Here is a 288,358-nt window from a genome sequence, read left to right on the forward strand (position 1 = left end):
CTTTTTTTTTTAACTTCTATTCTCCGGATGCTTCTGCTCTCTTCCATCATCCACGTTATGCAAGATTGCGTTGTCTTAAGTAGTTAAGGTTTTAGATTGTGGTTTAGCTTCGGTAGTCAATAGTTCTGAGCTTATCCCATTTATTGAGCTGAAATTCTGTAGGCCTAGCCATGATGCTGATGGAAGAGGTATTTATCTAGATTCTTCGGTGGATTCTTCATTTTTAGTGATATACTTTTCGAAAAGTACTTCTATAACATGAAATAGTGGTTGCAACATCAATGGATGAAGGATGAGTTTCATCTGTACCTTGAGCTGGCGGTATACTATAGCCTCTGTGCTCTAAGTATGTCTTTCGTTAAGTACAGCGACGGGGTTTTTCTATGGCAACATTGCTGCAAACAGCTTCCCTTGTTTTATTGCAAGTTGGGCTAATTGCATTGAATGCATGTGTCCAGAATCCACAATTAAATAAAAAAACTGTTAACAAGTGAAAAAACTAATGATTTTAAGCCAAGTCCATTCCGTGCTATGGTACTGTTCAAAGGATGATTATTTTCAAAAAGCTATGTCCACTCAGTTAATGGAGCAAAAAGTTGATATATTAAAGAATATATAGTCACCATCTTTTTTACCTAAGACGTCCACCTCTCCCTTAAACTGAATAATCATGTTACATGAATAAGATGCTCTTCGATCAACCCTTGATGAACAGGCCCAAATACTATAAGATCAAAATGCGTCATTAAGTTACAAGGCTAACTCTCTTTAGTTCCTTTTTTCAGTCATATGATGCTATTATTATTGGCATCAGACTTGCCCAGAAAAGTTACTTTATATGAGGAATCCATTGTACCCTGAAATGCTCCAATTCATGTCAAACATCCAGTCATCTCAAGGATGGAACGTGCATGCTGTTTACGGTGAAAACAATGGACAATCAAGATTAAAAGTAACCGGATTAGGATTTAACAGGTCAAGATTCATTTGATTTCAAGTTTAGTTCATGTTTAGATAAACCTTGTAGAAACATGGTACGCAAAATCTAAGATCATTGAATACCAAACAAAACCCTTTGAATGAGATTAGATGCAAGTCAACACTGGGATGATGGAACCAAACGTGAGTTGGACACCATTCATCTCATGCTTTGAAGAGTTCGTCTTAAAGGTTAATTAGATGTGCAGGATTCTTAAGCTATGCCTTACGAACAGTGCATGTAATATAGAGAATTCCATTAGGACCGAAATTTGTGCACTTCTGGATTGAGCAAAATGAGTAGTAGTCTTTTGTTTAACACTACATATGAACTCTGTGTGTCTTCAATATTGCAATCAAGAACACACCCTACTTTTGTGTCATGGAAAGGTGTCGCAGTAAGATAAGCATTGTATAACATTTTCTCACGTTCTTTCTATAAGAAGATGAATTTTATCTGAGATTATGTATATTTGGTAAGTTGATTATGACTTGTTTCCTATGTCTGATGGAAATTGAGAGTTGTTTGTGTGAGAAACTCTGTTGGTTTCTTGATCAAATTATCCAAAACATATTCACCACCATCTATTTTTCTTGCTGAATGATTATATTGATAAAGGCAGATATTGCATGTTCAATAAATATGTGCCCTTTTAAGAAATGGGCATCTCAAATACACAGAAAAACTTCTTCAAATAGAGACATGCCATGTTTTCATGTTAATCCAAACTCGTTACATAGCGGTGATTCTATGCTCAAGTTAGACCTTGTCACGGCCTCGTTAAGCACTAGTTGACTTAAAATTTTTCGCCAATGTTGATGTCCATCATTCAAACTTACAACTTCTTATTGACGAGCTTACTTGTTTAAGGATGCGGCGGCCTTATTCGAGTGGTCATCACGCTATTAATTTGGAGTACAGTCCACCGAAATTGTTTGGTCAAAATCTGATATAACACTAGCTTTTGAAAGAATATTGCCGGGTGTATTCTGACCGGTTAGTATTCCTTTTTACTGCGGCATGCTTTGCTCTTGAGAGATATTAGGAATTCTTGATGTTGGTTAAGATGCTTGGATACATCGTATGGACTGGTTTCATAATGGAATCCATGCTGGTTAGAAATTACAAGGACTCTTACTATGTCCAAGCACAAGCAACATGTTTCATAAATTCTTGAAAGGTAAAACAACAACAGAGCCTCATAGCTCCCATCAAACTGGTCTGGTATCTGATTAGAGTTTGAACATCTGTATTCTCTTTCCAATTTTGCCTTTAAGTTTCCCGGCGCCCTCGGCAAAAGATTATCTTCGTCTGTATTTGTCACTTCATTTGCTTGTTGTCGAAAGCAAAATGTTAAAGCATAACAGTGGTATGCGGATCTCAGTGGTTGGCCTTTAGCTTTTCCTATTTGAGTTACAGATTAAGGTATACGGAAATCGATCACCTTGTCATTAAGTAATTTCTTCGCCCTCTCGTTCTTTTTTAGCTAACAGAAGAAGAAAAGGTGTAGATCTTTGGGCGTAGTGAAATATAATTTCAGCTTTTCTATTGAGTTGTAGATGGTATGACGATTCTTGCTTTTCCTACGTCTTGTGCCATGGGAATGAAGCGTTTTGTATGCATTCAAGGAAAATAGTCGAGCCAAGAGTTTGGATGCCCTTATCATCCAAGAAAGGAAATTTATCTTAGCGTACTGTAGAGGTCCAAAAATCTAAAGTCGTTTTCTGCAATTATAGATTAAGAATTCAACTTGGTTAAGAACTGCAACAGAAATAAAAGCCCCATTAATTTGAATATTTTCATGGTTATTAGGTAAACCGGTAATAGCAAAACTTGAAAAGATATAGTTTCTTGGAATGCATGTGTTTATGGAAAGTCAACATTTGGAAAAATGTTTTTATAAAAATGATTGCTTGTACAATTTACACAAATGAATGAATGGAAAAATATATTTTTCGTTGGCAGAAATATATTTGGAATAAATTGTTAATAATGAATATATTTTCAATAAAATCAAAAATCAAGAAAAAACTTTCGTTAAAAATGATTACTTATATCGTTTACGACAATAACTATAGGTATAGAGAGTTGTAGAGGATGAAAATATTTTCTATTGATTAATTATCCTAAGAGGTGTACATAATTATTTGTAAGAAAATATATTTTGAATTATTTATTTGTGAAAGTTTGTTAGTTGCTTTTCTAGGTAATTTACCCCCAAAAGATACTGTTTTCAATAGCTATCAACTAAATTTGTTATGTCAAGAATATCATATCCATATTCACATGATACCGGAGAAATTTACGTTAACAAATGGGAGGATCTGAGAGCAAGAGAATAACAATTTCCTTTTCATCAGCAAAAGAAAAACAATTTAGAGGGCTTGATAGTTGCAACTACATTATAAATATATACGCAATGCGCCCCTCTTTCTCTTTCTCATTATTTTACAATTTTTTTTTCTGATGGGGGTTCACGGGATGCTACATCAACATTACGTGCCTGCAAAAAAGAGGAAACGTTATTCAAATTAGGGGAGGACACGATAATCGAGATTACAAGAAAAAAATCAGAGCAGCGGTCCACAGCGGTTTCATATGCACGTGAGTCCAAAACCTTATGCCTTTTTTGTTGTTATATAAATTGGAGGAAATTAATATATGGCAAGTGGGACCAATTAAAAAAGAAAAGAAAAGATAAAAGCACGTGCAGGTAGCCCCACGGTAGTCCCAAACCGAGGGCATGCAGACGACATAGGTTTTGAAGAAAAGAAATGGGAACGGTCACTTTTTCTTGGGCTAGGGGAGGGACCACGATACGTTGAACTTCTCGTTGCATTCCATGGAAATTAAGCCTATCCGTTTGATAATATTTCTATTTTTATCAAATTAAAAAAAGGATAAAAATTCATTTAATAACATCGATTAATTTTCTTTTTCAAAAAAAAAAAAAACTAGTGAATAAATTTGGAATATAAGTAAAAAAAATTTCTCACTTCCAAAAATAATTTTTAGAAATAAGTTATTTTTTTCTTTTCTGTTTTTCCTCATTCTTGGCCACAGCAGTCGTCAATCGCCGAACACCGTCGTTGCTATTTCTTGGCCACCACCAGCTGCTATTCCTTGGCCACCACCAACTATCGACCGCCGCCACCGCCGGCTAGAGGAGCAGCAAGAAGAAAAAGAGAGGGAAAAAAGAAAAAATTAAAAAATTATTAAAAAAAATTAAAAGAAATTCTATGTTAGTAGGTCATATAAACACATTCATATTCTTTTTCTATTTCAAAATAGAAATTTTATATAGTCATGACACGTTCTTTTACTCATAAATAATTTTTGTGAATAGAAATAGAAAAAGATTATTTCTAAGAAAAATTTATTCTAGGAACGAAAATATTGTCAAATTAACCCTAAATCAGCCACATCTCATTCCTTTTGCATATATTGTCGAAAGAATATTTATGTTCTTGACATGTTAAGCTATTGCTCTTTCTTCGTCTTCTTTTCTTTTGAAAGAGCAAGCACCTAACATGGCATATATAATTGACTTTTTTTCTCTAGATAAAGGGGGAGCAACCCTCGTTTACGTCATCCTTTTTGGAATATAACAAGCCGACAAATAGCCTATGATCAAATCTCCAGTGCTTTTACTCATTCACATTTGGAATATTTCCGTATCGGTTGCATAGCTTGTGCGATTAGCCTAATCACATTGTATGATTTTATAGTTTGAAATTTACAATTAATAGGACAGCAATAATAAGAGTCCTTGTGCCATTTACCTATTTGGATTCTCAAACTTTGATTTCGCTAATTTAAGAATAGAAACTTGCATTGAGAAGCATTTGAGAGATTTGGTTTGCTCCGTCAATTTCTGATGGCCTGAAGCCATAGCTGGCTATTTTAATTCTCATAAACATAATAACGGATTGCATGAGAATATGTCTTCATGTTTGTGAATTTCCTATGTGCAAAAGAGAAACATAATTTAATAATGATATTTTTTAACTAATCGAGTCATCTAAATTTTTAGAGTTAATATGTGATAACACTAAATTATCTCTTTAGTTTTATTGTCACAAAACATGGATAATCCCCAGAGTAATCATTTCGATAGGTCTCCCAAATCTAAATTTAATGCATATTCTTACATATGAAGACAATTATGGAAGAATCCTCAAATATATTGATATACGTATATAAAAACGTTTAAAATTTGTTTTGAAAAGGTGTTTGTGTGAATTTGTATCTGTAGAGAGTGCTACATACATACATACATACATACATACATATATTTATACATACATACATACATACATACATTCATATATATATATATATATAAAAGACTAAGCGAAGTGCAATATCAAATTTTCAAATAAACAAAAGGATTAAGAATGTTTTAATTGTTAAATCTTAGTATTCGCTTATTTCTTTTATTCTTTGGATAAGAATCTTTCGACACAAGATAGCTATTACAGCTTTTCATAATTTGAGTGCATTTGGGCTTTTGTTTGGAAATTGCTCTCAATACGTGACCAAAGGCTTTTTCAATACTATTTTTATGTCCAAATGAAAATGAAAACAAAAAGTGAGATAAATTTTCTCTAAACAATATGGGGCAACCTGCTTTTGGCCTTTCCCCTTTCTTTCTTCAACCCCTTTTTTGTGGACCCCACACGTCTTTCACACTCCACCGGACACTTGCGCGCGCTTGTCTTCTCATCGGTCAATTCCGCTCCTACTTCATACCAGCGAGAAAATATTATTTCCAACCCGTGACATTGAGCACACAAACAAGAAGAAGGAGGAGGAGATAAGGCTATATCGAAAATGGCAGAAGCGGTGCTCTTCAACCTTGCCACCGACATACTGAAACTCGCTAGTTCCATCACTTTTTCGAAGATCCAACTTGTACGAGGTGCGAGGGATGAGCTCGACAGTCTTAAGGACACCGTCGAGACCATCCGAGCTGTGCTTTTGGATGCCGAGAAGCAGCAATGGCACAACCACCAGCTCAAGCACTGGCTCGGGAGGCTCAAGGACGTGTTGTACGACGTACAGGACTTGCTCGATGATGTCGCAACCGAAGATCTAATGCGGAAGGTCACTCCTGGCAACAAGGTGTCAAAAGCGGTACGCATTTTCTTCTCTAAATCAAATCCACTTGCACATCGCCTCAAAGTGGCTAATGAGATTCGGGAACTTAAGAAGAGACTAGATCGGATTGCAAATGATAAGAAGTTCCATTTAGAGCAGCATCTGAGTGAGGAAACAATGACCATTGTAAGAGGAAAGAAACCTGAAATTTCCATACCTGACGAACAAATAATTGGTAGGGGAAAGGACAAAGAAAAGATCAAACAACTTTTGTTTGACTCCTCCTCTAGCAATACTGTGTCATTTGTTTCCATAGTTGGTAAAGGAGGTCTTGGAAAAACTGCACTTGCACAACTTGTGTTCAACGATGGGGAGGTGGAAAACCATTTCAATCTTAAGATGTGGGTGTGTGTATCTGATGTCTTTGATGTGAATTTGATTATCAAAGAAATTCTTGAATCAACAACCAGTCATGATCATGAGAATAAGCTCTTACATCAATTGCAAACTCTTCTTCGTAAGACTCTAGACAAGAAGAAATACTTGCTTGTTTTGGATGACATGTGGAATGAAAGTCGGCTCAAATGGTTGGAGCTTGGAGCTTGGCTAGAGGGTGGTGAACAAAGAAGCAAGATACTTGTAACCACTCGCAGCCACAAAGTTGCGAAGGTCATGGATGCAAAATCAGTTATCCATGTTCTACATGGCTTACCTGAAGATAAGTCATGGAACTTATTTAGGAAAATGGCTTTTGGAGATGGGACAAAATCATTAGATCCGGAATTGGAGAAGATAGGACAAGATATGGTTAAAAAATGCGCCGGGGTTCCCCTTGCCATTAGAACTATAGGATGCCTTTTGTATGGCAAAGAGAAAGATTTATGGCTCCGTTACAAAGGGCGTGAACTTCCGGAAATACTAGAATTTGATGAGAATGATGGTGGAATTTTGCAAGTCCTCAAGTTTAGTTACGATCATCTCCCATCAAGCTTGAAACATTGTTTTGCATATTGCTCATTATTTCCAAAAAATCATGTCTACAAGAAAGAAGTGATGATAAATCTTTGGGTGGCACAAGGCTTTATTGAGTCACAAAATGGAGAGGATAACCTAGAAGAGGTCGCCGAAAATTACTTGTCAGAACTACTATGTAGGTCATTCCTCGATGCTACAAAAACAAAAGGCGACAATGGGGAGGTCCTATATTTCCAGATGCATGATCTCATGCATGATCTTGCCCAAAAAGTTGCTGGAGGTGAATGCAAGATTGTCAATTTTAAAGGAGGAGATAATGATAGAGGAATTCGACATGCATTGTTTATTTCAGAGAATTTCTCTAAAGAGAGAATGGTCTCCTTGATCAAAACATCTAAATTGCGAACATGTCTCTATTTGGAAGGTAAATCTTCTGTACTCAAATCTCCCAAAGTTTTCTTTGGGTGTAGACACTATCGAGCATTGGGTTTGGGTAATATAGATATTCCTCTCCCTCCTTGGTCATTTGGAAATTTTAAACAGTTAAGGTTTCTTGATATTTCTGCGAACCAATCTATCCAGAATTTGCCAGATTCAATCATAGATTTGGTGAACTTGCAGAGTCTTATACTCTTTGAATGTACAAACCTTCAAACATTTCCAAGAGATTTGAGGAAATTGGTCAACCTTAGGTACCTCCTAATTAATCGATGTAAATCACTAAGCTGCCTACCACCCCTAAGTGAACTTCCTTCGCTAAGGACGTTGATTTTCAAGCACTTGTATGCATTGGAATTCCTTCAACAGACAAGTGACCCGAAGCAATCTAATACTACACGCCCCTTCTTCCCATCTCTTGAGGGACTATCCCTATCCCGTTGTATTAGCCTGGAAGGATGGTGGGCAGGAAAGCATCAGTTAGACAATTCATGGTCATACTTCCCAAAACTTCGTTTCATGGAAATCCAAGGCTGTCCTCTCTTAAGTTTTGTGCCGCCATTCCTCCAGGTGGAATACATAACGAAATCATTGGAACGACAATTCATGGCCAATCCAAATTGTCCATCACAAAGAATAGTGGAATCCACATTCGTCCCTTTCTCTAAACTAAAGCATCTATGTCTTGATCGTATGGATCTGGAGCCCTTGATGCTCAACACTTTGCTTCGATGGGCCAGTAATCTCAAGTCATTGAGGCTTAGTCGTTACAACTTAAGGAGTCTCTTGAGTGGCATGCAGCACCTTTCCTTGCTCCAGGAACTAGAAATATGGAATTGTGAAGGACTCGATTTATCATGCCAAGAAGATGATCATGGCACCCAATGGCAATTCCTTACGAAACTTCGTGTCCTTAAAATTTCAAGTCTTTGGGATCCAACAGCATTACCATGAATGAAATAGATTGAGATTGTCTCTCAAAATAAAAGGGTTAGTTATTTTTTCCATGAATGAAATGAGTGAAGGTAATTATTCTTTGAGAGGAGCGAATAGATGCTTGAATTGTTGATATCAATTGTTAATTTTTTTAATAATTCTATGCAAATAGATGCTTGAATTTCGTCTAAGACTGTATATTTGGTGAGTTGAATATAACCGGCATCCTTTCTTGCATGACGGAGAATTGAGAGCTATTTGTGTGAGAAGTACTGTTAAATTCTTGATCTAACTATGCAAAATATACTAATGACCTTTTATTTCTCAGCGAATGATTATGGCAGCAAAAGTAGGTATTGTACTTTCGCAAAGTATGTGCTTTTTTAAAAATGGCATCTTAAAAAACACAGAAAAGTTTCTTCAAATAGAGGCCGTGTGTGTATTTTTTACGTGGCGGTCACGTGTACTACACCCACGTTACATGTATGAAAAACAAAGAAAGGGAAACATCAGCGATTCCAAATGCACGAAAGTCGAAACCTTAAGCCTCATTTGTTGATATGTTTATGGGAGGAAATCAAATTATGGCTAATGGAATGGAATGAAAGACCTTGAGGGCAGCCCAAAAGTGGTTAGGAGGTCACTTCAATCAGCCTCCTCAGCAGAAGGCTATTAATGCACAGGACAGAAGAAGACGGAGAAGCAGAGGACATCTGACTATCTATAATAGCGTAGGGTACAACAGATACAATTTTGAAGAAAATAAATGAGAACAGTTACCCCTATTTCTCCTTTCTTTTTAACATTTTGTTTTTCTTTTGAAAGAGTAAGTACTTAAAACGGCATACGCATTTGAATTTTTTTTTCTAGATGAAGGGGGAGCATCTCGCGTTTGCGTCGTCCGTTTTGAAATATAAGGACCGGACTAGTAAGTAATAAGTAGCTTATGATCAAATTTCCAATACTAAACTCATTTACATGTAGAATATTTTCATGTCAATTATATAGCTTGTGCAATTAATCTAATCACATTATGTGATTCTGTAGCTTGAAACTTACAATTAGCAATACAGTGATGATAGGAGTTCTTGTGCTACTTATATACTTGAGCTCTCCAACTTTTATTGCATTCGTTTAAGAATTGAAAATTGCATTAAAAAGCATGTGAGAGATTCCATTTGCTCCATCAATTTGTAATGGACAGAAACCACATTCCTCTTATCTAATTCCCTTTAGACATGTTAAAAGATTGCGTGAGAATGTATGTCTACGTGATCATAAATTCTCATGTGTAAAAGAGAAACACAATTTAATAAATATCATTTTCTACTAATATGAGTGATGGCAACGTTTAGAATTAACATGTGATATCATTATTAAATTATCTTTTTGGTTTTATTGTCATAAAACACGGATGATCCCAAAATTATTATTTCGAGAAGTCTCCCAACTCTAAATTTTTCACGTGTTCTTACATATGAAGGCGATTATGGAGTTATTTTCTCATTGATCAAAATAAGGATCTCAAATATCTTGATATATGTATATAAAACAGATTAAAATTTACTTCGAAAAGGCATTTGTATGAATTGATATTTGTAGTGAATGCTAGATATTTTGAAAAATTAAAAGAAAAAAGACTGAGATAGGTGGAATATCAATTTTTTTAGAGAAACAAGAAGATTGAAAATGTTTAAATTGTTAAATCTGAGTATTCTCTTATTTCTTTTATTCTTTGGATAAGAATTTTCATTTCTACACAAGAAGGCTATCACAGGTTTCATTTCTAGACAAGAATCAATTGTTGCATTAATGATGTAAAGTGAATTCAGAATCAATAGTCAAATTAATGTTCTGAAACGATTTCAGACTTAACAATTATATTAAAGTTTTGTAATAGATACAAAATCAATGCTCAAAGTTTTGTAATGATTATAAATTAAAACCTGAAATAATGCTTTGTATCGGGCCAAATCAATGTTCTGAAACAACAATTTCAAAGTTTATGTCCGAATTCAAAGTCTAAAGCGAACTCGGACGTTACGGTTGAATTAATGCTCTAAAACGGATTTTGAGTTACTGAGCCAAAAGAGGCAATTAAGAGGATTAAAAAGTTGATTTTGTGATGATAGTGATCAATCAAATAATCACGTACAAAAGCAATTGCTAGCACAATTATCGTAATGAGCTCTCTCAAATTTCTCTCACACACAAAAGCAATTGCTAGCACAATTATCATAACAAGCTCTCTCAAATTTCTCTCTACTATTTGACGCAAAATAGTGGTGTGTTTGAACTAGAGGCCTAATATTAGTGGGGCTTGAATTGAAAAACATCAAAACTAGAGTACATTAGAACTAGCGCCACAAGAAAATCAGATATTTGTAGTCAGGATCTAAAGAACGTCCAAACCAGCGCTATAAAGACCCTAGACGTTTATCAGAAGAACGTTAGAACTAACATTATGAGAAGACCAAACGTTAGTAGTTGGAGTTTGAAGAACGTTAAAATCAACGCTACGAGGTTATCAAGCCTTTTTTTTTTATCAAAATCCGAAAAACGTTAGAATCAAACTTTTTTAGCATAGTACAAGAATAAGATAATTAGCGTTCTTTTCACTTCTATTTGCTTATTATTAAAATAAACGAATAATATTAAAGAGAAATCGGTGTACGAGTGTTTTTACATCCGCCATGAATTGGCAAGTGTTCTTGTTTTCGAAACAAAATCCAAACGGGAGGCACCTAAACTGGATCACTAAAAGTAGAACAACGGGCAAGGTTATCCGGACAAGCAAATATAGAAATTAGCAGGGGAAATTTTCTCTCATAGCGTTCTTCCAAAAGTTTTCATGGACAGCTGTGCGTCTGTACTCTGATTGCAGAAGCAAATCTCATAAAGATAGCAGCAGTTTTTGTTCAGTATCTCTCTCCATAGTTTCGTATTTCAATTACAGATGAAGCGAGACTTGGAAAATATCTTAGTAGAACAAATCAATGTCGCCTTCGAAGAATCAAACCTTACGGGATCCTTATGGTATCGTGGACACTGGGGCATATTTACTGCGGTCACATCGACAGCAATTTTTGGGTCTTTCCTCCTTTTTTTGGGACCCCCCTCCGGTGTGTTTCAAGCCACCTAACATTTCCACATGCTTTATCTTCAGACTTGTCAATTCCACTCCTCTAGTCACAACTCAAAAAGAATAAGCAACTCCATAGGTAGAGACGCTTAGACTGCGCATGACAACGCTTCTGTTCCGGGGGAAAGTTTTTTTCAGAAATAATCCTTTTCTATTTTCGTTTAACAATTTCAACAAAAGAACCTGTTTGATAACTATACAAAATTTTTATTTTCGAAACGAGAAAAAAAAAAATAAACTTGTTTGATAACTGCACAAAATTTCTATTCCAAAATTTAATTTTTTAAAAAATAAAAATAAATAAGAAAAAGGAATAGATTAGATATTACATAGAATTGACAAGATCAAAATATTATTAGATTAATATATTTTCTTTTTGCGAATTTTAATATTTTTACAACAAATATTACGAAAAAAAGCACAAGGCATATTGAATTTGTAGTAATTTCCTTGGGACTAAGTTTTTACTCTTTAAAAAAAAAAAATTGTAATTCTAGTGCATGCGTGGCTTGGGGATTTTAGTCTTGTAATCTTGATATGGATGTTGGGTTGGGGTTGGAAATTTCCCATCTTGATGCTACTTTTTACCCATCTTTTTCCAAATTACAAACTATTTCATTTTCGTGTTTCACATAAGCTTATAAGGTTTTGGCTAATTTTGATGAAGGGAGATGTTTTTCCTCTCCTCTTTTGCTTTTTTTCTTTCTTGAATAGGATATAAGCTTCGGATGGCGGTTTGTAGGTCTTGAAGTGTCAACTATACGATAGCTTACAATTTGCTTTTCTTTTGTTTGTCTACATTTATGATTCATTCAATGGCATTTGTGCTCATGGAGATAGAATTGGATGACCTTAATACTATTAATAGAAATGTATTCATAATAGTTTACAAACACATTGCAAATTTTTCACCAAAAAACAAAAACACATCGCAAAAGTCGGAAATAAAAAGTCATGGAATCTCTTGCATATTGTAATCCCTTGCCATCATATTTGCAATATTTTTCCTAATCATGTTTATCTCAACCGCCTCATCACGTAATGTATCATCTACAACATCGTCTTGTGTAGGTCCAAATGAAAACTCTGGATCTCAATTTAAGGCAAAGTTCCTGTCCATCTTGTCTTAGTCGCGAATATAATTGTGGAGAGTACAACATGCGATTACAATATATACTTGCTTTCGAATTGAAAATGGAGGCATGTGTCTCAAAATTAGGAAGCGATTTTTTAATGCCCCAAATGACCTCTCGATAACATTTCTCAATGAAGAATGCTTATGGTTGAACAATTCTTTTGTTGATTTGGGCCGTCTCGTTCTACCCCTATAATCGTTCAAATGATACCGTTCACCTTTGAATGGAGTTAAAAATCCTGAAAGTGCTACATAACCAAAATTTACTACATAATATTTTCCTACAATAATATATACATAAATTTGTTATGATATGCATTAGCTATACAATTATAAAGAAAATCACTTGATATAACAAAGCAAATACCTGGTAGTGGTCAAGGAAATTGCAATCGAGGAGTCTCGAGTGCTGTTGAGAGAACCCAACAATCATTGGCAGATCCTTCCCACCCAGCATATACGAAAGTAAATCTCATATCAAACGAACAAGCACACATCACATTTTGAGTGATAATCCCTTTCCTACCTCTAAATAGGATTTGTTTCGATATAGGGACGGATGCATTAACGTGGGTGCCATCAATAGCACCAATGCAGTCCTATGATTTTATGAAAGTATAGCGTTAGATAATATTATCGGCTATATATAGTTTAATAATGTAAAATTGATATAAAAATTTTACCTTAAAGTAACGTCCATGGTTAGGATCAAGAAGAATTTCTTCTGGAACAATATCAAAAGAAGGCGACCTGATAATTTCTTTCGATAATTCGAGAAATGCTTTCAAGACTAGAGTAAAAAACTTACTGATTATTTGTCCCGAACGTTGAAATCTCTCACATAAATCTCTATTGGAGTTTTTGTGACCAACCATAAATAAGAAAATCCCAACTTGTTCATCTACCCTTACATATGAAGTATCTTTCAGCCAGCCTCTTGCCTTCATTAAATTACATAGGTTAAGAAAAACATGTCTCTCTAACCTGAATGCTTCATATATCCTATCTGAATGTCCGTAAATCATTTCCCTTATCCATTCGGCTCCTGATAATTTACTATCCCTAATAGGCTCTCTTGTATGCAAAGACTTATCAAAAATAACTAGAGATAACCATCCTATTGTTAGGTCAATATCAAATTCATCCATATAACATTCAACTGCTACTACTCTTCATTAGACACACTATTTGATTCATCTTCCATAGTACCTATGTCATCACACAAATACAAAAAAATCAATATAGATATATGTAAAAATAAAAATAAAAAACAATAGAAACCAATAACGTAAGTAATAAAATGAAAGCAAACCAAATATAAAAATTCAACACAATCCATCACAATCCATCATATCCAAACCAACAACATAAAAAACATAGTCTTCAACATCAAAATGACAACCAACAACATAAAAAAACATAGTCTACTAAAACTCCATGCAATTCCTAACATCCACTAAAGATATTAGAGAAGCACATATCTCATGTCAGCTGGGGTTTTGATAAAAGCCTCCCTCCATGTGGCATTAACGCAGGCTCGTTCAACTGCTTTTTTGTAAAGATCCGGCCTTAACATAGAAATGGCAAGTAGGAGATCAATCACAATAGATACGGAGAATGGGTTTGTAGGTGGTGATGTGACTTGTGAGTTGATAGAACCACTCACAAATTGACTAGCCCTGCTATTGATCATCTCTTGTAAGACTTTGCAGGTGCTAGCAATGCCAAATGATTCACTCTTCCTTCTCATCTTACTATTTGGAGTTTTATCCATCCTATATTTGTCAGACGTAAAAACTCCCTCATCAAGATGGTGTTCACCAACGTCCTCTAGTCTAATGTCCTCTAGTCCATCGTCTGTATCATCACCACCAATGCCAACTTCATCTGACATCACAAAACCTTCGGTATTTCCTGCTGCATAATCCCTAGTAACATATGTATCTCCAAATACAATACACAAATCGAGATATTGAGGAAATCCATCCCTCTTGAATTTTGCCCACTCAATATTATCCTGCAATTTTCACAATGATAACATATGTCAGCAAGCACGTACATCTATAGTGATCTCAAAATGATCAAAGGTTAAAGCATACATTGATGTGCAATTCCCATATATTTGGATCATCAACAACAACTTTTTTGTTCACATTATCCTAGCAAAATCCGGATTGTGAAAGAAGCTTCTTGAAACTACCATACTGCTTTCTCAATTTGTTCACCTTGTTCTTCAACTGTACTTGAGTATATTGAAGTTCTGCTCATTTATTGAATTATGTCCGTATGGTATTCCACCCTGCTTTATTGAAAATAGAAGATGTGTGATTTCCCTTTTTGACCTCTTCTACCAACAAACTAACGTACAAATTGGTTAAAGATTCAGTCCACTTTGCGATGAATGCCTCTTTTTGGGATGCCATGTAACCTTCACTAGTTGAGCATAATATGAGTTCAAGACAATTAAAAAGATAGTGCAACATGTTGCTTCATTGGCTAACAGAGCCTTTATGACAACCTATCGCTAAAACAGAGCATCGACAATTGCAACTACTCATGCACACGCACACACATACACAAAGAATGAAATAGATACGCACTCACAACAAGAACACAATAAGAACACACATTCACCAGCAACTGTTTCATTTTCCAGAGGATAAAATGCATCCCGTGATGCTTTCTAGATCATTGGAAGGAAGTGATCTGATTTCCTTATCATTCATCCATTATGCTTTGATGTATCCTCAGTGTACTGCTTTTAGCTATGTATAGATCAAGTCAACTCATTGAAGATATGAGGAAGGAAGATTCAACTGTTCCATTGATTCTATAAGATTAACAAAAAGCATGAAGATGAAGGTTACTTTGTGAGAAAATTCTTGTCTACTAAGCTGATATTGTTAGTGGATTTACTTGAGAGATGAGAAATTAAAGATCATAGACAATTTCACTTCCAAAGTTGGGAACTCAAGCCATTTATCTATATATATATATTGTTCCTTAATGCTGTTTTTTCAGCCACTACGAAGCATTGTTATAATGCTTGAGTGTTTTGTTTGGTATTGTTTCTTTAGAAGAAATCTATAGCAAATTTTTAATGGAAAGTCTCAGTTTCCATCTCCTTAATGATTGATGAATGGATTTACTTGGGAAGAGCAAGGTAAACAAATCACGTGCAGTATGTTCTATGTCCTTTCTATAGTTTGAACACTCTCTTTGTGGTGGCAACTCTGATATAAAGTTGTTGTTAGGAAAGCAAAACAAACATCAATTATATAAGAAATGTACAATAAAGCTAAGGATTTTGTAAAACAAAGCTATTGTTGTTCTGACAAATCGGTTCTCTTTTTAATATGGTTATACACTTAAGATTTTCTAGTATTCACATAATGCTTTATTACAAGCTCGGAATTAGAGGACTTCGTCAGAGAATGAAAAAACACAGAAATACAATAAACTACAGCAAAAGATGCTTCAGCATAACATGCTGCCTTCAATCTTCCATGACCAATGCCTGTGTTACTCAGAGACACACCCTGATCACGCCCCACAACAAGAACACACATTAACCAGCAACAACGAGCCACGCAGGGGAGACCAATCACGCCCCACAACAAGAACACGCATTAACCAGCAACAACGAGCCACGCAGGGGAGACCAATCACGCCCCACAACAAGAACACGCATTAACCAGCAACAACGAGCCACGCAGGGGAGACCAATCACGCCCCCACAACAAAAACACCCATTAACCAGCAATAATGAGCCACGCAGGGGAGACCAATCACGCCCCACAACAAGAACTCGCATTCGCCATCAATAATGAGCCACGCAGGAAGACCAATCACGCCCCCACAACAAGAACACGCATTCATGGATTCTCCACATCCAAAGAACTGCATCTTACCCAAATCCCCCCAAAATCCTAGAATCTTGCACCAAAACAGCCATGCAAAACCAACAAACCTGATTTAAGGCAAGACGACGACGAGGCGACACGACCAGAGGCGATGCAATCGGAGAAAGGTGACCAGCGGCGACGAGACTAGAGGCGAAAGAATCGGAAAGAGGCGATCGAAGGCAATAGCGCTGCAGGCGGTGAATTTAACTTCAGAAAAGGCCCAAATCACCACTAGAACAAGTAAATTGAGAAAAAAATCAAAACAACAAACCTGATTTAGGGCAAGATGACCACGAGGCGACGCGACCAAAGCGACCCAACCAGAGTGAAGAGACGCAGCGGCGGGATTGGAGAGAGGCGACCCAACCAAAGGCGACGCGACCAAAGCGAAACGACCTTCAACTTCAGAAAAGGCCCCAATCACCACTAGAATAGGTAAATTGAGAAAAAAAAATCAAAGTAACAAACCTGATTTAGGGCAAGATGACCACGAGGCGACGCGACCAAAGCGACCCAACCGGAGCGAAGAGAGTGCAGGCGGTGGGATCGGAGAGAGGCGACCCAACCGGAGGCGACACGACCAAAGCGAAGCGACCTTCAACTTCAAAAAAGGCCCCAATCACCACTAGAACAGGTAAATTGAGAAAAAATAAAAGCAACAAACCTGATTTATGGCAAGATAACCACGAGGCGACGCGACCAAAGCAACCAAACCGAAGCGAAGAGATTGCAGGTGGCGCGATCGGAGGGAGGCGACCCAACCGGAGGCCAAGAGAGGTGGAGCCAACGGGACTGGAGGCAACCGGCTCGGACAAAGGCGACCCAACTGGAGGCGAAAGAGAACTGCGACCGGAGACGACGAACCGAAGAGAGGCAGCGACCGAATTGGAGAGAGGTGACCAACTATGAGCACAAGACCAGAGAGAGTCGACCGGAGGCTACGGGACTGGAGGCCACGAGACCGGCGGCGATGGGATTGAAGAGAGGCGATTGGAGGTGATGAGATCGAAGAGAGGCAAGCGGACGAAGGGAGAAAGAGAAGTTAGGGTTCGTAAAAAAGAGAAGGGTCGTGATTTGAGAAGGGAGAAAAAAGAGTTCGTAAAAATAGAAGGGCCGTGAGGAGAGAAATCGCTTCTTATTTTTGTTCCCGGGAACAAGAAGTAACTTTTTTTTGCTTCTTGTTTCTGTTCTCAAACCATTCCGGGCTAAGTTTTTATTCCGGGAACAAAAAAACAATGTGACGTTATCAAATAGGTTTCATTCTTTTTTTGTTCCGGGGGAACAAAAGAACAAAAACCATGAGAAATGTAGTGTTCTCATGCGCTACCTTAACGTCAAGCATTCAAATGAGACAATGATAATTTAGCTCATATTGTATTACATGAAATTAGACTAATTTCTATTGTTCGATAATTGGCACGTCAACCTTCTTTTTAATGATAGAGGTTCCTAGCAAAAGCCAACCTATTCCAATTACATTAAAAATGACTACAACAGAAGAACCGGATTTTTATACAAAATGCTCGCTTCTATCTCCCTCTCTCAAATAACTGCTCTGAGCAGCTACAACTAGCGGTGATTGATTACAGGTGGACTGGTTCCCACATTGGAACCGGGAACCACCCACGATGGACTTAAAGCCCATTGCAAATGCTGAAAGCCCAAAGCTACTTGGGAAAAATGCAATAGTGTTTGGTAAAAAAATTTTGCAAATGAACTTTGTGTTGAATGTGTGTTTGGTAAGAAGAACATTTGCAATGAGCTTTTGATGGGTATAATGTGTATATATATTTTTCTTTTTTTCTTTTCTTTTCTTTTTTTTTTTTTGAAAAATCAGCTAAACCCTTCGCCGGCCGGCGAAGGTCGCGCCGCCGGCGAGCCATATCCGCGCCGGCGGCCGTCGGGCCGAGGTCGCCCGACCTCGGGCGACCTGTGGTCGCGCGGCCCCGGGTCGAGCGACCCTCGCCGAGGGTCGCCGGAGGTCGCCCGACCTCGGGCGACCTGTGGTCGCGCGGCCCCTAGTTCGGCGACCCTCGCCGAGGGTCGCCCGAGGTTAGGTGACCTCCGGCGACCCTCGGCTAGGTCGCGCGACCCTCGCCGGAGGTCGCCCGAGGTCAGGCGACCTCAGCCGACGGCCGCCGACGCCAGATCTAGCTCGCCGGCGGCCGTCGCCCTTTGCCGGTCCAGCGAAGGCTGCTCCTTTTTCATTTAAAAAAATATAAATACGGGGACAATAATGGAAATATGAAAAATCAATGAGGGTAGTTTAGGAAAGAAAAATATTTTCAGCATTTCCAAGGACTCCACTTTCATTTGAAAGCTCCTTGGGGGGTTGCCAAACACCCTCTCTTTGGCTGAAGGGGCTTTGGGGGCTGGATGGGCTTTCTAAATGCCCATCCAAACACACCCTTAATGCACATGACGGAAGAAGACGAAGAAGCAGAGGACATCTAACTATCTATAATAGCGTAGGGTACAGCAGACATGATTTTGAAGAAAATAAATGAGAACAGTCACCCCTATTTCTCCTTTTCTTTTTATCTTTTGTTTTTCTTTTGAAAGAGTAAGTACTCAACACGGCATAGGCATTTGAATTTTTTTTTCCTAAATGAAGGGGGAGCAACTCAAGTTTGCGTAGTCCGTTTTGAAATATAAGGATTGGACTAGTAAGTAGTAAGTAGCTTACGATCAAATCTCCAACACTTCAACGAATATTTTCGTGTCAATTATATAATTTGTGCAGTTAATCTAATCACGTTACTTGTTTTTGTAGCTTGAAACTTACAATTAGCAAGATAGTGATGATGGGAGTTCTTGTGCTACTCATGTATTTGAGTTCTCAAACTTTTATTTCATTCGTCTAAGAATTGAAAATTGCATTAACAAGCATGTGAGAGATTCAATTTGCCCCATCAATTTCTAATGGACAGAAACCACATCCGGCTTATTTCATTCCCTATAGACATGCCCACTGATTGCGCGAGTATGTACGTTTAGATGATCATGAATTCCCATGTGTAAAAGAGAAACTTAATTTAACAATTATCATTTTCTACTAATATGAGTTATGGAAACATTTAGAATTAACATGTGATATCATCATTAAATTATCTTTTTGGTTTTATTGTCATCCAATACGGATGATCCTGAAATTATTATTTCGAGAAGTCTCCCAACTCTAAATTTTACACGCATTCTTACATATGAAGGCGATTATAAAGTTATTTTCTCATCCATCAAAATAAGGATCTCAAATATCTTGACATATGTATATAAAACAGTTTAGAGTTTACTTCGAAAAGGCATTTGTATGAATTGATATTTGTAGAGAGTGCTAGATATTTTGAAAAATTTTATAAAAAAAAAAGGACTAAGATAGGTGGAATATTAATTTTTTTAGAGAATCTTATTGAATATTTTTTTTTGTGGTCGGTCCTACTCTATTCCTATTTTAACTCTCACTCGATTTTTTGCCTTGCAAAAAAAAAAAAAAAAAAAAAAAAAAAAAAAAAAAGACTAAGATAGGTGGAATATCAATTTTTTTTAGAGAATCTTATTGAGAATGTTTTTTTTTTTTTTTTGTGGTCGATCTTACTCTACTCCTATTCTAACTCTTACTCTCAGACTTTTGCCTTGCAAAAAAAAAAAAAAAAAAAAAAAAAGACTAAGATAGGTGGAATATCAATTTTTTTAGAGAATTTTATTGTGAATGTTTTTTTTTTTTTTGGTCGGTCCTATTTTAACTCTCACTTTCTGAATTTTGCCCTGTCTCTTTACAAGGCGTGGGAGTCGAAACCCACTCCTAAAACTAATTTGTCCTCACCCCAACCCCTTAAGAAGGTAGGATTCGAACCCCCACCTCTCCCCTTCCAAATTGGAAGGATGGCCATTAGAGTAAACCCCAGTAGTTATTATTCTTAGTATTGAGAATGTTTATATTGTTAAATCTTAGTATTCTCTTATTTCTTTTATTCTTTGGATAAGAATTTTCATTTTTACACAAGAAAGCTATGGTAAGTTTCATTTCTAAACAAAAATTAATTGTCGTATTAATAATTTAAAGTGAGTTCAAAATCAATGAACAAATTAATGTTCTGAAACGGTTTCAGACTTAACGGTTATTTTAAAGTTTTGTAACAGTTACAAAGTCAATGTCCAAAATAAATTTTTAGAATGATTATATATTAAAACCTGAAATAATACTCTCTTTTTTTTGTTAATCAAAGAACCACTGAAGATTCTCTTTCGCTTACACTAATCGGGGTCACACCGCCATCCGATGACCGATAGTACCGTCGGACGTCGTCGTAAGTCACTATTTAAACGTAAAATCTCGAAGGGCTGGCCTAGTAATCTACCCCTAGAACCCCCACGTAAGTCATGAAATGCAATGAGAGGGTTCGAACTCTTCACCTCAGCGATGGGGAGAGTACTCACACTACTTGCGCTGCCCATGAGTGGGTGAAATAATACTTAATATCCGTAGCAGAAGGCTATTAATGCACATGACAGAAGAAGACGGAGAAGTAGAGGACATCTGGCTATCTAAAATAGCGTAGGGTACAGCAGACATGATGTTGAAGAAAATAAATGAGAACAGTCACCCCTATCTATCAATTTAGTATTGATGGGTGGTTCACGCTTGTAATCACAAACTAGACCAATTCAAGCGGTTCCAATCCCGTCCGGTTCTTTTGCTCACCTCGGGTACAAAGTTGTTAGGAGTCCACTTCAATCAGCCTCCAAAGCGGAAGGCTATTAATGCACGTGACAGAAGAAGACGGAGAAGTAGAGGACATATGACTATCTATAATAGCGTAGGGTACAGCAGACATGATTTTGAAGAAAATAAATTAGAACAGTCACCCCTATTTCTCCTTTTGTTTTTATCTTTTGTTTTTCTTTTGAAAGAGTAAGTACTCAACACCGCATAGGCATTTGAATTCTTTTTTTTCCTAAATGAAGGGGGAGCAACTTGCGTTTGTGTTGTCCGTTTTGAAATATAACGATCGGACTAGTAAGGCTGCGTTTGTTTTCGTTTCTTTTTTCTGTTTCTAAACAATTTTTTTGTTTTTTCGTTCCTGGAAACAAAAAAGAAACAGAAACGCATTTGTTTGCGTTTTTGTTCCAAAACTATTTTTTTTTCCTAAAAACACATCTGGAATAGAAACAATAAACAAAAAAAAGTTGTTTCTTATTTCTAGAACAAAATTTAGAAACACTTCTCTTTTTTTCTTTTTCTTTTCTTCTTCTTTTTCTTTCTTTTTCTTTGGCCGGGCGGCCCGGCCATTGCCGCCGAGGCCACGCCCGCCATGGCGATGACTTATGGCGACCGGCCGTTGAGGGTCGCCGACGCATTTCGAATTTCGATCGCCGACATAAATAATAATAATAATAATAATAATAATAATAATAATAATAATAATAATAATAATAATAATAATAATAATAATAATAATAATAATAGCATATAATTAATTTACACGAAAAATATTAAATAATATCATTCATTATTTTAATTTGACAATAATACACCTTAGAGGAAAAAACATTGTTTAAAGAAAAATACTGAAATGATATTTTAAATTTATTTATTTATCCTATATAGGATTTTTTTATTACTTCTTTCATAGTAAAAGACTTTTTAAAAAAATAAATCAATTCTAAAAAAACGAAACTAAAAAAAAAAAAAAAAAATTGACCCCGTGCGCAATTTTATTACTTCTTTTATTACTTCTTTTTGTGTATATTTATATTTTGACCCCTCAAGTATTAGAAATTTTTAAAATTGCCCGTGTCGGGCGTGTCGACCACGTGTCGGAGCGTGTCGGGACATGTCGGAGCGTGTCGGAGTATCGGACACGACACGGCTTCCGGAGAGTGTCCGTGCTACATAGCCGGCGACCTCGCCGAAGCATCGCCGGCCCTCGGCGAGGCTCGGGGCCGGGCGAGCTCAAGCTCGCCCGGCCAAGGCGAGGCGACCTCGCGCCGGGCTGGGCGAGCTCGATCTCCCGGATCCGGCAGGCCGAGCTCGCCCAACGACCGGCGAGGCTCGGCGTCGCCGGCCACCGGTCAAGGCGAGGCCGAGCTCGCCATGCCAAGGCAAGGCCGCCGGCCCAAAAGAAGGTCAAAATGAAAAAAAATGAAAAAAAAAAAAAAAAAAAAATAAGAAAAATAAGAAAGAAAAAAGAAAAAAGAAAATAAAAATATTAAAAAATTAAAAGAAATAAAAAAAAATTATACAAATTTACCAAACATGTTTCTGTTCATTTTTTATTCCCGGAACAAGTTTATCAAACACGTTTTTTATTCAAAATTGTTTAGAATAGAAACACTTTTTCTATTTCCGTTTCCCGGAATAATTTTTAAACATAAATGTTACCAAACGTGCCCTAAGTAGTTAGTAGCTTACGATCAAATGAACAACACTTTAACGAATATTTTTGTGTTAATTATATAATTTGTGCAGTTAATCTAATCACGTCACGTGATTTTGTAGTTTGAAACTTACAATTAGCAAGATAGAGATGATAGGAGTTCTTGTGCTACTCATGTATTTGATTTCTCAAACGTTTATTTCATTCGTCTAAGAATTGAAAATTGCATTAACAAGCATGTGAGAGATTCGGTTTGCCCCATCAATTTCTAATGGACAGAAACCACATCCGGCTTATTTCGTTCCCTTTAGACATGCCAACAGATTGCGTGAGTATGTACGTTTACATGATCATGAATTCTCGTGCATAAAAGAGAAACGTAATTTAATAATTATCGTTTTCTACTAATATGAGTTATGGAAACATTTAGAATTAACATGTGATATCATCATTAAATTATCTTTTTGGTTTCATTGTCATCAAACACGGATGATCCCGAAATTGTTATTTCGAGAAGTATCCCAACTCTAAATTTTACACGCTTACATATAAAGGCGATTATAGAGTTATTTTCTTGTCGATCAAAATAAGGATCTTAAATATCTTGACGTATGTATATAAAACAGTTTAGAATTTACTTCAAAAAGGCATTTGTATGAATTGATATATGTAGAGAGTGCTCGATATTTTGAAAAATTAAAAGAAAAAAGACTAAGATAGGTGGAATATCAATCTTTTTAGAGAATCTTATTGAGAATGTTTAAATTGTTAAATCTTAGTATTCTCTTATTTCTTTTATTCTTTGGATAAAATATTCAAAATAGAAAAAGAAATTTGGGTTCTGGGATTCGAGCCCAAGTCTCCACAGCCGAATCACTAAACTACAGCCCCCTCAAAACGAAAATTATATATACCAATCTGGATGGGTGGTTCTACTTTTATAACCATAAACCGGACTAATTCAGGTGGTTTTGCAATCCCGTCCGGTTCTTTTGCTCACCCTCTAGGTGCAACCGGAGAATCAAATTTTTACGGAAGTTTATTTAGACAAAAGTTGTTGCTTGAGAGGGTTCGGGTTGCATTCTTCCTACCGCTGATTTTATTGGTCATTCAAACGCTACCATTGCTGTAATCTTATTTTCTGTTTTCCACTTTTTTCTTTCGCCAGAATCCCGTAATCTTACTTCTTCTGTTTTTTTTTTTTTGTCTCCTTACGTGCTCACGAAATTAAATGCATATATAAAAAGGATTAGATAATAGATTGAGATTTACTCTAAAAATAAAAGGGTTAGTTATTTTTTCCATGAATGAAATGAGTGAAGGTAATTATTCTTTGAAAGGAGCATATAGATGTTTGAATTGTTGATATTAATTGTTTTTTTAATTTTATGCAGATAGGTGCTTGAATTTTGTCTAAGACTCTGTATTGAGTTGGATATGACTACTTTCCTTTCCTGCCTGACGGAGAGTTGAGAGATGTTTGTGTGAGAAGCTCTGTTGGTTTCTTGATAAAAGAATGCAAAACATATCGATGACTATGTCTTTTTCTCGGTGAATAATTATAGGGTAAGAGGCAGGCATTGCATTTTTTTTCTCAAAATATGTGCCTTTTTTAAAAACGGCATCTCAAAGACACAAAACAATTCCTGAATAGAGGCATGCTATGTTTCCCTGTTTTCTAGTATGGTGGTTGTGTGATGCTACATCAACGTTACATGTCTGAGAAAAAAAAAATGAAGAAGGAAACATTAGTCAAATTAGCGGAGGAAATCATAATCAAAATTACATGAAAAAACTAGAGTAACGGTCCTCAGTGATTCCGGATGCACGAAAGTCGAAACCTTTAGCCTCATTTTTTGCTATGTTCATGGGAGGATTATGGCTAGTGGGAGTGGAATGAAAGACCTCGACGGCAGTCCCAAAGTGGTTGGGAGTTCACTTCAATCAACGTCCACAGCAGAAGCCTATCAATGCACATGACAGAAGAAGACAGACAACTGGGAAAAATATTGGGTGGTCCGGGACCGCCACGTCAGCGTGGTCCCGGACCACTCACACGGCGCCACGTGTATGGGGAGCGCAGACAAAGGACGAAAACCGGGGCCCACTTCTCTGACGCTCTCTCTCCTCTTTCTCTCTTTTGTCCCCTCCCCTCATATGTGGCGCCATATGAGTGGTCCGGGACCACGCTGACGTGGCGGTCCCGGACCACCCAATATTTTCTCGACAAGCTGAGGACATCTGACTTGCTATAATTGAGTAGCGCAAAACAGACATGACATTGAAGAATTTATTTGGGAACAGTCTTTGTTGTGAAAAAAAAAAAAAAAAAAACAATGGTATTATAAAATAGACATGATAAAAAAAAATTAATTGAATATCACGATTCACATCTATAAGAAGGGTAGTTATAAATTTCATTATAAATCAAACAATACATGAAAATTATAAAGATTAATACCCTGAAAAATCCAAACTGGTATACATGTGACAAATTTACCTTAAATTATTTTTTTTTATCATAAAAAACTCCAAACTGATACACCTTATGATAAATTTACCCCAATTGACCATAAAAAATTCTAAACTAGTACATTTATGACAAATTTACCCTAAACTAATTTATTCAACCATAAAAAACCCCAAACTGATAAATTTGTGACAAATATACTATCCGCTAAATTGAATTAATACCACAAAAAAATCACAAAAATTGTAAACTGTGACAAATGAAGCGTAAAATCCCAAATTGGTATACCACTTAACTATCACGTGTCATTTAACTTAATAAATTTTAAAAAAACTAACATAGGGTAAATTTGTCACAAGTATACCAATTTAGGGTAAATTTGTCAAAGGTATACTACTTTATGATTTTTGGTGGTTAAAAAAATAGTTTATGGTAAATTTGTCACAGGTGTACCAGTTTAGGGTTTTTCAGGTTATTAACCCAAATTATAACCACGCCAAGTCACTTAAATACTTGTAATGTTTCCTATGATCCAATTATATCCAAATAACTCATACTATATTTTTCTCCCACAATTTCTCACAAAAGAATTAAACAAATCTTAAACTCACAAGATTTAATTAGCTTAACATTAATACTTCTTAGATGTACTTCACAAATAAGTTTCACCGCACAAATCTGTTGCCAAGTACCCAGCACCTATGCACGTCACGCACAAATTGCGCCCAGGGCACTCACTGAAAAACAGCATGGACAACGGCACAGGAAAGCTCCCTCAATCAGTACATACATACATATAAAACCTGCAGAGGCCGACTACAACATGGAATAGGAAATCCATGTTCAGACTCGGTCCAAGTCCATGTCCAAGTTGAACTTTCCTTCTTTATTATTATTTCTTGAACCGATTTACTTCACTTCCATATTTGGTTGGCCAATATCTTTTCATATCAAATTTGATATCAAGATAAATCTGGAAATCCTTATCCGACATGGAATATTTGGACCTCCACACATAACAAATAATTTCAAGTCAAGTTTTGTTTATTGGACTCAAATTCGAGACATATTCTAAGAGTGACTCTCATTTTTTTATCTTTTTTTTTTTTCAAAAGAGTGAGTACTTAAGACTTTTTCCTAAATGAAGGGACACTAACCCTCGCCTATGTCGTCCATTTTGAAATACAAGGATCGGGCTAATAAGTAGTTTACGATCAAATCTCCAATACTTTGACTTGTTTACATCTAATCATGTTACGTGGTTTTGTAGCTTGAAACCTACAATTAACAAGATAGTAACAGTAGGAGTCCTTGTGCTATTTACATATTCAAGTTCTCAAACTTTTATTTTATTCACTCAAGAATTAAAAATTGCATTAAAAAACATTTGAGAGATTCGGTTTGCTCCATCAATTTCTAATGGATAGAAACCATAGCTGGCTTCTTTAGTTCCCTATAGACTCAACAACAGATTGTGTGAGAATATGTCTACATGATCATGAATTTCCATGTGTAAAAGACAAATGTAATTTAGTAATTATCCCTTTTTACTAATATGATTGATCGAAACATTTAGAATTAACATTTGATATCATCCACTAAATTATTCCGTTGGTCTTATTGTCACAAAACATGGATGATCCTGGAATTAATCATTTCAATAAGTCTCCTATACCTGAGTTTAAAATGTTTTTTTTTACATATGAAGGTGATTATGGAGTTTTTTTTCTCATTGGTCGAAATAATGATACTCATATATCTTGATAAACGGATATAAGACTGTTCAAACTTTTCTCTGAAAAAAGTATCTATATGAATTGATATTTGTAGAGAGTACTAGATATTTTAATTTTTTTAATAAAAAAGACTACAAGGTGTAATATAAAATTATTAGAGAAATAAAAAGATTGAGAATATTTTAATTGTTAAATATCTTATTTTTTCACTCTTTGGATAAGAATTTTCATTTCTACACAAGAAATCTATTACAGGTTTTCATTATTTGAGTGGATTTGAGTTTTCGTTCGGAAACTGCTCTCAATACGAGACCAAAGGCATTTTTATTTTCATGTTCAAACGGAAACGAAAAAAACAAAACGAGAAAATTTTCTCTAAACAATGCAGGGGCGACCTGCTTTATTGACCCATAGGCTTTTGGTTTGTGGACCCCACACGTCTTTCGCACACCACCCAACATTTGCACGCGCTTGTCTTCGTATTGCTCAATTCCGTTCCCGCTGGTCGACTGAATTTTATAATGAGATGCCGTTGGCCTTGCTATATATGTTCGTGCATGAAGTAGACCACGAGGCACCACCAAACCATTGTTACCCAACGAAAGCATCAACCCTGCAACCTCCTCTTAAGCACTCCTCAACCCCTGCTTTTGCCTTTTGGAAATGGCGGAAGCAGTGCTCTTCATCCTCACCAACGACATACTGAAACTCGCCTGTTCCAACATATTTTCGAAAATCCAACTTGCACGAGGTGCGAGGGATGATCTCCAACGTCTCAAGTACACCGTCAAGACCATCCAAACCGTGCTTTTGGATGCCGAGAAGAAACAATGGGACAGCGAGCAGGTCAAGCTCTGGCTCGCGAGGCTGAAGGAAGTGTTGTACGACGCACAGGACTTGCTGGACGATGTCGCAACTGAGGATCTGAGGCGGAAGGTCACTCCCGGAAACAAGATGTCAACAGCGGTACGCTCTCTCTTTTCCAAATCAAATAAGCTAGCACAGCCCTACAAAGTGGCTAAAAGGATTCAAGAAATTAGGAAGAAACTGGATTGGATTGCAAAAGATAAGGAGTTCCGTTTAGAGGAGCATCGGAGTGAGGCAACTGTTGCTATTGTGAGGAAATGGACAACTGGCTCTTTTGCGTGGAAGGAAGAAATAATTGGTAGACAAAGTGATGAGAGGCAGATCATCAAATATCTGCTCGATTCCTCCATTTTGGTTGTTTCCATACTCGGTATGGGAGGACTTGGAAAAACCTCGCTTGCTCGGCTGGCGTACAACAATGTCGAAGTGAGAAACTACTTCAAGCTTAAGATGTGGGTGTGTGTATCCAATGTCTTTGATGAGGATTTTCTCATCAAAGAATTACTAAAATCTGCCCGAGATGAAGTGGATCCTAAGATGATAGATCTGCAAGACATTGAGAAGGAGTCTAAGACCCAATTGCAGATACTTCTTGGTAAGGTACTAGACGGGAAGAAATACTTGCTTGTTTTGGATGACTTGAGGAATGAAGATCACAGGAAATGGTCGGAGCTCGAAGGTTTGCTAAGGGGTGGTCTACCGGGGAGCAAGATACTTGTAACCACGCGCAATGAGTCAGTGGTGAAGGCTACAGGTACAAAATCAGTTATCCATTCTCTAGGTATCTTAGGTAATGGTGAGTCGTGGAAGTTATTCAAGAAAATGGCTTTCGGAGATGGGGAAGAATCATTAAACCAGGAACTGGAGGAGATTGGTCGACATATAGTTAAAAAATGCGGGGTGTTCCCCTTGCCATGAAAACTATAGGCAACCTTTTGTATGCCAAAAAGGTAATGAGTGGCTCCATTTCAAAGAGAGTGAATTCTCAAAACTCGATACATTGAACCTTGGAATAATGGAAGTTCTCAAAGTCAGCTACAATCATCTTCAGCCACAGCTAAAACATTGTTTTGCATATTGTGCATTGTTTCCAAAAGATTATGTCTTCAATAAACAAACAATGATACAGTTGTGGATAGCACAAGGTTTTATCGAGTCATTGGATGAGAATGAAGAGCTAGAAGAGATCGGGGATGATTATGTCTCAAACCTACTATGTGGGTCATTTCTTGAAGTTGAGAAGGTTGATCCTTACACTAGTAAGGTGGAAATGTTCAAGATGCATGATCTGATGCACGATTTTGCCTTGAAAGTCGCCGGAAATGAGTGCAAGATGGTCAATCTTAACAAAGGCAGAGACAATATTGATGAAGATACTCGACATGCAGTTTTTTATTTACAATCGCCCTTATTGCTGCAGGAAGTGACTTCTCTACTAAAAGCGACTAATCTACGAACATTTCTCATTTTGGAAGGAATAAAGTTGTCCCTAAATAAATGTCATCAGATTTTCTCCAAGTTCAGGCATTGCCGAACGTTGGGATTGAAACATGTAATTTTTTGCATCCCTCTTTCGTTGGTTAGTCAGTTGAAACACTTAAGATTTCTTGAAGTTTTTGCGAATCTCTCCATCAAGAGTTTGCCAAATTCAATCACGGATTTGCTGAACTTGCAGACTCTTAAACTCTCTGGATGTGCGAAACTTAAAACATTGCCCAAATCTGATTTGAAGAAATTGGTCAATCTTAGATATCTTTCGATTGCCACCTATCCCCGCTCAGTGAACTCTCTTCTCTGAGGACTTTGAGTCTCATGTCCTTGACGTCATTGGAGTTTGACCCTCTTCAACTGCAATCTAGTACTACACGGCCCTTCTTCCCATCTCTCGAGAGTTTGACCCTCTTCAAATGCAGTAAGCTAAAAGTGATGATGGCATTTCAAAAGCATCAGTCAGACAATTCACGGTTGTTGTAATTATGGTTATAATTATGGTTAATGGATCAACGGAAGCCAATAAATTAAGATACGTTTTTTCTGTTCACGTATCTCTTTTTGAATTCATGAATTTTCTATACTTTTATGTTCACGTATCTATTGAATTCATGAATTTCTTAGATTCATGTATCGTTTAGTTCATGTATTTATTGAGTTCATGAATCTCTTGAATTCATGTATCTTTGGATACGTGAATCTCTTGGATTCACGTATCTCTTTATTCATGAATCTCGTGGATACACGCGTCTATTTAATTCATGTATCTCTTTAGTACATGAACTAAAAATCTCTATATATAGATAGGAACATAGAGCTTCATGGGTTTTTTGGTTTTCTCGATTCGATTCCAAAAAGAGCTTTGATGTCCTTTCTACTCTTCTGTTTTTCCCGAGTGTCTTTGGTTCAATTGAACGGTTCGATGAGTCCTGTTTGTATAGTGCTAATCCAAACAGGTTAGAGGTGTTGTATCTTGGGAGGCATAGTTCGTGAATCTGCGGAGCACCTTTGGCAGGAACTAATCGCCTTAAGGAGATTCGGTTATCCGTACCTCACCTCCAATTTTATGTTATATCTTATTTCATTCTTTTCCAAGAGTTGTAAGTTTACATAAAAATAAGAATATTATATAGCTATTATCGTCTTCTTTACATTGATGTTCTGATTGCAACAAACAGTGTGCTTTCTCTAGAGTAATTTCCAACACGGTCATCCTTCCAAAACTTCGATCCATGATAATACAGCATTGTCCCGCCTTGAACTTCGTGCCACCGTTCCCCCAGGTGGAATACTTGAAGATAGATGACATTGAAATCTTGGAAGATTGGTTGACTAGGCAAGCGGTGAGATCCACATTCAACCCTTTGTCTAAATTAAAGCATCTACATCTTCATGGTACGGGTCTAGGGCTCTCGATACTTGAGAGACTATTTCAATTTGCCAGTAATCTCGAGTCCATGCAAATCCATAGTTACTGCCCATGGGATCTCTCTCCTGTCAAGGACCTTCACCGTATCTATGTACTCGAGAAATTGGAACTCAGGACGTGCAACCTAAGGGATCTCTTTGGTGGCATGCGGCACCTTTCCTCGCTCCAGGAACTTGGCATTTGGGGAAGTGTAGGACTTGATTTATCGTGCCAAGAAGACGAGCAAAGCACCCGATGTCAATTCCTTAAGAAACTTTGTGTTCTTAAAATCTTATACCATTGGAATTTGGTGACATTGCCTGAGTGGATTCAACATGCCACAAATTTGCAATCTCTCGAGGTTTTTCAGTGTATGACTCTGACAAGTTTGCCAAAATGGATTGAAAATTTCTCTTTACTTGAAAAGCTTGTAATATTTGATTGTGAAAGTTTAGAGCATTTACAATTCGAGACGCGCAACCTCACACGGTTGAAGGAACTGAGAATCATTAATTGTCCGGGTCTGGAAGAGGTGCCTAATAGATACGCACGTTCCGGTCAGTGTACGGGAGGGGATGAATCGGAACGATTAGCACAGTAGAGGTACGAGAAAAGACTTACATCACCTATCAACAGTGTTCCTTTTTCAACTCTTTTACCTTCTTCATTATTTAACTCATTTCTCTCCTCTACACTGTACGTTCGCAGGTCGCAATGCAAATATTTATGAAAAAGAAGGATAGCGTCTCTCCACTCCCGCTCCAGCTCGCCACCATCTTCCGTCGTCATGTCGCGCGTGTAGAACAAATGCCTCCTTTGCCTCCTCGTCTTGCTCGTACAACCTCCTCACTCCCCTCCCCTCCCCTCCTTCATCTCCTCCATCACTGCCGCCTGAAGCTGAGATTCTCGGATCCGCCGCTTTATTCGGAGCTGCCTACCTTCGGATGTCTCCTGCAGTCGGATGACGAAATTCTAGGGATTTCGGTGATCGCGACGTCGACGAGGCCTTTGACGCCGGCTTTCGAGTCGTCGCCCGCTCTGTCGTAGCTTTCTGCTCGCCGGAGTCGGAGGCCAAATCGATGGTAGGCTTTGTTCCTCTCTCTCTCTCTCTCTCTCTCTCTCTCTCTCTCTCTCTCTCTCTCTCTACTGCAGTTCAATTTTCACTGTGAATGTGTGATGAGTTTGGATTATGAATCGAATGTTATGGAGACATTTGGATTATGAATTGAGTGTTATGGAGACGGTACAGTGTCAATGCATGATATGAGCATCTTCTTTATAGCTGATTGATCGATTGAAAGAGAAGTGCAGAGAACAATGACATCCATTGTGAGGTTCCGCTTGACTTTAGAATTGTGAGATTCATAAAAAATGGAAGGAAAAAGTCATAGCTTATGAGCTACCCCTAGCTGAGAAAATTACAATGCTGTTTGATAATGGCTGATTCTTTGGGGGATTGGGCGGCTAGTACACACAGTTTTGCAATTTATGAAAACAAAATCTGTTAGGACAGAGTTGAACAATGATAGATGACTGGACGATTCGATGTTGTCTTAGCCCTTGACTTCTTCGCAGTTACAGAAATCTATATGTAGAGGAATCTTTGGTTTGGAGCCCTCTCTTTGTCATCACTTTAGGAGTGTTTCTGGACTTCTCAGGTAAACATAACTATTATCTACGATCTGGGTCCATATGATCTAGTAAGCATATATAAATCTCAATGTTCATCTGAGTGAAATAGACAACAACTTGGTGAATCTTGGACAACCTTGATTGATGCCAAGGGTTGCAATAGTTTTTATAAATCATTTAAATTTTGGACCCTTTTATAACTAAGGTGCTGAGCTTTATGAGCAGCTAATTTAACAATCATATGCCTTGGACTTGAGAAACTGAACTACGAAAAGATCTGGTTCTGGTTACTGATTAGAGGAAAAACTCTTCTCGCTTTCTTTCTGGAGTCCATGCGTTGAAAAGTCGTGTTAGGATGGGGACTTGCCTTTGCGTTGTTTCATATGGCAGGGCCATCCTCTCGAGATGTTGCAATGCATTAGAAAACTAAACTAGAGCTGTTGTAAAAGTATGGTGGAGGCCTGGGCTTCTGATAAGTGCTCAAACAGACGAGAGCCCAGTCTCATCACATGCTTTGGGTACTCCAGCATTTCTCTGCCAGAGATGTTGCGATGCATTAGAAAACTGAACTAGAGCTGCTGTAAAAGTATGGTTGGACGGATTCCTAGAGAATACGACAAAGGGTGTTGATATTTTGTCAACTTAGGTGCAAAAGTTTGCTATTGCTACCGCTAGAACGCGAATAAAGTCAACTGTCAAGGAACATCCTTTTTTTTCCAACCAAAAAGAATGGAACGACCACCTCCAAGGTTCCCATCGATGAAAATGATCAGTCATTGAGGATCGTCTTACTGATTCGTATCGTTGGTTGAGACTAGATGCAAGATTATATGCTATGACAGGTAGTGGAATTTAGGTGATAAACTTTGTACAGATTCAGCGGTAGCAATTGCCTTCGCTGGTTGAATGAAGTAACTGGGCACTTTCATTTCATTAGTGTTCAACATGTATTCTGGCTGACTCAATGGAAAAGTAAGTGATAACTCAAGTTTCGTACGCTTGCTATCATCATACAGTGAAAACCATTTACTTTGCACTTGTATGAACTCCTGCGATTTTTTTTGCGAAATGTTTTTTATCAATTCACTTTGTGAACTTTCTCGAGTTTTCCCTTTTTGAAAGGTGAAAAACACGCATCGGAAAGTCACGAGGCAAAAAATGATATTCCTCCAATCAGCAGCGACTGAATTACGAAATCTCTTCGGCCAAAAAAGGAAAATTATGAAGTCCCATGTTGCTGTTCTATATGACCTTCTTTGAAATTTTTTTTTTTTTTGGGCATTTGTCTCCTGCTCGAAGAACTTGCGCAATCCGTGGATCACCTCCCCCAAGAGGCTCTCAGGACCCCATAATCGCGCGATATTTTGCAACTACGTCATTGTGATGGGGGCTCATAAATGTTTGCTTAACCATTACATCACTTGTCTAACAGTTGGACGAAATAGACTACAATGATTAGTAATGCACGAAATTGCAATCACTTCATGAGATGTCTTCATAAGGCAAACGGTCATCAATTTACATGAATCATGTGTTATTTCAAAGCTATTGGAGTCCTCTAAGTATGTCTAGAAGGAATCACAAGAAAATTTTGCTCATAAGGAGCTTAATTAATGTCATCTTTATAGAGACACTGGTTAGTAACAATTGCAGCAATTTTTACACAGAACAAGGACTATTTTCCCCAATCGAATGGCATGACAAAAATCCGTGAGAATTCATGCCTATAGGTTATAATGTCCTGATCGTTTTTCATGAAGACATTTGATCCAATTTGAATCACAGAAATCAACAAAAAATCGAAAAATAGTGCAAACCGCAACTCAATAGAACGGCAAAACATTTGGCAGATTTTGGACACAACTTATAGTATGAGAAAAGCATATCAAATGAGGATTGTTGGGGACGTGCGATGAACTGTTGGAAAGCTATTTGAGTCATCTAAGACTTTCATGAAGGCATCCAAATTAGAAAACTGCATTTATAAGCTCATTTCGAAACGTTTACTAGATCAGTCATCCAGGCATCCGAAATTGCAAAACTACCTTAAATCAAGCAATCAATCACATTCAAGCTATCATCAACCATCTGTATCCATTCTAGGGCATCCTAAACATCCTTAAATAGGTGTAATTATCATTGATCAAACACTAGGTGTGAAGTCTTGCTCCGGTCTCCTAATGAGACCTCACTTCATTGAGCTCAAGATTTAAATGATACCTTTTGCACATTTTGATCAATTTAAGCTCGATTTAATCAGCGATCAAGCCTCCACGGCAATCAATGAATGCCAAGGGAACTCCGAGGGACCCGAGGACCATCGAAGAAGGATTGGAGTGGCCCGGATTTGTACCGATCAGCGGCTGAGGAAGAATCAAACGCCAATTTGGACCAACGAAGGAAGATCGGTTACCAAGAGGCCACCAGTGACTGTTTTGCTGGTTTCCAACCACCGGCTACTCGAGGACTCAATGGCGGATGCAACCAAAGTGATCCAAAAGCCAAGGAAATGCTGTGGACCATCGATTGAAGCTGAGGAAGACGCCGGGCTCAGTACCGGTGTGAGCGACATCCTTGTGCCCTCGAGGGAAGGACGAGTGAATCGGGCGACCATTGGAGGCAGCAGCGACGTCGAGCAGCATCGGGAGAGAGAGAAGTGGGGCCGGAGGTGGTGGCACAGTGCAGGATGCAGGGTGGTTTAGGCAGCAAACGACGAAGGCAGTGAGGTGGTTGTGTGTGAGAGAGAGAAAGAGAGGGGCAGGAAAGGAGAGAGGGAGATTTTTGAGCTTTTCTATAGATTTCCAAACTTGGAAATTGAAAAATATGAGACCCTCCTTTGGAAAAAAATCATTTTTATATTGGTTTAAGGGATGGAATCTTGGCCCTTGGATTAATCCACGGGCTAGGATGCCATCTTACCTTTAATAAACCCTAGATGACATCCTAATTAAGCATATGTTAATTTCAATGGTCACGATACATTCTTAATAGATGATAATGATCTAATTATAAGATAATTGGTTAATCAGGGTCTTCTTTTGCAATTTCACCAAACTTTGGGAATAAATTTGCAAATTTCGTAAAATCCATGACAAAATTGGAAATCTGAAAATTAAGGACATGAGTGCATTGGCCATGAGCCAGGCCACCGCGAAACAATCAAGAATCAGCCAAACTGGCTGGACCATTTAGTCTAGTTTGAACTGGTCTTGGCCAATTTAGCCTCAATTCCCTATTTATGCAATTAGGTCCTTGAAAAGATTTTTTTTTTCTATCCTAGGGACAAAACAAACTGATTTATGCAATTGGCTCATCGAAAATGTAAATTAATCGAAATTGAACTTAATCGGGGTCAAAGTGATATGGATCCATCCAATCGCCCATGCTTACAATGACCTATTCAACTCAAATTGATATCAAAATGATAGCGCGACTTTTATATTAAACTTGAACCGAGGTTTTGTGATAAAATTAGACCTCAATTCTCGAAATTAGACCTTAATCTCAAATGGGTCAACTTGAATTTTGCTAATCGGAGTTCCTTAGCCTACTTTTCTCAAATTCAGGAAGGCTAGATCTCCCAAATTGAAAAGTTCCCAAATGAATTTTCCAAAATTGACTTCAAATTCGGACTTATCTCACAAAAATGAGTGGAATGGAAGTGTCAATTTGCAAATCATGTAGAATCAATCTAGACCCCCTAATCATGGCTAAAAATGAGAATCCATATTTTGGCATGCCCGATCTTAAAATTGATTAAACGAGTGAATGGGTAATGATCTCTAGATCAAATTTTGTAAAATGAAATAGGCTTAATTATGACTATGATGAAAGTAATTTTATTTTTGGTCGATTTTAAACCTAAAATCGAAAAATTTAGAAAACAAAGTTCTTAAGCAATTTTTACAATATATATATATATGTTAAAGTCAAATTGAGACTAAAAGGAATCTTTATGTGTAAAAAGTCAATCTTTGACCTGAGAGTTTGACTTTTAATTAAAGGGTTGACCAAAAGTCAACTTAAAAGTCAATCGTTTGACTTTTTGGGTTTTCGATGAAAATGGCTAGGCAAAGAAAAAATGGAAATTGACACTTTTGTTCGAGAAATGGGCTTCATCACGATCAGAAGCCCTAATCTCAAGTTTTCTACCTATATCAACGCGTCAATTGAAAATCAGATATCAACACAACAATGTACATTTCGACAATAGTCATTGGACTAATGAAATAACCATTTTGGGTGTGGATTCGCACAACATCATAATCTAAATGGAAATAGTAATCGAAAAGTTAGGTAGTTTGATAAGCTTGTCAGAAACTATAGTGGAGAAACAACAAATCGATGCTATTTTTAGATAGTCTACAAATGTTTAGGAAAATGATTGTATGGATAGTTCTACCTTTGGATAAAAGCTCAATGGTAACTCTAACGGCTCTTTGCTTCTCCAATCCACCTCCAATGGATAGATTGAAGATGGCTATAAAAGAGAAGATCTCTCGAAGCCAAATGTTAGAGAGAGCAACATACCAAGATCTGAAAATTTTGCTTCTAGCTATGTTCTAAGCGATACACTCTCTTTCAATTGTTTTTCTAAGTATTGTATTCGTGCTATCTTAATAATTGTGCTAAATATTAAGTGTATAAGAGTAAGAGTAGTAGCTGCGTCCTGATAGTGTGATCTATCGTGCAATAAGATTAGTTCTTGCCAATTGTAACTTTCTGAGCAAATTACTAGTTTGAAGAGTAGACGTACACTTGGGGGATGAAGCCGAACCACTATATATTGTCGTGTGCTATTGTTCTCTATGTTATTACTTTTACAATTACACAATATGGTCACGAGCTTTGAAACATCACCTTAACCAGATCTTTACTTAGCATCAACTATTTTTCGCTAAAGATTGTCAAGTTTTCTAAGTTGTATTATTAACCCCCAACGGGTATTGGACAATTACTAGAGCCATTAAGATCAAACATTTGGTGAGCAATACCAATTGCAACACGCTTAGAAGGTTGAGTTGATTCGATGTAGTCAAAATAGCATATCTAACTTGGAAACTGGATGATATAATACGTTCAACAGATTCTATTTGCGCTTCAAAGAATTGAAAGAGTGTTTTCTAGCAAGCTATAGGCAAGTAATTGGATTGGATGGATGCTTTACAAAGACTTTAATTAGAGGGATGTTGTATGGGGTATTGTTGAAGCTGAGACCAAAAAATCTCAGACTTGGTTCCTCAAGCTACCAATGAAAGACTTGAATATAACACAAGATCTTGGCTAGACCTTCACGAGTGACAAACTAGAATGTTAGACTGTGCACTAGCTTTACTAATAGAAGTATTTGTTGTTTGCAGACTACCTTTTTTGCATGTCAATAAATGTGTTGCAAGGCCTTGTCAATGCAATTTCTAAACTCTCTTTGCAAGCAGAGCATAGGAATTGTGCTTAGCATATTTATGCTAACCGGAAAAAATTATACAAGGGAGAAACATGTAGGAATTGCTTTTGCAGAGTAGCATATTCGACATATGAGGCTGATTTCAACATAGCAATAAAAGAAATGAAGAAAGAGTCTATTCATGCAAACGAAGACTTCATGAGATAGGGTCCAAAACACTTTTGTAAGGCATTTATCAAGTGTGGACAAAATTTCAATGCTATTGAGGACAATTTAAGTGAGACGTTCAATGCATATATATGCAGAGAAAGGGAATGTGCCATTCTCAATACGTTAGAGGGCCTAAGAAAATAGCATTTGGGGAATTACATTTACAAAGAATCTTTGTGGTAAAAAAAAATATCAAAAGAAAAATTAAAAAAATTGACCAAAGGGCGGTGGCCTGGTGCTGGCAACCTCCGGCGACCTCCGGCGATGCCGGATCTAGGCAGCGAGGTCGCGGGAGGACCTCGCCGCCTCGGATCCGGGTCGCGGCGGGGTCACGCGACCTCGCCGCCCCGGATCTAGGGCGCGCGAGGTCGCGGAGGTCGCGCGACGCCGCCTCGACCCAAATCCGGGGGCCGCGAGGTCGCGCGACCCAAATCGGGGGCGGCAAGGTCCTCCCGCGACCCTGCCGCCCCAGATCTGGGTCACGGTGACCCTGCACCTCGCCGTGACCTTGGTCACGGCGGTCGCACCACCCCCCGGCATCGGTCGTCTGGGCGACGGTCGCTGGCAACCGCTCGCGGAAGAAGAAGACCGCATGCTGGCCTAGATCTGGGTTGCAGCGACCCAGCCCTCGATCGCGCCACCTCCGGCGTCGGTCGCGCCACCCCCCGACGATTGCCAGCGTCCCTCCAGCAGTCGCCGGCCGCTCGCGCAAAGTGAGCGTAACCGAACCCCCGGAGAAGATGAACGGTTGCGACACAAGGGCAAGAACTGGAAAAACAAAAAATTCATGAGGACAATTTTGGAAAAAAAAAATATGAACAATGCCCGTGTGGGCATGCCGAAAAAGTCGAAAGCCCAAGGTAGGTCCTCACCTGCCTTGGGCTTTCAGCTTCACAATGCTGGCATTTAGGGAATGGGGGCTCAAAATTTTTTGCCAAACGAGCTGGCATTTGCCCAAGTATCTTCATGCTTCAAAGGGACTTTGGGAAGTGGTTCCCAAACGCACCCTTAGTCTCATTGAATGCTCTCAATTCGCTCACTCGGTCATGTTTGGTGTCTGCGGTGATGACCATTGTGTGCTATGTCACGAGGCCTTACCTTATTTGAGCAAGTTGGGTCTTGATGAAGTCTTTACGTGGTTATATAGTGGTGATATTGGATATCCACCATTTTTTTATTTAGAGAAGCTAAACACAAGGGACAGGAAGGTGATCTCCGGCGGTTCCTCGGTATCAAAAAAAAAAAAACACACACAAGGGACATGAAGGTTGTCAAGAGTTGAGTTTTCTTCTAAAAGAAATTTGGCTCAGGAAGATATCAAACACTAGGATTGGCAACTTAAGAATTCCTTGTTTCTCGACTAAGAAAGTGTTTGTCGCCACATCCATAAAAGCACATGTTAACGGTATCTTCAAGTAAAATAGGAGGGAAAACGTTTTCCAATTGGGATTATTACATGGTTGGATAGATAGAGTTTGATAGTTGCTTGTCCAAATCTTGTGCATTCTCATCCTCCTTTTTTCATAACAAAAAAAAAAACAACAACATGATTAATTGACCGGGGGGCTATGTAAAGAGCTCACGAATGCTTACTTAACTATTGAAACATTATATTTAATAAAATGAAGAAATTAGGAGAAATAAGAAGCAATAAACTAATTATTTAAATATATTAATTAAAAATCATAAGTAATTAATTAATTTCCTAACAAGAGGCAATCCAATATTATTTCATTCATTCCTTACTCGAGAGTTCTTTTTTCACATTTATGCATAAACATGATTTATGCAAACAATACAGAAGAGCTTGTAAATTTTTACTAAACTATTGAAACACTATAATTAATAAAATGAGGTATGGTGAAAAATAGAAGGAGATTAATTGATTATTAAACATGTGAATTATAAGCCACAAGTAATTTCCTAGCATATAAAATTTATTTTTATTCATTCCTTCTTTTTCCAAATATATTGATGCGCACAATATCGGAAAGGTTCATGAGTTAATAACTAATTATATCATGACTATTTAAAACTCTAAACAAAGAAAAATGGAAATCATAAAGAAAGATCAGGTAAATGTATGCCACTTTCCCTACTTAAAAAGGAAAAAGCTAGAAGCAAAATAATGTAATTAGTATTTAAATTTTGATACTCCCCTCAGCAGCCCTATATTAGATATTATGACATAAGAACATATAAAAAAATCTAATTAATGCACGACCTCAAAAAATTAAAAGAAAAATTAAGATAATTGCAATGTTGTGATACTGGAAACTATGAGAGTGGCATACATGTTACCTGATCTTTCGCAATGTAGTTTACAAAAATGTCTCAAATTATGAGAGTATGTACACTGGAAACTACTTAGAGATTCGTTACTTAAAAGTGAGCGTTGTAATATTTTCACCTTCGTCAATATCATAAATATAAAAGCTTCATCAAACTTCAATAATTTTCCAAAATACCAACTAAATTACAACAAATTTACTTCAACTGGTTCTAAAATATTCAAACCCAAAAAAAAAACTAGTACTATAATATATATATCGCCCCAAAATTGGATAGAGACCTCGGCTTCTCTCTGCCTTTGGGTTGGGCTGGACTGACCCAAATAATCTTTTGTCTCCACCACCCTTCACCTCACTGCCATTTTCATGCCGCCATCCATAACCCTACTCTCAAACCCAACTCGAGCCCTCTCACTATCTCGGCAAGCCAATCCACAAAATTGCTTGCCCATTCTTCGAAAGCAACAATTTAAGAAGAAAAATTGCTAGAAATTGGAGACTAGATCGGTCAGTCTGGGTTGAGTTTGAGTCGGGTTGGGTATGTTTTGTTAAAATTATATTATAATAAATTGTGATATGTATTAAATTGACAAATTTGGGTCAAAACATTTTCAACTCAATCGACTTGTTTGAGGTTGTTCAAAAAAAAATCGACTTGTTTGAGGGCCTATGTTTGAGCCTCATTCGTTAGAAACTAAAGGGAAAACGACGTTGTTGGGGCATCAATTTCTATCTCAGTTGTCAGTTCTCTTAATGAGAGCAAGAGACGCTAACGCAAAATGAATTGTAGTGTGCTTTCTTCCCATGGTTCTTTATTTTATCCCGTGGTTCATTGGCTTGTTTTACTTCATTTATCGTTAGGAAGAGGTTTCTTTTTTATACTATGATTGAGAGAGGTAGTATCCCATTGCTGTAGCTAAAGGTTACTCCAAGAGAGGACCTTTAAGGTCTTCATTTAATGTAACATTCTTTAGGTTGACAAGAGGAAACCTAAATTTGCCGGGATTAATGTTTTTTTGGAGGACTTATTGAGCAATTGGTGGCCTTTTCTTAAGCTCTAAAATAGGGAAAAGTACCAAAAATATTCTAAACCTATTGCATTGATACCAATTCAGTCATAAATTTTTCAATTTAACCAATTTAGTCATAAGCATTTTCACATTAGTATCAATTCAGCCTATCCTGCCAATTTAGGCCGAAATCACTGATGTCGATGCCGACCTCTTACTTGGCACGGTCGGTATTAGGTTTATGACTAAATTGATCTAATTAAAAGGTTTATGGCTGAATCAGTATTAGTGTAATGAGTCTATGACTTTTTTGGTACTTTTCCCCTCTAAAGCTTGGATCAATATATATAAATTGGTCTTTTTTGCTTCAGGAGTTTATTATAAGACACGCAGTTTATAGGGAAAAGTACCAAAAAAGTCATAGACTCATTACACTAATACTGATTCAACCATAAACTTTTCAATTGAACCAATTCAGTCATAAACATTTTTACGTTGGTACCTATTCAATCCATTTGGCCAGCTGGCACTAACGTAGACTCTGGCCAGTAATTGGATGCTAATGTGGATATCGGCCGATGGCCAAATGTTGACTTAGCAATTTTTTCGTAATTTTTTTTGTATTTTTCTTTCCTTTTTTTTTTTTTTCCTTTTTTTTTCTTTTTCCTTTTTTTTTTTTTCTTTTCTCCCTTCTTCCTCCTTGGACTGTCCTCCAATGGTCGGCAAGCCTCACATTGGGCGACGCCCGTGAAGCCCTTGCTCGGCCTAGCCCATAGCTAGCGAGGCCATGGCGGCCATTGACAGGGCCTAGGCGAAGGCCACGATGGCCTCGCCAGCCATGGGCGAGGCTGCCTCTACTCGCAAGGAGTCCAGGGCGAGGCTAGCCTCACCCAAATTTAGGCGAAGTAGCCTCGTCTGTGGCCTTGGGTGAGGTTGGGCAAGGGCTATGGCCCTCATTACGGCTGTGAAGAGCTTCGAGAGCTGCTAGTGGGAGGCTCGCTAACTACCACAAGGGCAGATCAAGGAGGAAGAAGGGAGAAAAGGAAAGGAAAAAGAAAAGACAAAAAAAAAAATAAAATTCAAGATTAAAAAAAATTAAAAATTGCCACGCCGGCATTCGTCATCGGCCAACATCCACATCAGCATCTAGTCACCAGCCAGTGTCCATGTCAATGTTGGCCGACTAAAATTAGCTGGATGAATTGAATTGATACTAATGTAAAAAAGTTTATGACTAAATTGGTCCGATTGAAAAAGTTAGGACTGAATTAGTACCAATACAATAGATTTAGGATTTTTTTTTTTTTGGTACATTTCCCTAGTTTGTGTGTTATCTATAAAGAAATTTCCATTTATGTGGGGGTGCATGATAGGGTCATTAACTTTTCTGTTTACTTGTGAGGGGCTTGAGGTTTAGAAGATCCTAGAGCCAAAAAATGAGATGAGAAGCTGACATAGAACTTTGGATATAAGGTCGATCTGCATGTATCAAAATCATGCTGTCATCTTTTTCCCACCTTATTTTGGATGTACTTTATAATTCTTCAGTTGGCAAAGCGTCAGAATAAATTCTTCAGTTGGCAGAGCGTCAGAATAATATCGCAACGAGACATTTTCTATTGGAAAGCACAAGATAGACTACTTGCAAAAAAGTTACTAGAGGTTGCCACCCCTGCGAAAAATGATTTTCTATAAATGACCTCTCTCAAAAAAGTCCTTGAGTTCTGAAGTAAACGCTGTGTTTTGCTCCTTCTATCGGCAGCTAACATTATTTTCTTTAAATCAGCAATAATACTGATGGAGGAATGGAATCTTTCAATCTCTTCTTCTCCTTGCTTTTGGTGGTAGGCATTCTTATCCATGCCCGGAGTTCATTTGATACTTAAGAAATGATTGGAATCTTAAGGACCTTAACTAGCTAGGATCTTTACATGGTCCCAATCCTAAGCTAACAAAAATTATCGAATTGATGCAATCCTACTGATCCCATTGATCCAACTTTGACATACTTTGACCTTCAAATATGTATATTCAATATTCAGGTGACAAAAATACTAATATTTCTTGTACATGTGGTATATAAACTATAAATTCATGCCATTTTGAAGTTTTAATGTCATGCGACATTCATAATTAACAAACTTCCTAGGACTATCCAAGATTTTTGTATCATTGGTGTGATTTCTGGGATCTTACGGTCCACCATTTGATGTTACAATCCAATCCTTTAGACGCCTTCATTGATTATAAGTTGGATCTCGCTCCTACCAACCTTGTCCTTGACTGCAGAAAACTCAGCCAAGAAAGCACCAACAGTTAATGATTGTTCCTAACATCCTCGTGCCTAACAACCCTAGGGCAGACTTACAAAAGTGCCTAGAACCAGAATCAAAGCCGTTCAGCTTGTTACCGATTGTCATAATGCTATTCCAAACAGCCTTCTTGTTCTAGGGAAAGAAAGCCACTCTTTGAGGTACTTCCTTTACTAGTTTTTTTTTTTTTTTTTTTTGAACAGGACTTCCTTTACTAGTTGACTCCATGGAAATTAGCCTTCTCACTTGTATTTGTCTCAGAAATGACAGATTGGTACATGGTAGGATTGAAAATACCTATCAATAGACAAAGACCAAATGATTATTATCTTCAGTGTGATCCACACTCTCAATATTGTAAAGAAAAATGAAGGAATACCACACCGTTCCCATTCCCAATCTTGGATTAGCTATCCTTTTTTATCAATTTCTACTCTAGGAGTGCTCCTGCTCACTTCCATCATCCACGTTATGCAAGAATTTGTGTTTTCTTAGGTAGTTAAACTTGTAGAATGTGGTTTAGCTTTAGTAGTTAAATAGTTCTGGGCTTATCCCATTTATTGAGTTGAAATTCTGTAGGCCTAGTCATGTTGTTGATGGAAGAGGTAATTATCTAGATTCTTTGATGGATTCTTCATCCTTAGTTATGCTTTTCAAAAAATACTTCTATAGCATGAAATTGTGATTGCAACATCAATGGATGAAGGATGAGTTTCATTTTATTGAGGTTATTTCACATCGATTATGAAAGAGTTGGTTTATAAGTGTAAGAGAAAACATTTCTCCTTTGAGCTAGCCTATGAGGTGAGAGAGACTCAAGACCAACCAATACTGGTATCAAAATCCGATTGCCAATAAATCTAGACTCAACAATCACACGGGAGAGTTATGGGTTGTCCCCACTCCAATTTTGGTATCAGGATCTGATGTGTGAGGGGAAGATTGTTGAGACTATTTCACGTCAATTTATGTGCTCTAAATATATCTTTTATTAGGTACAAAAAAAAAAAGGTTTTTCTAGGGCAACATTTCTGCAAACAGCTTCCCTTGTTTTCTTGTAAGTTGAGCTTTATTGCATTAATGCATGTGTCCAAAATCGACAATCAAATTATAAAAAAAATTGTGAACAAGTAAATAAGCTTGTGATTTTATGCTAAGTCCATTCCATGATATGATATTGTCATTACTTTCAAAAAGCCATGTCCACTAAGTTGATGGAGCAAAAGTTGATATATCAAAGAATATATAGCCACCATCTTTTTGATTCAAGGCATCGACCTTTCCCTAAAACTAAATAATCATGTTACATGATGCTCTTCGATCAACCCTTGATGAATAGTCCTAAATATTATAAGATGAAAATGCATCATTACGTTTTTGATTCAAGGCATCAGAAATGTTGGCCAGAAACGTTATTTGGGGGCCTCCTTTCCTTTTGGTTCTGTGCACTTTATATGAGGAATCCAATGTACCCTGCTATGCTCCAATTTATGATAAACATGCCGTCATCTCAAGGATGGAACGTGCATGCTGTTTATGGTGAAAACGATAAGCAATCAAGACTACCAGAAACCGGATTAGGATTTAATGGGTAAGACTCATTCAATTTCACGTTTGGTTCATGTTTAAATTAATCTTTCAGAAACATGCTACGTGTAAATACCAAACAAAACCCTTTGAACAAGTTAAGATGCAAGTCCAAACTAGGATGATTGAACCAAACATGAGTCGGTCACCTTTCATCTTGTGCTTTGAAAGGTTCATCATAAAGGTTTAGATGTGCAAAATTCTTGAGCTATGACTTGTGAACAGTGCATGTGAGATAGAGAATTCCTTTAGGACTAAAATTTGTGCACTTCTGGATTGAGCAAAATGAGTTGTAGTTTTTTGTTCAACGCTGCATATGAACTCTGTGCATGTCTTCAATGGGTTTTGCAATTAAGAACGCACCCTACTTTTGTGTCATGGAAAGGTAGAACAATGAGATAAGCATTGTATAAGATTTTCTCACTTTTTCTCTATAAGATGATGAATTTTGTCTTAGATTTTATACATTTAGTGAGTTGAATATGACTTGTTTCCTATGCCTAATGGAAAATTGAGAGCTGTTCTGTTGGTTTTTTTATTAAATTATGCAAAACATATTCACGACCATCTATTTTTATTGGCAAATTTTAATGTCAGTAAAAGCAGTTACTAAAAGTAGATATTGCATTGCATTGCATTGTACCTTACCAAAAAAAAAAAAAAAAAAAAGTAGACATTGCATTTTCAAAAAGTATGTGCCTTTTTTAAAAATGGCATCTTAAAGACATGGAAAAGCTTCTTCAAATAGAGACATGCCGTGTTTCCAACTCTTCACATAGCGGCGATTCTATCCTTAAGTCAGACCTTGTCATGGTCTCTTAAATAGTGGATTGAAGCACTAGCTTAAATTTTTCACCAATGTTGATGTCTATCGTTCAAATTTGCAACTTCTTATTGATGAGCTTACTTGTTTTAGGAAGTTGTTGTTGGATTTTTGATGTCTCAGTGCTGCTGTTTTTAGACTAAAGCTTCTCTGTTCTGTTTTATATTGTTTTAGTTTATTTTCTTACTTAGTCAATTATGTTATGCAGTTGTTGTTGTGTTATTTAGGAAGTTAAGGTGCAGTTACAAGCTGAACGTGTGTGTGTGCAGTTATTTTTTTTTCTTTTTGGTTTAAGTTGTGTTTTGTACTTGACTTTTTACTAGAGAACTGTAGAAGGCAGTTTTTATGGTCTGTTCTCTCTGTTTCCTCTGTTTTTCTTCTTTCTTCCTCGATATCTATAGTTCTAGCATTTATGCTTCTTTGCTGCTTTGATCAGCATCAACAGTGGTATCAGAGCATCGAATGATCTTGAGGGACTGTGAAGTGAAGCGGGTATTGTAGTGCAAAGAGGTTAGAGGGTGATGGAGACAAGTTCAAGTGGTTTTTCTATGATGGCTTCTCCAGTATTTACTGGAGAGAATTATCAACCATTGGCTGTTAAAATGAAAGCATTTTTGGAGGGTCATGATCTGTGGGAAGCTGTGGAGGATGATTATGAAGTTGCTCCACTTCCAAATAATCCGACCATGAATCAAATCAAGCTTCATAAAGAGAGAACCACAAGGAAAGCCAAGGCAAAATCTTGCCTGTATGTTGCTGTCTCGCCTACCATCTTCACTAGAATTATGAAGTGTGACTCGCGAAGGTCATATGGGATTTCTTGAAGGAAGAATATGAAGGAGATGAGAAGATAAGAGGTATGAAGGTGTTGAATCTCTTGAGAGAATTTGAGAGACAGCAGATGAAGGAATCGAGTCGGTGAAGGAATACTCGGATAGGCTAGTGGGAATAGCTGATAAAATCGAGTTTTGGGAACCGACTTGAGGAATGATAGGCTTGTTCAGAAGATCCTAGTGTCTCTTCCAGAAAAATTTGAAGCTACTATAGCTTCTCTGGAAAACACAAGGGACTTGGCTGATATAAAACTTGCAGAGTTGCTGAATGCTTTGCAGGCACAGGAGCACAGAAGACTAATGAGGAGAGAAGATCATGTTGAGGGGGCATTGCAAGCCAAAGTAAAGCAAAATGATGGAGGCAAAGGGAAGAAATGGATTCAGTTTAAGGGAAATGTTGCCGATTCGAAATTTTTACCAAAAGAAGGAAATGCTGGTGGATCTAGCAAATGGAAAAATAATAAAAGGCCATGTCAGTACTGTGGTGGAACCAACCATCAGTCCTTTAGATGCTGGAAAAGGCCAGATGCGATGTGCAGAAGATGCCACAAGTTGGGTCATATGGAAGCTATTTGCAAAGGGAAAGCCTATCAGCAAACAGGAGAAGCACAAGTGGCAATGAGTGAAGTTGATGAAGAGCACTTATTTGTTGCTTCAGCTGGTGAATATTCAATCGAAAATAGTACATGGCTGATAGATAGTGGTTGTACTAATCACATGACGGCAACTTAGAGCTATTCAAGAGCATAAACAAAACAAGAAAAGTCCAAAGTCAGAATTGGCAATGGACAGCATATTGAAGTTCAGGGTAAAGGTGTAGTTGTTGTTAAAGGAAACCAGGGGGTGAAGTTAATCAGGGATGTCCTCTTTGTGCCAAACATTGACCAGAATCTGTTAAGTGTTGGTCAGTTAGTGGAGAAGGGCTATATAGTGAAGTTCGAAGGAAGGGAATGTCTCATTAAAGATACCGACAAAGCAATGAAGTCTTGAGAGTTCAAATGAGGGATAAAAGTTTTGTGTTCAAGCCAAATGAGATGTAGCGAGATGGCTTTGAAGTGTACATAAGAGAATATAGAGTTGTGGCACAAAAGATTGGGGCATGTTCATAGGAGGAGTATGCTGGTTATGCAGAGAAATGGCCCGGGTAGATGATTTACCAAGCTTGAAGGAAGAGCTTCCACAATGCGTAACCTGCCTTCTTGGCAAACAAACCAGATTTCCCTTCAAAGGAGGAGTCTCGAAGACATATCAAAAGCTGGAATTAGTTCACACCGATGTGTGTGGACCTATGTCCGAACCTTCTTTAAATGGAAGCAGGTATTTTATTACTTTTACTAATGATCTGACTAGAATGAGCTGGATCTATTTTCTGCAAGCTAAGACTCAAGTAGCTGATGTATTTATGAAGTTTAAAGCATTAGTTGAAAATCAAAGTGGGAAGAGAATCAAAGCTCTCGGGTCGACAATGGATCGAGTATACAGCTAACAAATTCAAACTGATTTGTGAGCAAGCTGGAATTGTACAGCAATTTACAGCCCCTTACTCACCTCAACAGAATGGGGTTAGTGAGAGGAAAAATAGAAGCATTATGGAGATGGCCAGATGTTTGATGCAGGAAAAGAATTTGCCTAAAAGTTTTTAATGAGGCAGCCAACACGCTGTATTTCTTTTAAATAGATTACCTACAAAAGCTTTAGAGAAACTAACACCTCTCGAGGGCTGGCAAGACACTAAACCTTCTGTGAAAAATTTGAAGGTTTTTGGAAGTTTGTGTTATACTCATATTCCTGATGTCAAAAGGAATAAGCTTGATAAAAAGGCTGAGATTGGAATTTTTGTTGGATATAGCTCTCAATCAAAGGCTTACAGAATTTTCTATCCAAAGACAAGGAAGATTACTGTGAGCAAGATGTTATGTTCTTAGAGGAAGATGAATGGAATTGGTTAAATGGAAGGAACACTGAATTGAAGCACTTTGAAAGATAACCTGAAACCGATGTGGAGACTAATGAAATTACAAGGGAAATGGAAGAAAATATAGATGATGAACCTGTAAGAGGCACAAGGTCACTTGCTGAGATCTATGAAAGGAGTAATGTGGCAGTGCTCGAACCATCAAATTTTGTTGAAGCCAAGGAAGATCAGAAGTGGTTTGCAGCAATGCAGGAGGAGATGACAATGATTCAAAAAAATCAAACTTGGGAATTGGTAGATAGGCCATTAAATAAGAATGTAATTGGAGTTAAGTGGGTCTTTAGGACAAAACTCAATCCTGATGGCTTTGTTAACAAGTATAAAGCAAGGCTGGTTGTGAAAGGCTATGCTCAGGTATGGGGAGTAGACTATTCTGAAACTTTTACTCCAGTTGCAAGGCTGGACACAGTAAGACTCCTGTTAGCTGTTGCAGCCAAGAAGGGTTGGACTATTTTTCAGCTTGATGTCAAGCCTGCATTTCTAAATGGTGAGCTTGAAGAGGAAATTTTTATTGAACAACCTGAAGGGTTCTGTGTTAAAGGGCAAGAAGAGAGTGTATACAAATTGCACAAAGCTTTATATGGACTGAAGCAAGCTCCAAGAGCCTGGTATGGAAAAATTGATCGATATCTACTGGATTTAGGTTTTAAAAGGAGCTTGAGTGAGTTCACTCTTTATATTAAGAAAGTGAATCATAGTGTGGTAGTTATGTCTCTATATGTGGATGATCTTTTGGTAACAAGAAATGATGTTCAGCTGATAGAAAATGTTAAGCAAGGCTTATTTGCTGGTTTTGAGATGACAGACTTAGGAAAAATGGCTTACTTCTTAGGTCTGGAAATCAAGCAAAGTCCTTATGAAATCTTCATTTGTCGAGGAAGTACTTAAAGGAAATTTTGAAGAAGTTTTAGATGGAAGAATGTCGAAGTGTCGGTACACCTATGGCAGCAAAAGAGAAGTTGCGAAGAGTGATGGAACCGAAGCTGTGGATGTCTCGATGTACGAAGTCTAATAGGTTGTCTCATGTACCTCACAAAAACTGCACTGACATTCTATTTGTTGTAAGTGTTCTGTCCAGATTTATGAGTGATCCAAGTCGCTTCATTTGATTGCAGCTAAAAGGATTTTAAGGTATTTGAAAGGAACCATGTTTTTTTGGAGTGAAGTTTCGAAGGAGTCAAGAATTCAATCTACAAGGTTATTCGATAGTGATTGGGCTGGCTCAATGGATGATATGAAGAGTACATTTGGGTACTTTGTTTCGTTTAGGATCAGCTTGTTTCACTTGGTGTTCTAAAAAGCAAGAAATTGTAGCTCAATCTACTGCAGTAAGCGAGTTTATAGCTGCTACCGCAGCTGCAAATCAAGCCTTATGGCTGAAGAAGATAATGAAAGATCTTTGGCTGAACTCCAATGAATGTATCAAGATCAATGTGGATAACCAAGCTGCAATTGCAATATCTCATAACCCAGTTTTTCATGGCAAAACTAAGCATTTCAAGGTCAAGTTCTTCTTTCTACGTGAGGTGCAACAAAATGGTGAGGTCATGCTGGTTTATTGCAGATCTGAAGATCAACTTGCTGATATGTTCACTAAACCACTTCAAGCTGGAAGATTTGAAGCATTGAGAAAGAAAATTGGAGTATGCAGCAGCTACGATCCAAGGAGGAGTTTGTTGGATTTTTGATGTCTCGGTGCTGCTGTTTTTAGACTAAAGCTTCTCTGTTTTTTTATATTGTTTTAGTTTATTTTCTTACTTAGTCAATTATGTTATGCAGTTGTTGTTGTGTTATTTAGGAAGTTAAGTACTTGTTCGGGTGCAGTTACAAGCTGAACGTGTGTGTGTGCAATTATTTTTTTTTCTTTTTGGTTTAAGTCGTGTTTTGTACTTGACTTTTTACTAGAGAACCGTAGAAGGCAGGTTTTATGCTCTGTTCTCTTTGTTTCCTCTGTTTTTCTTCTTTCTTCCTTGATATCTATAGTTCTGGCATTTATGCTTCTTTGCTGCTTTCATCAGCATCAACAGTTGTAGCCTTTCTTGAGTGGTCATCACACTATTAATTTTGAGTACAATCCATGAAAATTGTTTGGTCAAAATTTGGTATAACACTAGCTTTTGAAAGAATATTGTCGGGAGCGTTCTGACTGGTTATGTATTCCTTTTTTACTGTGACATGTTTTTTTCTTAAGAGAAATTAGCAATTCTTGACATTGGTTGAGATGCTTGGATATATTGTATGGACTGGTTTCAGAATGGAATCTATGTTGGGAGTAGCAGAAAGTACAAGAACTCTTCCCAGATTTTCCTTAATAAGAACTGAACTTAAATTCTTGAAAGGTAAAACAACTGAGGCTTATGGCTACTTCCATTAAACTGGTCTACTGATATGCTCTCATTATGACTTGCGGGATATTCTAAGTTTATACGAGCATCTCGCTACTGGATGTTGGAAATTGCGTTTGAAGACGTCGGTTGCTGATCCCCGTGGCTCTAAATATACTTACGTGTCTACCGGGCAGCATCAGATGTTGAAGTTTTATATCATTTTCACTTGCACAGAGGTTGCAGCAGGTGGCTTCCCCTTCTACGTGATCCACGAGTCAGGTCATAAACCTGCTGTCATAAACCTGCGTGGGGTCCTCGTAAATGTTGGGTGGCGTGAAAGACCTCCACGGCACGGTTGTCCTAAAGTCATCAGGAGTTCACTTCAATCACCCTCTACAGCAGTATGCCTATTCACGCACAATGATGGTTTTGAAGAAAAGAAATGGGAACACTCACTCCTGCTTGGGCTAAGTGGCCTTGTTATATTCAAATTCTCTTTCCATTCCATGGAAATTAAAACAGCAATATTTCATTCCTTGTGCATATATTGATGAAAAAATAATTCTTGTTCTTGACGTATTAAGCTACTCTTATTTCTTCTCTTTTTTGTTTCTATTTTTTTTCCCTTTGAAAAGAGTGAGTACTTAACAAGGCATAAGTAATTGATATATGTTTTCCCTAAATGAAGGGGAGAACCTATTTGGAATACAAACATGGATATCTCCAATACTTTGACTTTTTTTACATCATCAATGACAGCTTACGCGGTTAACCTAGCGATGTTGCATTGTTATGTAATTTGAAATTTGTAATAAAATTTCTTACTGTCATCGCCGTCGTTATCATTTCCTAAGAAATTAATTTTCTTGGCGAATGATTATGGCAGTAGAGGTATACATAGCATTTTCAAAAAATATGTGCCTTATGGCATCTCAAAGACACATAATAGCTTCTAAGACATGAGTTGTTTCCATGTTAATGCAAACTTGTCACGTAATGATAATTCAATCCTCAAATTGAACCTTGTCATGGTCTCTTAGATAGTGTGTTTGAACACTAGTTAACTTAAATTTTTTCACCAATATTGATGTCCATCATTTAAACTTGCAACTTCTTGTTTCATGAAATTGTAGCCTTTGAGTGGTCATCACTAATAATTTGCAGCGCAATCCATGACAATTGTTTGGTCAAAATCTGATATAACCCTAGCTTTTGAAAGAATATTGCTAGGAGTGTTAAGTATTCCTCTTTTATTGCATCATGCTTTGTTCTTAACAGATATTAGTAATTCTTGATATTAGCTGAGATGCTTGGATTCATCATATGAAATGGTTTCAGAATGGAATCCATGTTGGGAGCAGCAGAAAGTACAAAGACTCTTACTGTGTCCAAGCACAAGTAACATGTTAAATAAATTCTTGAAAGGTAAAATAACTGAGGCTCATGACACTCCCATCAAACTGGTCAGGTATCTGATCAGAGTTTGAACATCTGTATTCTCCTTCCAATTTTGCCTTTAAGTTTCCTTAGCGCCCTCGGCAAGAGTATATCTTCTGCTATGTTTGTCACTTCATTTGCTCGGTTCAGAAAGCAAAATGTTAGAGCATAACAGTGGTATGTGGATCTCAGTGGTTGGCCTTTACCTTTCCTGTTTGAGTTACAGATCAAAGTTTCCACAAAAATCGACCAGCTCGTCATCAATTAATTTCTTCGCCCTCTCCTTCTTTATAAGCTGACAGAAGTAGAGCGGGTGTAAAATATTTTGGGTGGAGTGAAATTTAACTTCAGCTTTTCTATCGAGTTACAATCGGTATGGACGATTCTTGCTTTTCCTTCGTATTTTTCCATGGCGATGAAGCGTTTCATATGCATTCATGGAAACCCCATTAATGTGTACATTTTCATGGTTATTAGGTAAACTTGTAATAGCAAAACTTGAAACTCAATGTTTGGAAAAATACTTAGTCAAAAATGAACGTTTGTATAATTTACATCAACAAAACAAATGAAAAGTATATTCTTCATCGATGAAAATATTAGGCATAAATTGTTAATAATATATTATTAATAAAATCAACAATTTGGAAAACACTTTTGTGGAAAATGATTACTTATATCGTTTACAAAAATAACTTTAGACGTAAAAGGCTATTGATTATTAAAATATTTTTATTGATTAATTATGCTAAGCGATGTAAACAAGTATTTGTCAATGAATCATCTATTAGTTGGACACAGATAAATAATTAATGTGAAAGTTTGTTAATTTCTTTTATGGGTAATTTACACTCGAAAGATATGGTTTCAATAACTATCCATCAAAGTTGTCATATCATATCTGAAATTTACGCAATCTTAGGATCGATGCGATCACAATTTTGGATCTATCCTCTTTTTCTGATCCCCACGCGTCTTTTCCTTTCACGCTACCAAACGTTTGGGTTGCGGTCAAGAGCCGCAACTTTTGGGTCAATCCTCCTTTTCTCTTTGGGTGGACCCCACGCGTTCTTCTTGCACCCCACCAAACATTTGCACCTATGTTATCTTCTTATTGGGTCAATTCCATTCCCACAACGGATCAAGAAAAAATTTCCATTCCCAACTTGGCAGATTCGGTCTCAAGAGAAAATGAACAGAAAGTGTGTTGGCACACCCTCCCCCACCCCAACCCCCAACCCCGTGCCCCCTTCTCTCCCTCCCCCTCCCTCTTCCTCTCCCTTATTGTTTTCCAATCTTTTTCCAATATGGCGGTATGGTGCTGCATTAACATTGTTTGTCAAACATAAGAGAAAACGTTAGTCATATCAAGAGAGGAAATCATAATCAACATTACAATAAAAAAAACCAAGAGTAATAGTCCACAGCGGCTCCAATTGCACAGAAGTCGAAATCTTGACCCTCATTCGTTGTTGTGTTGATGGGAGGAAATCAAAATTGCACAAAAGAAGATAAAGCTGGTGCAAAAGTTAGGTTATATGAAAGAAGAGACGGGTGGGTTCTTGCAAATGTTGGGTGTCGACCTCCACGACACGGCAATCTCAAAGTTGTCGGGAGTTCACTTCAATCAACCTCCACATCAATAAGCCTATTCATGCACGATGGTGATTTTGGAGGAAAAAAAAATGGGAACACTCGCGCCTACTGGGGCTAAGTGGCCATGTTACATCGAATTTCTTGTTGCATTCCATGGAAATAAAAGCAGTAGCATTTCAAAACTTACGTGGTTAACCTAATCATGTTGCATGATTTTATAGTTTAAAATTTACAATTAATAGGACGGTAATGATTGGAGTCCTTGTGCCATTTACGTATTTGAGTTCTTGAACTTTTATTTCGTTCATTTAAGAATTAAAACTTGCATTAATTTTTTTTTTGAGAGATTCCATCAATTTCTAAGGGACAAAAATCATAGCTGCCTTCTTTAATTCCCTGTAGACGTAATAACAGATTGCATGAGAATATGTCTAAATGACCATGAATTCCCATGTGCAAGAGAGAAACATAATTTATTAAATATCCTTTTTTGCTAATATGAGTGATTGGAAAATTTAGAATTAACATGTGATATCATTCATTAAATTATCTCTTTGGTTTCATTGTCACAAACGTGAATCATCCCAGAATTAATTACTTCAATAAGTCTCCCAACTCTAATTTTTACGTGTATTCTTACATATAAAGGCAATTATGAAGTTATTTTCTCATTGATCAAAATAAGGATCCTCAAATAATATCGTTTAAAATTTACTTCCAAAAGGTATTTGTATGAATTGATATCTATAGCCAGTGCTACATATTTTGAAATTATATAAATAAAAAAAAGGACTAAGCAAGGTGCAGTATCAATTTTTAGAGAAACAAAAAGATTGAGAATGTTTTAATTGTTAAATCTTAATATTCTCTTATTTCTCTTATTCTTTGGATAAGAATTTTCATTTCTACACAAGAAAGCTATTACAAGTTTTCATTTTTTGAGGGCATTTGAGTTTTCGTTGGGGAACTGCTCTCAATACGAGACCAAAGGCATTTTTATTTTCATGTTCAAATGGAAATGAAAACAAAAAAACGAGAAAATTTTCTCTAAACAATGCAGGGGCGGCCTGCTTTTTTGACCCATAGGCTTTTGGTTTTTCCTCTTTCTTTCTTCAGTCCCTTCATTGTGGACCCCACACGTCTTTCGCACGCCACCGAACATTTGACACGCGCTTGTCTTCGTATTGCTCAATTCCGTTCCCACTGGTTGACCGAATTTTATAATGAGCTGCCGTTGGCCTTGCTGTGTATGTTCGTGCATGAAGTGGATCACGAGGCACCACCAAACCATTGTTACCCAACGAAAGCATCAACTCTACAACCTCCTCTCAAGCACTCCTTAACTCCTTCTTTTACCTTCTGGAAATGGCAGAAGCAGTGCTCTTCAGCCTCGCCACCGACATAATAGAACTGGCCGGTTCCAAAACCTTTTCGGAGATCCAACGTGTACGAGGTGCGAGGAATGAGGTCAACAGTCTTAAGGACACCGTCGAGACCATCCGAGCCGTGCTTTTGGATGCTGAGAAGAAACAATGGGACAGCGAGCAGGTCAAGCTCTGGCTCGTGAGGCTGAAGGACGTGTTGTACGACGCACAGGACTTGCTGGACGATGTCGCAACAGAAAATCTAAGGCGGAAGGTCACTCCTGGCAACAAGATGTGGAATGTGGTACGCGTTTTCTTCTCTAAATCGAATCAACTTGCACACCGCCTCAAAGTGGCTAATGAAATTCAGGAACTTTGGAAGAGGCTGGATAAGATTAAGAAAGATAGGGAGTTCCATTCATTTGAGCATCAGAGAGAGGAATCAATGGCCATTGCGAGAGGAAAGAAAGAAAATTTATTACCCGACGCAAAAATAATTGGTAGGGAAGAGGACAAGAAAAAGATCAAACAACATTTGTTTGATTCCTCCCCTAGCCAGAGTGTGTCATTTGTTGCCATAGTTGGTAAAGGAGGTCTTGGAAAAACCGCACTTGCACGACTAGTGTACAACGATGGGGAGGTAGAAAAACATTTCAATCTTAAGATGTGGGTGTGTGTAACTGATGTCTTTGATGTGAATTCAATTATCAAAGAAATTCTTGAATCAGCAAACTATCCAAATCTTGAGAATAAGCGTGAAGACCAGTTGCCGAGTCTTCTTGATGAGACTTTAAGTAGGAAGAAATACTTGCTTGTTTTGGATGACTTGTGGAATACAAATCGGGATAAATGGGTGATGCTTGGAGATTGGCTAGAGGATGGTTTGCGGGAAGCAAGATACTTATAACCACTCGCAATCACAAAGTTGCAGAGATCACAAATACGAAAGCAGTTATCTATGAACCACGTGGCTTATCTGATGATAAGTCGTGGGACTTATTTAGTAAAATGGCTTTTGGAGATGGGGTAGAATCGTTAGACCCAAAACTGGAGGAAATGGGGCGAGATATAGTTAAAAAATGCAGCGGGGTTCCCCTTGCCATTAGAACTATAGGAGGCCTTTTGTACGGCAAAAACAAAGATGAATGGCTCCGTTACAAAGTGCATGAACTTCCAGAAATACCAGAAATTGATGTGGATGGAGGAATTACGCAAGTCCTCAAATTCAGTTATGATCATTTCCCGTCATGCTTGAAAAATTGTTTTGCATATTGCTCATTGTTTCCGAAAGATTATGTCTATGAGAAAGATACAATGATCCATCTTTGGGTCGCACAAGGCTTTATTGAGTCATGCAACGATAACCTTGAAAAGGTCGCTGACAATTACTTGTCGAACTACTATGTGGGTCATTCTTTGATGCTGAATTAACAGTCAAATATGGCGATGGCTGTGGTCAAACTATTCAAGATGCATGATCTCATGCATGATCTTGCCCAAAAAGTTGCCGGAGGTGAATGCAAGATTGTTAATTTTAAAAGAGGAGATAATGCTAGAGGAATTCGACATGCATCGTTTATTTCAAAGACTTTCTCTGAAGAGAAAGTGCTGTCCCTACTCAAAACATCTAAATTGCGGACGAATCTCTTTTTAAAAGGTGAATCCTCTATACACAACTATCATAAAGTTTTCTCTAGTTGTGGACATTGTCGAGCATTGTATTTGGACCATACAGATATTCCTCTCCCTCCTTCCTCCTTAGGAAAGTTGAAGCAGTTAAGATTTCTTCATATTTTTCTGAATCAATCCATCCAGAGTTTACCAGATTCAATCACTGATTTGGTGAATTTGCAAACCCTTAAACTCTCGCTTTGTACGCAGCTTCAAACATTTCCTAGAGATTTGAGGAAATTGATCAGACTTAGACACCTCTTAATTAATAACTGTCGTTCACTAAGCCAGCTACCACCCCTGAGTTAACTCCCTTCGCTAAGGACATTGAGTCTCAAGTTCTTGGGTAAGTTAGTTTTCGTTCAAAAGACAAGTGACCTAGAGCCATCTAATACCACACTCCCCTTCTTCCAATCTCTTGAGAGTCTGAAACTCTTCAGTTGCAAACTGCTGCATGGATGGTGGTGGGGAAGAATTGTTAGGGAAATCCCTTATGATGTTTTGAAGATGACAAAATAAATCAAAGGCTACTAACATGTTTGATGGTTGAGTAATAGACCATGCAGATAATAGAACATGTAAAGGATATTATCAAAGTCCGAAGACCGCGACTCAAGACTCAAAGTCTCGAAGACCGCCGACTCGAGACTCAAAGTCCAAGGCGCTAGACTCAAGACTCAAAGTCCGAAGACCGCGGACTCAAGACTCAAAGTTCGGAAGACCGGACTTTAGTATCAAAGTCTGTTCTACCTTAGAGAAGTCCGTCAACTCGAGTAATTCCGCACGAACGTGAATGATGAACCGGAAGATAGACTCTATCTTTGAAGCCGAATCGGGTGCAGACCTTAAAGTCTAAAGACCCGAGGTTGTAAAGTCTCAAGACTCATATCGTAAAGTCTCAAGACTCGGACTTTACATCCAGCATTCGATGAATCGTAACTCAAGCCCAATCATACAACGGCTAGTGATCTGGTTTGGATTCCACATCAAGATTGATTTGATTGAAGACAAGATCTTTCTATACGAAGAAGCTTTACTTATGGAAACCAAGATTTCGTTTGTATGGGCGATCGGAATCAATTTGGGATTTTACCTTTGTCACTCAACGGCTACCAAATCTTCTAAGATACGTAGCTGTCCAATGGGTATATTGGAAGACGATTCTCCGGATGCTGTCCAACGGTAGTTTGGAAGTGGAGGAGTATTTAAGGAGATCATGGACCGATGAGCAAGTAAGAGACGGAGCGTAGAATTTATAATTCCAAAGTCTAAGCGACTTTAGATCATATACTTGTCTCTTGAGAGCTTAAACGTTTGTAATCGTGAGAGAAATACCAAGAGAGTGACTTAGTGAGATAGTGTGATCTACTACTAAGTGTTTGCACTCGGAGTTGTAATCTCTTGTTGATTGCATAGTGGAATCCAGCCAAGAAGGCTGTTATCGTGGGAGAGTGGACGTAGGCTTGGATTAAGCCGAACCACTATAAATCTCGTGTTCTTATTCTCTTCCCTAACTCCTTTATTTTGTTCATACTAGCACTCTCAAGAATGCAAGAAATGGGAGCACATCAAAAGCATCGGTCAGACAACTCTCGGCCATTCTTCCCAAAACTTAGGTCCGTGCATATATACGATTGTCCCAACTTGATTTCTATACCACCATTCCCCCAAGTGGAATACTTGTCAATAGATGGCAAGACATGTTGAAACAACAATGGATGGCCAATCCAAAGTGCCCATCGAAGGAACAGTGGAAGCCACATTCATTCCTTTCCCGAACTAAAATATCTAAAAGTTGTTAGTACTAATAAGGATCCAGAGCCCTCCATGCTTAAGAGTCTACTCCGATCGGCCAGTAACCTTGAGTATATGAGCATGAGCCAATGCGACCTAAGGATTCTCTCTTGTGAGATGCAGCACCTTTCCTTGCTCAAGGAACTCAAGATTTGGGCTTGTCAAGGACTCAATTTATTGTGCCAAAAAGATGTGTGTGGCAACCAATGCTTTACGAATCTTCGTGCTCTTACCATTGGAGCTTGTACAGATTTGGTGGCATTACCCGAGGGAATTCAACATGTGACAACCCTACAATCTCTCTATATTTCAAACTTGTTGAGGCTAAGACTTTTGTCATAATGGATTGGAAATTTCTCTTTGCTCGAAAAGCTTGAATTATCTTCCTGTCATAGATTAGAGTATATACCATATAAGATATGTTACCTCACACATTTGAAGAAATTGAGAATTCATAAGTGTCCCTTATTGGATGGAGGGTGCCTTGCTGATGTGCACATCCCAATCGTATGGGAGGGTGATGAAACATATGACTCGTCCGATTCGGATTAGCATGAGAGGTACCATAAAAGACTTAAATCACCTATCGATAGTGTTCCTTTTTCAACTATTTCACCTTCTTTATTATTTAACTAATTTCTCTTGCCTTCACTATACATTCGCAGGTTGCAGCGCAGAAATTTATCAAAAAGAAGGATAGCGTCCCTCCACTCCACTCCAGTTCGCCACCATCTTCCCCGTTATGTCGCGCGTGTAGAACAAACACCACCCTTTGCCTCCTCGTCTTGCTCAATCCCTCCTTCATCTCCTCCATCACCGCCGCCGGAAGAACCCCCGCATCCTCTCGATCGCCTCCTTCCTCTTTGGCCGGGTCCGCCCAGGTCGATGATCGGGAAGTTGAGATTCTCGGATCCGCCGCTCGATTCGGATGTCTCGTGCGGTCGAATGAAGAAATCCTGGGGATTTCGGTGATCCCGGCGTCCACGAGGCCTTTGACGCCGGCTTTCGAGTCCTTGCTCGCTCTGTCGCAGCTCTCTGCTCGCCGGAGTTGGAGGCCAAATCGATGGTAGGCATTGTTCCTCTCTCTCTCTCTCTCTCTCTCTCTCTCTCTCTCTCTCTCTCTCTACTGCAATTCAGTTTTCACTGTGAATGTGTAATGAGTTTGGATTATGAATTGAATGTTATGGAGACATTTGGATTATGATTTGAGTGTTAGGGAGACATTACAATGTCAATGCATGATATGAGCATCTTCTTTATAGCTGATTGATTGATTGAGAGAAGAGAAGTGAAGAGAACAATGACATCCATTGCGAGGTTCCGCTTGACTTTAGAATTATGAGGTTCATAAAAAATGGAAGGATAGCTTATGGGCTACCGCTTGCTGAGAAAATGACAATGCTGTCTAATAATGGATGATCCACTGGAGGATCGGGCGGCTAGTACACAAAGTTTTGCAATTTATGAAAACAAAATCTGTTAGGACAGAGTTGAACAACGATAGATGACAGGACGGTTCGATATGGTCTTAGCCCTTGACTTCTTCGCAATTACAGAAATCTATATGTAGAGGCATCTTTGGTTTGTAGTCCTCTCTTTGTCATCACTTTAAGGGAGTCTCTGGACTTCCTAGGTAAGCATAACTATTATCTACGAGCTGGGTCCATATGATCTAGTAAGCATATAGAAATCTCAATGTTCATCTGAGTATAACAAACAACAACTTGGTGAATCTTGGACAACCTTGATTGATGCTGAGACTTTCAATAGTTTTATAAATCATCTAAAAGTGGACCCTTTTGAAACTAAGGTACTGAGCTCTGTGAGCAGCTAATTTAACAATCATATGCCTTCGGACATGAGAAGCTGAATTGCGAAAAGATGTGGTTCTGATGTTACTGATTAGAGGAAAAACCCTTCTCGCTTTCTTTCTGGAATCCATGCATTAAAAGTCTTGTTAAAATGGGGACTTACCTTTGCATTGTTTCATAGGGCGGGACCATCCTCTCAAGCGTTACTTGAGATGTTGCAATGCATTAGAAAACTGAACTAGAGCTGCTGTAAAAGTATGGTGGAGGCCTAGGGCTTCTGATAAGTGCTCAAACCGACGAGAGCCCAGTCTCATCACGTGCTTTGGGTACTCCAGCATTTCTCTGCCAGAGATGTTGCGATGCATTAGAAAACTGAACTAGAGCTGCTGTAAAAGTATGGTTGGACGAATTCCTAGAGAATACGACAAAGGGTGTTAAATCCTTTTTTTTCCAACCAGAAAGAATGAAACGACCACCTCCGAGGTTCCCATCGATGAAAATGATCAGTCATTGAGGATGGTCTTACTAATTCGTATCATTGATCGAGACTAGATGCAAGATTATATGCTATGACAGGTAGTGGAATTTAGGTGATAAACTTTGTACAGATTCAGCGGTAGCAATTGCCTTCGCTGGTTGAACGAAGTAATTGGGCACTTTCATTTCATTAGTGTTCAACATATATTCTGGCCGACTCAATGGAAAAGTAAGTGATAACTCAAGTTTCGTACGCTTGCTATCATCATACAGTGAAAACCATTTACTCTGCACTTGTATGAACTACTGCGATTTTTTTTGCGAAGTGTCTTTTATCAATTCACTTTGTGAACTTTCTCTTGAGTTTTCCCTTTTTGAAAGGTGAAAAACACGCATCAGAAAGTCATGAGGCAAAAAATGATATTCCTCCAATCAGCAGCGATTGAATTACGAAATCTCTTCGGCCAAAAAAGGAAAATTATGAAGTCCCATGTTGCTGTTTTATATGACCCTCTTCGTAATTTATTTTTTTGGGCATTTGTCTCCTGCTCGAAGAACTTGCGCGATGCGTTGATCACCTCCCCCAAGAGGCTCTCAGGACCCCATAATCGCGCGATATTTTGCAACTACGTCATTGTAATGGGGGCTCATAAATGTTTGCTTAACCATTACATCACTTGTCTAACAGTCGGACGAAATAGACTACGATGATCAGTAATGCACGAAATTGCAATAACTTCATGAGATATTTTCATAAGGCAAACTGTCATCAATTTACATGAATCATGTGTTATTTCAAAGCTACTGGAAGGAATCACACGAAAATTTTGCTCATAAGGAGCTTAATTAATGTCATCTTTATAGAGACACTGATTAGTAACAATTGCAGCAATTTTTACACAGAACAAGGACTATTTTCCCCAATCGAATGGCATGATAGAAATCCATGAGAATTCATGCCTATAGGTTATAATGTCCTGATCATTTTTCATGAAGACATCTGATCCAATTTGAATCACAGAAATCAACAAAAAATCAAAAAATAGTGCAAACCGCAACTCAATAGAACGGCAAAACATTTGGCAGATTTTGGACACAACTTATAGTATGAGAAAAGCATATCAAATGAGGATTGTTGGGGACGTGCGATGAACTGTTGGAAAGCTATTTGAGTCATCTACGACTTTCATGACGGCATCCAAATCAGAAAACTGCATTTATAAGCTCATTCCGAAACGTTTACTAGATCAATCATCCAGGCATCCGAAATTGCAAAACTACCTTAAATCAGGCAATCAATCACATTCAAGCTATCATCAACCATCTGTATCCATTCTAGGGCAGGGTCTTTCAACCGGTGCCTTAAACGCCCCAATCAGGATTAAACGTGGCTGCCCTCTAGGTCAAATGGGGCCGGAATCTTTATCGGATCCCGGCTACCGGAGGGGCGTGAGGGGTCACTCTCCCCAGGTGGAGGTTCTCCTCCGTTTCCCTCATGAGCAAACACTAGTGACCCCTTACGCCCCTCCTAAATATCCTTAAATAGGTGTAATTATCATTGATCAAACACTAGGTGTGAGCTCTAGCTCTGGTCTCCTAACGACACCTCACTTCATTGAGCTCAAGGTTTAAATGATACCTTTTGCACATTTTGATCAATTTAAGCTCAATTTAATCGGCGATCAAGCCTCCACGGCAATCAAGGAATGCCAAGGGAACTCCGAGGGACCCGAGGACCATCGAAGAAGGATCGTAGTGGCCCGGATTTGTACCAATCAGCGGCTGAGGAAGGATCAAACGCCAATTTGGACCAACGAAGGAAGATCGGTTACCAAGAGGCCACCAGTGGCCGTTTTGCCGGTTTCCAACCACCAGCTACTCGAGGACTCAATGGCGGGTGCAACCAAAGTGATTCGAAAGCCAAGGAAATGGCGCGGACCATCAATCGAAGCTGAGGAACACGCCGCGCTCGGTACCGGCGTGAGCAACATCCTTGTGCCCTCGAGGGAAGGACGAGTGAATTGGGCGACCATTGGAGGCAGCAGCGACGTCGAGCAAAGATCGGGAGAGAGAGAAGTGGGGCCGGAGGTGGTGGCATAGTGCGGGATGTAGGGTGGTTTAGGCAGAAACGACGAAGGCAGTGAGGTGGGTGTTGAGAGAGAGAGGGGGGGCAGGAAAGGAGAGGGAGATTTTTGAGCTTTTCTATAGATTTCCAAACTTGGAAATTGAAAAACATGAGACCCTCCTTTGGAATAAAATCATATTACCCTCCTTTGGAAAAAAATCATATTTATATTGATTTAAGGGATGGAATCTTGGCCCTTAGATTAACCCAAGGGCTAGGATGCCATCTTACCTTTAATAAACCCTAGATGACATCCTAATTAAGCATATGTTAATTTCAATGGTCATGATACATTCTTAATAGATGATAATGATATAATTATAAGATAATTGGTTAATTAGGGTCTTCTTTTGCAATTTCACCAAACTTTGGGAACAAATTTGCAAACTTCATAAAATCCATGGCAAAATTGGAAATCTGAAAATTAAGGACACAAGTCAATTGGCCATGAGCGGGCCACCACGAAATAATCAGGAACTAGCCAAACCGGCCGGACCATTTAGTCTAGTTTGAACTGGTCTTGACTAATTCAACCTCAATTCCCTATGTATGCAATTAGGTCCTTAAAAAGAATTTTGTTTCTATCCTAGGGACAAAACAAACCGATTTATGCAATTGGCTCATCGAAAATGTAAATTAATCGAAATTGAGCTTCATCGGGGTCATGTGATATGGATTCATCCAATCGCCCATGCTTACAATGACCTATTCAACTCAAATTGACATCAAAATGATAGCACGACTTTTATATTAAATTGAACTGAGGTTTTGTGATAAAAGTAGACCTCAATTCTCGAAATTAGACCTTAATCTCAAATGGGTCAACTTGAATTTTGCTAATCGGAGTTCCTTAGCCTACTTTTCTCAAATTCAGGAAGGCTAAATCTCCCAAATTGAAAAGTTCCCAAATGAATTTTCAAAATTGACTTCGAATTCAGATTTATCTCACAAAAACAAGTGGAATGGAAGTGTCAATTTGCAAATCCTGTAGAATCGATCTGGACCCCCTAATCATGGCTAAAAATGAGAATCCATATTTTGGCATGCCCAATCTCAAAATTGATTAAATGAGTGAATGGGTAATGATCTCTAGATCAAATGTCATAAAATGAAATAGGCTTAATTATGACTATGATGGAAGTAATTTTATTTTTGGTCGATTTTGAACTTAAAATCAAAAAAATTAATAAAATAAAGTTCTTAAGCGATTTTTACAAAAACAAAAACTATGTTAAAGTCAAATTGAGACTAAAAGGAATCTTTATGTGTAAAAAGTCAATCTTTGACTTGAGAGTTTGACTTTTAATTGAAGAGTTGACCAAAGTCAATTTAAAAGTCAATCGTTTGACTTTTTGGGTTTTCGATGAAAATGGCTAGGCAAAGAAAAAAAATGGAAATAGACACTTTTGTACAAGAAATGGGCTTCGTCGTGATCGGAATCCCTAATCTCAAGTTTTCTACCTATACCAACGCGTCAATTGAAAATCATATATCAAGACAATAATGTACATTTTGACAATAGTCGTTGGACTAATGAAATAACCATTTTGGGTGTGGATTCGCACAACATCATAATCTAAATGGAAATAGTAATTGAGAAGTTAGGTAGTTTGATAAGCTTGTCAGAAACTATAGCGGAGAAACAACAGTCGTTGCTATTTTTAGATAGTCTACAAATGTTCAGGAAAATGATTGTATGGGTAGTTCTACCTTTGGATAAAAGCCCAATGGTAACTCTAATGGCTCTTTGCTTCTCCAATCCACCTCCAATGGATAGATTGAAGATGGCTATAGAAGCCAAATGTTAGAGAGAGCAACATACCAAGATCTGAAAATTTTGCTTCTAGCTATGTTCTAAGTGATACACTCTTTAGATTGTTTTTCTAAGTATTGTATTCGTGCTATCTTAGTAATTGTGCTAAATATTAAGTGTACAAGAGTAAGAGTAGTAGCTACATCCTAATAGTGTGATCTATCGTGTAATAAAATTAGTGCTTGCCAATTGTAACTTTCTAAGCAAATTACTAGTGTAATCCAACCTAATCTACAATTGTTAGTTTGAAGAGTAGACATACACTTGGGGGATAAAGCCGAACCATTATATATCATTGTGTGCTATTGTTTTCTATGTTACTACTTTTACAATTACACAATACGGTCACGAGCTTTGAAACATCACCTTAACCAGATCTTTACTTAGCGTCAACTATTTTTCGCTAAAGATTGTCAAGTTTTCTAAGTTGTATTATTAACCCCCAACAGGTATTGGACAATTACTAGAGCCATTGAGATCACACATTTGGTGAGCAATACCAATTGCAGCATGCTTAGAAGGTTGAGTTGATTCGATGTAGTCAAAATAGCACATCTAACTTGGAAGCTGGACGATATAATACGTTCAACAGATTCTATTTGTGCTTCAAAGAATTGAAAGAGTGTTTTCTAGCTGGCTATAGGCGAGTAATTGGATTGGATGGATGCTTTACAAAGACTTTAATTAGAGGGATGTTGCATGGGGTATTGTTGAAGCTGAGACCGAAAAATCTTGGACTTGGTTCCTCAAGCTACTAATGAAAGACTTGAATATGACACAAGATCTTGGCTAGACCTTCATGAGTGACAAACTAGAATGTTAGATTGTGCACTAGCTTTACTAATAGAAGTATTTGTTGTTTGCAGACTACCTTTTTTGCATGTCAAATAATGTGTTGCAAGGCATTGTCAATGCAATTTCTAAACTCTCTTCGCAAGCGCGGCATAGGAATTGTGCTCAGCATATTTATGCTAACCAGAAAAAATTATACAAGGGAGAAACATTTAGGAATTGCTTTTGCAGAGCAGCATATTCGACATATGAGGCTGATTTCAACATAGCAATAAAAGAAATGAAGAAAAAGTCTATTCATGCAAACGAAGACTTCATGAGATAGGGTCCAAAACACTTTTGTAGGACATTCATCAAGTGTGGACAAAATTTCAATGCTATTGAGGACAATTTAAGTGAGACGTTCAACGCATATATATGCAGAGAAAGGGAATGTGCCATTCTCAATACGTTAGAGGGCCTAAGAAAATGACTTATGGTATATGAGAGAAGCCAATTAATGGTTGGTTCAAAAGATGAGATTTGTCCAAAAATCATATTGAAGATTGAGGAGGAAAAGATGAAGTTTGGGTTTTGTAGTCCAATGCCATATATGGCTTCTAGATTCAAAGTTGAAGTAAATGATGACACTTATTTGTTGATCTGAATGAGAAGACATGCACATGCAAACAGTGGGATATATCGGGGATACCATATGACCATCCTATCTCATATATCAACTTCATGAAGTGTAAACTAAATGATTATGTAGTTGATTGTTTCAAGAAAGCTGCATAGGAGCATTGCTACCAATTTGCATTACCTACAAGAAAATGTGGCCAAAGACCAATGAGAGCCTTTATTACCTCCGCCATTCAGAAAGCTTCCAGGAGGCCCAAGAAAGACAAGAAGAGACCCAATGGTGAGAAGAAAAAGGATGAGAAAAGCAAAAGAATGAGAAAGCCAAGGGTCAACAAATTTGATCCTACTAAAGTATCAAATTATGGTATTACCATGAAATGGTCCAATTGTCGTGGTATTGGACACAACAAGATAACATGCCTCCAACCTCCGGCACCTTTCTAGATTAAATTGACCTATAAGGAATTCTAAACACAAATGTGATGTATTTTCTTTTAGAATACCTTATATATGTCTATTACACAAGGGAAAAAGGTAGGCCAAGGAAGCATCCAAAGCAACCAACCATTGACGAAGAGGCATCTAACAAACGAAGTGAAACTACCTCAATTGGATTAGTAAGAGGACAATCAAATATTGTCATATCTAAGAAGAGGAGGGTGACTAGTCCACCAGTACAATTCATATGATTTTTGATAATACCAATGTAAAACGTTAATATGGTTTGTCTTCTTATAGGTTCTACAAGGATATGGATTATATGTATCAGAAGCCACTAGAAACTCATATTTGAGTGTGAACATTTTATTTTGTTAAGGATTTTTTAAACCATTATGATTAGCATAATAACATTATGTTTTTCCCTCAATTTTCAGATGCCTGGTAGTAACATAGTACAATAAATTCATCAAGGTGGTGCAAATCATACATTGGATCTTTTAAGCCAAGTTTTTGGACCCCCTCAAACTAAACAATCTCAAAGTGAAGCAAGGCAATGAACCTATTGGGAGAGTTGGATGTTGGGTGTAAAGCTTGTCTTGTAAAGCTTGTTCAAGACTAGCATATATTGACTTTTTTTTTTTAATGGTTGTGATATGGAACATGCTTTTGGACCTCTGATGTATGTTGTGGATTGTGCCTTTTTTGGCTAGTTGGCTGGTTGGATGTCTAGAGTAAAGGCTATTTTGTAAAGCTTTTTCAAACATATATTGATATGTGGTTTTAATTTTGTCCTCTTCATTTTGTGTAGTTGATGTTATGTGCCTTCTTATGATGAATTTGGTCAATTGCATATGGCTTGTATACTGGAAGGGTCTCCCTCTCTCTTTGCCCATTGTGGTGATAAATATTATTGAAATTGATTTATGGTTCCACAGCTGCTAGAATAGGTTAATATTCTAATTTAGACTTACTACTCTACAATATTTGCATCTTAAGTCTTCTTTTATATTTAGAAAAGTATATTGCTCCCGGCTCATAATGTAAAATATTACTTGTTTGTAGATTTGCACATGCAATTTGTCCATCTTTTAGTTAGTGGGCATCATCTGCAGCCTAGGAATGAAATGTGTATTGGGTAGGCTTCAAATTGTCTTCTAATGATGATTCCAATAGAAAAAAAAAATCAAGTGTTAATGATATAGATGCAATGTTAGAGTACAACTCAGTCAAATTTAAGAAAATTGAAGGGAAGTAAATGTGTCACACGTGTACCAATTTAGAGTTTTTAATGACATGAAAAAATTAGTTTTTGATAAATTTGTCACAAGTATATCAATTTGGGATAAATTTGTAATAAATGTACTAGTTTGGGATAAATTTATCATAAGTATACCGGTTTGAAATTTTGTGTGATATTAAACCTATGAATTGATGCCATGCCACCATATGTCATCCACATTAGTAAATTTAATAGAAAAATTTAACGGAAGTTAATGAAGGGTAAATTTATCACAAATATATCAGTTTGAGGATTTTGATGATCAAAAAATTAGTTTGAGATAAATTTGACATACGTGTACCAACTTACGTTTTTTGTGGTATTAATCTTAAAGAAAATAATCTAATTAGTATTTAAATTATAATACTCTCATTGGTAGCCCTATATAGATATCCAAGACATATACAAAATCTAATTAATGTCCAATCAAAGAAAAGAAAAAGGAAAATTAAAATAATCACAATGTTGCAATACTATCCACATATGACCCTAATATACTTGAAGTTACTTAAAGATGCTTTACTTAAGTTGATGTAAAAGCTTCATCAAACTTATACAATTTTCCAAAATACCAACTAAATTATGACAAATCTACTTCAACTAGTACTATAATTCCGAAGGTTAATATCCTAAAAAACCCCAAACTGATACATGTGTGATAAATTTATCACAGACTAATTTTTTGACTATGAAATACCATAAACTGGTATATCTCTAATAAATTTACCCCAACTGACAAAAAAAAAATCCTAAATGGATATAGTTGTGACAAATTTATCCCAAATTAATTTATTCATCCTTTAAAAATCTAAACCGATACATTTGTAATAAATATATCATCCTTTAAATTAAATTAATATCACAAAAATCACAAAAATTTTATAACTATGACAAATGGAAAGTAAAATCACAAATTGGTACACTAGTCAACAATCACTCTCAATTTATTAATTTGACAATAAAATTTAATAGAAACTAACATACGATAAATTTGTCACAAATGTACCAATTTGGGATAAATTTGTTAAAAGTGTAACAATTTAGGGTTTTTTGTGGTAAAAAAAGTAGTTTGGGATAAATTTGTCACTGATGTATTAATTTATGATATTTAAGGATATTAACCCTAATTCCGACAAAAAAAAACAAAAAAAGTAGCATAATCTTTTGTTTCTCTTATGTGAAGGGAAGGGAAAACGTCGTCGCTGGAGGCATCGGCTTCTGCCTCGGTCGTCAGTTCTCTTTCGCTCTGAGAGAGAGCGAGAGACACTCGGACGAGAAGCGCTTCGACCTTCCTTCGCTTCAGCCATGGTGATCATCTCCTCTCTCTCTCTTTTCTCTTTTCTCCTAATGACTGTGCTTGAGTTTTCGAGCTTCTTCACTGAATCTCTCGCAATTCCCTTCGTTTTTTTGGGGCCAGGATTATCTGAAGACGGCGATCCCTTCGCAGCTCATATCGGAGAGAGGCTCCAATCTCGTCGTCATCAACCCCGGTACTCCTCCCACCTTCCTCTCTCTTGAACTGAATAGCTCCTTGCGTTGAATGCTGTGGCTTGAACGCGACTCGTTCCTTTTGGTTTTATAGGTTCTGCGAACATCAGGGTGGGCCTCGCTCAGCAGGACGCGCCTTTCATCGTCCCTCACTGCATCGCCCGGTACACCAGCCAGGTCCCCAAGCGAAACGTGCAAGATCAGGTCCCACAATGTTCATGACTTCTTCTTCTTCTCTTTTGGGTTTGATTTTATGTGCATTTGGGTTTGGCATTGTGGGATTTATGGTTTGCGTTGAGCTGAGCGTTTTCTGAATTCGTTGGGTTTCATTCGACTTCGTTGTTGTTGTTTTGGAGTTTTTAGATGCTCAATTCTCAAGTTACGACGGCCCAACACATGGAGCGAGAGAAGGCTTATGATATTGTGAGTTCACTTCTGCTGTTTTGTCCTTAGTTGTGACAATGTAAATGCCTTGAAATTTTCAAATTTTTCTCAGTATTAACGTGTGGGTTAGTGTACCTCAGATAGCATCTTTGTTGAAGATTCCGTTCTTGGATGAGGAGGTCCCAAACAGCGGCTCTTTCCAGCGCAAGGTTTGTAAGTTCCTTTGAAAATATTGTTGGACCTGGTTCTTCATCGCCCGAGTTAAGCTGCTCTCTTGCTTCTACTTAATCTTTAAAATGATATGGCAGACTTAGAGGAGGCTTTTTTTTTTTTTTTTTTTGTGAACTTCGCTGTTTACATCTCCAATTCATACAGTATTCAAGATAATGAAGTTTTTTTTCATTTTTATGGGCATATTGTCCTCTGAGGAAGTCTTATTTCTTTGATGGTTAGTAAAGGACGCAAAAGATTTTAGTGCCTTTCTTGATAACTTAGGGAGAAATTTCTCCTCTTGTTCTATTTAAATCTGTATTGCATTGTTGTCTAAGAGGAGACTGCAGTGTCATTGAACCTTGGATCTAGTATATTTGTCAAATTTAAGTACTGTCAGCTCAGTACCTGCCCCCCAAAACCTAATTAATAAATAAACACACCCAGCACCGCCCAAAACAGAATAGAGGTCTACCCAGAGTGCTTGGATGTCTATGTGTCTTACATGTAAATGAATGTCCTTTGCCACCCTTTATGTGTATTGTTTTGCAGTCTTCAGTTTCTAATGCATCATGATATTTGTTATTGGAGTTCGTCCAGGATTGTGTCAGGCAACCCAATTCCTTGTCAATTTGTTTTCAAGATGAAAGGAAAACTGACTTACCTGTTATACAGATGGGACGCGTTGATGGTTATAATCCACAGAATGTTAGGAAAGATTCAGTCTTTGCTTGGACGGATGTGAATGAGAAGCAAAGTTCGACTCTGGTAACAGGTCTATTTATAACTATTATTCTCAATTTGTGGGCTGATGATTCTTTTGAGTTAGTTGACTTCGCTATGGCTCAGACCTTTTACATTTCTCTTTTTATTTATGTTGTCTGCTGCTACTTATTTATATGTCATAGACTCAGAAACTTTGCTGTTAGATCATGGACGACTTCTATGCAAAGAAAAATGGCAACATAGATCTTTCCTTCCCTTGTCTAAGATCTGATGTAGTATAGGCTTCTGTCAATTAAATAGTCGTAGCAATTTAAGATTTTTAGCTTTTGTCTGGACTGGAGCATGTCTCCAATACACTAGATGCCTAGGATATTGACCCACTACCATGAAACATTGATCATCTCTATATACTTTTTGGAACTAAGTAGAGAAATTATGCAGTAGATATAAACTAAAAATGCCATATGATTATTTTGTCTCTAAATTGGAGTATCAGGGATGTTAAGTAGCTTATATCATTAGCATGCCATGAAATGGAAGCTGTCATCTAAAATGTAGATAGCTAGCAGGATGGTGCACTCTGTCAATGTTTGGAACTTCTGACCATAAACCTTTAATCGTGTCTGCAGCTGATTAGACGCATAAATGCTCGTTCCGATTATTTCTCCGATGAGCATGGTATAAAGTTCTGCCTCTTGTACAGAAGCAGCTGTAGCTGCTTATGATTTTGAGCAGAAGCATCCAGCTTCAATGCTCCTAGCCTGTAGTCAGTCCACTAAAGTTCTGTTGGTTGTATTGGTGACTTGGTTTGTTTAAGAATGTATGAAGTTGATAAGGTAATGGGTTGTTTTCAATATTTTCTTGTTTATTCAAGGATATGTAAAGTCGGCTCTCGGCTAGAGCAAAGGTCTTGTCATTTTATAAATAGTCGGGGTTGCTAAATGACCTACAGAATGAAAAGTGGAAGCATTTTTTTCCCCTGCAATTATGTGTCACCTGCATTTGTGATTGCTGAGTGATATGCATTATCAAGGTTGTTTATTTTAAATACGAGTTGCATAATCCAATATGATTATTTTTTGTGCTGATATTGAATCCACAGCAAGTCTTTAGTTTGTGCTTTTGTATATGACTTGTACCTTTGCTTTGCAGATAGCTCAAAGGATAAAGATGTGCCTAGTACTTCATTGGACCAACATGAAGGAATGGATATGGACTTAGGTGAACATAAATACAGAAGGTTCATTTGTGGTGAGGAGGCTCTGAAAATATCACCCACAGAGCCTTATTGCTTGTGCCGTCCTATCCGAAGAGGTCATCTTAACATTTCACAAGACTATCCTATGCAGCAGGTGAGATACCCCTAAACATTATGTGTAAAAAGAAGTTGCCGTCTGATTATTACTGAGTTTTACTCTTTCATTCCTAGAAGGAATAAATTAAGTACATTGCTTAGTTAGATTCATTGGTATCTACAGCCCCATCAAGAGTCAGCTTTAAGCATCCAGCAAAACTCCTGTCATACATCTGCTACGTAATACAATAGTAGTATGGATATGGTGAAGTGAAAAAAGAATGATATGGAAAGATGTTGCTCAACCCTATAATTTTGCTTCACAGGTATATGAAGATTTGCATACTATCTGGGACTGGATATTGGTGGAGAAACTGCATATACCCCAATCTGAGAGGAATATGTATTCTGCTATTCTTGTGGTGCCAGAGACATTCGACAATCGTGGTACTTATTTGCATTGCTCTGATTATGTTCATTTGTTATATCCACGAAGGGCTTACTTTTAGTTTTTCTGCTTATACATTTCATAGGATTCTCTGTGTTTGTAAGTGGATACATGAACATATGCTTGATTATAAATAGAGAAATAATAGTGCGGTTTCTTTCCATGCTTCTTTATTTTTTCCTATGGTTCATTGGCTGATTTTACTTTGGTTTATCTTTAGGAATGGATTTCTTTATTCTACTCTACAATTGAGAAGTAGTGTACCATTGCTGTCACTAAAGATTACTCCAAAAAAGGACCTTTAAAATCTTAAGTTAGCGTAATAATCTATAGGTTGACAATAGGAAAATTAAATTTGCCGGGATTAATGCTCTTTTGCGGATTCTTTTGCGTCTTGTTGAGCAATTGGTTGCCTTTTCTTAAGCTTTAAAGCATGGATCAGTAATAAATTATGTTGGTCCCTTTTGCTTCAGGAGTTTATACCAGGTGTGATTAAGGTGTCTGACATAGAACTTTGGATATGAGGTTTAGTTGTATGTTTGATCTTATATCAACTTCTTCCCACCTTTTTCTTCAAGTGCGCAATGATTTTTCAGATGGCAGTGTGTCAGATTCATATTGCAACATAGCATTTATGTGAGAAAGCATAACATACACTAGTTGTAAAAGAGTTATGGAGAGTTGCCACCCCTGTTAAAACAATTCTCAATAGAAGACCTCTTCAAAAGCCGTGAATAAGTTTTAAAGTAAATGCTTCATTTGCTTCTCCTATAAAATATTAACATTTCTCTCTTTAAATCAGCAGTGATACTGCTGGGGAAATTGAATGGAATCCTTCAATTTCTTCTTCTCCTTGCTTTTGCTAACATGGATTCTTATCCATGGTGATAGCTCATTCTTGACCATGGCTGTTAGGATCCAATCTGGACTCTAAGATCTTATTTGAAACTAAAGAAGTGATTCAGATATTAAGTAGGATCTTAATTAGCTAGGATCTTTATATGGTCCTGATCCTAAGCTAAAAAGTGATAGGATCAATGCATCCTACTGATCCCACCAATCAATCTTGACATACTTCAACCTTGAAATATGTATATCCTAACATCTATGTGATAGAAATATAGATTTTTCTTGAGCATGAACTATATGAACTATAAATTGACACCATTGGAATTTTATCGTTGCACAATGTTCATAGTTATTAAATTCAGACGAATATTCAAGATTTTTGTATTGTTGGAGTAATTTTTAGGATCTTACAATCCACAACCTGATGTTACGATTTGATGCCTTAGACACCTTCATGAGTAGGATTCTGATCCTAACAAACTGGTTCTTACTATAGAAAACTCATCCAAGAAAGCACCGATAGTGCTAAATTAGTGTTCCAGAAATGTACTGCCCTTGTGGAGTGGCTTAGTAGGTGATTTAACCATCTCTAGGGCATACATACAAAGAACGCACCTAAACCAGAATCAAAGCCGTTCTGCACATTACTGATTGTCAAAATGCTATTCAAAACTGCATTCTTGTCTAGGGAAAGAAAGCGACTCTTGAGGAACTTCCTTTACTAGATCCGCCTTTGTGGGAAATTAGCCTCCTCACTCAAATTTCTCTGAAATGACAGATTAGAACATGCTTTGATTAAAATACCTGCTAATAGACCAAGACCAAATGATCCTTATCTTCATTGTGGTTCACACTCTCAAGATTGTAACAAAGGATGAAGAAATACCACACAGTCTCAATTCCCAATCTTGAGCACTTCAAACGATATTTGATCTCCATCAGGTTCTGTTGTGACTGGTATACAAAAATCTCAAAATTGTACTGGCTTGCTACAAGCCTTAAAAGAATGGGGGAATAATTGTTTTATGAATGATTCTACACTTAAACCACTATGCCTGAAGGAGATGGGGTACTTTATAATCAATAGATTATGATAGATTAGCTATCCTTCTCTGATCAACTTCCAGTCTATAAGTGCTCCTGCTCCCTTAAATCATCCATGCTATGCAAGAATTTCTGTTTTTTTAAGTAGTTAAGGTAATTCATTCGGGTTGAAGATGTGGTTTAGTTAAACTAGTTAAATAGTTCTGCGTTATCCAATTCATCGAGTTGAAATTCTGTAAGCTTAGACATGTTGCTGATGGAAGAGGTTTTTATTTAGATTCATCAGTGGATCCTTCATCCTTAGTTATATGCCTTTCCAACCATACTTTTAAGACATGACATAGTGTATGTAACATCAATGGATGAAGGATGAGTTGCATGTGTACCTTGAGTGGGTGGTATCCTTTTTCATCTGTGCTCAAAATACATCTTTTGTTAGGTAAAGCAAAAAGGTTTTTCTATGGCAATATTTCTGCAAACATCTTGCCTTGTTTTCTCATAAGTTTAGCTTTTTGCATTGAATACATGTATCCAGAATCCAGAGAATGGTTCCTTGGTTGTTTTGCTGTTTTTCTTTGCCAGGGAATCTTGCAGATTCCACATTGAATTTTCTGTTTTCTATGGTTTCAAGCAGAAATTAAGGAAGTGCTTTCTATAGTGTTGCGGGACTTGCAATTTAGCTCCGCTGTGGTCCACCAGGTTGGTAACTTTCTGCCTTCTAATGACTTTCAGAAAATTATTCCCATTTATGTTAAACTGTGAAAGATATTGTGTGATAAAATAGTTAAATCGTAAAATAGTATGTGCTCTAGCACGTCATACTGTTCCGATGACAGTAATTCCCAAATACCATAAAATTATAATTAATTTTTATGGACGTGCATATTTTGTAACTTCATTACCAGATTATCTTACAGCTTGTTTACTTTGCATGGCATTAACTTTTTCCAAACGTGTGATTTTTTCTCTTCTGTACTCTGCAAGGTCCAAATTGTGTTTTGAGTCTCATGATGTGATCATCGTCCTGGACAAATATATATCTATGGCTGTACATTCCCACTGTTTTCTGCATTAGTAGACTAAATAGTTTATTGACCTGAACTGATTCCTCAGGAAGGTCTTGCTGCAGCTTTTGGGAATGGTTTGTCAACTGCATGCATTGTAAATATGGGAGCTCAGGTGACGTCAGTCATATGCATTGAGGTACTTGCGGTTCTCTAACTTTTTTCCTTCCTTGGAGGACAAGTCTTGCTTTAAATGATGCAGAGCAGATGATGCGGTGCTAATCATTGCCTCCTAGCTTTTGAAGCAAATTCACTGGTCATTTCAACATAGATTGACCTTAGATATAACATCCTTCAATAAATCAAAGGAAAAGAAAAAGGAGCTATCCTTGTTTGTGTTTGTGTGTGACCAATGATCTGTATAATTATTTGCAAAATCCATATTGCCCAGTAATTATTATGAAAGACGGTGCAGTCTCCACTTTGAACATCATTCTTGACTTGTCATGACCAATACCAGCTGTGAGATTGTTGCTCACGCCTCCGTGTTTATTTTACCTCTTTGCTATAAATTTCTTGTTCCACCATTTCTCATTTTGTTAATGATAATGTCACCTCCAAATTAATGGATGAAAACTGAATCAAAACGACAAAAAAATTCTATTTAGGTTTGGATTTTGCCTTCCATCAATTACACTACTAAGGTAATATTTGCAAACAGGCACTCTCCTTTTCTAGACCACTATGATGCTGCATTTTATGTCTGACTAACATTCTTCTCGTAAAAAAATAACCCTCAGCTGTGCCAATATTTTATGAACAACAATGAAACAAATTAGACTTTTACACATTCTGCCCAGACATTATATCTACTGATGACTTGAAAACTATGATATATTATGTTCCGCTGAGTTAATGAAGGAATTGTCTCTTTTAATTGTCAGGATGGAGTGGCTCTACCTAACACCGAGAAGACATTACCATTTGGTGGAGAGGTGCTGTTTTTTATTTGTCATAGATCCGCATTAGCCTAGCTACCATCATTTGCTGAATGTTTAAAGTTGATTTACCTCCCCACCTTACATACTTGAATATTCCTTTTTGATTTGCTTGTAGTATGTGAGGTCTGCCTTCGTTCTAGAGATAGAAAGCTTTTGACAAAATTTTATATTATATCTTGAGATAACTTAATTCAGCGTGCAAATTTTTATTATTTGTCCAATATATCTACTTTGTTGTTTCCTTGGACTTGAAACTATTTCATAAACATCAATGGTTATGATATTGATGTGTAATGTGGTTTCAGGATATATCCAGATGCCTCCTATGGACCCAGAGGCATCATCAAACTTGGCCACAAGTTCGCACAGACATGTTGACCAAGCCTATAGACATGTTGATGCTAAACGAACTGAAAGAATCCTACTGTTACATCCAAGTGAGTCTGATTCGGTAATTAAAATTCAGTGTTCATTAAAAATTTATACTCACGAGCACTATAAATTTATATCTATGCTCCACTTTTAATGGTGGAAATCCCACGCGAGAACAGGGATTTATTGAGTTTAGGAACCATAAATACGTATCACTGTGTATGCAGAAACATGTGTTGCATGCTCTCTCTCGGACTAGTTGTGTCTTAGCATTCTTCCACAACTAAGTTTCATGCTTACAGGAGGGGGAGGTTGATGCTGTAGCAGTTGTTCACTCGTACGAGGATGGGATGCCAGCTGCATCTCATAGGACAAGGCTTACTGCTCTCAATGTATATCTCCCAAATTGAATTCTCTTTCTCTATATTACTTCGCTTGCTAGATGTTTAGCTGTTTAGAGATGGACTAATGGTTCTTTTCTAATTAGGTACCTCCTATGGGTTTGTTTTATCCAATGCTTTTGGTTCCAGATGTATATCCTCCACCACCTCGTTCTTGGTGAGTGAAATTGTTACGTTCAAAATACTTTTCTGAGCAAGTTTAATTGTGATAAAACGTCTCTACCACGGTGATTGTTTTACAAGGTTTAATGACTACGAGGATATGCTAGAAGAAACATGGCATGTTGATTATCCCAGACGACCAGACATGGCGGATGGTCTCTATCCTGGTTTTAACATTGGATTGCCAATGTGGGACAGCTATCCGATATTTCAAACAAAACCGAAGAAGGAAGAGAAGGTTGGCCTTGCTGAAGCAATCACTAGTAGTATTCTTTCGACCGGTAGGTCCCTACCATTTTCTTCTTTAACTCTGCTTGCAGAGTGTCATGTGGTATGGATCGTAATATGTTACTTTGACAGGCCGCATCGATCTCAAGAGAAAACTGTTCTGTACCATACAACTGGTGAGTCTAGTGCACACAATGAGATGTTTCTTGAATTGCTATAAATTGACTTGGAAAAATGACTTGGTCTTGTGATTCAGATCGGTGGTGTAGCTCTGACTGAGGGTCTCATTCCTGCTGTGGAAGATAGGTTAGTTTACTGATGCTTTAAACATTTGCAGAGTCGTGGCTTTGTGAGTATTCTGGCATGGGGACAGAATTTCATGTTTGACTCTGTATAAACGGGTCTAAAGAGCTTTGTCTATGCTGAAAGAAAATCAATGAATTTATTTATGGAAATCTGCTGGAGTAATCCCCTCTTAAATCAAGACATTGGCCTCTTTTCTGGCAAAAAGTCCTAAGAAAGATCACATTAATATAAGACCATGGGCTATATACTTGTATGTTTCGGACTTGTCATAAATTCATGATATTTAAAACCCTAAGTTATTCTTCTATGTTACTATCTTTTATACTGTTGATGGTTTATCAGTATTTGAGCTCCCTTTTATTTTGACAGCTATTTCTTATATGGCTTTAGTTTTTTGGGCTCTTTCCGTAAATGGGGTTGCACCCCCTTGGTGCCCTATATTTGAACTTTTTCCATATATCAAGCAACAATCATTGTTAGGACTTGCAATGTTAGCTCTTTGTTTATTTACATCTCTTCCATTTAAATAGAAGGATTTTTGTTTGGAGAACTTAAAAGTCCAAACCTTGGGTCAATGATAATGTGTCTCAGTGCCCATCATGGACTCTGGTGTCATTGTCCGGTATTTTTATTTTTATTTTCGCAAAGAACCTTTTCAATAGAAATGCCAAAGCCTAAAATTGTTTCTCATTACTCATTGATTCTGTTGTTACAGAGTATTGCATGCAATTCCTTCAAATGAAGCAATTGATACAGTCGAGGTCAGTACACTCTTTCTTTGCTTCACTGCTGTCATGTTAAGTATTTCTTTGCTATATTTAGTTGTGGACTAGCCCTGGAGATTAGGTGGTCGTGCAGCTTATGTTCATTTTACTGGCAACTGCATGATTAGCAGCATTAATTGGCACAATGTTTACGTGTTAAATAGGTTGATTTGTGGATGTTTATATTGCTGGATCAAAGAACTACATTCTATCTATGCTGCTCGGTTGTAGTCATCCAAATAAATTAAAACATGTCTTATTCAAAGGTTATAGAGGCTCGGCTTTTCCTGGGCGTATCATTTGTATCACATAACTTGAGTTTGTCACCTTTTCATCTCATACTTTGAAGAGTTCATCATAAAGATTAATCAGATGTGCAATATTCTTAAGCTGGACTTACCAATAGTGTATGTGAGGTGAAATTTCAATAAGACCAAGTTTGTGCACTTCTGGATTGAGTAAACTGAGTTGTTGTCTTCAACAGGTTTTGCAATCAAGAACACACCCTACTTTTGTGTCGTGGAAAGGCGGAGCGGTAAGATAAGCATTGTCTCAATATATCTTCTCACTATTTTTTGCTGTAAGAAGATGACTTTTGACTAAGACTCTGTATTTGGTGAGTTGAACATTACTCTTTTTCTTTCCTGCCTGTTGGAGATTGGGGGCTGTTTTGTATAAGAAATTCCATTGGTCTTTTAATCAAAACATGCAAAACATATTCACCAAATCCCCTTTTACTCAGCCAGTAATTATGGGAGTAAAGGCAAACATTGCATTTTTCCAAAAGTACGTGCCTTTTTATAAAACACCGTCTTAAAGACACAAAGAAAAGCTTCTTTAAAAAGAGATGTGCCATGTTTGCATTACCATCAGATAACATTGATGGTGATGCAAACTCGTCTCATAATGTTGATGCTATCCTCAAGTCAGACCTTGTCATGGTCTCTCAGATAGTCTGGCTAATTTAAATTTATTCACCAATTTTCATGTCCATTGTTCAAACTCGCAACTTCTTAGTGATGACCTTACTTGTTTAAATTAAGTTGTAGCCTTTCTTAACTTGATTGATTATCATGCTATTAATTTGCAGAGCAATTTATGAAAATTTTTGTGTCAAAATCTGATATATCTCTAGTTTTGAAAGACTATTGCTGGGAGTGTTCTGACAGATTAAATTTTCCTTTTACTGCGGAGGCATGCTTTGTTCTCAACAGATTCTAGGAATTCTGGATATTGGCCGAGATGCTTGGATACATCGTATGGACTGGATTCACAATGGAATCCATGTCGGTAGTGGCAGAAAGTACAAGGACTCTTATTACGTCCAAGCACAAGCAACATGTTACATAAATTCTTGAAAGGTAAAACAATTCAGGCTCATAGCTACTCCCATTAAACTGGTCAACTGACATGCTCTCTTTATGACGTGCGGGATATTCTAAGTTAATATGAGCATTTCGCCACTGGATGTTGGAAACTGCATTTGAGGACATTGATTGCTGATCTCCATGGGTTTAAATACACTCACGTGTCTACAAGACAGCACCAGATGTTGACATTTTAAATCTATTTCACTTGTACAGCAGTTGCAGTAGTTGGTCTCCCCTTCTACACATTCCATGGGCAAGGTCATAAGCCCGGTAAGTGTCCAGTGTCTCATCTGAATGATTGCATAATTGCAGAGTAGTTATAACTGTTGCATTTCATTCCTTCAATCTCAGTATCTGATCATAGTTTGCACACCCAAATTAATGAAGCTTCTCATTGTTAGTTGAAGTGGATCTGAAGCCGGCTGATTTTTGTGGACAAAGAAAGCAGATGCTTCAATGGCAGTGTTAGGTGGCTGGGAAGAGTTTATCTTCGTTTGTACTCGTCACTTCATTTGCTCGGAGTCGGAAGCAGAACGTTAGAGCATGACAGTGTGGATCTCAGTAGTTGGCCTTTTAGCTTCTCCTGTTTTGAATCAGTTTAAGGTATGCGAAAATCGATGAGCTTGCCGTTAAGTAGTTTCTCTTGCTTTTTAGCTGACTGAAGTAGAGCAGGTGTAAATCTTTTGGGCAGTGAAATTAACTGCACCTTTTCTATTGAGTTACAAAGGGTACGTTTGATTCTTGCTTTTCCTTCGTCTTCTGCCACGGGAACGTAAGCGCTTTGTATGCATCCGTGTATAATGGTCGAGCCAAAGTTAGGATGATCGTGAAAAAGAAATTTATCTTATCTTACTGTACAGATCCAACAAAATGTAAAGTCATTTTCAGCAACTATAGAATAAGGATTTAACTTGGTTAAGAACGTTGATCTGAATAGAAATCCAATTGATGTGTATTTTTTTCATGGTTTTAAAGTAAACTGGCAATAGCATAACTTGAAAAGATATAGTTGCTCAGGCATGTGTTTGTTTTGCGGAAAATCAACAATTTTTCTATAAAATTTGCTTGTATGACTTATAAAAGTGAATGAAGGAAAAGTATTATCATCGTCAATGAAAATGTGAGGTATAGATTGTTGTTGATTATGAAAAGTTTTTTGGTAAAATCAAAAATAAATAAGACATTTTTAAAAATATGATCATTTGTATTATTTACGAAAATAATGATAAAAACATTTTTCTTTGATTAAAATAACCAGACCAAATTACTGATACGTAATAATTTCGATTCAAGCCATGCTGGATTTTCTTATACGAAAACGTAACGAATCGAAATAAAGGGCGCTCCTAGGGGGATCCAATCTTCAAAATTTGTATACCCTTCAAGCGGATTATAAATCCTATGAAAGTCAGCGAGAGGTAAAACGATAACCCAAAAGCAAAACAAATTTCTAATGCTTCAAATCGTGATTCATTAGATATGCAATTTTTATATCTCGAACAATTCTGTTATTTGGTAATATTTTTCTATTTGTAAAATGAAACCAAATTCTAAATATTTTTCTTCTAATAATTAGTTTTTGATATTTTAATCGCCATGCTAAAAGGTGCACTTATATACTAATATAAACGCATAATGCCCTAAGAAACCTTTAGTTTTAGCTTTAGTTCTAATTTTATCCTAAATTTTTTCATCTCATAAAAAGCCCTCAACTTTTGGTCATGTCCCAATTTTATCTTAAATCTTTTTTTGTCTCATAAAAAACCACTAACTTTAACTTCAGTCCCAATTTGTCCTATACTTATGTTTGTTTCATGGAAAAACCACCACCTTTGCCCTTAGTGATATGGCATTTCTATGTCATTACTCTATTTTTCCCCAAATTTCATATTCAAAAAGGATTTTTTGAAGATGAATTTCCATGTTGACTAAACGATGTCTTCTTGGATCTAAAATTCGTGTAAAAATAGATGAATTAGAATTGGCCTTCTTCGATTGCTCTTAATTTTACGTGAGTCTTCTAATCATTTTGCTTGGAAATCTTTGATTTTACACTGAATATTCAATCTCTTGTACTCAAGAGTCTTTCATCTCTTGTGGTCAAAGAGCTTGCACTTAGGAGTTTTCAATCTCTCGAATGTCAAAAGAAAACTTGGATGAAGGGTTAATAATGACAGATTTAGGACTTAAATAAAAAATTTAATTTTTTTATGAGATGAAGAAAAGTTTATGGTATAATCAGGACCAAATCTAAAATTGGAGGTTTTTATGGAACCAAAAAAAAAGTTTAGGATCAAAATAAGATTGGACTTAAAGTTAGGATTTTTTTTTAGGGTATTATTAAGCTCAAATACGAATACAAAGATAGCAAGGCAAATATTTTTAGGGTTTTTGCTCAAAAAAAAATCTTTTTAGGGTTTTATTTAATAACATTTTTGTTTTGGGGCATAATTTATAAGTAAAAAAATACATTTAATAATTATACAAAATTTATATTTTCGAAATAAAAAAGAATATAAATATGTTTGATACGATCCATAATTTTTTTTTATAACATAGTATTTCTTTTATTTTTTGATCTTTTTTTTCTTGTCACCCATTTTCCTTTTTTCATCACCCATTGTCCACCGCCGCCGCCCCCACCCGCCTGTCGCCATCCACCCACCTGCGGTCTTCACTTCTGGCCGTGCCGTCGTCCACCCACCATGGCTGGCAGCCATGGTGGCAAGGAAGAAGAAGAAAAGAAAAAGATGACTTATTTAAAAAATTTTTCCCAAAACAAAAGTTATTTTTTATTTGTTATTTCTTTTTCAAATCTATTCCCATTACTTTTTTCTATTTCAAGGAATAAAAAAATTAATTGATATTATTAAATGGATTTATTTTTTTCTCTTTCAGAAAATAAAAGAAAAGAAAAATAAAAAATAGAAGCGTCATATCAAACGTAGCCTTAACTTCTAGGGATACCTCCCTCTTTTCTACCTTTGAAAAAGAAATTTTAAAAATTACCTTTTTACCGCTCGCTTCCTCCCTTTCTTCTTTTTCACCCCGCCTTCACTTTTGGCGCCATCTTTTTCCTATTTTTTCACAAACCTTTTTGCACGAGCCAAAAAAAAAAAAAGGAAAAAAAAGTAAAAAAAAAAAAAAAAAAGCAGCGCCAAACCGAAAATCCCACGTCATCTAAAGACTCCCCCTCGCGCCAAAAAAAGCAACAACTCAGCTTCTCCATTTCACCTCTCTCTCTCTCTCTGCCTGCAACGCGATGATGATGCGCGACGTGGACGGCGCCGGCGAGACGCCGACCGAGCGATCGGAGAAGATCGAGCAGATCCGGACGTACATCGGCTACGAGATGTCCACCCCCGACGTCTCCTCTGCCCTCTCCCAGTCCCTCGACGACGTCGACGCCGCCATCGACCTCATCCTCCGCACCTGGAAGATCCCCTTCAAAGTCCGGCGCGCCCTCGCCGGCGCCGGCGCTAGGGTCTCCGCCGGAACGGAGCCGCGCGAGGCGCCGGAAGGCCCGAAGGGAGGACCGGTCGATGGGATGTCTTCCGGCGAGTCTCGGAAGGCGACGGACGCGAGAGCGGCTGCGGATGAGGAGCGTCTCGGGAGCCGGAGCGCGGTGGAGGCCGCGGCCGCGGTTCGGGAGAAGGAGGGACTCGGTTCCGTTCGGGTGGAGAAGTCCCCTGCGTGTGAGCCGAGTAAGAGAGAAGTTGTCTCTGGAATCTGAAGCAGAGGAGTCGTCGTTTGGGAAGACCGTGGTCAAACAGAGCCTGATGTCGTCGTCGTCATCGATGACGGTATGCCGCCCAAAAGAAAGCAGGCGGCGGAGCACCGGAAGGGCCCCGGCCGGTTCGGCTGTCGAAAGCGAAGGGACCCGGTGATGTATCGACGATGTCGTTCGATGAGTTCCTCAAGGCCACCGGTACGAGAGTGGTGGCCGATGAGGAGTACCTGAGGAGCCAGAGCATGGAGACGGGGGCAATGGCTCAGGTAAAGGTTGAAGCTGACTCTGTTCGTGAGGAGAAGGCAACCGTAAGGGGGGGAGAAGAGAGTTTGGTTAGAGGAGAGAAAATGGTACCTGATGCAAAAGAGGCAGAGATGGTGGTGTCTGAGGAGGGATGTTTCAGGAACCAGGGTGTGCAGGGGAGTGGTGAAGGATAAAAGTTGATGGGTCATCACAGATGACCACAGTCAAGGCGGAGCCCGATGCTGTCACCGGTGCAGAAAGTACAGTGCCGAGAGCAGAGGAGGAGAAGAAACTTCAGGGCGATTTTCAACTCCAGCCCTGGGATGGCAAGAAGTATGTCAATCCCAAAAAGAGGAAAGACATGGATGCAGATGCTATAGATGCTACTCCGATCAACTGGGCTAAACCAGAGCCGAAGCTGGAGAGGCGTGATCCGGGGTTTGACCAACTGAGGCCGAAACCATCTGGTCTGAAAAGCAGAGTTGTTGAAGATAGGAGTCTAAGTTGTGTCGCAGTGGAAGACACGATTTCGCAGTAGAGCCGGACTGGTGTTTGGTGGGAAGGAGGGTGATCAATGGGATTTCGACTACGAAAGGAAGGAAATTAGTCGACAATGAGATCATCCATTTCAATTTTCCTACCGCAAACTCTAAGAATAATGCACAATGGATAGTTCGGTTCTCTACAAAGAGACATGGGGAGGTTAGCTATGTTTCTTTGTATACTGATTTTTTAGTATCTTACTTGGATTGTTACGAGATCATGAGAATGCGTACTTTTGCCTGGTTGATAATTTTTATATCCTCTGTGATTGATAATTAGATTGGTCGGCTTGAAATGGCGTGGGCAAAATGCGTTGTTCCCCTTGTCAAATCTTCAAAGGTGAAGGTTTGTGGTCGCTGCATAGCTGCCCCAGCAAACATGTACATAGGGCAAGAAATAATGTTGTATGTAAGGTGAATGTCTTTCCCTTTCACCGCAAGTATTTTTCTGTATGAGCTTTGATTTAAAAAGTAACCTTCTGAGATTTGAGTTCTGTTTTCCTATTTGTGAAGCTTTTACATGCACAATTCCATCTTCACCAATGATTCTAAGTTGTCCTGGAGGCTAGATGATCCATCCAACATTGACTCCACCGAATATCCTCTGTTGACCCTATTCAAGTTGTTGAAGATCAAACCTTATCGAGAGGTAATTCTTCCTTATTTGTTGTCTTCATCTCTTTGAAGTTCGATGTCAATCGTGTAGCGTCATCATTGAATTCTCTACTTTGGTTTATCCAGGCTGCATACAACCCAGAAGAAATCAATACGGGGAAATGTTTGGTAAATATCAACCAGTGTAAACTTACCACCTTGTGTTGTTTTCCTTTGTTGTGAGCAGATATAAGCTTTATTGCTCAAATGAACACAGATATCCTGAGTAAATTGTTTTCTATGATGAAGCACACATTGTATTCAGCCTTGACACGCATGATACTGTGGAAAAGCCAAATATCCCAAAGTGTTCACTTGTCCTAAAAGCTTTCCCAAAGTAGCTAGAAGAATCAGCTTTATCAAAGTTCCAAAATACGAGATATTATTGCAAAATGAGTATATTGCATGCATAGTACTACTACAACTTCTGCTATAAGCATGGGTCTGAGTTCTGACAAGACGTCGATTTTTTGTTTCTTTAAACCACGTGCTTACCACTGATCAAAACAGGGAAATACAAATCTAACTGTGCCAGCATTGCCATTGGCCATTACAAGAAAGAGTGGCCAGAAGTGTCTGGAAGAAAATAAGGATGAGCAAGCCATCTCTGAGGCAGCCTTGAACAAGATCATTGGTTCTGCAGGTGTATATGGCTTGGAGGTAAAATTGCATGATATTACATACTTTTCTAGTTTTTCCATTGTAAAATCTCTTCTTAATTCTCTCAATGAACTGTCTAGGAGTTGGAGCCCCCAGATACCCTCACGTGTACCCTAAAGCCATACCAGAAGGAAGCTTTGTACTGGATGTCACGGCAAGAGAACCAAACATATGTTGATGCAGGGAATGGCACAAAAACTCTTAATCCTTGCTGGGCAGAATACCGTATATGTGATGAGTACGTGTTTTACCTGAAAATTTTGTTAGCTTTGCACTTCATTTATGTTAAGCATACGGGACACGCCAGGATGCTAAAACCACTTGACTGAAATTTTGCAGGGCGGCCTCTTCTGTATATGTAAATGTATGCTCTGGCGAAGCAACCACACAATTTCCAGATGCTCAGCAAATGGCAAGAGGAGGGGTCAGTTTTCCACTTCTACATCTTGCACTCTTGTGTTGCGCTTGCAAATGGCAAAAGCAGGGGAGATTGCTGACTCTGTAAATTGTAGATTTTAGCAGATGCAATGGGGCTTGGGAAGACCGTGATGACAATTGCTTTAATACATGCAAGACCAAGCAGGCAACATCCTGATGCTAAAAAAATTCTCATCGAGGATGCTGATGACGCTGGTCACACAAAGAGAATGAAGAGAGATTCAAGTGCGAGAAACACACAAAAAGTAAAAGGTGGCACTCTTATTGTATGTCCAATGGCTCTGTTAAGCCAATGGAAGGTGGGCTCTCTTAAAAATCTTCACTTATTTCTCTCTTTTGCTTGAATTATGGACACCGCAAACGGCCATGTATAAGCTTGAGCTGAAGTTTGTTGTCTTTTACTCCTTGAAACGGCAATATTTAAGTATTCCTTCTGTTGACTTCCTCAGGATGAGCTTGAAACTCATTCGAAGCCTGAAAGCATATCAATTTTTGTTCACTATGGTGGGGATAGGACAAATGATCCCAGGGTGTTCTCAGGATTTGATGTAGTCTTGACTACATATGGTGTCTTAACAGCTGCTTATAAGCATGTGAGATTGCATCTCTCAAAACTCTTCTTTTGGCTATCTTCAACCATGTAAAACCCCTCCCCCAACCTAATGCTGAATAACCAAAAGAATAATAGAGTGATTCAAATTCCATCTCAGGATCAAGAAGACAGCATTTTCCACAGAGTTGAATGGTATAGGGTAGTTTTGGATGAAGCTCATACAATTAAATCTTGGACGACCCAAGGTGCTCAGGCTGCCTTTGCTTTGCTCTCACATTTTCGGTGGTGTCTCACTGGAACCCCCATTCAGGTCTGTTCTGTTACCAAGTGGATCCATGCTTTGCTGCATTATAGCAGTTTAATTTTGCATGTAGGTGATTGATTATAAAGAATAGAAGCTGAGAGATTCTTTGCCATGCACAACTGGTGTTTAACAACCAACTTTTGGTAAATTTGCAGAATAACTTACAAGATCTCTATAGTCTTATCCATTTCTTGCGCGTTGAGCCATGGTGCAACTGGGCATGGTATGAGTTTATACAGTTAGAGTGTTGAACTATATTTGAGTCATGCTTCATTTTGATTTCTGTGAACCAATTGTAGTTACAGTTATCATTTGCTTAAAACCTCAGGCTTCTTAGTAAAATGGGAGCTCTTCAAGATACAAATGTCATTGTCATTTGCACCTTATAACTGTGTTCATCATATTTATTCCTTCTTCCTCATTAGGTGGAAGAAGCGTATACAAAGTCCTTATGAGAGTGGAGATGGAAGAGGGATAAAGCTGGTCAAAATAATATTGAACTCTCTGATGTTGAGACGAACTAAAGAAAGCAAAGATAAAGAAGGAAGGTAATCAACCGATGCTCACAAAGTCTTGTTTTTCCAGACTCAGATGAGTGATTTCATATCATATCCTAATATTTTGATACTTCTCATTCAGGCTGATACTTACTCTCCCTCCAACTGACATACAAATTATTGTATGTGAACAATCAGAAGCAGAACAGGATTTTTATGATGCGCTCTTCAGGAGATCTAAAGTAAGTCTCACTGCTGTGTGTAATAGTGTGCATGTTAGTTTGGATGAATTAGTTATGTTCCACGGGCCTGATGGATGAGAGGATGATTCGATCCAAGTATTGAACTATTATTTTAGTGCCTGCGGTTTCTTCCAGAGACACCTTCAGCCAGAATATTCTCTTTTACTGATGCAGCTAACATTCTTTTGCAAAATCACAACAGGTACGGTTTGATCAATTTGTAGCACAGGGCAAGGTTCTTCACAATTACGCATCTATCCTGGAACTTCTACTTCGATTGAGGCAGTGCTGCAACCATCCATTCCTTGTCATGAGGTATCAATAGACTCAAAAGTTCTGTTTTGTTGGTTTGTGCATAAAGATTTTCTTGACACGCCATTGGATGCGCAGCCGAAGTGATTCCCAGCAGTATGCAGATTTAAACAAGCTTGCAAGAAAGTTCCTTGATATGAATCCCCATTCAGCCTCCTGTAATCAGATAGTCCCATCTAGAGCTTATGTTGAAGAGGTAGTTGATGGCATCCGACGGGGCGAAAATACAGAGTGCCCAATTTGCCTTGAGTCAGCAGATGACCCTGTGCTCACACCTTGTGCTCATAGGATGTGCAGGGAATGCCTTTTGTCAAGTTGGCTTACACATAGCTGTGGCCTGTGCCCAATCTGTCGCCAAATGCTGAGGAAAACCGATCTTATTACCTGCCCAACAGAAAGCCAGTTCAGAGTTGATGTAGAAGAGAACTGGAAGGAATCTTCAAAGGTGTCGAAACTTTTAGATTGCCTGGAAAAAACTCGGCAGTCATGCTCTGGCGAGAAGAGCATTGTATTTAGCCAATGGACTTCGTTTTTGGATCTCTTGGAGATACCGCTAAAGAGAAGAAAATTTGGGTACCTGAGATTTGACGGGAAACTGTCGCAGAAGCAAAGGGAGAGGATCTTGAAGGAGTTCAATGAGACAAATGACAAAATGGTAAGACTGATTAGAACAGCTTGTGATTATCCTGCTGTGACACTTGACCAGTTGTTTGTGCTGATTCCTGTTCCTTTGCTTGCTCATAAACTTCAGATACTTCTGATGTCTCTTAGATCTGGTGGGGTAGGTTTGAACTTAACTGCTGCCTCTCATGTCTTTCTCATGGTACGTTTCGAGATAGCTTTCATCTACTCCTACTTACACCCATTACAATTAGAAAATTTGTGAACCAGTCATTTTATACAAATTAATCTTTCTCACACATGTAGGATCCATGGTGGAATCCTGCCGTAGAAGAGCAAGCAATAATGAGAATTCACCGCATTGGACAAAAACGAACTGTTTCGGTTAGAAGATTCATTGTCAAGGTGAGTTTGATGTTTGTGCATATTCTCTCCTACGGCGATTGATCAAACTATGGTGTCAAAACACAGCAGGAATATCTAAGAATTTAAGCATATGGGTCAAACCAAGCTTTGGGCTTGCCAACCCAACAACATTTTTCCCCTTCCACGCGCTTTTTGTATCTTAACTCTGAACAACCACATACTGGTATGCCCTGTAAGTAATCTAAGACCAAGTCCAGAGGAACTTAGCTTCGTGGGGGGTCAACTTATGGAAAAACTTAATTAGGCAGTCCTAGTAAAAAAAGAACCATGAAGTCCCATTCATCCAGTTCTCTTCAAGTTTGACATCAGCCTATTGTCCAAATCTGACTGTTCCCCACTGAAAATTGCCGTTCGTTAGTTCAGAGTATGCCAATCTTTTCTGTTCAACACAACTTGGACGAACAGGTTTCCATCTAGGTCGATTCTCTTCATTATGTTGCGGTTCTTCGTTATTTCTCCAAATGAGTTGAACCAAACTGAGACTGGACCGAGTAAAAGAAAAATCAAAGCCAATTTGGTATTTTCCCTATTGAACTGTAGTCTTGAATATGTCAAAGAAAAACACCAATTTCAAGACGAAAACTACTTCTGTCAGATTAGAATGATGCCAGTTGAAACTGAAAACCATGCAGGACACAGTAGAGGAGCGGATGCAGCAAGTTCAGGCAAGGAAGCAGCAAATGATCGCCGGCGCCCTCACCGACGAGGAGGTCCGGTCTGCCAGACTGGAGGAGCTCAAGATGCTCTTCAGATAGAGAGAAAAAGAGAGCCCGACAAGATCAAAGAAAAATGCAAAGCCACGCTCCGCTTTTCAGCTAATCTTCCCGTAGTTTAACATGAGAGGACACTTATGCAGACAGCTCAGGTCCAGAGATAAGATTTTGGTCTTTTGACTATTTAAGAAGGAGGGCATCTCCAACTTATGGCCAGGAGATGAAGCCCGGTTTTCGTAGATTCTTGGGGGGTATCCTATTCCATCTGGTCAAAAGCTGAATCTATGAATGAACTCACGAAGGAATGGGAATACTTTTTTCCCTTGTTTCTCCGCCGTTATATCGTGTTCCCGTGTCTGCATTGTCCTTTTTTTGTCGTTGCTGACTCGCAGGATGTAAAATGTCCTCGGGAATATTCTCGAAAATTCTCTTCTTTTTTTCTAATGCTTGGACTGGCAGGATCTTTGACAGAAAGGGGGCCGCGGAATATAAAGCGCACGCCCGTGTGAATGGTCTTGGATGCACGCCTCGCATGGACCAGCGAAATTTTCTAAAGTTGTGGGGAACTCTTCGAGAAAGTTTAAACAAAAGGGGTAAGAATTTCTTGAGCAGATTTCGACTTTAATTACAGTTCACACGTGAAATGTTCTCCTTCCATTTTGAAAACTTAGGATTATCCTCGCTTTTTATAATAAATTTTGGGTTGATCTTGGTTACGCCTAATTTATTCAAATTGTCATTTATTTTACAAACTACCTCAACTTTCAAGGGAATCCGATATATGCCCACTCTCTCCTTCCATCATTGGAGAGGCTTGACCTCTGACCAGGGCTAGGGACTCTCGCCGTGCCAACTCAAGGCCAAATTAAGACCGAACGACCTTGATCTAGTGGGGCATGACCACATGGCCGAGCTCTGTTGCGGAGCCTGCATGCCTCGTGAACTCAAGGCCGATCTAAGATGGCCTTAGAGATCATAAGCTGGGGGCTCTGGTCAAGATCAGATGTCTCATTTTCGTGAGCAGCGAACAGTCTCACCACAAACAAAGATAAGGATGAGGAGAGAGGGGCAAGGGTGAGGGCATCCTTAACGAATCCGAGGCCGGGTTCTCTCTCTCTCCATCTACGATATGTTGTGATATTACAAGTAAGGAGAGAGAAAGAATGGGAGCCGTTTGATAATGATTTCAAAATTTACAAGAAGAGAGTGAGGATATTGGTTCGAAATCCTCAAATACAAAATAATAGGAAATAATACTAATACATTACAAAAAGTTGAAAATACAATTTCAGAACTATTACATGTGTTTACATTTTATGTAATATTTTCTTTTCAAAAAATAAACAACGTGGCAATAAAAAAATCAAGACAAATGTTTCGTTATGTTTTTAATTGTCAAATAAGTCTAAATGCATGATTATAATAGTCTAATTAAAAAGTCTAACTTCAAGGTCTTGTCACCAATTTTTTTCAAAATTATCAACACTAGGATTATTTAAAAATTTATTTCAAAATATGTATTTTCATCAATACTCTTTACAAGGTATCTCTTTTCCTTATAAAAGAAAAATCGGATGAAACCTAATGATTTGACCCATTTTCTTGTCTCAATATGAAGTTTATGATTAAAAAATAGTTAAAATTGAAAACATATGTTAGTTGAATGTGGCAAGTTGACTATTACCATTGAAATCTCTTGCGTGTATCTTATTCACCTTATGACTATTTTCAAACAAATTTTAATGAGAATGAAACGTCGTGTTCCCAAAAAGTCAATAGGTTTCGGATTTCGATTGAAGACATGAGGAGCAAACATATGGTTAGGGCTTGGTATCTTATTCAGACTATTTTCCATTGAAGGTTTCGTGTTGAAGAAAAAATTCAGGCATTGAATTTCACGTCATCCCAGATTGACCGACTGAAAAAGGTTGTGCCACATGGAGCGCCCCAATAGGATCCCATCCTACGTGTCTTCGTCGAGATGGAGGAGGAGGAGAGAGAAAGAGTCTTCGAGGCCCGGCCATAATTGGTCAAAATCTGGTGGTGGTGGAGACGGTACGTGACAGAACGGGGAAGAAGAATTCAGCGGACGCACCCGGATTCGCGTGTACACCCAGCGCGTCCGGACCCTCCGATCTGGCGGGGCCCGCTGGCGGGTTCCAGCGATCCGACGAGCCGCGTCTATGGGATTTACTGCGTCGGTTGCACTGGATCACTTGGAGAGAGAGAGAGAGGGGAAGGGAGGCGGTGGGGTCGGTCGGTTAGAAAAGCGTGGGCAGTTCCGTTTGGAGCGGAGTGCCTAGAATTTATCGAGGCTTTTGACGATGCTCTCTCTACGTTGTCCTAGAACGAGGAAGATCCAAGAACGAGTAAGAGCGGAGAGAAACGTCGAAACGATAAACAAGAAGTTCACAACGGCTTGTCGGCTCAGCCCCCGCGCCCCTCGACACGACGTCGCTTCCAGACGAGATGATGCCCTTTGATGCCGTTGGGAGCCTATTTCCACTTGTCCTTCTGTTTTTTTTTCTTTTTTCCGGGACGAGGGATACCGATCTTGTTACGGAAGTGCGAATGAGTCTCGAAACCTTCTGGAATATGCAACCAAATCCTCATGTTTGTCAAATTGGTGCAATCAAATCTTGTCGTTGATCCCATTCAATTTTGACTGACATAGCTTTTCTTATTGCTTTTTCTCTCTTACATAACATTAAGGTTAACTTAAAGTGCAAAAAAGATGTCGTTTTAATATCAATCATAGTTCGTATATCAAATCTTAATTAAAAAAAACTAGAACAAAATAAGAAAAAGAAGAGATAAAAGTTAATTAAAAAAAAAAAAACAAGGACTAGGCCATCTTGCCTATGGCCGTCAACCTATCATTGGTGGGATCTCGACAATGGCGCTTTAGTGAGGGCTGATGACCTTTGCCAACCACAAACGAGCCTGCAAGGCCTTTGACCTTGTTGGCCATTGTTAATGCCCCATTAGTGATGGGGCCGCCGCCACAAGTGAGATGCCCAAGTCTTCATGGTTGATCTTTTTATTTTTATTTTTAAAAAGAAGAATCTAGCTTTTGTATTTTTTAAATATGATTTAACTTATATTTAGGTGTAAAAATAAAATAATAATGCAAACGGCTCTTGAATTTTAGCTGAGTATACAATTCCGTGAACTTTAAAGCTATTCAATATGATATCTGAATATTAACCTAATATGTAATATGATTTCTAAAATTTTAATTTAATCAAAGTAATTTCCACAATTCGATATGCATTCTATTTATATTCAGTTTTTGAACTGTATAAAGATGTTGAGCATTGTCAGTCCACTTATTATAAATTTATAATTAGGGACCATCTCACAAGGAAAATCAAAATATTTATTATATTTAAGAAAAAAAAAAAAAAGGAGAAGAAGGAGAGGAGAGGAAAGAAAGAAAGCCCCCGTCGCAGCTCGAGAGGCAGAGCCGAGCCGAGCCGACAGCAGAAAGCAGAGAGCCGCGTGCGCCGACTCTCCTCCTCGACAAACTTCCGTTCCAACCTCCACACCTCCCTTTCGACCCCAAACAAAAAAAAAAAAAACTTCTCGATTTGACCCCTCTCTCTCTCTCTCTCTAGCGTGCCTTCCACATGTCCACCCCCTCTCTCTCTATAAAACTCTCTTTCCCCACCTCGTCTCCATCATCATCCTCCTCCTCCTCATCCTCCATTCCCGTTCCCCACATTCCCCTCTCTCTCTCTCTCTAAACCATAGATTTCTACCGTCGCTGACGCACGCCTCGACTCCTTCTTCTCCTCCTCCTCCATCTCCCTCCTCCCTTCGATCGAAGCTCCATGGCCGACAGATCCAGAAGCGCCGCCGCCGCCGCCGCCGCCGCCGCCGGCAGACGCCAGCCCAGCCGTCTCCAGCGCCGCGCCCCGGCCTCCCTCCAGATCGCCAGCCCGGCCTCCCAGCAGTGGAACGTCGCGATCCCCCTCCTCTCCCCCCTCGCGTCCTCCCCGACCTCGCCGCCGACGAGGCTCGCCGACCTCCGGTCGTCGTCGGCCGCGCCGGCCCCGGCGGGGCCAGGGCGCGCGAGGACCAGCCGGAGAAGAAGCCGGCGGCGATCGCGTTCAAGAAGTGGCAGCACCCGGCGGCCCCGTTCTGCTACGAGCCCGCCCCGCGCAAGCCGTCGTTCGTCCCGGGGTGAAGCGCCGGAGTTTTTTTCCTCTGCGCGTGTACAGGAGGGATTCGTGTCTCACGGGGGGCCGTCTGATTTAGATCCGACGGTGCTCGTGCGCTTTCCCCGAAGCGCGCGGGCCGACCGACTGACTTCAATGTAGCTGCTATAAGAAAAATGTAATTACTATATTATACACCGAATACGACCCCCCATTTATGTTGATAATTTGACTTTTGATGGGGGCGATTTCGTCTTTTCACGGCGCAGCAACGGGTTTCCTGAGCCTAATGATTCATGGTCGCACCCAATTTCATTTTTGCCTTTCTTCCTTGTTTTTTTCTTTCCTTTAAAATGAAAATCTCAGGGATTGTCGTTCATCAAACTAATTTCACGAAATTCTGTCAGTGTGCTCGCTCATTGTCCTTGAAGCTCATTGTCGCAAGGGAAAAGTATCAAATAAGTGTCTCAAGTGGCCTTATTTGAGACTAATTGGCTGACTACTTCGAACCCTCGTTGCAGACAAAATGCAAAATCTGGAAAGTTTTCATTTAGGCTTATTGGGAATATTCTCCAACGACTCGATGATTCTAGTAGCATTTGGAGAGAAAATTATGTGAAAGTCGTATAAGCTCATTCAAGGATAAGAGGTAGTCAGTGTGAGGGTTAGGTAAGTAAGAAGGGTCTAGAGATACCCATTGATAGAAGCTCTACTTGTTCCAATTTGGTCAACTGGAAAAAATATAATAGAATCGTAGATAAAAAGGAAACTTCTTTATTGACATTAATTGCTACCGGATTCTCTTATTTGAACTAATAAATTTGGGACTTTTATTTTCCTTTCTTATTATACATTTCAAGAACATGTCCTTAAAAGGTTCATGGAGGAAACAGGCGGGGTGAGAGACCGCGTTGTCACTCATTCACTCTGTCGAGAAAGACAGATAGACGAGGAAATTATGGGGAACTCTGCCGTAGGGGGAAATTAGGGGCCTATGATGGTGAAAGTAGACATCACGTCAAAGCTTCGATTTTGGTTATTATCGAGTAGGCAAATATAGTAACCTCTCACGTTTGGAGTAAGTAAGGGTGGTTAAAATGCCCATACCCAGATACGCCTTGATTAAATTGCCCACAACTAGATTGATACGCCTTACGGCACTGTCCTCAACCACATGTTGATTTAGTTCCTCCATTGACATTAATTTCTATCAAATTCTCTTATTTGAACTAATAAATTTGGGACTTTTATTTTCCTTTCTCATTATACATTTCAAGGCTTTGTTTTAGGTCAAAGCCCATATTGGTCAAAGTCCATATTGGGAAAATATTGGATAGTAATTGACAATGATCCCATCAAATTTTACGGACTAGAAGCAGTTTCCGTATTGATATTAATTACTCTGATATTTGAACTAATCAATTTGGGACTTTTATTTCCCTTCCTTATTATACATTTCCAAACTTTATTTTAGGTCAAAGCCCAGACTAGTCAAAGTTCATACTGGGAAAGATATTTGATAGCAATCGACAATGATACCATAAAATTTTACAGACTGGAGGCATTTTCAGCATAAATGGATTTTTTCTCAATTCAAGCATAGATTCGTGTATTAAGACAGGCCGGTCATGAAATTCTAGTCAAATGAAATTTAGATGCCAATGATATCATTTTTTTTTTTTTTTCTTTTTTGCCTATCAATAAAACCCAAGCTTGTCCCACCATTTTCGCCACGCCTTACTTGGTCCACATAGAGACCGGGAGGAGATGAGATTATGTTCCTTTGGGGTTTGAATGGTCATACACGAAAAGGACGCAGAAAACATGCGAAAAGCTAACCAACAAAAAGTGTTCGGCAATGAAAAAGAGATGGTGGGAAAAAGTATAGGGTATATTATATCCCATCGCCATTCACGATCATATTATAAATTTGAAAAATATATATTTACCCAAAAAAGGAAAATTTAGAAGGAAAAAGGCAACATTGCATGACCCAATCACGTTGGCTTTCCGTTGTCTGACATAGGAATACACAAGGAACGGTCTTTAGTCTGTTTCTAGCCATCCATTTTGATAGTATCTTAGAAAAATAATATTATCCCTTTTATTAAAAAATGTTGTTGTGGCCACCACAGTTGGCAATCAAAGCTTGTGGAAAAGGCCACTCATATCTGCCCAAAAGCACCCCAAGATAACAGTTCAATTATGTTGGAATGATTACATCAATCAACTCCGTGGAACAATTTTATTGGGAGAAATAATCAGAAAAGTTTTCAATGTTATATAAATGTTAATTGAGTTCTAAAATTTTCAATTAAATAAATTAAATCTTAAGTATTTTAATGATTTATCAATATAATTATTTTGGCTAATTTTAGCTAAAATAATTAACTTTTACTTAATCATCTAACGTGACATGAATGGTATTGACATAGATAATTCTTTAAAAATATTTTGAATTTTTTTGATTTTTTTTTTTTTATTATGGCCAGCAATGGCTTGCGAGGATCGCTACGAGTGTCATAGCCTTTGCTAGCAATCCCCAAGATTGACATGATGGTACATCATGTAAGACGGTCAGTAATGACTAGATATTATGTCGGTAATTTTTGACGAAAATTGATCAAAAAAATGATATTGGAATTTCGCTAAAATATTGATGATTAAATTGATAAAATTAAAATATTTAGAGATGAATTGTCTTGTATACAATTAATTTAGGATTAATTCTATAATTTTTCTCTTTTTCTATTAATGAATTCTGAAATCTATATAATGTTGAAAGCAAAAAGCTTCAACCATAAATGGGGGACCGAGGCCCCCTATTAACACCTTTACCTAGTGCAAAATAGCCGAAAAAGTTACCCTAGCACTGCATATGGAAAATGGGATAGAAAGATGCACCTATCGTCTAAACCATGCATTGCTTTCGATACTTTTTGTTATAGGTATTGAGGTACACCGGTGATAATTCCTAATCTAACACAAGCAAACAAATCGAAAGCTACATGAAGTCATTAAGAAATATCCACAACCGACCCAAACTGAACTCGAGACTAATGTGAACAAACACATTTTTACCACTTTTTCAACGGAAAATATTTCATAAAAAGTTTGACATTAATTGCTTACCAACTGGGCAGCTAATCTAGTCCATTCTTTTTTTTTTTTTTTTTGATCGGTAATCTAGTCCATTCGATAGTAGCAATTATGGTCATGGTCCAAGCAAGTGACAGCCCCACCTGCTAAAGCAACCCTGAGTGATTTGCTGACCAATTTGCCTAATCTAGATCAACAAACGCCACCCTTCAATCCCGGAGTCACATCAACGTTTTAATTCATTTATTTATTTATTTATTTTAATTCTATTTCATTTTGGCTTTTGCAAACTTCTTTTTCAGAAGAAGTAAAGTGGAATGTCTAGCAATAGAGATAAAACGGGGACTTCGAAAATTTTGAATCTATTCTTAAATTGTTGATGATTATTATTTACAAATTAGTGTAGAACAGCAGGAGTTAGGAAGTGCAACCAATCTTGGGATCTTGAATTTGAAATAGCATCAATGCAAAATCTCCAGCCAGACCAAAAAAAAAAAAAAGAATTTTAAATAGCAAGTAACGTCATATCTAGAACGAGTATGGAAATGCTTTAATTTTGACCAGAAAAAGAATTTAAAATAGCCTTAATTTTGAAATTTTGCATTGATGCTAAAAAACTCGAGTTAGAAGCGCTTCCCTTGAAATATAGGAGCGTTTGGCAATTACTGTTGTACAAAATACTTGTAATGCAATTTTCAAAAAATTACTGCTCGGTAAAGGAGTACTTACAAAGTCCTTTCATTAGTTTTTTTTTTGGGTTGAATTACGATAAGTAATATCGATGGTATAAAATCATCGGAGGTCCCTAAGTTTTTTGATCTATACACTCTACTCCCTGAATTATTACTTTACCATTTTGTCCCTAAACTATATAATTTTTCGTTTTAAACCAATGGGTTTCACGGAAATACAAAATATTTTTAGCATGTCTTTATTTTTGTCGTAAACCAATGCAATCACATATCAAGAAATTTAACAACTCACGTTAGGACCCACGAAAAAACACATGTTCTCATATAAATTTTCGACTGTAATTAATTTTTATTTATCACATCATCCAAAGAAGAAAAAACTTAATATTCACTCAAGAAACTCATTGAAACTATATTCTTTTCTCTTAAGCCGAAAAGCAATGGTTAATATTCTTGCATAAATGTTTTTATTTTCAATTGGCGCTAAATTTATGGTGATTAGAAGTAGTTTTTAAAATCATAATAAATAAAACGATCATTATTACATGAACCGCCGTCCTAATATTAGTGGTAGAGACTAGGGTAGATCTAATTAAAAAAAGAGTGCCCTTATCTCAGAAGAATTATCATGCGGCGCCTCCGTCAGGGGAAACCAACCGCTAATGCACCAGATTTCGCCACGTGTCAAGGTCAACGCCGTCCGATATCCATCGTGGTGTGCCTATTTTCTTCCTCCCCCTACTTCTTTTTTCTCTGATTGTTCCTTTCCTCGTCACTTTCTTTCCACATTAGATTAGACACGTAATAAAGAACTCCATCTTCATCCAAGATTCCAATGCACCAATTTTCAGAGGATACCAAAATCTGAAATCTACCATAAATTGCTAACCTTTATCCTAAAAATCTTGAACACAAAAATAAAATAAAAGTAAATTTATAAATACCACACTCTATCAATTTTTTTTTTCGGTTGGAACACTCAATTAATTTACCGATAATCTTTGATGATGCTTGTAAATAACTCGTCAACTTCTCTGAACATCTCCTCTAACATGACACTTTTCTCCTATTTCTTGCTGTTTTCAACCGGATCTCATGCAAATTTATTACCGATTTTTGTACTTTGATTAATTTTTACCCCCGACATCGTCAAGAAACCACACCTTCGCCGGAAAAACCTGTCGCCGAAGAACAATTGTTGAATTTTCTATTGTATAACTAGCAAAGAAAGACTTACACATGCACGCACGCTAAAGATTGAGAAACAATAGCATGTCCCACACGTGACAACAAGTGCAAAACAAAAGATTTTAAGGAAGCAACTTCTTGAACTTGCAGTATGAGTGACACGAGGATAAATGTACGGTGCTCCGGCGGAAGAGACTTACCGTGAATACACCGGATTCCGCCACGTGTCCAGGTTCGGTGTCCCTATTATCTTTATTTTCTATGATTTCCTTTCCTTAAACTCAACCCTCATCCAAGATTCCAAGGCACCAATTTCGCAGCTTACCATAGCTAAGATCTCTCAAGAAATAGTGCTCTCCCTATCCTGAAATTCTTGAACACGAAAATTACAAATAAAAGGAAAGGAAAGAAAATTACCTCTCCAACCCATTGAACAAATATGAAAAAAGATAAGTAGGAAAATCTGGAAAAAATGTTTGATATCACGAAAAAATTCAAATCGACGAACAAAAAACTCTATGTATGAATCGAATGGCGCCTTAAAGGCAACAATATCCTTGAGAAACAGGTCCTGGAAAACCGCTTTATTGTGCCTAGAAAAATCCCCCAAAACGAGCACCATTGCCCGGAAAATAAAAAGGACAGAAAAAATGGCTTTGTAGATGATCACTTAATGACATTAGATGGACAAATTTTCTAGTTGATAACTTGATAATGGATATCAACGTGAATTCAAAACACGAGATGGAAAATTTTGCACCATAATCGCATATTTGTATTGCCTATTCTAGTTTGGATCACATTTTATTTAGGTTTACAAGCTTGGTATGACAATTATTAGTGTAATATTCACATACCTAAGTTGGATTTCCCTATCATCCAAAGAGAGGAATCGACAGTTAGAGGGAGCACCAGTCAATTTTCCAAAGATCTTTTTTAATATCAGGAGTAAATAATTCTTTGATCACTCATTTCAAATTAAAATTTTAGAACTTCTATGAACCCACGAATGAAAAGGATAGGACAAAAAGAAAAAGAGGCTTAAAAGTAGTGAGGCGAATAAGTGGATAAGTGAAGTCAGAGAATTTTGATAGGTTTATCATATTTTGAAGAAGAGGCACGTATAATCACTAGTAATTATTGGCGAAGACAAGTTGTGGTACGCTTTGATTATATCATGGAATATGACTCATTTGAAAAATATTTTCCTCAAAATAAGTGTTTGAATTGGGTTGGTAAGGCGAAATGGGGCCAGCCTAGCCCATTGAGTGCTCTACCTCGGGCCATCGACATCATACGCTCTACTGAAATAGATTTCGCGGAAAACCGGCTATATCCAATCTTTACAAAAATAAATTAATGGATTTTTCTACTATTTATGAAAATATTTAGATATGAATCATTATCGATAATTATAATATTTTTCATTAACTAATTATTTAAGTGATACAAACAATCAGTTTTAGGAATATGTTTTTCGCATCAGTTATTTTTCTCAAAACAAACGTAGCCTTATTCACATCTATCTCATAAACTTTAAATTCCGATTCACTTGTAGGAACACTTTCCCAATCGACGCATTTCTCAATTTGATCGTTCAAATTCACATAAAATAATTACGCTCATAGTGCATGCATGCTCGAAATCTAGTTCTACTTTAAATGGAACAGTTAAAGCCTTTTGTTTCAAATTGTTTTTCATCGAAAGAAACGCGCATTTGGCAATCATTGTATTTCGAAATGACGGTAATCCGTCTTCTAAAAAGATGTGTTAGGCAAGTTTGGTCTTCCAAAAGTCCTTTCATTAGTTTTTCTTTATTAGTCTATTAACCCTAAAGAACGTTGACGATAATTAGGTAGAAATATAATAGTTTAACCCAAATAAAGCATCAAACTTGCTTTCCAGTGAAATTAATGGAATGATTAGGACGGTATTTGTTTTCGAAAAATGATAATTAAAGATTAAAAAAGTAAGGGGATAAAAGCACTGCTGGTCTCTAATCATTTTAATTTAGGCAATTTGGTCCTTAAACTATGTACTTTTGGTTTGAATTGGTGCTTCCATTAGAAAGTTAGACCAAAATGCCACCGTGGATGCTAAATTGCCGTAAAATGCTATCGTGTCATCTTACTTATATTTTAATTCTTATTCAGAAGCATAATAATAAAATATGTTTTTAAAACTCATGAACTGTGAAAAAAGACTCGATACTACTTGGGCAAGGAGTGGTAGCGTGGCAGTGGTTGCTGTGGCAAAGGCGGTGCCTCCTGAACATCGACATGGATAACCACGTTGGTTATAAGGTAGCATTTCATCCATGTGACAAGATGAAATTCAACGCTTAAGAAAGTTGATTAAATTATGTTTTCTTTTTTTGCCTCTTAGGCTGACAAACATTGGTTAAATTCCTTATAGTATAACTAGCGAAAAAGACTTACATGTTCACACGTGTGCTAAAGATTAAAGAGCAATAGGTCAATCTTGTACATACTCAGATGTAAATAGAAGTGTTCAAGAATGCAAGTTCCCATACTGTTACTAGGAGAAATTGTCTGATGTCATCAAACATATATACAAGTTCTTGAAACAAGAAAAGAGATAGTAAGGAAAGAGAAAAACTAACTTCAACCGCCAACTAACATATCCATCGTTGCGTTGCTATTTTCAAATTATTTTTTTTTTTTTTATGATTTTTTCTTTTTCTCCCCGTTAATTTCTTACCTTAAAGAATTATACACGTCAATAAAGAACTCAATCTTCATCCAGGATTCCAAAGCACCAATTTTCAGAGGATACCAAAATCTGAAATCTCTAAAAAAATTGCTCTCTTTTATCCTGAATCTTGAACGCTAAACTAAAAACAAAAGTAAAAATAAGAACAGAAGTAAAAGTAAAATTAGAAAATATCACCCCAACCGCACTCAATCAAGTTATGGATGACCTTCGATGATTTTTTTTCTCCTATTTCTTGCCGTTTTCCATCAGAGCTCGTGCAAATCCAGATTTTTTTTTACTGTGATTAATTTTTTACCCCCAACATTATCCACGAAACAAGAAACCATGCCTTCGCTGGAAAAACTCACCCCGCACTGTCTTTTTATTCCCTCTCTGTTGGGAAGAGAAAGATAGACAGAGAATTAGAGAGCCTCACGGTATATCACGTCAAAATTTCGATTCTATTATGACTACTACTGGGTAAGGATGTATAGTAACCCCCCACGCCTGGAATGAGTGAGGGTGGGTTAAATGCTCACAACTAGGTTGACACGCCTTATGATACCGTTCTCAACCATATGCATACGTGTGCTAAAGTTTAAGGAACGATAGCATGTCCTACACGTGACAATCAATAGGTGCGGACAAAAGAGTTCGAGAAAGCAAATTCTCGTACCTGGTACCGATAGAATTCCTCTGTTATCATCATCGAACATAATCAAGTTCTTCACGCAGAAAAGGGACTGATAAAACATGAAACTGGAAAAGAAGAGAGAGAAAAACTTACTCCGATTCTACTCCACATCGTCCTTTGGCTTCGGGCATCGCATGAGGACGATCCCTTATTTAGCACATGAGAATTAATGTCTGGTCATCAAGCCTATCATCCCTTTTCGACATTAATTCTTAGTGGGATGATAAGCTTGAAGAGACCAAAATATTATTTCTCGGTTCTTTTTCTTTATGGGATAGATCTTGAAAATTGATGTTCTCTCTGAATTAAGCATATGGGAATGAACTTGTGAATATATAGAGGCGCAAAGATTTATAAGAAAAAGCTGTAGCAAATTTTTTTTTTTCAAATTAGGGCCGACTATGTGGCGGTTGGAGGCAGATCAAATATTATAACAAATAAAAACAATTATTGTTATATCTATTGCTAATGCAATAAAAAAAAAAAAAATTCCAATACGAGCGACACGAGGATAATTGTACGGTGCTCCGGCGCGCCACGTGTCCAAATATCGATGACGTGTGCCTATTCTCTTATTTTCTCTGATTTTCTTTTCCTCGTCAATTCCTTTCCTTAAAAAAAAAACTCAATCCTCATCCAAGATTAAGGCACCAATTTAGCAGATTACCAAATCTAAGATCTCTCAAGAACTACTGCTCTCCCTATTCTGAAATTCTTGAATATGAAAATTAAAAATAAAAGGAAAGAAAAGAAAATTGCTTCTCCAACCCATTGAATAAATATGAAAAATATAAGTAGGAAGATCCGGAAAAAAAATTGATATCACACAAAATTTCAAATCGACAAACAAAAAACTCCGTGTATAAATCGAATAGTGCCATAAAGGCAACAATTTCCTTGAGAGATAGGTCCTGGAAAACTGCTTTATTGTGCCTAGAAAAATCCCCCAAAACGAGCACCATTGGCCAGAAAATAAAAAAGGACAGAAAAAATGGCTTTGTAGATGATCACTTAATGACATTAGATGGACAAATTTTCTAGTTGACAATGGATATCAATGGGAATTCAAAACACAAGATAGAAAATTTTGCATCATAATTGCATATTTTTATCACCTATTCTAGTTCGGATCACATAAGATTACAAATTTGGTACGACAATTATCAGTATAATATTCACATACGTAAATTGGATTTCCCTATCGTCCAAAGAGAGAGACCGCCGGTTGGAGGGAGCACCGGTCAATTTTCCAAAGATCTTCAATATCAGGAGTAGATGATACTTTGATCACTCATCTCGAATTTAAATTTTATAATTTATATGAACTTGCGAATGAAAAGGATAGGACATAAAGAAAAGGAGGCTTAAAAGTAGTGGGGCGGCTAAGTGGATAAGTGAAGTCAAGAATTTTGATTGGTTATCACATTTTGAAGAAGGGGCATGTATAACCCACTCACTATTAGCGAAGGCAAATTTACAATTAACCTCTTATTTAATTATGTCTTTCCGTAAATTTTAAATTTCAATTCACTCGTAGGCCTCATTTATTTTGCAAAAACTATGGTAATTCTGAAAAATATTTTTTAGCAAGTTATTTTCATAAAAAATAACAATATTTTATGATGTTTGGCTAAAACTTGAAAATAAACTGAAAAATAATTTTTGTTATTTAGTATGGAAAATCTTGAAGATGCTTGTGAATGGTTCATCAACTGCTTAGTATATCCTATGGTTTTCATCTCTATCTTGATCGCTACACTAGAAGCATTTGAATTCCAAATAGGGATTGAGCCACCCGGATTCTTGACTCCAAGAATTATTAAAAGCGGCCAACCTAGCCATCCCACCTAATGAATTATTAGGATTTATTTTTCAATAGAGTATCAGCGTTGAAATATTAGCCATTAAATAAAAATCAGTCGAAATCATGAAAACAATGAACTTTGAAGTTCAATCGAATCGACATCAAAATTGTAGGAGTTATGTTAATTTTAGTTACGTATAGTTGAAAGTTTCGACGGTGCTTTAAAAAAGTTCAATCGAATTTTGTTGAGCAATTACTCTCTCTCCAATGCCTGGTCGACTTTTTTATTTTTTGGTCGAAACTGCTGAAATATTATATTAGAGAAGATAAACATCCAGATGCCTGGTCGACTTGATCATCATTACTTTGGAAAGCTTGTGGCCTTTAATTTCGTGATTTTCATTAAGGATTAGGAAATTGCTCTTCTTGATGCTGCTAGTATAGCCCTATCTGCCTCCAGTGTCGTAAATCAAGGGTTGGACTTATCGGGTAATATTGGTGTCAAGAGAAAAGTCTTCCGCCAATAAGACCCATTTAGGGAGTTAAAGCCCCACTTCAAATCAGGTCAATCGAAGGAAAAGTTACGCTCAATATGTGGTAAAAAGGTTGAAATTTGTGGATCCACGATGTTAATGGGGGCATTTAATGGATCGCGATCTTTATCTAGTTAAAGTGGATTTCCTCGTCATACTTTGAAAAAAGAAAATTCTCGAGAGGGAAAACTGTTTGACAAATCGACGTTGAAATATTATCCCTTAAATAGAAATCCGTGAAAATCTTAAAAACAATGAACTTTGAAGCTAAAGAAAAAAAAAGTTGTTTATTGCCTACCTTGAGAGTTATTCTAGGTGAGGATCACGAATTAACATTAAAGTTTTAGGAGTTTTGTTAATTTGGGTTATGCACAATCGAAAGTTCGACATTACTTTAAAAGAATTTAATCAAATTTTGTCGGGTGATTGCTCTCTTATCCAACATTCGATCCATATGATTCTCATTACTTTGGAAAGTTTGTGATATTTAGTTTCAGGATTTTCATTAAGGATTAGGAAACTGATCTTCTCAGCACCGCCGGTAACGACCTATCGGACTCCAATGTCGTAAATCGAGGGTCGGGCTTATCGCGTAACGGTGGTATCAAAAGAAAATTCTTCGCCTGTGGGACCCATTTAGGAAGTTAAAGCCATGAATCATGTTATAAAAGGTTGAAATTTGAGAAGTCGACAATCTTTACTATGATTCTTCCCTCCTCGGGATTCGATTTCAGGCCCAGGTTTCTATTGAATGCAATCTTCGATTTATTTTTGAGTAAGTAATCTTCAATGTATTTTTTTTTGGTAGCTAGTATCAATCAAAGCAGCTTTTTTTAGCAAAGGGCTTCTGTGTACATCTGGGCCTGCCATTGAAAAACCCAAAAAAGTTTTTGGTAAACCGAATAATGCCTTTGAGGCAACAATATCCTTAACAAATAGGTCCTGGAAAATCACTTTAATGCGCCTTAAATCCCCAAAACCTACACCGTAGCTCAAGGAAAAAAAAAAAAGCAAAAAAATTGGCTTTGTAGATAACCACTTGAATTAGGGAAGACTAGCTCTGAGGTGGGCGGATTCCTACTTTGCAATTGGGAATCAAATGGAATAGGTTTAGTTCTGGTTTGCAGAATCGAGAATCGACCTTACTTACCCTAGAACAAGATTGGATTGGATTGACCAATCTTGGTCTGGTTTCTAGATTATCCTGAGAATTGATAATGTTATTTTTTTGGATAAGTATATTCGAAATCGTAAAACTCATCACGAAAGTATAATTGAGTTATAAATTTTTAAAAAAATATAATTAAATTCTAAAACTTGTTAATAAAGTGAAATCGAGTTCTAAAATTTTCAAAAAATGCAATTAAGTTTTAAAACTTGTTATGAGAGTGTAATTTAGTCCGAATTTTTTTAAAAAATACAATCAATTATACATTCGTGACAAATTTTAGGATTTTCAATGCGTTTATCTCTATTTAAAAAAATAATTTCTTTCTCAAAAGTTGTCAAGTACATTTAGAGTTAATTTTAGAATATAATGGAATTACTACTACTCCCAAAAATGATCCTTTATGTTGCCCTTATAGGAATTAAAACGAGAAAATAATTTGGGTAGTTTTCGTCGGTTTGATTTAGTTTGGTTGGTCCAGTGGGTCCAATCCTTCCCTGAGAACTAGAAACTAAACCGGTTATTCTCAATTTCGAAATTTTAAAATCAAGAGTGGCTCGGAATTGACCGATCGAGTTCTCAAGTTGGATTGGGACTAATGCAAGCCCAAGCCCTTTGAAGCCCATGACAAAAAAATCATTTGAATTCCTTTTGTCTCGGGTAAATGACGTTGGATCGACAAAATCTACTAATTGATTTAGCAGCTGATGATGGATGTACATGTGACTTCGGGATGCGAGATAGAAAACTTTTCATTGCAAAATTATATTTATATTAAATATTTTGAGTTTGGTCACCTCCTATTTGGGTTTACAAAACTAGCGAAAGGTTATATAGATACAATATAATTACCTAAATTAGATTAGACGGTCGGAACACGATTCAAATTCCAAATATGTTTATTACCGGGTGAGTACAAAATATTCCAAAAAGATATCCTCATATTATCAAAAAAAATAAATGAACAAATCAAAATATTAATCACCGGCAAAACTATCTAGATGTGAATTGTAATCGATGATGATAATATTTTCATTGACTATTTCAGGAAATAAAAATAATTACTTTTTAAAAATATAACTCTCACGAAACAAACGTAATCTTAATTATCCCGTTACAAGGCAACAGAATTCCTGAAATAGAACAATTTATAGGAGGGATAATTCGATTTGACGAAGGAGTCCTCTCCCCAAAGAGGAAATTACCAAATTGGACTCCTCCTGCTCCGATCCCAGATCGCTAAAACCCTAATTTATAAATCCCCTCCTCCCTCCTCCTCCGCCTCGCCTCCCCCTCACTCTGCACACTGCTCGAACCGCGAAGTCCCAAGCAAGCCTCTCTTCGCCCTCGCCTCGTTTCTTTCCAGGTAAAATCTGGATTTCTCGATGCTTCTGGTTCCTCTTTTCTCGTGAATGTCGTCGCGGTTGCCAAGGATGGTGTCGGAATGTCCGGCGACGATCTCGTGTTTCGTCTGGACGGATCGGGATCTTTTGTGGTAGTTTTCGCGCCGAGGGTGTCGTTCGGAACCTCGATTGAGAGAGAGAGTGAGAGAGAGAGAGAGAGAGAGAGAGAAAGGTCCGATCTTGTTGTCGATTCGGTGACAATTTTTGGGTTGGGTTCGATCTCTGGAAGTTGGGGCGATGATATGTTCGAGGATTCTGTTTTAGACGTCCATAACGATCTGCAAATTATGCCCTGTGGACCAGATGGGTTTCTGTCTTGTTGTTTATGTTTTGTGATGGTGTCATGAAACTCCGTCGAAGGTCTATAGCGAAGAGTGTTGCGGTTCCGTGTGATTGTTTCGTGCTTGGCTGAAAAGTGGGGTCTTGCTACATTGTAATTTATGATTGGTAATTCAGGATGATTGTTAATCTTTTGCTTGGTTGCTTAGATAGTGTTAATTAGAGTTTCTCTTAGAGGGTTTTGTTTTGCACATAGATTGTATTTTCTGTATAATTATTGGGAGAGGAATCTGCGCATTCAGTTCCACTGGTTTATGATTTGGGCATTAAAGTGGTTAAATCAAAGTAATGTTTTCTTGCGTGTCTGCAGTTTATAAAGAATCACTCCCCGAAAAAGCGATGGCAGTTGCGTTTTACGACCTTGGCTCTGCAGCAGGACTGAAGAAGCTTGATGAATACCTCCTCACACGGAGCTATATAACTGGGTTAGTTTCTAATCATCCCTGTTAGCTTTTCGAATAATAAAACGATAGGTAAGGTTGTGTGCAATTATTTTTTTCTGTTTACTATGTTAGGTACCAAGCTTCAAAGGATGATATCACTGTGCATGCTGCACTTCCGAAGCCCCCATCATCTGAATTTATCAATGTATCTAGGTGGTATAACCACATTGAGGCTCTACTGAGGATTTCGTAAGTTCTCATGACACATTAAGTTTTAATACATCTTGGTTTCAGCACTCTAGGCATATGATTGAGGATCTACTTGTTAGTTCTAGGTTTGCTGTTTTCAGTTTCTTCTTATCTAAAGTTTAACACTTCACCCATGTCAGTGGTGTTTCTGCGGAAGGTTGCGGTGTTGTTGTTGAGGGTTTTGCTCCAATCACCGAGGAGGCAATTGCAACTCCCCTGTCAGTGACACAAAGGCAAGCTGTTGCTTTTTTTTTCTTTTTTTTTTTTTTTTTTTTTTTTGGGGGGGGTTGATAGATGCTTCATTATGACTTTTATGCTTCTGCTGAAAGATTTATTTCATAACAGTAGTGATGGGGTTATTTTCTTTAAAACATGATTGTGAAACCTAATGCAGCACATTACCATGATATAAACTGCTTATTGCAGGCTGCAGCTGCAGAGGATGATGACGATGATGACGTAGATTTGTTTGGTGAAGAGACTGAAGAGGAGAAGAAGGCTGCTGAGGAACGTGCAGCTTCTGTCAAGGCATCTACAAAGAAGAAAGAATGTGAGTTTCTTATATACACGTAGGAGGTTGATAATTCAAAGCACAGTTTTTGTTCATATTTCCCTCTCTTAGCTCATAATTTATTTCCCTTGGTTTCTGGACTGGTCAAGTTGCTTTGACAATTAACATATCCGGAAAAAAAAATCTGTTTTTAATGTGAACATATTGTAGAAAAATCATGGTGTCCTGTGACATCTAACTGATTGCCTGAATAGAGGCTGTCTATAGGTTGCTCCAGTTACATACCATGTTCTTGTATTCAAAATATAACCTAATTCATATGATGCCTACCATCTGATCCATGGCTTATAGATCATCTTTTTTTTATGGAAGCACTAAGGACTGTTGGCTTGCTCGACCCTCTGCTTTAGAAAATCAATGATAATAAAGAGAGAACTTACCGTCCTTTTCTTATTTTCAGCTGGCAAGTCTTCTGTGCTGTTGGATGTGAAGCCATGGGATGATGAGACTGACATGAAAAAGCTCGAGGAAGCAGTAAGAAGCATCCAAATGGAAGGGTTGTTTTGGGGAGCATGTACGTTCTATTGTGTTTGTTTATCCTTGGCTTTACTTAAATGCACCGGGTCTTAGCTATACTTCTGTACAGCTAGATATCATTAGTTTCCTGCATGATTATGAAACCTTATTTACAATTTGGTATGTCTCCAGATGTATTTGGGGGATAAGAAAAATTATGTTTTCCTCTTGTTATTGAATGCTTGTTGCTGCTATCTTGAAGAGCCTGTTAGGTGAGAAGTCTCTCTGATACAAATATTTGATGTGTTACACAGCCAAACTCGTACCTGTGGGCTATGGCATAAAGAAATTGCAAATTATGCTGAGCATTGTGGATGATTTGGTTTCGGTCGACTCTCTCATTGAGGACCAACTTACGGTTGAACCAGTGAATGAATACGTCCAGAGCTGCGACATTGTCGCTTTCAACAAAATATGTAAGAAGATTCTTTGGCCTATTACTTATTATTCTCATCTGTTATATACATCATTTGGGAGCTGATAGGCCCTTACATCTTTTCTATATTTCTGCTTTGGCACATCTGTGTAATTGTTCTTTATTTTCATTTGGTGCAGAATTTATGCGATGTATTGAGGTTGGCCCAAGTGTCTTCTCGTTGACTTTGTGGCTGCTTTTTGGGCATCTTATCACCCTGAGTTCTATGCTGGACTAGATTTAAGAGATGTATTTCTATGTTCATGGATTTGGAATCAGTATTTTACTTGGTTAATGTCACAATGTTCCGATTGTAGTCTTGATCTTTTATTCTTTCGACATTGTGTGCAACAAGTATTGATACTGTATTTGGTATGGAGTAATCATTTTGATCCAAACTCTGAGGCTAGTTGTTGTTGCCCCATTCGGTTTTTTTCTTTCTTTCTGGGACTTGTGCAACCAGTACGTATTGAACATGGTGTCCCAGGATTGTGCTCCTTGAGTTAGATCGATATCCTATGCTTCAAGTTAATTGAGGCTGACATATATATCAAAATATTTTCACGGATGGAAAGATCCGAGACAATTAATGATTGTTATAGTGACTTGCCATCTCAAATTTTGATTCCTAGAAATATGGCTGGTCTGGCATATTAGCATGGTGACTGCGGATGTTCTTCTCTAGATTCTCAGGTGAACTTATTGGTATTGAGGAGATAAATTAGGAATGAAACCACCAACTAATACCGATTGGAAACTACTCCGAGTAGAGTCGGAGTCTGCAAGATAGTAGTGTTATCGAGTCAACATGAACGGATTGCATCAAGATTTCACCAATCGATATGTTCCTTGATTTTCCATCATTCGTTTTCAGAGTCGTTTAAAGTGCCTGTCGATAGTTTTTGCCATATCTCGTCTGAATGAAAACCAGGAAGCTTCTTTAACTGTTCCTCACAGCATTCCCGTCGTGTTTATTTAAGCCATATGGCGCAATATACGGGAGTAGGAATTATGGGAGTTTCCGTATTGCGAATATTTATCGATTTTATGCATGCAAGGGTTAGGTTTGGATCAGCAAAACACTGAATACGTAAAGGCAATGGGCTTGAGCGAGATTGTAAAGACGAACTGTTCTTCAAACAGCTCGTGCAATGCTAAAATCCTTCTTTGATTGCCTGGAGATGTTCTCCCTCAAATTCCCAAGTGAGGAGCAGAAAATTCAGGGACACGCGGCAGGATTTTTCTGCTATCTTTATCTGATGATTGACTAGGAGCTGTGCCTAAAAATGTTATTCGGGATCGCTTTTAGAATATTTATCTTGATTTTCCCTTTATGTAGATCTTTCCCGACCAACAGTCTGGTTATAAGTAATGGGTATACATTGTAATAACCGAATCAAAAATTTTCAGCTGGAGAAATTTTTTGGTGCTCTCTTAGCAGGATATTTTCGTCCACGCAACCCAAGCAAACAAAGCTCAACATCACTATTTCACTGTTCTTGAGTAGCTTGGAGCTGGGCCTTCATTTCGCACTACTACGGGCACAAAAATAATGGAAAAAAAGTTGGATTCGATTCTTAACCGTTCCTATTGAAAATAGGGTTGAACACAGATTGGAAACACCACATCTAGAAGTGTTCCAAATTCTTGATATCCTCCCAAATGAGTTATTTTAGTTAAAGTCCCTAGGAATGTGATCCTTGACAACACCCCAAAACGTATTGATGTGAAAGTGGGCATCTTGAAAATCTACCAAATAGGTTGGTTGTATTTCCTCGACCTGATCGATGACGTGACCCGACCTGATCGATGACTTGACCCGGCACATCTTCGGGGGCAAGCTTAGGTGGATACTCTTACCAGCTCGGCTACCGGCTCGGCTCGGCCTAACCTGGTCTGTAAATACCAAAAAAGGATTTGGGCAGACTTGGACGGATTCCCTCATTAAAAGCACGTCCAACCTTGTCCATGCCTGCCTAAACCCATATATTTTCATGTGTTTCCCAAAAACTTTTACATGACAAACGGGCTTGTTCGTGACTTTTCAGTCATTAGCTTGGACCGACACGCGTAGAACATTGTGCGAAGAACTTTGGCGGTCCCTGGCCCAAGCCTACCAATTGATCATGTCTATGATTGTCCGTAGCGGCGGTTGCCGAAACCGCACAGTCTCTAGACCAAGAGGCTTAAATGGGCCTTAGTGCGGCCGTGGGCCCAAGGCCTGCAAGATTGGAGGCCTGGCCCATGTCTAGTGTCAACACTAGGACCTGACTGACATGAATGTTGACATCTTAAAAAGTGCAAAGAAGCATTCATTTTCCCAAATTTTGGACTAAACAAAATTTAGATCAAACCGGATTACAGATCCCGAATTTGGTAGATAATGATCCCGCACAAATATATCTAACCTAATCTTGTCGATAGGGTTTTCAAAAGTATAGTGACGACCGCCTTTTGAAATCGTTTAATGCGATTACATTCGGACTTCGGGATGCTTAATAACAAGAAGTATCGTTCCCATCTTTTTTGTTGTTGTTTGCTAGGTGTAATCCTGGGCTTTGGAACTTCTCTACGAGGAGTTTGGTGGGCCCGCTAGGAGCCCACCTAGAGAAAACCCCGTAAACCCACAAACCCCCTAAAAAGAATCAATTCTCTTGTATGATAAGCTACTGCAGTAGATGTTAATTTTCCCCTCTTTGCCTTTTCTTTGAACATACGATTATGCTAGAGTTTGTTGCTTTGCTAGCATGTTTCTCAAAAGTCAATAGAGACACGTTGCAAAACATTTCTCCCCACTCGCTTGTGACAAAAAGTGAAGAGTTCTAGACTGACGATCTCAAATCTTTTGAGAGATTACCATATCTCTTGAAAGATAGTGTATCGTAACTTCTCGAAAACGTGCCATGGAACAACCAACTCTTCACGAGCCATTAGTCCAGCGTAGATGACACGCCTCGCATCAAATCGGAAAACAGAGGCGAAACCTATTCGTGACACCGACCGACGCGAAAGCCATAGGATCCTCAATTCCAAAGGATCACGACAACTCGCTCACTATGCATCTCGAAGAAAATCAATAACCTCGACCGACAAGCCACCGCACGGTTGTTAACTGATTGATGACCTCCTCTATAAACAAAAGGGTCCAATGTCAAAAGGCGAGACCAAGTTGAAACAAGAGAACAAAACCGCCTCTCCGCCCCCTCCATTGAAAATGACTTTGAAAAACCCAACCACCAAACCAGGTCTAGCAAGAGAGAGAACAAAACAGACGTGGGCAAGAAAGGAGGAAAAGCGGAGGCAAAGTAGGCTTGACTTGAGGGGTAGGTACAAACTGAACCGATCTCTCTCCTACTCGCACCTTCATATTATTCTCCACCCAAAAGTGACTCCAAACACAAACTTACATGCAAATGGCGGGAGAAGTTTGGAATCTACCAACTCTTTTGGTCCACCCCCCCTTCCCTCTCTCTCTTCCAATTCACTTGAACACGTCTCGATTGTCCGACACTGAAAAATTGAAAAAAAAAGATTTTATTTGTATCACGAAATATGATTAATTCGAAATAATATTCTCTTAAAAACGATCGCTTTTATCATTTATAAAATTGAATGAACAAAAAATTTTCGTCATTCGCGAAGATATTCAAACATAAATTGTTGTTGATAAATAAAATATTTTTCTTTGGTTAATTATTTTGAGTGATCATTTATAGAAAAGTATTTTTCAAATCATTTATTTTTCATAAACACACACCATAAATGATGTTTTGTCTTTTGACTTTGATTTCTTAGTGAGTTTGGAGATTGCTTTAGTTGCTGGGATTAGGAACTTTAGAGCCTTATACGGACAAATTGGTGTTGACCCTTGAATACTTCTCTCTTGCCGTGTCAAAATAAAACTTGAGGGAATACTCTGAAATAAATTTCAGGATGAAAAGGGAAGAAAAATGGGTTGGAGATAGAGGGTATGGTCTCAAGAACATAGTAAGGACAATCTTAATATAAGTTTATGATATCACCATACAACAAGATTCATTTGGTTGATCAATCTCTTGGGGTTAAAATTATCGAGACGATTTGTGATTTTTTTTTTTCACATAAATTAATCTCAAGTTCAATATTATATCACACAAATCTCAGAAGTCGGGCTAGGAAAAGGTAGTTTTGAATGTGTTTTTAATTTTTAGAGGAATGGTGTTGGCCTGCTGTGCTGCCTAATGGAAAGGATATTCTTTTGGATTAATTACTTGATAGGTCACAAATTTGTCGTATAGATATCAATCGGTTCCAAAATTTTTCAATTTTGCTAATATAATCCTACATATTTCCGTGAAATTCCAATGTAGTTTTCCCAGTGAATTGCCACTGAAAATTATTCATATGACGTCCAATTATCATTGATTATTTTACATGACATGTTAACATGGACAACTTGTGAATCGTTATGTTAGTGATTTTTTTGTGGCAAGTGACCAGAACAACTACATTAGAATTTCGCATAAAGAAGTAAGACTATGATGACAAAATCAAAAGGTTTAGAATTGAATTGGTATTCGTACAATATATTTAAGACCGAATTGGTAATTTTCGCCCTAGTCTACATTGCACTTACAAGAGACCTAAGTTATTGCCAAAAATAACTATCATTTAACAAATTAAGCAGTTCAGTAATAGCTGGCCTTTCTTATCTTATACTTGCAAATTTTGATAACTTCTGATTATTATGGAATATTTTGTTTTATACACGAGGGCTAATTACTTTTAGATGTTAATTGTGAGAAAGCATTAATAAAAATTTTCCTTTGTCAAAATAAGATAACAGAAAAAATCTATTTCACATATGATATTAATCTCACATTTCAGTTGGGTCTTTTGTTTTGTTTTGTTTTTTTGTTTTTCCTTCTACTCACAACGCACGCCCCTTATCCTTGGAGATGAACGATCGCGATTTTACGAGAAAAAGGCAAGCATGGTGTAAATAGAATCGACAGATAAAAGTTATGGTCCCCATCCTTTGTTTTTTCGGCTAGTGAACGTCCTTGTCTTTTGGACCGACCGCATGAAAAATGAAAAGCATTATTGTAATTCTACATCTTAGTGGCCTCATTCTATCGATAGAATTTTCAAATTGATTGATTTTTTCTTTTCATCTATTAAACTATAAAAATATGTCTACTAATTGGGGGGCATCGATTTATTTTATTCTAATGCCGGAAATTAAGAAGATTATGACATAAAGGAAACTAATCACATCTTTGGAAAAATAATGAGATTTAAAATTGACCTTATGTTACCATCTAAGCTATAAAAGCAAGTCTATTTTTTGCAGCAGGCTAAATTTTATTTCATTTAATTTCTCTTGTCAACTCTTGATATGCTATAAACTATTAAGATGAATTGAGAGAGACCTAATGCTAAGCACCAACATTCAACTAGGTGGCGACCGATTACACGTGCAATGTCCAGTGTATGTGTTGAAAAGGGAAACAGTGTAGAAACAAAATTTACGATTTCAGCTGTTGATTAATGAACTTAAGGTCAAAAAAATCATAATCAAGTTTCGTGCTCGCGATCGACAGAATTCGGATGTTGAAAATGACAAATGGGCTTGGATTTTAAACTCTCAAATTCCACTGGTAATGGGTTCGAGGGTTGATTAGAGCTCTATTAAGAACCTTAAATTCTTAATTAACCAAAATAAAATGTCAAATCCTCAATTGATGGACAGTCAAAATGTAATGTTTCCGCACTAGTTCCCTAAATAACCAAACCCCTTGATTTATGTAGGCTGAGCAAAGCAATCAGGATAGGATGACAATCAATCCCCCTTCTCTTCTTTTTGTCATCATGTGCTTTGCCCTTGGATTTGGACCTCTCTTTTTTGTTTGGGCGAACTGCCCATGTGTCCATGTGGGTGGTCTAAGTAAATCCACTCCCCAAATCCAAAAACCACACCTACTCCCACTATGGTTCCAACCCTTTTTGACAAGTTCTTCTTTTACCTTTTGTCAATACATAAAACTCCTTATCATCCCCCCAAAAAATAATCACAATATAAGAAGAGAAAGTCTAAACCCACGAATTTTTGAATTCAGGATCATATTGCAATTGAAAGGGACATCATATGTTGGAAATTTTGACATCTCCCTCCTTTCACATCTTCTCCATTATTATTCCAAGATTCCCAAGCATTCTCACCCTGTTGAGCTTGCATATTCTAGAGAGAGAGAGAGAGAGAGAGAGAGAGATGGTAGATGGAGGAGTTACAACTTGTTCATGATAATTGAGGCATTGGAAGGCAAAAGTGTGCTTGTCTTAAAAAGGGGCAGCCATTTCCCCCCCAAGTCAAACTTCGCATTCTCTCATATGAGAAAATTGCATGCAACAAATTTCGGACCCACCATCGAATTTCCCTCGTTTTCTGTCCCTCTCCTGTCTTGCACGGATTAGATTAACAAAAAGGAGAAAATCGGATTCCAAAATTTGATTATTGAAGACATGAAGGCCTCTGAACTATTCTTGCCTCGACCTTTTCTTGCCAATTGCTTGACTAATGGACGTATAGCTTCCCTAGGCATAGATAGGAGTATATTTAGGTAATTTCCTGGTGATTTGTCCGGAATCTGTGGAGGTAATGTAGAGAGAAGAAGGGCCATGATTACGGTAGAAAGGGTTGAATCATTAATGTCTTTCACGAGAATTTTGTCCCGTGAGTTGACCTTCATAAACCATATAGGCGTAGGGCTTTGGCATCTAGTGACCATGAGCATCATCTGCAGTTTACCTAATTTGAGAAGTACCCCCCAAACCCGAATTGATACAATGTCGAAGTGGATTGACGAGAACATTACAATATTCACCATTTGATTTCTTCTAGGAAGGTATAATGAAATTTCGTCAGTCCATCTATTCAATGAATAAATAAAGGGGATTCCAATTTCGGGCTTATTTGTTTTCACTTAAATTAAAGTAAAAAGTACTTTTTTTCATTAAATTATATTAATACTATAAAAAATCACAAAGTAAGATAAATGTGACAAAATAAGGATAAAACCCTAAATTATTATACCTGTTATTGTCATGTATCATTGAACTCAGTAATTCAATTATAAAATTTAATGGAAATTAATAGAAAGTAAATTTGTCACATATGTAGTAGTTTGGAATTTTTATTGTCAAAAATTTAATTTTGGATCAAACTATCATAAATTAGTATGGAAATTAATAGAAAGTAAATTTGTCATATATGTATTAGTTTGGAATTTTTTATTGTCAAAAATTTAATTTTGGATCAAACTATAATAAATTAGTTTTGAATTTTTTGTAATACTAACATTTTTGATTTTGGCTTACATCTTACTTTTCATAAGGTGAGCGAAACATTTCCATTGGTTGGAAATTTATCTATTCAAATGAAGACCCCCCAAACCAGTCTAGGCAAACTGGGGAGTCAATAAACAAGAATGAATTGACATAGCGATAAGGTGCACGAGACATTCTCTTGAAAAAGGAAGTAGAAAATCTCAAATTCCATCCTTTCTATTGCCAATGCCAACTCCTCCGAATCATCTCAAGAAAATCTTGGTTGTAAATTAGGCATAGAAGACCAGTCCGATATATTACCTTATTAGGTGCAAGTAATTTCATGTTTTGGCTTAACACTGTATGTAATTTCTCATCATGGTTAGCGGGACGAGGAGATTGCGATAAGATTTAGGTATTTTTTCCTTTTTTCGGATAGCGCCGAGCACAAGGCTTAGAAAATAAGTAAGACTTTGGTCGTGGAGTGGTTAACCCGATACACAATCAAAAACACTCGGAATAATATAAAATACAAAAGGCAGAAAAGGAGAGCAAAATACATGCCCAATAAATAATAAATTCGAGGAAAGACATGAGAAATAGTTCATTATCCCTTAAATAAATAAATAAAAAACTCATTTCATGGAGAACAATAAAAAGAAAAAGAAAAAAAAAGAAACTATTGACTGCTTTCAAAATCAATCGATCTCCCTTTTGAAACGCCAAAAGAAATCACAGTCCCCCCTCTGTCTCTCTCTCTCTCTCGTTCGCAAGCTGCGATTTTTAAGCTTCTTGGAGCTCCGCTGTTGCTTTTTCTCTGCTGCTTCCTCCCCATCATTCCCTCGCCATTCTCTTGTTCCCTCCATTACTTCAACCACCGCTGCCGTTCCATCATTCCCCACCTCTCTCTCCTCGACCCCTTTTTCCCACGCCTCCACTGAACGCTGTCTCGCCAAAGCATCGCGCGGGGTTCTCCACGCCCTGTTTTGTGCTCTTTCGGCTTTCTTGAGCGCCTGGTTTCGATAAAAGTTGATGACTTTTTGACGCGGTTTTGCTTTAGCCTCGCTTCCATTGTTTCCAAGTACAGAAGACACCCTTCACGAATCTCTCTCCTCAGAGATCTTTACTGCGCTCAAATGGGTCGACATTGACTTGGGTTCGGTGGAAAGTGCTGTTCTTTTGGGGACCCGGGACGAGTTTCTTGTTCTTGTCGGCCTCTTTGGGGTGGTGAATTGTGGAGGGGTTGGTTGTTTTGGGGCTGCTTCAGATCTTGGGAGCATTTCCGTGGGGATATCTTGAGCAGAGATGGTTGCAGAACCTTGGATACTCAAGATGGGCAATCAGGTGAGTGCGAATCTCAAGCACGCTCTTCTTTTAGAAAGTTCCAAGAAAAGGAGGAACCTTAAGAAGCCGGAGGTTAAGCAGGTTATTGGGATTCTCTCTTTCGAAGTGGCTGATATAATGTCCAAAACTGTTCACCTGCACAAGTCCTTGTGTGATGGGGAGATAGTGAAGCTCCAAAATGAGATCTTGAAGTCCGAGGGGGTTAGGAGGTTGATTTCGTCGGACGAGTCTCGGATTCTAGAGCTTGTCCTGGCCGAGAAGCTCGATGACCTGAGCCGGGTGGCTGGTGTTGTTTCTAGGCTCGGTAAGAAGTGTAGTGAGCCCGCATTGCAGGGTTTCGAGCATGTGTATGGGGACATAATGAATGGAGTGATTGAGGTCAAGGATTTGGGGTTCCTAGTGAAGGACATGGACGGGATGGTGAGGAAGATGGAGCGGTATGTGAGCACGACGACAAATTTGTTCAATGAAATGGAGGTCTTGAATGAGTTGGAGCAGGCAACGAAGAAGTTCCAGAATAACCAGCATGAGGAGAGCCGGCGCGCTTTTGAGCAGAAGCTGATTTGGCAGAAGCAAGACGTGAGGCATCTTAAGGATGTCTCTCTTTGGAACCAGACTTATGATAAGGTTGTAGAGCTTTTGGCAAGGACGGTGTGCACGATATACGCGAGGCTTTGTGCTGTGTTCGGCGAGTCTGCTTTGAGAGGGGATGTTTCGGGCTTTGTTAGAGGAAATTCTTCTCCGGTGATGAACAACCGTACTTATGGTTCTGGTCAGATTGGCGATGTGCACCAGAATGTCCATGCAGTTTCTGGGCAATTGCAACGGAATCACAGCAAAATGTAGCAATAGCTTTTATTCGGGGCCAATTGAGAAACGCATGATCGAGAGAGGACGAAGTGGTTTGAAGCCTCAGTTTGGTACGAGGAGAGGTGAAGTAGAGTTATTTCACGCTGAAGATTTTAATTTTCCATGTGTGACTAGCCCTGGGAGAATTTTCATGGATTGTCTTAGCCTGAGCAGCTCGGTTTCAAGAATAGATGATGATGATGATGATACCTTGGATCATGACGAGCAAAGTAGCCAGATTTCCGGGTGCGGCAGTATTTTCAGTGGAAGCATAAAGAAAGAACAATTGACATATTCTGGCTGTGCTGGTCAATCCCATTTCTCGGTGTCTTCCATCAGCAGTCAAAGGCTATCCAAATCAGCTGTCATAGGCAATCCTCAGTTCGGTCCCAAGAGTAGATTAGCACTCTTTGCCTCTCCATCCACCGTGGGAGGTTCTGCTTTAGCCTTGCATTATGCAAATCTCATAATTGTTTTAGAGAAGCTGCTGCGATATCCTCATTTGGTCGGCGAGGAAGCTAGAGATGATTTATATCAGATGCTACCTACAAGCTTAAGAATGTCCATGAAGACTAATCTGAAATCGTATGTGAAGAACTTGGCTATATATGATGCTCCGCTTGCCCACGATTGGAAAGAGAGACTTGATGACATACTAAGGTGGCTTGCCCCGCTGGCACATAACATGATCAGGTGGCAAAGTGAACGTAACTTTGAGCAGCATCAAATTGTTACCCGAACAAATGTTCTTTTGCTTCAGACACTGTATTTTGCAGACAGGGAAAAGGCTGAGGCGGTAATATGTGAGCTACTCGTCGGGTTGAATTATATATGTCGATATGAGCTTCAACAGAATGCATTGCTGGACTGTGCTAGTAGTTTTGATTTTGAAGACTGTTTGGAATGGCAAATGCAGCGCTCTTTTTCTTACCTTAGTTGAGTACATTGCTAATGACTAAATATTTGCGCGAAGAAAAATGATACAAGTAGAGGTGTGTACACAATCTCTTTACACTGAAGATTTCTTTTGTTGAAGATTGTAGCTTTTTGTACTTTGTCAAAAGGTATGGAAAGTTTTGACTGCTCTCATTTCACAAATTCAATTCCTAATCTCTGTGCTGGAGATGTATATATTAGTCTATGTATAGCAGTGGTGCAAACGATTTGTCATTAGTTATGTACTCGTTAATGAAAATTTCACTTCAGTTTCCCGTCACTAGTGTCCTTCCAATCAATTTGTACTTCGAATCTACTGAACCATCTGCTTACTTGGCCAAACTGAGCTGTCTATTTGTGAATTGTGAGCGGCTTTTGCTGCACGAGTATTGTGTGACATTGATAACCAGATACTAGTGGCAATTGGAGGGCAACTTCATATTTTGCGCGAGTATCATGTGCTCGATAGTGCTTCCTGCAGTTTATGTAACTTTTGTTCATGAGCAGTTGTTTCCTGGTTCTACTTCACTAAGAACAGCATAAGGCACAGCATGCAAATCATTTTTTGATGGTTGGTGTGCCTGGACCGCTCTGTTTAGTAAATTATTATCTCTTTCTTTTGCTACTTGCCATGTCCATCTTGCTGAAGCTTATGCAGCTCTACAGTCAGTGTTTTGTGCTCAAGTCATGCTTATGCACTACACTTAGAGAAGCCACGACATATGTTGTAACTATTCTTATGGAGGAATGGATTTATCCCAGTGGAAAGTTTGTGGTTGACGCATATATTGTGATGTATTATGAGTATATAACTTTTCCATTTTCTTGTGTGTTCTGGATTTAATCTCTGTAGATTGTTCTCAACCCATGGCAGATAAGTTATTAGTTTGCACTTTATTGTGTTATAGAAAAACTTTATCAGTCTGCATGATTTCATTGCAATTGAAATGGATGAGAAGTATGTTGTGAGAGCTTTCCTTTGTCGTCCTGCTTCTGCTGTATGCCTTATATTCACACACCATGGAGACATGAAAAGAGCTTGGGCTTGCAAGGTACTGTTAAATTCAGTAATTGAGGACTATTGCCTCGCGAGCAGGTAATTCCTATGACTATCCTGATCATAGGATCATATGAGCAGGCAAGTCCTACAGTAACATTCTTTTCTTTTCTGCCAGAGGATGTAAGAAACTGCTGTTTGGAACTGTAGTATTGAGCAGTTTCATGAAATAGTATAACGAAACAGACAAATTTGGATTATGAAGCCTAGTAAATGCCAAATGCAATAGGTTGAGTCATTTTTATTACTTCAGCTGTTGAAATATGGGATGCTCAGTATTCTTCTACTTGATCCATGTCTGCATTCCAAGCTTGTTTTAAATACTTTTTTCCCATCACGTTTGTTGTTTGAGGCGGTTCCCATCTCAAGTGATTATTTTTGTTTGTGTGGAGTCATCTTGAACATTGTATGGACTCGTTCCATATCTCTTAAATGTTGCAAGACATGCTTAAACTGGTCTGTTGAGTGATGTGGCAAGACTCATTTTGGATAGTTGAATATGGTCAATTTTGTTTTGATCTCGAATACAGTTTCCTACATCACATGGTAAATCCAAGTTGTTACTCTTTTTAAAAATTCCCTCAATTTTCTTTCTGTAGAAAATCATTACTATTTCAACTTCTACTGGGCTGCTGGAACTTTCACATATTGAAATAGACCCGTGATCTTCAAGTCTATATGTTGTGTCTCAAATTAGTCGACTGGGATATTTTCTTTGGTCAAGTTTTTTGCTCTCTGCCTTCATATCTGACAGTTTCTGGATCAGCATGTTGACTCTTCCTTTTACTAAATATGGCCAATTTTTAATATATAAATCTTCTCCTGCAGTATTAGTGTCTATTATTCCAGTAGTTAACTGAAAAGAAGACTTCCTCTCTGTATTAATATGTGATTAGTGATTAGGCTCCAGAAGTCTTTCTGCTTCCTTTCTGGAAAGGAAAGTCATTGAAGACCCAGCTAGCTGGATTTAGCTTCTTAACTCTCCTAAATTGTGTATAGACGTTAGTCACCCACTGTTGTTCAATTGCTATTTGCTAGACTAATGGTTGCTTGATGCACTTATAGCAATAACTCATCACTTGTTAAGAGTTATTCATCTCAATCATTTTAATTTGCTGAGAAAATTATATGAGGAAAAAGAAAAAAATCCTCAATATCGCCCCATTAAAAACTCTTTAGTATAAGGGGGAAATTCTTACAATCTATTTATTTTCTGTAATTTGGGATAAGAGCTTTGTAGATAGAGGGTACGGGTAGCGAATGAAACCCTTGTTAACGGGGAGAAAGTGAACGGGTATTCTAGAGACACTTATAGAGCAAATGCTCAATACGCTCGGAAAACTTAGGGTAATAAATCTTGCAAAGTTGGTTTCCTTTTCAGGTGCATGAAATTTTGAAATTGTACTCGTTTTGACTGTCCTGAGAAAGAGGGAAATTTTCCTTGCAAATTCGTGAATCAATCTGTCCTCTCTCTCTCTCTCTCTCTACCCTTTGACTATGTGACACTGCGCTCTGACACCCATCTCAAATGAGCTTTTGTCAAAGTTCTGTGAAATTCATTTATTTGCTGACTCGTGGCAAAGTAATGGGCTTGGCTGGACATTGAAGAGCTTTGCAGAGCTGAGAGCATTAAATTTGTGACCTTTGCTCTTTTGCCCTGTCCTTTGTGGTGGTTTTTGTTTGTTTTTAAGGTGGATTTAGGACAAATTTTTCACCGGTTCGACAACGAAAACGACAGCGTCAATAAATGGGAGTTGAGCTGCTTCAGCCAACGCACTTGAAGGTGGCATCATGTGGCCTCGAACAGGAGGTAGAACAGTGCATTTAGTGTGGCAATAACTCTTATCTCCCTCTTCCACCAGCTGGTTGTATTAACTTGTAGAGAGGCTCCAATGAGGCCGACATCTGAAAACTCTGGAGAGATTGTACGTGGCTCAAATGATAAGCGTGTTCGTCTCGCTTCACGATCGGTAAATGTATTAATTTTTCGTTGCTCGAGGTCTTTGATCTATGTTGATATCCGACGTGCGTTGGGGGCAGAAAGATCGCCTCGCCTAAGTGGATGGTTCTGCCTTCAAAGATTGATAAGCGTTGGGTTGCAAATGTATGACTTGCTCGATCATTGAAGGGTTATCGTGTAAAAATTACGATAAAATATACTTGGTTGTGAAATGTCGTGCAAGTTAAAACTTATGCGCAAACGCAATAAAAGGCAGTTAGGATTCCTACTTCATCAAAACCAAAATGACAAGATCATTGTTTATGTATGTCATTTCAATTAGGTCTCTCATTTAAAGTCCAAAACATTCTTTCTACTAGGGGTGAGAATAGGTTCAAGATAGACCTTAGAATTGGACTAGTTTCGACCTTACCCAGTTGGTTTCCATATGATTTCCAGTTTCAATATTTTGGAATTGGCTATTATCAGTTTGGTTCCCAATTCAGGGTGGAGATCAAATCAAACCTGGGGAGCTAGATCAAAAAAACCTAATTCTCTGCTTTTAGTTTTACTTTGCATTTTATATTTTTGTTATTCTTGCCTCTGCCAAAGGAAGCGTTTTACTAAAATTTGTCCATTTGAATAGTAAAAATATTTCTAGCACAAAATAAAAAAAGAATAATAAAAAATGAAACAAGAAAAAAAAATTGAAATGGCTAATTCTCAGGTAAATCTTGGAAACAAACCGATAGGGCGAGTTCAAGTTCCAAAAATTAGGAATTTGTACCAATATGATAGGTTTGCAGTTTTAGGTCTAGTACCTATCCACCCTAAAACCACTCACATGTAATTTCTCATACATCGGAAATGTCCATGCAAACCTAAGAATATTTTAACCCAACCTTACTCAATCGAATAGAACTTCAAAATATATTGCAACCAATAGAAATTGAGATTTAAAATCCAATAAATGAACTTTGATATGGGGAATTTTTTTGATTGGTAGTCATTAAACATAGTTATCATTTGCAATTAGGCCTATTGGAGATATGATTGGAGATATTTATTGTGATATCAATTTTGATTGTTGACTAATGATTCGGTTAATCTGTGATTGATTTAGTAGAATAGGAAAATGTACTCTTATACTTTTTTTTTTTTTCATATTTCTCTTTTGTACTATAAATAGACTTATGTAATTCATAACAATAAATACAATCCTCCAATTCCTTTATTTTTTGTCATGGTATCAGAGTCTTCTTTTTTGGCCTAGCTTCTGCAAAAGCCTTCCGGAATTGCCTCTGGTTCTATTTTCTGATTTGTTGTTGCTATCCTAATTTTGCAAATCAAGTTAGCACCCTAGGTAGGAATTCATACATTTTTTTTTTCAATGATATCATTCCAAAAAATCACATTGATGAATACAATCATCCTTCGATGGAGGAAGCCTCCAATTCACCTCGAAATCAAGCTTCAGATCAAATTGATGTGATTGAAGATGAATCGTCTTCTATTCAACATTCTGCTGTCTCTACCCTACTTCAGTTCAAATTCTTGGCCTAATTGAGTAGCCACCAATCTACTGATTTCTAGTTCAAGGTCAATGGGTCACCAGGCCAAGTTAGTATTGGAAAAAGTATTAGAATACATAAAATAATAATAATTATTGGAAATACATTACAAAAGATTAGAAAATAAAAAGAAATGTTTGAGGCGTGCAAACACTGTCCTTAAGGATAATTTCGCCCCTCAGAGTACGTAATTCGGTGCGTAAGGTTTCTGCGGCTATCCTCCCAAAATACAACAAACCTTCCTCTATACTCCGTACTAAGGCCCTGTTTGGTTGGGCATTTGGAAAGCCCATTTGGGCTCTAAAGCTCCTTGGCCAAATGCTGTGGTGTTTGGTTCATTTTTTTGGAAGCTTTGGGGAGATGCAATTGCATCTCCAATGGGGTTGAAAGGGCTTTGGGGGAATGGAGGGGGAGAGGTCCATTGGGAAGTTGCATTTTCGGAATGCAACTTTCACTGTTCATCTTCACCGGAGAGAAGCCGACCGGAGGCCGACGATCGCCGGCCAAGGGGTCGCGCGCGCCGGTAATGCGCCGGCGACCTCCGGCCAAGGGTCCCCGGCCGTCACCGGACCTCGGGCGACGCCCGGGTCGTGCGACCCAAGCGGCCGCCCGAGGTCGTGCGACCCAGCGACCCGGCGGCCGTCGCCCGGGTCGCGCGACCTAGGCCACCGCCGCCCGAGGTCGCGCGACCTCGGCGGCCGTCGCTGGGGTCGCGCGACCCAAGCGACCCTGGGCCGTCGCCCGGTCGCGTGACCTCGGGCGGCCGTCGCCCGAGGTCGCGCGACCCAGCGACTGCAGATCCGACCATCCATTTGTCGGATCCGTGCCCCGGCCGCCGGATCCGTGATGCAGTGGCGGACTTCAAAAAAGAAAATAGATTTTTTTTTTTAAAATTTAATAAAAGTCATTTACAAATGCAAATTTTACCAAACGGTATTTTGGCAAAAGTTGTATTTTAATGCAAATTTTACCAAACGGTATTTGTATTTCGGAAAACCCCCTTCACCCAAAGGTATTTGCATTTTGGCAAATTCATTCCCCAAAAGCTGAACCAAACGGGCCCTAAATATTAGAAGGAAACAAAACAACTTTTGTGTATAACCTAGCAAAAAGAAAAGAAAAGAAAAGATGTGAGAACATATTGTATCTACTAAGATTTTGGTTTGAAGTTTAATTTATATTTAAACAAGGAAAGAGAGGGGATAAGTGTTAGGAAGTTCTACTGTTTGTCACGAAAATGCATTTCGGTCAAAAACTTGCAAAAAGTGCATTTAAATCTTAAAACTTATCAAATTGTTTCAAATGAGTTCTAAGATTGACGCCGTTAGCCTTTTCCGTTAAAAATGCTGACATGGCATTTTAAATAATTTTTATTTTCCATGTGAATTTTTTTAATTTTTTAATTATTTTAAAAATAAATTAAAAACTAAAAAAATCAAATTTATTCATTTTATCTTATTTTCACCAATTTTTTTTAAAAAAAGTTAAAATATTTATTAAAAAACATTTTAATTAAAAATAATTTTTTTAGTTAAAATATTTATAAAAAACATATTTAAAAAGTTAACATTATTTTTTAATTTATTTTTAAAAATTTTAAAAATAAAATTTTTAACTTTTCTTTTTAGTTTTTGTTGAAAACAAGATAAGAATAAATTTAATTTTTTAGTTTTTAAATCTAATTTAAAAAAACGGATAAAAATTAATTAAAAATAAACCTGGAAAATAAAAAATTATTTAAAATGCCACGTCAGCATTTTTAACGGGAAAAGGCTAACGGCGTTGATCTTAAGACTCATTTGAAACAATTTGACAAGTTTTAGGACTTAAATGCGCTTTTGCAAGTTTTAGGACTGAAATGCATTTTCGTAATAAGTTGTAGGACTTTTGGAACACTTATCCCAAAAAGAGAGTTGTTAGGAGATCATCATAAATCGATTGGTAATTCAAAAGATGACCATTATAAAATAATGAAGAGTTTATAAAATAATAAATCAAAATTTATAAAGCCGTTATGTGGCATCCTAAAATTTTATGACAACCCTTAGATATACCATGAACCATGAATATGTGATGGAAGCGTAATCAAATTATATTGTAGCCATTAGACCAATAAATTACAATGGATTAAGGTCGAGTATTTTAATGGACAATTATTTGGTTGGAAATATATCCTATGTCCATGAGTGATTAAGGATTTGTATTAAATGATAAATTGAAAGGGAAATTTTTTATTCTTGGTCATGTACTTTATAAGTTGGATTTTATTGATTTATGTTACAAAGTTTTATGGCCATATTAAAGTGTAATTAGATATTTATATAAGTGGGGATTAAATAGGAAAAATTGGAGAAGGAGTGGGCTGATTTTCTTAAGGCCAAACCAGCCCACAGCCCTACCGAATCCCCCACTGTTTCTCCCCATTTGGTCGGCCAAAAAGCTGGCCTAAATCCAGCCCAAAGAGAGAGAGAGCCCATCAGCTTGCATGGAGAACGACAAGTGGCGAGAGGGACTCTACAAGTGTCCTTCCCAAGCCAAGTGTCCTTCTTACAAAGACAAGTGTCCTTCCATGCAAAATTAACCAAAGGCAAGTAATTAAACAACCAAAAAGGAAAAGGGAGGGGGCGGATTGAGCAAGGCACCGAGAGAGAGAGAGAGAGAGAGAGAGAGAGAGAGAGAGAGCTGTCGTGTGAGAAGGAGAGAAAGAGAGAAAGAGGAAGAAGAAGACCGGCTGCCGTGCGTGCCGCCTAGTCCCGCCGTCGAGCCCGCCTTGCCCCGCCGTTCTTGTTTGCTGTGATTCTTTTTGGATTAGAGGCAAGTAGAGTCCATTGATCTACCATTTGCTTGCTGTGGTTGTGATGTTGAATGCTGGAAATGCTTGAGCTGTGATGTTGAATGCTGGAAACTCGAATGAATGGTGATAGTGTTCCAAGTGAGTTGTTGCATGTAGAAACAGTCCGACTTTTGGTGATTTCGTGAGTTGCATGCAATGTTTTAGTTGGAATCTCATTTTGAATTCTTGATGAAAGTTGTATAGGACTTCTTGAAGATTAACATACTAAAAATTGAGATGAAACGAACAAGTATTGGTTGGTGAAATGATTTTCCTTTGAAGAAACTAGATCTGGAAACTGTTATGTCAACCTTTGGTGATTTCGTGAGCTGTATGCAAAGTTCCAGTTGGAATCTCACTTCAACTTCTTGACAAAAGTTGTAGAGGAATTTTTTGAGAGTAACATATCAAAATTTGAAATGAAATGAACAAGTATAGGTCGGTGAAACCATTTTTATTTGAAGAAACTAGATCTGGAACTGTTATGTTGGTCTATTGTGATTCTGTGAATTTTGTGAAATTATCCAGTCCGAATTTGATCTCTTATTCTTGATAAGAGTTGTAAGTGACATTTTGAGGAGTAACATACTAAAATTTGAGAATAAAAGGACAAGTATTGATCAGGGAAAAACGATTTTCATTGAAAAGAATGAATCTGGACAGTGAACCGAGAGTTGGGGAGAGTTATAAAAATTATAGATTTTAATCCAGAAGTAATTAGACTTCGATTTATTCATGAGACTTTTGTCTCTAGGTCTCAGATATAACATATCAAAATATAAGAATTTTTGGAGCTCATTTAAGGACTTAATCGAAATTATTTCTGAAACTGTGCAAAAGTAGTGCTGGAATTTCCTTTTTCTGTGATGTATGGACTTATGTGATTGATATGAAACTTTCTTGACATGGTGTTCTACATGAAATATCTTCCTCTGGATCTTTTTTACATCCTGTTAAATTTTAAGAATTTATTGAGATTTTTTACTAATTTTCCAAGAATTTTTACTAAAGAGGTGCATTTTGTTTTACCAAAAAATTGGTTCTATTTTCAAAAACCAATGAATTTCTTTATGAAATGTGATATCGTGGGTGTTATGTGTACTACATATATGGTGACATTTGATATATCATATGACATCAAAAAGCTGGTTTAGACCTTTGATATTGTTGCATCAAATGCCATATTGAAAATGAGACATATATGTAATCATAAATTGTGATAATAACGAGACCGTCGGAGGTGTGAGCCAACGATGCCCCGGGAGTGTCGGGATGCCCGGAGGTTTGTGCCGGATGCCTGGTTATATTACAATACATGCCCGGAGGGTCCTCAGGAGTTTCGAGATGCCCGGTGGTATACGGTGTGTAATTCCAGGGGGATGCCTGGTGGTATGTCGGTACGTAATTCCGGAAGCCCTAGAGGTTTGTGTCGGAGGGATTCCTCGTGATGCCAGGTGGGGTGCGAGATGCCCAGAGGTTCGAATGAGTCGATGCCCTTTGGATACCTGGTTGTATTATGATACATGCTCGGTGGATGAGGGGTTGTATTATGATGCATGCCCGGAGGTTTCTCGTGACGCCAGGTTGGGTGCGAGAGATAAATGAGGGATGCAATCATTGGTCCCTAGAAGAAAAATGATGAGATCCTTTTGAAAGATAAAAATTGAAATTGAATCATGCGCATGGGTGTGTGCATATGGCATGCTGCATGATCTGCTTATGAAAGTAAATTGATGCTATTTGACATTGAGAATGCGCTCATGAAGGCTTGAATGGATCTCATGGGGATGTATACATGATTGTATGGATGATATGAATCATGCGTATGTATGTGCATATGGCATGGAATGAACCTCATGGAAATACAAGCATGATTGCATGGTGGTATATGCATGATGACACGGTGAGATATGCACGACTGCATGACGATATATGCACGACCACATGGTGATGTATGCTCGATAGCATGGATAATATGTGCTTTACTCGTGATATCTTGGTTGTCTTGCTTGTTATATTGTGTAGTTTGATGGATTTTTACTGCTAAGTGATTGTATTCACCCCATTTGGGGACTAACATTTCAGACTAAACAAGATATCTCTGCTACCACTGCCACTAGTAGATGGATCGAGTGGTTGGATATGACCGCGAGGAGGAGGATAGCAAAGGGAAGGAACTTTTGGACGCCGACACTGGTCGATGGACCTTAAGTATATGACTATTGGAAAAGATGTCGGTCATCTTTTGAAGTATAGCTGAGTATAGAAGACTATGGCATTTTGATGTACCGATGAATGATGTCCATCTGGTTTAAGTAAACAAAAGTGTTCGGTTTTTACCTAAAAATGTTTAGTTGGTGTGCATTGTTTTTTGACTATAGGAAATGGAGTTGTTGGATACGCTTTTGCCATATTTCTGCATAGGGACCTATGGAAAAAAAAATATAAACCCCAAGACTTATAGACTTATTATAACTCTTTGGTATCAGAGTGATATATTATCAGGTCAAGTGAAGGGTAAGCAAATAGTGGCGACCCTAACGGTTCGGGGGCCGTCGAGGGGTGCCACACGTTAGATGACCGTTATATAACCATTAAAAAACCGTTATATGATCGTTGAAAAAGCCGTTACAAAAATGATGGCTTTCATGACAATCATAATTTCTAATAAATATTTCAAAACTATTGAAATATACAACAGTTAGGCATGGGCCCAACATGGCTTACACGGAGAGAAAGATGGTCCGAGCCTTGGAACCCTACTTAATGGAGGTGGGCTAATTCTTACGGTTCCTTTTGTCCTTGGGGCCAACTCGAATGGCGGAACGGATTGGACAACATTGGGTCACAAACATGAATTCATTCCATTGAGCACAAATCCCTCCCCAATCCTTCAACTTGTTTTTGTACCCTACGCCATCCCAACCATGGCAGCCACCTAGAGCCCAATGACCCACTCTATATGTCATTGGTTGATTGACTAGAATTGCGACTCATCAACCTACAACTCACCGGACCAGACAACTATGGTCATTGGGCTTGAGACTTCCTATTAGCCTTCATCATGAAACATATAGATGATTTCCTCAATGGAGCCACCCACTTTCTAATTGACAGTCGACTACTGATATTGGCGTAAATGCAATCAACTAATTCACACTTGGATCGGGAATTGCCTAACTCCTGATGTCGCAGTCTAACTCCCATTAACTGAGGACTTAAAGACAATGTGGGAGAACATCTGCAAGATGTACAAGAAATTCAATCGAGCCAAGCTATTCTCACTCACTTAGGCTTTGTCGGCATTGAAGCAAGGAAACCTTTTGGTCACCGCTTACTTCAATTGACTCTTGGCTTTGTGGAACGAGCTCGAGGTGACCGAGGAATAACTTGAGGGACCTAAAGCTAATCTCTGACATTATTGAGTGATGAAGGGTAGAGAGATGGTGACTCAATTCTTACTGATTCTAAACGAAACCTACTCACCTTTTCGGTCATAAATTCTAGTGATGGAGCTGATGCCATCGCTTGGCTGGATCTATCATTTGGCCGTCCAAGAGGAGAGATTGTAGTTGGTCATAGTTGAGCACACACAAATCGAAGGTGTTGCTCTCAAAGCCCTGACAAAATCATTGCATCGAGGTTACGAAAGCCTCGAGAGTGTCGAAACTCTTATGCTGCACTGAGCTATGAATACTTGCAGGAAGAGGACACAAAGCCTAGAGGGTTTTCTTGAATGAATGGCCAAGATAAGAAATTGAGATCCAATGGCCATCATTTATCCACTCACTTGGCCAAATCTAATGGCTCATATTTGGCCATGTCAGCAACACTCTTTAAGCCATCCAATGGTTCACGAGGTGCTACGTCATCACAAACGGGAAGTGGACAAAATTTCAAAATAAAAGGTAAATTTTGTGAATATTGCAAGCACCTACATCACATTATTGATACGTGCTGGAAATTACATGGAAAACTAAATGATAAAGAAAAAGAGAGAGAGGATTTTCTACTTAGCAGGTCACGGCACAAGGGACCAAAAGGATGCATCATACAATTACCCAAGTTAGTACCATAATATTTTGAAAGCTCCAAGTCAATTAAGAATTGCCGACAAGACTAGGAGTTTTTAGGTAATTCTTTCTCAAAGAGGAATTCAATTTCAGTTGATGCATAGGTAATTGATTTGGGTGCCAATGACCATATAATTTGCAATGAACAATTATTTTCTCATTTTCACAAAGGACCCAACTTTTCTCTTAATATGTCTCCTAAATGGGAGTACTACTTATGTTAGCAAAATTGGCACCGTTCATCTTAGTTCAAATATTATCCTTAAGAATGTCCTTTATATCCCCGATTTTGAGTTTAATCTCATATATGTTTCCAAAAAGGATAATTCTTGTCATGCCATATTCAATTCTAAAAATTGCTTCTTTTAGGACCAATTGATTGGCAAACTGATGGGCTTGGTAAAGGACTATATATTTGGACTACGTTTTTGAAAGATTCTGATTTGTTCAACAAGATCATCTTTTGTAATGCTACTAATAGTGACAAAAATCTTATTTCTCCTCAATGGACCTTAGTTATAATGCTTGATTTCTTCATATAAAATGTCCAATCTATCCTTTGGTTAAGTAATCATGAGTATCATTTCATATTAGTATATCTCGAGCTATTAGTGCTTTTTCCTTGATTTCATATGGATATCTAGGGCCTCTACCATACTCTATATTGTGATGGATCCCCTTTTTCCTCATTATTGTTGATGATTTTACCTGCACAACTTGAGTTTTTCTTATGCTATTCAATAGTCAATTTTTTTCTAAACTGTCGAAATTCCTATCATTAGTAAAAAAATCAAATTGATAAATTTGTTCAACGAATTCATACAGATAATGGGCACAAGTTTCTCAATAGTGAATGCAATTATTTTCTTATCCTCATGAGGGTTACTCCATGAAAACTCCTACACTTACACTTCCCAGCAAAATGTGGGATTGTTGAGTGAAAATATTGACATCCCTTGGAAGTAACTTGAGCACTAACACGATAAGATTTTATTCTTGAAACCTTTTAGAGAGATTATGTGGTCACGATAGCCTATAATCGTATGCCAACTTGAATCCTTGAAGGTCAAACTTTTTTGGGATACTTTTGGGGAGACAACTCGAGATTGACCATCTAAGAGTTTTGGGTGTTCATGTTATGTAATGATTGTAGGCCCTCAAGATAAAATGGATTCTTATGTTATTCAATGTATTTTTATGAGATATCTCACTCTATAGAAAGGCTATCAAGTTTTGCAGATATCTTTAGGCCACTTTTTCATGAGCCGAGATGTTGTTTTCCATGAGGATGCATTCCCATTCCAAGATGACATCTTCATCCCAATCACCTGTCTTGTTATCCAACCACAAATTATTTTTATTAGAAGATGATCTATCTATTACACCCCAATGCATCTTCATTGCGCTAGAGCCACTTGTGCCAGTTACTCTCAATTCCTTGGATCAATCAATTAGATCTCCAACATTACCATTTGAGGAGAATCATTTGTCTGTTTCACCAGTGACATCTCCACCACTTCTTGTTTATGGATCTTCTTCAACAAATTTTTAATAGACAATTACTAAGCAACCTCGATGCTTTAGATGTCATGTTCACCCTCCCACTTGGACCAAGGATTACATATGTCCTACGTTGAATTCTCCAAGTATACATTATCCAATATCCTCATATGTCTCATTTAGTCGACTATCACCATAACAAGTGTTGTTTTAGTCGTATTTTCGAGAAACATGAACCATCCTCTTATATGGAGCAAGGGGTGATCCACGGTGGCAACATGCTATGGAGATTGAGTTAAATGCCCTTATGGAGAATCATATTTGGGCTTCATTTGGTTCAGCATTTCCAAGGGGCTTTGAGCTCCCAAAGCCTCTTGGAAAAATATTAAGTGTTTGGTTCAGCATTTGGAGGTCTCCTTGGCTAAATGTTTGCCTTTGAAATGCTGAAAGCCCAAAATAGGTGGGGACCTACTTTGGGCATTTAGCATTTTCGGAATGCTACTCCTCTTAATTAATGAATTTTGGCTAGTTGCCTATTTTACCCTCAAAATATTATGAAAAGTCTAATTTTACCCATTTACAAAACAAAACCCTAACTCTCTCTCTCTCTAGAATGCTTTTCTCTGTTTTGCAGCATTCTCTCAACTCCATCACGTGACGGCTGATCTCTCTTCTCCATCTCTCTCTCTCTTTGTGATTCGCTTGACAACTTTCGTCTTTGGGTGAGAAGGGTTCGTCTTCAGTGGTACTTTATGCTTTAAACTTCATCGGACAAAAAATATGCAGCAACAACTAATGTGCTATTTTTCTTAGATCCTTGCCTTCTACCCTTGCGTAGGTAGAACTTCCTTGCAACTCCTGTGAGGGAAGAATTTCGTTTGACGAAGACTTGATAAAGCTGAAGTTTGTTGCAACGAGTGAGTGAATTTGAGATTTGGATCTTCTACCCTCTTGACCCTTTCTTGCCCCTCATCAGATCTGTTCTCTATGTGGTTCTTTGAGATATCATTTTTGGGTTTTTTTGTTTTTGGGTTTCATTTGTATCTGTATATGCTCTCTCTCTTGTATGCATTGGGGTTGTGATTTTGGCTTAGGACGTTAAATTTTTTATTCTTGATGATCGATTTTTGAGGTCAGAAAGTGTAAGGAGTGAACTTTGTCAAAATGCCATGGTGGGTGTGATGGTTTGTGTTATGGGTATTTAGTAATTGCAATGGATAATGTTCGGTTTAGTCTTTTTTCTTTTGTGGGGCTTTGCATAAATCACTGTTGGTTGAAGAATTTCTCTTTATCTTTGGCTGATAGTGGAGTAGTTGCGCATAAACTCATTAATCTTTGAGGTGATTTCATTGAATTATTGTGAACATGTTAGGTTTCACATATGTTTATGCCCCTTTTGAGATGAGACAGTTCTATTAGGAAGCTGCAATAGAGGTCAAACATTTAATAATTATTGTGAATAGGTCAGGGTTCGTCTTCCCATTTTTGTGTGCTATTATGAAATTGTCAAATGTGAATTGATGGAATACACTTGTTTGTACTCATTTGCTTATATTCTTCATTCCAATTGGTTCATGGTTGATATTGTTTGTTTGTGTCTCTTTAATTTGTTCATATTATTTTACTAGTAGATGAGTTCATCAAAGGAAAATGCATTTTGGAGCTCGGAAGATATAGAAACCTTTTGTAAGTTGTGCATCGAACAAATTGAAAAAGGCAATCGTCCCACAAACAACAAAAGAGATGGATGGATAATCATAATTAGTAAGTTTGAGGAGCTAACAAGCAAAAAGTATGATAAACAATAAATGAAGAATAAGTGGTATAACCTCAAGGAAGAATGGAAAATATGGAGGTCATTACTTTACAATGAAATTGGATTAGGATGAGATTCAAGAAAGAAAACTATTCATGCTAGTGACGAATGGTGGGAGATTAAAATTCAGGTTTTCCTCACTTCTTTTTTAACTTTCGTGTTAAGCTTACATTTAATGATACAACTTATGCAAATGCTTCATCATAATAGGAAAATCCAAAGTTTAAGGCTTTTAGGATGAAATGTATATATCTTGATCTTGAAGTAAAGTTAAATATGATCAAAGATATAGTTGCTACTGGAAGAATCACATGGAATCTACATAGGGTTTATGTATTGATTATGATGTGAGGTGACACAACTTGGTATTGATGATGTTGTAGGGTCTATTGATGAAAACTTGGAGGATCATGTGGATGAAATCGTTGTTGAACGAATTGGAACTCAAACCTGTAAAAGAGCCACGTAGACTTCAAAGATGCAAGCTTGATGAAAAAATATAAGAAATTGAGCACAAGAGAGGAGTTCGGAACACAAATTAATAGGCTGCTTACAAATGTTGAGAGTGGGCATCCAAAACAACCAATTCAGTTGGTCCTTATGAGGATCTCATAGAGATATTGGATTTCATACCTGAGATTGTGGAAGACAAAGACTTGTACTTTTTGCAATTTCTTATTTAAATGAAAAGATAGACAATAGGAAAGTTTTTATGAGCTTAAAAGATGATGCAAAGAAAGTAAAGTATCTCAAATATGAGTTGAGAAGAGAATCAAGTCTTCATAAATAGGATGTTAGCATCTTATTGTTTTCATGTTTGAAGTTTAGTCATTCCACTTTGTTTTTATCTATGGATTTTTATTTACAGTCTTTATGAATCTAATTTCAATTAATGTTTGATGTTAGATTTTTTTTTCATTTTGGTGTTTTCTTAATGTGATAGTTTGCATATATGCGATGGTTAATACATTGTTTCTCTTTATATTTTACTACTTGAAGTAATTATGGATAATTCACATACAAGGGAAAATCATGAGCAAAAGGAAAATGAATTTTGGAGATATTGTCTCGGTTGCTTAAGTTGCAATTCTTTATCAAAGAGACTAACCTTTGCAAACAGCCTTGCATAATCTTAACATATACAAGTTACATATGATTAAAAGAGTTGATTGGCAAAGATGCTAATCCGATAAGGTGCTATAATATGTTTAGAATGCATAAGATTGTATTTAATAATTTAACACATGATTTAGTAACACGTTATGGCATTCGAGAATCTAGGAATGATGATGTTAGAGAAATGGTTGGTATGTTTCTTCATATTCTAGGACATGGTATATGTAATAGGTTAGCATAATAGCGTTTTCAATGCTTTGGGGAAACCATAGGTAGGCACTTTAACTTAGTTTTAGATAAAATATGTGATATGTGAAAAGATTTGATTCAACCAACTGATCGACAATATAGAAAAGTTCTAGAGAAGATCAAGAAAGATCAACAATTTTATCCATATTTTAAAGATTGCATTGGAGCTATTGATGATACACATATTCCAGTGATTGTGTACGTATGATCAAATTCGTTTTATTGGTAAAAAAGGAACAACAATTCAAAATGTGTTAGCCATATGTAATTTTAATATGGAATTTGTCTATGTTTGGGCTGGTTGGGAGGGACAAGCTCATGATATTTATATCTTTTATGAAGCTATTGGAAGACGTGACGCACATTTTCCTATCCTCTAGATATGTTATTTAATGGTTTAGATACATAAATATATCTAATTGGCATATGTTGATTACATTTACAATATATTTATATAGGTAAATATTATTTAGTAGATGCTAGATATCCAAATCCGATTGGTTATTTGGGGCCATATAAAGAAGTTAGATATTATTTGTCAGAGTTTCGAGAAGGTCCTTCACCTACAGGATATCGAGAAGTGTTCAACCGTGTCCATTCCTTGTTATGCTCGACAATTTAGCGAGCCTTTGGTGTGTTAAAACAAAAGTGGGGTATTTTAACTCATATGCCAAGTTATCCGTATGAAAAGCAAGTGCAAATTGTCCTAGTGGCAATGAATTTGCACAATTATATATGAAGAAATAACGTGACTAATACATATTTGGAACAAGCAGAATTGGATCCTAATTATGGATATTCAATTGACCATGATGATGCAAATGAAGGGGTGGGTGCTTCAAATTCGTATGCATCTCCGGACATAACATGTTTACATGATGAAATAGCCATGATTTTACAAAGTTGTAGAGGTTTGTAATACTAAGTATAACGTATACTTTTTTTCGGACATATATGATCATGTTTACTATTAATGTTTACTGTCATGAAATGACTCTTTCTAATTAAATTTATATGAGAGGAACTTGGTTTTATTTTTCTTAATGAAGACCTCCCTTTTTATATGCGGTGCTTACTAAAAAAAAATTAGTATCCACAATTAGTCGCTTCACCATCCATCAAATAAGTTCACCTTTTTTATCATTTTTTTCTTTTGACAATCAATAGCCAATTTTTTTTTTTTTATCAATACACTAGAATGATAATTAATTAACGAATATGATTAATACTACAATAATTAAAAAAAATTATTCAAAGTTAAAAACAAACCTAAAAGAGCCCTAGGCCAAACGTTAAACTTTGCATCTAATCTATAATCAAATTCTTTTAATATAATTTTTAAATAAATTTACTAATATGTATCTTTTACATTACTCTCAACATGAAAATGTAAAATGTTATATAGTTATTGTTTCTTTTTTGCAATTTTAAAAATACTAAAACTAAAAAACTTAATTTGGTCACACCAAATGGCTTTTCAAATATATGCTTACCAAATAATTTTGCATTTTCCTAAAATACTTTTCAGTTATAGTTTACCAAACAGTTTTACATTTCTTCAAAACTCTTTGGGCTAAAGGTCTTCGCATTTGGCTAAAGGATTTTCTCAAATGCTGAACCAAATGGGGCCTTGGTATGTTGTTCCATTTCACCACATCGTAAATCCATTGGTTGCAAATGTGTATACAAGATCATATACAAAGAAGATGGCGCTGTTGAATGCTTATAAGGTTGAAGTTGCTAAGGGATTTACACAACGGGAATGTTATAATTATCGCGAAACCTTTTCTTTCCACCAAAGAGGTCACTATTTGTTCTTTTTTTATCAATTGTTGCTTTTGTTATTGGGAACTATATCAAATGGATGTTCACAATGCCTTTCTATGTGGGGATTTGGCTATATGAAGAAATATATATATGAAACTTCCATGGAGCTTACGAAGACAAGGGAGGCTCGAGTATGTTGTCTTTGTAAATCCCCGTATGGGCTTAAGTAGGTTTCTCAGCAATGATATACCAAATATACCAATACACTCACAAAAATGTAGGCTTCCAGCACTTCAAACATGATTATGCTCTATCTATGTGAACCGGAGATAAATATATGTTGATGATATATTTATCATGGGAAATGATGAATCTACCATTGAGAAATTCAAAAATATATGCACTTTACTTTTCACATCAAGGATTTGAGACTTCTCAAGTATTTTCTTGGTATTGAGATAACTTGATTTAGTAAGGGAATCTATCTTAGCTAACCAAATGAATTGAGTAGAATGTCAAGGTGTAAACTAGTTGTTATATCAATTGAGTAGAATGTCAAGCTAACAACAAATGAATATGATGTGAGTTCATCATCTAATGAAGGCCTATTGCTTAGAGATCCGTTAGGATATCAATGGCTCATTGGAAAAGTATTATATCTCACCATGACAAGAGTTGATATATATTATGTAGTGCAAATATTTTGTCAATTTATGCATAACTTGAAGAAATCTCATATGAATATGGCACTAAAGGTTGTAAAGTACTTGGATGTCCATGACTTGGTATACCTTTGTCTAGAGATTGTAATATGAATATGATAGTTTCCTATTGCGATGCGGATTATGCTACTTGTCCAATGACTAGAAGATCTATCATTGGTGTTTGCATCAAACTGGGAAGATAATTGATTTCATGGAAGACAAAGAAACCATCAACCATCTCATTATTATAAGCTAAATTAGAAAATTGAGCAATGGTGAAAACTGTTTACGAAATGATTTGGATATGGGGCCTATTCTTGGACTTTGGTGTAGAAGTTGATGGACCAATCGAGTTATTTTGTGACTATGATGCCACACTCAAACTAGCAGCAAATCCAATCTTTTATGAAAGAATGAAGCATATAGAGGTCGATTGTCATTTTACTTAAGAAAATATTCATGAAGGAACACTTGTAGCAAGAGGAATTAAAACTGTGGAATAACTTGCAAACCTTTTCATCAAACTTGTGTTAGGGATAACATACATATCTACTAAACAAATTTAACGTCTTCAACATATATATGCCGCTAGCTCAAGGGAGGGTGTTGGACATATGATTGGAGATATGAAGGGAATTGATTGTGGTACCGATTTGATCACGGACTAATTGATTTAGTAATCCATGATTGATTTAATAGAATAGGAAATTGTAACCTTATATATTTTTTCTTATTTTCATCTTTCTCTTTTGTACTATAAGTAAGCTTATGTCCATGAACACAATTCATAACAATACAATACAATCCTCTAATTTCTTCATTTTTAGTCAATGCCAATCAACTTTGATTGCAATAGTCCAGTGCACTAAGTTGTCTACTTTTTGTAATTGATGCATCGTAACGAAAATCCAACCAATTTTCAAGCAAAACGAGTCTCACCTAAGACAAATTATTGAAAGAAAATGATACAATGATTCATAAAGTTTGGCTCAACATATAATGTTATCCCTAAATTTTTAATTTGCTCATTTAGTCGAATTACATTGAACATATATACATATATATGTATATTTCATATAACATATTTTACAATGTAATTCCTAGATAAATGCATTTTAGTCTAGGAATTACATTGAACATATATATATATATTTGTCGGTTCTACTTCAATCTTACTTTAACATTCACTTTCAGACTTTTGCTCTACCTCTTTGCAGGGCGTGGGAGTTGAAACCCACCCTTGAAATGAAATCGTTCCCACCCCAATCACCCTGAAAATGTGGGGATTAGAACCCCCATCTCCCTCTTCCAAGTTGGAAGGGTGGTCATTGGGTTGAACATATATTAAAAGTTAATATATAATATTGAATAAATTAAAAATTTAGGAGTCATATTACATATTAAGCTAAAAATTGAGGACCATATAGGTGTTGGTGGTTACTATATCAACCTACCTATTGGTAGCCAAGGTGTGCAAGTATACCTCGATGTGGAGTCTACCTTCTCGTTGTGAGGTTTTCAAATTCTTTATTTATCTTTATTTTTCTAATAGAGAGGGAATATGGAGGATAGCGCGGGATCTCTCGTCTCGGGATAGATCTCCTACCCATTTCATCTTTATTGAGCAAATTAATTAAGGACCATATCGGATCTAGCAAATTAGGGACATATCGGATCTCTAGGTCCCACGCGAGTGTCCCGTTACAAAATGGGGTCATGCGCATTTGGGCCAATACCGAAAGCTCTAGCACTTCCCTCAGTCGGTTAAGCTCGAAACGTACGTCTTCCCCGTTTCACCGTTCTCCGGTTTCTCTCCTCCACCTCGTCCGCCGACGCAGAGATCTCCCTGCACCGCCGCGAGGATCCGCCGGCGCCGTCGCCGTCGCCGTCGCCTCCGCCGTCTCCGTCCGCGATCCTTCCCGACGCTCGGGCCGAGCGAGCCTCGATCCGGATCGCATTCGCCTCCCTCCGATCCCGCGTCCTCTCTCTCTCTCTCTCTCTTCGAACTCCGGTCCAGATTGGATCCCTCCTCCGCGGCTCGCGAAGGAGCGAAGGGAGGAAAGAGCGGCTGCCGGCTGAAGTTCCGATCGCGCGCTCGAGCGATGAACTACAGAAGGTTCGTCTGTTTCTTCAGTTCCCGCGTTCCCGATTGGGCTTCCTGAATCGGGTGTCGATCGTGCCGCGAATGTGCTGCTCGTTTCGAGGGGGTTTTGGCGTGGCGAGACGTGTGCGATTCGGCTCCGTCGGAAATGGAGCTCTTCGGGCGCGATTTTTCGGGCGCTCTTGATTTGCGAGGTTATGTTTGTTCTGATTGAGAATGTCGAATCGAGAGAAATGTAGTGAGCTACGAACAGCGCTAGAGAAAGGAGTTAGGTTGGCTGGGAAAAGTAAATGGTTTTACATCGTGCAAGAACGAGTGCGGAGCTTTAAAAGTACGATCGGTGAAAATCGAGTTTCGATAGCACTTTGGCTCATGGGAGTACCGGGATAATTCGGTGTGCTGTGCCAGTGCTGAAGTTGATTGATTGTTGCTCAGCTGAAATCTTTTTCTGTGAAAAATGGTTGTGATTTGAGTTGATCTCTCTGTGACATGGTGAGGGAGTCGAATTATCTCATTTTGAATGGAAATGTGGCATTTGGCGGTGCATCTTTTTCTTTGGAATACATTTTTGCTGCTGCAAGATTTGTTATTCAAGAGGATGCTATACATTTGTGATTGAGTTTAGTCTTGGATTCTCTGAATGAGACCGTTCATTTTATGCATGCTTTAGTCAGAGACAGAGCATGGGCATACTGCTCTTTTTTTCTGGACTCCTAACATAGATTCATGTTGTAATTGAAGTGGATTGCTGATCGGTGAAAAGTTCACCTGATCTTTCTTGGGGGAAAGTATCTTATGTAACCATTATACCACATGTCGTGATTTAGAGTTTCTAGATTGTCAAATTCAGAAAATGAGGAATGTAACTAATGCATAACATCCTTTCTCCTATTAGATGTCTTATTACATTTCATTACCATGACAACAACAATGATGAAGCATGAGGTTGATGACTCTTCCATCAATTGTTGCATTAGCACTTGGTTTGTTTTGGTTTTACTGAATGAATAATAGGGAAAAAGCCATAAAAAACTCCAAACTATATCCATTGTGACACATTTACGTTGAACTTTTTCTTGTGACATAAAAAACCCCAAACTTGTATCTATGTGACACATTTACCCTCTGTTAAGGTTCCATTAGATGATATTTCAGCTAAAGTGATGTCTATTTTATTTCAATTAAACCATGAGGGCGCCATTTCAACACTGTTTGCTTTGTGGCGTCTATATAGGTAGATTTTTATTGGTTCTCATTGACAAAACTTTAATGGAGGGTAAACATGTCAATTAGGTACAAGTTTGGGATCTTTGGTGTCAAAAAATAGTTTAGGGTAAATGTCACAATAGACATAATTTGGGTTTTTGGTGGCTTTTACCCTAAATTTTATCGTGATTATTATTGGCTGTGAAGAAGTTGATAGGTCATCTAGAAGCTAATAACCCTCCTACTTTTGAACTTCTGAATTTGCTTCTAAGCATTGGGAGTTGGAGTATGTGCATATAGTTGACCTCTGACACATGGGCTACAAACTTAGCTGAATTGTTAATTACTTTGTTCTTTTGCTTAGTTATTATATCATTGAGCTTGAAACACTCTATTATTACCACTTCATCAAGAAAAATGCATGGAGTAGGGCAGCAATGCTGTGTAGTTTACAGTTTTTTCGGGTACTTTGGTGTACAAATTGAAATTTGTAACTACCTAAAGATGAGAATTTGGATACTAACAATAATGTGTATTCACTTGCTTTTTTTCTCAGAATGTAATTTATAGACCCTGCTATCCCCTTTGTGTTGTGCATGACAGTCCACTGCTTTACTTTCAGAATAGCATCTTTTATGTTCAATGATCTCCTGTTTGGTCCACCTCTCTCTCTCTCTCTCACACACACACACACACACACACACACACACACACACACACACACACACACACGCACACACACACACGCTTGTGCAATGTCCTTAAATATGCATAGATTCCCATAAATGTAGATCACCCTCACACATTTCACGAAGATGAAAAGATAATTGATTGCCTTAACTCATTTGTAATAACTATTGCTTCGTTTTGGGTGATACAGGGAGCCCCGTGCTGCTAAAGCGGCTCTTTTTGACGGTTATAATGGTCTTGAGGAAGGCCTTAGAGCCTCCTCATCCTACTCCCATCAGATTAATGAGCATGACAATGACAAAGCAGTTGACAGTTTACAAGATAGAGTTATATTCCTGAAAAGAGTAAGTCCATTTGAGCTTCTCTTTGCTCTAGTTATTCTGTTGTGGTGTAGCTCTTTGTTAATATATTGCTAATTGTCTATATGTGCACTTTATTTGAGTTATATGTGATATATATTCTATGGTAGTCTAGGTAGTAAGTTAGTACAGAGTATGGTTGGTGAGCATGGGTGAGTGATGCTATATCTTCTTTGTGAGCAAGAATCCCCGTTTCCTTGCAGAGTATATAATTTGAACCTGTATACACTCATTTGATAAGTTGCCTTGGGAGTTGATGTGGGATTATAATCCTAGTTTAGTATTTTTAAGTGTTTTTCTTCTTTATTTAGTCTTTCCTCATTATTTTAGGGTTATAAGTGGTCATATGAATGTTTAATTGGGTTGGTTGGTTGAGATTAGAATTTGTTATTTATGATCAAGGGTTGAGATCATCTTATGTTTGTAACCCAGTATAAATAGGTCTTATCAGTCCCTTTTGTCATTAGTTTTTCTCATTCAAGGAACATCATTGGTCTTTATAAATCCTAGAATACCTTTTCCCTGATATAGTCTCAATTCTACTCGATTTTAGTTAGTTTTGCTGTATTTTAGTTCTCCAAATATGTCACTTAGTCGCAGAACCTCTTGTTAGGTTTTTCCTACATCAGAAGTTCCCTGCTTGGCATGTGCACTATTAGAAAGCTATTTGAGATTTGAAAGAGGAGTTTTTTTAAAGGAATATATGCATCTCATATGGTGTTGACATTTGTTGGTCACCTCTACTTATGAGGCAAGTTAGATTATCTTCTCATCATTGACCATTGACCAATATGACCATGTAGCTTTGTCATTGAGGCTGTGCTAAGGCAACTGCAAATTGATTTAGTAATAGCCTTACATTGAATATCACAAGAGGAAAATTGAGGGCCTTTTTGGTAAAGCTGAAAATTAAGTGCTAAAAATTCTAGTACTGAAATCATGAGTGCACATGATTGAACTTTTTCAGAGTATGTCACGACTCATTATGTGTGAACTGGGACTGAGTTGCGCCATTCTTGCTCATATCAATTCATGACTTTAATTAAAATATTTTGTAGATTCATTGACTTGGACGGACAAGAAGGTTTTTCTTTGGTTGGACAAGAATTTTTAAAAAGTATGTCTTGTCAAGGATATTGTACTAGGTCAGTGCAGGTCTGGTAAAAGGCACCTAAAATAGTGTTGAGAATCCAACTCACTGTTCACTACTAATTAAACAACGAGGTTTTCCAAGTCTGTTTGGATTGATGGATCTGTTGCACTGATTACCAGTGTAATTTGGTTGATTAGCACATGAATTATTGCCTTCCATTCATGCTGCATAGCAATGTTTATTGCAAAAAGTCACATGCCCAAAAATGTCGCGCAAAGAAAATGCAGTTGCTGAATCTCTCTCTCTCTCCCTCTCTAATGTTAATGTGCTCTTGTATTGACAGTTAACAGGGGATATTCATGAGGAGGTAGAAAGTCATAATCGCTTTCTTGATCAAATGGTATGCTCACTATATTTGTTTGTGCATTAGATTGAGCTGCCTATGCACCATGCATTTGACCTGTTAATGTTTTGACCCATCAATTTAGGGCAACAGCATGGATTCATCAAGAGGTGTCATGTCAGGAACCATGGATCGATTTAAGAGGGTACCACAGGGTTATATCTATTAGATTGGTTTGCTGTAAATTATTGGATTCTTTTTCCTTTTTATGGCTTGGTAGATTAAAAAAAATAACGGGGCCGCTTTATTGTAGGTCTTTGAAAAGAAATCTAACAAGCAGATGTGCAAACTTGTGTCGTATTTTGTGGTTTCCTTTCTCGCAGTATACTTCCTTATCAGGTAAAATCATCAAATCTGACTACTATCTACTGTTTCAGTGCCGCATTTACTTGAACCGGGGGAATTACCTCTTCAAATTTCCTCTTGGTGGGAAGGTTTCATAGTTGAGTTCCTTACAACTTGGCAGAATGAATATTTGTTCAAAATCTTCATCATGTAAAAGTAAGAGATTTTATGGTCATATTTAGGCTACAATGAATAGTAGCTAATCATTATGTGTCCTTGTTAGGCACCAGTTTATGTCCAACATGATTGTCTAATGTGATTAGCTTATTATGGCTAAGCCAGTGTACTCAGATTTGTGTTGTTTAATTTTTTGACCTTACATATAGTGATCGTGGGTTCTAGATATTGAAGTTTCCATGTCCATACTCTGCACCTTTCTAAGTGAAGACAGTAAGTCTTTGCAGAGCAGCTGAAAACTCTAATTATTAGCATGAGAATTAATGAGATTTGTTCCAATACGCAATGTCCATCCATTGATAGATGTATGATGTTGAAAGTGATCGTTCTTCCTCCTTGGTTCACAGGTTTCTTGGATATTTCATGCATGGTTGAGGGAACAACTCTTGAACTTCCTCTCTTAATATCCGGTGAAAGTTTGGTTTCACAGAAAAGGCATGGTCCTTTAATCTAAGGAGTTCTTTTTGATCTTCAATTGAAACTGTAGCATGGAATGGTGGAGAGAACCGCTTGACGTAAGTCAAATTCCTGGCTAGCTTGTCACTACCTTGATATGAACTATAGAATCATGTAAATCCCGATTGAATTTCATTTAGCCAGAATTCTTTTCTGATTCTCTGAGATTAGTATCATTTTGCCCCATTTTATCCCCTGGGATATCCCTATATAAGTCAAGTGGCTAATGGCAAGAACTTGTTCATAATATTGCTCTAGTTAAACCTCTAATCCGGAGAGACCATTCCGGAGAATAGAGAACATGAATTGACAGTGGACTATGCACCTTTGGCAACCTCAAGTTGTGTCTTTAGAAAAGAGAACACTGAGAAGTGGAGCTTTCGATTGGCTCGTAATTACATCGACTGATGTCGAAGTGAAATGCTAACATCTGAGGCGTGTCATACTGACATCTTGGAGAAGATAGAGCTTACTTTATAGAAAAGTTAAGGAGTCTTATCGTAACAGTCGCATGATGATAGTCGAAGTCAAAGAGTTGCAGCTGTCGGTGCAATAGATGAAGCGACACTGGATCAATCACTTTGTCACTTAATGGTACGTATAGAAGCGAAAGCATTGTGAAGATACCTTCGATGCGCAATTGAGGCCACTAAGATGGATAACAACCCCTCACAGGTATAATAGGACTTCACCTCGGATCCTCAAGGCTCATGAAAGTTGACTTTGGATGTATTTGATTTGGTTTTTGGGAAAGTGTTTGGAAAAATGTAAAGGATTTTAGATTAAAGGATTTTTTGAAATGTAAGTCTTGTTTGGTAAATTGGAATTTAAAAGTGCATTAAGAAACAATTTTGGATTAAATGGTGTTTGGAAAAGTCACATTTTGTAAATGACTTTGCTACTTTTTTGATACTAAAAAAAAACCTCAAAACCATTTAAGGATTTGGCAATTGGTGGGACGCTGATAAGCTAAATCTGACATCATCAGTCCTCACTTGAGGTTGTGCACCTCACTTGAGGCTTGCCTGGGTCACACGACCCCAAGTGACCTGAGCTACCCCTTTAGAAAGTGGTTCCCAATGCATCCTTTATCATGTCCTTGGCCTTTCGTTACAATTTGAGTAAATTCTCTGTTCTACTTTTCCTCTTGAACTTCTCCCATTTTTTTTTTAATTTTTTAATTTTTCCCTTATTATTTTGTTTATTTTACATTACTATTGTGTGATTTTAAAATGTTTGCATCTTTGTTCAACATCTACTCTTGTTGAGACACAGCGTGAAAAAGAATTCAAGAATTCTGTCGTATTTCTTTTACAATAATGATTCTTTTAATTATTGTTATAAATGCATTAAAGTACATTATCTACGAAAATGTCACGAACAAATTAATTTCTTGCTTCTCATTGCAACATGTTGTTTTAATACTAGTTCGACGAGAAGAAAAGCAAAAAGAACGTAATAGATCTCATGTATAACAACCCTCTAAAGGAGGTGAGATTTTTTACAATAGGTTAAGGCCCCAATTGTATTATTGGTCTTCACGTGAGGTTGTGTGTCCTTGAGTGAGGTTTGCCTGGGTCACGCGACCTCAAGTAACATGGGCTGCCCCTTGAGAAAGTTGTTCCCAAGACATCTTTTGTTGTGTCCTTTGCCTTTGGTCACAATATGAGTGGAGCCTTTGTTTTACTTTTCCTCACCAACTTCTCCCATTTTTCTTTCAATTTTGCGCTTATTATTTTGTTTATTTTACACTATTATTGTGAGATTTTAAATTGTTTGTATCTTTGTTCAACATTTACTCTTATCGAGACACAATGTGAAAAAGAATTTAAGAATTTTGTCTTATTTCTTTCATCATAATGATTCTTTTAATTATTGTTATAAATGCATTAAAGTACATTATTTATTAAAATGTCATGAACAAATTGATTTCTTGCTTCTCGTTGCAACGTGTTGTTTTAATACTAATTCAACGAGAAGAAAAGCAAAAAGAACATGATAGATCTCACGTATAACAACCCTTTAAAGCAGCAGGTGAGAATTTTTTACAACAGGTTAAGGCCCCAGTTGCAGTATCTTCTTCACAATATCGAAGAGAAATTGGCAACACTGGCTCTTGCATCCTTACTGCATGTGCAAAATCTATAATGTGTTTCCAGGTAGCTTCATCGAAATTCTGATGTGGACTTCAGAGATATTGTTTGAACGTATGGAGCACAAAATTTCAAAGGCATTGCCAGAGTTTTTTTGTTTTTAAATATTAAGATCAAGAACTATTTTAAACAATTGACTCTCCTAATTTATAAGCCTAATCGACGGCAAGTAAAATCTGTCATTAGAAATTATTGAAGGATATTTGGGGAGCCCTTTCAAAAGTATGGGGATTATTTGGAACCGATATATAACAAGGATAACTTATAATTTTAACTCAAAATCCCGGGAATGTTAAAAAGGGTGTTGTGAAGAAGCACCTCAGGGCATTTTTTGAATAAAAATAAGCTCGAGAACGCTTGTTAACAAGATCTTCCCACTCGTCCCTTTCTTCAACTTTCAGTTTGGCTTTTATCGTTTTCCTACAGAGTTTTCTTGCCTAATTACTTCTGAATTTCGATTATGGACATCCGTCTCACGGCCTAAATTTTGAACTTTTAGCTTTCTCTGTAATTTTTGGGGGCAAAAGCTCTGATCAAACCGGGAAGGTTATTCCACGTGGTCCAGAGGTCGTGGGTTAGAGTCACAGGAACATAAGCAGTTGAGGGAGGCTCCATAAGGATCTTTTTCATTTTCTTTCCCCATCTTCTCTTCCCCAAAACACGTGCAGTGATTCCAAGGATATCTTGACTGGAACATACACTTGGGAATATCTTCAACGTTTCTGGGTGTCTTGCTTCCTGAACCGGACTCGATCTGCCTTGTTTTGCAGCAAGTGGAAGCCTCTCTATCTTCTAATTCAGTATTTGCTCAAGAAAAATACCAATCGAAGTGAGGTTTCATCCTCTTTGTAACGCATGATGGGTCTAGGCTGATGGTACACAAATCACCGAAACACCTTCACGGATGAAATCAAATGAAGAAGAGTGTTGCTTCCAATTTCTGTAGTGTTAGGTGTTTGAGGTGGATCGTCGTTGCGTTTCCTTTTCGGCATGCCACGGCTGCGCACATTTGAAGGTGATTGGCGGGCTTCCGCCTGAGTTGACAACTAGCTTGGAAAATTTCACGTAATTCAACAGTCTCCTTTTGTCTTCTGACAATGCAAATTTTGTCTCTACTCTGCAACCAATGATCAAGTGGAGATAACCACTTGATGTTGCTACTTGACTTTAAGACCCCACGGTGGCATTATTTTCTTCGAATTCCTGATCTTCCCCATAATGGGGCGGATGCGTTGATGTCCATTTAAACCCACTCATCAAGTTAATACAAGTACCGTAAGAACTAAGATGTTTACACAGAAAGTAAAACGATCACATGTTTACTAATGCTTAACCTTTTAGGCGGTAAATCTTTTCAAATGGTATCGGAATCCAAGATTTCTAAATTCGATTCCATGTGTTCTTCTTTCTCACATTGCTTCATATATATGTTTGGGAAGTAAGACCTCCGGCCATTCTTTCATGCCTAATTTTTATGTGTTGAGTTCCACGCTTGTAGCTATTGTCGTCTTGCCGGTCTTGAGACGGATTATGTTTTTGAATGCACGGTATTCATGCCGTCCAGTTAATCTTTCGGAATAAATTAAGTGCATTCAACTTCAAGATACAGTATCAAGAATTTAATGCCGAGACCGAGGAAACATTAGGGATACACATTCATTTATCTTTCCTTTGTGCAGTTGCATAAAAAGAATCAGTTACAAGAGGGGAAGAATGGAGCGAATTATACGAGATAAACAAAACCAATCATAGCGTGTGATCCTGCTCGTCTTGAATTGCATTTGGTTCGGTGGTATATTCTACACGATAATTTTCAACGAAAGTGACGAAAGAAAAGAAGTCGCCCCATGCTTGTGTGTTGGTTCTCCAATTTCGATGCTCGACAAAGGTAAAGATTTGCGTGGTAGGCCTTGTGCAGTTCACTCACTTCCAAAGCTGTCTGCCAACAAAAAAACGCCCCTAGACTTTTCTGTCACGAAGGTCACGTCTTTTATATTCGAAAGACGATACAAAGGCACAAGCCAACTGATCGAAAACTAATTATAAAAAGGTTCAATTTCACTTCAACTCAAAGTACAGGTAGAGTCCATTTAGGGAAAGACCTTCCAGACATGCCGAAAATGGGGGCAAAAATCTATCCCTGACTCTCCCGAACTTGCAAAAGAAGGGCATGCAAAGAATATGAGCAACTTATTTTCTTCCCCCAGAAAATTGGTAAGGATATTCGACTTTACCTATACAAGACTTGTGTTTGAGTGATCGCAACGTTTTTTCGAAATAGTTTGGACCTGTACATTTCCGTGATTGACGTGATTTGTGACTTAATAATAACCAAACGAATCGGTTGAGTGTTCCGAAAGTCTCGTGTACCTTATAAATTTATTAAAAAAAGAAGAAAAAGAGTACAAATTTGCAGCACTAGAACTTGCAACGCTCTCCGCTCTCTCTCTCTCTCTCTCTCTAGCTCTCTCTCTCTCGTTCAAAAGTGGGGGCTCAAGAAAAGGACTCGCTTCCCACCTGCCCAAGCACGCGACCCTAAAAGAAACCCTAATTTCCAAGACCCTCCAAAAGAAGAGAAGAATATATAGGAAGGATCAAACGAACATGAGAGAGAGAGAGAGAGAGAGAGAGAGAGAGAGAGAGTTATATAAACAAGGCGTGAGATGAAAAAAAATACTGAAAATAATAGGACATATAGTTCACTATTCTCATGAGTCATTTCTCTCTAATCACTCACTGTTCAATTCCCAGTTGCTTTTCTTGTTCTTTCGTTCTCCGTGATTGATACTACAAGGGTTTGCATATGTCCCTTGTTTTCTTTTCCTAATCCCCACCGAGATCACCACTTGGTAATCTCCAATAGATCTTCTAATTGCATAAATCTTCTCTTCCCCTCACAAAAGTGCTCTATTCCTTTTCCTTCTCTTTACTCGATTCCATTATGCTATTTCTTGAATCTAATTCTCTCACCATACAAACTTCTACTCTCTCTCTCTCTCTCTCTCTCTACTTCACCAGAATAGATCATGAACAGCTGATCTAAGATTCCAGACAAGAGTGAAAAGAAAACAAAGAGGAGGGTTTTGAGTTTGACTCTCTTCGAAGAGGCTAATCCGATTTTAATTTGGTTTAATTTGCTTCCCTCGGCGGAAAGGAAGATTTGCAAGCCTGGCTACTCCTTGGTGGACAGGGCAAATAGGGTTACCGGCCCTCGATGTGGCCAGTAATTCACCGGTGTTGAGCAAGCGTGATCTCGAGCTCTCTGTGTGCGAGAATGGTGACAGAAGTGCGAGCCGAGGGGATGATGATGATGATGGTGACGAGCCTAAGGAAGGAGCTGTGGAGGTTGGCACCCGCAGGCCGAGGGGACGGCCACCAGGATCCAAGAACAAGCCTAAACCGCCGATCTTCGTGACTAGGGACAGCCCTAACTCGATGAAGAGCCACGTGATGGAGGTGGCCAGCGGCGCTGACGTCGCAGAGTGCCTTGCCCAGTTTGCGCGCCGCCGCCAGAGAGGGGTCTGCGTGCTCAGCGGGAGTGGCACAGTTGCAAATGTAACATTGAGGCAACCGGCAGCTCCTGGTGCAGTGGTGGCCCTACATGGGAGATTCGAGATCCTATCGCTGACAGGCACATTTCTGCCCGGCCCTTCGCCACCAGGCTCCACCGGGTTAACTGTGTACTTGGCAGGTGGTCAGGGTCAGGTGGTTGGCGGCAGCGTAGTTGGGTCCCTTGTTGCAGCTGGGCCTGTGATGGTGATCGGCGCAACGTTTGCAAATGCCACCTACGAGAGATTGCCTCTCGATGAAGAGGAAGATGGCAACACTGCTAATGGTGGTGGGCAGGGCCAGCTTTCTGGGTCAGGAGGCTCACCGCCCACAGCAGTAAGCAACGGAAACAACCAGTCTCAACAGGGGCTAGCGGCTGATCCCTCGACGCTGCTGTTATATAATTTGCCTCCGAGTTTCCATGTTAATGGTACTCACACCAATCAAGATGCTCATGCTTGGACTCATGTTCGTCCACCATTCTAAATAAATCCCACCACATTCCATGGCTGTAGTAGATGTGAATTGGGTTTTAGGTATGATCTCATCTGATAGGAGAGACGTGAAGAGAAGGGAGAGAGAGTACACTCATCGCTGTGTATATGGTACTTCTCTCTCTGTTTTGGCTTCTTTGTTGTTGCAATAAAGGTAGGATTAGTGTCCTCCTCCCAATTCTGATATCCAGTCAACCCTTTTTTCTCTGGCTTTAGTGTTCTTTAATAATCTTTTCCTTGGTCTAGTTGAATAACAAATGGGATGCCTTGTGTTCGAGTTGATTAAACGAATTGGTGAATGAGTGAACTTGATGAGTGAGGGTCTTCATCTGAAGTAAAAGAAAAGGAAAATCTGAGCGAGGTTTTGATTCTGTTCTTATTGATCTGTTCTCTTATTATATCCACTATAAGCTTGCATCTAACTTTACCCGGATGATTGATTGCACTGGACTTGAAAGAAGAGACCGGAGATCTTTGCAGGTCTGATTTCTAGGCTGGGTAAAAAAAAAGTAGGGTTAGATGTCAACAGCGATCGATTCAAATTTGCTGGGTTTGTAGCCACAAATCTACAACATGGAAAGTCACTCGGGTCAGGAGAAGAACAAAGAGACCCAGTTTGGCAACAAGAAGGTGTAGTATTAATGTAGTTTTTTTTTCCAGACAGGAACTTATTGGTCTTGATATGAAAAGATGTTTTGTCCAGCACATATTTTAATGTTATATTCTTGTCGCCAGAGTGATGTTCTTGTACTTGCTTTGTTACATTGTTGGATTGTGATGATTGGAGGAGTTTGTGCCGGCGTACATTGTATATCTCTCTTATTCAAGGGGAAGAGCTACACTAGTAGCTCATAAAAATATCCGAAATTGGTCTTTTTTGTTGATAAATGGCATAGATTACCAAGGTTACTTTTTATTGGTCAACAGCGTCCAGATTGATGTAAAATTGATTATTTTGTCTATTTAATCAGGAAAATATGAGCTTTATATATAAACCAAATGTAGTCCGCAACTTGAAACGGATATGGTAAAACTAATGATATGCCGGGCGTTGTGCTCTTAGACTCTATGACGAGGTAAAATCGAGTAAAACCATGGTCTAGTTCGTCGGACCTCGAACAGTAAGCAAATGTAGAGATAACTCTCAATTATTTGAATTGATAGGACTGGTAATTTGCTTTTTGCCATCTAGCTGAAACGATGTTCAATAGGCAAAGTTTTCTAAAGGCCAAAGATTCACAGTTACGTGTCAACCCAAAAACCCTAACATAATAAAACAAGACGATACAGAGTGGGGGAAAATACCAATAACATATTCGCTTTTGGTCTGGTGCGATCACTTACATACTTTTAATTTTATGAATATCGTTCAAATGCTTCTAAGCAAAACCTTATATTGAGATGACAAAACTTTTTCTCTCCTTGCAAACTCATTCTTAGTGTCTCGCATTGCATAGGTTTGGAAGGTTTGGTTTTTAGTTAATGTTGAGTGTTTTGAGAATTTAGGGTTTGGGAGATGGATATTATTGAAAAGAAAATGGCATTTTTGTAATTGGAGACACCACGATAATTGATGTATAGTGTAAAGTGGTCTTCAAAGGTAAAAATAATTTATGTATTTTGTATTTTATATAAGTGGTCAATGATAATAGGTGAGGTATATTCTTTACACTTACTTGAAAAAAACAGTAAATTAATTGAGATGAATGGTCGAAATTCAGACCATAACTGGTTGAGATGAAAAATGAGCGCGCTCGCTTGCTCTCCACTTGGACCAAAATATTGTGCCTGAAGAAGCTTTAAAAAATAAACTTATGATCTCCGTAGCTCTTCTTGGATTAGAAGTTATGGCTTGTCGAAGCAACAAGAGTGCCAAGTTCTTGTTTTGTGGAATACCACAAAGACTCCTGAATAATATCGACTATATCAAATCTTTTAAAATACATAATCTTGTTTGGTATTATTTTAATCTGCGAGAAAATATTATACATAACTCTAATTCCACGTCATATTTGTAAGAGTCCATTGACTGAACGGCATGTGTGATGAGCGGGGCTCACCATCAGAATTTTGAAAAGTCTTTCTCTCTCCTCTCTCATACGACCGGACTCTCAGCTTTGTGGAAATCAAGCACTTGAAGAGAGTTGGCGGGAACCATACTTGTTTGTAAATCGGCGAGGTCTGAGAAAGCATTGCGAAGTATGAGAAGAGCCTTGACGGCAACGGTGGCAGTGGCGACGAGAGAATCGACCTCTCACTTTTTTCAGAAAGAGAGGGAGCAAAGATGATTTCGAAGGGAAATTGGTGGGGACCACAAAGTGTATATGCTTGCTTATTTTCGAAGATGTGTAGAGCAATAGATGTCGCAGCCACCGTCTTCCTTGTCGTTGATGATCAATTGAGCCAAAACGACATAGATGGGTATTGCAATATGAGAAATATTGGGTATTCCGTGTGAGTTTGGAGGGAGATGGAGAGAGCAGATTGAAGTTGCGAAGGGCGGAGGTGCTGGCCTGGTTTGTCGGACGAGAGATAGCAAAGGGCTTCTCGATCATGAGTCGAGAGGGATAGAGAGAGCAAAGCAGAATGGCAAGTTGGGAAGGGGGGAGAGAGAGAGAGAGAGAGAGAGAGCGAAGCGTGAAGACTGATGAGAGAGGAAAGAGTGTCTTTCAAATAGGTGGGCTCACATTGACACGTGTTGCATTGTGAGTGGATTATTATGTAAGTGATGTGGTACCATAATAGTATGTAATATTTTCTCTTAATTTGTACATCCTTGATTTCATTACGTAGATCTAAATTACCCCAATTAAAATTATGTCGTTGCCATGATCATTTCATCGATATCATAAGGTTACTATGCATGCAGTTTGAAAAATCTAGAATCAATTGGAACTTTGACAACCCATAGAAAGCTTTTGGACACATTAAACCAAAAGTTGAGAGTTGGTTTGGACTTCTCATTGTCGTTAGTGTCTCCATGTTTAGGTTTGTCAACAGCCTATGACTTTAATTAAGACTTTTCCTCATTTTAACTGCCTTCACATATAACTATAGGGCAGTTTCTAGTAGCATAAATTTTTAAACAAAGGGTTATGTGCTAATATTTACAAGAGAAATAAATTCACTGACACTAAAAAAAAAAAATTCAAAAGAAAAAGACACTCAAATGATTCCTTTAACCCCATCCACATCTTTTTACTTTGCATCCACTTTTTCCTGTGTCAATTGAAGAATCATATTAGCTTTGCGTCGTTTACCCCACTATTTGACCGGTAAAACGATGTAAAAGAGGCCACAGTTTCCTTTTGGAGCAATGGAGCCTTGAAGGTATTAAATAGGGGAAAGTTTGAGGGTTTTTGATATTTGAGGTATTATTTCATAAAATTAGAATATACGGTGCTGGTGTATAGAAAGCTTTATATGAGTGGTCTAATCCTCTCTCAAGGTTTTAACTAAGGGTGTGCATGGTCAGGGTGGGCGGTTCTTGGCCTAGAACCAGGAACCACCTGCTAAGTATCGGTTCTGAAAAATTGAAACTGGGAACCGTCCATTAGTTGCATGGATTCACCTGAGAACTGGACCATTAGTCTATTTTGGTTTCCGGGTGTATTCATGGAACCGGTTTTTAGTAGTCAATGGAGTAGCGACCACCCAGAATTGGAACAGGAGCTGGCAACTTTTTTTTTTTTCCTCCCAAATTCCCTTTAGTTTTCCTAGCAAAATTCTGTCCGCTTGAGGGTTCTTCAAGGGTTTATCCAAAGCTTCGTTGCTGCAAAGCCCAGTTTGCTTGTTGCCATGGCTTGGCAGCTGATGGGTTCTACTAATTACATGTTGAAGCGGTTTAGTGATAGTTTGGGGGTATTTGAATAGATTTAATAGGATGTTGGCTAAGTTAGTGGAAGAGGGGTACCGACTATGGAGTGGAGGACATTAGACTCGTGCAGCATGCGGTGCTTCTTGAGTTTGTGAACGTGAAGACATCGATGGCAAGAGGGGAAGCTATTAGGGATCTTAGGAAGTGTTTGGAAAAATTAACATATTATTACAATATAACCGGTTCGGTCCGGGTGAGCGGATTCCCCCATGGAATCGGGAACCGGACCAATACCCACCAGTTTCCATAAATTGGAAACGGGAACCGGACTAATTCCCTTAAGAACCACAGTTTCTGGGCGATTTCATCTGCTTTCGGGCGGTTGAGCAGATTTCAATTCCTTTGCACACCTCTAATTTTAAATGTCCACTCTCTAATCAAGCATCAAATTAGATCAAGAGTTTGTCATGTTGCTTGTAGAAGCTTTTTTTTTTTTTTTTTTTGGTTTCTTTTTATAAGAAAAGTCAGAGCATAAACTAGTAGAACAAAGAAAGTTTGCGGTCTAAATAATCTCTTAATTTAAGGATTTTAATTGCTCGCTCTTTTAATTACCATAAATTCAATTATGGATAAGACCTTTTGAGAATTTTTTTACATCACCAATTTATAATATAATTACTCTTATTTCAGTCCCCCTTTATAGACCATTGCATGTATGGTCCTTTTTTCTTTTAATTTGATAGTTGTGATGGCTGTAAAAGTGACAAACGATAACTAAAAAATTATCCAATATTTCCTCATAGATATGAATTAAAAGTTCTACACCAAATAGGGGCATCATATGAGATATTCTTGGCATATGTAGCATTTTTCTTATTGTAGGTCTTCTTTTAACCCCATGAATGCAGTGTATACTTATAAGTTATCAGTACCATCAGTAACAACAAAAAGATTGATTGAATGTTTAATCGTCCGATTTGGATATCATACGTACCGAATTCGGATTGTAGTGTCTCCCATTTAGAATAATTTTAAGGAGCCAGCCCACTACCCTGGAATGGAGACTTACTTAATACATATGGGGGATAGAATTTGTGTATTTTTATGTATGTATTATCATATTAAAAAAAAAGTACCATTAACATACTTTGTTGATACAAAATGACCGAGGGATTTCCAACATTGCTAAGAAACGAGAAATCCTCCTTACATAATTGGAAATTCAACATCTAGGTTCTACAAAGAGCCCCTAACTTGCACAGTAATTCGAAAGAGTGGATACGTCTTACACAAAACACAATTGCTTCATTCATATTTATATTTCATAACCTTTACTTTTCTAGTCATCCCTCTTTAGAACTATATAGGCATATTCAGAATGACTGCCTTTCGGTGCATTGGCATAGTCGTCGCTTGTATGGGTCAACTAGTTTAGTGATCTTAGGCTATGTTTGTTTTAAGGATAATTAATGATTTTATTTTCCTAAAAATGATCAAGCGTATTTGTTATAAAATTGAATAAATGAATAATACTTTTAATGAAAAAATCTTAGGGGTGTTCATAGGTCGATTCAGTTTGGATCCCCATCAATACCTGTCCTGACCTAGACATGAAGGGAATATGTTTTTAGTGACCCAATTCTAGATTCAGCCCACATAGAATTCAAACCCCGTTGAGTAGGGTTTTCATTATTATTATTTTTTTAGATTGCATAATCATCCTCAATTATATTGACCCAAAATTTAATGAGGTTAATGCATGCATAAAAAATCTAACATTTCCACCAACTGGCCCATTCTCATATCTGTGCAAAATCTCTCGAAATGTATAGTTTCTCTCTACCCTTGGGTAGTCTCTATTTCTCCTAAACCCTCAATCCCCACCCTAATTTCCATCGTCTCCTTCCTTTCATCACATTACCCAGAAGCTCTTCCCAATTTCAGTATGGACTTTACCCAACTGAGTCCTCCATCTCACCCTTGAAGTCTCCGCCTCCCTCCTTCTATCCGCAATCCTTCATTTCAACACCCACCTCCACCTTCATCGACGATCAAGATGAATTTCCTTTAATTTCAAGGTTTATCTTCATCGAGCTCCCATTTTGTCCCCCAGTGTATTTGGGTGGCCCCATCTACTGAACTCTATTTGGTGTCATCTTAATTGGTGCATTGCATGTGGAATCAACCCACCTCTCAACGATAGGTTTGATGATGGAACAATCTCGACAACAAGATGCCCATCTTGCCGCGCTATGCAGTAGACTTGGACAACTCTGGTCAGAACAAGAAGTGGAAGTTTGGGACGAAGAAGTACCAGCGGAGAAGCTGCAAGAATGTAAATTAACATTAGTGGGTAAAATTTTGTCCAACCCTTCTATCAACTTTCAAGCTTTTCGGAATACTTTAAAATGTGCGTGGTGCAATGATTGAGTAGAAGTTTCTCAATGCGAAGTGGGACTCTATGTATTTAAGTTCAATTCAGAAGGGGAAAGGCAGCGAATTTTAGATAATGGCCCTTGGTTGTTTGCAAACCATTTGGTTATTGTGAAACCTTGGGTGTCAAATACACCTTTGCATTGCCATGATTTCACAACTTGTGTGTTATGGGTGCAAGTTTTCAGGCTTCCTCTTGAAAGATATACCGAGAGCATGATCATTAAAGTTGTCAGACATCTTGGCAAGGTGCAGGAGGTAAAAATTGAAACCAAAGAAGGTTCTACAGTTAGATCAGGGAGGGCACGAGTGGAACTTAATTTAAAAGAGCCGCTGAAATCTAGCAAACTTCTTAGAATGGAGGGGAAGAATATATGGATTGACTTTAGATATGAACGCCTATCACATTATTGTTATTCATGCGGCATCCTAGGCCATTACGCAATGTACTGTAAAGATATTCCATTCGATGAAGCAAAAATGGATGGAAAAGACAAACTATTTTATGGTCAATGGCTGAGGGCATAGGTCAAGGAACATAGCCTGTTCTGGTTTGCATTTTATGAGCAGCACCCAAAGCAAGATGATGTCAAAGAAGTCATACCAGAAACACCACAACAATCACCTCTCTTACTTCTTGCAGCACCTCAGAGTACTAACCAACAATTGGCCATTGTGGAGACCAGCACAGAACAACACCTTCAGCGCACTCCAACACCTACATTGCAGCTTTCTTCACTTGGTGAGCATCCAAAAAGTCTTGCAGAGCCTAAACTGAAGTCACTTGTGATGAACCAATTAACCTTACTCAGCAATGTAGCCGAAGGTTCCTCAAATAACAAGAAGCTAAAAAGTCCACGATTGACCTCAAAAGCAAGTCTTCTAAAGAAAGCCAAGAGATATAATCCTTATGGGATGTGCTCTAATGTCAATGAAATGCTCGACGAATCACACCTTATGGATACTCCTATCTTTACAGCTGAAGGGGTCGGAAAATGGGCTGTGGTGGCTTGCCCAAAACAGCCACCAAATGACAAATGAGGATCATCAGTTGGAATTGTTAGGGGCTGGGCAACCCCTTGACAATTCAAGCACTAAAGGCCCTAGTGGCTAGTGAAAAGCCCGATGTCGTTTTTTTGATGGAAACGAAAAATCAAGACATGGTGATCCAAAATCTTAGGAGGAAGATGAAATTTTCTAATTGTTTTGTGGTGAGTCCTTTGGGTTCGGCTAGAGGGTTGGTGGTTTTTTTGGAAAGATCAGATGTCTTTAACTATGGAGCATCACACTATACACTTCATCGACATGATTTGTACTGAAATTCAGAATGATAAAACAATGAGACTTACCTATCTTCATGCACCAACAATTTATCGACAAAGACAGCAAGTATGGGCAAATTTATGACAACTTAGCTCCTTTAATACGCTACCATGGGTGTGTCTTGGTGATTACAATGAGATATTATATCATTGGGAAAAGGCGGGCAAAAAGACATCAGAGCCGTATAGGTTACATTCCTTTAGAGAATTTCTAAACGACCGTATGTTTATGGATATAGCAAGCAAGGGTTGTGCTTATACATGGGTGAACAACAGAGATGGTGACGAAGTAGTTAAGGAAAGACTTGATAGGGCGCCGTGCACAATGGATTGGAGATTAACTTACTCGGAAGTGGAAGCCTTTGCTTTTCCTGCTTTGGGCTCAAATCATAGCCCTCTTCTTTTAATTACTAAACCCAGCCCTTCAAGACGGAAGAAAACTTTCACCTTTGAAGCTTTTTGGCTTCAAGACAAGGCCCGTCAATCGGTCATCAAAGATGCGTGGGAGTCTTCATTGATGCTAGCTCCGTCTCTTACCCACAAACTTCGAGCTTCGCACTCACTAGGTGGAAGTAAATCGCATTTCTGCAATAGACATCAACAAATCCACCTGTTACAACAACAGATCCAACATCACATTAATCAACCCGGTCATGACTATGATAAGGCACTTGTAGCTTGCCTGAAAGATGAAGTTCAAAACATATGGCAACAGGAGGGAAAATATTGGGCTATGAGATCGAGAATCCAATGGTTAAGGTCAGGGGACAAGAATACAAAGTTCTTCTATGTGACAACAATACAATGCAGACAATGCAACCGAATAAGCATGTTAAAGGATGAACAACTTGGTTGGATCCGCGACTCTAATCAGCTCAAGAACATGACGTAGACATACTTTCAAAATCTATATTGCTTGATCGGCTATCAAAATTATGGCCCTATTCTTACACAATGTTCCCAAGTAGTCACAACAGACATGAACATAGGTTTAACAACAATGCTCTCTAAGGAGGAAGTCAAGCAAGCAACTTTCCAATTAGGTGCTACTAAAGCCCCGGAACCCGACGGCTTCAATGGGCTATTCTACCAGAACCACTGGGATATTATACAAGATGATATCTTTACATCGATGCAAGACTTTTTCAAATCAGGAGTGCTGCCCCTTGGTTTTAATAGAACTCTCATCACTCTTATCCCAAAGGTTCCGCACCCCGAAAGGTTAGAACAATATAGACCCATTAGTCTATGCAATTATATATATAAAATCATTTCAAAAGTGCTGGCAAACCGACTAAAGATGGGCTACCTGGATTGATTTCAACAGAATGGAGTGCTTTTGTCACAAGTAGACAAATCCAGGAGGTCCTCCACCAAATAAAAGTTAGAAAAAGAAAGAGAAAATTTCAGGCAGTATTAAAATTGGACATGCAGAAAGCTTATGATTGGGTTGAGTGGGATTTTCTAGAGGCCTATCTTAAAAAATTGGGGTTTCATGATCAATGGGTGAGATGGGTGATGAAATGCGTTACCACGGCAACATTCATCGTCAAGTTAAATGGTGAATCATTGCCATACTTTCGTCCTACAAGGGGATTAAGACAGGGAGATCCACTCTCTCCATATTTGTTCATCATTTTAGCTAACGTCTTATTTACTCTTATTAAGCAAGCTGTCGACTCTGGAACTCTTAGAGGAATTAAACTCAATAGGTGGTGCCCTACACTTTCCCATTTATTTTTTGCGGATGATGCCATATTCTTCTTGGATGGACGAATTCTAGAATGCCAGGATCTAGCGAATGTTTTAAACCAATATTGTGTTGCAACGGGCCAAGCTGTGGCATCCCAAAATTCAAAGTCAAGCCATAAGGTGTGTTAAAGTCTTTAATTAGGTGATAAAATTTCCATGGCTTATCCTTTAGCCATTAGTCTTTTAATTAGATGATTTGTGCATATGATTGTAAAAATTTAAATTTGATAGATTAATAATTTATGCTTGGCCATGTACTTTATAAAGTAAATTTCAATAAACAAGATGCCCCAAGACTTTGGCCAAGATGAAAATTGAAATTTAAAAATATTTATAGAAGAAATTCAAAAAAAAAAGAGAGGAAAAAGTTAATTTTGGAATGGGCCTTAGGCCCATTAGCCGAAGCCTTGATGGGCCAAGTTAGTCGGCCCAATTAGGCCCACTAAAGGGGCTGTCGCCGGCCCAAGAAAGAGGAAGCCCAAGCCCATGCATGAGCTTTGCCAAGTGGCAAAGAGGAGCTCATGCATTGGCCAATTGAAAGGCAATCTCATGATTGCAAATGATGAGCTCTAGGGGGGAATAAAAAGGGAAGAGAGAGAGAGGGTGGCTGGATTTCTCATTTGGCCGAGAGGGAGAGAGAGAGAGAGAGAGAGAGATCGTGCGAGAGAAAAGGGGGAGCGGCCGAGGGAGAGAGGAGGAGGAACCGCCGTCCGTCCGCTGTGTGCCGCCGTGTTCGCCGTCGACCGACCGATCTAGAGGCAAGTGGGAGTCCTCTAGCTTCTCTTGCATGCTTGTATGTTGTTTGCATGTTGAATCTTTGAGTGTTTAAGTGAGAAAAACCGAAGCATGGATGATGTATGTTGAATGGTATGGCTGTTTGTGTTCGGACTGTGTGAGTCAGAAACTTGTTTGAGCTTGCATGTGTATTTGGAGTCCGATTTTGGCTTCGATTTCTTCATGAGAGTTGTAGCTAACATCTTGAACTACAACATACTGAAATTTCGTGGAAAATGATGGATATTTGAGGGGTTAAAGTCTTATTATACGGAGACCTCAGATCTGGAGAGTTTTTACTGACCTCTTGCTGGATTCGTGGTTGCATATTGGTTTGTGTTGAGAATATCACTTCGATTTCTTCATGAAAGTTGTAGAAGACATCTTAAAATAAAACATACTCAAATTTGAAGTGAAATGAACAAGAATAGCCTAGTAAATCAACTAGATCTTGAAGACGGTGATTCTGGTGATGTATTCCGAGACACCCGAGACTTCATGGACATAGATGATGACTATAATCTGGTTATTTAACTTAGATATGTTCATGAAACTTGTAGAGGACATCTTGATGTATAACATATTCAAATTTCAGAGGAAACGAAAGAGAATGGGTAGGTGACATCTCAATATTTCGGAGATGTGTACACTGGACGATGCGGTAGTGGATCCAGAAGCTTCATGAGACTGTATAAAATAATCTAAAAAGAATCTGGCTTTGAGTTATTCATGAAAGTTATACGAAAATATCTTGGCTATAACTCTGTAAAATTTCATAATTTTTGGAGGTCATATGGATATTGTAATCGAATTTCTTCGGAAACCGTGCATTCTGGTTTCATCCGAAAATTATATGATGTTTTGTGAAAATTGGGAAATTGTGTGAAATGCTATTTGGCCATGTATTTTGTATGAAATTATCATCCTATTGGCTTGTTTAATACTTGCTGTGATTTTTATAATTTTGGGAATTTGTTGATAATAAATTTATGGAAATGACAAAAGTTGGAATTTAAATAAAAAATAATAAAATAAAATAAAATAAAATAAAATAAAATAAAATAGATTATTTTATTGGCCATAAATTCCATTAAATTTATCTTGTTGCATGTATGATAAAGTCTTGGTATATGTATGACATTGAATCGAGATGCATATGATAAAGTCTTGGTATATGTATGACATTGAATTATGATGCATGTGTGAATCCTATGCCAAGTATGACTTGTTTGATGTCACGCCATATGCCATGTTAAATTGAGATCAAAATAATGGTAAATGTGGATAATGATAAGTGATGAAGTGGTTGTGGTGGAGGATGAGGCCGGAATGTATAGAGATGCATTGCCGGATTTCCCTGGGAGATTCAGGATGCTCGGAACATGGGGGTGCCGGAAGCCCTGTCGGAGGTTTCTGCCCGAAGGGAATGCCTCGCGATGCCAGGATTTAGGGTGCGGGATGCCCGGCCAGGGAGTGTAAATGCCGGAAGCCCTGTCGGAGGTTTCTGCCCGAAGGGAATGCCTCGTGATGCCAGTTGGGATGCGAGATGCCCGGAATGTGGGGGGCCGAATGCCCGGTGGCCTGGGAGGCTGAATGCCGGAAGCCTCAGAGGTCTTTGCCCGAGAGGATGATGAAATTGATGATTTGAGGAATGGGTGATGTGGTGATCAAATTGAAAGCTAAAAGTGGAAATTGAACCATGGCATGATATGCATGATGATATGCATGATGATATGCATGATGATGATGATGATGATGATGATATGTGATGTGAAGTAATGATGATCACCCATGATATGATATGCATGATAATATGCATGATGATGATGATGATAATGATGATATGTGATGTGAAATAATGATGATCACCCATGATATGATATGCATGATAATATGCATGATGATGATGATGATGATGATATGTGATGTGAAATAATGATGATCACCCATGATATGATATGCATGATGATGATGATGATGATGATGATGATGATATGTGATGAGAAATAATGATGATCACTCATGATATGAGATGCATGATGATATGCATGATGTTATGCATAATGATGATAATGACGATGATATATGATATGGCACGATGACATGTGTAATGTGATGATGTCATGATGATGATGATATGTATGATACGATGATGATACACATGTATGTGTTATAAATTGATATGATGACGCATGATAGTATGCGCATGGCTTCAAGGTAAGTAACGCCTGCAATGCATGTATGAATTGCATGATGCATCGAGTTGTTATTGGATTCCTTATCTGCTGAATGGTTGTACTCACCCTTTTGGGGACCAACATTTCAGATTAGCAATATGCCGCTTCCTGTCGTCACGTGTGGTGCATTTTATGGGTTATCGTCCGACGTCGAGGTAGAGTGTGAGGAGTTCAGCTGTCCTTCTGTACCTAGACTCACCTACATACGTGTGCGCTGTTTTGTCTCGTACGACATAGGCCTAGCTGGGGGCCCGATTGTCCAAGAGTTTGTTTCTGTCCACGTTCGCCGCGATGGGGTGATGAGAGGGATGCTGTCACCGCCGCCGCCTGACACACCGGACTGGGTGTGAGGCCTGTGCGTGACGAGTAGGGGCTGTTTCTTTTTGGATAGTTAGCCGACACTTATGATGGGGGTTGTGCACATGTGATGTAGAGGGTCGAGGGTTCTTTTTGAGGTTTTAAGCTGGACATGGCTGAGTCATAGCTTTTCCTTTTTGATGTACCGACCCAAAAGAAATCCCATCTTGAAAATATATGTAAATAAAGTGTCGTGGCTTGTCTATAAAATTATGGTGATTAGTGGTATGTATTTGTATCATGGTTGGTAGGGGGAGAGATGGTGATGTTTTAATTTGCTTCCGCTAATGAGTCGCGTTGGGACCGTTTTGTTTTTTTTTTGTTTTTAAAAAAAATGTGTCTATGAATTAGGACACTTTTTCAAGGGAGAAAGGTAATAAGGTGTAACATTGGCGCTGGTGATGACCTGCGAAGGGTTCGGGGTGTCACACAAGCTGTGAATAGAAACAAATCTGGACTATTCTATAGTCGTGATTTTCTTTTGAAACAAAATCTGGCTACAGAATTAAGAGCTCCTGTGATTGAAAAGGTAGGGAAGTATTTGGGTATCCCATCTGACTGGAGTGTTTCCAAAAGAGACATATTTGCTTGGATTTTGGGTCAAGTAAATGCGAAGCTAGAAGGATGGAAAGAGCATCTTATATCTAAAGGAGGAAAGGAAATCTTGTTAAAAACGATAGTGTAGGCACTCCCGCAATACGCCATGTCCATATTCAAAATTCATGTTTCTATATATGTCAGTCTATTGAATGAAGAATAGCAAAGTTCTGGTGGCAAAACAATAGTACTAGATTCTGCATACATTGGAAGGCATGAGATCTCCTCAAAGAACAGAAGATTGAAGGGGGGCTTGGCTTTCGAGATTTGCTGACTTTTAACAAAGCGCTTTTGGGAAAGCAAGCTTGGAGGTTTTTTCATCCTTATGGTGTGGAGTTTTTAAGGGACTTTATTTTCATTTTGGTGATTTCTGGCATGCAAGAAAATGCACTAAACCTTCTTAGGGATGGCAGAGCTTACTCTTAGGTAGAGATGCTATCCTTAATAAGCTGCAGTGGTCTGTTGATGATGGGCAGAAGATAAACATACATGAGGATAAATGGCTCACTAGAGGAATTATAGGCGGACCATCGCCTAGAGGAGAGCCAGAACATGTTGCTGGTTTTATACTTCCAGATGAGAAGACTTGGAACATCCCTCTTCTAAGAAACAGTTTTGACCACCAAACAGTCAAGGAGATTATTGCTATTCCATTAAGCCTTGCTTCTATCACGGATCAAATCATATGGACAGGAACTCAAACAGGTATATACTCAGTAAAAAGTACCTATTATAATCTTAGGTACACAGATCACACCAAGAACAGAAATATGGCCTCATCCTCATATCAGCCATCGACCCATCTCTGGCGACAAATCTGGAAATTAAAGATAGCCCCAAAGATTCGAGTTTTCATGTGGTCGTTATGTCACAACGCTCTCTCTACAAAGGATAACCTATTTGGCGAAACATCATTCAAGACACGGAATGCCTATTATGCTCATCACACACACTTGAAACTACTGAACATATCTTTTTATTTTGCCCATGGACGAAGTACATCTGGTCTCATTCTAGTGTACAAATTGATCACTCAGCTCTCAAAAGACATCGAATGGATGCGTCGCTGGAGGATATACTTGAAAATCAATCAGACTTATCTTCAATGGAGATCATCGCATCCATCCTTTGGCAGATATGGAAGGCGTGGAATCACTTCACTTTTCAGCATTAACGTACCAATCCCGCACAACTAGTAGATTTGGCACTTGCTGATGCAAAGTTGAACGGTAGCACGGTGTAGCCAGCGACAGATGTAGGACAAGCTCTTCTAAACCCTAATCGAGTGTGGATTCTTCCGGATTGGGGCAGCATCAAGGTCAACATCGATGGGGCTTTTCCCACGGTGAACCATACGGGGGCCATCGCGTGCATTTGCAGGGATCACACCAGTACTTTAATCGTCGGATTCACCAGCATAGTTCGCGCATCTTCCCCATTGCAAAGTGAGATCCAAGCCCTCATATCTACTCTTACCTATTTGCTAGAACGAGGACAGGATGATACTCACCTCATTATCGAGTCTGATTGTATAAAGCTTGTGGAGATCTTCAACGATCGAAGTCTTCCGCCATGGGAATCCCGAGCGCTGGTCGCCGATGTTGAAGCTTTGGGCCTCTGTTTTCCCCATCTGCGCATCCGGCATTGCAGAAGAGAGGCAAACGCCACAGCTGATTGGCTGTAAAGGCCCATGGCCGAGGCACCCTTTCTCCTAATTGGGCTTCATCACCTTCACAAATGTTAATGGATTTGCTATGTATTGATGCCCTTTTTGTGGGTTGTAATTCCAGTAGTATTTGAATGAAAGGCATCTTTTTCGACAAAAAAAAAAAAAATGCATAATTGCGATCTTCTACCAATTTTCCGTGATGCATGATCTAACTGTAATGATTTTTCTACAAATAACTCTGTCAAGTTTATGCATTAATTTGAATCATACGGGGCAAGCTTTTACTTCAATCAAGTTTATCAAACATCTCAACAATACCACGAAGGATTGACAAGATTGAAAAAAAGAATGGCCAAAGAACAGTTGCTAAGCTTTTACTCTAATTGTTTTGGTTTCGAAATAAATTTCATGATGTGCTTCAATTCAGTTCCAATTCAGTTCCAATTCAGTTCAGTTTATCGCCTGAAATGGAACTGAATTGTCTAGAACCTATTATTTCACTTGGTTACTCGAACCAGAAAAAAAAAAAACCATCCAAAAAAATCCGAATTTTATGGTTCAAATCAGTTTGGTCTGGTTTAAGTTTCGGTTTGACACCCATAAGATTCATACTCCCAATCGGTCTTTTGATAGTTACATCAAATTTAAAATTTTCTTTCTTTTCTTGAGTCCACCGTGATCAAACTTTGGTGAGCACGATTCTTGTTCGGAAGACAAATCAAACCACATCAATACAAGAAAAATCAACATGTAGTAGAATTCCAAAATGACCAATCTGGCTCCCACTCATCGATTAAGCGCCAGCCAAAAAAACAAAACCAAAAGTTAGACATCAAATCAAGTCCCATTCAAAAGCTTTCACCTTTACATCAAGTTAATCTATTCTAATTTAATCTGCTGCTTTGAACGGCTAAAATCACACCCGGGGAGGATCCTAGAGAGACACACAGCCGCCCAGGCAGCAACAGACGGGACCCTCGTCACCTGAATTCACGTGCCCTAGATATTAAACAAATCCCAACAGTCCAATTTATAAAGAAAATCAATTTAATTTGGACATACGATAATGCAAATGGACCCACCACTTGGTTCAATAATTACTAGCCCTTCATTATGATAAACCATTCAAGGCCAATAGAGACCAACATGGAGTTCCCCTCTTTTGATTTTGTTCTCTTTGCCTTTACAAGTGTGATAAGCCAAATCCCATTTTGCCAGGTACTTAGGCAAATTGAAAGTCCAATTAGGCAGCAACAGTTGGAAAGTGAACCCACTGTTCTCATGTCGTATTAATGAAACGTAGACCACCCATTAAAGCCCTAACCACAATCATTGAGTTTAATAAATTGATTGAATATTTTGTGGTGGGGGTGGAGGAACAGAAGAAACCACCCAAGAGAGAAATCAGGGATCGTGTTGGGGTGGTCTTTCTATGAAATTCATGGTGATGTGGACATGTTCATTGTCATTGTGCTCTTGTCGTGGAGTACAGGTCATCTTCTTGAACCTCTGGAGAACCGCAGTGTGATAAAACTCATTTAATTTGCTAATGGAAGTCTCAAGAGGGACTATTATGGGAATTAGTATGTAATATAAGCCAATCGTGTATGACATATATAAGTTGCAAACTAGAGAGTGTCTTTTATTTTTTTGTTAGACAGATAATATCTATTCATTAAGAAATTATTTGACTATAAATAGGTGCAGTTTCAAATCATAAGAGAGCCTAAGAGGCTTAAGGATCAAATCCAATTAGAAGAAAGGTTTTTTCTACGATGGGTTTTGGCAATCCAGCTTGCTACCTTATTTGTTTCTCTATTGCAATGACCACTCTTAAATCTGAACAGAGATTCAACTGGGCTGGCTTTCTTGATAAGTAGATTTATCTCCCACGGGGGCTGATCTGCATTAGTTAGACACCTGTGTAGTTCCAAAGTAGCTTCTGATCTTCATTGAAAGTATTCTAGGGTTCCAACAAAGCGAGCACTTCGGTTTGCACAGCAGAGGACGACTTGACCGTGCGTGAGAAACCATCGATGCGAAGACCCAAGCTATCATGACACACGCTATGGCACTTTCGTTTTGCCCATCAAGGTAAAAACAGTCAACATTTATACTCAAATTACCCTGTTTTTGGTGGCACCCAGGCACGATCTGGGTTTGACTGAAGCTTTGGTCTTCATATAGGCCTTGTAGCCCAGCGACCGACGCTTGCATTCATGGCGACTGCTGATTCCAGCAGCCTCCCGGGGTCCGGGACACTTGCTTTGATTATGGCGTGGTTTCCTCTCTTTCCAGAGGACTACTGAATGACACCGAGGCATGTCGAGACTTGAGCAACCATTCCTCTATTCTTGACAAGCCAGAGATTTGATATGTTGATACTTAGAGTGGGGTCAGACCATACCTTTCACATCCAGGGGCAGAGCAAGAGGACATGCTACAATTATTTCTGGTTGCTGATGCCACAAAAAACCTAGTTCAGGTACCATTTTTCTCTGAAATAAATAGAGATTAATGCTACGAAATCATAAAAAACTTCAAATCGATACATTCGTCAATATAATGAAAAATCACAAACTGGTACATCCGTAACTAATAAAGGGTAACTCTAAACTGGAATACTCGAAAATTATCACGTGTTATTCAACTTAGTAATTTATCGGTAACATTTAACGGAAGGTAAATTTATTAAAAGTATATTACTTTGGGGATTTTTGTGGTTAAAAATTTAATTTGAGATAAATTTATCACAAATAAACCGATTTGAGATTTTTTGTGATATTAACCAAATAAATTATCCTCCATAGATAAGGCACTTTGACAAACACCCCAAAGGAATTGTTTGACCTTGGGCAGGATAGATGCCTTCCAAATTTTGGACAAGAGAGCTCCAGGTTTTTGATATAATGAGAACGCCCTATTTACATATTGAACCACACTCTCCAGTCTGTTCAAACAATATTCACAGTGAAGATCCCTGCTCTGTTATTAGTGCAAACAAGTGGGATTGTGAGTATTTCGCTTTGTAGCTTTCCAGCAATAAAGTTCGGAGTGTTTGTCGATTCCATCACTACTCGTCCTTAACAATAGGGAAAATGACATAAATGGTCCATGAACTTTGGCTTAATATATAATGTCATCTTTGAACTTTTAATTTGTTCAATGTGATCCTTGAACTTTAGCTCAATGTAAAACTAAACTTTCAATCTGTTCAATGTGATTCTTGGACTTTAAGTACATATTTAACTTTTTTTTGGGGTAAAAGTACATATTTAACTTAGTCTCCGAACTATGTAAAAATAATTATTATTGTTCTTGAACTTAAATTAATAAAGTGACAACATTGAACATTTTTTTTTTTTTTTTTATAGTTAGGGGACTAAGTTGAACATATACCAAAAGTCTAGGGACCAAGAAAAAGCACATAAGAAGTACCAAAAATTGTGTATGACGCTCATTTTAGTACAAAAAGTTTATTTTAAATCACTTAAGTGCCACTTTAAAAGAAAAAAATCACTTAAAGTGCCAATTCCGATCTAGGTCGCTGAAAATTTGATGTTACTATATTTTATTAATTTCTTAGTCTTACGTAGCTTGCCAGTGTACCCAATCAGCATATAACCCATAAACGATATCGTTTAAAAGTTACATATAGTAATCGTTTGAGTATTAAATTTTTGTTTAAAGTAATTACTTCAGTACTAGTCGTTGCTAAAAAGTGATTACTTCAGTACCAAACATGCCATATGAAAATGCCACGAGGACTAGATTTCTTAAATAATTTAATTATAAAAGCCATGTATTAGTTTTTGCAAGAATTTCTCGTTGTTGGTACTTAAGTGATTGTTTTTATTTGGCACTTAAGTGACTTGGCCAAAATTTTTGGTACTAAAGTGAGTCGTACACAATTTTTGACATTTTTAGTGTTCTTTTGGCTCAGGGACCATATTGTACTTTAGGCTAAAATTTAGAAACTACATTGAATAAATTTGAAAGTTCAGAGATTACGTTGCATATTAGTTTAAAGTTTAGGAACAATTTATGTCATTATCCCTTAATGATAAGATCATCAACCATGCATGGATAACTAGAGAGTGCTTTTGAAGGGCACAAGTATTAGGTAGATTACGTAGAGTTTCTTACCTGACCCCATCCTTAGCATTACATCCAAATCTGAACGAGAAGATGTGTTTTGAGTATGTTAGTCATTTGTGTGAGCACGCGTTATAGCCAAATAGAATTAGGGCCTGGCGTCCCAAAGGACGTGAATAGAGTACTTAGTTAGAAAATCTAAACTTGCCTGACCGAAAATTATTATGTATTTTTTCCGATTAAATGGTAATTTGGGCAAATAAGTTAATGTCCAATTTCAATCCACTTGACGATCGTCACTAATGTGCCCCCTATTATATGGAGGCAAGGGATGACATCAAAATGAATATAACAAGACATAAATTGCTATTTGCTTTATAAGAGGACCATGTGTTTTTTTAGAGAGAAGCTCATTGTATCTTGCTAATATATAACTTTTAATGCCGTTTTTTTTTTGTTGATTGAGAAACCGCCAGGGATCACCCTTCGGGGATCACACGACCCTCCAGTGCCTGGTGGCACCGTCGGGTTTCGTCGCAAGCCGCTATTTAGACGTAAACCTCGGGGGAGGCTAGCCCAGGACCCCAACACCAGGACCCTCCACTTCAAACACTTTAACAACGAGAGGGTTTGAACCCTCGACCTCTGCGATGAGAGAAAGAACTCACACCAACTGCGCTGCTAATATATAACTTTTAATGTCGTTGATATATGATAAAAGGCAAAAAAAAAAAGGGGGGGGGCAAAAAAGTTTAGTGGTGGGGGAAGCCTAAGCGAGCAGCCCCCAAAAAAAGTTAAAAGACATTGACAAATAGAAGAGAGATAAGTTCCAAAAAAGAGAGCCTCTGTGTCACGAGAAAATATTTAGTAGTTTCTAACCACCACGTCACTCGCCTACCTGGCATGCGTGCTCCATTCAAATTGTGCCACATGCCCATGACGTGAAATTAAAAAATTTGAATCTTAACACGCCTTTCTCTCTCATGCAAACCGAGTAACAATTAATGCGTTGCCTTCTCTCTCTCCTCTTTCTACAAATGAGGTCCTCCTTCACAACCTCTCTCTTATGTAACAAAGGCCTCCACCTCCATCCTCTCTTCCTCCTTCTTCTTCGCCTTTCCGGCTCCAGCTCCAAAAACCACCAACCGGCCTCTCAAACTCTCCTTTGTCTTCTACACTAAGTTCGATCCCGATTTCCGACTCAGATACGTTGCCAAAGATTTTGAAGTGGAACTAGGCTACAAGGAGGAGGTTGGATATTTCGGTAGTGGCACTGAGCTCTGGAGTTCCGGCGACAGTTGCGAGGGATATTGTGACGGAGGAGCCTCTCTCTCTCTCTTGTTTCTTTCTTCGGCAGAGAAAAGAGAGGAGTATGGCAGAGCCATTAGCCTTCGACTATGTTCCGGTGTATTCCTTTCCTTGGTCGGACTGGCTGGTTTCTCTAGTTTTGGTGGAAGCTTATGTTTAGTGTGGCTCGGACTTGTCGCTGCAATGGTGGCCGCATCGATGGCATCAAATGGAATGAAGTGGACTTGGCATGGTTGGGAGGAGTGGTGACGTCGTGGCGGCACGAAGTAGTGACCGTCAAGGCCTAACCGTGGAAAAGGCTGGGCAAAGTGAAAATCGAATATTGGCCATATCTCCTCTTTATCATTTGGGATTTTGTGCTTAATCGCTAAGATTGTCTTTCAAAAGTTGGAAAGAATTCTTCTCTTTTCTTTGGTTGAGTAAATGGGTGCCTTGTTAGTTTGCTTTTGGCATATCTAATACTGAATTCTTTCCATGTACGCTTTGATCATTTGAAGAAGATTTGTCGCTATATGCTTCCCTGTGTTGACCGTATTTATATGGCCAAATCCTTGACGAGAGGAAATCACGTGCCCACAAATTTAGGCCATATTCTCAAGAAAAATATTTGTCGTATCTCCAATGACGCATTCCTTAAATATGCGCTCTTCCTTTTTTTGACAGTGCCCCCAACATTAGGGGTGAGCACGGTTTCCGGTTCTACAGAGACCGGTTCCGATTCCCGGTCCCCTTTTTCTGGGAATCGGCGTTCCCGGTTCTGGTTCCGGTTCTTACGGGAACCGGAACCGAAAGAACCGAAATCGGTCAGAATTTTTAAAAAAGAAAACCCTAGCACTTCTCCCCCACATGATTTCTCCCCCTTTCCCCTTTCTTTTTCCCTCTCTCTTTCTTTTCGCTCATTTTTCCTCCTCACGTCACTTCCTGCCCCCCCAACTTTTTCTTTTCTTCTCTCTCTCTCTCTTCTCTTTCCCCCTCTCTCGGCCGAAACCCCACCCCTTGTCTTCTTCTTCTTCTTCTTCTTCTTCCTTCCTCTTGTTGGCCGCTGCTTCACCCACCACCCACCGCCACCCCACGCCCTACTCACCACCACCTCTTGGCCACCGAACCCCCACCACCCACCGCTTGTTCGACGAGCCGTCTCGTCGTTGAGCCCGACGAGCTGTCACGCCGTTCGTGCCACCCCTTGCCGCCGTGAGCCACCACCGCTGTCCCCAAGCCACCGTCACCACCTATTGCCGCTCGCTCGGCCGTCCGGGCCGTCGTTGCTCCGAACCGCCACTGCATCCGCCAAAACCGAGCTCTTCCCCCTTTGGTCATGGGTTGAGCCGCGACCATCGCCGTCTTCGCCGCACCAAAACCAAATGGAGTGTTGTTCATGCCGTTCGTAGTTTTTTTAGGTGAACCGTGAAAGTTCATGCTGTTAAAGTGGAAGATAGCTGGGCTCGTGGGTGGTACCGGTTTTGGGCAGATTGCTTTTTGACAGTATGATTTCTTTTGATATTTTGAATTGGAATCTGGTTTCTTAGGGGGTGCATGATAACCAAAATTTCTGTTCCATAAATAGTTTTTTTTGTTCCGGACACTGTTTACGGAAGAGAAATCCGTTTGATAAACCTATTCAGTTTTCTATTTTGGAATAGATTTCTATTCCAGAAATAGGTTTGGAAGAGAAATCAGAAGCTAAAATTTTCTACTTCTCTATTTTTGGAATAGAAATCAGAAATAAAATTTTTTCTTATCGTTCATCAATCGGTCCTTCATTCGTCGCGGCTGACCATCGTCCGTTGGTTGCTCGCTGCCGTCGCCGGCCCCCGCCGGTCGCCGCCACCGGTCGCCGATTGCCGGCCGCCGGCCCCGCCGCCGCCGCCACCGGTTGTTGGTCGCTCGCCGCCGCCGCCGACCGTCCATCCTGTCGATCGTCGGTCCATTTGCCGTCCGAAATGAAGAAATTTTGTGTCGTTATCAAACAATTTCTATTTTTAGAGTAGAAATTTTGTGTCGTTATCAAACGGTTATTTTTGCTTAGAAACTCTTCAGAAATAAAAATAGAAAAATCTATTTCTGTTTTAGAAACTATTTCTGGAACAAAATGGTTGTCATGCACCCCCTTAAATGCACTTGAGATTGGAATTCTTTGTTAGCGGGGTCCCTCCCTTTTTCCACCACACATGTCACTTTTGTTGGGCTGGCAAGAATCAATGGTACCATGGAAACTTCCCAAGGGGATGCTTTTTGGTTTTTCCGGTACTAGTATCTGGAAAGGGTTCTCTTTTGTTTGATTGTGCAATTTGGCTGTTCTTTTATTTGAAGGTCCACTCTAGATTCAAGCTTGCACTGCAGTAACTAGCTAACTTGTAATATGCTTGGGTACCTTGCGCCTTATTGAAGCATTTGGGATGAGCTGATAGGTTTCTCGTCAGTAGTTTGGTTAATTATAGGCAATATATGTCTCTTCGACCTCGTGTGGTCATATATAGAAGATTCGTTGCTTTTACATTTTCTGTGGAAAATTGTTGTAGTTCCATTTCAAATTTGCCGACATGTTGCTGATCCAGTTTAATTGTTTTCCCTATTTCATGTGCTGCTTCATGAATGAAGCTTCAATTAATTCATAAACTTGCGGGTATCAACCTAGAGTTTTCCCAACAGTGCTTGATGATGCATGTTGTCGCGCTGTTCTAATCTTGTGAGTCTAACTACCAATTGTTTGAAAAGAGCTTTTCAAATCTGAAAATGAAAAAAAAAAAAAAAAAACCTATTGGAACCTGGAACCGACCCTGAACTTGTAACATGGTAGGTTCAAGAAGGTTCTTGGTTGTGACGGGTAGGTTCCAGGTTCCAAAAAATGAGGAACCTGTACCCGAGGGTAGGTTCCAGGTTCCAGACAGAACCGAACCGGAACCGGGAACCGCTTACCCCTACCCAACATTACCTCTATTGTTGATGAGCCTAATCTGTAACTTTTGATTTTTAAAATATTATGACTCCATTGTTCTTTTTAATCATGTATCATTGGTGAAATTTTAATTTGGAATAGCTTTGTGGAAGGCCAAAGTATTAACTTGAACTACTGATCATCCCCTTTAAGCATCACTTTTGTGGCTCTTGTAGCGGCAGCATCACCACCGCTTTTTATGACTAAGTGAAAGCGAATTCCAAATTCTTTTTAGCATTTTTGTGTATAAGTCCCAAAATCAAGCTCCGTGATTCAATCCTGCTTAGAAATACTACTTAACATTGAGCAAGGAAGATTTTTTCTAGATAATCCTCACGTTAAGAAAAGGAAAAGCAAATATAAAACAAGAAAAAAATAAAAATTATAAGAAGGGCTCCGACTGAAAAACAGAACGAAGGATAGAACTGTTTTGCATCACCATTTGCAAATACAAACCCACCGGATGATGAAGCACACAAACAAGAAACTTAAGCACATCATATATCTTCACGCCCGCATATGTTGTCCATAGTTCTCTCTCTCCCTCCGCCTCTATATTTGTCGTGGCCGTCACCAGAACCCCAAAACTTAGTGCCAATACCAAAATATCCAGCCTCCTCCTTGTAGCCTAGATCCTGCTTCAAAATCGTTGGCGACGTATCCGAGCCCGAAATCGGGATTGAACTAAGAGTAGAAGATGAAGGAGAGTTTGAGAGGCCAATCAGTGGTTTTTGAAGCCAGAGCCGGAAAGACGAGGATGAGGCGGAAAGGCGAAGAAGGAGCATGCACGACAAGTCCGAGCCACACTAAACATAAGCTTCCACCAAAACTAGAGATACCAGCCAGTTCGGCCAAGGAAAGGAATATGTTGGAACATAGTTGAAGGCTAATGGCTCTGCCATACTCATCTCTCTCCTCTGCCGAAGAAAAAAAACAAGAGAGAGAGGCTCCTCCGCCATTATCCCTCGCAGCCATCGCCGGAACTCCAAAGCTCGGCACCACTACCGAAATATCCAACCTCCTCCTTACAGCCTAGTTCCACTTCAAAATCTTTGGCGACGTATCCGAGTCGGAAATTGGGATTGAACTAAGTGTAGAAGACAAAGGAGAGTTCGAGAGGCCGGTTGGTGGTTTTTGGAGCCAGAGCCGGAAAGGCGAAGAAGAAGGAGGAAGAGAGGATGGAGGTGGAGGCCTTTGTTACATAAGAGAGGTCGTGAAGGAGGACCTCATTTGTAGAAAGAGGAGAGGGAGAAGGCAACGCATTAATTGTTACTTGTGTCAATCCTTTACTCGGTTTGCATGATAGAGAAAGGCGCGCTAAGATTCAAATTTTTTAATTTCACGTCATGGGCACGTGGCGCAATTTGAATGGAGCACGCACGCCAGGTAGGCGAGTGACATGGTGATTAGAAACCACTGAATATTTTCTCCTGTGTCACCTCGATTGCTATTTTTTATTTTATTTTAATCCAAAGTAAATTCATTGTAAATGAAAAAAAAAATGACACAAAGGACATTTTACAGGACCAATGATCATGAAGCTTAAATAACAATTAGTCAAGTGACATTTTTATTTATCAATAATGAGCTTAAATTGCCTTTTCTTGGCCTAATTGCTTAAATCGTTGAAAAATTTTCAATTCAAATTATTTGTTCGGATCTCATCAATTATATATAAATTAGTCTAAGTTAGGGTTATTTGCACAAGACAAAGTATTAGACTTAGCCGGTATATGATACTCGTGTTTCAGAGGGCTAATGAACGGTTTTCCGTACTCATGACCCTAAATCATAGGGAAAAAAATAAAATAAAAAACCCTTTGTCCGCTTCCTCTTCAACTGCATTGTTTGTCCGCTTAAAAAAATGCAAGATTTGCACAATTCAATAATGCGCTTTTCTCATGTTAATTTTATTCAATTTTTTTGTGAATATTATATTCGAAATTATATGATTTTCCCGCGTGGCGGGAATTCACTAATTCCCAAAATAAATCAGTTGACCGGTCATTTTGTAACATGGCGCCACGTGGGAACGTCGAATCAGCTGTCTCTTCGCATTTTGTCCGTCAAAAGCGGGGGACGGGTCTTTTGTCACCACGCCAGAAAGGGTTTTTTTTTGGTAAAAGGTAAGAAGCCACGCCAGAAAGGGTTGATCCCCGACACCGAGACAAAAAGTAAAAAAAAGACTGGGAAGCATTAGGGAAAAATAAATAAATAAATAAACAAATATAATAGAATGTTAAATGCGCTCTTAAGGAATATTTTCAGACTTATTAAATATGTCTAAAACATGTAAAATCTTTTAATAGCTGATTTTCATTAAAATATGTACATTTTCTATTTTCTAATTCTCTAAAAATATGTAATTCTATATTTAGTTAACTCGATTAGTACTTTAAAATCAAGCGTTTGTTGTTATAATATTACGAAGTATTGTCGGACTGTATAAGATCGTAAATAATTCCATAATCTCGATCATGTTCTAGGGTAGCTAGTCTTCTTGTTAAATTATTTCCTTTCATGTGTATGTTCTTGGGGTGTAATTACCCTGGAGTGTAGCATATTGTTCATCCTAGTAGCATACAATTAATTTTCTCTATCATTCTAACTATTTAGAAATGGAAGTGTTAACAACTGTTCATAGGATGCTTATTAAAATTCATCAGATGTATATGAAAATTTGAAGTTTTGAGAATATAAAACTAATAACTTTCTTAAGATGTTTGTTTTTTTTTTTTTTTCTATATAATTTTTTTAGCTATTTTCAAGATGTCCTAAATATTATTATATGCGTTCTCTATCTTTCTAGCAATGGTAATTATTATATATGTCTGAACACCTGTTCATAAGATAAACTATACCCGTCCTTTAGTACAAATTATACCGACAATGTGATATGGGTCCCTCATTTCTAAGTTTTCAACATGAATAATGTTAATTAACGAGTTACAAGACACTTTTTTCTAAAATAACGTAACATTTATTCTAAATTGATGAAACACCGTGCCCTTATTTATATAATGCTTCATAAAGCTTGGACATTGGACAAAATGATTGACATTAATAACAACCAAATTATAATATAAAATATTGAAAAACACTTTCAACCCAATTGTCATGTCGCATCTCCTACCTTTAAGACTTGTAATTTGAACCTTTTAGGTAAGCAACCGTTAAAGCTAAGCTAGCCCATAAGAGATAAGAGAAAAGCCGAAAGACTAAGGGTGCGCAAGACAAAATTTCTAAAACATAAATTGATTTCTGGCGAGAAATTGAGAAGTTAAAAATTTTAGCTTCTGATTTCTTATTCAAATCTATTTCTGGAATAAAAATTTGTTTCATAAATAGAAAAATCAAATTACGTTACCAAACGGATTTATGTTCCAAACCTGTTTCGGGGAACAAAGAAATAGAGAAACAGAGAAATAGAGAAGTAAAAATTTTATCATGCGTGCCCTAACACACTATTTTCATTGGGAAGGGCAACAGTGTTGGATCAACGTCTCGTGGAATTAGATGAAGTTAGAATAAACCCAAATTGAATAAGAAAAATAAAAATGAATTTTTATGAAAAGAGAGGCAACGGATTTTATTATTGGAAGCTGCACTACCATCGACATTAACGGTGAATGATCACATTTATCACTACCTTTCATTTCGGTGAAATGTCACATCCTTTTCATATATGTACATCTTGACTACTTATACATGAGGTTTTGGGTTTCGAAGGGATTATCATTGATTGTCATGATCCGTTAATAGAATCATTAATACAACCTTGCCCCAATTCGTCACTTCTCTGTTTATGCTTCCAAACACGCGGGGGTTGCCATCCTCAAGGAGACTGTCCGCCGCGGTCACACTCCTAAGGCGACCGACATGGTGCCTCTCAATCAACCCAAGCCACCACCGTTGTGTCAGTGTCACTTTCCCTTCTTTGTCTTCTATCATCCTCCATTTCTCTCTCTCTCTTTCTCTCTCTCTCTCTCTCTCTGTGACTGATACATATCGCCCTAGACCACCACAACAATGGCGACCGCCATCGTGATGGTCTTGATTGTCAATTGTGGCCAGCGGCGGCAACTATGGCGGCAAAATCATATTCAAATACGTGGAAGTTTTTGTAAAGCACCCCTGCATTGTCAAATCTTATTCAAATACATGGGAGTTTTTGTGTAGGTGTCTTCAACGGCTAAGCCACTAGTCATTTGTCAGCAAGTACAGAAGAACCTGGGTGAAATACCAAAACGCCATCCATTGGGTTGGAGACTCTTGGCAATCATAGAATTTACAAATTAAGTGGATGCATTTTCAAGAAGATTTTCCTCCTACGATTCACAAGGACCAATATCCATTTATACAGCGGCCAAAACTTCACTAATTCTCGTATTTGGTATTAAACGAGGCTTATAGCCCCGATGAATTTACAATATACTCAACCGTAAAAGCAACTTTGAACTGATTTGACTCTCCTCATGAGCAGAAATCAACAAAAGAATGCTAGAGGGCCGTGAAACTTCGACTCGCTTCGTGAAGGCGCTTGCTGTGGCCTATGGGCCTTCGGCCTTCTTTCCGATAGACTCCATTCACATAACTAGTAAATTATCTGGGATCATGCTATCTTCTTAAGAAATTCTAATTCATATTGATTTTTCATAGGCACACAAAAAAATACAGGACAGCTAGGACCAACAATGGACCGCTAAAGGGAAAATTGTCTAAAAAATCATAAACCTAATGTATGGCGAGCCCATTCAGTCATGAATTATTTAGTTTAGCGAATTTAGTGCTAAACTTTTTGATAATTTGTCAATGTAATCTTTTCAGCCAATTTGGTTAAATAATGCTAATGTGGCGGTCATGCCATGTAGGATGATCGACGTCATCATTAGTGATTTCCAATAAGCCAAATTGGCTAGGAGGATTATATTGGAAAATTGTAAATTTTTTTACTGTTAACTTGAAAAGCTGAAAACTAAATTGACCTTTGTATTATAAGTTTAGGGCTTTTTGAATAATTATCTCGGCCACTAAGGGCATGTGTGAAAACCATTCTATTTCTGTTCAAAAACTAATTTTCTATTCTAAATTTGTTTATGAAACATAAATCTATTTGATAAAAATATTTTCTATTTTCTATTTTTGGAATAGATTTTTACTCCAGAAATAGGTTTGGAATAGAAATTAGAAGTAATTTTTTTTTTTACTTCTCTATTTTTGGGATAGAAATGAGAAATAAAAACTCTTTTATCAGTTCATCCTTACTATTGGCCAACTGCCCATTTGTTGCCACCGACCATCGGCCACCATCCACCATCCACTACCGCTACTCCTTGGTTGCTGGTCACCGCTCCCTGGTTGTCATCCATTGATTCCTGGCTGCCACTCCCTTGTCACTGTCCATTGATCGCCGCCTGCCGTTTGCTGTCGCCTGCTAGCTGCCATCGCTTGTTGTCTACCATCCACTAGTTGTCGATTGTTGCTGCTGCTTGCGAGCCATTGCTGCTTGTTGTCTGCCGTTCATTGGTCGTTGGCCATCGTTGGTCATTGCTTGCCGCTCGCTACAATCGTTGGCTGGCTCTTGTCACCGGCTGCCGTCCCCCATTGGCTGTTGTTCCCCTTTGTTGGATGACAAGCAACGGACAACTGGTGGAAGAAATTTTGTATCGTTATCAAATGAATTTTTATTTTGGGAATAGAAATTTTATGTCGTCATCAAATGCATATTTTTGTTTAAAAACTCATTCAATATAGAAATAGAAAAATCTAATTTTTTTTTTCTAGAAATCAATTTTTAGCAAGATGATTATAATTCGCGCCTTAAGTGCTCGATATGAAATCTAGTAAAGATTAATTATATAGCCTATTATATTTCATACCATTGTCAAGAAAGCCCAAATAAAACTTACCTCATTTTACGGGCCGGACGTTTCCTTCAAAGGCCCATCTCCACCCGAGTGCAATAAAGGGAGTTGAGAAAAACTTAACACTATGGCTAGGGTTATTACAAAGTGGATTTGTCCTTCTTTCTTAATCCAATCTATCTGAGCCCCAATCTTCATTCGCCGAGTGGGAGACCCAAACCCATCGCCCGACCCCAAATTCAAAGGCCCAATTAAACCCTATTAGGGGAGTGGGCCTCCACAGATGGAAGATTCTGATTACTCCTAGCCATTGATTTTCATCCCCTGAGATTCATCTTAGGTTAATGAAACTCCAAATTAATACCCTGTAATCTCATGAAGTAGGTAAGATGAGAGTCGAAATTTGAGTGAATGGATGAAATTTGGTCATAGGTTCAAGTCAATTTCTGAATTTTTGCGTTGATCACTATTTAGTCAAGGCTCTTTCATTCAAGGTGGGTGGTAAAATCAACATATTTGGTTAGATGAATAAAATCAACAGAAGGTTTTCCATGAGGCCGAATATATTTTTCTCGAGTCGTGCCGACTTTTGCCACCTTCAACAAATATGAAATCTTACTCGGCCTATGACAATTTAATGGGATTTGGAAAGGAGGTGGGATGTTTGGTAGTAGCGATATCGATTCTTTCCTCAAGAATACCAAAAACAATGATCAGTCCATGTATGTCGTTATTCTCAAAATTTGCTTTTGAAAGAATACGCAAGTATAGTAATTGCATCAGAGAATTTGCATCTTAACAATATTTTGCTCTATTACTGATTCAAAAAATATGATCCTTTTCTACAAGTTGGATAAATCATATGCATACCCTTTCAACCGGTCTCCACTGCACAATATCTTATAGAAAGAAATCGATCTTAATTAATTCCATGCTTTCTCTTTCCAAAGAATAATAACTATAATAACAACAAGAATACAACTACTAATAATGGTAATAATAATCTTTTCAAATTGTTCCAACTTCTCTCTTGTTTCCTCTGGGTGGTCCTCGTACAGTGTTGCCAAAGTTTTTTCTTCTTTATTATTATTTTTTAATTTAAAGGTGAAAGTACAATAAACCAACTTGACTAAGGGAATCCAGACTTTTTGTGGCCGAGGATGCCTAAACAAGATCTATGGGGTGCTAAGTAGGTATTACATTACATTGGTAGAAAGTTCATATTTAATAATTTAATAAATTAATTTTCATTAGATTTCTCGTACGCCAGCTATGACCTCATTGATTCGGTTCCAGGTTGTAATGTGTCTTATGTAACGATCAATTTGGGATAACTTTTTGATATATAAAAGGTTTGACTCTCTCAAAGAATTCTTTCAAAGCAAGAAAAGGCAAGTCCACATGAAATTATGGAAGGAATTAATAATTTAATGGTTCCTAAAAGTGCCATTTAGAGCTGGATCACATGATAGTGTCAGGGATACAGTACGGAAGCGACATCGGAGGCATTAATAAAGTAATTAATCTGCTCAGCAAATCGCATGCTCGGATATATTTTAAAATTAAGTCGGTCCAACCTGACCGGTTTACTCTAATATGCTTAAGAAACAGTTTTAAAATGAATGATTGTGGTCCATATTTCATATGTTAATACTATTTCGCAAGAAGTCTCCTAATTCGGAAGTACATAGGTTCGTGCTTCTAGGATAACTTCAAGAGAATGGGCATGTGATTTGCCGATTGAACTTTGAATAAGGAAGACGGACATGCTTAAAGCTCCGACGGTCTTTTTAAAGTCATTTCGGTCGCCCAAAATAGGAGAAATATATAGTGGGAAAATGAAGATTCTGCATTGAAGCCGCATCGTGAGAGGAGCATCAAGTGGCCCAAAATATTGTTCCCTTTATACTTGAATGGAATATAGAAAGCCGGAATATGATTAAATAAACTTTTATTTGGTTAGTGGAGTTATTTAACTTAACTATGGCATCATTTTGCAGCTAAGCACGAACCTGAACGGAAGTGGTTCTTTTAGGACAGCACATCCTCGACCTTTTCAAAAATGAGTATATTCCATAGCTAATGCAATTGGTTAGCTTTTCATATTATAAGGAACTACTGAAGTAGCCGGATCCTAAGAAATCGCGCTGAACAGGAACCCGATGTGTCTTGTGCCCTTTGAGATTCAAGGTCTGAACTCATTTCAACGCTCGGCCGACCCCCTGCTCCTTATCGGTTTACATGCCGGGCTATAGTTGCGCAAGAGATTAAGTCACGACTGTAGCAAATGCTTGTCATTATTTGACCTCCTGGTGCGGAAGAAAGCGAAGGGAGACGGATTTAGTCATGGTGCATACCGCGTGCCCTTTCATATCACCAATCAATAAACGCCTTCTGATCCGTTGAATGGTACTTTCTTGGTGACGATAATTCTAATGCCGAACAGTCCTATTTCAACGACAAAAGGAGCATCATTCTTCAAAATGTGAGGTGCACCTGACCCGGTTATTCAATGGCGTGAATCATCAGTCTTTTGGCCCGACACCTGTGAATCCAATTTCTTTATGATGCCCATTAAGAAGTCAGAATTTCCATCTTGCATTTTTCAAAAGCATGTTCTCATTTCTTTTAGTTCTTTTTTCACACATTCAGATTCAGACCCCCTCGACACCCAACTTTTCACCCCAATCGTTTATCTAAACCCCAACTTGCTCGAACCTGTCCTTGCATAGCCCATCTCTCTCTCTCTCTCTCTCTCTCTGTGTCGAATTTTTCAAGTTGCTTTTAGTTTAAGGTCAAAAAGGGGGTTCTTAGATTGATCACTTCCTGCAATCCAATGCCTTGGGGAGACCAAATTCATTGTGTTCGTAAAATATTCCGATGCAGAGCCCTTGGCACAAAGAGTTCCGTATCGGGTCAAGACAAGTCTCTGTTTCCTCGTGTAGATGTTCACGGCACGCAATACAAAACTTTAGATGCACTTTGTCCCTTCTGTGAAAAATTATGGGTCAAGTCACGTCTCTCTAAGCATAGCAATCTTGTCACCCTAGTGCTTCCCAAACAGCAAATGATGTCGACCTAAGTTCCCCACAACAATGCGTGGCGAATTAAGGTTAAGTACATATTTAGTTATGGAGAGATTGAGTTCCATCAAACGCTGTCTTGTTTGGGGGAACTTGCACGCCACAATCTCTAGTAGAATGGATACATTTCGAAACCGAATTTACATAAATGTCCGATCCCCAAAAAAAAAAAAAAAATTCAAAGAGAGTTTACTATAAGTGAAAAAATGTTAGGTCGATGATAATGTACAAATGAAAAATTAGTGTTAGGTCGATGATAATGTACAAATGAAAAATTATCTTTATATGACTTACTAAAATCTGTCACGTATCAAGATTAGGAGTAACTGGAGCATGTATTGCTAAATATAAGTTTGGTCAGTAAAGTTTAGGGCTAGAAGTCATGCGAATGCAAAAGCTATAATCAAAGGACGGAGAGCTAGATTTGAAGTGACTTCGACGTGTAAGAACTATGTTTAAGAGATGAAGTGCAAGATATTCTTCAACACGATGCAAAGAACTAGCATCCCCACAATATGATCTCACTATGCAAATGTACTTTAGAGATTAGTTTTGAGAAAGAATTTGTTCCTGAGTGTCTTTGAGGTACTTCTTGTGACAACTGTGTATTAACTATTATATAGGGAATCGTGGAATCAGTAGCATATTAAGCCTTTGCTTTTACAATATGCTTAACGAGTTGCATAGAATACTGGTTAATGAGACTAAGGCCAGAATCAAGCTCAACATGACCTGAAGAATTGGTCGAGAAATAGTCATACCTGATTGCTGAACTTGGCTTAGCAACTTAGGGCACGTTTGGTAACATTTCTGTTTAAAAATTGTTTTAGGAAACAGAAATAAAAAAAAGTATTTATGTTCCGAGGAACAATTTTTGAACAAAAAAACGCGTTTGGTAAACTTGTTCGGGAATAAAAAATGAATAGAAACGCGTTTAGTAAATTTGTATAATTTTTTTATTTCTTTTAATTTTTAATATTTTTATTTTATTTTTCTATTTTCTTTCTTATTTTTCTTATTTATTTTTGTTTTTTTCCTTATTTATTTTTATTTTTCTTCTTTTGGCTAGTCGCCGGCCTCGACCATGGCCGGCGACCGGCCGACGAGGGCCGGCGGCCTCGCCTTAGCTGGGCGAGCTCAAGGCTCAACCTCGCCGAGTCGGCCGGGCGAGCTTGGCAGGCGAGATTGAGCTCGCCCGGCCCGCGCGAGGTTGGCCTCGCCGGGGGCCGGCAATGCTCTAGCGAGGTCACTGGCCCTCGACGGCCGGTCGCTGGCCATGGTCGAGGCCGGCGACTGGCCAAAGAAAAAAGAAAGAAAAAAGAAGAAGAAAAGAAGAAGAAAAAAGAAGAAACAAGAGAGAAGAAGAAAGTGTTCCTAAATTTTGTTCCAGAAACAAGAAATAAATTTTTTTTTTTGTTTCTTGTTTCTGTTCCAGATGTGTTTACGGGAACAAAAAAAATAATTTTGGAACAAAAAAAAACGCAAACAAACGCGTTTCTGTTCATTTTTTGTTCCCAGGAAAAAAAAACAAAAAAATTATTTAAAAACAGAAAAAAAAGAAATCAAAACAATCACAGCCTTAGCCAACTGTTTAGTCTTCCACCAACCTATAGATTGACATGTGATGAGCAACTGTTTATTCACTCTGTTGGCATGCGATTGATGAGATTGTTGACACCTCTAATTCTACCCCTACCGTCAAAAAATCATTAAGTTTGACCTAAAGTTGACCGAGAGTTAACAAAGATTTGACTGATGAAGATACAAAGCACGGAAAACATTATTTGAACCTCAAAATGGTTTTTGCTCGCCAAATTGAGTATTTTAACACATTTTGTCACTCGAATTTGACAATCAATTTTTGATTATTTGGAATGAGGTGCCTTATTTTCACGGTATCAAGAAGTTTGTGAATTCCATGTTTTAACTCTCCATTAAATTAGGGGCCTCGCAACAAAATTGGGCTGATAAGATGTTAGATGAGAAACTTATTTGTCACTACCTGAATATTCCATGCGGTTTGAATCTCGAATGAATAAATTATATAGCCTTATAATCAAAACTCCCAGTATAAAAGATCCACCTCTACGTATGTTATGCAATTTGGAGCAGTCTTTAAAGATTCGGAAGTTCTAATCTAAATGTCTTTGAATTTCGAACTTGACCAATTTATAAATTTTTTTTGGAGCTTAGCCTAAACTCAGTAAATGATAGGAGATCTACTCACACTCAATCTAATTTTTATGTGATTATTGCCTTGTTATTCGATGGTTTGGTTTGCAATGTCACATAGCATATGATCATTGTCTTATTATTTGTTATCATGTTTACCATTGCCAATTGTTAGTGATCATTATTATTATGTCATGTTATTTGTGATTATTGTCATGTTGCGTGACCTATAAATATCGTTACTTCCTCATCATATGCACCATGTCACATTGCCTGTGATGATTATTATGGTATTTTATCACCCTGTTTTGCATGTAATGTTGGATTTGAATATTACCACCTAGCTATGTTTGAATTTCAAATATTGCATGTTGTTGTTGTGACATTCGAAATTTTCTTTGTAGTTGATAATATTTAAGATATTAAGTTAGTGAGAATTATTGAAGGAAATATAATCAATATAGCAATTGTTGACGGGGACCAATATGCTCTAGAGTATGCGTTGAATAATTTTCAAACATTCGGCTTTACTAAGTCAAGGTGTCCTATTGTACTATACTTTTTGTTAATAATTTTAGTGCTCTCGAGTTAATTTATGATTTATGGATTTTTCAAACAAATACCAATTTCTCTATTTATTTACCACAATGTAAAATATCTACCATAAATAACCTAACATATCCATCTTTTCATCAAAATCATACCATTTGTCAATCCCCTTAGCTCGAACACGTCTTAATTCTTACATAATATTTTCCCACATACTCTTAATTGAATTTATTGAATGTAGTTTATAAAATGATCTCATGCATGACATGTTTTTTACCCTAGTAACTTTATATCTATTATCCACTCTAATTAATTGATATCATTAACCCATTAATAAATTCGAGTTAAAACTGTTCTTCAATAAAGAGTAAAGGAGGAAGATAAGAGATAGAGATAAACATTTCCTTTCCTTTTCTGAAATGTGCATCTCCATCATCCTAACAACTTCAAGTTCAAATTTTTCCATTCCGATCTTTTTCAACTCAATCAAAATTCCAAAGTCTCACTGTCAATTGAGTGTCTTATAGTGAATATTCATGGACTTCACTTCCTTTTTTATCAAATTAGCTTTGTTATTTTCTAAAGAATGAGACTTATTAATTTCAGTATTTATATTGATTTCAAGGGGATTAAAGGCTTTGTTTGTTCAAGATTTCACTCTAGGTCAGTGAAACTTTATGGTCGATGGTTGTTAATTTTTGTTTGGCTTTTGTTGTCAAGTGTAGGTAAGTATTAATGATAGTATGTGAAATCCTTAGTTACTTGAATTGGACCGATAGGCTTTTTACATGCCTATGATGTATTTGATTGATTTCCTAAGGGTATTTGATTGTTTTTGTGAGATGTGATGACATTTTTTAAGTGTAAAAAATGTGAAAATGGGGAAACTAAACCTGAAAATGATTTTTTTCTAATTCAACTAAGTTATCGAATTACTAACTAAGTGTTGTTGACTAATCACGTAGAAGAAACTCTAAGTTATTGATATTCATGTTGTTATTGAGTTGTCAATGTTCACGTTGTTGATTATTTGAGTTGTTGATTTTTTTTCAAAAAAAAAAGAGGTTGTCAATTTTTGAATAACGTCGCTTGTTCTGAAGCTGCCGATTTATATGTATCAGTTTCTAAGTTATCGATTACGTATCTATAGTTTCAATTAAATGATGATGGCTTAGCATGGAAAGAATAAATTATATGTGTTTAAGTGCACGTAGTCATTTATTTATCATTAATTGCATGCGAAGGGATAAATTGTTGTGATGCATACAGCAATTGTTGTTTTATAATAATGCGTATGTCTTAGATGCCATGAGATAAAGATCTTTGCCACTACCTATTCATCAAAGAGCGAATTTCCTTATATGAGTATGCAAGTGAGTTCTAAAGTTAGTTAGAGGTTCTACTATATGAGACAATTCTTTACAAGGTTACAATGACGTGGTTTGTGTAATAATGGTATGATGTTAAGAAATGACCATCATCAAGTGAATGTATAGTGATGTGTTTATCCTCAGCGATGTAAGGGACACTTTGACGAACAGTCTAAGAGGCATGGCAAATTGGTACGTATGATTTTGTCTCCCATGAGTTAGTGGTGATGATGCCTTGTTAATTGTGATGCCTTGTGAGTCGAGATGGGTTAGTAACTCACTTGTATATATGGGTGAGCTATTATGTGGTAACTGCGCATCATGAAATAATAAATTGTTTATTTGTATTTAAGTGAATAATTTCATGCAATGTCGTTAATGATTTTCATCGGCATATCATTTTAGGAAAGATGGTGCACTTATTTTTGCATTTGTTGTACATTGTTGTTTTGTGCTTGCATTGCACTCACAATATTTGTTGGTGCCAAGTTAAGCGGTAACAGGATATCCTATTATATACCTAGAGATTTTATTTATTGGCTTCGGTTCACTCCTTTATTTCGTAGGATGGATCTCCCGTCTCCATTACTTTTCGGAGCTTCCATATATTTTGATTGTAAATATCAAGATGTGCTTATTTCAGAATTGTCAATGGTATATATTAAGTGTAGTCCTATTGCATGGGTCATCGCAAGGTTGCTAGAGTGGGTTCTTCATCAATCTGTCACTTGGTGATCGTTGAGGGGCTTCGATGGTTCCCTTAGTTTCAACAATAATGACATGTCGATGGGCAAGGTTGTCGATCCATAGTTCAGGAACCTTCAAATTAATGCTTCTAAAGATCACCCGTAAGGATTGCACTAGAGTGTGCACCGAAAGGAGACGGGTTTTTGTACAAAAGGTTTGATGTGTATTATATGAGGTTAAAATATTTGTACAATTGATGATAAATTAGTTAGTTATTAGAGAATTGAAGTGAAATTAATTTAGATACTTATGTGAGGTTCACATTTTATGAAAGTAAGAATTGTTATGGTTAGGGAAAAGACCATCAAAAACTCCAAACTTTGCCCTAAGTGACACATTTACCCAAAACTTTTTTTTTTGTGATGTGAAAAAGCCCAAACTTTTCAAACCGTGACACATTTACCCCATCAAGGGCATTTTTGTCTTATTCTTTTTACTTTTCCTTTTTGTTTTTGTTTTTTTTTCTTCTTCTTCCCTCTATTGGCCATGGCGGAGGGAAGCCGGCGTCCGGTGAGGGCCTGGCGAGGGATGCCCTCGTCAGACTTAGGCAAGGGGTGCCCTCGCCGGCATCGGGCGAGGGCCTCCCTTGCCAGATCTGGGCGAGGGTGCGAGGGAGGCCCTTGCCCGATCCAGCCAAGGGCCACCCTCGCCCGACGTCGGCGAGGGTGGCCATCGCCAGCCCAAGCGAGGTGACCCTCGCTTGACGCCGATGGAGGGAAGAGAGAAAAAAAAAAAAGAAAAAAAAAAAGAGAAAAAAATTTTAAAAGTAAAAAAACCAAAATGCCCTATAATTTAGGGTAAATGTGTCACACGACAGAAGTTCAGGGTTTTTTGTGTTACCAAAATTTTTTTTTGAGCTAAATGTGTCACTTTCACATCACAAAAAAAATTTGGGGTAAATCTGTCATTTTGAGCAAAGTTTGGGTTCTTCATGGGTTTTTCCCTTACAATTATCATGTCATGTCATTTTCCCATTATGTTGAATTTTAATGTTTGAATTTCAAATTTGCACATCACCATCTCGTTTTGTCTAAATTTCAAATTTTCATTGTCATGTCATGTCATTTTCTAATTTTGCCCATATTCCAAATTTTCCATGTGATTGCCATACCGCAAATTTCTAATGATGTCTGAATTCCAAATTTGCCATGTAGTTTCCATGTCATTTACTTAATCATGTTTGAATTTTGAATTAGCAGCATTGTAGTCATGCTGGTTATTTTTTGAAATCATGATTGAAATTTGTATTGTAATTGGCAATTTGCATACACACTTTTGCACATGGATGGAAACAGGCCGCCATATACAAGAAAACAACCTCATTAACCAGTAACAACCTTGTATAAGGCTGCGTTTGGGACCGGTATTTGCAATTAGCTTTGGGTGTTCAAAGCTCATTTGACCAAGTATTGGGTGTTTGGGAACATTTTTGAAACCTACCTTCAAGGAATGCTGGCCTTCCAAAGGCTAAAAGCCCAAGGTAGGTCCTAGGTTGCCTTGGGCTTCAGCATTTTCTAAAGGTCCGATGCAGTGTTCATCTTCTTCTTCGTCAAATTCTCAAATGTCGGTTGGCAAGGTTGCAATGGGTTGGCGGTGGGTTGGAGAGAGGTCGGCATGGTCGTGGCACCCCGGCGACCATCGCCAACCAGTCGTGTGACCTAGATCTAGGTGGTGTGACCTCGCCGCGACCTAGATTTGGCTCGCAGAGGTTGCTTGGGTTGTAGCAAGGTCAGTTGTCGTGACCTCTGGCGACCGACAACCTCGCTGCAACCCAGATTTGGGTTGTGGAGTTGCGGTGAGGTTTGTTGTAGCAACCTTTGGTGACCTTCATGACCTCATCGCGACCTAGAGGTCTATTGCCGTGACCTCTGGCGACCCATGACCTTGTAGTGACCCAAATATGGGTAGTGGTGAGGTCAAGAAGGTCGCTGGAGGTCGCTACAATAGACCTTGTCGCTATCTAGATCTAGGTCGCGAAGGTTGCTTGGGTCGCAGCGAGGTCGGTCGTCGCAACCTCTAGCGACCCACGCCGCGACCGTCGTGAAGGGTCACTTGAGGTCGCACGACTAGGCGGCCACCACTGGCAGCCGCTAAGGGTCACTTGACCCCAGGCAACCCTCACTGGTGGTGTCCGGCGGCCACCTGAGGTCTTGCAACTTGAGACGTCAGCCGCCGGCATCCAGCAGCCTAAGAAGCATCGACACTCTTCGGGGGCTTTTGTGTTGTGTCCGACACTCCCACATGTTCTGACATGCTACGACACGCTCCGACACGCGATCAACGAGTATTGGAAAATTTGTTACGTGGTTAACTCTTCCTGACACGCTCCGACATGTGAGTTCAAAATTTCGACACGCGATTCCAACACGAACAATCAATTTTAAAAGTTTTCAATACTTGGAGGTTCAAAATGTAAATATATGAAAAATAATGAAAATAACAAAAACAAAGGGGAAGGAAGAAAATTCTCACTCTCACTTCTAAGTTCTGACCTAATTGACTCCCCGAATTGCTGTGGAGACGGAGAGACGGTGCGTCCAGTTCGAGCTAGGGCTTGCAGAGAGTTGATTCAGCGGGGTGGCCTCCGCGAAATTCAAGCGTCGCGCACAGCCACAGGGTTTGTCTTCTCCCATCCACCTTCCCGTTGTGCTCGGCTGCTTTGTTCTGTCTCTCGCGAATATAGAATCGCGAGCTCCGTCGTCTCTATCGGCTGAAATTTAGTCGATTTCGGACTGGCTTCAACCGGTGGTTTCGAAGTTTTATTTTTTGGGAGTTCGTGAATTAGTTTTGGCATCGACTTGATTCCTGAATCAGAGCTTTGCTTGCTGTTAGGGTTTCTTCTGGCTTTGGCTTTTCGACTCCCCTTTTGCCGTCGGTCGAATCAACGTCCCCAGTTTCTATCGCGAAACGATGGTTTGAATCGGTTGAGCTCCGCCTTGAGTTTGCTTTTGTGTTTGCTCTTTTTCGATGCTATGAAATAACGAATTACCTGCTTTCATGTTTCTTGTTCCCTTAAGAGGGCAATTGATTGTTTTGTGTGCAGAACAGAAAACTTGAAACTGGAGAATTAGGTGAGCACATTAATTCAAGCAAACGGGCGTAATTCTATGCCCTTTTATTATTATTTATTTATTTTTTCATTTATATATATTTTATATATAATGTGTCGGAACGTGTTGGAACGTGTCGAAATTCTCTATTTTTTTTTATAGAAATTACGTGTCGACGTATCGTGTTGCGTGTTGTGTTCGTGTCAGTGCTACATAGGCGGCGGCTGGCTACCATTAGCTAGCCATTATTTTTTTTCTTTCTTTTTATCATAAAAGTCATTTGTAAATGTAAATTTCTCCAAACACTATTTTGCCCAAAAATATTTCACAATATACTTTTAGATTATAATTTACCAAACACAATTTGTATTTTGGAAAACTCATTTTAACTTTAAAGTCATTTGCATTTTCTCAATGGCTTTTCCCAAAAGTCTAATCAAACGCACCTTAAGTGCTTATTGTGACATTTCGAATTTTGAAACAAAATATTATGCATGCTTAGGAAATTAGTTGATGAATGACTAAAAAGTTAACAAATTAACCAAAAATAGGGTTGCGCTATCAAAGGGGCATCATCGTCTCACGAGTAATATCAGGAAGTAAGATCTTAGTTTTTCGTCTAACCATTTCTTTCGCACGTACACCTATGTTATTGACTTTCTCATGACCATATGAGCCCATTATATGTCTAATCGGCCTCGATTTACTTAAATTGATTGGTGACAATGATTATTTACAATCGTGATCATATATCGACACCCAAACCTAGGATTTGGGAGGATTCTGCTTATTGAGGCGCCTTCTCACTAGCAATCCATCTAATATGCTAAATTCCAAGCGTAGAAGATGCTGGCATGACGGTGTGGTCCAAGTGAAAGAGGACTGGCATGTCTACGCATTTGCCAAAGGAAATAGACCACCAAAAATCTTAAACTTTGTTCAAAATGACAAATTTACCCAAAACTTTTTTTGTGATGTGAAAAATCCCAAACTTTTCAAACTGTAACACATTTACCCTATCAAGGACATTTTCATCTTATTTTTTAAAAATTTTTTTCCTTTTATTTTTATTTTTATTTTTTTCTTCTTCTTCCCTTCGCCGGCCGGCGGAGGGAAACCGGCGTCCGACACGGGCTGCCCTCGGCGGCGTCGGGCAAGGGTTGCCCTTGTTGGTGTTGGGCGAGGGTTGCCCTTGCCAGGGCTGGCTAGGGCGGCCTTCGTTGGCGTCGAGCACCCTTTGTCCAACGCTAGTGAGGGCCTGGCGAGGGATGCCCTCCCCGGACTTGGGTGAGGGGTGCCCTTCCGGCGGAGGCCCTTGCCGGATCCGGCAAGGGAGGCCCTTGCCCGACGCCGATGAGGGTCGCCCTCGCTCGACGCCGACGAGGGGCCGCCCTCGCCCGATGCCGACGAGGGCCACCCTCGCCGCATTGGGCGAGGGGTGCCCTCGCCGGTATCGAATTGCCCTAGCTAGCCTAGGCAGGGGGACCTTCGCTGGATGCTGACGAGGGTAGCCCTTGCCAGACGTTGGCTTCCCTCTGCCGGCTCTGCTAGGGCTGGCGGAGGGAAGCGAGAAAAAAAAAAAAAAAAGAAAAAAAAAGGAAAAAAAATTAAAAGTAAAAGGACCAAAATGCCCTTTAATTTAAGGTACATGTGTCACACAACATAAGTTCGGGGGTTTTTTGTGTCACAAAAAAAGTTTGGGGTAAATGTGTCACGGTTGGCAAAGTTCGGGGATTTTCACGTCACAAAAAAAATCGTGGGATAAATCTGTTACTTTCGGCAAAGTTTAGGGTTTTTTATGGTTTTTTTCCTTTGCCAAATGGAAATCTATTGGCAATTGATAAAATCTTGGAGGCAGGCCAAAAGAATGCCTCAATAACAATAAGGTTAAAACTTACAAATAATGGATGTTAATTATGTATCCTTAAATTGTTATTTAATGCAAAAAATATCAATAAAAAATATTGTTACTAATCTAATTTTTAACACTAATTAACACTTTGAATATACATAGTGAGTAACCCATTGTCATTGGCTTTTTAGAGCATTTTTGGTAACGTTTTTGTTCAAAAATTGTTCTTAGGAATAGAAATAAATTTTTTTATTTATATTCTTTGGAATAATTTTTGAACAGAAGAACAAGTTTGGTAAGCGCACAAAATTTCTGTTCTTAGAATGGAAAAAGAATAGAAACACATTTAGTAAACTTATATAATTTTTTTGTTTCTTTTAATTTTTTAATATTTTTATTTTATTTTTCCTTTTTTTTCCTTTTTTATTTTTCTCTTTGGCCGTCGCGGCCATCGCCATGGTTGGCGATCAACTAGGCAAAGTCCGGCGAGCTCACCGGAGCCTCGCTAGGCCACTGGCAAGGCGGCCTTCGACAAGGCTTGGCCTCACACCGACCGGGAGGCCGAGCCTCGCCGGGCCACCGCTAGGCGATGCCATCCTAGAGGTGGCTCAATGAGGCTCAGGCCAATGAGCCTCGTCGTGGATCAGCCTCTCCGGGGGTTCATGACGCTCCGACGAGGTTGCCGGCCCTTGTCTGGCCGGTCGCCGACGCCAGCCATGGGTAAGGCCGGTGACCGACAAAAGGAAGAAGAAGAAGAAGAAGAAAAGAAAGAGAAAAAAAGAAGAAGAAAAATGAGAAGAAAAAAACGTTTCTCAAAAGTGTTCCCAAGAATAAGAAACAAGTTTTTTCTATTTTTTGTTTCGTTCCAAATTCGTTCTCAAGAACAAAAATAGATTTTTTTTTCCGGGAACAAAAGTGTAAAAACGTGTTTTTGTTCTTTTTTTTTTGTTTTGTTTTCCGGAACAAAAGAACAAAAATTTGTGTTATGGGGAACAGAAACAATTTTAAACAAACACACCCTTAGTTATCAAGGCATTATCCCTTTGGAATTAATTTGCAATTTTTTTTCTAGGTCAATAATAGTGGCTATCAAACTTTAGTGGAACTTTATTGCTTAATATTACTTTGACATTTATATTTTGTCTTATTTATTTATTTTTCTTCCATTTTTGAAAATTTTCATTCTATTTAGCAATTGAGGGTAAAAGAGACATTTCTTACAAAAAAGTGAGATGAAAAATGTAATTTTATCTTTTAAAAACCATATGCATTGCACATGCTAATAAAAATGACCAACAGAGAGTTTATCACTATAACAAAATAAAAGTTCCAAGGAATCATATAATGGTTGAAAGCTTAAAGTAAACGCATACTACCCTAAAAAGAGCTTATGTATTTTCCCCTACATACAATGGAAATGCAAAAAAATTGTATCGTGTTCTCTAATTTGAAGAAAGAGTATTGCAAACCCACAAGATCAATGGATAATCACAAACTATTCCAATATTTGTAAATTTGTAATCCCATACCTAACTCAAGAGAAACAACTTTTGAATGTACTTGGAACATGCGAGCCGACTCATCTGAACAACGTGGATTTCACATGGGATTTACATTCACATGGGATTTACATGAACCGATGTTAGTGCATAGTGGGATCATGTGCATCCGGAGCATGCAATGCTTGCCCACATGAGAGAGAGAGAGAGAGAGAGAGAGAGAGGGAGGGAGAGGTGGGGCCCGGAGAAGGGGTCAGCATAGGTTCATCATGCAGGATGTTGGCAAATTGACCAACCAAACCGTGGGTGCACCATTTATGACTCTTATTGGTGCCACCATCACCAAAATCAAAATATCACCAGCAGCCAGAGAAAGACTTGATTTCCGAAAGCGACGGGTGGCGATAGAGATAGAGAGAGAGAGACTTGACTTTGGGAATTCTTCACAGTCCAACCTGATCTTATGCCCAACGTCAACTCCACTACACAGTACGCATCAGGCATAAAGTTTTGGTATACCAAATTCGATTTCTACGATAAGTTATTATTATCAAAGCAATGTGGTTCAATTCCGATTGGAGGCTCTAGTATAATCATCTTACTTAGATAAGCACTAGCAAATAATTTTGCTCATACTTTATATTACCAAATCAAACTGGAGCCCCTATCAAAGGGTTTGCTTTCGTTATTAAAGAAAACCCAAATGGGATCTACTTTTGTATACAATTTAGTAGGATAAGATCTTAGTTGCTTGTCGAGAAGGTCTGGGCTTGTGTGAACAGTTGAGATCCCAATATGAGGGTAGACACGCCATTTTCAATGTATGTCATAAAATATGATATAATTTTTTCTCCTATACCTTTTTTTTCTCACCTAGACTTCCAGTAGGGGAGAAATTGGAAAAATTGGACCGTGTGGGGAGAATAAAAAGGACACATTGAAAAGGTGGCGGCCACGTGATGTGATGGCCAATGTTTGAAAAAAAGAGAAGAAATTAAAGTCGTTGTCGTTTGGTGCACGTACCAAAAGATTCATGCATGGTTTCGGAAAGAAGCAACATCAGGAGCTTTTCATTGACCCATGCTCTTTTCATCATCTTCCCACTCTTCGTCCTCCCTTTGCCCATCTTAATCTGCCGGAACGTGCAGGTCACGCACAAGCCGGAATCTACAAGATGGATGGATATGGCGGATATGGCGGGGGCAATTTAATAACAAGAAAATATAAATAATCTCTAAAATTTTAATTTATTCAATATTATTTTTGAATTTTGAATCAATATGTAATACTGTTTTTGAACTTTCAATTTATTTAATATAATTCCTGAATTTTGTAAAATATTTAATATCATCCCTAAAATTTTTAAACATATTCAGGAATTACATTTAATATTTATAAATAATTTAAGAACCGCCTTAAAAAATTAAAGTTTGGGGACGACAAGAGTTACATTGCACGAATCAAAAGTTTAGAAAGTTTAGATACGATATTAAAACTATTTATTTAATAACTGTTGCATTTCCAAGTTAATATTTTAAAACCCTCTCTTTTAGATTAGTATTTAAAAAACCCCTCTTTCTCCCTCTACGCGATGATAATGACAATCTCCCTCACAACCCATTTGGTCCAAGAGTTCATATCTATTTCACTGAAATGTGAGTTGCATACATGTATCGTTTAAAAACTAGCAAGCAATAATTTAGTTTTCTCGAAGAGCTGACATGTTTTGCCAAAATGGCAATCTAGAAAGGATCTCTGATCACTACAAAATGCATAAAAAGCAAGGGCATGAAAAAGGACTAGTATGTTACATTTCTAATGTTGACTGAGCCTTCTTTTGTGTGTAGGACAACTTTTATATGTTGAAAATCTTGGTAGGTAATAAGGAGGAAGGGTAAGTTATTGACATTGAGGCATTACATCTTGGAATGGAGCTTCATCCACATTTCATAGCAGCGTCTTGCTTGGCTGCAACAGGACTCTCCGAAGTTCGTTGGCCATTCCGTGCAAGAGGACTGGTTTTCTGATAACTCCGTTGATTCCGACCTGCAAACATCGTTCCCAAATATCGTCACCGCTAGTGGTCAAGGCGACAATCACTGGCCAATTGGTACTGCTGTGGAACTGGCGAATCTTATTTGCCACTTCAAACCCGTCCAAGCTGGGCATGTGAAGATCCAAAAGGACAATCTGGAAAGACGATTCAGAGGGGCGGAGAGCGCCGAGGCACTCGAATCCCGAAGAGGCAGTGGACACCTTGCAGCCTAGCTTCTCAAGAAGCTTCCGGGTGACGGCCTTGTTCGCATCGTCAGAGTCCACGAGCAATACTTTTAAGCCTGTGAAGACTGAGTTGGAGAGTGTATAATCTGGAGATGGCCCCGGTTCAGAAATGGTCACTGAGATGGACTCTCGGAGTGGGAACCGTAGGACAAGTGTCATGCTCTGAGCGAAGCCCTGAGTGTTCGGGACTACCCAGATGTTACCTTGCATCAACTGTCGATCAGGACAAACAAGTTCAGTTTACAATTTTGGTGTCAATAAGTGAGGTAAAGAAAGGGAAAAGAGAGAGGAAAACATCAACAAGCAATATTGAGAGGCACATTGCGATATGTCTACTGTCTAGCAAATCAAAACAATATGTTTCAATCCAAAGTTCTTCAACAAGAAAGGTTGTACACTACTCATGAAAGACATTAACAGGCCTTACACGATTTATTTATTTATTTTATAGTAACCAGATTAGAAAGCAATGCAATAAGTAGAAAACATTGCGAGTTTGTCCAGTTCAAAGCAGCGGCCAGGTTTGGGAAGATGCTATTGTCCAGGAGCTGTCAAACGCAAGTCTACACAGTGACTTAAATCAGATTAGAGGGAATTCTTTGCCAAACATGCATTATCAGTAATCAGTAAACATTGACTGAATTACCAAATGCCAATAAAAACAAGCGTATCTGACAGTCTACATATACTAATGAGTCTGCTGATGTCCACACACCAAGGGGGCAGATGTAATTACACGTATCTGACCTCTCGCATCTGCAATCCACATCTAACACTAATTTTCATTATTTTTCGACATAGGTGTGCAAGAAAGTCACCAGTACACAACTGATATACATAACCTCACTAAGGAAATATGGCTACCGAAGTCAGTGAAAATGGAAAAAGGAAAAAAAGAAGAAGAAGAAAACTCAGTACCTGTACTAGCCATTTGCAGATGCTGAAGCTGAAGCCCTCCTCAACCCCATCACTGTTGTATTTCCGACCTCCAAGCTGGATTGTCGAAACTGACCTCTCCAACAGAGAAATGTCGTCGCTTATTCCAACTTCAAATTTGATACGCACACCTCTATCAGTTGATTCGGACCTCCACGTCACCCAACCTCGATCATACCTTCCCTGACTTCCACTGGCTTTCTCACGAAGAATTCGAAGGGTAACTAATTTCCCTTGATTACTGTCATTCAGCAAGTTACCGATCATATGCAGAATTACCTGAAAAACCCTCCTTTCATCGCCCATTACGTTGTTCGGCAAGGACCTATCAATGTCCAATTCAAAACTGAACCCCTTGTAGATACACAAGCACTTAGCCAAGCAAGCTGCTTCTCTTATCATGTCATGCATAGAAAATGATCTTACTTCCAATGGAAATCTCCCGCTATTCTTAGTTGACATGTTCACCACATCATTTATCAAATTTGCCAAGACGGCGCTGGTTCTTGCCATTGCGTTTCCAATAATTTTTTGGTCCGCATTCAAACTCTCATCCTGCATAATCGAGAGCAACCCTGAGATCGTGTGCATAGGCCTCTTTAGCCCATCGTTCATGACCTTTTGGAATGAGCTTCGGGCCTGACTTGCCATCATAGCGTTCCTCTTTTCCTGCTGTAGAGCCCGGTTTTGCTCCTCCAGTTTCTCTCTCATTAACTGAGACTCCTCAAGGATTGCTGCATGTGAGAGAGCCACTGCCACCTGATCGGCCACCACCTTGATAATCTCGAGTTCTTGATTGCTCCAAGATCGTGGCTCTCCACCCGGAAGGACCAGGACCAGTATCGCATAACATGCTGGATGGAGTTCAGGGGTCCCTCCCTTGAAGTTGGAGACACGAAGCATCGGCATCCGAATTGCGGCTACTGGGCCGGACTCCCCAGGCCCTACACTACTTGCAGTTGCGAGTTCTGAGTCAGGTCTCAAAATATGCACCTGATCGCTCTGCTTAATTGCAACAACATCTGGATCAGTTATCGGAATAGGGATGTGATAGGTTCCTGAGTAATTCCTTCCCCTCTCATGCGTCAAGTTCATCTCGGTTTTACCATTGTTAGGCATCCAAACTGCGCAGTTCTGCAACCCCAGTGTCTTGGACAGCTCGACCAGGGTCGTGTCCAAAATAGTATGCCTATCAAGTGATTTGCGAATCTCTTGTGTGAGCATCCGCACATGCAAACCAGCTTCTTTCTGTTTCATTATGATCCCTACCTCTCGCCCCAAATCCCAAGCCTTCTTCTTCAACATGAACTCTCTCACCTTCACTTTGAGAAGCAGAGGAATGAGGGTGATGAGCGTTATCGCCGTGGCACAAGAGACGAGAGCAGTTAAAATCTTGAACACGGTGAGTGCGACCATGAGTTGGAAGGGATGGTGGGCATAAGTCCACCCATTGATCAGATGGGTCAATCCGCACAGAACAATGAAGGCAATGAATTGAAACAGGACCCATTTGAACGGGATGTTCGAGCAGCTAATAAAATACAGCAATTCAATTGGGATGGAAAAGTAGGCCACGGCGATCAAGAAGTCGCTCACTCTCTGGCACTCCAGAATGCTTTCCACGCTCCACAAACTTCCCTCGTCATCGCAATTGCATCGTGGGAATCCATTATCAGCCACTGAAACGGTAATGAGCAGAGAAGAGATAAAAATCCCGGAAGCTAATTTCTTTAACATTGCATTGAAGCAGGGCAGCCAGTTCAATCCATCCGACACTAAACTTCTCGAGAGCAGGACCCATCTGAAAATCTCGACGACATGACGACAAGCTCACGCGTGGTCTCAGAAGACTTCTCCGAACCGAGATCTCCGGCATCCATTATCCTGTGAAAACCAGAACCCTACTAAATCAAAGTGCCTGCAAAATCCAACCTTATAGAGAGACTGATCCTAGAATCCGACGCACCAAACAACAGACTAATAAAAAAATCCCAATAGTCACGAGCTTTTTTCCTTCTTTACAACGACTTACTATACGGGGAGACCTCAAATTCTGGCACAGATGCATTGTATCACCGAGTAGATAAACCATAATCTATCAGAACAAACAGTGATTACGAAATTTCTTCCACTAAAATAATAGCCCCCCACGATGACAACAAAACAAAGCAACCCTCCGAAGTCACGACCAGAAACGCCCCACCAAAGGAACAGTAAAAATCCGAATAAATTAATGCGGTCGCCGGGCCAGGCCAGAAGAGAATAAAAGAAACGGAACCCACCAATGAAAAACGCACAAGGCATCCTTGAGGAGGACAAAAAACGCCCCCGGAACGGAAGCAAAGTAGGCGAAGAGAGAGAGAGGGAGAGAGAGAGGGAGTACCGGTGAAACCTACCAAAAAATTGCCGTGCCCAGATTTCGAACAAAGCCCCTGGCTCTGAGTCCAGATCCTTCACATGCAAAGGAAGAGAGAGCACCCTCTCTCTCTCTCTCTCTCTATCATGTACTTGTACAAATAGTTATATTGGCACTGATATCATTTCGCTCCGTTGGATACAACGAACCGATTTTGGTACGGAATACAGACCCCCCAACCCAACAGCAGTCGCGAATCCCGAGAGCAATCGGAGAAAGGGAGGGGAAATAAAAATTTGGGTTTTTTAGGCGGCACTCGCCGCGCATTCAACCGGCCACCTCGGGCCGCGCGAGCCGCTGATGCAGCGCCAAGAACGAGAAAAAGACGAAGACGAAGACGAAGACGAAGACGAAGAAGGGGGAGCAACGCCTTGTGTCTTCTTTCTTCTCTCTTTATGCAAAGGAGGGTTGGGTTTTGGTGGGGGGGTGGTTTGGGAATTTTACAGGGCTGGATTCAGACACGACCAGAAGGGAGAGAGGAATGCAGGTTCCCGGAAGCAGCTCTTCGGTCCGACGCATGCGCTCGTGCTGCTGCTGGGGCTTCTTATATCAATCAAGACAGACACTAGAGAGACACTAGAGAGAGAGAGAGAGAGAGAGAAAAAAAGAGAGAGAGAGAGGTTTTGAAGGCGCCGTCTGTTTTCCGGGGAGGAGGGGGAGAAAATGGAAAGACAAGTGGAAAGAGAAGGGAGGAGGGGGGGGGGGGGAGTGGGGTCCATGGGGACTTCCCAGATGAGGAGTACTTAGACGCTCTTTTGGAAACCCCAGAGCCTCCCCCTCCTCGGCAGACGGTCCCCCAATTCTTTCTTTCTCTTTTTTATTCAAACTCTCTCTCTCTCTCTCTCTCTCTCTCTCTAGGAGGATAGGTCTGCGTTTCTTTTTTTTTTTTTTTTTTTCCCTTTGTGATCTTTTTTCCAATCGTCTTTTTCGATTTTTTTTTCGGAAACTGCTGTTGACGTTTGTAAAATATCTGCGTGTGGAAATTGGGTCGGTTTCAAAGAACCGTTTCTTTTTCCATGTAGATGCGCGGTTAATGTGGAAAATTTCGTCAAGAAAATCCTCGACTTTCATTGTGATCCATTTGAGACTATATTCGATGAGTAAAAAGAAATGTGAAAATGGTGTTTGAAACGACGACTCTGATTTATGTAGTTGGACTGGTAACAGATAACTGTTATTTTGCGTTATAATAGTAACTGGGGTAAACTGTCAAGTGAATGAGAGTTATATAGCACGTGACCGAAAAAAGAAGCCCAGTAAGTGGAGGACAATAAAGAAGTGTATCCAAGTGTGGATACGGTTAATTAGTACTTTGGAGGTACTCGCTAACAAGACCCTTTTTCAAAATATGCTAAGTGCAAGAGTATCTATGGAACCTATGAGACTTGTAGAGCCCGTGTTAGATTTTTCTAATCTAAAAGTAAGAGAGATTATATAAATATAAAGAGCATTTATAATACCAACACCATTCTTGCATGCAAGACGGATTATGGGCGGCACACGGAACTTTTGACCATGGCACATGGAAATTGACTAATGAGGGTAGACGCACGTTTGCAAAAAGGATAACATTAATTTTAATATCATGTGATATTTTATGGGACCATTATCAATTATTTTAAAAGGTTAAATTGCTAAAAGAAGATATGATTTAATATTTACATATTCTAACGCTTCTTCTCACAAAATCTCTCATAGTATCAAGTAGAAGGTTTTAAGTTTAAGTATTTCATGCTCCTATTTGCCTCCCCAATCACAAATTCTCACACTTTAGGTTGAGGCCAAAATTCAATCTACCTGTGAGGGGGAATGTTAGAATATTATAATATTAAATCATATAATGCTCTAACAGTTTAAGTTTTTAAAACAATTGGCAGTAATCCTATAAAATTTACAGCACGATAGATTCCTTAATAGATATTAAAGGCCGGGTGGTGGTTCCAAATTTCAAAATATAGGAACAAGTGTGTGAAAAGCAGTATCTAGGATTTGGGGATCTGCCAACCCTACACTGTATTTGGATGCATTTGAAAATGCTTTGTGAAACAACCGTGAACTTCTAAAGAGAGTGAATTTTTGAGTATTTGGTGAAGTGTTTTTGAAGAATTGCAGCCCAAAGTTACCTTATCAAAGTCCAAAGCAGGTACCTCTTGCTTTGGCTTTCGTGCATTTAATGAGTGGTTTTGTGATTTTTTAGTCTTTTATCTTCCAACCTTCCCCTAACTAAAACTATCTAAATTTCAGTTTTAGAGAGAGAGAGAGAGAGAGAGAGAGAGAGAGGGGTCAGACGCTCGAGAAGCTTTACTGGGTGGTGTGGCGCCTCCAAGATCCAGCAGAAATTACGCAATGTCGGCAAGATCTGATTCCGGGTCCCTTGAGCCCAGGTGAGATCTCACCCGGGCTTGTGCACCCTCTCCAAATCTATAACGGGGTCACGAATCTTCGATGGCAATTCGCTCGCTTGAGTAAGAGAGATCTTGATAAGCAAGATCTTGTTGACAAGAAAGATCTAGTGGCAATTACCTCGACAAGCAAGTGAGCTAGATCTTGACTCAGCCGCATCGCTCGGGGTCGTACCACCTTGGTGGCTCTTCGCATGGGATTCCACGACATTTGTGGCAATGGCGGCTGGGTAAGGTAATTTAGGGTCTCGAAGGTTGCACATGTTCTACTGGCTTTTATTATTTTTCTACTCTTTTTTCAAGTTGATTTATAACAAATGCTTTACAGGTTATTGATCAAACATAATTTTTCGTTCACTAAAAGCCCTTCTAGTGTATTAATCAAACAAAAACTTGGCACATAACAGATTTGGCTAGAAAATTTCCTGGATAATGATAAAAGTATATCAATTGAACAAAAAGAAGTTTAGTGCGTTGAGTTACCGGCATTGAAATTCAATTCGGTAAATGTTTCTCTCTTTTTAACTCAAAATTCGATGCAAGAGATGGACTTATACGAGGGGACCTCGAAAACGACCCTCAAATACTCTTTCATCTCCGTAAAAATAAATTGAATTAGTAAGCTTCAATCTTCATAATCTTGGCTAAACAAAACTTCTTGATTAACGTGGTAAAGGAGGGGGCTTTAGGCAGCACATCTACCCATCTCTCTCTTTATCTCAAACGTCACTGAGAAAAACCATCCAATAACTTCTATGTACAATTCTTGATTCAAAGTAGTTATCTTTACCTATCCAAATGATGCTCTCCACCCGAAAGGCCACTAAAGCAACGACGGTACTTGGTCATCTTATGAAAATAAAACTGCAACAACGATGGTCCTTGGTCCAGAAGAAATTTCCATGTCTGGGGTCAAATCCGCGTCAAGTTTGATGGTTCCTCGTACGATCTTTCTTGTTACTATTTGAGCAATAGTCTCTCCTGTCAAACCTGGTTTGAGGTCTCCCACAACATCTAGTGATCAGAAAATTCTATGAACGGAGACTTGCTTACGCTAATGTTATTATTAGCGTCATTTTGGTATTTAACTTGAAGGTATGTTATCTAAGTGATAATGCAAATGTTTTTGCAAGGAGTTTGTTGAATTTCTAATCTAGTTTTAACCTATCTAGGAGAATAAATTAACAATGTATTGAAATGACAGTGATGTAAGTAAACATCCAAAAAATTGAAAGGTATTTATCAAGTGCAAGAAAAGGAAATGACCCGTTATTACGTGGCCTCATTATTAAGTCTCCAGATATGAACCCTTGGAAGCTTGCTATTAGAATGCGAGTCTAATTCAAATAAAGTTGATTTAGGTGTATCTAAACTAGACTACCCTAACTATTCATTGAATTGCGAGGCTAAGTCTAAACATTTTCATTTAGCAAAGCGCTATTCATTAATTTTTACACTTGATTTTTAGTCAATACATCAAAACAAGGTAAAAATCAAGATTTGGGTTTTTGATTGCGATAGAGCTCATTCCTCGGCCAAGAAGTGTCGTTTTTCATTTCCTTCTTTTGTAGTGTTGTTTTAAAGCAATTTCCAAGTCGTTTAAAAGAAAAATCCGAAAAGTCAAATGGTTGACATTCGAATTGACTTTTTGATCAACCCTTTGACCAAAAGTCAATCCTGCATTAAAGATTGGTTTTTCGCCCAAAAAGATGCCATTTAATTTTAATTTCACTTTTATCAAGTTAATTTCTCGAAAATCCAATGATTTGACCAAGAAATCAATCTTTTAGGAAAAGTCAACTAAATGGTTGATTTTTGTTGAAACCTTTGACTAAAAAAATTGAAAAAAAATAAAAATTCACAAATACATTTCTTTTAGTGCAATTTGACTTTTGTGTCAAAAATTCACAAAAATCGATTAACAACCTTATTTTCCGATTTTATTTTATTTTATTTTATCTTATTTATTTTTATTTTTCTGTTTTAGATTCTAAATCAGCTAAAAATCAAATTACTTTCATTGTAGTCATAATTATGTGTAATTCTTTCTTTGACATTTGGTTTAGGGATTATTTTAAACTCAGCAGTACATTCAATTTCGCAAATTGCCAGACCAATAAATAAATTGCCGTTTTGAGTCCTAATTAGGGAACCTAATCGATACTTCATGACTTGCGAATGGATTGTTTTTTACTCATTTTTTTTTTATAGATAAGTCCAAATCCAAAATCAATTTTGAGAAATTCACATCAAAACTTCTCAATTTGAAGAATTTTATTCTTCCAAGCATAAGAAGTCAAGCAATTAAGCTTCAATGACAAAATTCGAATTGACCCATTCAAGACTATGGTTTAATTTCATAAATCTAGATCCAATTTTGATATTAGACCTATATTTATTTTTGATATAAGCTCGAGCACTTTAATTCGAGGTCAATTTGAATGCAATAAGTGTCTTACACATAGTTAGTTAATTAGATAAGACAATTGTAACACTAATTAAACTTAATTTCAATCAATTTGTAATTTGACCCATTGAATTGTAAATTTGATCATTTTAGCCGTTTAGGCTCAATTCAAAGTAGCCATGATTTTGACCCATTGCCTTTCATAATAATCATTCAATTAAGTCAATAAAAGACCCTTACATCGCATTCATAAGGTTTGATTAGCCTAATTGAATCATAATTAGGCAATTTCCTCCCAAATAGGTCAATTTTCTTTTCAATATGGTCATTTAGGGACCAGATTGCATATATTTTGAACCCACAGGGATCCCAATAAATAGATTAGCCAAAGTTGGGTCAAACCGATCAAGAACCGATAAAAAATCGACCAAATCAGAGTGAATCGATCTAACCGGTTGGTAGTGGTGTTTAGCGGTTCAGCAGCTTGCCGGTTTGTTCTAGACTTCTCACGACTGCTTCTGAGATCCTCTTTGTGCCAATTTCACTTATGTACCTTCAATTTCTCAAAATCTTGCAAATTGATTCTCGAATTTCATAAAATTACAAATTTGATCCATAATTGGACATTTTGACTTAATTCTCAATTTTGGCTCAGGTTTTCGCAAATCAAACCCACTAGATCGATTATCCAACACCTCGAAATCATAATGGATTAAAATTTTGACCGTCGAATCGAATCGATGGTTGAGATTACTTGATTTGGGGATCGTATATAAGTCAATTTTCCCTTCATTTTTTTAGGGGGGCTTATTTTGGCACAAAATACTCTCTCTTTAGACCTCTCTCTCTCCCCTCTTTGAAATTTTCCTGCCTAGCTCCTTTCTTTCTCCTCCCTTGTGTGCGGATCGATTCACTCCACCTCGCCGATCACCGCCAGTTCTTGTCCCAGTCGATAGTCCTCATCACCGCATCGGCCGTCCTAATCTTCTTCTCCTCTCTTTTAAGCTGATTGGAACATCATTTGGTCCTAGTGGCCCTTGTATTCATCCTTCCAAGCCAGATCTCCAATCGGAGAGCATCACCCATGGTCGAGCTGGTGATCCAAGCCGATTTGTTCCATAGCTGAACTGGGCAGCCTAGCAACTTACCAATGCTCTAAAGCTCGCCGATCATCCTCATCAGCTGGTCCTTGAAGTTCTAGTGGCTGGAGTCTAGTTGAATAGTGATTGGAAGGTCACTAAACCACATGATTTGTATCGGCAGTGCAAAGATCGATCCAACCGGATCGATCTTCCTTATCTCTAACTAGCAGTTGACGGAGGAGTAGCTGCCACCGGATTCGATCTGATTTGGTTTATACCTATTCTTGACCAAAGTATGGTCGAGATCAAGAAGATCGGTTGTTGAATCATCTTTGGCGGCTTCTTCTCCTACTGGCGCCCAAACTGGTCCATCTTTGGACCAATTTTGCCTAAAGATTCAAGCCAGCAGTCTGTTTGATTCTGAGCCGGTTCTAAGGTGCTTTAATATGCTATTCAAGCCTCTGATCAACATTCCGACGAAGACTTCATTTAATTGTGGATTGAAATCAACAAAAATTGCATCGAAGGTAGATTTCCTTGATCTCTAACCTTGTGAAGCAAGATCATATTAACTGGTTGGGGTTAGATTCAATTTTAGGGCTATATGTTATGTTTAGATACTTGATTGATGGATTGATAGTTAATTTGCTGTGATTAATTGCTATTTGATGATAAACCTAGATGATTGAACTTGATTTGGTATTAAATTTGCATTTTCATGCTACTGAACATGACTTGCTGTTTTGATCAAAATGAGGTCTTAAACGACCTAATCTTAGTTCGAGTCCTTTTAGAATTTGAAAATTCATGTTACAAGCTTCAAATCGATAGGTCACACGCCCCGATTGAGTGATGTTTGACCCTCCAAAAACACCTCTGAAGTTGCTTGGTTCTGAAGTATTTTAAGTCTAGTTTAGGTTTTGTTTCGAATCTAATTTCTGACTTTGCTATTTTTTTACCTGATTTCTGTGGTAATTTCTAGAAAAAATTGCCTTCATACAAGTTATTTTTATTGTGTGGAGAATGTCCTGCAATTTTTTTGAAATTTTTGGACATGTTTAGCTAGGTCAAAATTACTTAGATCTGAGCTAAGGTCAATCTATTTTATTTTGGTCTGAGATGAATTTAGATATATTTGAACAGGAAATTGACCTTGTTCAAACTTAAGGCCTTCATAAAAAATGAACCATATGTCATAAGAGTTCAATTGATACAAGATTTGCAAAGTTTTGATGTCGTTTAGTGTGTCAATTGCATGTATCAAAGTAAAGGGGTGTTGCTGCATTTAAGGCCTTGCATGTTGCAAATCTGTTTTGTCATTTTTGTCATGACTCATGTGATCTCATTTAGATTTTGGACTCTAACAAAAACTATTCATAATCGCGTGTTCTACAAGTGAAATTTTTCGTCAGATTTTTGCATGTCCCTAGGTGACTAAAATCATGCCCGTTCTGTGGTGTTAAGGTTATGATGAAACCTTATCATGTATGCACTTTACCATGCCCGTTTAAGTCTATTCGAGACTAAATCTTGTATTAATGTCTTCTTGATTTTTAAAGTACATATAACAAGGTTTATATACATATGTGAATTGTCATGATCAAGCATCATTTACTACATGAACACTATGCCTCAATTAGGTCAGTTGCATTTCAAAATCATCAAATATGTTATTTAGGTCTTAAGTCATTTGGTATTGACACTGACTTGCATGATCCTCTTACATAAAGACTTAGGGTTATACGTTTACCCGAATCTTTTGTCATTTGTGAATTTCATACTGTTTGTGCATTGCATAAGTGACTTCTAGACTTAATGGTGCATGATATGTTCTGTTTTTTTTTTTTTTTTTTTTTAATTAGTTGCGCTTTTTTAGAAATCTCGATCTTAGAATGCTAAGTTGACCTCGTTTAGACCTGAGCCCTTCTAGGAAGTTGTAAAACACATTTAGAACTTTTGCATACCATGATTTCATGCAATTTGCTTATTGATAGGTCCACTTTATATTTTTCATAAACTAGACTAGAATCTTGACTTATAGTCAAATTTGGATCATTGTCTTTATCCCTGTTTATACAGACCTTTACCATATTTGCACAATTTTTTCGGTAAGGATTCTTGTCTTGGTCCCTTAATAGAATTTGTTTGCCATCATGTTGGCTATGTTGTGTGAAAATTCTATGATTTTTAAACTTCATTAGTAGGTCAAATCTCAGTAATAATGATTGAGTGTCCTACTGTTTTGACAATTTCCTGATGCATTATTGTTTGTTGTCTGATTTTTGTAAAATAATGCTTGGCTCATTTAGGAAATCTTTTTTGACGAGAGTTGTTCGTTATCATGTCATGCATGCTAGGGAATTTTTTCACGAATAGATTGTCAACGGTTATCATCCAATTTGCTGATTTTTCATGCTTAGTCTAAAATTTACTGACATGAAATTATTGTTGTGATTGTTTAGCTAAACCACTTAGATTAGTTTGCGCACGAAATTAGGCCATGTCATCTTCATGAAAGTTATTCTAAATGCCTTGATTTTCATTGCCAAATAGCTTTTACTAAATTGGCATTTCAAATGATATTTTGAAATCACTTTGGTACATGTGATGTTTCCGAAAATAATTTCTTAGAAACTCTTTTTCAAAGCTTGATTTGGCTTAAAGAAGAATGATGGTTTGGGCTATATTCAAAATGTTTGTGACGCTTGTGAATACATTTATGCGAGTTCAAAGTTAGCATTGACAATTGAATGTGCTCCATAGCTTAGATATTCCTTAATCCGAATTTTTTTCAAATATCTTTAAATCCCATGTTGACACTTCAATTTTTTTTGCCCAAAGATCATTTCAAAAAAAAAAAAAAAAAAGGGAACTTATTTTTTCCACAAAAATATTTTTTTGTCAGATTATTGGATAAAGATTACCTAGGCATTTAGTATAGTTTTTAAATGCATTTATTTTCTTGATATAAAAAAATAAAAAATAAAAAAATATAAAAAATATAAAAAAAGAGAAAAAAGAACAAGAAGAAAAAAATTGGAATTGATGATCTGAATGTGACAAGCCAAGCTTAGGAGGTCAGATTGTAACTAAAACGGCAAGTTGGGGCCAAAATGCAATTTCCAAAAGTTGAGAGACCAATTTGTAAATTTTTGCAAAATTTTGCCCGAGCCTTTAAATCATCATCTTGGCCCCAATTAAGTTGAAATTGAACTTGGGCTAAGTTGAATCAATCCAATCGGGTCAAAGGACCAAATTTGCATTGAATTGGGCATTCTCGGGCAAGAAAAATGGCTAACTTTGAGGGATTTTTTTTTGAAAAATTGGGCGAAGACAATTGCAAAGATTGGACAAGATCTTAAATTACTATACATAAACTTGCTAATTGATAAAAAAATGCAGCCAAATTGATGGATTAAGACGCTCAAATCAGCTACCAAAACCTAGTCCACGATTTGGTCTCTATTTGGAGCTGCTGAGTAAGCAAGTTTGTGGCCCCATCATATCCTACTTAGCAGCCCAATCATCCTGATCTTTGCATGTGATGGAAGACCATAATTAGTAGTGTAAATGGACAAAAATTGGCCAGGGATAAGTTGTTGAAAGCATGGGAAAATCACAGCAAAATTTAGACACTCAACAACTGTAGAAGTTGAAAAATTTGGTTTAGTCAAAAAGTGGGTGAATTAGCTCAGTTGGTAGGCTTCGTAGAGGGGCAAAAAGCCAACCAAGAGATTGATGAATTCATTGGATGAGATCTATGAAACAAGCTCTTTTGAGGGATAAAAAGGTAGGAGACAAGAAGCATTGGAGGGAGCTTATGGTCGTTCTCCAAAAACACCCTCATGAGCAACTCAAGAAAAGCAAAAATCCAGAAATTCCAGATCTTGTTAGCAACGATGAAATCATAGAAATAGAAGAGTAAAGGCTTGATGATGAAATCGTTACAGCAGAAGGTACGTTCCAATCTCATCTTATTAGTTTCACCATTTAATCAAAAGACTTGACAAGGTGTTAGTTCTTTAATGACTGTATTTTTGGATGACCAGATTTTACGGCAACTACATGGAGTAAGGAAGGGAGTATATCTCGTCCCCACCTACTTCACTAGTAGTTGCCGGAATCCTTGGTGTTTTGCTACCTTTATCTCTAGCATTTGGTGCTAAAAGTTTCTTTGCTTTTATGGGCGTAAGATCTGTAAGTGTCTTACTTCTGGATATAATTGTAGGATTGCCTTGACACTACATTAACTAATTACAGCCGTTGCTTGTTTAGATAGGCTCCTATACAAATCTCAGCTAGGAGCTACTTGCGATTGAGATCCATTGGGCTCCAATTATTCTCCTTTCTAATGCTATGCCAGGCGTGTTTCAAGGATTCAAGAATACTAGAACTCCTCTTTATGCCACTGGCGGCAATCCTGTGGTGGCGGTCGGTGGTGACAGTCGGCGGTTGTGCGGCGGTTGTGCGACGATCGTGCGTGCGATGATTGTGCGACGGTCATGCAGTAGTTGTGGGGCGATGGTTGGCAGTCCGTGAATAAGAATAAAAAAATAAATGCAAAAATTTATAAATTTTTAGCGACCTAGCAAGAGATGAAAGCATCAATACATGCTCAATTGAGGAGATAGAAATGGAAGAGTTGACGCATGATGATGAAAGTGATTTATCTCTGGAGATAGATGGCTAATCTCATCTTGTTAACGATGATGAAATCATAGAAATAGAAGAGCCATCTCATCTTGCTAGCGATGATGAAATCATAGAAATAGAAGAGCCAAGCCTTGATGATGAAATCGTTCTAGTAAAAGGTATGTTCTAATCTCATCTTATTAGTTTCACCATTTAATCAAAAGACTTGGCGAGATGTCAGTTCTTTAATGACCGTATTTTTGGATGACCAAATTTTATGGCAACTACATGTAGTAAGGAAATGGAATATATCTCTTCCCCATCTTCTTCACTAGTAGTTGCCGAGATCCTAGGCAATTTGCTACTATTATCCATATTATTCGGTGCCAAAAGCTTCTTTGCGTTTATGGCGTAAGATCCATAAGTGTCTTCCTTCTAGATATAATTGTTGGATTACCTTGACAATACATTGACTAATTGTAGCTTTTACTTGTTTGGATAGGCTCCCATACAAACTTAGCTAGGAGCTACTTGCGATTGAGATCCATTGGGGCTCCTCAATTCTCCTTTCTAATGCTATGCAAGGTGTGTTTCGATGATTCAAGGATACTAGAACTCCTCTTTATGCCACTAGTGGCAATCTTGCGGCGGCGATTGGTGGCGGCGGTTGGTGGTCGTGCGGCGGTTGTGCGACGGTTGTGCAGCGGTCGTGCGATGATCGTGTGGCGATCGTGCGGCGATCGTGTGGCGGTAGTGCGGTGGTCGTGGGGCGACGGTCGGCGGTTGACGGCTTGTGAGTAAGAAGAAAAACAAATAAATGCAAAAATTTATAAAATTTTTACTAACCAAGCAAGAGATGAAAGTATCAAGACATGCTCAACTGAGGAGATAGAAGTGAAAGAGTCGATGCATGATGAAGAAAATGATTTATCTCTAGAGATAGTTGATTAATCTCATCTTGTTAGCAATGATGAAATCATAGAAATGGAAGAGCCATCTCATCGTGCTAGCGACGATGAAATCAAATAATTAGAAGAGCCAATGCTTGATGATGAAATTCTTCCAGCAGAAGGTACGTTCCAATCTCATCTTACTAGTTTCATCATTTAATCAAAAGACTTGGCGAGATGTCAGTTCTTTAGTGACCGTATTTTTGGATAACTAGATTTTACGACAACAACTTATAGTAAGGAAAGGGAATATATCTCTTCTCCATCTACTTCACTAGTAGTTGCTGGGATCCTTGGCGTTTTGTTACCATTATCTCTAGCATTCGGTGGTAAAAGATTCTTTGCTTTTATGGGCGTAAGATCTGTAAGTGTCTTCCTTCTAGATATAATTGTTGGATTCCCTTCACACTACATTGACTAATTGCAGCCATTGCTTATTTGGATAGGCTCGCATACAAACCTTAGCTAGGAGCTACTTGCGATTGAGATCCATTGGGGCTCCTGCTACTCTTCTTTCAAATGTTATGCAAGGCATGTTTCGAGGATTCAAGGATACTAGAATTCCTTTCTATGCCACTAGCGGCAATCTTGCGGTGGCAGTAGGCGGCGGCAGTCGGCGGTCGTGCGACAATCATGCGGCGATCGTGTGACGGTCGTGTGGTGGTCATGCGACGGTCGTGTGGTGGTTGTGTGGCGGTCGTGCGGAAGTTGTGCGACGATCATGTAGCGGTCGTGCGGCGATTGTGGGACGACAATCAACGGTCGATGGTTCGTGAGTAAGAAGAAGAAACAAATAAATGCAAAAAATTATAAATTTTTACCAACATAGCAAGAGATGAAAGCATCAAGACATGCTCAACTTAGGAGATATAAATGGAAATGTCGATGCATGATGATGAAAGTGATTTATCACTGGAGATATGTGGCCAATCTCATCTTGTTAGGGACGATAAAATCATAGAAATAAAAGAGCCATCTCATCTTGCTAGCGACGATGAAATCATAGAAATAGAAGAGCCAAGGTTTGATGATGAAATCATTCTAGCAGAAGGTACGTTGCCATCTCATCTTATTAGTTTCACTATTTAATCAAAATACTTGGCGAGATGTCAGTTCTTTAATGACCGTATTTTTGGATGACCAGATTTTACAGCAACTACATGTAGTAAGGAAACGAAATATATCTCTTCCACATCTACTTCACTAATAGTTACCAAGATCCTTGGCGTTTTGCAACCATTATCTCTATCATTTGGTGCCAAAAGCTTCTTTGCTTTTATGGGTGCAAGATCTGTAAGTGTCTTCCTTCTAGATAAAATTGTTTGATTGCCTAGACAATACATTGACTAATTGCAGTTGTTGCTTTTTTGGATAGGCTCTCATACAAACCTTAGCTAGGAGCTACTTGTGATTGAGATCCATTGGGGCTCCTGCTATTCTCCTTTCTAATGCTTTGCAAGGCATGTTTCGAGGATTCAAGGATACTAGAACTCCTCTTTATGCCACTGGCGGTAATCCTGCGGCAGCGGTCGGCGGCGGTGATCGTGCGGCAGTCGTGTGACAGTCGTGTGGAGGTCGTGCAATGATCGTGCGGCGGTCGTGCAGCGGTCGTGCGGCGGTCATGTGACGATCGTTCGGTGGTCGTGCGGCGGTCTGGGGCGACGGTCAGTGGCGGTGGTCGGCAGTTTTTCGATGGTCATGTGGTGGTCGTGCAGCGGTCATGGGGCGATGGTCGGCGGTCGACATTCCGTGAGTAAGAAGAAATAACAAATAAATGCAAAAAAATATAAATTTTTACCAACGTAGCGTAAGATGAAAGTATCAAGACATGCTCAATTGATGAGATATAAATGGAAGAGTTGACGCAGGATGATGGAAGTGATTTATCTCTAGAGAAAGATGGCTAGTCTCATCTTGTTACTGACAATGAAATCATAGAAATAGAAGATCCAACTCATCTTGCTGGCGACGCTAAAATCATAGAAATAAAAGAGACAAGGCTTGATGATGAAATCATTCCAGCAGAAGGTATGTTCCAATCTCATCTTATTAGTTTCATCATTTAATCAAAAGACTTGGCAAGATGTCAGTTCTTTAATGACCGTATTTTTGGACCAGATTTTACAGCAACTACATGCAGTAAGGAAAGGGAATATATCTCTTCCCCATCTACTTCACTAGTAGTTGCCGGGATCCTTGGTGTTTTGCTACCATTATCTCTATCATTCGGTGCTAAAAGCTTTTTCGCTTTTATAGGCCTAAGATCTTTAAGTGTCTTCCTTCTAGATATAATTATTAGATTGCCTTGACACTACATTCATTAATTGCTGTCGTTGCTTGTTTGGATAGGATCCTATACAAACCTCAGCTAGCTGCTACTTGCGATTGAGATCCATTGGGGCTCCTGCTATTCTCCTTTCTAATGCTATGCAAGGTGGGTTTCAAGGATTCAAGGATATTAGAACTCCTTCTTATGCCACTGGTGGCAATCCTGTGGCGGCGGTCGGCGGCGGTTGTCGGCGGTTGTGCGGATAACTTGAAACAATCGTGCGGCGGTCGTGTGGCGGTTGTACGACAATTGTGCGGCGGTAGTGCGGCGGTCGTGGGGTGACGGTCGGCAGTCGACGGCTCGTGAGTAAGAAGAAAAAACAAATAAATGAAAAAGTGTATAAATTTTTACCAACCAAGCAAGAGATGAAAGCATCAAGACATGCTCAATTAAAGAGATAGAAATGGAAGAGTCGACGCATGATTATGAAAGTGATTTATCTCTAGAGATAGATAATTAATCTCATCTTATTAGCAATGATGAAATCATAGAAATGGAAGAGCCATCTCATCATGCTAGCGACGATGAAATCAAATAAATAGAAGAGCCAATGCTTGATGATGAGATTGTTCCAGTATAAGGTATGTTCCAATCTCATCTTACTAGTTTCATCATTTAATCAAAAGACTTGGCTAGCTGTGAGTTCTTTAGTGATCGTATTTTTGGATGATTAGATTTCACAGCAACTACATGTAGTAAGGAAAGGGAATATATCTCTTCTTCATCTACTTCACTAGTAGTTGCCAGAATCCTTGGCGTTTTGCTACCATTATCTCTAGCATTCGGTGGTAAAAGATTCTTTGCTTTTATGGGGCTAAGACCTATAAGTGTCTTTCTTCTAGATATAATTGTTGGATTCCCTTCACACTACATTGACCAATTGTAGCCGTTGCTTGTTTGGATAGGCTCACATACAAGCCTCAGCTTGGAGCTATTTGTGATTGAGATCCATTGGGGCTCATGCTATTCTTCTTTTTAATGCTATGCAAGGTGTGTTTCGAGGATTCAAGGATACTAGAATTCCTTTCTATGCAACTGGCGGCAATCCTGCGATGGTAGTAGGCGGCGGTAGTCGGCAGTCGTGCGGCAGTCGTGCGGCGGTCGTGCGACGGTTGTGTGGCAGTCGTGTGGCGGTCGTGCGATGATCATGTAGTGGTCGTGCGGCGATCGTGGGACGACAGTCGGCGGTCGACGGTCCGTGAGTAAGAAGAAGAAACAAATAAATGCAAAAAATTATAAATTTTTACGAACATAGCAAGAGATGAAAATATCAAGACATGCTCAACTTAGGAGATAGAATTGGAAGAGTCGACACATGATGGTGAAAGTGATTTATCACTGGAGATATGTGGCCAATCTCATCTTGTTAGGGACGATGAAATCATAGAAATGGAAGAGCCATCTCATATTGCTAACGACGATGAAATCATAGAAATAGAAGAGCCAAGGCTTGATGATGAAATCATTCCAGCAGAAGGTACGTTCCAATATCATCTTATTAGTTTTACCATTTAATCAAAAGACTTGGCGAGATGTCAGTTCTTTAATCACCGTATTTTTGGATGACCAGATTTTATGGCAACTACATGTAGTAAGGAAAGGGAATATATCTCTTCCCCATCTGCTTCACTAGTAGTTGCCGGGATCTTTGATGTTTTGCTACTATTATCTCTAGCATTCGGTGCTAAAAGCTTCTTTGCTTTTATGGGCGTAAGATCTATAAATGTCTTTCTTCTAGATATAATTATTGGATTGCCTTGACACTACATTGACTAATTGCAACCGTTACTTGTTTGGATAGGTTCCCATACAAACCTCAGATAGGAGCTACTTGTGATTGAGATTTATTGGGGCTCCTGCTATTATCCTTTTTAATGCTATGCAAGGCATGTTTCGAGGATTCAAGGATACTAGAATTCCTTTCTATGCCACTAGCGGCAATGCTGCGGTGGCAGTAGGCGGCGGTAGTTGGCGGTCGTTCGACGGTCGTGTGGCGGTTGTCCGGCGGTCGTGCGGTGGTCGTGCGACGATCATGCGGCGGTCGTGCGGTGATCGTGGGATGACAGTCGGCAATCCGTGAGTAAGACGAAGAAACAATTAAATGCAAAAATTTATAAATTTTTACCAACCTAGCAAGAGATGAAAGCATCACGATATACACAATTGAGGAGATAGAAATGGAAGAGTCGATGCATGATGATGAAAGTGATTTATCTTTGGAGATAGATGATCAATCTCATCTTGTTAGGGACGATGAAATCATAGAAATAGAAGAGCCATCTCATCTTGCTTGGGACGATGAAATCATAGAAATAGAAGAGTCAAGGCTTGATGATGAAATCGTTCTAGCAGAGGGGACGTTCCAATCTCATCGTATTAGTTTCACCATTTAACAAAAGACTTGGAGAGATGTCAGTTCTTTAATGATCGTAAATTTGGATGACTAGATTTTACGGCAACTACATATAGTAAGGAAAGGGAATAAATCTCTTCCCCGTTTACTTCATTAGTAGTTGCTAGGATCCTTGGCATTTTGCTACCATTATCTCTAGCATTCGGTGCTAAAAGCTTCTTTTCTTTTATGGGCGTAAGATCTGTAAGTGTCTTCCTTCTAGATATAATTATTGGATAGCTTTGACACTACATTGACTAATTGCAACCGTTGCTTGTTTGGATCGGCTCCCATACAAACCTCAACTAGGAGCTACTTGCGGTTGAGATCCATTTTGGCTCTTGCTATTCTCCTTTCTAATGCTATGCAAGGCGTGTTTCGAGGATTTAAGGATACTAGAACTCCTTTTTATGCAATTGGCGGCAATCCTGCGGCGGCGGTTGGTGGCGATAGTTAGCGGTCGTGCGGCGTGTTGGAGAAAACTTATGTATTTGTTTTGAAGCTGACAAAACATTTCCATCAGTCTAGTTAAACTTGTAGACTCTTTTGTCAAAGTATAAAGACCGTCGAACCTCCAAACTCAAGATTTAAAGTCTACCCTCATTAATAGTTGGTAGACTGTCGAAGAAAACTTATCCTGAGTTGAGTATTTCTTTAAGAATTTGATTCTATCGACTTAAGAAGATCTCTCGGCTAGATATAACATCTCGAAATTTATTATTCATTTTGATTTCAATTTGGGTAATTTAGATCCATTGATTGGCGAAGCATACTTGGAAGGTTTTACTTATGGAAACCTAGATCCTGATTGTATGGGCGAGCATGATTGGTGGGCTATCATCATATTCCTTAAATAACTCGAGATCTCTTTAATTGATTCTGTCCAACGGGTAGATTGGAAGAGCTCCTTTGGGAAGTGCCAACAGCTATGAAGGCATGGGGGAGTATATAAGGAAGATGTTCCAGTTATTCGAGTGTGTGCGCGATAGATAAATTCCAAAGTCTGAAGCTCCTTATTTTTTGTCAATTCAATTGTTAAGTGTAAACTTGTACTCAAAAGAGAGTTTATACATTTGTGAGACCTTGAGGAAGTGTAGCAGAGTCTCTACACTGTGGAATCAAGGACATGATACTGTAATGACTCTTTTGATTCATAGTGAAATCCAGCCGGTGGGCTGTCAGTGCGGGAGAGTGGATGTAGGCTTGGATTAAGCCGAACCACTATAAACCTTGTGTTCTTATTCTCTTCCCTAAACTCTTTTACTTTACTCGTAATTTTATTTAACTGTTAGAGTCTCGCTTCTATTTTAAAGTCTACTCTTAAACAGACTCAAGTTAAACTTAAGGTTTTACACTGTATTTCGTAAAAGTTTGTTTTCGCACCTATTCACCCCCTATAGGTGTTTATACTAGCATTCACACGGCGGTCGTGGGACAGTCGTGCGGCGGTCATGCGGCGGTCGTGTGATGATTATCCGGTGGTCCTGCGGTTGTCGTGCGATGGTTGTGCAGCGGTCGTGCGGTGGTAGTGTGGCGACTGTTGGCGGTTGACAGTCCGTGAGTACGAAGAAAAAATAGATAAATGCAAAAATTGATAAATTTTTACCAACTTAGCAAGAGATGAAAGTATCAAAACGTTCTTAACAGAGGAGATAGAATTGGAAGAGTCGACGCATGATGATGAAATTGATTTATCCCTGGAGATAGATGGCCAATCTCACCTTGTTAGCGACGATGAAATCATAGAAATAGAAAAGCCATCTCATCTTGCTAGCGATGATGAAATCATACAAATAGAAGAGCCAAGGCTTGATAATGAAATCATTCCAGCAGAAGGTAGGTTCCAATATCATCTTATTAGTTTCACCATTTAATCAAAAGACTTGGTGAGATGTCAGTTCTTTAATGACTGTATTTTTGGATGACTAGATTTTATGGCGATTACATATAGTAAGGAAAAGGAATATATCTCTTTCCCATCTACTTTACTAGTAGTTGCCGGGATCTTTGACGTTTTGCTACCATTATCTCTAGCATTCGGTGGTAAATGCTTATTTGCTTTTATGGGCGTAAGATCTGTAAGTGTCTTCTTTTTAGATATAATTGTTGGATTGCCTTGACACTACATTGACTAATTGCAGTTATTGCTTGTTTGAATAGGCTCCCATATAAACCTTAGTTAGGAGCTTCTTGCGATTGAGATCCATTGGGGCTCCTACTTTTGTCCTTTCTATTGCTATGCAAGGCGCGTTTCGAGGATTCAAGGATATTGGAATTCCTCTTTATGCCACTGGGGGGCAATCTTGTGGCAGCGGTCGGCGGCGGAGGTCGGCGGTGGTGTGGCGGTCATGCGACAGTCATGTGATGATCGTGCAGCGGTCATGTGGCGGTCGTGCGACGATCGTGCGACGGTCGTGCGGCGGTTGTGGGGTGACAGTTGGCGGTCAACAGTTCTGGAAATTTATAAATTTTTAGCAACCTAACAAAAGATGAAAGTATCAAGACATGCTTAACTGAGAAGATAGAAATGGAAGAGTTGACGCATGATGATGAAAGTGATTTATCTTTGGAGATAGATGACCAATCTCATCTTGTTAGCAACGATGAAATCATAGAAATAGAAGAGCCATCTCATCTTGCTAGTGACGATGAAATCATAGAAATAGAAGAGCCAAGCCTTGATGATGAAATCGTTCCAGCAGAAGGTACGTTTCAATCTCATCTTATTAGTTTCACCATTTAATCAAAAGACTTGGCAAGATGTCAGTTCTTTAATGACCGTATTTTTGGATGACCAGATTTTATGGCAACTACATGTAGTAAGGAAACTGAATATATCTCTTCCCCATCTACTTCACTAGCAGTTGCCAGGATCCTTGGCGTTTTGTTACCATTATCTCTAGCATTCGGTGCTAAAAGCTTCTTTGCTTTTATAGGCGTAAGATCTTTAAGTGTCTTCCTTCTAGATATAATTATTGGATTGCCTTGACACTAGATTGATTAATTGCAGCCGTTGCTTGTTTGGATAGGATCCCATACAAACCTTAGCTAGTTGCTACTTGAGATTGAGATCCATTGGGGCTCCTGCTATTCTCCATTCTAATGCTATGCAAGGCATGTTTCGAGAATTCAAGGATACTAGAACTCCTCTTTATGCCACTGGCGGCAATCCTGTGGTGGTTGTAGGGCGATGGTCGGTGGTTGACTGTCCGTGAGTAAGAAGAAAAAACAAATAAATGCAAAAGTCTATAAATTTTTACCAACCTAGTGTTGACACCTGATTTTTAGTCGATACATTATTTAAAAAGAAGAAGAAGATGAGTCCACATTTTGTTACGGGTTTTATGAAATTCGTAAATTGACCTGCATGTTATGAAAAAAAAATAGAGAGAAGACCCCAATTAGTTCACAATTGATCATTGTCGTTTACTAATAATGCATCGTGACCATTGAAAAAAGGCATGTGCTCAATTAGGTGAACTTTTAGCAATTTTAACAAAACAATTAGCTAGGAGGATCAAATTCTAGCCCTTAGATTAATCCCAGGGGTAAGATTTGATCTTGCCTTAAAAATATATAAGAAATTTTCTCTAAAAAAAGGGGGGGATTTGACGGATCATTTTTCTCTCTCTGAAAAATCGATTCTCTCTCTACAACCATTTATCTCTCTCTCTCTCTCTCTCTCTCTCTCTCTCTCTCTCTCTTTCACTCTCTACACAGCAAGCTTGTAACTTAGAAGAAAATGCCCCAACCAAAAAGCGGAACTAGCAGAAGAAGATTGATCGATCAATCGCCATCGCTCCTTCCCCTCGCCTCACACGTGATTTGAGTCGATCAGGACCATCGGCAGCGGCGGCGAGTGACATGGCGGAGGACAAGTACAACCGAAAGAACCCAGCAGTGAAGCGAATCCTGTAGGAGATCAAAGAGATACAGTCCAACCCCTTCGTCTCCGGCGGTTCTTTGTCGAGTTCCCAGCTTCGCTCCCGCTTGATTTCGGAGATCTCCGGATAACTCAAGCCAGCCTCATGTCTGGTTCTCTGCTCTAGCTAGTAGGCGTTGGCGTTTTCGGATCGTTTCCGGAGGAGATGAGTTGCGTTGCTTTTCTTGTGCGAACTTCGGGAGGAGATTCGGCTGTTGAAGTTGTAGATTCGGCCATCCACGGTGTCCTTCCTTCCAATAATCCTTAACGCTCCAAAGGTGCTGTAGTGGTTTGGCATGTGCTTGATTGAGCTCGAATCACTTGGATCGCACAAAAGGTAACTATTGACTACTCGAGCTCGATGAAGCGAGGTTGATCTAGACAACCAGGGCTAGAGCTCACACTAGGATTCTCATATCTGCAAATGATGATGTGTTAGGATGTTAGAATGGCCTTAGGTTAGCATTGATTAAGCTTGATTGTTTGAATATGCTTGTTCTGCAAAAAAATCACATGTTTCTGTGACAGATCTAAGAAATGTTGTGCTATAAACTTGTTATTATTGTTTTTTGTGGTCGATGTCTTCACGAGAATTGAAGACAACTTGAAGACCTTTCAAATGACTCATAGAACATTCCGATCTGGTGTCGTTTACTACCTGAAAATAGCTCGGAATTTAGCACTAGTTTATGGAAAATTGTTGTGTTTTGACTTGCTCTCTGTTTTGGATGACCTACTGTGCAAATGACTTGATATCAGCTTTTGAATGTGATTTTCCATGTTCAAAGTCTTCATGAAGGTCGAAGATGGTTCGGTTATCTTTCCAATGAGCTATAGAATGCCCTGATCGAACCTCATTTGATATGGTTTTTGCATGTCCAAAGTCTAGTCCAGAATCTGTCAACTGTTTGTTTTTCTATTAAATGGATGACTAATCTGAGAAATGGCTTGATATCAGCTTGTAAATGTGATTTCCTGTGTTCGAAGTCTTCATGAATGTTGAATACGGTTCGAATATCTTTCCAATGAGCTATAGAATTCCCTGATTGAATCTCATATGATATGGTTTTTACATGTCCAAAGTTCAGTCCAGAATCTGTCCTACTTGAGACCTGATGTGTGCGCTCAAAATTGAGCTAGTAAACATGCTTTGTTGGAGTTGAATCTTTCATGAGGGTCATTGGAAATTTCATAAGCTTTCTAACAGGGCATAGATTGAATCAAATGGTCATCGTTAGCTAGGTCAATGGCTTCCATAAAGTCACATTTGGGTTGCTGCAATCTATAATGTTGGGTTTTTGCTCTGTTTTTCCGTTTTCATATAGATTTTTGTGAACAAAGTAGGACTTCGATGTCTCATGATATATGATCATGACATTTCCTTCTATACACCTGAATTTTCATAGATTTTTTTTTTTTTTTTTATGTCATCATTTCAATGAATATCATCCGTGTTTTGTGCAATCCATGCTGCGATTTTAACTGATTGTGTTTCCGTGAAAATGTCTACAATTGAGTTCCTTAAGAGCATATTTGGTGCTTGATGCCTTCTAGACATACTTAGAGAACATCATAAGCCTCGCGATGATGTATGGCATGCTTCATTTGAGGATCATTTACTATGTAAAAACCATGCATCAAGTCGATACGTCGCAACTGAAATTGTCATGCATTTTACTCCTAATGACAAGTCACATATCAATGTTAATGAATTTGTGTGATCTTTTGCACATGGATTTAGGGTTATATGTCTCAATCAAACTTGTTCTTCACATTTAGCCCTACATCATGTTCAAATTTCATATTTTTCATGCATTGATTAGGCGGCTTAACAAGACAGTTATCATGCATCATTTTCTGATTTGCTTATGATTGATTTGCATGCTTTAGAGATTGTTGATTTTCGGCCATGAATTTGACCTTACTTGAACCCGACATCTCTTAAAAGTCTTAGGGCATGTCTTAATCTTTCTAATGACACTGATTTTGCATTATTGTCATGCCATTTGTCCCATTTTCCAATTTTCGCAAAGTTGGCATTGATATTTGCTATGAGTGAAATTCGGAATGCTTTTCTGCCCTTGTTGAGTCAGACCTCTTATTATTTTTACATGGATTTTTCCCTAAGGATTTTGTGATTGATTTCTTAATGAAATTTATTTGTCTTTCTCATGACTATGTCATGATGAAATTTCAGAATTTTTAGACATTGTCTACTAGGAAAAATTGTCGTTGATTTGCCATGATGTCTTGCTGTCCTGTTATGTTTCTGATGCGTTGTCATGTGTCCTTGAATTTTTATAAATTCGTGTGTAACCCATCTTAGGAAACTTCATTCATGAAAGTTGTTCCTCATAGTGTGTTTGATGTTTTGTGCTTTTCTTAGAGCCAATTATCCATGGGCTCTACCCCAATTGCATTGATCTTATGTGTGATGTTTGATGATTTCTGTGGTGATTCTTTGTTATGATTTCATTCTAGGATTTCTTTTAGAATATCTTGCACGCTGAATGGAGATTACTTGTCTTCATGAAAGTTGTTTTGATGTGTATGCTTGTTTCTTTCCATTGTATGCACATAGTTACAAGTTCCTTAGGTTAGGATTAGAATAGAACCCCGAAGATGAAGAAAGTGTGAAGATGGTGGAGGTCGATGTCCATTTCAACCATTATTATATAATATTCATTTTCCCAACATATGTCTCGTGTTCCATTTGTTGTATAAAACCTGACAAGTTGCGGGTTTTCTCTTTCTCTTTTTTTTTTCTTTTAATTGTGTTCTCTTTTATATTTTTAGGATTGCATGATAGATTTACTAATTTCCTTGATTGTTTACTTGATGTCTTGCGATTTCAATTTCATTGATTGGTTTCCTTTCTTGTTTTTTCTAGAAATTGAATAGAATGAAAATTACCAACCACGCATGATCACTTAGTTTAGGATAAATGATCCTGAAAATATAAAAAGAAACGCATGGACATGTTAGGAAAATACAACATACTGTTTAGGTATCGAAAGGGCACTACAAGCAATATTAGCGTAACCCAAGTCTCCGAACCTAGATATTTGGTTGCGTAGAAATCAAGGGAACACTCCCGACCCTCAATTGGGTTTTCTAGCCGACCCCCAAAACGAGGCTAGTGGCGACTCTTGTCTATTTTTAGGTTGTCATAAATAACTAGATCGCATAAATAAACCCGTTGTCGCGCGGGGTACGGGCTTGGGACAGCTCGCGGTCTCGTGAGGGAACTCTCGTGATCAAGTACCCCTAAACCCGACCTTTCCCTCCTTTGACACTCGAGGGCGGCGAGATCGGGTCGCGACACCTAGCAAGAGATGAAAGCATCAAGACATGCTCAACTAAGGAGATTGAAATGGAAGAGTCGACGCATGATGATGAAAGTGATTTATCTCTAGAGATAGACGGCCAATCTCATCTTGTTAGCGATGATGAAATCATAGAAATAGAAGAGCCATCTCATATTGCTAGTGACGATGAAATCATAGAAATAGAAGAGCCAAGGCTTGATGATGAAATCGTTCCAGCAGAAGGTATGTTACAATATCATCTTATTAGTTTCACTTTTTAATCAAAAGACTTGGCGAGATGTTAGTTCTTTAATGATCGAATTTTTGGATGACCAGATTTTATGGCAACTACATGGAGTAAGGAAAGGGAATATATGTCTTCTCCATCTACTTCACTAGTAACTGCTAGGATCCTTGACGTTTTGCTACCATTATCTCTAGCTTTCGGTGCTAAAAGCTTCTTTGCTTTTATGAGTGTAAGATCTATAAGTGTCTTCCTTCTAGATATAATTGTTCGATTGCCTTAACACTACATTGACTAATTGCAGCGTTGCTTGTTTGGATAGACTGCCATACAAACCTCAGCTAGGAGCTACTTGCGATTGAGATCCATTGAGGCTTTTGCTATTCTCCTTTCTAATGCTATACAAGGTGTGTTTCGAGGATTCAAGGATACAAGAACTCCTCTTTATGCCACTGGCAGCAATCCTGTGGCGGCGGCAGTTGGCGGCGGCGATCGGCAGCGACAATTGGTGGTTGTGCAGCGGTCGTGCGGTGATCGTGCGGCAGTCGTGCGATGATCATGTGATGATCGTGCGGCGGTCGTGTGAGTTTTGTGCGGTGGTCATGCGGCAGTTGTGGGGGCGATGGTCGGCGGTTAGCGGTTCGTGAGTAAGAAGAAAAAACAAATAAATGCAAAAATTTATAAATTTTTAGCAACCTAGCAAGAGATGAAAGCATCAAGACATGCTCAACTGAGGAGATAGAAATGGAAGAGTCGACGCATGATGATGAAAGTGATTTATCTCTGGAGATAAATGGCTAATCTTATCTTGTTAGCAACGATGAAATCATAGAAATAGAAGAGCCAAGGCTTGATGATGAAATCGTTCTAGCGGAAGGTATGTTCCAATCTCATCTTATTAGTTTCACCATTTAATCAAAATACTTGGCGAGATGTCAGTTCTTTAATGACCGTTTATTTGGATGACCAGATTTTACGGCAACTACATGTATGAAGGAAATTGAATATATCTCTTCCCCATCTACTTCACTAGTAGTTGCCGGGATCCTTAGTGTTTTGCTACCATTATCTCTAGCATTTGGTGCTAAAAGCTTCTTTGCTTTTATGGGTGTAAGATCTGTAAGTGTCTTCCTTCTAGATATATTTGTTGGATTACCTTGACACTACATTTACTAATTGCAGCTGTTGCTTGTTTCGATAGTCTCCCATACAAACCTCGGCTAGGAGCTACTTGCAATTGACATCCATTGGGGTTGCTGCTATTCTCATTTCTAATGCTATGCAAAGCGTGTTTCGAGGATTCAAGGATACTAGAACTTCTCTTTATACCACTGGCGGCAATTCTGCTACGGCGGTCGGTGGTGACGGTCGATGGTCATGCGGTGGTCGTGGGATGGTCGTGCGACGGTCGTATGACGGTCGTTCAGCAATCGTTCGGCGATAGTGGGGGCGACGGTCGGTGGTTGACGGTCCATGAGTCAGAAGAAAAAATAAATAAATGCAAAAATTTATAAATTTTTACCAACCTAGTAAGAGATGAAAGCATCAAAACATGCTTAACTGAGGAGATATAATCGGAAGAGTTGATGCATGATGATGAAAGTGATTTATCTCTGGAGATAGATGACCAATCTCACCTTGTCAGCGACGATGAAGTCATAGAAATAGAATAGCCATCTCATCTTGCTAGCGACGATGAAATCATAGAAATAGAAGAGCCAATGCTTGATGATGAAATCATTCCAGCAGAAGGTACATTCCAATCTTATCTTATTAGTTTCACTATTTAATCAAAAGACTTGGCGAGATGTTAGTTCTTTAATGATTACTTTTTTGGATGACCAGATTTGACAGCAACTACATGTAGTGAGGAAAGGGAATATATCTCTTCCCCATCCACTCCACTAGTAGTTGCCGATATCCTTGGCGTTTTGCTACCATTATCTCTATCATTTGGTGCTAAAAGCTTCTTTGTTTTTATAGGCGTAAGATCTGTAAGTGTCTTCCTTCTAGATATAATTGTTGGATTGCCTTGGCACTACATTGACTAATTGTAGCCGTTGCTTGTTTAGATAGGCTGCCATACAAACCTCAGCTAGGAGCTACTTGCGATTGAGATCCATTGGGGCTCTTGCTATTCTCCTTTCTAATGCTATGCAAGGCGTGTTTCGAGAATTCAAGGATACTAGAACTCCTCTTTATGCCACTGGCAGCAATCTTGCGGTGGTAGTCGGCGGCGATGGTTAGCGGTCGTGCGGCATTCGTGCGGCAGTTGTGCGACGATCGTGTGGCGGTCGTACGACGGTTGTGTAGCGGTCGTGCGATAATCGTGTGGCGATCATGCGGCCAAAATGAGCCAAAACTTTCAAGTAGGGAGTGAAACTTCACTCAAAGATCTTTCCAACCATAGGTTGCACGTCCAAAATGTTGATTGTAACGGCCTCCTAAAGCCCCCTGAAAAATACCCTCCTGGCGGGTTAAGAAGTCCTAAAATTTTTCCAAGTGTTGAGCTCGGTTGGTCACGCTAAGAAAAAGTGAGTGTTTTTTAGAAACTTGAGAGATAAATGAGGAAAACCATGAGTTGTAACCTAAGCTAGAATACATATAGTTTGAGTTGGTGTTAACTTGGCCAACAAAAGAGGTTCTAAAGCCTAATTTTGTAGGTCAACAAAAACCTTTGTTGTTAGTTATTTTCTTCTGCATATCTCATTTTCGATTTGAATGATCCATTTTCCACGTGCCCCCTAAAAGATAATTTATTGTTTTCTCGACCAAGAGTCACTGGCAAAAGAACTAGGAAGCAAGGTAAGAATCCTAGATATATTTCTGGTCAAGTTTGAACATGTTTTTTTTTTTTGGTGAAACATAAGAAATATATTGATAACTTTGGACAAACAAGAAACGGTGCCAACTTACACTCTGACCACGCAGCAGGAAGAGTGGAAGGGAGTCGAAGGGAAAACAAAAGAAAGAAGAAAACGCCCACAACTCGGGCCGAGGCAAATCCAAACCTAGCAAACCTCTACTACATGCTTAAAAGCAGGATGAGAGAACTAGGACGGTACAAAGACAAGCACCAACAACAACAAGCAAAGCTACCGAGAAAAGACCGAGGGGTCAAAGCCAAGTTTGAACATGTTTTGATAGTGAAAAATCAAGAGGAAAACTAGTAAAAAAACTAGCTTTGAGCCTGGAATTTTTGTAAGTGTTGAAATCTCTTCAAGAGTCTTGCATATTTGATTTACTATACCCTTTTTTTTTGTGCATTACTTGCCTTCATGACTTTGATATATATTATATAGGAGTACAAATGATGCATAGGTCAGTCTGGTTTAATCTTTAAATTTCCATGTCAACCGTGAGATCGTCTATAACTTGAGCCAAAAGCCAAACCAATCCACATTGAGACATGGTTGGCCAACATAAATCATGCATATATGCTTCTTAGAGAGTTCATTTCGATGTGTTCGGTTGCTTGTTCTATGTAACGTTTCTTGCATTTGAAAGTATATATTACCTATTTTTATTTGGATGAAGTGATATTTCTTATGGATCTTGCATATGATGGTTGTTGGGGCTTGAATATGGGCATACAACATGTCTGTTTGACTTGGGTTCAAAATCTAGATTTGCAAAATCAGTTTAAATCCGCATATTTTAGGACGATTTTAGTTTGGTTTTTGTGTGTTTTAGGCTATGATTTTTTTTTATTTATCTAATCTTACTATTTGCATGTGGTAGTATAACCTTGATATTTTAGTTCCACATGAGATTACTTATGGGTTGAGATTGAAGACTACAAACATGGCCCGAAGAAGTTGCTTGGGGTGGTTTAATGCACATCAAATGTTTGACGAAATGCCCATAAGAAGTTTCGATCTTGAAATGGTCGATTTGAGCTTAATTATTGTGATATGCATGTGCTGTGTTATTCTATGTTAGCATAGATCAGTTTAAGGAATTATTATTAATATTTTTAAAAAAATAATAAAAAAGAAAAATCTGAAAATTTTAAAAAAAAAATGTTAGATAGTATCAAATTAGGGCATAAATGACATTTTTGAGATTTTCCTAATTTTAATAAAGTCATTGTCCTAACTTGATGCTATTTTGATATTTTTATAATTATGTTTGTAAATAATTTATTTTGCGTAGATTAAAATTATTTAGAGTAATTTCATGCATATTTAAATTCCCATTTCTCTCACGGGGTCCCATCCCGGGACGTGATAATAAGGCCGTGTAATATTATTTTCCCCGACTTACCGCATCACTTTTCATTAATTTAAGTGTAAATTTCACTTCTAAATTAGGTTATGATTAGTCTAGACATTAAGGAAAACAAACCTACAAAAAAAATTGCATGGATGCTTAGCGGTTTCATAAGGATTATAATTGGTAATTAAAATTGTATGGCCATTTAGATAAACAATCTTCCAAGTTAGTGGTACCACAAGGGCACTCATAGAAATATTGGCATAAACAAGTCTCCATTCCTAGAAATCTCTGGTTACGTAGGAATCAAGACAACATTTCCATGTCTTGATTGGTTTCTAGCTAACTTGAATAGGCTAGTGGCGACTCTTACAAATACATAGATTGTTAAGAACTGAAATACGAAATCCAACGTTGCGCGAGGTATGAGCTTGGGAAAGCCCGCGCCTAATCTAGGGCCGTTGGTCTACCACTTTAGGCAAATACTCCCAAAACTCTTCATTTTCCCTCCGATGGAAAAAGAGAGGTTGTGACATCCCAATTTGACAATTGTGAAAGTCATGGTTTGGAATGTATTTAAAATATTTGCAATGCTTGTGAGTGTAATTATGTGAGCTCCGAGCTAGCTTTGGCAATTGAATGCCTTCCATAACCGAGACATCACTTTATCTAAAAACTTTGTGGATGATTTAAAAAAATTACTTTGAAATATCACATGTACCCTCATGCATATAATTACGTCATTCATTAGAAATGCTTGTATTCGTGATTGACGCATGCCCTTGATAATTAGTGACCCGTCAACGGTTCACTTTCTTGTTTGATTGGTTGAGAAATAAGGTCCAAAAAACTTGCACGCATGTTTAATTCTTGCAATGCACTGTGATTTCTAGATGTACATTAGGGTCGATGCATAATATTGAGGGTAAATTTTGGGATCACATAATGACCGTAAGTCAATAATGACTGTAAGTCATAAAATGAACCGGGTATATGTCTTAGAGGGACCTATGTATGAATTACAAAGGCTAACCCCAAGACCCAAATTCGATGTGAATGGAATTTCCTTTGAGTAATTGACTTTGGTATGATGTCGTGTTTGTAGTTGTTTTGACGTATATGACTGTTTCTTTCCATTGTATGTACTTAGTTAAAGTTCTTAGACTAGGTTCAAAGTAGGATCTTGAAGACAAAGATGATGTGAAGGCGATGAAAGGTCAATATCTAATATGACCATATCTTTGTACCATTCATCCCTAGCATACATCTCGGGTTTCTTATTGTTTGTATAAAAGCCCGACGAGTTGTGGGTTCTTTTCTTTCTTATTCTTTTAATTGTGTTTCTCTTTAATAATTCCTAGGATTGCATGATAGATTTACCGCTTTCCTTGGTTGCTTACTTACCATCTCGCAATTTCAATTCAATTCATTACTTTCTTTTCACATTTTCTAGAAATAGAATAGCATGTAAATGACCAACCATGAATGATAAACAATCATGAAAAATTAAAGTAGAAATGCATTAACACCTTAGGTAAACACAACATATTGTTAGGTACCGAAATGATGCTAATAGAAATATTAGCGTAACCCAAGTTCCCAAACCTAGATATCTATTTGTGTAGAAATCGAGAGAATACTCTCAACCCTTGATTGGATTTTCTAGCTAACCCCTAAAAATGAGGCTAGTGATGACTATTGTTTTATTTCTAGGTTGTTTTAAACAACTAGATATTATAAATGAATTCGTCGCAGAGGTATGCGTCTTGATAAGACTCACAGCGATTAAGCATACTCGATATTGGTAGTACCCCTAAAAGATAAAGTGATGCCATTCTTATGGGTGAAACGTCCTATCGAGAGGGTTATCATGGTAAAAGTATCCAGATTCCTTTCAACCTTAAAACCGTTGATCAAGATGTACCGTGGTGTCTAAGTAAGGTCGTGACACTTCGTTGTCATGTGGGGTATGAGTTTAGGATAACTCACAATTACGATTAAGTGGACTCACACGAGATTCGTCCGGAGGATGAGGTGATGACATCCTTGTGATTGAGAATTGTAAGGGAACGTTCGTGGTCAAGTACCCCTAAATCCGATCTTTCCACTTCCTTTCCTCTTGAGGGACAGCAGCAGGATTAGGTTGCAACAAAAGCCTATGCTAATTAACCTACAAGTGTTTAAGCTAGCTTAATTGAAGCTATCCTAAACTACACTATTCTAAGATTGAAGACCGAATTGAACATCAGCCTTCCACAACTTTCGGGTCCCCTTGATGATCATCGCCTTAGGCGTTGCCTCTGACCATTCATGGGCGTTGGTTCATCCTTTTAACCATACAATCAATGCAATCAAACCAACCAAAGCATTAGCAAAGTTCACTTAACTAAATACTCAATTGCCTTAGGATGGATTGGCTTTTGATTATTCATGCATATGGATTAATGCCAACCATTTCCTAATCTTCTAGGTTTCACTGATCAAGATTAGTGGTTATTAGCTTCCACTTGCATTCACAAAGCGATAGACTAGGCAACTAATCCCTAATTAATTTTAATCATTCCCACTTAAGTTACCCATCTATCAACATATGTCGTGGGCCTAAATATTTATATTAAATCACATGCAAAGCTCAATTAAACATGCATTTAGGCTAATTAGGCTTAAACAATCAGCAATCAATTAGTAAGCCAATGATTGGATCATTTTTTCATTTTTACTAATTTGGGCTATTATGTTTGCATTCAAGTGAAAGCCTTAATTACTTACCCACCAAGTGATTCATGTGTCATTATAAAGCTTGAAGTGTCTACTTTAAAGTTCATGAAGATCACTTGACCTAGTTGGGATTCTGTTGACTAGAAATCGACCCAACATCGAGATTGCTCTTGATTTGACCTGAAATCTGGCCTGGTTTAGTAAATTGTGAGAAACATATCTAAAAATTTCGAAATCCCACCAAATTTTACGGAGATCTAGTTCATTCTGTTTCAAACAACTTTTATGTTTTCAACTTTTGCAAATAATCCCTCCAACTATGTGATAATTTCAGGTTTTTCCAGGGACTCAATTGAAAACAGCTTTGTACGCTGGGAACGACCTTCTCCAATGGCCAAATTGACCCTCTAAACTTCGTTATCTGGTTCTAAAACTTTCCTGCACACTCAATTAGAACCCTAAAAAAACTTTTAAATATTATTATTATTTTTTTTTTTGCAAAAAAGACTCGAATTATGTCGAAATTGCAAAATAAAGTTTGAGAAAATCCGGTGTAGTTTTTGTTGAAAGCTCAAAAATCCATTGCTACTTTATGGATGCGAGATTTTCAATCAAATGGCTTTGGAATTTTATAGAAAAAATACCATTGCAAATATTTCGATACCGATATTTCACGTGAGATTTTGAAATTCTAACTATATAATTTTTAATAAATGGAAGAACACCTAGGCATCATGAAACTCCGAATTTTCAGTTTTCAACAAACAAGTTCAATCTTCCAAATGAGTCCATATATGGATCTAGTCACTTTATTTTCACCATTTCAAGCAACATTGGCCATCATTCATCCAATTTCCGGCAAAACTTCATCAATCAAGGCCTAAAGAATCTATTTAAAACATGCTAATTCTAATAATGTATCTAAATATATGTATGAAAAATCATTATCAAATCTATCCTAAACATGAATTTCGTGAACATATATGTCAAACTAAGCACAAACTCAACATCCAAACATGCTCATTATGCTCATTTCAAGCTTAGGCCAAACATGCCATACATTTACGTACTAGCCTTGAGTATGAATAATTTGACGAACAATTGAGCTCTCTGACCTTCGTGATCACTTCGAGAATTCCCCGGATTGGTCTTGGAAGCTCACCAAACAGCTAATATGAGTAGACAAAATTGCTGAGTAACTTGGGAGTATAAGCTTCAGATGAGCTATCGAGAAATAGGAGCAAGTTGAGGAGATTCTAGTGAAAATCTCAATGAACTCTGGCCATGAAGATGTTGTAGACATGTTAGGAATCAAAATCACCAAGGTCGGATCATCAAAGGACGCTGGTAATTAGTAGAAAAGCAGCTAGAAGTCGCTGACAAGGAGGACGACGAGAAGATTTGTGATTGTCTAGGGAGTTTAGTTGGCTGATTTGTGGTCTCCCAGCGAAAATTTCGACCAACTCCGATTGTGATGGTGACAAGTAGACTGTGGGGGATGTTGAAGTGGTGGTGGCACGCTGTGAAGTGACCATCGATTGGGCTATACGATAAGGAGAGCAGGTGGCCAAGACAATAGCTTGCACGTGCTCGCAGAGAAGTGATAATGTCAAAATGTCTAAAACCCTCAAATTTAGGTGGGAAATATTTTTATGTATTCCCCCAAGTAGAGATAGAAGTGATAATTTCAAAATGTCTGAAATCCTTGAATTTTAGAGGGAAAAGTCTTTATGTAGTCCCCTAAGTTTGGATCCTAGCCTTTGTATTAATCTAATAGCTTAGGTTAAATGCTTGATCATTAAGAAATATCCTCATTGGTTGAAATTTCTTCACATGGATTGATGAAGGTCACAATGGATAGCTTAGATTGAACATGCAATGGGAGACCAACATTAATTTCTTAATTATTGAGGCATGCTCCCATTTGTTGATTTTAAATGACAAATATCAAGGGCATTTTGGTAATTTTTGCACTAAGGGAAGGGGCTGGTCGGTCGGCCATGGTATAGTGGTCAGATGGCTGGATTTTGGCTAGCAAACTCGGTGGATCAATTCTAGTCAAATCGGGTTCAATGGTGGAATTAGGCTGACTTGAGTTTGATAAGGTCGAATTGCTTCACTGTTTTTCCTGATTTTCTTGATTTTGTTCAATTAAGCTGAATTAAAGATTATTCTAATGATTTGAATCAAATTTCCAAGTTTCCTAGGTAACAGCCTAGGAATTCGATTATAACTAGCTTTATCATTCTTTACACCCCCTTCACCTACTTCGGAGATTTAAGACTAAGTGGTGGGACAATTTTAAATTCACAGAAATTTTTTATGAGGAAGCAATTTTGAACTAGCTAAATCGATTAAATCACAAATCACCCAATCACAAAATTACTGAATTTTTTCAGCAAAAATCACTGGCTCAAGCTCATTTAGCTGTCATGCAGTCACAAGAAGAATATAGTTGTGCATTGGCAAAACTCATGTCAGAATTCCCAATCACCAACCCACTTGCAAAATCTCCAAGTTCCTCTAATGATGATCAATTCTATCATAGTGGTAATACCAATGAAGATGATTGCTATGGCATCAACCTATCAAATGACGATAGAGACGAGTAGAGGAAATTGCCAATCACCAAAACGGAGAAAAATCGAAGAAGACAATAAAGGAATTTTCAAAGCACATTATTATTTTCTATTTGAAGAATCTTAACATCCTGCAAATGGACTGAAGATGGACTGGAGATGCTAGTACAGATTCGTCCAAAAGAGCAAAAAAAGAAGAAAAGAACTTAGTCCAAGCTTTCCCTATAAAAGGAGGAGTAGAAGAGACCGGGGGGGGGAGGGGATCACCCCTTGCCTTTAGCTCGCTGGTGCTCTTGTGCTCTTGCCTTCCTACGTCCTAAAAGTCTCTTTTAATCACATCCTTTCACTTTCATCTATCATTCACTTGTATTTTTCCAGACACTTGTAATCACTCCTGATTACTTGTAATCAATTCTTCAAAATATCTCCAATCACTTGTCATCATCTCTAATCACTTGTATCAAATATCTGTGAGTTTTCTTATCACTGAATAATATAACTAACCAAATCTTTTGGTTGGCATTGTCACTTCATATTATTAGTCTTCTTTCACTTTCGTTTTAAGTAGGATCTCTACTCGCGCGCGGACTACCACCCTTTTAGAAGGTCACATTTTCTTTTATTATGCATATCAATGGGGTCTCTGTTCAAGTGTGAACTATCGCTCCCGCATGAGATCATATTGTTAATTAATGTTTATGTATATTAGTGGGATCTCGCTTGAGTGCGGATTACCACCCTGCATGAGATCACATTGTTATTTTAATTACTTTCGATTATGTTTCACATCATTTTATGATCAAAATCATAATTAGTTTAATCTTCATCTATATCTCATTTCTTCACCTAATTTGTTTCTTACTTATTATCATTATCACTCTTGAATTATTATACTTTATATTAGATAATTTCATAGAATTAGCATATTTTTATGATTACATTAGAGATATATAACCTATAGAATTTTTCTAGATATTAACCAATCCAAAGAAACGTAGATGTTTAGATTAAATGACCAATTACTTAACAATTTTCTAAATAATGCAGGAGTACCCTAGATCTCTTATCTTTATATAGTATCCTAGATTGTGAGGGTTATTTTAGTATCAAAGCCAAGGGAGATATATTGATTAACTTGATGTTTCCTTTTAATAGGTTTGTCCAGTTTGGCTGGAACCTTCCGTAGGTGAGATGTGTCGAACTAGTAGCGGTCCAAGCAATAAAATCCAGTAGGGAAGTAAGCTCATTGGTCAAATCTAGTTGGTAGCATAGGAAGTGTGAAAAAAAAAAACTTATTAAATTGGATTTACTAAGAAGATTAACATCTTTCTCTAGTTTTTTTTATCACGTACGTCTTCAGATTAAGGTCCTATACATAGGGAAGAAATAAACATAGAAGATTTCAATAATCTATAGAAAATTGGAAAATTCCTAAAAAATACAACTTGATCAAACTTATAAACAATCAAAGTTTAGATTTTTGAAAAAAATCAGATTACATTATCACAATTGAAGAAAGAGATCTATTCCTTTCTAGATCTTTTGAAACTATTAAACTATTAAATCAAAATTCTATTAACAAACACATGCAAAAATATAATTATATTCACATTGGGTTAGTACAAGTGGGTATTAAGTATCTTACCAAAGAAAGCTTAAATACTTCCATTTTGCTAGCCTTACGTGATGCTAAATTACTAAATTTCAAAGATTATCTTTTAGAAATAGTTGAAACAAATCTTTGTAATGGCCCAATTCATTTTGACTATTATCCAAATTTTTTCGTATCACTCAGAGATCCAAATATTATTAAATCTCTAACTCTCCAAGTCAAATCACATAATTACAAAATAGCTGAAGGGTTAATTCCTTTCGCTCTTGTTTATAGAGTTCATTATAAAGCCATGATTTCATCTTTTGGGATTAATGCTTATAAACATAGTCCAAAAGGAGAAAATCTTTTACTCCAAACTGATATCACTGGAGCCAATACTATTATTCCTAGATCTATAAATTGGAATGATATTAGTTTACCCGAACAATGGGAGTTGGAAGACCATACTCCTCCAAAGGTTGTTCGTAAAAGTGAACTAACAAGTATAGTTTAACATCTTGAAGGAAAAGTAACCATTCAATTCCCCAAAAGATCATTTGATATAAGATCTATTCCTTTCTCTTCCTTTAGGAGATCAATTGATCTCCATCCTAACCTTCCTCCTATAATTGCTCTTCCACCATAAAACCATGATGGGGCTACAAGGTCTAATCAACCCAATAATTCCAATATTAGTGGTCTTGATAATCAGTTTGGAATTCCTAGGCCTATTTATCAATAAGACCAAAATGAACAAACCTTTGATAACCCAGACTCTTCTCATCACTCTCCTACTTATTCACAACTAGCAGATCCCGAGGTTCTTGTTCTTGAAAAAGAATTTGAACCTAAACGTGAGTTTCTAAATAAAGAATTTAATTCGGAAGAAAACAAAGATATTATACGATGGTTTGTAAATACTTTCCATAAACAAGTTAAAGAAATTAAAGAACAATATTATGATTTTCTCTATGAACATGACACCCATATCTTCTTTTTTGACTGGTTTGAAGAATATTTTCTCCAACCTAAAGAAATTTATGTTTCAGATCATGCTTATAAATAGCAACTCAATAATGACCAAACTATAGAATCTAATCATCCTCCTTTGTGAAATATTAGAATCGAGCATAGGGACAGTGAAATCACTGCTATTTCTTTCAAAATCATAGCTGACAATGATGATCCCCAAACTTTAAAGATAATATAGCAAAATAATTACACCAACCAATATCTCTATACTATTAGTTATCAATTAAATATAATAAAATCTTCTATTCAATTGTACTCTACTCAATTGCCAAAATCCGAAACTCTTAAACCACCGATTTTTATCCCTTTTGAATTTCCTAAAGCTTATAGCCTAGAATTTACTAAAGCCTTAGAAAACAGAAGGAGGTCTTTAGGAAAGATACCTATCCTGGACACTCCTAATGTTAAAAGGACCTCCTCTATAGAAGAAACTTCTAAGATAAGAGGTCTAGTTATCAATGATACTTTTGACTAAATAAATGTCCTTGAAAAATCCAATGAAGAATTTGACAGTGAATCAATTCCTGAAATAAATAGACTTTCATGGAAAAATCCCCAAAAATTTTCTATCAAATGGCCACTCCTCCTGATACTATCCTTGAAGAGTCATCACAAAGGATTCAAATAAGTATTCTCTTGATGTTATTCATGAATGTAATATATATGGTGTCTAAGAAAATAATACTATTAATATTCTGAATCAAACGGTTATGGTAGCAAATGCTTATAAAACTCAATAAGAAGTTTATAATCATGCCATTGCTAGCCATTTAGTAGCTGGATTATTGGACAACTAAAAGATTGGTGGGATAATTATCTTACTGATGAACAAAGAATTCAAATCTTAAATGCATATAAAATAGATGAATATGGACAACGTACTAAAGCTGCCAATGGGCAAGCCATTCAAGATGTTGTCTGTACTCTCATCTATTCAATATCACAACATTTCATAGGAGATTTGTCCCATATAAAAGACGTGAATGATGATATTCTTTTAAACGTGAAATGCAAATCTTTAGGGAGACTTTGAGAATATATGGATCTTTTCCTACAAAGGGTTTTGGTTAGACCAAACTATAACCAAACCTTTTGGAAGGAAAAATTCCTAACTGGTTTACCTTGTTTAATAGGAGATTAGGTTCATAATAAATAAGAGAAGAATATGATGGCCAAATTCCTTATCATTTATTATCATACGGAGAATTAAATTCTTATGTTTATAGACAATGAACACCTATGTGTAATTCAATAAAATTATAAAGCAATTAAAGAAAGAAATTACTAGGCAATAAAGATTTAAGAGATTTCTGTGCACAATATAATCCTTCATACACTTCATCAAAACCAAAGTGTAAAGGAAATTGTTCTTTTGAAAAAAGAAAACCTAAAAATTGTTACAAAAATAAATCATAAACCAATAAATAGGATAAACCCAAACAAAAACCAAAAATGAAAATTAACAAAGACATTAAATGTTACAATTGTGGGAAAAGAGGGTATATTTCTAAATATTTCTATATAAACGAAAAAATTAAATGAATTCTTTATAGATGAGGAGACTCTCTATCAACTTAATTACATCTTGGCTGCTATAGATGATAATACTTCTTTAGAAGACTTTCTTGAAGAAGCAAGTCTCCAAATCAATGAGAGAAAAACTTCATTAGAATAAGAAGAAAATAATTCCTCTCCTGAAGAACCGACACTTGAGATCAATGTTTTAACAAAGGAAGAAGAATTCTTGTTAGAAACAACTGATAATATATTATATTTAGAAGCCACGAAACAATATTTAGATAGACTCTAATCTTCTATGAAGATTCCAATTAATTCTAATACGACTTATAATCGCAAAGATATTTTTAATAGAAATAAGAAAATTCAATCTAGACCTATTAATATAACTGATCTCAATAATGATATAAATTAGCAAAAAATAGAAATAAAAGCTCTTACGAAATACCCAAGCCTAAATACAAAAAGGAATTTTGGCAATAAAATCTAAAATAGAAAAGGGAAAAGAAAAATAAGATAATCTAATTGATAACACTGATCCTAATGTTTTTTAATGACTTTATTAGAAATATGTCGCGACCTAAATTTTCAGGGCAAACCTAAAGTTTAGGTTAATGGATTACTAAATCCGAAGACTTGGCGCGGACCCTCCCAAGTCCTACCAATCGCGACTTGAAATTAATCTATTTAAACATGCAATTCTATTCAATTTGGAGTCGCCACTAATCAATCAGGGTTGATTAGAAACCCAAATAAAGTATGGGAGAATACTTTATTTTTACGAACCAGAGATTCAATAAGTCCGGGGACATGATTACGCTAGATTAGTCTAACGCCATTTCGGTACCTTTTATTTTAATTTTAAAAATATTTTGCAGGCAATGTTGATTAATTTAAACTTAAGCTACTAACATGCAAATGGTGGTCATGCGGGTGCACAATCAATAAAATAACATTCAAATAAAAAGGCAAATAAAAATGCATGTCCTAAACATGATTTCTAAATGACATGATATCTAATTAAATGTAATCTTAATTTAAATTTGATATGCATGAATTTTACTTTAATGATATGTGAGATGCAATTCATATGGCATAACTTGAACTATCACTATATGTATGCAATCTAATTTATATAATCCTAAAGATGCATGCGCTACGTGGTATAGGATGAATGACATGGCATTTCTACATGCATGTTCTTTTATGATTTTTTATGATGATTCATTTTTAATGCATGTATGCAACCTATGCTAAATAATGATGATATGAAATGAGATTAATTATGAATTAACCTATTGACTAACAAATTCTAATTAAACCTATTATGCAAATTAATTAATATGTACCTAATATTTTTTTGGATTCTTTTTATTGAAATTCGGAATTAAAAAAACTAATTAGACCCGTACCATTCTACGGTCGCCCAAACGGAGATTTATCTTCCAGGACCCGTACCATTCTACGGTCGCCCGAATAGGGAAATATATGTTGTCTAGGACTCGTACCATTCTACGGTCGCCTAAATAGGGAAATATATGTTGTCTAGGACCCGTACCATTCTATGGTCGCCTAAACGAGGTTTTGCTTGGCTAGGACCCGAACCGTTCTTCGGTCGCCCAGCCTTGCAACAGAGATCAACTGACCAGGACCCGAATCGTTCTTTGGTCGCCTTAATCAGATTGAATCTGAAGAAAAATCTTTGGAGGATTTGGGACTCTCATCAAATCCCAAGCACTTGGAAATTGCATCAAGTACTTAAAAATTCTAAACATCTGGAAATCACATCAGATGTTTGAAAAGACATACTTGGAAGTCACATCAAGCATTTAAAGATTCAAATCTGGAATTCATGCTGGACATTTGAAAACATTTACTAAACATCTGGAAATCACATTAGACGTTTAGAAGGACAAACACTTGGTATCACATCAAGCGTTTAAGGGTTCAAATATCTGGGGTTCACACTAAACATTTGAAAATATTTTACTAAACATCCGGAAGTCACATTAGACATTTGGAAAGACAAACACTTGGAAGTCACATCAAGCATTTAAGGGTTCAAATATTTGGAGTTCACACTAGACATTTGAAAATATTTTATAAATGGTACTTGGAATTCTCATCAAACACCAAGATGACTGAACAAACTCAGGGTTTCAAAGACAATTTTTTGGTCTTTGAGCAAAATTCAATGAAGGTCCATGCATGATGGCTTTATCAAGCTTCTACTGGAAAAATTATCACAAGGACAATTTTCAGTTATAGTGTGAATCTCTTGAACATGCTAAATGAGACGCTTTTGGTGTGAAAAGGCTTTTTCACTCGCTCTTATTTAGGAGGGGTTATTTGTCCCGACCATTGATGCGGGAATATATCACTCAATCTTATCATCATCTTGTCGACAAGAGTTCGAATTTTCTTGCAAGCAGTACGACCTTACCAATCTGAGAGGTCTTTGACAAGGATTGTAATGTGGGTTTGGTCAATGGCTTAGCAAAAGATACTCTTTGAGTCAAGGCTATTGAAAGAACAATTCTGTAATCATCTCCGGGTTTACAAGTCAAGAACCCTACAAAATGAGAAAGAAATAATCTTGCTCGCACTTCTTCGAGCAATGCTTAAAACATATGAATTCCTATGTTAATTTAAATGTCCTAATCTGAAGAGACTTTGTAAGGGACGTAACATAGGCCGGGTTCATGGGTTGAGAAACGAAAGGATCGTTAGGCTCAAAGATGTGTGTAATGGGTAAGAGTTGGTGATCATCTTGACATTACCACTAGTTTTCTTTGCCACTAATTGTCTTCTTGACAGATTTCTTTATTGGCTCAAGAGTTTATCACTAATGCCAATGATTATTCAACTGGAGATCTTTTCTCAAAATCATTTTCTTTGATGATGGGCATCGATCAGGCACACCACTTTTTTTTTTATATATGCCCCCCAATTCATCAGTCATTTCTCTCTTCTTTTCATGGGCATTGGCATTGCTTTTACCAGGCACGCTGCTTTTTCATGCCCGTTAGTTTTATTTTGATTTCAGTTCTTGCGCACAATGTGTGTGTCAAGTATACTTTAAATGACACTCGAACCTTCAAGGGTCTTCATCTGTCTCTTGCCTTGCCCCAGTGTGGGGGATGCTCACCAACTGGGTTTAAAGAAATGAAATTGCAGGCTCAAGTGGGCTATGCAAAGGATATAAGTGTGTAGGATAGTGAAAGAAATGCTCTTCGTCATCCTAAGGCACTTAAATTACCACATGAATTCAATGTAATAGCATGACTTGAAGATTGATGCAAGTGAGAGCAAGAAAATTTCAATCCATTTCACTCTCCTTCAATGTCAACTTACCTCCATTTGCCCCGATGTGGGGTGGTTCTTGACAGGGGTAGTATGAAAGAAGTTCTTCAAGTATTTAGGCTCAAAAAAGGGTTAAACAAGGGTTCGCTGTAGAGAAATGAACTGCCCCTCGTCATTTTAGTTGTCGTACTTCATGCAAGAAAACTCTTCACCTTGAAACACAAAACGTTTCCATACTCACCTCACACTCACAATGTATAGATAGGGGACTGTGTATGGGATTAGGCTTGCCTTTCACACCTCATTTAGCATGCTCAAGTAACTCGACATCTTTCACCGAATTATCCATTTTGATAAATTTCAAGTGGAATTGACAAATTGCATAATATCATGTAAAAGCATTCCATAATGACAAAAAGGCCATGCTCTATTCTTGCACATCAAATCATAAAGTCAAAACTATTAGGTGTCCATGTCTTGCCCCTCTTTGCAAGAGAGCTCATAGAGGTTCCCTAAATGTGCGCAGGGTTGCACCTGAAACATAAAGCAGATAATTAAAAGAAACAAACAGGGTAAATTAGATGCATGCTGGAAGATGATTTTATTTTGAATTTTTTTTCCAAGGGAACATGAAGAAGCCCAGCCTTCAGAATTAGCTCCTTGCCGTTTTCTTTTGGGTAGGATTTCATCACAGGGCTAGTTTAGTGTACTTCAACATGCCCTTAAAACATGAAAAATCTCCATGTATTTTATTGGATGAAAAGCAAATTACATTAGGGAAATTCTAGAATTGAAAATGCAAATATGCAAATACGGAAAGCGATAAAGACTCCTGCGCAGAGGAGTGTGCAAAAAATTAAAATTTTCCTACTCTCGAGCTTTGTTGATGACAAACACTAAATTCTCTTCGAATAATTCAGTCATTCCTTCGAGTGCGTCATCAAAGCTCTCAATCTTTGGAGATGCGGGATCATCTATGCCACCCCATCCATCTGGGATGATATCCCAAGGGTCGAAATAGGAGCTGGGAGGAGCCGAATACTTTATATAGTAATCGAATTTGCCGCTTGGTTGCCCCAGGGTGTCCATCACTTCTGCTTCCTCATGCATCATCTGAAACATGGTGGGCTCAGCATCAAAACCAAAAATGGCATTCACAGCTTCTAGGTGGTCAGGGAGTGAATTATTTTGGATGTTCGGTTGTGCATCGCGGAATGAGACCACCTTGGCATCCAAAAGATTTTGGATTTTATGTTGCAGCGTATAACAATCATCAACAGAATGCCCTACCTCCCCCATATGATAAGCACATGTCTTGGACGGATCATAGTTGGGGAATCGCTCGGGATTAGGTTGCTTAGGTTCCTTAGCGAGTAATCCTTTCTTCTGAAGGGTTGGCAAGATCTTAGACAATGGCTTAGGAAGAGGCATAAATTGACGCCTAGAAGAGTTCTTCTGCTGGCCAAAGAATGGTCGTGCTCCTCCCTGATGGGTGTTCGGGGTAGGGCGAGGTGGTTGCACATAAGCTGCATTAACTTCCGCTACAAGTTCTTTATCCTTCTTGGTTGAGACTCTCCCATATGAGCTGGTTTGATCGGACGCCCATCCATCACGCAATGCTACTTCAATTCGCTCGCCAACAGGGATTAACTGATTGAACGACTCAGCAGTCGATCCTAGCATTCGATTTCGATACTCAGGCGGGAGTGTCTTCATGAACAAATCCATCAGCTCCTTTTCTATTGGCTCTGGAGTTATCTGAGCAGCTACAGTCCTCCATCTTGTGACATATTCCTTGAAAGATTCCGTCCTCTTCTTCTCAGTGCGAAGTAAATCTTCTCGAGATGGAGTGACATCAATATTATACTTATATTGCTTGAAAAAGGCATCAGTCAAATCCTCCCAAGTCTCCAGCAAATTAATCTTCTTCATAATGTACCATTGAAGCGCTAGTCCTGTCAAGCTTGCTTGAAATTGTTGAATCATCAAGGGGATGTTATCAACATATTGGGTCATCTTGACCACATAAGTTTGCAGATGGATCTTTGGGCAAGAGGTGCCATCATATTTTTCAAAATCTGGCATTTTGAACTTCTTTGGCATCTTGATTTTTGCATAATAGGACAGATCAGTTGGGTCTTGGCTAAATGAACCCTGCAGCTGCTTAAGTTTCTCCTCGATTTTCGCTAAGCGTTTTTCTTGCTCAGTCTTCGGTATAGCCGGCTGTATCACTTGTATCTCCTCATCAACAACAATTTGAGGCGCGTTAGTAATTTTAACCTTGGAGGCATCATGAGAGGATGATGGGCCACTTGTGGATGTATTCTTGCCTTTATCTCTTGGATCAACCATGGGAGCATGTTGTGGTAACACTACTTCAACTTGCGGAGCTGGTGGAGCAGTGTTTGTCTGAAAAGAATCGATTTGCTTAGAGAGCTGCTCAAGAACATTCAAAACTTGCTTCATCTCCGAATCGAGGGCAGCGATGCGAGTTTGTTTAGCAACACGTGTTTGTTCGATGTTATCAGCCATTGTTGCTCTGGAACGAGTACAGATTGGTGATCTTAGATGAGCCGTGTTGTTACCTAAGCAATGTAAAATAATGCAGTAAGTATCATAACAAATGAGATTGGTCCATGACAACGGTCAATCGCTTCATTTTATTTGAATTTTGAATAAAATCTTCTAACTAAGAATTGAAATTCAAGTCCCTAAACATTGAATTGAACTATAAATTGAAAGCACTGAATTGAAATCAAGATCTCTAAACATTGAACCAAAACATCTCATTTTATATGCTTTTGGAAGTAGAAATGAATTGTATGTCGATTTTCCCCATTGAATATAAAATAAGATCGACGACGAAACCTAATGTCATGGACCATCGAAATTTCAAGTAAGTAAATTGCAGTAGTGAGAATTTAAACAACTTACTTTCATTGGTAATGGATGACAATCACATAGGCACATGCATGAAATGTGGGGCTCGATTTCTATCTAGATGACTTAACAAAATGGAGCTAAGAGGATGATCTGACTGTTGCAATCTCGCATTAACATGTCAGGTCCTCCTAACCCCGGCTCAATCGAATGGAATGTCTAATATCACGCAGTCTCGCGGATATGGACAAACACATTCGACACCATGAAGAACTTTCGGGGAAGAGAAGGTCAACCTCTATATAGCAGTCTCGCTTTAGAGGAAGTATCATTCTCAACACCATCCTAAGAATCCTATCACAGCCCAGGTCCGGCAGCAGGTTGTGTGTGCAATAATGTAGTGCTAAAAATAAAACATGCACAACAGTTTAATTGCAAACAACACTTCTATAATTTAAATTCAACCATTCATCCTTAACTCCAACCTGCAAAACAATGGTTAGCAAAGACTACTCCCCTTATACCTTCCATCTGCAAAAAGACTTAGAACCAGGGAAGGAGAGTAAATTTACTGCAGGTATGCATCCCACAGCGGGCGAACATCCCCGTTCAAGCCCTTTAGGGACAGCCTTTTAGCAGGAAATCACTCAGCCTTTTAGTTCAGAGCCTAGAGACACTCAGAGATGCCAGGATGGAAACGTTTCTAACCTACCCAAGCTGCATTTCTTGAAGGATCCTACTAGGCTGGAGAAGAAGAGGGAGTTTAGAAAGCCATGGAGAGATTTTCACAAAGCACACATTTTACTTCAGGGGACTCTGCCCAAAACATTACACCCTCCTTGCCTTATATAGGCAATAAGAGGTCACAAAGACACACAGGGACCTAGCTCACGGGTCGGGTACAACAGGGCACCGAAAGGGAATTATTCGCACACTATGAACGAAGAATCGTGCTGTGTAGGCAGTACATTCCCTAGCCTAGTGCTACAGTAAAAGTGAACAGTGATTTGCTACAGTGAAATGTACGAACTCAACGATCTCGTCCGTCACGAGCATTATAGCTACACACGGAGTCATCCGAATTGTCTTCTAGGAGATGTGCCTCGTACTTTTGTTCAAGGGCTTCAAGGTCTTCTGGTGAAAGGATTTGGTTTAGTCTTGATGAGGATGCTTGTTCATGAGTTCAATGTGATGCTTCTTCTTCAGCCCATTTTGTATTTTCATCTTCTTGGAGGTCAGGAATTCTTGGCTGAGGCCAATTGGATGGTTTTGCATAGAAGGATGTGTCCATGCTTTGGAATTGTTCGTAGGGATCCTGGGACAGAGGTCCTCCAAAGCGTGCATAGGGGTCTGGGTGGGTGGACAATGTCATCTTCACTTGTCATTTCAGGCTCTTGGGACGATGAGGCTTGTCCGTATTGTCCGAGTGCTTCCTTGGCTTCGGTGCTAGGTCATAATGATCCCACGTAGTGGGTGCATTATTCCAAATATCTTCGGGAATGGTCTTGTTTTCCGACACGGGATTCTTTGGAGTTCTCGATATTCGTTTTCACGAGTCGAACGGATCTAGGATAAGATTTGTAAATCCGAGCTTCTCATTTGTTCAAGTTAGGTTTATAGGATGTGGTTCCTATTTCCAGTGGTGCATTGAGAATGCTTCCATTATTCCTGCAAAAATTCCAAGGACGTCGAAAAAACAGGATGGTATGGACTTCGGGGTTTGGCGTCATCGATCTCGATTCTTTTCTAAGTCTTGTTTCCAACATGTAGGGGATAGAACCAATTTAGAAATTCTAAAAGATTTCTATCACACTCGTTTTCAATGTTTCTTCCGAGCAAGAATATCCTTGTGAGGTTAGCAATGAATCTTCTGGTTGGGATTTCAAAAGCTGTTAGATACTTATTGGTTAAGTACCATAATAACGTTTTGAGCTGCTTAGGAAAATCATCTTCCTTCCAGATGAGAGGATGAATGAATGGATATTTCATATTTAACCCAAAAGGATAAAGAATCGAACCTCCATTGAATCTGAATAGGTGCGTGTGGCTTTGCCACATGAGGTTCTCCGGGTTCTCGGCAAGATGTCGTTCGGATTTGCTTGAATAATCTCTGGGGGTATTTCCAGCTACGTGAATCTTTGATGTTCTCGATTTTGTATTTTACTCCATGGTTGAGCATGTGGAAAGCAGGCCTTTTGATATACATGTTGATCTCGGCTGGTGCCTTTGGCCTTGATAAGAAGTTAGCAAGTACATTCTTCTTTCCGGGAATATGCTTAGTTTCAAAGGAGTATTTTGAAAACCATTCAGCCCATCTAAGCGGTTGTGAATTTGGAATCTGCTTTTGTTTAAACTTGGTCATCTGAGGGAAAGATGCCATGTCTAATTCCACTAGGAAGTGGTGGCCAATGAGATGAAACTCAAACTTTTTATTCCATTTTTGACTACTAAGATTTCTTTGAAGGTGGAATGGTAATGCATTTCAGCTTGAGAAAACTTTCCACTTTTATGAGCACAAAGGAGTCTCTTGCCATCAATTTCTTCGAAAAGAACAGCCGCCCAGTATTCATCACTGGCATCAGTTTGGAGAATTCTTTTGCCTGTTGACGGTATTTGTAATGGTGGGAGATTCTGCATAATCTCTTTGAGCTCAGCAACTGCTTTGGTCTGAGTTTTTCCCCAAGGTGGGGAATTCTTCTTCAGCATGGATTGCAAAGGAATCAGAAGCTTTGCAATATTTGGGACAAAAACCCTGAGATAGTTAATTATCCCAAGAAATTGCTGGACCTGCTTTGTTGTGAAGTTATCCTGAGGAAACTTCAATAATTCTTGAGCGATATGTGGCCCACAGGTAATATGTACCTTTGTTTAGGTGCATACCAAGAAATTCAATTTCTGTCTGGGCAATATTCATCTTTCTTTGCGAGAGCATAATACCATGCTTCTTTACGATTTCGCAAACTGCTCAAGGAGTTGGCGGTGATTTGTATTCATCGGACCGTAGAGCAGAATATCGTCAATGTATACAGCTGCACTTGATAGGATTGGTTGGAAGATGCGACACATGGCCTTTTGGAAAAGGGATGGTGCTACCTTTAAGCCAAAAGGAAGAACTTTCCATTGGAAGTGTTGGTTCGGAATACAAAATTCTGTCTTGGATCTGTCTTCAGGATGGATGCCCAATTGCCAAAATCCGGCTTTGAGGTCGAATTTGGAATAGATGTGGGCTTTGGTTAGACCACTAAAGAGTGAGTCTCTGGATGGTAAAGGGAATTTATCGTCTTGGAGGAAAAGATTGAGGGGTTGGTAGTTAATTACCAATCTCATTTTTCCTCTGTTTTGCTCGGCACGCTTATTGACATAAAAGGCTTCGCAAGCCCATTGTGAGTCAGAAACTTCAATAAGGCCTTGTTGCAAAAGTTCTGAGCATTCCCTTTGGGCTAAAACCAAATGTTCTGGTTTCATTCCCATGTGGCTCGCCTTGGTTGGGTTTATGTCTTCATTTTTTTTGAAAGGAAGGTGAACAAAGAACTCCGGGTTTTTCCATAAAGGATGAGAGCACTTTTGAGCAAATTCTGCATGGGATTCTGAACAAGATTCTAGCAATTTTTGCATAATTGGGTCTAGTAGACTCATTTCAATGGAAAACAGTCTCTGGATATTAACAAACTCAGAAAATTGATCTTTATATCTAAGACCTTTTCCAGGGATAATGCGAAGCTGAGAGATTTGAGTCATGATGTCCCACCCAATCATCAGATCTTTATTGGGAAGGTTAGATCCAAAAATCTTTGCAGTTATGGAACACTGCGGGAAGAATTGTACAGTCACAGGAGTGGTTCTAACATTTGTGGAGAAAGTATCTCCTGACGCAGAATTGAAGTATCGGATGTAAGGGGTCCAGAATTCTTCAGGAAGAATTTTGGTATCTAGGATAGAACAACTTGCTCCTGTGTCAATGAGAGCAATAACAGTGATAGGCTTAACAAACTTTGATGTAAGGATTTTTATGGGGAAGTGTGGACAATGAGTCTGACTCGAAAATATGTCCAGATTTGGTTCTGGGGATGATGGTGATATGTGGAAAATTTCTTCGGACTCGAGTCGACTTAGTTTCACCGGAAGTTTGGTAAGAGGGAATGTCATAAAGAGTTTGGTCGAGATGGTTCTTCATCGCGAGAATAAGGATTCAATATCATCATTTTCGAGAGAAATACCTATTTCGTTCTCAATATGATGGATTAGATGATTCGACCTTTTTTTACTTGAGGACAACTTTTGGCAAAGTGTCATTTCGATTGCGGATGTAGCAACGATTTGATTTCTTGTGGCTTGTGCGATCCTTTCTTTTGCGTAGGTATCGCCATTTCTTATTTTTCCGGAAATGCTTGGAGCCATGTTTGGATTTCTTTATCCAAAACTTCTTGTAGTGTTTCTTCTTCCGAGAATACTTGCCACATGTACCATCACGTCTTTCTTGGAGCATTTGATTTTCAGCTCCTGACGGGAACAGGCTGATTCAAGGCGCTTGTCATCTGTGATGTATGTCTGCACCATCTTGCGTTTTAAGCATAATTCTTCTAGGCATAGATGGATTTCTTGCTGTATTTCCCCTAAGGGAATATCTTGTACCCGTCTTTGCTTTCCAAAGAACGATCTTTCAACCATCTGAGATAGTTCTTTCGGGATGGAAGTAAGGAAGACATGCTTCAAATTTGGGTCTGCTCCAACTTGATAAAAGGTTTGAAGCATTAATTTAAAATGCTTATCAAGATGTTTTTTTTTGGAGGGAACATCATCTTCTTTCAAAGAACTCTCTTCTTTTTATCTCTATGAGATCACCGGGTTTTCCCACAAAGACATGATATAAGAGAGTAAGGGCATGGCTGAAATTAGGTGACATCAGAAAATGAATCTGGTCCTGTTCTGAAAGTGATTGCCACCAGAACTTTAGGCTTCCTATAAATCTTGTAACGAAATTGTACAAGACATCATTCATATCATGATTGGTGATAGACTGGGTCTTCAGCCATGTATGAAATTCTTCAAGACGCTGCGGCCATTTTTGGTAAGGAATGTCATCAATAGTGAAGAATTGTTTTGATGTAGTGGTCACATGGGGAGTGGAGTTGCGAGTAGGATTGCTTGTCTGGCCCATTTCCATATCAGAATAATCTGATTCCATGTCATCATCTGGTGGGTCGGCCATAAATATGGATGAAGTGATTGGTGCAAAGGGGAGGGTATCGGCTGCAGGAATTGAGAAGGATGAGGAGGAGGAAAAGGATATTGAAGACTCTGTTTCAGTATCATGAGAAGTTTGCTCTTCTGGGAGCAAAGTCTTGGGAGGATCAGGTTGTTCAGGCTGTTGGATAACAGAGTCAGGTTCCTGGGTGCCTAAATCCTTTAGAAAAGATTCTAATGGATTTGATAGCATCATCTGTTCTGGCCTTTCTCTTATAACAATGGAACTTGATTTTGTAGGTGATGCTTTTTCAGGTGATGCCTTTTCTTTTCCCCTATCTTTCTGCAGGGTTTTGATACGATTTTGTAAATTTGCCATATCTAGTTCTCTTCTATAAGGATCTGGTGGAATAGTGGCAAAAATGGAGGTTTGAGGTGGTGGGGGTAAATACCCAGTTTTAACAGGAGGTGCTAATGGGTCGAATGGTCTGAACCTTCCTTCTTCAAGAAGCTGGATTTGGGTTCTGAGCTTTTCTATTTCTGGCTGTGGACTTTCGAGATAATGGTACCCAAGATGTTGTCCTAATTCCAAGGCGTGGAGCCTTTTCTGGAATTCAGAAAGTATCTTCTTGGTACTTTCATCATACCTTTGGAGATCTTGTTGCACACTTCCAATTTTGGAGTCAATTGCCTTGAAGGCATTGTTTTGTGCTAACATAGTCTCTGATTGCCAATTTAGAATAGCTTCGGCGGCAGAGGTTTTTTTCTGTTTCCCATGTTCATCTATATCGGTGGGAGTAGGAATTTTAGGAACATGGCGATATCTGCCATGAGGATCAATAAACTCTTCTGCAGCAGGGAATGAGAGTTTAGAACTTTCCTTGACAAGAGGAGGAAAGTCAGTATCCTGAAACATAGCAATAGAAGAAGCAGATGGTACTTCTTCTGGAATTTCGAGGGGGTAAGAATGCTTCTTAGCCCATTTAAGGATTGGCTTATAGAATGGAGAGAGGACTTGTTTTTTCTGGGGAGGAGATGGTGGTGTTTTTGGTGGATCTGGTGAGGTCTGGGATGTAGTTTTAGTCTCTGGTGGTGGAGGTGGTGCATAGGAAACCATGAATTGGTATTTGTCGCATTCACCAAGAGTATCAACGGAGGAATCTCCGTCTAAGTACCTTTGGAACATCTTATCCTTTGGTCTTTTCCGTCGAGGTGGGGTTCTTGCAAAAGGATCTACCTCATCGGGGGAATTTGTACAGTGAGAACATTGACAAAAAGGATCCCAAAAACAATGACCATAATTGTCTTTATAGTAATGAACAGGATGTCCATCACCATCAAAATGCCTAACATGCTTCTTTGGATCTGGCTCGGAAATAGATTGAGGAACACATGGTTCAATCATGAAGAGGGTTTGGAAGATAGAAGGACTTTCTTCCTTTTCCTTGCCAAATTTGATGGAAACAGTTCCATCTTTTTTTCTTACGAACTCTGAGTCCGTAGACTGGAAAGGTTTGTTATGTTGATGTAACTTTTCGTAGTTGGTAATCCAGGTCTCTGGAAGAAGCTTGGCCAACGTATCCTTTGGGATTTGTCTGGGAACATGGATACAGGATGCCTGGTCATTTTGCATGGAAATGAACAAGGCATCTTCATTACCATTGTTGAAGTTAAGATCAAGCGCATGATTCTGCACTCGATAAACCATCTGGTAATGTAGTGTTGCCGTTACAGAGTCAGCAGTTTGAGGCGCTCCAGTAAGTTGAACTTGGACTTTCATAAAAGAAAGTAACTGGGGGTCTGAAAGAGCGATGTTGAAGTTGGGATATAGAGTGACAAAGACCGTTCCTGCATTCAAAGTAGTTTGAACAGTACCGATGCAAGCATGCTGGTATTGTAAAAACCTGGTGTCTAGCAATGCTATTCTTGCCACAACTGGCAAGCCTTTTCGACCGTGGAAAGTCAGAGCAAGACGAACAGCTCTATAATGAACATGAGTGTATCCCTGTTGAGCCCATTGTCTGGGAAATTCTGGAGGGATCTGGAGAGTAACAAAATATTCCTTTTCAGTAGCAAGAATAGGATGCTGGTCGAATTTATAGGATTGGACATACTCTTTTACTTGCTTTGGGGTTTGATGAATAAGTTGGCGGATGGAGCGGATGGGTGAGAATGATGAGGTTGGTTTTGCGAAAGCAGAATAAGGGTTCATAAGAGGAAGTTGGGTTTCAGAAATCTTGGTTTTATCACTAAGAGAGACTTCATAAAGATAGTCGATCTTAGAAGCATTAGAGACACGAAACTCAGGAGGGGTTGAGGATGAAGACGAAGGTGTAAGGGACACTGGTGCTTCGAGGATTTTAGGTTCTGTAGACATGATGAGAGGATATCTTCTCAGCACTGGATTCACCTGTCAAGCGCATGGAATGAATATCATTAAAAACGAAACCATGGCTCTGATACCTTGTTTTCATGTTGCCAAACAAAATATTTTTCTTAAAAAAAATAAAACAGGCCTATGTCCACTATGAGTTTTAACTCTGTCCTCAACGGAGTCGCCAAGCTGTCGCGACCTAAATTTTTCAGGGCAAACCTAAAGTTTAGGTTAATGGATTATTAAATCTGAAGACTTGGCGCGTACCCTCCCAAGTCCTACCAATCGCGACTTGAAATTAATCTATTTAAACATGCAATTCTATTCAATTTGAAGTCGCCACTAATCAATCAGGGTTGATTAGAAACCCAAATAAAGTATGGGAGAATACTTTATTTTTACGAACCAGAGATTCAATAAGTACGGGGACATGATTACGCTAGATTAGTCTAACGCCCTTTCGGTACCTTTTATTTTAATTTTAAAAATATTTTGCAGGCAATGCTGATTAATTTAAACTTAAGCTACTAACATGCAAATGGTGGTCATGCGGGTGCACAATCAATAAAATAACATTCAAATAAAAAAGGCAAATAAAAATGCATGTCCTAAACATGATTTCTAAATGACATAATATCTAATTAAATGTAATCTTAATTTAAATTTGATATGCATGAATTTTACTTTAATGATATGTGAGATGCAATTCATATGGCATAACTTGAACTATCACTATATGTATGCAATCTAATTTATATAATCCTAAAGATGCATGTGCTACGTGGTATAGGATGGATGACATGGCATTTCTACATGCATGTTCTTTTATGATTTTTTATGATGATTCATTTTTAATGCATGTATGCAACCTATGCTAAATAATGATGATATGAAATGAGATTAATTATGAATTAACCTATTAACTAACAAATTCTAATTAAACCTATTATGCAAATTAATTAATATGTACCTAATATTTTTTGGATTCTTTTTATTGAAATTCGGAATTAAAAAAACTAATTAGACTAACTAAAGCGAATGATATTCTAATTTATTTTAGGAATCAATTTAACTTAGACTATATCTTATCTTAAAAGCTATATAACAAATCAAGACATGCCAACATTATTTAAAATTAGCCCTAACAAAAATCACCCATCTAAAGGTATAATCTAAAAATTATAATCCTATAAATGCAATTCTAACCCTAAAAAATACAGTCCTAATTTACTAAACCTAAATGCTCTAATGCAATATTTAGATTTTTATGCACTTTTTGATTTTTTTGATTTTTTTAATATTTCCAAACAAGTAATTATTTTTAAAAAGAATGAAGATAAGAATTAAAATAATCGAAAAAATAATCCGTTGTCTCACAGATTAAATTAACAATTATTTTAACTCTATAATGATTTAACGATTGAAATACTATTAAAATTCCTAAAAATTAAAGTAATTAAAAAAATAACCCGACGTCTTACGGGTCAAATTAATAATTACCTTAATTCGGGATAAAACTCCTAATGTCTACAAGGTCTACAAATATTGACATACAATACTACAATTCAAATAATTAAACTAAAAGAATAAGCTAACATAACATGAAATAAAAATGTACTACCTAATTTCCTTTTCTTTTTTCTTTTGTTTTTTCCTTTCTTCTTTTTCTTCCCAAGCACGGCTTGTTCTCGTGTGGCTGGTCACCGGCTCCAGTGAAGGGCGGCGGCTGTAATGGTGTCACCGTTGATCGGAGGTTGCGGAGGTGCGGAGCTCCGGCGAGGTCCGGCAATTCGGAGCTGCAGGAAAAAAACTCAGTGACTGGTTCGGGCTTGAGCAGAGGCGCGGAGCAATGGTGTCGCGGTGCAGCAAGGCAGTGACTTCGTCGGAGGGGAGTTCGGCGACCAGCCCTGACGTCGCTCGGGCGTACGGTGGCTTGATGACCGACGGGTGGAGACGCAGCAGGGCGAGCTCGCGGGTTGCAGCAGCAGTGGTCGTCAGGGGAGCTCGGAACAGGCGCAGCAGCGGCAGGAGCGAGCGTGGGTCAGCATCTGCCGGTGGTGGGTCGCTCGGGACTCAGCAACAACGAAACGAAGGCTCGCGAGTGCAGGCGAGAGCAGTGGCGGAAAATGGAACCAGCTTCTGTGACGGAGGTGGCCGGGGAAAGGGCTCACAGGTTCGGAGCTTCGGAGAGGCGCTATGCGGGTGGCGAAGAGAACGGGCAACAGGGGAACCCGGAATAGATCAGGGGCAACCGTGGCTTCGCTGGTCTCGTGGGTTGCAGGTGAGGCGAGCAGGGATGTCTTTTGCTGGTCTTCGGCTCCGGGCAGCGTCGGCACGTCGGGCGCTGGGTTGAGCGGGCAGTGAAACAGAAGCGAAACCGGTGGCTGGGGAGGAGCAGGGCCGGCGGTGCAGAGCTTCGGTCGTCGGAGGCAGCAGGCGGAAGCGTCGGCACAGGGGTGCAGTGGCGCGGCTGGGTGAACGCGATGGCGCAGGTGCGGGTAGCAAATTCCGGCGAGTGCAGGGGGAAGAGGATGAACAGTAAACGTCCAATCCCCCTGCCAATTAAACTTTTGCTTCTGCTTTTCCCTCTTTTTTTTTTTTTTTGCTCTTCTTTTCTTTTGACTTTTCTTCTTTCTGGCCGCACGTCTTCTCCCTCTGCTCCCTGTACTTTCTGCAGGAGCCTTTTTACTTTTTCACCGGAAGAGAAATCCTCTTGCTCCCCCCTTTCACTTGACTTTTGTGTTTTTTCCTCAAAAACTGAAACTCTCTTCTATGTTTTCTCTCTTTTCACTTTTCAATTTTTTTGACGAAAAGAAGCCCCTATTTCACGTCTCGCACCCTCTATTTATAAAGTAAAGACTCGAATTTGTTTCAACAGATGGAGATTTTGGCTCAACTTCTCAACAACAAAGTGGCTCCAAAATCACACGGCTGTTGAATTTTTGAATTCAAATTTTTTTCAAAATTTCCCTCTAATCAAAGATTATTTTCCATTTCTATTTTTCTAAATTTAAATGAGGTGTCAACAAAATAACATCAAGAAAATGGATAATAAATATAATAATAAAAATCATGATGAATTTACTATTGATACCATAACACTTTTTGATACATGAGTTGATCTTAGTTGCATAAGAGAAGGCTTGATACCAACAAAATATTTTCACAAAACTACAGAATCATTAAAGTCTACCCCATGGGACAAACTTAGGATAAGTTACAAGTTGCCTGAAGCTTTTGTAATAAAAAAAATAAATATCCTATAAAACACATTTTCTTTTAGTTAAAGATATGATATAGAATGTGATATTAGGAATACCCTTTATCCAATTAATCTAATCTTTTACTGTTACCAATGAGGGAATTGAAATACAAGCTTTAAATAAAAATATTACTTTTGAATTCATTACTAAACCACATACAAGAAATTTAAACATATTACAAAAAAAATCAATCGCTGAAATTAATTGTCTCATAAAAAACAAAGAAGATCAACTTTAGTATTTAAAAGATGATTTGGAATTCAAAAGGATAAAACAAAAATTACTTGATCCAAAAATAAAGGAAAAAATTATTCTCTCCAAAATATATATTGAAAAAAACATATGTTCTACCTTACCCAATGTATTTTGGGAAAGTAAGAAGCATATTATTAGTCTTCCTTATGAACTAGATTTCTCATAAAAACAAATTCTAACAAAAGTTCGACCAAATCAAATGAACCAAGAAATTTTATAATTTTGCCAAAATGAAATTCAAGACTTATTACATAAGAAATTAATTAGAAAAAGCCAATCACTTTGGAGTTGCTCTGCTTTCTATGTCAATAAAAATACTAGAGAGCACCCCAAATCTCTTATCCTTTATATAGTACCCCAAATCCTAGGGGCTATTTGGTATTAGAGTTAAGGGGGATATACATACATACATACATACATACATACATACATATGTATGCCCCATAAAAATAAGACACTCCGACATTGTAAAAACTTTTGGCTATCCATCTTAAATCACCATGAACACCACTAATTGAACATCAAAATGCTTGGGGTAATTCTCTCTTTGTTCTTCTTTCTTTTGTGGGACTAACTTTCATTTGCGAGGTAAGGTGAAGAAGAGAGAGGGAAGGGAAAATGATAGTTAAAAAATGCAAAATGAAATTTGATAGAAAATTTGGGATAAAATGTGTTTAGTAATATTTTTAGTTTCAAATATAAGATGTCTCTCTATTTTAGCTGGATGGCCATGACAAAAAAAGAAAAAAAAAAAGAAAAGAAAAGAGATTATACATGGGAGTTACAAAAATCGAAGAATAATCATCATTTTATCCTACTTTTATATTAGCTGGACACGATTAGGTAATCGACCATAAATTTCTTATTTTGTTACGTCCCATGGCATTAACTGTCTAATTCCTCTAATCAACTTTATAACCATTCTTTTGAACATTATCAAGAACGCAAAGCTCAATTATATTTGGATACAATGACTAGAAATATCAACTATCAATAATGTCCAAAATTCACTTTTACATAGATAATTTAGTTTGCTTTTTTTGTTTAACATTCTCCTTATCCACCTTTTATATTTATCACATTCCAGTAGCGGAAGAGAGCATATATGAACCATCATTAATACACCTTTGAAGACTCTTTTGTTTTTTTTTTTTTTGGTTTTTTTTTGGCTTTTTTTGGTTGCAAAGCCTTTTTACGTTTAAATTAAAAAAGATTTTCTCATCAGTAATGTCACAAGCTCATCAGTAATTCAACACGCCCAGGCTTTTTGCAGATTCATGGAAGAATCAAAAGTATTCGATTTCAAAGGCTTCAAGCCTTTTAACTCATACAAATATGAATATGTAGAGTTATCTACAAATTTTCGAGGAGTGTTTCAATTTAAAATGTTTTTCTTCGTATTAAAATATTTCAGGGAAATGCACAACAAATATATAAAAGAAATTGGGAAATTACGTTGGTCATGAATATTTAGTACTTTCATAATCAAGCGACTGATTTTTAACTTTATTAGCCAGTGTGCCAATTATCTTATAATTGATGTCCTTTGATCTGATTTCAATCAAAATTTTCAACAAAAATATGTGAGATAAAATAATAAAAATTATTAAAAAATTGCAAAATTGTCCACCTTGGCATCGAAGGTCAAGGATTCTCAGGTAACTATATTGGCAAATCATCAAAAAGTAAGGAATAAATTTACAAAATTGAAGGGCACCATTATTGTTGTTTTTGTGAAAAATTCTGAAGTGTCTTCCAAGGGCCAGGCCTTAGAAACATATTCTATTATTATCAAATGTAGAATGGTTGCTACATATATCCAAAAGTATAGGAAATGACTTCTTTCTCTTCGTGTGCTGAAGCAAGATTCTAGTCATTTTATTATTGTCATTGCATTAATATTTTGTGCTATAGATTATGATATACATTTGATTATAATAGTTACCAATATTCAAATGTCCCCATTCAAATGTCCACTGATTTTACACTAATGTGGGTGGGTAGATTAGTGCAAATAGCTGGAGAGTTGTCACCATTATTTATAGCAATAAGCAACTTTCTGATATGTGCTGATGTCTATGGTTTATTAATTTATAGCTACTTTCATGCATGACAATTACAACTTATATTCAAGTCATGCAATGCCTAAGGCTACAATTGGTCCTCCGGATTTCTAATTGGGATAAGACTAGATAAGATATGATATGAAATCTTGAGATTTTTTTTATATCATATCTATTATTTGGTAAATTATAGTATTAAAGTCGGATATGTTTATATCATATTATGTACATTTTTTTTTATATAAACGGCATATCATTATAAATGAACCTAAATGTTCATAAACGGAGATGGTGAAAATCTCTTGTAATACTATTCCTTAATTTAATTTCATTTAATTTAATTTTTATTTTTCCTTTTTATATTATTTTCTTTATTATTTCTTCTTTCCCCTTTCATCATTCTTTAATAAAATTTTATCAAATAGTAAACTGTACTAACATACCTAAAATATATAATAAATATAAATATTTAATTTATAGATTGAATTTGTATTATAAGATAGACTTAAAATTGAATATATAAATTAAAATAAGATTAATTAAAAAATATATTTTTAATTTTTAATTTCTTAAATTAGAATTCAAATATTATTTATATTAAAATATAATTTCAATTTTGTTAATTTAATAAGTTTGTTATTCGAGAAAAATAACTTTTTTTATTATGGACATTAAAAATTCTATCCACCTTTATCACACCTCTCATATGGAATAATTTTGTCATGTCTATATCCTCCTTATATCTGACTTTATGCTATTCTAAGTGAGCACCAAATGTAAGATAGGATAAATCATATCTTATCCTAAATTTTATTCCGATTGCCAAACGCAGTCTAAGAGTTTTCTCGAGTTTAAAGTGTCTAATATTAAATGACCACAAAAAGAAAGAAAGAAAGAAAGAAAGAAAACTAAACCTCACCACCTTGGGTTTGACTTGTCTACTTATGTCTCATTTTAATTTAATGGAGGAGATAGCATATAAATCGATAGTTTTTAGGTGTTTTCAATAGATTCTTATCTACTTAGCAATTCTCCTTAATATTTATTCTATATTTTTTTTAAACTTGACCTATGGGAATATGGAAAGGGGGCATGAGAAGCTCTACATTTTAAACAAAATCATTCCTTTTTATTTCTCATTTAATATTAGCAACCTTCGTTCTTTTTACTTCTACACTAACACTAGAGAGAGAGAGAGAGAGAGAGAGAGAGAGTCCATACGCTGCACTAAGATAATGTTCTTACCGACAGACACTAGACTCCCTTTAAAGGGGGCAAACAACACAACTAGAAGTGATAGACATTAGAAGAAACGGAAAGCCAAAAAAGATAGGGTTTGGCTTTCCGTTTGTAGTTACAATTTTGCCGTCACTCATACTCGCCGTTGTTGCCCAACCACCAACGTTGCCATTCAAATCCAGCCATGACTGTCTTCGTTGAAGCCCAGCCACCATGGTTGTTGTTGGAGCCTTGGGCCACCATCGTCGCACCAAATATAGGTGGATGCCTAATTCGTCGAGTTAAGCTCTCTCGTCTTGTTTTAGTGAGTGCCTATCTCGGTGATTATGCCTCTTGACTAGCTCGACTGCTTGTTCTTGATTCCATTTTCTTTGGTGGGTAGTTGAATCTAAGCTTCAGGTTTTGGGTTTCTGGGTAATGGGTGAAAGCAGAAAATGCAACTATTCTTAGTCTTCAATCTTATATTGTATTTTGCTTCAGTTTAATTCTTATTGTGTGCTTGGAAGGATGATTTTTTTTTCCTCAATTTTTGTTATTATCAATTATGGCTTGTAGAGATTAATTATTATTCGGATGCGTGTGGATATTGTCTGCACTCAAGGAGGCACGTAATTGAATGAAATCCCCTACAATTTCTTGATATTCATGCAAGTAGCTCGACTTCTTGAATATGACTAGTATGTTTAGATCTGGGAATGTGAAAATGACAAAAATAGTTCACTATTTTCATTCAACCTAAAAGCACATTGATATGGATTTCATGTTGTTAAAATTGAGAAAGAAACTAAGTCTAGTAAGGAGGTGAACTCCTTGAGCCGAAGCTAGCTTTAGATTTTAAGCATTATCTCTTGCTCTAAAATGTGATAAAGCATGTGCAACTTGTCCTGCTACGAGCAATGTTTATTACATGAGTTCACCTTTTCTTTTTGAGCTTGCTTTATTAACATAGTTAGGCGTTTCATTTTAGGCCATTGATTTTAACTTTATGATTTGATCTTTCTACTCACAATATACACTTTGGGAAGAAATGTTGTAACTAATTATGATATTAAAAGCCCAAGCCTTATTGATATGTATGGTGTGACATCCTGAATTTCAAGTTCTGTTTTCGATTGGATAAGTTGGGCTTTTCATCAATGCGCCTATAGTCCTTTTTTCGGAGTTGGCTGCTCATGAGATAACTAGCCTATCAGGTGAAGCCATTAAGAAATATAAATGCAATAGATTTGAGAATTCAACTAGAAATCGACTGCTCGACCGTGCTAATCTGCAAGGGTCATTACGGTATTGTCAAAATCAACTAGAGATTAGGGATAGGTCGATTTGGCTGAGATACATGATCAAAGTGTGGGTAATTTCACCTGATTGTAAAATTATTGTCCATCGACACTAGATTGATTTTTCTGTCGTTTTTATGTCCGTATTTAAAACCTTGAGATTTTCACGACAATCGAGAGTCACCACTGTGTTGAAGATGTACATTGTGACTCGAAATAAATCGATCATGGGTCAATTGCAGTAAAAATTTCAGAAAGCTACTCGATAGGTTAAGTCACGCTAAAATCGTACCAAATTAAAATTAAACACGAGTTTGAATCCGATTTCAAAAATTGAAAGTTTTGCCATGTCATAAGTCATTTTAGGAAAGTTGACTCATCCTTCGAAGAATTTTGGTGAGTTCGGGATTTTTGCGGAAAATCAATTCATACGATTTGGAAAAGAACGGAAATTTGGAGGGGCCAAATTGAGTGGATTTTTGGCTTCTAAAGTGAGCTATTTGGTGAAAGGAAATTGCAGAAATCGTGTGGGCTTTTTCCTCAGCAAAATTGGACATCAAATAGGAGAGATTGACGAAGAAATGGAAGTCCAATTGGATGAAATTCGTAGGCTAGAGGGGCTGTCATAATTTGGTCTCCATTTGGAATTCAATTGGGGCAAGTTGGTGTTGAAATTGGCCTTGGATGATCAATTGATATTGTTGGTCGAAGGTGAGCTGAAGATGAGGATGATTAAATACTTATTCAAGACATTTTGTTTGACTTCAAACTTCCCCCAGTTGCAACTCTCTCAAACGCCAGCTGTTTTTCCCCTTCCTTCAGTCTCTCTCTCTCTCTTTATTTACACGTTTTTCTTCCCCCCTTTTTCGATCTTTCGCTGGAACACACCAGCGTCGTCAATCCCTCCCTCTTGGCTGCTTTTGTTTCTCTTTCATTTTCATCTTTTTCCCCCACACGTTCTTTGTCCCACCAGCCCCGATTCCCCTCCCCCACGCCTCATTCGTGAACCCCATTCCCCCTCTGCCACCGAATCAACTGCCAACCCCACTCACGAAGTCAACTTGCCTAGCTCTTCTTACCAGTTCATTGACCACTCAACCTCATGCCCGTTTTCCGCTCCACCCCACTCATGAGTCCAGCCATTGTTCACCAAGATTTCACGCCTATTCAGCGGCCCAGCTCAGCTTGCTCGTCCACCGCCAAGGCCCAACTCCACACCAGCCTGCGTCTCCACCGAGCTCCCTTTGTAGCCACCACATCACCGCGGAACAGCCCCACCGTTCACCCGCGTGACCAGCCCAAGTTCAAAACCAGAATCGGCAGCCCCACCATGGGCTCTGTGGTCGATTTCGGCTTGGTCCGGGCTCCCGTTGGCACTGCTGTTAGTTCGAGTTTTGGCTGCCGTCGCGTCACGATCACTGTGAACTGGTTTTCGCGTTAAATCGGTGAGTTTACTCAATAATCTTCGCTTATTGAGTTAATTATACTTAAGGATTAATTTTTTTAGGCTAAGTGTGGTTTATGTGGTTAGTTAGAACAGATTAGTGATTTAATTACTCATTTATGCATGTTAGGTGGTTAGAGTAGCATAATTAGTAACTAGATAGGTTGTATTATTTATCTAGATAAGTTCGGAAATTTTCCAGGTTTGTCTCGATATTTAATTAGGTTTTTTCGGCCTAAGTTTCTATTTATGGCATTTATTGGTATTTATTTATTTAATTTTAGTAATTATTTAATTAATTATTATTTATCGAAAATTAGACCGGGATAACTGGTGACCGGAATTTTGTGCTGATCACAATGGTATGATTGGTTTATTTAATTGAGTGTTAAATTGTGCAAATTGAGTGTTATTTATTTACTTTTATGCATGGTCATGTTTTTCAAGGACCACCTCATATTTTTATCGTTTTAGGCTAGTCCTATTGGTCTTAATTATAGGCTAAACTCCCACCACTTTCCAACTCCCTCACTTCTTCCTCCCTTTATTGTTCCATCTAAGGGAGAATTTTTTTCAAGCACCACCATTGCTTCCTCCTTCACTTCTCTATCCATATACTCACACATCGCCGTTGGCTCACCCATCCCCACCATCTCCCCCTATCCTATCTCCACTTTCAATTGTAATGAGAAAGGAGTGGAAAATGTAGAGGAAGAGGCAGAAAAGAGAGGCCAAAGCTCAGAAGACATGCCACCAGACTATGTGACAAAAGAAAAAGGCAATAGAGAAGTAGAGGGGGAGGAATAGGAAGAAAAAAATGACAAAAGCTCATAAGAAATTATCCTCAACCCATAGTAAGCATACCGACATCGATAAGAATATTTGTTATGTGCAAATTATGGACATTTTGTCAATGAGGACTAGTGTCAAACCTTCCCAAAACTTATGCAACGAGCCATTTGACTCCATGCGCTTCAATATTAGTTAGATTGCATCATGTGCATTTGCTGCTCAATATGAAACTTTTGCAACGGCATGTTATGCAGATGGGCTTGCGAATGCTCGGATACACGCATGTAACCTGAACTTGCCACCCTCATTGACTGAAGATGCAATGTCGAAAGGTTCTCTTGATTTTGCTTTAATTACCCCATAAAAGGTTCTCAGGGCAGAAAAGAAAACTGCTTCTCAAATGTGGAACACATGCGCATATGAAAGGCTTCAGTGTAACCTGGCCAAGGTGGATAGAGATGCCACCAAGAGGCTCAGACCTGAGATCGGTCGACAAAATAAAGAGCTCCAAGAGCCTGTGATGGAGTTGCTATCTTTAGTTATTTCTACATTGATGGAGAATCACGACCTTTGGAAGGGAGACCCCCAGATCTTGAGCTTGAACAAAAAACACGGGCCAAATGTGGTGAAAGAGGGAAAGTTGAAAATGACTTCGAGGTCTACAACTTCAAAGACTTTTTATTTTATTGGGGGGTATTGGGGGAAGACCTTAGTTAAGAGAAAATATTTGAGGAGAAAAGGAGTAGAAATACCACTAGTTTTGCCTAGAGAAGAGGCTGAGGAATCCTCCATTGATCTAAAAGTACGCCAACTCCCCAGAAAATCTTGCAGGATGGCCTTGAACTTCGACATCGAAGAATAGCCAAGAAAGAAACGGACTAAGAAGAGACTTTCTCTTGTTGCTTAAGCGATGCATTGTAGTTGCATGGACCACCTATCATGCATAATAACCAAAGCACTTTCGACAGATTATTAGGTACCTAAACAAAAAGCGACCGATCCTTTGGGTTTGCTGGTCCAACCGTCTTTGAGAGTCCCTAATGTATAAACTAATTGAATTCTTCTTTTCTTACATGGACTCAAACAGAGTTATTGTGGAGACAGATAACCTCTGTAGGTGCAATTGTCCAACAATTGGAGCTTCTAGATATCAACAGAGAGACTGATGTAATTCAAAATGCATTAACATATTATGAAATGACGAATCATAAGCACAATGCACTTGTTCTCTATAAGAGGGGCGGAAGCATCGTGCCTTTTGACAATTCATTTGGCCAATGAAGAAGCCACGCCCATGACCAAAAGTTGACCTTGATGAAGAAACCAGCTGAGTGTGGAAGCTTCTTTCAGAAAATTTAAATAGTGAAGGTATTGATGGAACATCCGAAGAAAAGGCAAGATGGTGGGAGGAAGAATGGAGAGTCTTTTAGGGGCGTGTAGACTCATTTGTTACCCGGATGCATCTTGTACAAGGTATGTTATCTAGATTCAAAGGCTTTGTGCGACTCCCAAAATCAATCTGCCCACTAGGTGGATAATGATCCAATCCACCTTCTACCAAAATTAAGAGAAGTTGATACAATTTTTTCTCATCACAGCCTAACTAGTCTATTTCCCCAACTACCTCTTGAGAGAGAGACAAAGAGAACACTATTCACGTCACCCCTACTGGCTCCTCTCATTGCATGCTGACCTAAGTCATGCCATCAGCATAGACAAGGACTATGACTTGCTAACTTCAAAAGTGCTAAGAGATATCTTTAATGGCCTTTCAGATTAACTAATGACAATACCTTTCCTACCATTTACTACATGACACTAAGTGGGAGATTTCGAGAGGATATTAGAGAAATTATAAAACCTTTTATAAAGTTGTTAAAGCAGGAGTGCTGACTGTAGAAATCACAGGTACTTGTCAAGGAATAGAAGTAGGAAGCAAATAAGAAATACAAACAGACTGTACCCATGGCAAAAAGGTTCCCTTAAAGGCGATTGTAAAAATAATTCACCTAGTCCATGCAAAATTCAGAGTGCCAATACTATAAAACATGGCATTCAAGAACTTCACTGCACTTATGTGACAGGTCTCAACCATTACTTATCTTCTTCACCAACTGCTTAAGAAGATAACCCTGATGAATTTCTGCAGGTGACAGGCGCTTTTCTCCATGGAAAGTATCAGTGATTAATTCAGCTGTAGGAGTTTTTTTAACTCAAAATGCATCAGACCATCAGTCTAGGTCAATTGGCGTTTCTAATGTAGTATTCTAGAGATCTTCCTATCTTTCACTAAAAATGATCCTCTCTTCCCATTTTCTTGCTTTTGCAGTTCGGCATTCATGTCACTGGCATTGTGATTTTTCTAAAATCCAATCCCTGCAATAATTATCAATGAGCCAAACACACATATCCTGGAGGTGGAGTACTCCTGAGTGAAAACAGTCCAAATGAAACAATGTGTGGACAGAGCTCAATCACCAACAATAAACATGAGAAGAATGAAACAAAAGAGGTTGTCGACAACAATAATTCTGTCGGAAGTAAAGCTTGTTGCATTAGTTTAGCATACGAGCCGAAATGCCTAATGTCAATTTCAAGTGCAAGTGTTTCAAAGAAGTCGTCTCCTTCCACTATAGTATTTCAACTTCTACAATAACCCAAATAGATGAGGGTCATATCAAAGATGATGGGAAAGCAAAAAGTTCGTCTCCAAATTCGGTAGTATCATCTAAAGTTTTATAGACTCGCCAGCAGCTCAGGCTGGCGAAAGGACAGGATCAAGTTCAAATGTTTTGATTAATAATTTTTCCAAAACAGCTTGGATAATTTACAATCATTTATGCAAACATTGGATATGGCCAACTTAGATGTTCCACTAGAGGTTTCTGTTCTTGAAATTGAAGTTGCGTCAGTTAATGAGAATACGTAGAATGTAATAAATAGATCCAGTAAGATGAATGATGGTGAGGAAACGCTACAAGCAAACACTTCATATACAAGATCTACCTCAGGTTTCACCTACTGTTTGGGACTTCCAGAGGTTGAATACCCAAAAAAGTTCTCACGAGAAACCTACTTTTCTGAGAGTTCCAAGAATGACAACGAGCAAATTATCAAGGATGAAGCAACAACAAGATTCTCTATAACAAATAGTAAGATGATAGAGATATGTGAAGAATTGCGCGATCATTCAATCAAGAATAATCAACCTTGCAACATTTGTATAGGAGGTGAAAACTTTGAAGACAGGCCTGTGGACTGTGAGATTGTTCCTGAAGTAGTGTGCCAAGGGGAAACCAGCAAAATACAGACAGCTGTCTACTTCTCAGAACTTTCAGGGGAGAAAGAAAGCACGGGCACAAGGGACATTTCAAAAGGCGCTGATCAAGAATCCTCAGATACATACCCTACTAAGCATCATCTTTCGCTAATTGATGACTCAAACATGATGAATATAACAAATTCGAAATGAAAGAGTAGAGGTGCTAGTAAGGAGAAAAAAGAAGACTTTGACTGGGATAGCTTAAGAAGACAGTAAGAATCCAATATAAGGAAAAGAGTACGAACGTCAAACACAATGGACTCCGCGGACAGTGAAGCTGTTAGATGTGTAGATGTCAATGAAATTGCCGATGCCATCAAGGCATGAGGAATGAATAACATACTTGCAGGAAGAATCAAGGTAATACACAACACAATAGTGAAATTACCATTAGTTCCATGAAGAGGCTTCATATAATATCACAAGCCTTGCAATATGCAAGATTTCCTCAATCAGCTTACGGGAGAACATGGAAGCGTTGATCTAGAATGGCTTAGGGATGTCCTGCCTGACGAAGCAAAGTATGGTCTAAAACACTTATGATTTCATTTGCACGTTATGGCAAAATGCATTATTAATGATTGTCGTTCTATAGAACTCGAATGCTTATATATATTTTTTTCTCTCAAAAGTAAGTTTCATGTGTCATACCCAATAATTGCTATTTCAGAGTATTCTGAGGTAAGGCAATGTCAGTTCTCCAGTCAGTATATAGATGGAACTGTCCTTGATTCTCAAGTCTGGCTCGGGTTTTGTAGAGAATATTTGCTAAGCATGAGAGGCTTGGGGCAGAAGAGTGTTGAGTGTGTGCGGCTTTTGACACTCCACCACCTTGCTTTTCCAATAAGTTGAAGGCATAACCAGATACATCGTCATTGTTTTCACAAATAATGTCAGCTAGCTACCATTGTGAATAGGTAGATGTTGATACATGATTTTTAGTTGATGTGTCATTAAAAGATAAAAATCAATATTTGGGTTTCTGATTGCAATGGAGTCCCATTTCTCAGCCAAAAGGTGTCGTTTTTCATTTCTTTCTTTTGCATTGTCGTTTTTAAGCAATTTCTAGTTCATTTTCAAGAAAAAACTTGAAAAGTCAAACGGTTGACTTTTGAATTGATTTTTTGGTCAAATGTTTGACCAAAAGTCAATCCTAGGATTGAAAGTCAATCCCAGGTAAAAATTTGGCTTTTTATCCAAAAAGATGCCATTTAGCCTTAATTTCACTTTTGTCAAATCAATTTCTCGAAAATTTAAAGATTTGATTTTAAAAAGTCAACATTTAAGGGAAAGTCACTAAATGGTTGACTTTTAGATAAACATTTGACCAAAAAAATCGAAAAAAAAAAACGGACAAATTGTGGCATCCTAAAACTCCGTGGCAACCTCTAGATGCCTTACAACCTTTGGAAGGGCGATGGACGCATCATTGACTTATGTTATGGTCTTTAGACCAAAGAAGTGTAATAGAATTAATGGCCGAGCACCTAATGGGTGAATATTTTTGTTGGAAACATGTTCCATGCCCATGTGAGATCCAAATTTATTTGATGAGGAAATTATGTTTTTGGCCATGAATTTTATAAGTTGGACTTTATTAATCTATATTACAAAGTATTATAGTAATTTAAATTTGTAATTTAGTACTTTGTATAAATAGGGATTAAGCTGGTTTTTAAAAGGGGTTAATCATGGGTCATTTAAGCTTGGGTCTTAGGCCCAAGAGTGTTTGGCCTAAGATGGGCCAAAATGGCCGGCCCATAGAGCCCATGAGGGGCCGTCGATCACACGAAGAAGGGGGGAGAGACCGGTTTGCATGCCTCCCCATTTGTCCCTTGAAGTTAGCCAAGTGTCAAGCCATGCAAAACTAATGATGGCTAATGATGGAGGGAAGGAAAATTAGAGGAGAAAAGTGGGCGGATTAAGCAAAGGGAACCGAGAGAGAGAGAGAGAGAGGAAGAGAGAAAGGAAGAAGGAAGGAGGCCATGCGTGCGAGAGGAAGAAGAAGGGTAGTTCACCACCGTCCACCGCTGTCGTGTCCCATGCCGTTTGCTCGGTTTGGAGGCAAGTGGGATCCCTTGATCTACTCTTGCATGCTGTGCTTAGTGTGTGTGATTGAATGGTAACAATTTCGGATTTATAGAATGTGAAAAATTGAAGTTATAAGAGTGGTGCTTTAGTCTAGTGTACTGTTCGTGAGAAAAACAGCTCGACCTTGGATGTTCTAGTGACTTGCATGTGATGTTATAGTTGAATTTTGGCTTTGACCTCTAAATGAAAGTTGTAAAGGACTTCTTGGAGTATAACATACTCAAATTTGGGACAAAAAAAACAAGTATAAGTGGGTAAAATCGTTATTATTTGGAAAAACTGGATCTGGAGATTTTGGTACCCACCCTTGATGAATGCATGGACTGTAAGGCAATCTTTTTTGTTGAAATTTCACTTTGATTTCTTAACAAAAGTTGTAAAGGACATCTTAAGTTTTAACATAAAAAAATTAGAGAAAACAAACAAGAATAGGTAGGTGAAATCGTGGTCCTTTGGAGATGGTTAGATCTGGAATTACTGTACAAGGAACAGGGATTTTAACCGTCCATATTTAATTATCTAGGACGAATTTGACTTCGATATCTTCATGAAGTATCTATCTTATGGTCTTGTCTCTCACATATTCAAATTTCATAAATTTTGAAGTTCATTTGGGTATTTAATCGAAATGTTTTCTGAAACTGTGCAAACAGAATTGTTTGAATTTCAAAATCTGCGATGTATGGACCGTACCCAATCTTGTAGAGTTCTGTTGGCATAATGTATTTACGAGATAACTACCTTTAGGTGTTGTTTATAATCTATCAAAATTTCATAATTTTTGGAGTCCGTTTAGGCATTAAATTGAAAGTATTTTCGGAATTGTGTATGATGCTTCATCCGAACATTCATATATTTTCAGAAAAATAAAAGAATTGGTTTCATGTGATGTGATGTATTGTGTTGCATATATGGTATCATATAGCATGGTACATAATGTCAAAAAGTTGAAATAGACCTTGTTGCCATCACATCATTGCCATGCTGAATTTGAGACACAATTGTGGATATGAATTATAATAAATGAGGATACCGTCGGAGTGTGAGCCGACGATGCCCTGGGAGTGTCGGGATGCCCGGAGGTGAGTGCCGAATGCCCGGAGGTGTGTGCTGGATGTCCTTGGGAGTTTCGAGATGCCCGAAGGTGAGTGCCGGATGCTCGGAGGTGTGTGCCGGAGGTTCCTCGCGATGCCAGGTTGGGTGCAAGTGATAAAATGTGGGATGCAATTACTAGTCCTGGGAAAGAAAAATGTGGAGACCCAATTGAAAGATAAAAACCTGAAATTGAATCATGCATGGTATGGTGACATGTATACATTGATGTATGATATAATATGTATAAGTGCATGGTGGTATGTGCATATAGTATGGTGACATGTATGCATGGCAAAATGATGTTATACAAGTGCATGGTGGTATATGCACATGACATGGTGACTTATATATATGGCTGTTTGATGAAATGTGCATGGCTGAAAGGTAAAACATGTTTAACATGTATGATCTATATGTACTCTACTATGATGTCATGATTGTTTTGTTTGATGCATTGAGTAGTTTAATGGATCTTTTACCTGCTGAGTGGTTGTACTCACCCCCTTTGGGGACCAACATTTTAGATTAGAAAGATGCCTCTCCCTCTTGTCACGCGGGGTACCTTTTACGGCCTTCCATCTGACGCGGAGGTCGAGTGTATGGAGCTTAATTGTGTCACCACCCCTGGTTTGGTGTTCATACGGATTCGTGTGCTGGTGATGTATGACGTGGGCCTGGCTGGGGGCCTGGTCATCCAGGAGTTCTTGTCTGTCCACGTTCGCCGTGACGGAGTGATGCTGGGGATGTTGCCGCCACCATCGCCCGATGCACCAAGGTGGGTGTGATGGCCCACGTGAGGAGTGTGAGCTGACACATTTTGGGGATAGTTGACACTTATAGATGGAGGGTTATACGTGATCGATATAGGGGGTCGAGATCTCTCTTTTGAGCTATAGCCAAGTTTAGCTAAAAGTCTTGACTTTTTGGTTGTACCGACCCGAGATGTCCATCATGAAAATATAAATAAGAGTGAATTGGCATTATCTTTTCTTATGGTGCGTAGTTGGTGTGCATTGTATCATCGTTATGGGAGTAGAGGGATGGTGTGACTTGTCCTTATTTTCACTATGAGCTACGCCAGATTTAAAAAAAAAAAAAATAAAACATGCCTATGAACTACAGTTCTCCTTTAACCCCAAAACAAAGATATGTAACTGGTATTCATTAGGTGGAGCGATAGGTATCTGTGGCGACCTTACCAGATCAAGGGTGTCACACAAATACATTTTTTTTAATGCCAATTTGAGTTTTATGTCAACAATTTCACAAAATCTGACTAAGAACCTTCATTTCTAAATTTTTCAATTTTAGCTTCTAAATCGACCAAAAATAAAATTACTTTTACTTTAGTCATAATTAGGTATAGTTCCTTCTTTGACATTTGGTTTAAGGACTATTTGAAATTTGTTTGTGCATTCAATTTCATGAATTGTGGGGTCAAAATGTGAATTGTCATTTTTAGCCCAAATTAGGGGACCAAAATCGATCATTCATAACTTATGAATGAATGATTGTTTCTCACTCATTTCCTTAAAATAAGTCTAAATTTGAAATTGATTTTGACAAATTCACACTAGAACTTATCAATTTGAAGAATTTTATCCTACTAAGCATATGAAAATCAAACAATTAAGCTTGATCATTAAAATTCAAATTAACCCATTCATGACTATGGTTTAATTTTATAATTCTACATCAAATTTTGACATTAGACCTAAGTTCATTTATGGCGTAAGCCCAAACACTTCAATTTAAGGTCAATTTGAAGGTGATGAGTGATCTTGTACATGGGTAATTCATTAGATAGGGCAATTGTGTCATTAATTGAACTCAATTTTGGTTAATTTGCAATTTTGTCCATTGAATTGCAAATTTGACCATTTTAGCCATTTAAGCCCAATTTAAAGGACCTATAGTTTTGACCCATTTTTTTCACGGTAATCATTCAATTAGGTCAATAAAAGATCCCTAGATCAGGTTCATAAGGTTTGTTTAACTTAATTGTACCTTAATTGGCCAATTTCTTCTTAAATAGTGTAAATTCATTTTCAATTTGGTCTTTTAGGGACCAAATTGCATAAATTTTGAACCTATAAGGGTCTCAAGTGGGTGAAATGGTAAGAACCGGACCAAACTAGTCAAGAACTGATCAAAATCTGGCCAAACCGGACCAAACAAGTCTGATCGGTTTGATTGGCCGTCGGCAAAGCTGGCCTGTTCAACCTCTTGCCGGTCAAAAATTGACCTACGGCGACTAGTTTCGAGATCCTCTCAATGTTAATTTCACTTATGTATCTTCAATTTCCCAAAATTTTACAGATTGATCCTTAAACTTCATTAAATTACAAATTAACCCCTAATCAGACATTTCGATGCAATTCTCGATTTTGGCTTGGTTATTGTAAATCAAATCCACTAGATCAATTACCTGATATCTCAAGATCATGATAAAGCCTTCAAAATTGATTTTTGATTATTGGATCGAAATTTTGACCATTGGATTAAACCAACGGACAAAATCGCTTAATTTGAAAAGTATATAAGTCAAATTTTCCCTCCATTTTAGGGGGCTTCGTTTTGCATGAATTTTCCTCTCTTCAATCTCTCTCTCTCTCTCTCTCTCTCTCTCTCTCTCTCTCTCTCTCTCTCTCTCTCTCTCTCTCTCTAGTTTGGTTCAACTGGATCTCTCTCCAGCGAGTTCTTTGCGTCGGTTCTAGCCCTTTCTAGCCCTTGCCGGCGGCATTCCTACTCCGATCTTCATCCCTCACCTCTCTTTGTTCCACTAGCTTAGGTCATCCCCTGAGTGATCAGAGAGTCCATTCTAGCCATTGATTCAGTATAAGCCCAAAAATTGGCGATCAAGCCAGTTTGAATTTCAGCCAGCTTGACCATTGATTCGGCGACTGAGATCAACAAAGTAGATTTCACCGATCTATTCTCAGTCTTGTTAGTTACTGGATTGTGGCTTGGTCCTCACCGATTGGTCACTAGAAGAGCACCGGTGACCCGATCTACTTTGGCGGCATAAAAAACCGGTCCAATTTTGGACGGGTTTTGTTTTCCCTTATTGCATGCGGTCTAGCCACCTTTAGAAGTTGTTCCTTGTTGTCTGGATCTAGTCCTTGGTGGTTTATGAAGGTTTGATTGAAGTTTTGGTGAAAACTTCAATTGATTTTCATTAAAAAAAATGATAAAAATGTAACAAAGATAACAATCTCAATCTCGAACCCCATAAAGCGAGGCCTGAATAGCCGGCCGAGGCTAGGGTTCAATTTTAATTAAATACATAATGATTAGATGCTAGATGATGGATTTGGATGATGATTTGTTGCAATTGAGTGTTCTTAGATGATGAACTTGAATAATTGTGGTTGATTTAGGTTGAATATATAATTTTGTAGTTATAGGATTGATCTACTGTTTTGGTCAAAACAAGACCCGAAATGACCTCATTTCAATTCAAGTCCTCTTAGGCTTAGACAATAAATGTCTTGATCTTCGAATTGATAGGTCACATGCCCCAATCAAGTGTCGTTTGACTCTCAAAAAATACCTCAAAAAATAAGCAATTCTGCAGTGATTTAAGTGGATTTTTAGTTCTATTCTTGTTCTGAAATGAGACTTTACTATTTTCATGTAGCCTTCTGTGATGATTTATGGACAATATTGTCCTCGTGAGTTTTGTTCCAAATCATCTTGTGCATGTTTTGTAATTTTTTTTTTTTTTGAAATTTTTAGATGTGTTTAACTAGATCAAATCTACTCAGATCAAAGTCTAGGTCAGTCTATTCTGTGCTGATATCTAATTTTGTCATTTTTGTACTGATTTATGTGTTGAATTCTGAAAGAATAATCCTCCATGAAAGTTGCTCTTATATGTTTGAAGCATGCTCTGTATTTTATTTTATTTTTGGAATTTTTAGATATGTTTAACTAGGTCAAAATCACCTAGATATGAACATAGGATAGGCTGCCTTGCACTATTCTGAATTATGATTTGTTGAAATTGAATACAAAAATGAGCTTATCTGGCCTTAAATCCTTCATGAAAATTGAAATGCATGTTGTATATGTTCATTTGATGCATTCTTTGCAATATCTTGATGTTGGCAAGTGGGTCAATTGCATGAATTAAGATGAAAATGTGTTGCAACAATACATAGTTTAGATATGCATTTCTATTTTTCTATGTTTGTTACGACTCATGCGATCATATTTAGGTTTTGAACTCTTAACGAAAATTTTTCATCATTACATGTTTTGTATGTAGGATTTTTGTAAGATTTTTGCATATCTTGAGATGGCCGAAATCATACATGTTCTATGAAGTTAATGCTGAAAGGAAACCTTGCCATATATGCATATTGTCATGCTTGTTTGAGACATTTAGAGATCAAATTTTGCGATGATGTCTTCTTCACATTTAAATTACATGTTACAAGGTTTGAATATATACTCACGTCATTGCATTTGACTGTCATTTTGCATGTTAAATATGTGCCATAAGAGCGCATGTTCACCTGGTAACCCTCAAGCATTTCATCATGAATCTTGAGTCATCTTATATTGTCATCAAATTGTATGATATTTTCTCATGCCGACTTGAAGTTAGATGATTACCCCAATTGTTTGTTGCATCTAATTCTATGTTGCATGCAATCTTTTTAATGCAATTTGTGCATTACTTGAATGGTTTTGAGATTTATTAATGCATATTTGGATTCTGGTTTTTAGCTTTTGGCATGCACACCTTTAGAGATCTTGATCGTAGAACACCTAATTGACTTAATTTAGACTTGAGCCATTCTAGGAAGTTGTAAGAAACACTTAGAGGTTTCCAATGTTGCTAATTCATACAAATCGCTCATTGTTTGGACCACTTTCTATTTTTTCAAGACTAGATCAGAATTTGAACAATTGATCAAATTTGAACTCCTATTTAAACAGAATTTTGACATTTTTGTTCTATTTTTTCTAATATAATTTTGTATTTAACCTCTTAATAAAACTTGTTTGTCATCATGTTGGCTATGTTGTGTGTAAATTTGGTGATTTTTAGACTTGTTTTGATAGGCCAAATCCTTGCGATATTGACTGAATGTCCTATTATTTTGACTATTTTCTCACATGCGATTTCTTGTTATCTGATTTTTTCTATAGCTAGATTGTCAATAATAATTACTTATTTTTTTTTACTTGACATGTTTGGTCTGAAATTTCCTGATCTGAACCTTTGGTTGTGTTTGTTTAGTTATACATTTTAGGTTAGTTTGGTGCATAAAATTAGATCATGTTATCTTCATGGGAGTTGTTCTAAATGCTTTGATCTTTGTTATTAAATAATTAGCCTTTCCAAATTGCATCTTTTAAAAAAAAATACTTTGGTACATGTGATGTTTCCCAAAAACAATTTCTAAGAAATTCTTTTCCAAAAGCTCGATTTGGATTAAGGAAAAATTGTGATTTAGATCATATTCAAAATGCCTGTGACACTTGTGAGTGCATTTATGCAAACCCCAAGCTAATTTTGGCAATTGAATGTGTTCCATAGCCTAGATCTTTCTTAATCCTAAATATTTTCAAATCTCTTTAAAATTCTGATTTGATGTCATGAAAGTCGTGATTTGAACTATATTCAAAATGCCTGCAATGCTTGTGAGTGCATTTATGCGAGCCCCAGGCTAGCCTTGGCAATTGAATGCCTTTCATATTGAGACATCACTTTGTCCCAAAACTTTTTATGAATGATTTCGAAAGATGTATTTGAAACATTACATGTACTCCTATGCATATAATCATGCCATTCATTAGAAACACTTATGTTTGTGATTGGCGCATGCCCTCGGTAATAAGTGATATGTCGATGGTTCACTCATCTATTTGATTGGTTGAGAAACAAGGTTTAAAAGACTTGCATGCATGTTTAATTTCTGCAATGCATATGACTTTTAGATGAATGGTAAGGTTGATGTATGATATCGAAGGAAAACCCTGCGATCACATAGATTGCTTGGTTATGTGATTTATAAATTTTATCGGTTATGTGAGAACACAATTGGTCGATAATGGATATAAGTCAAAAAATAGATTGAGTAGGTGTCTTAGTGGGACCCACGCATGAAAGACAAAGGCCGATCTCGAGATCCCAAAATCTGATTTTTGCATTGAACTTTCTTTAAGTGATTGATCTTGACATGAAGTTGTGTTTTTGACTATTTTGAGATGTATGTTTGTCTCTTTCTATTGTATGCACCTAGTTACCCTAAAGATGGAGAATGCATGAAGACAATGGAGGTCGATATCCATTCAGACCATTATCATGTACTATTTATTTCCTTGACATATGTCTCGAGTTTTTTTATTATTATTGTATAAAACCCGACGAGTTGCGAGTTCTTTTTTTTGCTCTTATCTTTTTTAATTGTGTTTCTCTTTTATATTTTCTAGGATTATATGATAAATTTACAACTTTCCTTAGTTGTTTACTTACTGCTTTGTAATTTTCAATTCAATTGGATGTTTCATTTTCATTTTCTTTAGAAATAGATTAACAAGAAAATGACCAACCATGCATGATCGCTTAGTTTAGGACTAATGATCTCAAAAATGTAAAAAGAAATGCATGGACACGTTAGGTAAATACAACATATTGTTTAGGTACCGAATGGATGCTAATAGAAAAATTAACGTAACCCAATTCCCAAAACCTAGATATCTGGTTATGTAGGAATCGAGAGAATACTCATAACCCTCAATTGGGTTTCTAGTGGACCCCCAAAAACGAGGCTAGTGGCGACTCCCATCTTATTTTTAGGTTGTCATAAAATAACTAAACCGTATAAATAAACCCGTCACGAGGGGTACGAGTTTTGATGAAACTCACCATGGTTTAGCATATTCAATATGGGAGTACCCTAAAGGATGAAGTGATGCCATCCTTATGAGCAAAGTGTATTATCAAGAGGACTACCATGGTAAAGGTACCCTTAAATCCAATATCCACACCCAACCTCTTCTCCCGAGATATGTCACCCATGTTGGTATGGATCGCGACACTCCGCTGTCACGTGGGGTACGAGCTTTGGGAGAGCTTGTGATCTCATGGAGGGAACTCATGAGAGGCTTGACTTGAAAGGCGAAGTGATGATGTTTTTTGGAATGCAAGTCATGAGGGAACTCTCATGATTGAGTACCCCTAAACCCAACATCTCCCTTTCTTTCCTTGTGATGGAGGATTGGCAGCGGCAAGATCAGGTCACAACAGTAGACGCCAACATTGCATGCATAGCTATAAGGCTTGAATGGGTACCACTACGACCATTGCCTTAGTCACTTTAGTTTAATCTTTTGGAACTATGAGTATCATCCAACCACTTATTGACTGATTCAACAAACTAATATTTGGGTTTGTGTAGCTATTTTGTCTTAGATTCTATTTAACAATATCTATGGCCAAGACTGTGCAAGTTCGATCTTTTGGAACTGGAAGTATCATCCAACCACTTATTAACTGATTCGACAAACTAATCTTTGGGCTTGTACATCTATCCTAATATAAATTCTATACGACAATATCTATGGCCAAGATTGTGCAAGCTTAATCAGAGAACATTTTAAGGATGTTATCTTCTAATTTGGTGCTCGGTACCTGCTCTAGATTGAATTTATGATAATTAGTTAAGCAACGAAATCTTTGCATGCAAGTATGAGCTGCATTATCATATGCTAATATTTGGAAAGGTGTGATATTATTCAGTTCTAGATGTCCTCCCCCCCCCCCCTTTCGGCCACTACAGATGAAGTATTCACTTACAATACTCATGGCAATTGAGAGTGATCAACATTGTGAGATTAATGCAAGTCTTTTGTACAAAGACAAACCAAATTGCAATGCATGTTCTATGAGAGGAGAATGTAGACACTTTACAATTGCTTTTGCAAGGTATCGCGGTCACCCGCATTAAGTTCCACCCAAGTAGGACCACTACTTCCAAAACAATTGAGTTTTAGATGCATAAAAATAAAGTTGAGAAGTATGGCCTAGGCAATACACTTGCTTAGTTCGTATGTAAGGAAGATAATAAATCTCGAAAATGCAACTTGGACTTTCTTCAACCAATTCTAATTAGTTGATGATCAATTATTGTTTTCTTTTCATTGCGATAGTGATACTTCAATAGCAATAGGTAGTATGAATATCATTATGGTGATGTCACCAAACAAGAACACATGTTTTGTGCAGTGCAAGGCTTGCGCTACCCAGGCTAGAGGAGAAGAGTATAGCAGATGCAATGAGAAGAAACATAGCTAGCCAAAACATTAGCGAGACATCGCCTTTGTCTTTGCCACTGGGAAAGGAAAACTTAGAAGAACAGCAACAAGAAGCAAGACCGGGAGCAAGTAACTATCAACCTATTATGGAGGAACTTGCAAACCCATAACCAAACTACACTCTGATACCAAAAATTGACATGGGAGATATGTTTTCAAATGATTTCAACTAAATTCCCACAATCAAACTTAACATGGAAGAGTTCACTCAGGAGAAGCAAATGCAACACAACATGGATGTTTAAGAAAATGACATGTCAAAAGCTTTAGTTGCTTTAGCCCCAGAAGCTCGCTTCATTCCTGTGCCTAAGCTTAAAATTGTGACACGGCTACGGACGGAGCACCTAGCATAAGTCTAACCTTCTTGACCACTCAAGTTACTCATAGGAAACTAGGCTAATGAACTTCAATTAGTGAAATTCAAGTTGATCAATTTGAGAATAAGGTTTACTTTCGAGAATTGAGCATTGATTTCACCATTAAATCTCAATTCAATTTTAGCGTAAGAGTCATGCCACTAATTCAAAGTCAATTTGGACGTAATAAGCCACCCTTGGCATAGACAATTAATCAATAGGTGCCTTGTAATATTAACTGAATTCAATTTCAATTAATTTGCAAATTGAGCAAGAAATTACATTAAATTGTCTGATTGAGCCTAGAAAGTCCAATCACATGTACCCATGGTGTAGGTCTAATATTTTTTATAATAATTAAGTAATTAAGCCAATAGAAAATTACCAGATTGTGTTTTTTTTTTTTTTTTTTGGTAAAAGGTAAATATATAAAAGGGAAGGACAAATACAAAAGATCGGATCCATAACCTACACTCTCGGATCAAGAGTGAAGGGAGCCGATGTAAAAGAAAAGCCAGACAAATAAGGAAGAGGGAACTACAACCGCGAGGAAGACCCACCGCAACAACCAGAATGGAAAGAACGGAGAGAACTAAAACAAAGCGAGCAGAAACACGATCATTGAGCAGAAAAAACCGCAGGATCGAATCCCCAGCACCTTTGAAGTCTTTTGTTCCTCGGAGAAGGAGAGACCTTCGAAAAAGAGATAGCTCTATCTCTAACTGATTTGATAAGATGATTCTTAAGTGTAGAAATAGCAACTGTCTCATCCCGGAAGATAGCAGCGTTCCTCATCTTCCAGATCAAATGGCATAAAGCACCGAAAGAGAAACAAACCATCTTGTGATAGAAGTCTTTGCCTTTGAAAAACTTGGTAGCCTAAGTAGGTAATTCATTCCAACTTCTGTTTTCCATGGGATGTTGCAGTGGCGGCCCAAAAAGAAGGCCGGAGGAGCCAAAGTGCGACAACCAAAGAAAAGATGATTAACGAGTCCGGAACTTCATTACAAAAACACAAACACAATAATCAATTCTCCCATAGGATAATAGCAACGTCTCGAGTAGGAAGACGGTTCTTCGTTATGAGCCACAAAATGAATTGATAACGAGGTGCGAGGGCATTATCCCAAACAAAGGAAGCCCACTTTGGACGGGATTCCTTTTACCCCGATAAAATCCCAAGCCGAAGCAACAGAAAACTTACCCGAAGATTCATGACACCAAATGAATTTGTCGTGCATAGATTGTGTTTACATGGTTTAATTGGCCTAATTTCTTTAAAATTGGATCATTACAAGATTTCCTTTTATTTAGTCATTGAGAGACTAAATTGCATAGAATTCGGACCCCAAAGACCAAGCCACCTAAAAATCAAGCCAAATCGATCAGACCGGTCCAACCAGCCATTAGCGGAGGAGATCGGTCTGGCTCTCCGGTAGTCGGCTCTTGGTAGTCAGCCACCAGCCATGGGTGTCCTGTCATCTGTATTTCATTCCCATGCCCTTCAATTTTTCATATTTTGGGAAAATGCCCCTAGGTTTTGTGAAATTACAAGATTGCCCCTAATTAGGCCTTAATCATATATTCAATTTAAATTTCCGATTCTAACACATCAATATCATCCGGATGATCATGTGATATATTTTAACCTTGACTAGCTCCTAATGGAATTAATTAGGCAATTCGATCAATTTTTAGCCATCCGATCGAACCGACGATCAAGATTTAATCTTGAAAGGGAAATACATAAGACATTTTCCCTCCAAAACGTAGGAGAGGCCTCATTTGCATATTTCTAGATCTGGATTTTCTTTAAAACTCTCTCTCTACCTCATCTTCCTACCATCTCTCTTTCTCTCCTTCCTATCTCTCATGCACAGCCGCATCATTATCAATTCACGGCCCTTGCCAGCAGCCCTTGATGCCACACTACTGCCCGCCAACTCCCTTAGCCTCCCTCCATCGCCATTGAGGCAATAGCAAGATTGGCAACTGTCCCCATAGCCCCATCCTCCTCCTCCTCCTAGCCACTTCTCCTTCCCTGATTGGCGACAATGGCGATCCATTGGCAATTTGACCACTGCCAATCGTCCCCTAGGCAAATCCCCAACTATTTAGCGGTCGGGACTTGATTAGAGAGTCATCGGAACACTGCTAATGGCCGTTTATTCGTTGGCAATTCAAATTGGGTCTAACTAGACCTGATCCTCTCTAGTCATGAACTAACAGCTTACTAGCATCGATCAAGTTCATTCTGGCATCCTTAGTGTCCCATTGACAATCCCCGAAATCTTCGAGTTGCCATGGTGCCTTGATCTCCAAGCCTCTCTCACCCCAAAAGCTAGCTCAAGGAGTAAGGCTTTCCCTCATACTTATATATAAAAAAAAAAAAAACCACCTACCTCTTCCACGATGTGAGATAAACCCTAACAATCTCCCCTTCACACATTGAGGTTAGGTCAGAGGTCACAACAACTCTCTCCAATTGATTGTTAGGTCTAGACTTGTTGGTAACTTGGGCTCTAATACCAATGTTTGATGGTCTTAAACCTCTCTCACCCCTAAAACAAGCTCAGGAGATAAGGCTTTCCCTCATACTTATAAACTGGCAATCTACCCCTTCCACAACCGATGTGGGACAACCCCAATAGATCATCGATAGATCAAGCTCATTTCATCAAAAATCACGCAAAGGTAAACGTCTAATCCCGAGCTTAATGAAGTAAGATCTTGTTAGGAGATTGGGGCCAAAGCTCACACCTAGGGTTTGATCGATGATGAATATACCTTTTATAGGATGTTTAGGATGATTAGAATGGATATGAGTGATTGATTATGGTTCAATGATGGTTGATTGCTTGAATGATGTTGTTCTGTAATTCAGGATCCCTAATCAGATTGTTTAGATGTTTGCCTTGGAACGACCCAATTATTGTACTTTTTGTGCTCAATGTCCTCAGGACATTCGAAGATGGCTCGAATATCTTTCCAACAAGCCATAGAATGCCCCAATCCAGCTTCGTTTTATATAATTTTTGCCTGTCTAAATTCAATACGTTATTTGATTGTTGTTCTATTGATTTATGGTCTACAACATTTTTTTTAATTATTTTTTCCGATTATTTTGTTTCATTTTTTAAGATAATTTCATCATGAAAGTTCACAAAATTGTTTTGGCCATGACATATCTTTTTTTCTAGATTTTTTGAAGTAGATTTTATTAGGCAAATCTTCAAAAAATCATCCTTATACTGATTTGCCCTATTTGAACCCGATGTGTGTTTGCTTAGAAATGAGTTAGTAAACATGCTTGATTGGTGTTGCATCTTCGTGAAAGTCATAGAACACTTCATAAGCTTTCTGACGAGGTATAGATTCCACTAAACGGTCATTGTTTGCTAGTTCAATTGCTTGCATGAAGCCATGCTTGTACTGCTGCAATCTGAGATGTTAAATGTCTTTCTATGTTTTTCCATTTTCGTGTAGATTTTTATGAGTCAAATTAGATGTCGATATCAAAGAAAAAAAAAAGATCATGACATTGCATTATATACATAGGAACTTTTATTTTTTTATTTTTTATTGCATCATTAAATCAAGGAAAATCATTCACGCTCTGTGCAATCCCTACTGCAATTATGATTGATTATGTCTTCATAAAAACGTCTTCAATTGAGCTCCTCAAGAACGAAATTGGTGTATGGTGTCTTCTAGACATATTAAGAGCAAATCATAAGCTTCAAAACAATGTATGGTATGTATCATTTGAAGGTCGTTTGCTATATGAAAACCATTTGCCAAGTTGACATGTTGTTGTTGAAATTGCCATGCATTCTATCATTAAGTCATTCTTCATGAAAAATCACATATTGACATTCATAAATTTGTGTGATTTTTTACCTATTGACCTAGGATTAGATGTCTTAATCAAACTTGTTTGTCACATTTAGCCCTAAGTCATTTTTTTCTTTTTGGACAAGTAAGTAGCATAATATTACTAACTAAGGGTCTGAGCATATACAACATGTGCATTAATACATAGTAAATCCAAAAGAGCAGAGGGGGGGTGGGGGTTAATAACCCAGTTTCGAGGAAGACATCCTGTGCGTTGGGCTTTAGCTACTCAATCGGCCACTCTGTTGGTATTGTGGCTACAATAGGTGAAAGTCAGTCCCGACATAGTCTCATGTTTGAGCTTGGCCCAATCCACTAGAGGCTGCAATGACTAGCTTAAGGTAGATGAGGAGAGGACACTCTCCACCAACATACGGTAATCGGATAGGAGTACTATTTCTTTTTCTAGGGAATTTGGGGTGAGCTTTGAAGATATAAAGTCTAGGGTTTCAACCAAAGCTACAGCCTCCGCTTCTTCAGCAGAACTCACCTCGACATTTTTTGCAAACCCATCTCTTATTATGCCCAAGGAGTCTCTACAGATGCAAGCAACAACAGCGTGAGAGGAAGTTCTTCTCTACTAGGAGTCGGAGAATCCCCCAGTCGTCTCTATGGGTGTGGCGGGGTGCAATGCTGGATTAGGTCCGCAAACAGCACGTCGCTCAGTTCGATTGAGGTCAGGGGAATAAACGGGTTCTTCCTCTGCATCGTTGCTGCACAGGTAGGTCATAACCCCCATCCTTTCTTCAGATATGCAAAACCTTACGTGGTGGGCGTCATTAGTGCTTCTGTTATCTTGTTGTTATGCTAGAGAAGCAGATCTATTAGATCTGAAATCGTATGTTGGTGTTGTAGAGTCGGTAGAATCTTCATCGATGGTGATGCTGGTCAGTGGGAGCTTGCCAGGATCTCTCACTGCTCCTCTGCTATTCAGCTCGAGCAAGCGTGCTTTGTTCTAAATCTGGATCAAGTTAAATGTCTCCGATGTGTCAGGCTCATCTCCATTTTCTCTACTATTCGGGTGAGGGCTGCTCCTATCCAGTTGTGTCGCTCTGGTTTGGCCTACTGAAGAAGCATAGGCAGCTCCATTCTCTGTTCGTCTGCCGCCATGGGTCGCTGTGTCGATCTGGTTTGGTCTCCAGTTCTGGATTTATGCTTTGTTTTCAGCATTAGCATATTTGAAACTATGAGAGGGCTATGTAGGTGGTACCGGGCAGGTGTCATTGGGACCTCCACCCAGGGGATGCTTCCCGTAAGCTTGCTCTCGACATTTACTGGGCGTCACGATCAGGTTAGGTATTTCTTGGCTTGCTTCTCTGTGTAGATCAGGTAAGTATCGTGCCCATTCTATACTTCTTTCTTTAGGTCGGGGCGATATAACTCTAAACGTTTTATCCTTCCCGGTAGTGCTATTTACATACGGGTTGTGCGATATATCATTGTATCTCTCGGTTATGTCTGTAGTCGAAGTTGGAAAAGATGTTGGGAATTCACTTGGATTGGCGGAAGTGATGTCGCAATTGGAAATTGAAGCCAAGGCAGAATCCAAAATAACTTCATTGCTACGCACCACCTCCTCTTGATAAATATTAGGTGAGTCAGTGTTTGAATAGGCATCTTCGAATGAAGCATCGATGTTTATTTTGAGAACTCCTTGGGGCAGGGCATGCCACTTGTCAGGGTCAGGTAGATGTTGGCCTTGCTTCCCAGTTTTTGATTTTTTATTCCAAGTTATGAAGCTCTCCTATGACATTGCAGCTCTGAACATAGTTTGATGTGGGTTAAGGGGATGTTTCTTGAAGATAAAGTGGTTGCGATCCTTCCGTATGCACCAGAAAACTGAAGCAACCAGTTCAAAGTTACGTGAGTTTCTTGATCCTATAAAATATTTGCTCAACCAGTCATCAAATCTTGTTAAACCCACTCGATCTATGTGGACTTGCAGGGTTGGCTCATTCCATATTTGTGCTGTCCAGGGGCAAAGGAGCAGAGTGTGCTCGACCATCTCCGCTTCCATATTGCATATCGAGCACATTGGTGAAGGTACAATCTTTCTCCTATGTAGATTATCCAAAGTAGGTAAAGCATTATTACAGGCACTCCAAAGGAAAATTTTGATTTTAGGTTGTATGAAGGAGTTCCAAATAAGCTTCCATATGTGTGGATCAAACTAGTGAGATGTTGTTGGTATCGTCTCTTGATGAGTAGTAGGTTTTTTTTTATCAAAAAGTAACCGCTCTTCACAGTATGGGTCCCCGATTTGTTATTTGCCCAAACCAGTTTATCTTCTATAGTTGGGAGGCCAATGGGGATTGCTTTGATTTCTTTCACTGGGGAGTCATTGAACATGGACCGCAAGAGTTCTTCCTTCCATGTTACGGCTACAAAGTCAATCAAGTCGGCAACTTTGCTTGGTTCATTCGGTCTCACTGTTCCTCCAATAATTACTTTCTTCAGCCACTTATCTTCTCGAATTGAAATTTGTTAACCATTACCCACTGCCCACATAACTTAGGGAGCAATTGCATCTCTTCCTACAAATAAGCTTTGCCAACCCCACGATGGACGTGAGCCTTTCCCTACTTGCTAAAAGTCACAGATTGGGAAGTAAAGGCCTTTCATGAGTTAGCTCCAAAGTGTGTTCGGATGCTGAGAAATTCTCTAGGCATGTTTTCCTAACATGGCGATGTTGAAAGCAAGTAGGTCCTTAAAGCCAATACCTCCTTCCTTCTTTCAAAGTTTTAGTAGATCCCATTTTCTCCAGTGCAAACCAACTGTCTTATTAGTATTTCTCCACCAGAAATTAGCAATTTTCTTCTCAATGGCTTTCATAATGGAAACTGGGATTTTGAAAATTGACATTGCATATTGAGGTATTGCCTGAACTACTGACTTGAGGAGAATTTCCTTACCAACTCACGAAAGCAAGTTTTCTTTCCAACTCTCTAGCTTCAAGTTTACCTTGGCAAGTATCCAGGCAAACATATCTTTCTTTGAGGCCCCCCAATCCGAAGGGATTCTTAAATATTTTCCTATTTTCGCTATTTCGAGAACTCTCAGCACCGACACCATGTTTCTTCGAAGGCTTTTTGGACACCCTTTGCTGAAAAATAATCCTGTTTTGTTGAGGTTTATGGCCTAACCTGATGCATAACAATATTGGTGGAGTATAGTTGCCAAGTTTTGACATTCCAAAACTGTACCATTTAGGAAAAAAATAGAGTCATTTGCAAATAGTAAATGAGAGAGAGTTGGATAGTTTCTGTTCAGTTTAATGCCGTGGATGGTATCTGCTGCAATTGCTTGTTTCATCATGTGGGATAATACATTGGCTACAATAATAAACAGATACGGGGATAGAGGATCTCCCTGGCAAATACCCCGAGATGGCTTGAAGTAGTGTGAGGACTCTCCATTAAACTTGATGTTGTAGGACACTGTAGTGATGCATTGCACAACCCACTGCACCCATTTGTCACTAAAGCCCATCTTTCTTAGATACTCATGCAAGAAGTCCCACTCTATTCGGTCATAAGCTTTCTGCATGTCGAGTTTAAGGATGGCTTGAAATTTTTTCCTCCTGTCTCGAGTTCTTAATCTATGGAGAACTTCTTGAACAATCAAAATATTATCTTGAATTTGGCAACTCCCCACGAAAGCACTTTGTTCCGCAGCAATTAGGTCTAGTAATAATGGTTTTAGTCTGTTTGTGAGGATTTTAGAGATGATCTTGTAAGCAAAATTACATAGGTTTGGAAATGTTCTAACTTTTTTGGATTTTGGTTCTTGGGGATAAGAATGATTTGGGTTTTGTTCAGGGCTGGGCTAAGAGTTCTAGACTCAAAGAAAAGCTGCACTTCCTTAAGAATATCCCCGCTGATGACTTGCCAATGCTGCTGAAAAAATAGTCCGTTCAGTCCATTCGGTCCTGGAGCTTTGGTAGCACCCAATTGGTGAGTTGCATGATAAACTTATTCCATAGTCACAGCTTCAGTGAGTTTAAGGTTCATAATTGCATCAACTGACGATGGTATGTGGTTGAGGATAGGCTGGAAGTTCCGAGGATCTACCGTTGTATATAAATTTTTAAAGAAATCCGTTGTGATGTGCTTGAGAGTCTCATTATCCCTCACCCAGTCTCCTTTGGCATTCATTAGCATAGTAATGCCATGGTAATGCGGTTTCTGTTTCTCTATTGTATAGTGGCAGCATGAAAAAAATTTATATTCCTATCCCCCCATTTGAGCTACTTAATTCTAGATCTTAAACCCCAGAACATTTCTTCTTGTCGCCAAAGTGCCTCGATCTCTTTATGTATATTCTGAATTTTGCACTAATTGTACTTCAATGTAGGGTTATTCATCCGAATCTGAAGCTCATTTGTCAGCCTTTCGATTTTCTTATATGCATTAGGAAATCATTTTTTACTCCATGCCTCTAGTTGAGTAGCCACGCTATGCAATTTCTCAACCATATTCTTCCTGTGAGAGTCCTCCCATGATTGCTTGACAATCCTCTTGCAATCTTCATCTTCTGCCCAATATGCCTCATATCTAAACTCGCACCGCTTGCGTGCCAGGATAGGTAGAGTGGATAGAATGAGAGGACTATGGTCGAAACCAATAGCTGGTAGGGTTGTAACTTCAGCATTTAGATCAGCTATTCTCTAGTCCATGGTATAGAGGGTGTGTTTGGTTAGGCATTTAGAAAGCTCTTTCAAGCCAAAAAGCCCCTTGGAAAAAAAAAATAGGGTGTTTGGCAATCATTTTCCAATTAGCTTTGAGTTGAAAATTGGTCTTGAGAATGCTGAAGGGCTCCATTAATGAAATCTTGTGGAGTTCCTTTTTTACCCTAAAAAAATAATCAGAAACCCAAATTTACCCCTTTCTAAAAAAACAAAACCAACGGTTTTCCTTGCAGCTCCTCCAGAGACACTCATGCTCTAGTCCTCACACTCACTCTCCTGAGAGCCCCACGATGACGCCGACTTCAGATCCGCCAACAAAAAATCTGGGTTTGTTTCCTCCACTCGATTCTTCTCCTCATTTGGGTTTGTTTCCTCTGCTCAATTTTCTCCTCATCTGGGTTTGTTCCTATTTCGATCTTCTGAAATGGAGGACACAGCAGCTTGCAATTCAACTCCTCCCTCCCTCCGACGTGACCACTTAGGCCATCGCCTCCACTCGATTCCCTGCATCCTTGCACATTTTCCCCTGCTTGTGGGTAGTGAGGTTTGGGCAACCTTCGAAGGCCTGCACTTTCTCTCTTTAAGCCTTCTTGGGTCGTCAGGATGGAGGCGAGTTCCTCTTTTTGTTTGTCAAGGTGACCCTCTTTGTATGATGTGTTCCACCTTCCTGCCCTAAATTTGCACTGATTATGGCATTTCATGGTTGTGATGGTCACGGTCGAACGTGCACAAGGAGGCTCGAAAGAAGCCGGAACCTCCTTGCATCGTCTACCATGGGAGCGGAAGGATCGATTGTCACCGTTGCCGCAAAAAAAGTCTCTCTCTCTCTCTCTCTCTCTTTCTCTCTCGGTGGCAAACCCAGATGGTTTGGTTAGATATCAGCTCAGGTTATTGGTGAAATCTCCTAACTTGTTACAAGTACATACTATTGTGTCGAGGTCTTGATCAGAATAGAAATGTTGTTTGTGAGAGATCTGCGCGTGCAACACTGTTGTAGGTGTTTGCTTATAGATATCTCATGGGGGTGAACTTGATTAGTTTCCAAATGTGAGGGCATAGATTGACCTTATGCATTGTTCTTGTAAGAGAGATAGAGAGATTCCATATAGTTCTCTCTTTTTGGTACTGGCAACTATTAAATTCAAGCTTGCCCTATCTAAGATGGGAGGAAATATCTCTCTAGTTGGATAGTGAGGAATTGAAAAGCATGAAGGCTACTGCTACCTAGTGAACTGAAGAAATCCCATTGCATTACTAGTGAACCGGTTCAGACTTATGAGTCATGGACCACAAGTTATGGTGGCTTGATAAGAGGGCGAAGCTCCACATATGGTCAAGCGCTGATAGTCTACTCTCTCAAGCAAAGAGACCACTAGGCTTATGTTTTATAGCTTCCATCCACATAAGAGTCTGTATAAGTAGGTTTTGTTGTACTTACAGTGGTCTTCTTCAATGCTGCTTCTTGTTCCATAACAAAACACACACT

At 38.2% G+C, this 288,358-nt stretch overlaps 12 protein-coding genes and 2 long non-coding RNA genes across 48 annotated transcripts in view; 12 read left to right on the top strand and 2 right to left on the bottom strand.

Annotated features, from left to right (window-relative positions):
* Positions 1-5,812: 5,812 nt before the first annotated feature.
* On the top strand, positions 5,813-7,692 carry LOC104418327 (putative disease resistance protein RGA3). The gene is made up of 2 exons (XM_039300014.1): positions 5,813-7,478; positions 7,637-7,692. Exons 1-2 carry the CDS (start codon positions 5,813-5,815, stop codon positions 7,690-7,692), a joined length of 1,722 nt encoding a protein of 573 aa, XP_039155948.1.
* Positions 7,693-27,856: 20,164 nt separating this feature from the next.
* Positions 27,857-28,978, top strand: LOC120287269 (putative disease resistance protein RGA3). The gene has a single exon (XM_039300015.1). It carries the CDS (start codon positions 27,857-27,859, stop codon positions 28,976-28,978), a length of 1,122 nt encoding a protein of 373 aa, XP_039155949.1.
* Positions 28,979-55,761: 26,783 nt separating this feature from the next.
* Positions 55,762-56,667, top strand: LOC120287270 (putative disease resistance protein RGA4). The gene has a single exon (XM_039300016.1). It carries the CDS (start codon positions 55,762-55,764, stop codon positions 56,665-56,667), a length of 906 nt encoding a protein of 301 aa, XP_039155950.1.
* A 2,907-nt stretch (positions 56,668-59,574) lies between these two features.
* Positions 59,575-60,446, top strand: LOC120286907. The gene is made up of 2 exons (XR_005545619.1): positions 59,575-59,785; positions 59,891-60,446. It is a non-coding gene; the product is annotated as an uncharacterized LOC120286907 (long non-coding RNA).
* Positions 60,447-69,781: 9,335 nt separating this feature from the next.
* On the top strand, positions 69,782-81,381 carry LOC104414551 (actin-related protein 9). 10 transcript variants are annotated; one of them, XM_010025696.3, is made up of 22 exons: positions 69,782-69,892; positions 70,002-70,074; positions 70,167-70,276; positions 70,436-70,495; positions 70,597-70,665; positions 71,342-71,441; positions 72,545-72,744; positions 73,013-73,133; positions 75,659-75,726; positions 76,141-76,230; positions 76,976-77,026; positions 77,338-77,469; positions 77,707-77,796; positions 77,892-77,962; positions 78,049-78,248; positions 78,328-78,371; positions 78,452-78,501; positions 79,217-79,262; positions 79,750-79,800; positions 80,480-80,626; positions 80,849-80,905; positions 81,037-81,381. In XM_010025696.3, exons 1-20 carry the CDS (start codon positions 69,890-69,892, stop codon positions 80,621-80,623), a joined length of 1,773 nt encoding a protein of 590 aa, XP_010023998.2. In that variant the 5' UTR covers positions 69,782-69,889; the 3' UTR covers positions 80,624-80,626; positions 80,849-80,905; positions 81,037-81,381. The 10 variants fall into 10 exon arrangements, with proteins under 10 accessions (XP_010023998.2, XP_018716970.2, XP_010023997.2 ...); XM_018861425.2 differs by having other exon boundaries at positions 80,987-81,371; XM_010025695.3 differs by having other exon boundaries at positions 81,023-81,371.
* A 3,411-nt stretch (positions 81,382-84,792) lies between these two features.
* On the top strand, positions 84,793-90,910 carry LOC108954852 (DNA repair protein RAD5B). The gene is given in 19 exon segments (XM_039299128.1): positions 84,793-85,129; positions 85,132-85,310; positions 85,431-85,564; positions 85,664-85,799; positions 85,892-85,933; positions 86,315-86,464; positions 86,545-86,702; positions 86,804-86,888; positions 86,977-87,201; positions 87,352-87,495; positions 87,613-87,765; positions 87,915-87,982; positions 88,185-88,307; positions 88,399-88,498; positions 88,701-88,813; positions 88,889-89,465; positions 89,562-89,633; positions 89,738-89,836; positions 90,490-90,910. Coding segments are annotated over 19 exon segments (2,988 nt in total). The 5' UTR covers positions 84,793-84,822; the 3' UTR covers positions 90,613-90,910.
* Positions 88,373-89,560, bottom strand: LOC120286704. The gene is made up of 2 exons (XR_005545423.1): positions 89,388-89,560; positions 88,373-89,194 (listed from the first exon to the last, which is right to left on the bottom strand). It is a non-coding gene; the product is annotated as an uncharacterized LOC120286704 (long non-coding RNA).
* Positions 90,911-94,241: 3,331 nt separating the features above from the next.
* On the top strand, positions 94,242-95,107 carry LOC104414552 (splicing factor, arginine/serine-rich 19). The gene has a single exon (XM_010025701.3). The coding sequence runs from the start codon at positions 94,404-94,406 to the stop codon at positions 94,890-94,892; it is 489 nt and encodes a 162-aa protein (XP_010024003.2). The 5' UTR covers positions 94,242-94,403; the 3' UTR covers positions 94,893-95,107.
* Positions 95,108-107,836: 12,729 nt separating this feature from the next.
* LOC104414554 (elongation factor 1-delta 1) lies at positions 107,837-110,923 on the top strand. The gene is made up of 8 exons (XM_039298672.1): positions 107,837-107,989; positions 108,676-108,790; positions 108,881-108,997; positions 109,138-109,234; positions 109,424-109,547; positions 109,969-110,082; positions 110,339-110,500; positions 110,640-110,923. Coding segments are annotated over exons 2-8 (702 nt in total). The 5' UTR covers positions 107,837-107,989; positions 108,676-108,704; the 3' UTR covers positions 110,642-110,923.
* A 7,613-nt stretch (positions 110,924-118,536) lies between these two features.
* LOC104414555 lies at positions 118,537-121,384 on the top strand. The gene is made up of 2 exons (XM_039301139.1): positions 118,537-119,934; positions 120,065-121,384. Exons 1-2 carry the CDS (start codon positions 119,110-119,112, stop codon positions 120,935-120,937), a joined length of 1,698 nt encoding a protein of 565 aa, XP_039157073.1. The 5' UTR covers positions 118,537-119,109; the 3' UTR covers positions 120,938-121,384.
* Positions 121,385-141,282: 19,898 nt separating this feature from the next.
* LOC104414556 (bet1-like SNARE 1-2) lies at positions 141,283-146,722 on the top strand. 3 transcript variants are annotated; one of them, XR_720131.2, is made up of 6 exons: positions 141,283-141,674; positions 143,746-143,899; positions 145,351-145,407; positions 145,496-145,555; positions 145,788-145,911; positions 146,280-146,722. XR_720131.2 is itself a non-coding variant. In XM_010025706.2 (6 exons), coding segments are annotated over exons 1-6 (351 nt in total). In that variant the 5' UTR covers positions 141,283-141,660; the 3' UTR covers positions 146,281-146,722. The 3 variants fall into 3 exon arrangements, 2 of the variants coding, with proteins under 2 accessions (XP_010024008.1, XP_010024006.1); XM_010025706.2 differs by having other exon boundaries at positions 145,788-145,852; XM_010025704.2 differs by lacking the exon at positions 145,788-145,911 and adding an exon at positions 145,664-145,749 and having other exon boundaries at positions 141,284-141,674.
* Positions 146,723-151,664: 4,942 nt separating this feature from the next.
* On the top strand, positions 151,665-152,955 carry LOC104417256 (AT-hook motif nuclear-localized protein 20; the record flags this gene model as incomplete). Its single annotated transcript, XM_010028564.2, has 1 exon — positions 151,665-152,955. A coding segment is annotated over one exon (912 nt), but the record flags the coding sequence as incomplete, so codon positions are not given.
* Positions 152,956-197,686: 44,731 nt separating this feature from the next.
* LOC104414557 (ethylene receptor 2) lies at positions 197,687-202,350 on the bottom strand. The gene is made up of 3 exons (XM_010025707.3): positions 201,679-202,350; positions 199,265-201,166; positions 197,687-198,559 (listed from the first exon to the last, which is right to left on the bottom strand). The coding sequence occupies exons 2-3, from the start codon at positions 201,017-201,019 to the stop codon at positions 198,014-198,016; spliced, it is 2,301 nt and encodes a 766-aa protein (XP_010024009.2). The 5' UTR covers positions 201,020-201,166; positions 201,679-202,350; the 3' UTR covers positions 197,687-198,013.
* Positions 202,351-282,565: 80,215 nt separating this feature from the next.
* The window catches only part of LOC104414558, a 6,604-nt gene continuing 811 nt past the window's right edge, over positions 282,566-288,358 (top strand). For 2 of the 24 annotated variants that reach the window (XR_005545964.1, XR_005545963.1), the window contains exons 1-6: positions 282,566-282,906; positions 283,041-283,314; positions 283,389-283,778; positions 283,944-284,043; positions 284,131-284,228; positions 286,004-286,138. Coding sequence is in view for 9 of the 24 variants with exons in the window: in XM_039300980.1 (XP_039156914.1) it covers positions 283,852-283,871; positions 283,972-284,048; positions 284,131-284,228; positions 287,106-287,199; positions 287,310-287,507; positions 287,606-287,759 (641 nt within the window). In the remaining 15 variants the exon portion in view is untranslated. Of the gene's footprint in view, positions 282,907-283,040; positions 283,315-283,388; positions 283,872-283,943; positions 284,049-284,130; positions 284,229-286,003; positions 286,139-287,105; positions 287,200-287,309 lie in introns of all 24 variants that reach the window. The other 22 variants (XR_005545969.1, XR_005545966.1, XR_005545973.1 and 19 more) reach the window with 21 other exon arrangements.

Source organism: Eucalyptus grandis, chromosome 8, assembly GCF_016545825.1.
Source record: "Eucalyptus grandis isolate ANBG69807.140 chromosome 8, ASM1654582v1, whole genome shotgun sequence".
Classification (NCBI taxonomy): Eukaryota; Viridiplantae; Streptophyta; class Magnoliopsida; order Myrtales; family Myrtaceae; genus Eucalyptus; species Eucalyptus grandis.

Bases quoted from the DNA above. Each gene is read 5' to 3' on its own strand.
- LOC104414554 (XM_039298672.1), top strand. From the start codon at position 108,705: ATGGCAGTTGCGTTTTACGACCTTGGCTCTGCAGCAGGACTGAAGAAG. The intron at 108,791-108,880 runs GTTAGTTTCTAA...TTACTATGTTAG, and splicing joins ACACGGAGCTATATAACTGG to GTACCAAGCTTCAAAGGATG. The intron at 108,998-109,137 runs GTAAGTTCTCAT...CACCCATGTCAG, and splicing joins GAGGCTCTACTGAGGATTTC to TGGTGTTTCTGCGGAAGGTT.
- LOC104414552 (XM_010025701.3), top strand. From the start codon at position 94,404: ATGGCCGACAGATCCAGAAGCGCCGCCGCCGCCGCCGCCGCCGCCGCC.
- LOC120287270 (XM_039300016.1), top strand. From the start codon at position 55,762: ATGGCAGAAGCAGTGCTCTTCAGCCTCGCCACCGACATAATAGAACTG.
- LOC104414555 (XM_039301139.1), top strand. From the start codon at position 119,110: ATGGTTGCAGAACCTTGGATACTCAAGATGGGCAATCAGGTGAGTGCG. The intron at 119,935-120,064 runs GTGCACCAGAAT...TTGAAGCCTCAG, and splicing joins GTTCTGGTCAGATTGGCGAT to TTTGGTACGAGGAGAGGTGA.
- LOC104414557 (XM_010025707.3), bottom strand. From the start codon at position 201,019: ATGTTAAAGAAATTAGCTTCCGGGATTTTTATCTCTTCTCTGCTCATT. The intron at 198,560-199,264 runs GTACTGAGTTTT...CCTGATCGACAG, and splicing joins TCTGCAAATGGCTAGTACAG to TTGATGCAAGGTAACATCTG.
- LOC104414556 (XM_010025704.2), top strand. The intron at 143,900-145,350 runs GTAAGTCCATTT...TTGTATTGACAG, and splicing joins GAGTTATATTCCTGAAAAGA to TTAACAGGGGATATTCATGA. The intron at 145,408-145,495 runs GTATGCTCACTA...CCATCAATTTAG, and splicing joins ATCGCTTTCTTGATCAAATG to GGCAACAGCATGGATTCATC.
- LOC104414551 (XM_010025696.3), top strand. The intron at 70,496-70,596 runs GTGAGTTCACTT...AGTGTACCTCAG, and splicing joins GAGAGAAGGCTTATGATATT to ATAGCATCTTTGTTGAAGAT. The intron at 70,666-71,341 runs GTTTGTAAGTTC...CCTGTTATACAG, and splicing joins GCGGCTCTTTCCAGCGCAAG to ATGGGACGCGTTGATGGTTA.
- LOC104418327 (XM_039300014.1), top strand. From the start codon at position 5,813: ATGGCAGAAGCGGTGCTCTTCAACCTTGCCACCGACATACTGAAACTC. The intron at 7,479-7,636 runs GTAAATCTTCTG...CAATCTATCCAG, and splicing joins AACATGTCTCTATTTGGAAG to AATTTGCCAGATTCAATCAT.
- LOC120287269 (XM_039300015.1), top strand. From the start codon at position 27,857: ATGGCGGAAGCAGTGCTCTTCATCCTCACCAACGACATACTGAAACTC.